Source organism: Sarcophilus harrisii, chromosome 2 (genome assembly GCF_902635505.1).
Source record: "Sarcophilus harrisii chromosome 2, mSarHar1.11, whole genome shotgun sequence".
Taxonomy (NCBI): domain Eukaryota; kingdom Metazoa; phylum Chordata; class Mammalia; order Dasyuromorphia; family Dasyuridae; genus Sarcophilus; species Sarcophilus harrisii.
This window is the reverse complement of record NC_045427.1, coordinates 104,426,838-104,670,630: the sequence shown is the minus strand read 5'-3', so window position 1 is coordinate 104,670,630 and position 243,793 is coordinate 104,426,838. Positions and strand designations below refer to the sequence as shown.

The window sequence follows — 243,793 nt, the reverse complement described above, 5'->3', positions numbered from 1 at the left end:
TGTATTTATGCTATGTAGTACAGACAGACATAAACAAAAATAAAAAGCACATCTTGAAGAAATTCAAATTCTGAAATACTCTGGCATGTAAAAATGGCACAATCACAAACAAAAAAAATCAATCCAGTGGTCCAGTCTCTCTAGGAGAGAAGCAGCTTACTCTTTTTACGTCAGTAAATTTAAGAAACATTTTTCTCTTATCATCGTGGGTATTAAAACAAAGTTCATTACAAGAACAAACCAAGATCATTTGTAAGGCAAAAATAAACTATACCAAGATTCTAATACTGAACACATATTAAATAGTAAACCACTCTCTTTGAAAAACTTATCTGTTTTTAAAAACAATAAAATGGAATAAAATTTTTGAATAGGAAACAAAGGCTTTGGCAAAGCCATACTTATTTTCAGAGAGAAAATAAAATGTAGCTGCAAAATCCTTTAAGTAAACTAAAAAGAATATTTGAATACTTGTTTGGAATAGTGATTTCTCTATGTGTAAACTGAGTGCAATACTTAATATGTCAATTAAAAGCTGTCACCCTCACAAATCTAAATCTGCTTTTTAATTTAAATATTTTGAATAATTTTAATTAAAAATGAAATAAAGGCTGAAAAATATATAGATAGTGCATTTTAAGGAGGTTTTTTTTTTTTTTTCCAGCGATTTAAGTAAAAGTAATTTCCAAACACATCATTTATTATGTGCTATGGTTTGGAACTAATTTTCCCTGAGCACTCTTTCTGCTTTGCTAGAAAAATTAAAACATGATCTGCAGTATACAATTTTATTGTGATTTCTTTTGAGGACACACAGTTGTGTTCCTACCAAATGTACACAAATATCTGTCTGTCTAGACAACTCTAAAACAATCAGTAATCTCACTGTAAAATGTGAACTATTTTAATAGCTGTAAAATAAATATTTTTAAATTTGGGACCCTTCCATATTTGGGGTACTTCGCTAAATTGATTGTGTCCAAAGACGAATAACTATTCTACCAGATTCAGAATGGTACTAGTAACACATAAGGAACCAGGCAATTATCTGCACTTTTAGGCCACAGAACAAATGTGAAAACATTTGTCTGGAAAGAGGGGAAAAAAAATAGGCTGATAGCAAACATTTTCATTTTTATGTGATAAAACTAGAAAAATGAATTCCGCCCAACATACAAAAAATTACCTTACCTTCAAGTTTTAAACACTGCAATCTTGGGGTCTTTGTTACTCCCTAGATACTCACGCAAACCTATATAACATCATTAGGAATCACATTGCACATCCTAAAGCCCAATATGGTATATCCCAAGATGTATAAGTGAAATGATACAATACTAGTTAATGCACATGCATGATAACACTGCCAGCTGTATTTCAGTCATTTTTCAATGTCTTAAAAAAAAACAAACCCCACCAAGAAAACGTTTAGAATTTAGGCTTCTTTCTTTTCAAAGAAATAAATTAGGGTTCTCAAATATTAGAAGTTTTAAAACTGTGCAAATTTATAAATAAACATTTTCTACATAGCATAACTTATTAAAAAGCAGATTAAATTTAAGAACTTGCATATTTACAAATTTCTTTTTTTTAAAAAAAACAAGATCTAACTGGATCTGCATTCATTCTTCTTAGTAATTGATTAATGTCATCTGCAGTATTCAATTGAGAAATCACTTAAAAGGTAAAGATGGCAGCCTTCCAAAAAGCTTCAAAAAATGAACAATTTCAGATGTCAGCACTGCCTTCTGCTATCTGAGATCTTTCCTGAGGTGTCTTATACAGGACGGTTTTGACCAAAACGACTTTTAGACCTAGGTTAAAACACAAAAATAAGCAAATGAAAATTAAAAACAATCATTTGGATACTTGTTACCAATTAAAAGGTAAAGACTTATATAAATTAAAATTTTACTACTACACATTCCTCCCCTGAAGTTCTATTCACCTGCAGTGTCTCATTGTGGCTTCTTAATGGCTATATCAGAGATGGAAAGGGTCAGGCCTGGGGTCAATAGGAACAGTGTAGAATACTGGATCTGGAATCAGGGAACGTTAACTCACATCCCCTCTAGAGAAACTACTGAGTTCTTTTATGCTGTTGGGTAATTCAATTAATCTCTCTGAATTTTTCCAGTGCCCTTATCTACAAAAAAATAAGGGAAGTGGAGAGGTAAGTCTTATTTAACTCAATCTAGGATACTACATAAATTCAAAGAGGCTTATCATTAGCCAGTAGCCATTAAGTTTTGAATTTCTGTTAAAATGTTGACCGAGGGAAGGCCTCCATCCAGAGGGAAAAATGAAGCTTTATTAGAGAGAGTACATAAGTAGCTTTCCCAAGGTCACCTGGATAGAAACATGGCAGAACTAGGTTGGTGACATCAGCATTTGGCTCCAAGTAAAGTTTTATTAAATCACTCAGTGTCCCAATGATATTTTAAATGTTCAATAACTTAAACAGCTTAAACAGTACTCAAATTTTATTGATACCCTATAAAAGCTAAAAAGTTAACTTTCTGATATTGTTAGTCTTTGTCAAAGACTTGAAAATACAATTCTGAAACTGCTTCATAAAGTTGAAATTCTGAAAAAAAAATACAGGTGTTACTACTTTCCTTCTCGCATCATTTAATCTTTTGATATGATGTTTAACATACATAGTCCAGACAAAAGGTAAATACTTCTTCCTATTTTATTTGTTTCATGAAATTTAAAATGTAATTTCACAATTAAGTGCTCTCTTGAACACTAATTCAGGTTCTGATTTACCTTGAGTTTTTCTCTGTGCTGTTTTGCCGTGTAGTGACTGGAATTGAGGCCTTGACTTGAGCTTCAAGCTTAGAATAAATACTACCCGCAAACTGCAAAGTAAAATAAATTAAATTATGAAGCTATTCTAATTTGGCTTTAATAATTACTTTGCTTATCAGTGGGTCCATTTATCAGCTTTGAAAATTTATTTTTAAATTAAAGATCTGCAGAATAATAGATGTTAATACTGCTCTAGCTAATGCATATTACTGCCTTATACTTACATTGATATTTATAGCTGCCATAGCAGGATCAATTGACAATTTATATCTACTAATCATCTGGACCAGATGCTATTAATCAAAACCTAACTAATATAAAATTTTCAGGAAAGTCACATAGTACATGACCAGTTGAATTAAAGATCTGTAACAGGAACAGAAACACACATATACCCAGCTTACTTTGAAACTTTGCATGTACCTGGGTGGGTGGTTAGTAAGCTCTGTGTGCTTTTATACTTGTCCACAAGGGCTGAATTACATTGGAAACACTTTTCACTTTCCCTTGGTGAAAACAACTCAAATCAGAATAAAGGCATGCTCAAACTCAGAAAAGGATACTAAAGTGTAATTCTTACTTCCTTTCCTTCCTTCGACTTGACTCGATCCACATCACCTAGTCGCATTTTTATTAGGTGCCCTGTAATTTCAGACATCCGGCGCTGATCTAAACACAATAAATAGTAAAATCTGCTTACTTTCTTGTGAGGATTCTAAAAATCAAGACTTTGGGAATGTACATTTGGAAACATTCCTAAGTAAACATGTTTTTTGTAGGACCTCAGTAAACAAGTATCAAACTACAAAGTTACTTCATGAATTTTATGAAAACATACAGGTAATAAATGCAGAATTCAGGTTTTTTTGTTTTTTGGTGGGGTAGCTTTGGGTTTCACTCCAGGAGAACAAATTTAGGCTAGGTCAAATCAAAGGGATATACTCCTGAGGATATTGTATTGGGCTGGCCTAACATTAATACATATAATGTCTTTGAAGTTGGACATTTTTAGATATCCCCAAATTTTGAGCATCCATTAAGAAACCAGGGGTGAACAGAGAACATAAAAAAAGTTAAAGCCAGACTAAACTAGGATGTCTAATGTCCAAATCTTACCATAAAACCAGAACATTTTATGAGGAATTTGATTTGTACTATGGGAGTGGGTTTTCCTTTCTTAGTAAAGCGTAAAGAAATTTTAAATGAAGCTCTTGGGGGAATCTGGTTAAGTATTCAAAAGTAAGATTTACTAAAGTCTAAGTTTTCATAACCAGAACCAATTTTATTCTTCATGAGTTTAAGACTATTTTGATGATGACTATACACATGTTCTGAGAGTAAGTCTATGTATAAGAAGTATATTAATATTTTGGTGACTGATCATGTAATTAAACTTTTTGGATAGACAGGAGGAAGGGGAAGCAAATTTACAAGAGTTAAGAGTGAGTTTAGTTTTGAACAAATATGACTACAAATTAGATTAAAATACTTTACACAATTTTTTTATTTGGAGAATTTCTCTTTCTCAAAGCAAAAAAAAAAAAGAAGAAAAAGCTAGTTAATTATTTAAAAACCATCAAGAAAGGTAAAATATTTGGTTAAAAAAAAATATATATATATATATATAGTTCCTTTTGTTTTTGTTGTTATTTTTTTATGTTTCCAACAGAGCTTCTGAAATGGTTTTAGGAATTAGAGACTCAAAATCAGTTATATAAGAATTACACAGAGTTGTCAGGTAATAATCTGTAAAAGAAGAAATTTAATCATAGTGGGGGGTTGAGAGAAGGGAGTAATTTTGCTGGCTTTTTTTATTTCCCTGACAGGGTTTGGTGGATTTGGTGGCCACGCACTAGTTTGCTCACGTCAAGAATAGATTTCTTGACACTGCACCTTAGGAGACAGTCTAAGAACCAAAGCCAAATTACAGTAGCAGGGGAACGCTCATCAACCAACAGACTGGCAAAGACTCTCACTCAGGAAAGAGTTGTATGATGGAATCAAGAGGGACAGGTGCTCTGGCCAGACACACTGGTTACCCATGTCTACCTACTCTACACTGATCCTGCTCTCACAGGTTTCTACTCTTTGCCATGAGACATGTGTTTTCTGACTCCATGTTCTCTGTGTGGACCACATACAAATAGATCACAGTCATCTATGTGAGGGGGATTTTTCTTGTAATTTTACTTGCTACACTATTTGATTAAATGTCTTAACTTAGAACTAAGGAAAGTATTCATGGTGTAGTGGACAGAGGGCTGGCCTCAGAGATTAACCTTGGTGCAAAACAAGTCTCCCCCTTAACACATTCTTTCTTTTTTTTTTTTATTTTCAATAATATTTTCAAAGATATGTAAAGATAGTTTTCAACTTCATTTTTGTAAGACTTTGTACTCTAAATTTTTCTCCCTTACCTCCCTCCTCTCTAAGATCTCCAGTAATCTGATATAGGTTAAACATGTGCAATTCTTTTAAACATTTCCCCACTTGTCACATAACACACGCTTTCAGTGTGATCTTGAACAAATCCTTTGAGATCTCAGTGATCTGGGTAAAGAAGGTGTCAACACGCAACATGGTTCCCCCTGTCAATGAAATCACAGGTCCACTGCCTGTCCCTATCTTAAACCTCATGTATCCTGATGCTGAGTGAAATGAGCAGGACCAGGAGATCATTATATACTTCAACAACAATACTAGATGATGACCAGTTCTGATGGATCAGGCCATCCTCAGCAACGAGATCAACCAAATCATTTCTAATGGAGCAGTAATGAACTGAACTAGCTATGCCCAGAAAAATAACTCTGGGAGATGACTAAAAACCATTACATTGAATTCCCAATCCCTATATTTATGCACACTTGCATTTTTGATTTCCTTCACAAGCTAATTGTACAATAATTCAGAGTCTGATTCTTTTTGTACAGCAAAATAATGTTTTGGTCATGTATACTTATTGTGTATCTAAGTTATATTTTAATATATTTAACATCTACTGGTCATCCTGCCATTTAGGGGAGGGGGTGGGGGGGTAAGAGGTGAAAAATTGGAACAAGAGGTTTGGCAATTGTTAATGCTGTGAAGTTACCCATGTATATATCCTGTAAATAAAAGGCTATTAAATAAAAAAAAAATATTAAACCTCATGTATCTTCTAGCTGGAAGAAGTAAAATAACAGGAGGGAGTGGTGCTGGTACCTACAGAGTCTGTAATCTGGGACAGCTCTTCTGGGGGAGTATAAGTGAAGGACGACTTCGGGTATTGTTATAAAATGACAGTTATATCTATCTTTGTAAATATTGGCCCTTGTGCTGCTCTTCTGGGATAAAGAATTAGCAATGGAACTGCTCTCTATTAGGAAGAGCTAGAAAAGAACTGAGATTAGTTACTAAGCTCAATTTTTATTTTACAGGTGAGGAAACTGAGGACCAGAAAGACTAAGTGACTTGCACAAGTAATCAGCAGAAGAGAGAGGACTCACAAGTGGATCTGCTGACTCTGAACCCAACAGCCTTCCTACTGAACCTTGTGAGGACCCTTTCTGACTCACTGTACTCTGCTTTCCAAAAATCATAATCTAAAATTAGAGGAACACAGGATAGTTTACCTCTCAGACCTGTGGAAGGGGAAGGACTTTATGACCAAAGAAGAACTAGAGATCATTACTGATCACAAAATAGAAAATTTCGATTATACCAAACTGAAAAGTTTTTGTACAAACAAAACTAATGCAGACAAGATTAGAAGGGAAGCAATAAACTGGGAAAATATTTTTACAGTTAAAGGTTCTGATAAAGGCCTCATTTCCAAAATATATAGAGAATTGACTCTAATTTATAAAAAATCAAGCCATTCTCCAATTGAAAAATGGTCAAAGGATATGAACAGACAATTCTCAGATGAAGAAATTGAAACTATTTCTAGTCATATGAAAAGATGCTCCAAGTCATTATTAATCAGAGAAATGCAAATTAAGACAACTCTAAGATACCACTACACACCTGTCAGATTGGCTAAAATGACAGGAAAAAATAATGATTGTTGGAGGGGATGCGGGAAAACTGGGACACTGATGGGTAAATAAAAGGCTATTAAATAAATTAAAAAAAACATAATCTAGTTAAGTTTCATCAAAAACATATTAAGAATGCTGATCTGCTAGTCTGCTGAGCAGTGAATTTATCTTCTATTCATCCATCCATCCATATTTCTCTTCTCACCTTGGACTAAGAACGTCTTTTGATATAGTTATGAAAAATTCGAATTTCCATTTCCTCTTTTGTCAATTTTATGTCTTTTGACCACTGCCATACTGGGAGCAAATATTGGTTAAATACATGTAATTTTCTTATAGATTTTTATTTGGTAGGTTGACTTTACCCATCACACACACATACACACACATACATTTAAAAATTTTCTTCTAGATTTTTAATAATTTGGAAAAAAATTTAGCTTGCAGAACTAGTTTATTATCTCTATTTTTATAGTATGTGATATTAGTAATGTCTCTAAATCTTTTTTTTTTTTTTTTTTTTGGGTCATACAGCCATGCAGTTTTAATGAATAAGGAGTCTATTCCCTACTGTGTTTTAGTATGGGTTCCGATAAATACATACAGTATTTATTAAGCACTAGGCATTTAGCACTGACTAAAAGTATTTTTTTTAATTCATTAGATTCTACTTCTGTGTTCTCTATTCTTTCTAGTGCCAGACAGTTAAAAAATATAAAATTGAAAAAGATGGCTTTTGTAGAGTGCATTTTGGTGTCTTGGTAATGCTTGTATCCTTTCCTTTTCTTGAATATTTGTTCTCATCTCCACAGTGAAAAAACAAGGTTGGGTAGTAATGTTGAAGTGGGTTGTGGTCCCTTTAAGAAACTGTTAATTAAGACAACTCTGAGATACAACTACACACCTGTCAGATTGGCTAAGATGACAGGAAAAAATAAAGATAAATGTTGGAGGGGATGCGGGAAAACTGGGACACTGATGCACTGTTGGTGGAGTTGTGAACAAATCCAACCATTCTGGAGAGCAGTCTGGAATTATGACCAAAAAATTATCAAACTGTGCATACCCTTTGATCCATCAGTGTTACTACTGGGCTTATACCCCAAAGAGATACTAAAAGAAGGGAAAGGAACCTGTATGTGCCAAAATGTTTGTGGCAGCCCTGTTTGTAGTGGCTAGAAGCTGGAAAATGAATGGATGCCCATCAATTGGAGAATGGGTGGGTAAATTGTGGTATATGAATATTATGGAATATTATTGTTCTGTAAGAAATGACCAGCAGGATGAATACAGAGAGGCTTGGAGAGATTTACACGAACTGATGCTAAGTGAAATGAGCAGAACCAGGAGATCATTATATACATCAACAACGATACTGTATAAGGATGTATTCTGATGGAAGTGGATTTCTTTGACAAAGAGACCTAATTCAGTTTCAATTGATCAAGGATGGACAGAAGCAGCTACACCCAAAGAAAGAACACTGGGAAATGAATGTAAACTGTTTGCATTCTTCTTTTTCTTCCCAGGTTATTTTTACCTTCTGAATCCAATTCACCCTGTGCAACAAGAGAACTGTTTGGTTCTGCATACATATATTGTATCTAGGATATACTGCAACATATTCAACATATATAGTACTGCTTGCCATCTGGGGGAAGGGGTGGAGGGAGGGAGGGGAAAAATCGGAACAGAAGTGAGTGCAAGGGATAATGTTGTAAAAAAAATTACCCTGACATGGGCTCTGTCAATAAAAAGTTATTTAAAAAAAAAAAAAAAAAAAGAAGAAAGAAACTGTATTTCCTATTGATCTGTGATTCCTTTCAGATTCCCAGCCCCTCCTGGCTGAGGCATATCCTCCCCAGACAAGTTGTCTTTCCAGGATGCCAGAGCCTTTTATTCAATTACAAATCCTGGTCAAAAAGCATCCCTTTGAATTCCAATAGGAGATCCAGGCTCTCCCAGTCCTCACTAGGACACTCAATATAAAAGAGCCAAACTAAAATCCTCTCTTTGCAGAGGTTCTAAACATGCCAGCTATGCTAAGCTTGGGATGCCAAAGAGCCTCTATCCACTGGAATATTTTCTCCAGTGCCACCCTCTCCTTATCCTCACCTATTTCCCTAACCAGACTTTATGCCTCTCTGTCAGGATTTCTAACCTTACTTCCAATCCCCATAATAAACCTCTTTCATCAATCTAGGTTTTTGAATCTGTAAATTCCTTTACAGAGAAGCTCTGCGCTACCAGAAGGGAGTCCCCAAAACTCCCTACCCTTGCGCTGAATCTCAAGGGGTTGCAGGGGAGCCAAACCTCTCCATTTGATTCTCTGATGAACTGCGAACCTGCCACTAAACCTTATCATTTAACTCCCCGACTACCAAAAACCCTAATCTCATTTTGGTTCCCTAAATCTAGACCTTATCAATGTTTATCGTTTAGACCAAGAGATTCAATTGAATCCACAGAGCTAGCTGGACCCTGTAAATGGATAATGAGTTGGACCTAGAGTTCATAGAAAAATAATAAGTTGAATGTATTGTTTAACTATATTCAGAACATTTCTGGGTGTATTATCTTGGAGCTTGTTTTTCCACTTGTTTCTGATGCTTTAACTAATTTGTTCTTACAGTATCTAAAAAAATTGTACTGGTTCTCTTTGCTTTATTTTGGTCTAAAAGTAATTTTTATTCTCTTTAGTATTTTTGTGTGCTTCTAAAAGTAATTTTTATTCTCTTTAGTATTTTTTAGTGGGGTGCATAAGGACCCTAGATCCATTTGATTCTTTCTGATAATTTGAATCAATTTCTTCAATCCTTAGAGGTCTATAACTCAATGTAGCCAAGAATGTTTGGAATAATTATGTGCTCTTTTAATAAGGCAATTATCAAATATAGCATTATATACATAAATGTGTAGTCAACACAGAAATAGTTCAGAATTAAAATGTCTAACTGTTATTTTCTTTTAGTGAAAAGGCTTCTGAATCACAAGATGAAAAGTGACCACAGATCAGGAAGTACATTAAAAAAAAAACCCAACCCAGTTTGCAAGAATATTTTCTTACATAGTTTGGTAATCCCTTTGTTTATCACTAGTACAATGCAAACAAAAATTATCCAGTTTGGAAAAAAAACTATACATATATACACCTCCACACACCCTTTCTACTATAATAGTATATAGCTAAAAGGGACATATACTATTAGTAGTATATGTAGGAGTTTGGGAAAGACTTGGAGTGTTGTTCTTTATCAGGTGAATAGGAACAAAAGGGATAGCCTCACTCTCTTGGAAGTTCAGTCACTACAATGCTGATGTTAATCTTTAAATTAAGAGATTTGCATTAGACTTAGCTTTACTGCTGTTGTTACTGTCTCTCTGAAGCACTTCAAGTGCCCTAGAAATCAACCTCCTCATCTTTAAAATTTGGGGCTAGTCTGGATTACTGATAAGCACCTTCACTGTTAAGTTTATAAAAAACTTCCAGTCTTTTAAGTTTGTTCAACATGTTTTGCAAACATTAAAAAAAAAAACAACTAACCATTCTATCTTTCTTATGTAAATACAAATGTGTTAACCAAAGTAATATGTCTTACCCTCTTCTCTCTGAGCATCCTGATTGAACCTCAATGACCTAGAGGCATCCCATTTGTTCCTCTGTATACTCACACTATTTGGAAAAAAAAAAAGAGAGAGAAAAAAATCAGGTTCCATGCTTTTTTTATTTGAATGTGTCTCCATGTATGTATATACATGTATGTTTATATATGAATGTTATTATAAGAAAATACATGCTCATATAAAAAAAGATGCAAAGGCTGTACTTACACAAATGGAGAGGCATCTCTAGAAGCTGACTAAAAAAAGAAAACAACCCAATGTTGACACTTAGGCCCAACTGTAACACATTTGCTGATTTAAACACAAATTAGTATGCAAAACAGTCATCTCGAGTATATAAACTCATTCCTAAACATACCAATGTTTTCACACCTAACACTTCCCTATGTGGAGGATGATTGCGTTTCATGGTAAACTACAGAGATCTTTGGAGTTCCTGCCATCACAGGGTAAACTAAAGCTGCTCTCCCCCATCTTAATGGGGCTACTCCCACCCTCCCCTGAGATTGGAGGCACTTCCTGACCTCCCACTGCTCAGGCCTCTTCTCTCCAACGTCTGGCAGAGAGCTGACATATGGATGGTCACATGGGCAAGCTTTCTATCCCAAGGAGCTGGGGGCCTAATCACAGTGTTTGACACATTGTAGATGCTGAAGGAATGTTTGACTGACCTGATTCTCCCTCATGCCCTTTATTCAAATGATCTCAATTTTTTAGTGACCCAGGTACTCAGTAAATTAATCTCAAAACTTAAAAACTAAAAATTACCTTATCTGATGATTTTTCTTTCTTTTGAACACATGGTGAAGATACCTGTTTTTTTGGTTGTTTGGTGAACTTCTTTGGCTTTTCTTTTTTTCCTGTTTAAAAAAAAATGGTATTAAGTCATAAAACTGTTGTTAATATGCTATTACTGATGTCTGTTTATCATGTGTCTTTTGTGTTTTAGGACACTGACAACCGAGATTGTTCAATAATCATGGTGCCACAGAATTTGTAACCCTGAAGCATCACCAGGAGAATAATGCTAAAAAAATAGGCTTACTATAATAAAAACTGATATCACTTATCTATAAACTTCATGCTTTATCAAACTACCAATAGGACATTTTAAAGAGCTAGACAAAATTGTAATAGAATTCATTTGAAAGAAAAAAAGATTTAGAATCTTATAAGAAATAATAAAAAATGGGAATGAAAAATGACTAGCACTTCCAGACCATCAATAATATTCTAAAGAAATAATAACTAAAACCACAAGGTACTAGTTAAAAACAAAAAAGTAAATAGTGAAATAGATTAGACAAAGAAGAATCAGAAACAATTGAACACAATACCCCAGTGAATAAGTCAGAGAATATTAAATTACTTGGATAAGAACTTCCTGTTTTACAGAACTAGAAAGCAGATAGTAATGATAGAACAGATAATTAAGAAATTAGAATGAAATCATTATCTAACAGCCTATGCCACAATAATCTCAAAAGGGACATACAAGCAGAATATTAAAGGCCACCACATTAAAAAAAAAATGAGAAGAGATTCAGAACAGGGACCATGGTTGGAGGAGAATTTTTTAATCAAACAAAAAATAATCACAAAAGATAAAAAAATTATTTTGGTTACATGATAATGAAGAGCTTCTTCATGAACAGATAAGAAGGGAAGCCATCAAGTCATCAAGTTGGGGGGAAAAAAATCTATGTATTAAATACCTCTGTTGGAATCTGATTTGCAAGATATAGAGGGAAGGAGTATAAATATATGTGACTTTATTCTAAAAGGAATATCTACCAAGATGATAGCAAAGATCCTTGAAAAAAATTATTTGTATATTTGACATACAATCCATGTGCACTCTTAATATCCAGCTTTGGAGCTTCATGAGGACAAAGAAATTCTTAGTTAAAATCTTTAACTGCCCTCATATGTGTTCAAAACTTTAGACATAATGTTTAATACGGGTCTGTCAAAATAAAATTTTGAATGCGGCTGTGAATGGTGATTCTTACTTCTTTCTTTTTAATCTAGGTTATACCTTGCTTTTTAGTTACTTCTTCCTCATCCCCAACCTCATCTTCAGTTACTTCAGACCCAGTGGTATATTCATCATCTTCTGAAAATAATGACTGCTGTTTCTGAATTAAAAAAACCAAAACTTGTGAAATAAATCCTCTGCTTTTTAAACATAAAGAGATTATCATGTATGTAACATCTTGTTCTCAAAGAAAAAGAGTATGAGTTTCAAAGCAACATTTATTTTTAGAAGAACAGGCCAAGTGAGAACAAAGAAATAAATATCATGATCTTCAGTAATCACTGGCTAACGGATAGGGAGCTTCCATATTCAGGGCATAGTAATCATATGTATATGTGGTTTTTCCCACAGTAACTGCTATAGATCTAAAAACAGATATTAAACAACTATCTCTGGATTTGAGGGGACTTTGATTCAAAATTGAAAGCCTAAATCTCTTATGTAAAAAGCAAAATAATGATTCCCGCAATTAAAAGTCTCACAATTTAAAAAATATGGCTTATTTTGTTTCCTGCATTTCCTTTAGTTAAGTCTCCTCCAGGTATTCTAAATCTATGTACCATTTTGGTGTGTAAACTATAAGTTTAAATGTTGTTTTAAATTTAAAAGAGAGAAGATATTTTAAAATTTCATGTTACAATAGTAATGATGAAAGGCTTAGAACAGATGACAGTACCATTAAATCAGAGATATCAAAAAGAAAGATCGATATCGCCACCATAACAAAATGTTGACAACTATAAAAAATACAAATTTCTCATTCTAGAAGACACAAGTTTAGTTAAAAGATCAATTCACTAAAATATCTGAAAGAAAAATTGCCTAAGACTCAGTTTATTAAATTCTTTTTTTCTTCTAAGAAACTCAGGAAACATGAATATGGAGTCATTTACCAGCTGCAGAGTCCAATTTTTCAAGGACAAAAACTGTAAGAAAGGAAGAAAAATATCAAATTAATAGCTATACTTCTAATCTGAATATAGTACAATGTAAATTTTGTGTTTGCTATTACAGAAAATGATTTAAAGTTAGAAAACAAGTTTACCCAAGAACTCTCTGAATTTTATTATTAAATAACCACATTTTAAAATCACACATGTTACCAAAAAATGAAAAAAAAAAAATGATTCACTCACAGCATTGATCTCTCCAGTTTTGGGGCCCCAAGGTGTATTTGGCTCTAGCAGACCATCACAGTCTAGGCCTTTCTCATCAAAGAAGCCAATTCCATAATCACTTTAAAGAAGATAGAATATTCTTGATATAACAAAAATCCCTGATAATTTTGCGTTTCATCAAATTGAAACTAAATGAATCTCGTAGCTTGCTAATGTTTTATGAATATTTGCATGAGGTCATGTGCCTAGCCATATAGGAGAAATACACTGTTTCTTGATTATGAGGTCCATCATTTGAAAATTGTATCAATTTAGTGATATCCATAATAGGAGTCTAAAAGGACACTTAAATCTTTTTAACACTTTGTTTGCCACAGAGAAAAGTGACTTATTAGAATTATTACTGTGCTGACACTAATCAAGCTCCTTTTCTAGTGTTTTTATCCAAGCACTTAAACAATTAAGAAAAAAACACACACAGAAAACCTGATTGACTCTGATTGAATGTAAATGGCAGTCAATTCTGCTTTGGCCAGAAACCCAGAGGATCTTCTCCTCCCAGATTCATTTATCTACTTAAGATATTTTTTGGGACTAGTTGAAATAGGAGATTCTTTGTCTCAACTGCTATTAGCCTTAAATGCTGATTGGGCACCGCCTCAGTTAAAATGAGACCTGTTGAAGACCTTAGCTTACAAAGGCTGGGCCTCCCATTGCATCCAGAGCCATCTCCAGTCGTCTTGGTCTATGTCTGGCCATTGGACCCAGATGGCTTCTGAGGGAAAGGTAAGACAGGTGACCCTGTCCAGCCCTCCCTCCCTCGTCATGGCACCACCTCCCTGATGTCATGGTCCTCTTGGAGAATGAAGGACAAAAAAACCCCACAATAACGATCAGAGAATTTCACCTGGTTGGGCTTGTTTCTTACCTAATTATGTCTTTAGGAAAAGGCACAACAATAACGTCTCTGTGCATGAGGAGATCATCCAGTATTTTAGAAGATGAGCAGGTGGTGATCATGTCCCCACTTTCACCTCGATCACATAAACCAATCACATGGTCTCTCACTTTACAGCCCTGTTACATAAGAGATTTCAGAGTTCAGTATGAGATATCCAAATTCACACCTCCCATAATCCCACTCTCAGAGGAGAAGTCAACCTTAGAGTTTACATCTCTAAAAGAGCATAAAAACAGCTGAGCTCAGTCAGGAGAGTTCTGTTGAAAAGATTGAGAGGGGAGCATCAGCTGGAGATTGAGAAGCCAAGATTGGGGGTTGAGCTAGAGGCAGAAGCTGCAAGAGCTAAAAGATAAGCTGCAAGAGCTCTTGGGACCAAGGAGGGAGAGAGGCCTCTAAGAAAGCTAACCGGGCTCAAGGAAAGAGACAAGACTTGGAAGGAGAAAATAAACATTTAGATTTTATCAGCTGGCTGCATTTAAAGTGATTATTACTTTGAACTGAAACTAAGGCTGCTTCCAGAAAACCTCCCCAAGAAACCTGCTCCCAGAGAATGATCATATTTTAGAAAAGAAGAGAACACTACATTAACCTATTTGAATCAATGTATTTATAATGCACATTTGGCCCTAGAAATCATATTAACACTGTACATAAAGCTGATAACCAAACTTGCCACAGAGTTTAAATACCTTATAACTTTGAGTTCATTTAGAATGAATGGAATATTAGTGAATAATACAAGAAGTAAAGTATTAAAATGAAACTAACAAAAGAGCCAGAATCATCCAATGTAAGGGGTCCATTTGAGAGGCCAGACAAGTGCAGTTAGGATGTAAAGCAGGCTCTTGGACTGGAGGCCCTGGACGTGATTAGCTATGAGTACATAGGGTCTTCCTTCATGGGTGGGATCTCCAGCCACACAAAGTGCTACTCTTGCATTTGTTTCCACTAATCACTCCTAATTCTCAGGGCAATTAGAAAAATTTCTGGTAAATATTAATATCAATCTTACCTCTTCCTGAGGCCTTCAGAAATCCTCTGGCCGCTATCTCATATGGATGTAGTTTGAGCACAACAGAGCAGCCGGGAATTGTGGCAGACAAGCTTAGACTTTAGTCATGTGGTTTACACCTCACTCTACGACCTCCTGCACTCTCTTCCCAAGTATCTCTCCCCAAGGCCGAGCTCCAGGTGAAAAGGTGGAAAAGGAAAAGAGGTCAAGCCCTTCCTCCGCTGAGCTTATATCGGGTCCATGAAGTCACAGGCACAAGCCAATCAGAGATGGAGATAGCTTCCCATTCCTGACGCGATTTCAAAGTGTTTAGGATTCCCGCTGTGGCTGGAGATCCCACCCACAAAGGAAGACCCTATGTACTCATAGCCAATTGTGTCCAGAGACCTCTAGGCTATGGGCCTGCTTTACATGCCAACTGCGCTTGCCTAGCCTCTCTAATGGACCCTTACAAACCAAGAAATGGTTTTCATCATGTAATGAAGAATATTATTTTCCTAGAAATTACATGTTTGCACAGAAGATAAAGTGAAACTGGAAAAAACAAACAATTTCTCAGTATTCAAGGCAGCTCTCTACGTAGCAGAGAAGATACCTTGGAAAGTCTACATTGGCAGACGTTCCTTCTCTGGAAGTTTCCTACACTTATACACTTAAAGCATTCACAGGCCTGACTTTTAAAAAGAATTTAAATTAATTTAAAAATTAACATTTGTAATACCATTGAAAGTTATGTTGACTCAGGGACCCATTTTTTCTAGTCCTATCAATCAAATAGGTGTTGGGAGAGCTGCTACACAGTCCCCTATTTGTCACATAGTCACCCCCTACTTGTGCCCCTTGAGCCCCTATCTGTAAACTGTCATATTCTTACTGTCTTGGAGAGGAACTAAGTTGCAAGGACTCAACTTTTCCTGTGGGCAATAATCTCTATGAATTATCTTAAAGTTACATATAAAAGTTGGCCTCACTTTGAACCCATCAATGATCTTCAGTGATCATTCCATCAAATTGTCTGTCGCTCCTTTTATGTACTTACAATAAACCCCTTTTTCTTCTCATTGTCCTGAATTTTGCCTCATTAACCAGGGTGAAAGCCCAAATTCTACCTTCTTCATAGGTTTGTGGTGAGGATGAAATGAGATTGTACGTGCTGTTTGTAAATCATAAGGTTTTAGATTTGTAGGTTATTATTATTATTGCTCTCTAAGGAATTCAAAATTGGATCATCATCTTGCAAGTTCTCATAAAGAGATCTTTAATAGAAAAAATCTTGAATGTCAATTTTCCCAGTCAAATAGGTTAACTTTTACAGCTTCACAAATAAAATATCTGATGAATCAGTTAATTCTATCACTAAAGATAAAACATGATGAATATGAACAAAAACTTGAATTTATTTGACCCTGAGTCCGCAAATTTATGACTCAGAATAGACTTCTCAGAACTAGTAAATTTTCAAGTTTTTCTAAAGGAAGAAAGGACATACTGAAAATTTACCTTTGCGATCTGGGTAGGATCAAACCGAAGAACCTTCTGATTACAACAAGGATATATTCCGGTGCCAGAAATACTTGATGTATTTGACATACCAGGATAAATCACTGCTTCTGAGTGATACTGACAATGTGAAAACTCCGTGCAGAGAAAAGCCTAAACAACAAAGGAGACACATTAAGAAATCACATACATATCAAATTACTTCTTTTATTATTTTCATTATATCTTCAATATATCATAATTTAAACTATAAAGTTGCCAATCTTGTTGAAAATTTTCTAATGAAAACTGACTCATCAATACCACTTAAAAGTTTTATAGAATTATCCTAGGAGTAAGAAGTGACCCTCAGAGGTCACAGGATCATCTGTTTAGAATTAGAAGGAATCTCAGAGGTTACCTAGTAAAAATCATTTTATAGATGAGAGAAATGACCTAGGGAAAGTGGAACTTGCACAATATCACACAAGTAGGAAATGTCAAAGGTCATTTAGTCCAAATCCTTCATTTAATCAATGAAGAAATTAAGTCCCAAAGACATGAGCTGAGTTCCTCTGGGTTGTACTAGCAAAATGGCAGGAGGATGATTCAAATTTCGGGTTCTCTGATTTTATACCCAGTATCCTTTCTGTTATACTAATTAATATGTTGTATTATTTTGAAAAGAGTAGATAAGTAATTCCAATATGAAAGGAAACTATAGTTAAATCTGGAATTAGACAAAAACATTCAAAATTAGAAAAAATTAAAAACTTATCAAGAATTCCACTTATAAAGTGTTAATATTGACTAAGAATGAACACGGTTGCTAAGTAAAACGAGCAGGACCAAGAGATCATTATTTACTTCAACAACGATATTGTATGAGGATGTATTCTGATGGAAGTGGATTTCTTTGACAAAGAAATCTAACTCAATTTCAATTGATCACTGCTGGACAGAAGCAGCTACACCCAAGAAAGAACACTGGGAAATGAATGTAAACTGTTTGCATTTTTGTTTTTCTTCCCGGGTTATTTCTACCTTCTGAATCCAATTTTCCCTGTGCAATAAGAGAACTGTTCGGTTCTGCACACATATATTGTATCTAGGATATACTGCAATATTCAACATATATAGGACTGCTTGCCATCTGGGGGAGGGGATAGAGGGAGGGAGGGGAAAAACAGGAACAGAAGTGATTGCAAGGGATAATGCTGTAAAAAATTATCCAGACATGGATTCTGTCAATAAAAAGTTATTAAAAAAAAAAAAAAAAGAATGAACACAGAATAATCTGCCCTTTTAAACCATTCCTACACAAAGTCCTACTCCTGTGCTCCATTATAGCATGGAGATGATGATGGCTTCTTGAAGGCCATGCTAATAGAGAAAGGGCTTTTATAGGCTCTACTGCTCTGAAAAGGCTTTGAGCACAAGGTCAACCTAAACTAGGTATTAAGAGATTAATTCTTTGAAAGCATAATTGTGAAAGAGCAACAACAGAGAGGAGAGACACTTTCAGTCTCACTCCCCCACCTTCCACTTGTGCAGGATGGTGAAGGAAGAGGGATAGGAAGAACATTTTGTTTCCTAGAGATGCTTTTTCAAAGCACCGCTATTTACTATACAATATTGCCATCATCTCTCCCACCAAGAGCACTTTCTCTTCAAACAAATAATTACACAAAATACAGAGATGGATCCCCTCCAACAGCATCCACCTCATTCCTCACCATATCCTAACTTCCACATCTCATCATTAAAAGAGGTCTGTTTTATTGTCACTCCTTTATTATCTTAAGTTTTAAAATGCTATTTTATTTCATATTACAGTAATTACAATATATGTTGTGTTCCTGGTTCTGCTTACTTTGCTCTGCATCAGTTCCTATCAGATTTTTAAAATTTCTCGAAAATTCATTTAGTTTTCTTACAGTAGAATTCTACTGCATTCATTTACCATAATTTGTTCAGCCATTCCTCAGCATAAACACCTTCTGGCTCCCTTCCTTCCCCAGCCCCCTACCACATAGAATACTGCTAATGCTGTGGTGCAGCGTCTAGGGGCCATGTGGCAGTAACCCTAAGGCCACCTGGCCTTGGGAATGCTGTAGGTCCACAAACAATGTTGATCAGGAATAACATTTCTGAGACCATAATGAGGTGCTTGCCAGACCATTCTTCAATTCCACCTCTAAGACTGCCCCTCAGTTCTACCTCTAAGCCATAAAATGAGCCCATCAATGACATGAAGTACCTAATCTCTCTTTTCCCTATACATTTATCTTCTTCTGGTTCTTTGCTGAATTCTTTTGGGACTTAGTCTGTTTTAATTGGCATTACAATTATAATAAACTTTGCCCCCTGACTTGGAGATGGTTTCAAGTCTGCAAATCTGAAACCCCAACCTGTTGAGGTCTCCTTTGAACCTCAACATTTGGCGGCCCTGTGTGGGGAAGAGTCTGGTGTCCCCAGGCTTCACCCCCTCCTTGTCAAGGTAAGCCCCCATTTTTTTCTCCCCTAATCCTATAATTGGGACACCTCAAGCACCTAAAGGCTTGTCTGGGTCATCTTGAGCTCAAAGTTGGATGCTGAAAGAGACAGGTGCTATAGGATGGCTTTTGGCAAAGATGGGGACAGTCCTTTTCCATGTCATTTTTGTCTATTCCTGCGTCTCTGTGAAGGTTTGTTCTGTGAACTAAATTTTGTTACCTGGAAAGATTTAAAATGCAGCCAGCAAGAAATAACAAAACAAACTTCTATGCTGTAGATAGAACACTGGGAAAGATTTCTTAACATCTTTGACTCCTATTTAAAAAGGAAAAAGTCTGTGGCTTTTTTTTTTCCTATGGACCGTAGCTCTGGCCAAGCTGGGGGCTACAGAAATAAAGTTAGCTAATTAAAATTATAGAACCATTAAAATAACATCTTAGCAGATTCTCAAGGTTTTGAGAGTAATGTTTTAGGAGTTTGGCAATTAGTCATTTTAAAGTTGCAAGAAAAAATTCTTGAGACATTGGGGATAACTCTAGGAATTTACTCCATTCTGAAAAAAATGAGTAAAGGAAAAAAAAATTAGCAACTTTTTGCTAACCCTTCCTTAACTCCTATGTTATGTTATCACCTTCATCTCTATTGAGAAAATACCTGAGTATTAAGGAATCCTCTCCACAACTATGATCACTCAGCATGCCCTACCCTTCAAAGTTTTGAGCATATATCTCAGTAGTGAGGAGGGCAACAAAATATAGCCTGTGTCCCTTGCCCCTCTAGTCTCAAGAACAGATAAGGAAAAGAGAATGCTGAAGAACTGTAGAGAAACTCAAATTCTGTTTCACCTGTAGAAATGGGGGATAGCAACAGTTATGGGGACCCCACACACCTTGCCTAAATGCCTCCCCAACCCAGCTTGGGGGAGTTGGATTCAGGTCCCATGATCAGCATTCCCTGAGTCCTGGTACCTGAAACTACCGTCAAAGGGAGATCCTGGCACCAGTCACCCCAGCCTTCAGCTGGTTCTGTCCAGCAATTGCCTGAGAAGAATACGGGTGCCCCTGGCAGCACCTAGCATGGCAGTGTGAGGTGAGAAAGACAGTCAGACTCTGAATTTGGTAAGCCCACCATTCTCCATTTCAGTTACAGAAATGTATTAGCTATATAATTTATGGCAAACTATTTTATCTCTGCCCAGTTTCCTAATTTGTAAGGAGAACTAATAATGATTGCTGTTAAGATCACATGATTGCAAAATTACTTAGCATAAAACAAATGCTATATTAATGTTAATTGTTCTGTTGTATATAATTGCTTCATATTTGATAATTTTACATGGGTTTTTAGAAGTGACCAAATATGTCACTTTGCTTCCAAAGTAGGTAAAGAAGGGTTACCACACATGGGCTCCTGAGGACTAGGAGGATAGGGCATTGAGGAACAAGAATCTCTTTCTCTTTCTTCCCTCTTCCCACCTTCCCTGACTGCAGCAGGGATACATGAACAAAGGGAGTGGGGGAGCAAGAGAAAAAGAAAATATACTAGGTTGAGAGAAATTTGTTATTTGAGATACTATACTAAGTAAAGGAGTTTTACTCAAAGCCTACTAAAGGGATATGTAAGTTGTAATCTATTTTCACTGACAGTATTAACAAAAGACTTAAGAGTTTGAGAACATTAGGAAAACAAAAAAGAAATTCATTGCTACCTTAAAAACTCTAGCAGCAAACAACTAGTTTTTGAGTTATGTGGAGTCAGACTTCTGGGGGCCCAGAATAATAAAATATAAATATTTATTTATTTATAGTAAATGAGCACTTAACCCTTTCCTGGTTCACAAAAAAGAAATGCTTTGAATGAAATTGTCTGGAACATTTAATTAGAATTTAGGGAGTCTCATAAACTAAAGTTAAGTCAATTTTAGAATAACTTTAAAGTGGTGTGTATGTTAAAATGGAAATTTAATGCTAAATTATATGAGACCCCTATTCGTTTTTGCCAGATTCTGTTCTATTTCAGTTTTAAGAATTGTCTTGTTTTCTCCATAAAAGAAAAGAGAAACTTCTTTAAGGGAACAGGAGGGGAAGTGAAAACACTCGCTGAGAACTTCCAATGCTCTAACAGCTTGGGGACAGAATACACTCAACAATTAAAAGAAGGTAGAAAGTTTATTTAGCCTTGCTAATTCTGTTTTATAATGTTTAAGTTTATTTAGTCTTGCTAACTCTGTTTTATAATGTTTTGTAAATGTAATTAGGGAATTAGGTATTTCAACCTTTGCTAGAAAAGTAAGAGAAAATTACAGCTAAGACTATTTGGCTATTAAATAAGAAAATTCTAAAAATTGTTAACTATTAACCTCCAAGTATAAGGATGTGTAGTACCTTTTTCCCCCTTCATAGAGTGGGGGGAAGTATTAAACAACATAACCTATGAAAACACTAAGAATAATTGGGGTAGGTAAGTAGGAACAGTAAGCTCAGCCCCTTCTCTGGGGTTTCTGTCAATTTTCCTTAATTTGACAGTTTACTTCAACCATCAGGTAAAGCATGATCATCTTGTTTCGGATATATACGTAGTTTCCAAAAAAAAAAAAAAAAAAGAATGTATTTACTAAGCTTATTTAATATATAGAGATGATTTCTAATGATTGGTCTTTGCACCAGGATGAGTTTAAACTCAAGAAGAAAAGAAAAATATGTTGAAACAAAATCTCCTATATATAGGAGTCCTGCTAAACTTTTTATCTAGCTAACCCTAAACTGCAATTTAGCAAATAGAATTTGCTATTAGAGATAAAATTCTTGGAACTGTAACTGATATTCTTTTGAGTTCTGAATTTGATTGCCTGATGGATCATTAAGTCAGTAACCTACCATTAGAGAGAAATGCCATGTTACTCAAGAGGGATGCCTTTCTGAACTGTCACAGGTGGATGTCTTATTTGGGTAAGAGTTGGGAGGACGACTTTAGCCTCTGCTTAAGGTGGGATCCTTCTGACTATAAGAAATTAAGTCCCTAAATTGATACACTATCTATGGGACCTGTTATTCTATCGATTATTGAAACAAAATCTGAAACATTTTCAATACGGTTTAGATCTTGTCACTCCCTGAACCTGCCTCAAAGAAACAACTGCGTACTTGGGTAAGGCTGGATTTTGTAGTTATTCAAGATCCTGACTCACTTGCACCACACACACTGGGACCCGAATCAGGCCAAGGTTGTTATGACCCTGAGAGCAAAACTGAACTCTGCCCTGGTCTTAGCCCTTCCACATTTAGAGAAATCTTTTACTCTATATGTTGATGACAGGCTGAGCCAGGCCTTAGGGGTCTTGACTCAGATCCTGGGACCCTCCCAGGCCCAAATGCATACCAACCACTCTTCAATCCCACCCCTCAATTCTACCTCTTAAGCCATAAAATGAGTACATCAGTGACATGAAGCATCTAATCTCTCTTTTCCCTATACATTTATCTTCTTGCTCCTGATTCTTTGCTAAATTCCTTTGGAACTTAGCCCACTTCAATTGGCATTACAATTATAATAAACTTTATCCCTTGACTTAAGAGATAGTTTTGAGCCTGTAAATTCTTTTGAGATACCTTGTGACACTGGTCTGAAACCCCAATCTTTTTGGTTTCCTTTGAACTTCAACACTAGGAAGTTTGTCAGTGTTGAACTGAATATGAGATCTTTTTGTCACTGATTCTCTTAGTGTATATGGCATGTAGTGGGATTGCTGGATGAAGGAATATTAGTATTTCAGTGACAACATATAGTTTCAAATTATTTTCCAGAATAACTGGATGAACACATGTATTAATATGACAGTCTTCCCATAGCATCCCAGTATGGACTATTCCGTTTTTGGCAAAAGTTCACATACTTTGATTTGCATTTCAGTTACTAATGATCTGAGGCATATTTCATTGATTGATCATTTCCATTTGTCCTGAAAAATGTTCACTATCTTTTGACACATTTACCTACAAGATTATGACTCTTGGTTTACATAATGTGTCGATCAAGTCCATATAGATCTTAGATGACAAACTTAGTAGAATGGTTGAGGGAATTATCTTTCTCCCTTAATTGACAGTATTTCTTTTTAATCCTAGCTGTATTGTTTTTGTTCATGCAAAAGCATTTAAATTCTGAAATTGTCCATTTTTTACTTCATTATCTCTCTCTTCCATGATTAAGAATTCTACTACTTCTCATAAATTTCAAAGGTATCTCCCCTTCTATTCTCCTGGAATTGTGACAATTTGGTTGTCTTATACTTTTAGTATTTAGATGATATGTCATTTCATGCACATGTATTTACAATAGACTTTTATTAAGTGTTATTATGTGCTAAGCATTGTGCTAAATGCCAGAGATACAAAAAAACCAAAAGACAGTTCCTGACCTAAAGGAGCTTACAACTTAGCCAGTAAAGACAACATAAAGAAAACTGAAAAGTAGGAGATGGAGGTGGAAGTGGGGAAGGTACATGGATACAGGGGCATAATGATGGTGGACCTGAATCCAAGGAATGAAGTTGATAGGAAATGAAGAGTTGTCTGAGCTTCAGAGCCATCTTTAAAAGGAAGCTTCTGGAAAAAGAAACAATTGAAAAAAGATGAAGTGCTCATGGTAGGCCGAGTTAAAATAATAAAAATAACAATTCTACTTAAATTAATCAGTGCCATACCAATCAAACTTCCAAAAAACTACTTCACAGAGCTAGAAATACTAGTAACTAAACTAGTAAGTTTATATAGAAGAATTAAAGGTCAAGAATTTTAAGGGAATTAATGAAAAAAAAATGTAAAGAAAGGTGGTTTAACTGTACCAAACCTAAAACTATATTATAAAGCAGCAGTCATCAAAACCATTTGGTACAATTTTAAGTGAATCATTGGAATAGTTAGGTTCACAACACACAATAGAAAATGACTGTAGTAATCTGCCATTTGATAAATCTAAAGATTCCAATTTCTGGGATAAGAACTCACTAATAAAATTGCTGAGAAAATTGGAAAATAGTATGGCAGAAAGTAGGCATTGACCAATATCTAACACCCTATACTAAAATAAAGTCATAATGGGTTCATGATTTAGACATAAAGGTGATACTATAAGCAAATTAGGAGAACAAGGATTACTCTACTTCTCAGATCTGTGGAGAAGGAAGGAATATATGACCAAAGAAGAACTACAGAATATTATGAAATGTGAAATGGTTAATTTTGATTACATTATGTTAAAATGATCTTGCAGAAACAAAACTAATGCAGCCAAGATTAGAAAGGAGGCAGAAAGTAGTGTATAAGAGTATGTTAGTTCAAGATCTTCTTGGACTTCCTCATCCCTAAAAACTTTTCCTATTGGATTTTAGTTATTAAAAATAGGAAGTTTCTCTTATTCCGCCAATATCCATGCCGATCCACAGCTTGTCTTTTGTTCCCTCATTAACTTTTAGATATACTTTCTTCTCTCCTTTTCAGGAGAGAAACACTTGAATACAACTTATTCAATTAGGCATTAAAAATTTTTTTTTCTTTATCTTTATCAAAAACAAAAAAGTTGTGTTTATGTTCAAAGTCTCTGTCCCATCATTTTTCTCAACACGAATACATGGGGGCCATCAACTGTTTAATAATTCATCTTTTTCCTTTAGTGGCATTATATTCAATTTTGTAGGTTGTTATTCTTAGTTACTGGCCCATTTCCTCTGTCTTTTACATTATATTTTAATATTTTCTTTATCAAACTTCATGTATAACTTCTTAGGCACTTAGAAATTTTTTTTCTTTAACCTAGGTGGTCTGGAGCTTGGCAAGCACATTTCTGAGTGTGTTGTTTTTGACATATCCATTGATAGCATATTGTCTATAAATCTTTATTCTGTCCTCTGGTTCCAAACTCTACAACAATTTGATTTTTTGGAATAGGATGCCTAGGATTTTTGTTTTAACATTCTCTTTTGAGAACCTACTGATTCTCATATAACTTTTTCCTGTTCTGTTTTTCAGGCCAGTTTTTAATAGCAGTTATGTCATATATTCTTCCAACTGTTCCATTTTCTTAATTTTGCTCTAATATTTATTTCAATTTTTATGTTTCACTGACTTTTTTTTAGCTGTTTCTTCCATTTTTTAAAAAAAATTACATTTCTATTTATACTAAGATTTTCTTGTTTCTGCGCTAAACTATACTTATCTCTTCCTTCAGCTTATGGGGGCCTTAATGATCCTCCTTGTAGAAGAGCAGAAAACTGTGACTGAATGAGGGGAGACTCTGCCAAGAAATATTGGGTTTTGGCTAGTTTCTACTGCATCTTTATTTTGTTTTAAGTTATCTTTAACTTATGTAGTCCTTTATGGTTACAATTCTCAGAGCCCAGAATTTATAGTAAGTTCTCTTCTCCCTGGGGAGCCCAGGAAGGTGTGTATGTATAGAAAGGTCTTTGATTGCCATGGATTCTTGGGTGGTCAGATTGGGACAGACTTTAGAACAGGCACTGGGAACCTTTTTTTATCTGCCAAAGGGTCATTTGGATATTAATAACATCATCTGTGTTCCATACAAAATTATCAATTTAAAAATTCAAGCAGTGGGAGGTTGTTCTACCTAGCTTTCAGCTCACCTGTGGCTGCGAAGCTTCACAAGGTTGGGCAAAATGATTTTGCTGGCCTTAAATGGTGGGATGTTCCCCATTCCTGCTCCACAATAGCAATGAGGGTTTTTGGTGATTTGTACCAATATATGCAGTAAATTTTAAGCATTCTTTTGACTCCATGTTACTTGTATCTACTTCTTTGAACTATTTTGTAATGCTTATGTTAAATGTAAACAAACAAACAAAAAAAACCCCTATTAAGATAAAGGCAGCAGAGTACATTTAAAAAAAATCCTAAATTTGGAGTCATGGATTTCAGTTGAAATCTAGCTCCATTATTTACTCCCTGTGTTTATTTGGTCAAATCACTGAAACTCTCTGGGTCACAGTGTGGTCTCCTCATCAGAGGAAGTTGGATTAGGTGATTATTAAAAATGCTTGCATAAAATATTATATATAACAACTGGGGGGGGGGGAACTGCCTATCAATGTAGGAATCATATCAGATTAAGTTTTGGCGAATAGTTAAACCATCAGCAAATTAGAACAAAGGTTATAACTAACATCAAATTATAACAAAGGTTAGAGATAAGACCATTAGCAATTACAAAACTTTCAACCTGGTCTGTTAAAACAAATATTTGATATTTAAAAGTGGGAAATTTTTAAACATGAAAATATTGACCTTGATAAAGCAGTTGCTACAATGAGCCAGTCAAGACAGCCCAGAAAGTGTCTTAAGCTACAAACACTTATCACTTTGCCAACCAAAGAGACCCAGAAGTTAGAATACAAACCCATTTCTAAAAGGCTCTGGAATTAATGCAACTACAATAAGAAAAAGTATTGATGAGAAAAAACAAAACAAAACAAAATCTTTGCATCAAAATTTTGACTCAGTTAAATATCCAAGTTATACTGAGAAACAAGACGAATACCTAAGATCAAGAGATATCCCTTAATAGTTAGACAGTGAAAAAATACAAATAGTTCACAAAAGAAAAATGTAAATGATCAATAACTATATAAGGGGCAATTAGGTGGTGCAGTGGATATAGCACCAGACCTGAAGTCAGGAGGACCTGAGTTCAAAATTGGCCTCAGACACTTAACACTTTCCTAGCTGTGTGACCCTGGGCAAGTCACTTAATCCCAATTGCCTCAGCAAAAAATAAAAAAAATAAAAAAAAAAATAAATAATAATAATAATAATAATAACTAAATGAAAAACTTCTTCAAAGTCACTAAAAAGAGAAAATCAAATTAAAACAACATGGATGTTTTATCTCACATAAAACAAATTGTCAAAGATAATAAAAAGATGTAAATAGACAATGTTGGAGGGGTTATGTTGAGACAGCATACACACTGCCTTCTGATACTATGTCCTTCACCTTTTTCATATGAAGAGATGATCCTTATCCTTATCAAGGCAAACTCTTCTAGATATACAAGTGATCCTATTCTATCTCATCTTTTTCAGTAGACTGCCCTATTATTCTACCCACTGCCCCATTTATCTTCAATTCTCCTTATCTACTAGTTGCATTTCCACTGCCTACAAACATGCCCTAGTCTCCCAAATCCTCAACAACAAAATCCTTACTTGTTCTATTCATCTCTACTAGTTATTGTCTCATAGTCTCCCTTTTGAGGCTAAACTTCTTGAGAAGGCTCCACTTTCTTTCAATTTCCTTTTATCTCTATATAGTCTGGCTTCTGACTTCATTATTCAATAGAAACTGTTCTTTTCAAAATTATTAATGATCTGTCAAATGAAGCATCAAGTTTAATGGCCTTGTTTCTACTTTGACTTTTTGATTGTAAAAAATATGACTTTTAATCAATCAAAATCTGTCCTCCTTTCAACCTTAGCTGTCCCCTACTCCAACCCCCTAATAACCTTTGCCTATCAGGAGGTAGGAAGCATATTTCAATAGTCTTCTGGAATCAGGATTGTTCATTATTACATCATATTCACACACCATACCTTTTTTAGTCACACCCCTTCACAGTCCCATTCTTTGTTGGCTCAAAAAGAGCTATAAATATTTTTGTACAACCGTAAGAGTTTATTTTGTGTAGAATTAATTACTCTCTCAATCTAAGCTTCCTATCCCCCTTCCTTAATCCTATTTTCTTACCGGGTGAAATGCATTTTTGTATCAAACTGTATGTAAGTTTATTCTTTGATCAGATGACAGTGAGGTACAAATGTTGGTCATTTCCTTCAGCCACTCTCCCTGTATTCCCTGACTATATGAGACAATTTCCTCTAACCTTCCTTTCCCTCCCTTACCCCCATTACTGTCCTCTTCTTTTTCTATTCTTCGCTTATTATCAAGACATACTAGGATCACTCCCAATCTAATTTGAACACCTCCTATGATGATAGGCTTCAGAGGGGACACATATATTTTCTCATAATATGTGAATGTAAACAGTTTATCATTTTTGTCATTTTATTATTGTTTATTCAAGTGAGCCTTTTTTTGTTTTTCCTCACTTCTGCATTTAATTTTCAGAGTTTTAGCTCTGATCTTTTCATTAGAAATGCTTGGAAGTGCCTAGTTTTTAAAGGTCCATTCTTTATTCCTGCTAGTATCCTTGTACTCAGTTTTACTGGGGTAAGTTATTTCCATGTGTAAGTCCACATCTTTCACTATCTGGAATATTGTATTTCAAGTTGGCTATTAGATTAGGTTCGAAGTGATCTGGGCAGTTATCGTTTATGATTTCTTGAAAGGGGAAGACTACACCCTTTTTGTCATGGTATTTAGATAGTCCAAAAATACTTGAATTCCAGGCCCCCCCCATTTCTATTTTCTAGGTCCATTGTTTTTGTTATGAGATATCTTACTTTTTGTCCTCTATTTTTGGTATAAAGTGTTTTTTTTCTATATTTTTATTTTGTTTTTAACATTTTTTTGTTCCTCTTGTTGCCATGACCTATTCGCCAAAGCCTTTTCTACTTTTCAGGTTTGTGATGTGGCACATGTATCTCTTATGCCAAACAATTAAATTTCTTGCCAAGCAATTAAATTTCTACCCAAGCTGTGTTTCTCTGAAGCTCTGCTTTTTATTTTCAAAATATGTACATGGATAATTTTCAACATTCGCCCTTACAAAACCTTTTAATTTTTTCCCTTCATCCCCTCCCCTAGATGGCAAGTGATTCAATGTATGTTAAATATGTGCAATTCGTCTATACATAGTTTCACAAATATGCTGCACAAGAAAACTCAGATCAAAAAGGAAAAAAATGAGAAAACAAAATGCAAACAAGAAGAAAAAGAGTGAAAATGCTATGTTGTGGGTTACATTCAGTTCCCACAGTCCTCTCACTGGGTAAAGATGGCTTTATTCATCACAAGACTAATGGAACTGGCCTGAATCATCTCATTGTTAATGAGAGCCAAGTCCATCAGAATGGATCATCATATCATCTTGCTGTTGCCATGTACAATGATCTCCTGGTTTTATTCACTTCACTTAGCATAAGTTCACGTTAAGTCTTTCCAGGCCTCTCTGAAATCATCCTGTTGATCATTTCTTATAGAACAATAATATTCCATAACATTCATATACCATAACTTATTCAGCCATTCTCCAACTGATGGGCATCCACTGTTTCCAGTTTCTTGCCACATGTAGATATTTTGTAACACTTTTCTTCTTCTGGGTTTATGTTTTGATCTTCCTTGCCACCACAATAGCCCTTTATGGTGGTAAGCTATTTTTTATTTGCCCATTCTTCTTGACTTTGAACTTGATATTAGGGTCAGACTTTGTCACATTTCTGGAGGGAATACTTAAGACTGGTCCTGTTGCTGCTTTCTTAGGAGCACTGGGTACTGTGTTATTCCAGGATTTCTGGGACTTTGTTCTTAAAATGGTCTCAGGGTAAAGTCTAATTGCTGTCCCTCTTCTTCCCACCTAGTGTGAACTTTGATAGTTCCTGATCTGGGTTTGGATCTAAGCAAGAGGAGATTACTGCTATAAACTGTTCCTATAAACCAGGTGAAAAGCTTATTGCTTCAGAGTGACAGAAGGCTTTCCTTTTAATCTGGGATTCTTGCCTTGTTATTTCTCTGTAGGCCATGCTAGTTAGAAATGAGACTCTACTCTATGCCTGGGATCTAAATCACATAGCTATTGCTGGTTTCTGAATTTCCTTTTTTCCTATAGGGAGGGCCTCCCTCCCTACTTAGAATGGAAATGCACCCTCCCTGCACAGGGTCTCCTCAGTTTGCCTTAGATTTGTGATTCATGTCTGGGTGAGGACAAATCTATTGGTTTATGCTTATCCCCTTTGCAGTACCCTGGAAGAGGCCTAGGATCTCCTTTTGCCTTGCAGTAAAAAGATCTACCAAGGCCCTGTTGTGCTCAGGCACCTGGTGCTCCTGGCTTGACTATGTCCACAGTGTCAGGTCTCCCCTTTAGGCTTCTCCATGCAGAGATAGGTTGGGGAAATCATCAGGATTTGGTTGGGTGCATTTCGGAAATGTTTGGAGTGATTCTGTGGAGGGGAGCTCAGTGGTTTTGCTTTTTTTCCTATAGTTCTGTTATTGTGGTTCTGCCTCTAAGACCTTTTTTCAATCTTCATCCTTGACCTCTCTACAGCCTTTGAAACTGTCAAACTCTTCTCCAAGAACTCTTCTTTTTGGGTTTCCCTGCATTTCTCTATGTGACCACTCTTTGCTGAATGACTGTTCTTTCCTCATCTTCTCTGCTGGATCTTTATTCAGGTTCTATTCATTAAAAGGGAATGTACCCCAAGACTAAATGCACTCTCTGGGTGACAACTATCATCCCTTTGCTGATGGACCTCAGATGAATTTATCCAGCTCCAACTTCTCTTCCAAACCTCTAGAATCACATCTCAAATTGTTTATTAGAAATTCTCAACTGGATGTATTCCCAACTACTGGGGAGTTTAGAGCTAGCAGATCTCATGAGCTTGTGAATTTGGAGCTATAAATGCTGACTCAATTTCAGCATTAAATCTGCTATCAATATGATTAGCTTTGGGAATGGGGCAACCACCCGACTGGTTACTTGGAAAAGTGAACCAGCAGAGGCCAAAGTTCCTGTAGCATCAGCCCAAGAATAGCCCCTGAATTCCCAGATTGAGTTTGACAGAGAAATGTAGTCTCATAAAAATAAGGAAAAAACCTTGCATATCTTAACACATGTACAGAAGATACCTTAATGGAGGAGACCCTTTAAGATGATATTTGCATTTCTCTTTATCAAGCAACATAATCAACAATCAACATAGTCTGATTCTGGTTAAGAAATAAAAAGGTGGATCAATAAAACAGAGTAGACATACAATATACAGTAGCAAATGATTACAGTAACCCTAACCCTGTATTTGAAAAAAATGTAAACATTTAAGTTTTTGGGATAAGAATACACTATTTGGTAAAAATTATTGGGAAAACTGGAAAGCAGGCAGAAACTGGATATAGTTCAATATTTTATACCATTTACCAAGATAAGGTCAAAAAGGACATAAATATAAAGGGAGATAAAATCTAGAAGAACATGAAACATATTACTTATCAGTAATATTTTGTAATCTAATAATCTATATTTCATAATCTAATAATCTCTTATCAGACATGTGGATAGGAGAAGAATTTATGAATAAAAAGGAGATAGAGAGAAGTAAAATGCACAATTTTGATTACATTAAATTAAATAGTTTTTGTACAAACAAAACCAATTCAGCCAAGACTAGAAGAAAGCAGAAAACTAGGAAAAAATTTTGTAGGCATTTTCTTGGATAAAGATATACACACAGAGAAAGAGAGAATCAGAGAGACAGAGAAAACTGTCAAACTTATAACAATATGAGTCACTGTCCAATTGATAAATGGTCAAAGGACATGAAAAGGCATTTTTATGAAGGAATAAAAATGATACATACACACATATACACACATATCATCAAATAAAAAAATGCTCTAAATCATTATTGATTAGAGAAATGCAAATAAAAACCTTTACTATTAGATTGACTAAAATGATAAGATGGGAAAGTGACAAATGTCGGAAGGGATGTAAAAAATTGGAATTCAAATGGTCTCCTGGTGGAACTGTGAACTGAATTAACCATTTTGGAGAGCAATCTAGAATTCTGTTTGGAATTATAAAACTGGGTAATTGATTCAGTAATACAACTATCAGATCTATTTTCCAGTCATCAGGGAAAAAGGAAAAAAAAAATCTATATTCTAAATATTTATAGCAGCTTTCTTTGTGATGACTAAGAATCAGAAATTGAGGAAATGCTTTTAAATTGGAAAATGTCTAATATGGTATTATGACTGTGGTATATTACTGTGACAAAGTATTACTGTGCAGTAAAACATGATGAGCAGATTAATTTAAAAAAAAATATGGAAAGATTTGCATGAAATAGTGAAAAGGAAAATTAGTAGAATTAAGAAAACATTGTATACAATAAGAGCAATATTGTTTGAAGAATAATTGTGAATAACTAAGTTATTCTGAGTACTATGAATACTCAAATCAACTATAAAGGATCTATGAAGGAAGATGCTATCTACTTCCTGAGAAATAACTGGAAAAAATATGCATATAATTGTTTTGTATATATTTATGCATCTGTGTCAAAATGTGGGATGGGGAGAATGAGGAGATAATTTGGAACTTAAAATGCAACAAAAAATAAATTTAATTAAAGAAAAATGAGCATTGGAACTTAGCATAATTCTTTATACCTTTTAGTACTGCAGACTATAAAGCCTACTATAGAATGTAAGTGACAGCCTCATTGTTCCCTTATGTTTTCACAAAGAAAAATATATTAACTTGACTTCTGAAAGTGTCAGATGCAAACATGGAAACATCACCTGATATCTGAGTGTAAGATTTTGCTTTTTGGGGAAGCTAGAGGGCACAGTGGATAGAGCACTGGCCTTGAAGTCACGAGGACCCAAGTTCAAATCCAGCCTCAGACAATTAATATTCATTAGCTGTATGACTCGGCACACAATTAGGATTGACACACACACACACACACACACACAAAATATTTTGTTTCTCTTATGTAAACAGTGAGCAGGAAAAAAAGGAAGACAGAAGTACTCACTTGGTGACATCTAGAACACGTCAGCCAATTGACAGTACCCCATAATCTCCAATACACATCTCTCCAAGACTTTAATTCCTCAAAAAGACTAGCCAAATATTCATGAACTTCCCAAGTTTTATCTCTGAGGAGAAGATAAGTAATCTTATTTTAATGAATAGCAACATAAACACTTTGTTTATTTTAGACTTAAAAAAAAACAAAACTAAACTAAGGCTTCTACTCCTAACAAAGCTTCTTAAATGATTAGTTTGACATGAAATAGGATCAAAGAGGAATAAAAACTATACGCAAGGCACTTTGGTATGGTAGCTACAGGATGTCCTAAGAGTCAGTAAAACTGAGTTCACATCCTTACAGTTACATACAGCAACTATAGGGAAGCCACTTATCCTCCTGAAGCCTCATTTTATTCATGGGTAAAATAGGAAGTTACCTCTAACACTAACTATAGAGTTGTCTTTATTATTATTGTTTCTTAGGAGAATTTGTTTTTCATATTTATTAAGAATCCTGTAGGCTGAATCCAATTACAATGAACCTGGAGAGTGGCTTTTTTATTGTATTCAAATTATCTTTGTAATCATTATTCTAAGGGCTAACATTTGTATAGTATTTGCTTTACATATATTCTCTTAGTCATCCATGACCATGTGAATTAAATGAAGTGCCAGGGGAAGAGAAAACTTTGTGATACAGAAATTATTATGAATGCAAGTTGTAACAATCTGATAGAATTCTTGGTAACTGCAAACATGTTATCATTGTATCATATTTCTCCCAATTAACCAGTTTTCTGACCATTTCTTATTTTTAATACTTTCAGCATTATAAAATACGCATATACAGTGTGAAACAGCATAATGATTCATCTTGAAAGCTCACTATTGAAGAATAAAAACAACAGAAGTCCTTAAGGTTAAGGGTGAAATTTGAGTACCACTGAATATAGTCTACACCAGGGGTCCTCAAACTTTTTAAATAGGGGGCCAGTTCACTGTCCCTCAGACTGTTGAAGGGCCGGACTATAGTAAAAACAAAAACTTTGTTTTGTGGGCTTTTAAATAAAGAAACTTCATAGCCCTGGGTGAGAGGGATAAATGTCCTCAGCTGCTGCATTTGGCTGCGGGCAGTAGTTTGAGGACCCCCTGCTATACAAAGTACTACTCCATTGATGTAAACAAAACTGAAAAAAAGTATTACTCATAACTCTTTACATATAATAACAAGCATCATTAATTAATAAAATGGTCTGTTATTTGAGATAATACTGTGAACCAGGTTCAGAACCTACAAGGAATTCTTGACTCTTCATTCTCCTAAACCTTTCATGTCTAGTCAGTTGCCCAGTCTTGATCAGTCTACCTCCCTAGTATCTTCTATGTTCTCTTCTCTCCACTCAGAGGCATGAAAATATTTCTGTAAACATATGAAAAGTTTACACCAAAGGAAGTTTAGCATTTACTTTTACCACACCTTATGTGAATATAAACAATGTTTCCATGTTGGTTTATATTGATTTTTCCTGGAATGCAAGGAATTCTTGTTTCTGTTTCTTTAGTTAGAAGTTTCTTACACAAACAGCATCTAAAAATAATTTGAAAACAAAACAGAAACATTCAAATTTGTAATTTGGAATATATGATTCAATGTAAAATGTCTATGACATAATTAATATTGAATTATTTTACCTGTACAATGTAGCTGCACTATTCCGAGAATCTGGGTTCTGGTAGTCTGGATCAAAAAGTCTTTCAATCTTCTTACAAAAAAGTTTACTGTTAATGACAAATATATCTGTCTTGAACTGATTGCAACTATGTATTTTTATTTTGACATAAATATTATTGGGTAGTACTATGGAAAAAAACCCAACTGTACAGGAGGCAAAATAATTAGCATAAATTCTTGCTTCATATTTCTACTTGTTGGGTTAACATGATATAATTTTGTTGTAGTTTGTTATGCAAATTACTATAAAGAGATAGTGTTTTAATGAAAAGTAGGATTTTGTAGGAAAATCAGATAAGATAAGCTTTTTCCTTCTTGTAAGGAAAAATATGCTGAAAAAGCAAAAATATTGTAGGTATTCGCTTGGAGGTTAAAGAAGATTCATCATGATGATGATTTCGTAGATTCTAATAATTCCTGAATTAACGTATAATCTTTTCCATGTCTACTGATATATGTTCTAGTTACTATGATTCCCTTTCATTAGAATGGCTCTAACAATCAGAGAATCAGGGGGAAAAATTAGAAATTTTAGATTGAAGAGCTCATTACCTTCTTTTAAGAGAAACTTGTCCTAAGTAGATGGATTTTTCTGTATGGGCCTGTGATTTCAGCATTTATTAAGGACTAATATGTGACAGATACTAATGCTAGATTTGGAGTAAATAAACATTTGCTAAGAGAACAAAACAAAATAAACATTTGCTAATTTATAAAAGCATTAAGTCAGTCAAATAGGTGACATAAAAGAAGAAGTCAGTATTGTTTATACAAAGAAAAGGAAGTTGGGTGTGCCTTCTATTTATTAAGGAATTGAGTATAGATGTTACTCATAACACAATGAAATGACTATGATCTATGTTTTGAGCCTATTATGTGGCAGGCACTGTGATAAGCACTGGGATAGAAAGAAAGAGGAGGTCAGTTGAAAACAATGAAAGACCTTAAGGAAGGTACACAGAGGATGTCAGGAAGACTCTTGTTAGCTGAGTGACCTTAGCCAAGGCAGAAATCTCTCCTTTCCCCCCTCCTCTCCAGTCTGTGTCCTCATATGTAAAATAAAGGAGTTGGACTTGAGGGTCTTTAGAATTCTTTCCACCTGAAGCTAAAAGAACTCAGGCGAGATTAAGAGATATAGAAAAGATATAATATAACATAATGTAATATAATTAATACATAATATATATAACATAAACAAACTGAGAATTGGTGGGATTCAAAGAGTTATTAACAGTCTTGGATCCACTAGAGAGGATGTCTCTGGTGTCATGGAACTTTCTTCTGTACTCCTAAACATCTCTATAAGTGACTTAGACAAAGGGAAGGAGGACATACTCATCAGAGCTGTGGGTAGCACTAAGCTGGGAGGGAGCTAGGCTAGCACAACAGGTTGATTCTAATAAGATAAAATTCAGTATGGGTAAAGGAATTATTACACTCAGGTTAAAAAATTAACTTTATCAAATGCACAGTAAAAAAAAAAAGCATGATAAGTTAGCAGTTTATCTGGAAAAAGATCTGGGGGTTTCAGTAGACTACATGTTCAACACGAGTCAAGAGAATGATGTGGTGGCCAAAAAGGCTACTGCTATGCTTGAGCTCCATTGAGAACATGATTTCAGGAATAAGGAGATCCTGGGGTCATTAGCTCATAGATTTGCTAATTGGAATAACCTCAGAGGTCATGTAGAACAATTTCCTCTTTTCATAGATGAGGAAACTGAGGCCCCCTCCCCCCCTAAATTAAGTGACTTGTTCCCAGAAATAGCATCATAAGAGTGATTTGAACCCAGGTCCTGGGTTAATTCCTCCGTACTCAGATCTGGTCAGACAGCATCTGGAATAATGTGTGGTTATCGAATTTGTACTTGGTACAAAACACCTAGAGAAGGGCAAGCCTAGAGTCTGACTTGAAGAAGAAACAGATAAAGGAAACCAAGATACTTAGTTTTAAGAGAAGACACAGGACAACCTAAGCATCTCAAGGGCTGCCCTGTGGAAAGGGACAAGTACTTCGTCTGGTCCCAGAGAACAGAACAAGCTTAGGGGACTGAAATGACCAAGAAGTAAATTTTGGCTTGATGTTAAGGAGAATTAGTGACATTCCCAAATAGTAGGGGCTCCATGGGGAAACAGGAGCTTGAGGCACAATGCAGCGAGAACATGGTTGGGGATTCAAGTACCCAAGTTCAAATCTTCCCTCAAACACAGCATATGTTAGCAGAGTGACCCTGAGCAAGTTGTTTAAACTTTCAACCTCAGTATCCTCACCTGTAAAATGGAGATTTTGGTAGTTTACTACCTACCTCACAAGATATCTCAAATGAAATTTTATATATTACGTATTTATATATATGCATATATATATACTACTTCATGAAGATTAAGGCTATATAATATAGCTAATATGTATAATAAATATGTAATATATATTAAAGCTATAAAAATATTAGCTCTTATTATCATCATCATCATTAGTTGAGTTCCTGGAGATCTTTTAAGTAGAAACTGGATTACCACTTTAATTATTAAGCATCTACACTAGACAAAAAGGGAATAGTCCCTGCTTTTAAGGATTATTCTCTATGGGGAGATAACAGTTATAACATATGTTACAGGAGAAATTCTTTTTTGGGTATAGGTTTTCCTAGAAGGCCACTAAGGTATTATCCAACTCTGAAGTTCTGAAATTGTGAGACAAAAAGCAAAGTTCCTGTCTTCCAAGAGTTTATATCATATCATGGGAAGCATGCCCACATCTAAATAAATATAAAACACATAGAAATTATTTCTTGGGGTGGGATACTAAATATAGTCTTCCTGCAGCAGGTGGTAGCTGAGTTTTGAAGAAAATGAAGGATATTATAAAGCAGAGTTGGATAGGGAATTCATTACAGATGGGGGGATGGGAGGAAATAAGTATGCCAAAAAATGGAAATGAAATTTTGTGGATGAAAGACATCAAGTAGGTCAGTATAGCATTAAGTACATGAAGGAAAGTAATGAGCAGTAAGCCTGAAAAAGGCTGATATCAGATTGTGAAGAGCTTTAAAACCCAAGAAAAGTTTGTATTTTACCCTAAAGATTATCAGGAACCTAAGGAGAGTCTTGAGCTAGAGAGTGACATGTTGAGCGCTATACTTTAAGAACATCACTTTGACAGCTGCCAGGTTTGGTGATTAAGAGATCACTGGTTACTTTGGAGAAGGTAATTTTAGTACATGTAAGGAAGTCCTGGTGTGGAAGGAAACTCCCTTTGCTAGTGAATAGCGTCATTTTTTTTTTTAATAATGAAAATATTTAAGGATTGGTTATTCTGTGTCAAATACTGGGGATTCTAATGCAAAAGTAAAAGTCCTCAATGTCAAGGAGCTTATATTCTTAAGGGAGTGGTGGTCAGGGAAAGGGGTTTTGGTCTGGGAAGTTACAAAGATGCTAAGCTGGACAATACAGAAATTCATTAATGTATCCTTTCTAGAGCAATGGCAAATAATGAACTGATTACAGTCCTCAAACAGGGGAAAGTTTGAAGATGCAAAGGCCAACAATGCCCAGGTGAAAATGAAAACATTTTCTCCAGCAGCTGCTGGAGGTATTAAAAGGCTGAGTGATTTACTCACCACTTAGCATGTGTCAGGGGAAGGACTTGATATTTTTTTCTACTTTAAGGCTGACTCTCTTTCCAGAGTTATATGCAAGAAACTGTTGAGAGTAATTTAAAATAAGTGCTACAAAGAGGTATATGACATAATCCTTAATTTGATGAATCCAATTTGGGATATATCAAAGAACAAAAAACCCCAAACCATCTACAAAAAAGGAAGTATAAATCACACATGAATGATTCAGAGACTAAGTGTTGTAGGAGGTCATTCACAGGGTGGAAAAATCACTCAGCTATAAAGATCTGAGAAATTTACAGTAAAGGAAGTAGTTGGGCTATAAGAGATATAAGGGGAAAGAGAAGAAATAGGAATTTAATTAGTGGAGGTTGTGAGAGAAGGCATTTCTATCGGAGAAAATAGCACATGCAAAAATTATGAAGGTCAAATACCTGTTGCATTCCAAGAATGGAACACGGACCAATTTGGTTGGAGAACAGGACTCATATGCAGGAGTGTGGTGAAATGTAAAGCTATAAAAGGTATGGTGAGGCAAGGAAGTGGGTTTTTTACTGTGGTAGGAAGTTTGAGGTAATAAGGGCCTGAACCAGATTGCTAGAAGGATTGGGTAGAAGGGAAAGATGCTAAAATTACTTACCTAGCTAAACCCAAAGAATACTTTTAATAGAAAACCAAAACCAATTCAAACAAAATATCAGAGATTTGTAGAATTCAGCCACCTTCTGTTTGAAGCACTTTATCTCAACTACAAAGTCATATTTTTCCTACCTGGATGTAACTTTTATAACTGTGTAGTACTTTTCTATTTTGTTAATAGCCTCTTTCTTATAATTCTGTGAGACACAAGAAGGAAACAGATACGAGACATAGTAAGTGACTTAAGTCTACTGGGTCAGGATTAAAACCCAAGTACTCGTAAGTGTCTTTTTTTTTTTCTTAATATTCAATGTTGTTTTGAGTCTAAAACCATTTATCACTGTAGTGTTTTTAAAAAGTATTTATTTAAATGTTTTAAAATTATTGACCATTCAGTTGACATCTTTTCTGTAAGAAGGATATTTCACATATAAGTTTCTAAAAATATTCAAAGATAAAACCGATTTATTTTTTAAAGGAAAAATGATGAACTTCAAATTTAAGCTTTGAAATTTACCTCCTAAACTTATCTTTTTTGTCCTTTACATCATCAACTTCATTATGTGTGAACAGATCAGCTATACGTGTAAGGAGGTTTGCATTAATACAATTCATGTTGCATGGGGTGGATACTATAGCATTCATGTGTTTATGGCAATAATGAATACACTGTTCAACCTACAAAGAAGAAAAAAAGACAATGAATATTCAAAGTGCTAGGATGAATGCAGATGTTTCTCTATATCAACAAGGTCACACAATAAACAATTATGGTGGGACTAACCCAAGTACATAACACTAAATTTTGTCTAGTATTAATACCATTGCACAGGTGATGTGGCACATAATGTTTTAAATTTACAGAATAAAATACTTAAGAATACTTGTTTATTCTTACACAAGTTTATTAAGAATACACAAGTATTCTTAAGTATTTCTGAATGTTTTAAAGTCTTCCAACTCATAGCACATAATTTCAAAATCCTATCATTAGGTTGAACCATATCTTCATAGTATTCTTGATCTATTGTGACTTTTCAAGACCCCAAATTATGAAAAGTTTGTAAGCTTAACATGATTATAAACAACATTGTGGTATAATTCAGTTAAGTTTCATGAGTCGTCCAGTCCAAATTTATATAAGAAATACATAAAACATTTGTGAAAAAATTTAAGAATAACCAATGAAAAACATTTTAATGAGTCAAAGTCATGAGAACTTTTTTTCCAAAGTTCAAAACCCTTCACAATTAAGTTTCATGATTTATTCTAGGAAAACAATAAAAATGGACTACAGTCATTTTAAAGTAATAAACCTTTCTGAACAAAAACTGATATTCAGATAAGACCTAACAAGAGTCTATCTCTGAGACCATGCTTCAAAGGCGTTCTGGCTTAGGAGGGTCTGTTAGATGAGCTATTGGTAAAGCCCTCAGGAGGGTGCAGCCAAGATAAAGAATTAGAGTAGAATTTTAATGAAGATTACATGATATTAGGCTACAATTCAAGAAAAAAATTATTAAATGCTTAGGATATGCAAGGGACCAGCACCATGGTGGGTGGTGAGGATATATAAACACAGTATTTCATGCCATATAGGAGGGAGTGTTTGAAGGAAGAGGTTTCTAAGAGACAGAGTGAGGAAAAAGAGCATTCCAGGAAGAAGCAAGAAAACAGTGTGTACTGCAAACTCCTAGTGTGTCAATCGGACCATAGCAGAGGTGTTTCATCTAGTGAGGATGGCTTTAAAATACTAGCTTGAAGATTCTTTATTTTATCCTAGAGACCAACAGAAGCCATGCAAGATTTCTGAAAAAGTGAATGCTTTAATCACATTTATTTTTTTTTAAGAATATTCGTTTGGTAACTATTTAGAGGAAGACCTAAAGCAAGGATACTAATGAATAAGCTACTGCAATGAGGACCTGGAATAGGAAGTCTGGGGAAGTAGCAGAGAAGATAGTGAGTGCTAGAGATGTGGACCTAGAATCAATGAAACTTGGGAACAAATTAGATGTGGGGGATGAGGGAAAGTGAAAAGTCATGGAGGCCTCCTTCTTGTCATCTGGATTTGCCTTCTTGCCTCCCTCCCATTCAACTAGCTTTTAGTCATTCCTCCTTCCCTCCTCAGTATCTCTTGTCTCCTCTAGCTGATTCACCCACTTCACTTCTCACCTTCATTATCTCAATTTTCCAGTAGGCTGCCAAATGGGATCCCCAAGACAATATAGCCATGTCATTGTCTGCAACATTCTATGCCATGTCACAGTGGTCTTGTGCACCTGGAATGCACTCCTTTCTCATCTCTTTCTCTTTGAATCCGTAGATTGCTTTAAGCACAGCCCAAGCCTGCCCTTAGATGTAAGGCTTCCCCCTTGCCTCTTGGTATTCTCTCTCTCCTGAAATTACTTTGCATTTAATTATCTATGAACATGTTGCACATGATGGTAGAACACAAACTCTTTGAGGCCTGCAATTATTTGTTTATGTCTTTCACTAGGGTCTTACATATAACAGGCACTTAATAAATGTTTGAGTGGAACTGGGAAGATTCAGAATGGAGCTTTAAGAGTCTAGTTGTAGTGCAATGATGATAATATATAAAAGGTTACAGAAAAATAAAAGTACTATTTATCATTGCATTTTTTTTTTTTTTTTTTGCTGAGGAAATGGGGGTTAAGTGACTTGCCCAGGGTCACACAGACTGGAAGTCTTAAGTGTTTTGAGGCCAGATTTGAACTCAGGTCCTCCTGATTTCAGGGCTTGTGTTCTATCCACTGCACCCCACTGCATTTTTTAAAAAAATGGATATTACAGTACCATTTATGTTGATGTTTTAATGGATAACACCAAATCTAGACGTGAGTATTTATTAATTTTTTGGTATGCCTATATAACACTACCATTAAAAAACTTGAGCATTAATTTATTCCTTGAAATACATAAAACAGTGAAAAATTTATTATATTTAAAAATCTTCAATTTTATACTAAGTACAAATTTACATGTTGCATTAAGTATAAACATAAGTATAAACTTAATCAGATTATTCTTCCTTAAAAGTTGGCTGTCAAAATAAAATTAGTTTGGAGGCAAACATGCGATTGTTTTGCTTCATTCCAGCTAAGAATGAGGTCTCTAATACTGGTATATAACAAGTAACAATAATAACAACTCACATTTATACGACATTTTAAGTTTTGCAAAGAGCTTTATATTTTTTCATCTCATTATTATCTCTGATCCCCTCTCACATTCCTCAAAACTGGAATCTCTAAGAGCTAGTAAATTATTCTCAAAAACGTTTTTGTTTAGGATTGTTTCTAAAAGGGATATTAGATTCATTTTAATTGAACAATTTGGAATGAAAAGATGTGGCAGGACTTTCAGATACTTGAAGAATAAAAAATCAAGATGTATCCGGTGATCAAGCATTCCCAATATAATGAAGTAAAATACTGATGTAGTAAAAAGCTTAGGACTCTACAAATACTTACTAATGAATCCATCTTCAAAAATTCAGAAGAAATTAGAATTGAAATGACATTTCCTGGTTCTAAAAATAAATGGGAAAAATGATTAGTTCACATATCTCTTCCTTTATTTGTGACAGAATTTCCATATAACTAAGTCTGTTATATGGAAATTCTGTTTGCAAGTGAAAAGCAATGAAATGTAGATCATTCTATATAATACAGCTCAAATATACATTAGTAAATTCAAAGTTAAATTTAGGATTTATTGAAAATGAGTAGCAAATCTGCACTGGACACATACCAAGCATATTCAAAATCCCTTTTCATCCCTCAAAATAAGTGAAAAAATAAAAAGTAACTCAATTAAACCCCACATTTCATGAAGATAAATTATCCTACTTCCTCACTGGAAAATTACAAAAAAGCTGAGATGATTTGATATCATTAATGTTGTATCAAATGGAGCTATGATCAGTATTTTAGATAATGTAAGACTTCTAAAGAGAAGTAAAATATCACTACTAAAGAGATTCTGAAACTACTTTCTAAATATAGAATAAGTGAGCTTTAAGAATGTAGCCAGGAGTAAGAGCAGTACTTCCAGTTCTTAAAATAACGAATATTTTGTTCCCATTTTGAAAAATGGTTATTTAAGGTGTTATTTCATATGGACATTTATTGGAGTTAAAAAGCATGCAGCTTCCGTCTAATTATGGCAGCTTCATGATTCATCTTGCTTATCAGATTAACTTGACCACTAGTAGTATTACATAATGGGAGGAGCCTTAGAATTATAAAGTCTTGGACTCTAATTCTTCTGAAGGTATAGTGGCTGTGTCATAAGTGGCTTTACCCTCTCAGTTTATCTTAGACAATTGTCTCAGACTAGAAGCTAAAAATTATCAGAGGAGATTTCTACATGCTGATGAAAAACATCAACCCACCAACGCATATATATATTATCATTTCAAAGAATACCAAGTTTTTAAGTGTCAGTACTGATGAGGAAGTTACATGTGCTGTAAATCCAATGGGAAAGACTATAAAGAAAAATTTTAGTTTTGTGTAAGATGTTTTTATTAGAGAATATATGGTTACATGTCTTTATCCTCTAAAAAATGACTTGGAAAATGTCATTTTTATTATCTGAAGAGCTATCCTCTTGTCAGAAACTATTATAATTTATTAATTTATAAAAAGGGATTATGTGTCCGTTTCCTAAAAGACTAATACCAATGTGGATTTAAATGAACTTTGAAACAATTTCCTCCATCTCATTATTGCACCTATAAAGCAACTACTGGATGACATTCCTACTTCTTAATGAATAGCCTGTACTAAATAAGCACTTTTACCTAAAGTGGGTATCTCACAATTTTCATTCTCCTTAGAGTTCCTTTTCACATACTGTATTAACCAGTTGAAGATGTGAACATCACAGTGAACTGATATGTCCACTTCCTCCCAGCGCTGGGCATCCACTGAGAGATATTCAGCAAAATACTTCATTTCTGATATCAAAAGATCTCGAGGGCAAGTAAAATCTTCTTTCAGGTTTTTTGCTTCATCACATACATGAATCACCATATTTGGCCTTCATTTAAAAAATTACAAAGAAAAGAAATTATCACAGTTTGAAAAGGAGAGTCCAACCCATATTTATTACAAATAGAAAGATAAAAACTGAAGATATACTTGAAGCAGTTTTGTGGAATTTTATTATTCTGGTAGTCTATTAAATTTCAAATTTTATGTACTTACATAACTAAAAATAACTTTTAAAAAATAAATGTCACTTTACAAGTGAACAATCTGCTTTTGGTTATTAGCAATTGACACAATTAAATGTATACTATTTTATGCAAAACTTTAAAAAAACTGTAAAAACAACACAAAGAAATTAAATAAACGGGCATAATTCCTGGTGTGAACAAACAATCTTAGTCGCTTAAATAAAGATTTCAAGCAATTATAGGAGGAGGGAGATTAGTAAATGAAGAAAGAAGGGAATGAAATACTTAAAACCCTTTGTTATTGTTTTAAAATGGAAAATAATGTAAATTTTAAAATCAGTTTAAGAAATATAAGGACAAAGGCAAGGGTTATAACAGATGGAAAGGCAAGGATTGGTTATGATATTCTTTCTAAATATTTTTTGGGGTAGGGGAAATACTAGCCATGCTAAAAAAAAATTACAAAGTAACTGGTCATAAACAACAAAAGAAAAAAAATACTTAGAGGTTTACTTACCTTTTTAAAAAGGAGTTTATACAATGAGAAGACAAGACAGTGTAGTACAGTGGAAAAAGCAATGGCTCTGGAGTCAGAGGAATGAATTCAAACCTCACCTTTGAAGCTCATTATTTTTGTGACCTTGGGTTTCATCTCCCCGGGGTTCAGTTTCCTTATTTGTAAAATAAGGGGTTATACTAGATAACTTCTAAAGTTCCTTCTAGCTCTAGAGCTATCTTATAAAGTTTACCTTTCTATAGTGATTTATAAAGTTTATACATGAAATGACTGATATATTTAAGAGCTAACATTACCAGAAAATATTAACAAATATATATCTAAAACATGTTAATTTGGTTGATGGAACAGAAAGTTAATTTTAACATATTACCTAACTTTAATTTTCTTTACTCAGAAGATAGTATAAAAAAATAATGGAAAACATCAGTTTTAAGCCAAATGTTGCTTTGGGTCACTTTATAAAAGAAATATAGGAACAGAACAGATTCACTGAATAATAGAAGCCACTGTGTATATGAATGGCTACATAGTAATCTGTATGAGCAGTCGCCCTATTCCTCACTTTCTGGCCCCTCGGAGCTGGAAAAAAAAGGGGAGGGGAAATAGGATGATAAATCCAAGAATTTTAAATGCAAAAAAAAAAAAAAAAATCAACTAACCATTAGGGAAAAATTATAATTTATAATTGTTTTCTATCAGTCAAAATCAATGATAATTAATTTTAAAAATCTCTTTTCATGATTTAGCAATTTTTTAAAAAAGTTAGATGCAATATATAAATATTAGGTAAAAATAATAAATTTTTAGTGAAATTCAGTAAAAAGAGTTTGACATTAAGTCTGAGTGGCATTCAGTTAAAACTCCATGAAATTTTCAACATAATTTGCTTCATAATAAAAAAAATCTTATTTGAAATCAAATCTAGGCTCACCAGTTATAAAGTCAATGAAATAGAGGGGAAAAAAAACCATTCTTTAGATTCTTTCAATCACTCTTCAAAGTTTTACTTTATATTTACAGCAATTATAAGGGTAAAAATAAAGTTCAATTTGCTAAGATATTATAAACCATAAATTAGGATTTTGCACAGGATGACCTAAAACCAAGTTTTGGTATTAATATTGTAAATTGAATATCATTACATTATAGTAGGGGACCTAAAATTTCTATCATATGCTTTATAATTTAAAAATAATATTAGTTTTTATGCAATGAAAAACCAGCCTCCTACCCTTCTGTTTCATCAGCCTTTTCTCCATCTTTATGAGCAGTGCCGTTTTCATTTTCTGAAGAACAATTCCTTGTGGAAGCTATACTAGGTCTTCCTTAAATACAGAAAATAACAACAATAACAAATTAAAACAATGTTAATGTTTATGACTTTATGAGTTTATGACTTAATTTGGTTTCTGACAAACGGAGTAGTATAGTAAAAACTATGCTTTCACAACTATACATGAACTGAAGGCATTGTAAGTCAGCTGGCATTCTTCGTAAATTTTTCTAACAGTACAATACCATAATAGAAAAAAAGAACTAATATTGCTAATGATGGCAATTGTTTTCCTAAATAATGCATCCATATTATTTTTACATGGAAGACACTAAAGAGGACTTTTATGGGGAGAAAAAGAAATAACAGTCAACAACAGATTTCTCTTTTCCTAGAAGGAACTATTCTAGACTAAGGAATGCTCTGACTCTGAAAGATAAAATTATTTAACATACATTAGGTATATTTAATATGAACAATTGTTTTGATTGTCACTACTGAAAACAACTCTTCTAAATGACAATGGCTAATTAATCAATATAGCTCCTGAACAGGGTATACAGTCTGAAAAATAGAAAAACTGCTCTTCTAAATTAGGAAAGCAACACCTATCAAAGAAAAAATAACTGAAACACCAAGTATGAATATGAATGAAAAAGCATATAAATGTATTGCCAGACATTGTGCTAAATGCTGAAGATACAATTAGAGAAAATAGCCCTTACTCTAAAATAGTTCACTCTCTAACAGGAGGAAAAACACATAAAGGAGGGTCAAGCTGCAACTCAAAGATACGATTTAATCTCTTCATATTAAAGCACTTGAGAATATTCAAATTCTGTGTCTTTATGATGTGGTATTGGATGTATCTGGCCTTCAGGAAAAATAACTATGATAAAAATGATAGATTTATTCTAAAGCTTACCTGTTTTGGAAACTGAATTCTGTCTAAGAGGTGGCTCCTGAAACTCTCCATGTGTGTCAAGGAGTGAGGATTTGATGTATGTTGCTAAGTTTTCCACAGAACTTCTTCCAGATGCCATGAGAGGACTGTACTGATTGTCAACAGGTGAACTTCCACTGCTTTTCAATTCATCAAATCTTTTTGCACACTATCATAAAATTTTAAAAAAGGAAAAAGCATCTTGGTACCATAAATTCCTTTTTTGTGAACAGTGATTTAATATTAACAGATAACAATCTTGGTTTGTGACAGCTGGAAATCATTACCAAAAATGCCAAAACAAATCTTTGATGTGCCTTTAAATTTTTTAAAAAGGAAGTTCAAAATTGATTTTTTCCATGTCCTTCTGCATTAACTGTATTTTTCTCTGCTGTATTTCTATCATTTGCTAGTAGTTTCATAATTTAATTTGAAAACCTGGATTTTGGTTTAAAGTTATATGGTCAATACTTTAAGGTGTAAAAATAAATTCTATACTGAAACCATTATAATAATGATTTAGTAGTCATAAAATAATTATGATTCTGCATTCTCATAATTTACTTATAAAAATTCTAATTTCTAAAAAAAGTTTCAAAAATAAATTTTTAACATTTTTATTTCATTGTTTCCTAATTATGTACTCTTAAAAAAAAAAAAAAACATTCATTTCTTTTAAAATTCAAGTTCCAAATTCTCTCCCTCTAAGTTGTCCCTTCTCTACCCCTTGAGAAGATAAGTAGTATGATATTGATTATAGAGGTGAAAGGGTATGCATTTTATAGTCCTTCGTTGTAGTTCCACATTATTCTCCAGAATAATGGGACTAGTTCACTACTCCATCAAAGGTACATTAGTGCTCCATTTCCCCCACATCTCCTTTAGCATTTATCATTTTCCTTTTCTGTCATGAGTCAATCTAATATTTCAGAGGTGTTTTAATCTGCACTTACCTAATCTGTGATAATTTAAAAGCATTTTTTTTCATATAGCTATTGATACCCTTAATTTCTTCTCTTGAAGATTGCCTGTACATATTCTTTGACCATTTATAGAATGGAACACAGCTCATATTTTTATAAATGTTTACTTACCTACACTTTTGAAAAATAAGGTCTTTATCAGAGAAAACTGCTGTAAAATTTCCCCTAGTTTCTAGTTTTCTTTATAATTTTGGCTACATTAGTTTTGTTCATGCAAAACATTTTTAGTTTGATGTTAACAAAAGTTATCCATTTTATTTCATAAGATTCTATCTTCTTGTTTGGTAATAAATTCTTCCTTTATCCATAGATTGACAGATTTCCATACCCACCTGCCATCCCCTCCCCCCAATTTACTTATTTCACTTTTTGTCTAAATCATTTTTCCATTTTGTATATGGTGTGAAATGTCAGTCTAGCATAATTTCTTTCAAACTGCTTTTAATTTTGCCAACAATTTTTTGTCAGGTGACAAGTGCTTAACCCAAAAGCTTGAATTTTGGGTTTATCATACACAAGATTACTATGGTCATTTACTACAGTGAACTCTATACCTAATCTGCTCTCTTGATCAACCACTTATAGTCAGTATCAGATTGTTTTCATGATAACTTTGTAATAGAGTTTGAATTCTGGTACTACTAGACTACTTTTCTTTGCATTTTTCCCCCCATTGATTCACTTTTATATTCTTGATCTTTTAATTTTCCAGATGAATTGTTATTATTTTTTTGTTATTTATTTTATGGCATCGAATAAGTAAATTAATTTGGTAGAATTTTCATTGTTATTATATTTGCTGGGCCTACTCACAAATAGTTAATAGCTCTCCAGTTGTTTAGATCTATTTGTATTTGTGCAAAGACTGTTTTGTAATTGGGTTCCTGGGTTTGTCCTAATAGGTAAATTCCCAAGTATTTTATGTTGGCCATACTTATTTTATACAGAATTTCTATTTCTTCCTGCTGTACTTTGTTGGCTGTCTACAGAATCGTTGATGATTTATGAGTTTATTTTATATTCTACAACTTTTTGATTTTTTGGTAATTTGGTTTTCTTTCCTTTTTTTTTTCCTTAACTGCACTAAGTACAAAATAAGAAAAAAGCCAGAAAAGGAAAATAAAAACAAAACAAAACAGAACATTGTCATGTGCCCAGCAGAACAACATGGAGGATTCAAAACATATAACAATAAATTTCCATTTCAAGAAAGCATATATAGTAATAGAAGGAATAATATTCGTATTCACAAGTGTCCATATTTTCTTTGATTCCTTACAGATTATTCATTTATTCTCTGCTGCACACTTTTTATTTTTTGCTTTTTTCTTTTCTTCCCCTTTCATCCTCCCTCCATCTCTAAGCAGGCTACATATAAGCAGAGATATATTTATATATACACATACACATACACATATACATTCGTAGTCACCTACAGATTACACACAGAGCTTCATGCAAATATATCTATATATACTCAGATACATACACACACACATATTTACCCATATGTAAACATGCATCTAAAACAATATTAATATGGCTGACATTTAATGTAGATTTCTCTCAATTCGACCTTTAATTTTGACTTTGTCTAAGATTAATGATTACTAATGCGCTTTTTCCTAATAGATTCTATTCCTGATCTTTGTTGTAGTGTTTGTATATATGTCTTATTATTCTTGCTAATTCTTTTACTTTCATTCTGCTTCTCACCCTTCCTATTAACTTTCCCTCACCCATGAATCCCTTGTCTTCTACTCTTTCCTTCCCTCTTTATCTCTTGCCCCAATACACCTTGTCTCACTGCCATAAATCTATACATCCTTCTTCACCCCACTTTATCTTAAGTCACTCTCCCCATCTTAATTGCTTTAAAGATATTTAACCTATTCCTGATATTATTAAGTTTTCAATGAGTCCTCCTCTCCCGTCTAATGCATGATAGAGTCCCTCTATCAGTTCTTCTTCTGCACCTCATTTGTATGACATAATATTTTTTACCTTTTCTCAGACAGTAATCAGATCATATTCAACTCTGCCTCAAATTTTCTTTTGAGCTCCCCAATTATTGATGTCAATCTTAAATATTTATACATTCCATATACAATAATATTTGTCCATGAGAAGTTTCTTGAAATTAATTTATATTGGCTCTTATATGTTAATTTTTCTATTAAGTTCAGGTTTGGTTGAGATAAAGTGCTGAAAATCTGAAAGTTCATTGAATGTCTATTTTTTCTGCTCAATATTATGGATAATTTTGCTGGATATGATATTTTTGGCCATGAGCCTAGTTCTTTTGATTGCTTGTATATGTCATTCCAGGACCTGCAGTCTTTTTGTGTGTGTGTGTGTGGCTGCTGCTAAGTCCTGTACAGTTCTAATTGTAACTCCAGCACATCTGAAATTTTTTTTATTTCTTGCAAAACTTTCTCTTTAATCTTCAAAATCAGGCAATAATGTTCCCATGGATTTTCCACAAAAGATCTCTTTGAGGTAGTGACTGGTATAATTTTTCTATTTCGATCCCCTGTCTTGTTCTAATTATTCTGGGATAATTTTCTTTGATGATTTCTTGCATTATTGTGTCAAGATTCTTTTTTTTTTTTTTGGTCACAGCTTTCAAATAGTCCAATTATTTTTATATTTTAAAACTTCTTGATCTATTCTCCACTTTTTTTAAAAAGACATTTCACATTCTATTCTATTTTTTCATTATGTTGTGCTTTGTTATTTCTTATATATAAGAAATGGTCTCATAGTTTCACTGGCTGCTTCTTTCTTTTTAAAAAAAAAATCAGGTTAACCAATGGTTAACATGGCTTTCCCCCATAAAACCAACTTTTAGTTTTATTTATTAGTTTTCTTAAACTTTTGATTTTATTAATTTCTTCTCTGAGATTTCCAGGATTTCCATTTTGGTGTTTAATTGGAAATTTTTAATGTGTTTTTTTTTCTTCTAATTTTTTTTAAGCTGCAGGCTCAATTCATTGATCTGCTTATTCTGCTATATTAATGTACATTTCTAAAGATATAATTTCCCCTCTAAGTACTGCTTTGGCAGCATCCCACATTTACCATGTGGTAAATCCATATTGGAAAACAGAATGAAAATTTTTCAAAGTTCAATGAAGCAACTATATATGAAGTTAAAAGAAGGTAACTGCTTTTCTTATTTAATGAATTAACCAAGAATATCTGAATCTGATAATGTGTATAACCTTGGGAGTATTTGGTTGTAAAAGTCTGACACATGGCATTTTTGGCATTTTAAGTTATATAGTCACACATATATTAAATATACATTTTTATACAAATTACATGTACCCATGTTGTAATATCTAAAAACCTATGTAGTTAAAATATTTTAATATCCTAGTAGTTATTTCTTTTAATATTATTTTTACTAGATTTTAGGTTTGAAATTTTACCTCTTTTGATGTTAATCCAGGCACTAGCCTTGCTACTGTTTCCCAGTTGATAGGCTGAGGTACTCCAATTAAAGAATAAAGGAGCATGTCCAACACCATTTGGTTATTACAGAGAAAGTTATTGTTTTCTGAATATCCACGACTCATCTTTTAGAACTAAAAATAGAGAAGAAAAACATTATTACTTATAAAACAAATGCATAATTTTTCAATTCTTATATATAAGGTAACAATTTATTATGAAGAATTACTTGGTAGCAAAATATTTTACCTAAACCAAATGTATGAAGAATTACTTGGTAGCAAAATATTTTACCTAAACCAAATGTTCATATTTAATACTTAAAGTAAAAATACTTAAATTTTAAAGACTTGAATTGCATTGATATGGTTATTACCTCTACTGAGACAGACCACGATTCTCCTCATGAATAATACTGTCCACTCTGAGTTCTTAGAGTCATTAAAATTCATTATCTGTTGGCCAACCTCATGGTTTTGAGCCTTTCCAAACTAGCTAGGTAGATTCCTGGCCAATAGGTAGTTTTATCAGTAGGTACATCTTAAAGATTGGAATATTTAAGGAAAAAATCAATTTAGACCTGAATTATCTTGGAAATCTTACCTAAAAAATAGAGACTAACAAATTAAATATTGCTGATTTGTGTACTGAATAGTATTTCACAAATGGCTGGCCAAAGGTTGTCAAATAATGAGTAAAGAGCATAGGCTGAAGACTCAAAAAAAAGTTATATAGGTCAAAAGGGATTTTATCTAATGTTTTAATAGAGAATAAACATGCTATCCCAGATGTAAAATGCAGAAGTATGAAAACAGAATATAACATGACAATTTATTAAGATAATTTTTTATTTCATGATATTCAAAATGATTACTATGCTTCATAATTAGGTATAAATGCTAAGCAGTGTGTCTAAATAATTATTAGTTCTACTTCTGTATAGCTTAACCGGAATTTTAGTTTTTGCTTTCTGTCAATAACATTCTCCATTTTGATAGTTTAATAAGTCAAAGTGTCATAGATACCAGTTTGCTACAATATGATCAGATTTAATATCAATCATGCAACACTTCAAACCCCTGTTAAAAAACAAAGGTCTCAGAATCAACTAGGTATTATCAATTGTCCTCATATTCATACTTTACACTTTGAACCAGACAGAAGTTTTCCAGTGTTTCTCAAATCCCTGTCCTTTAATTCTTATGTTTGCTGACTAAGTAATATATCTGATTTCTCCTTTTCCTTATCCCTGGTTCCCAATTCAAAAGGGCATCATACTGGCAAATGAGTCAAAAAAATCTTAGAATGCATGCCCAAGACTTTCAAATGATACTATGTGGTTACAAATTGAAGGAGGTAACAATCTCCAAAGAATCTAAATTATGAGTGATACAAAGAGCAATGGAAAAAACCTTGGTGGATATAAGTAGAATGGAACATATTGTCAATGAAGATAATAGAAGAAGCAAAGGGCAAAAAGGATAATATCCAGGAAAATTTTTGACTGGGGAAAAAAGGTTTATTATGTTACCAGAGTAAAGGATAACAAATGGACAAATGAATAGTTGCTATTCACACACATTAAGAGGCCCAAAGAAAGCCTCTAAAAGATTGTGATAGATCCTCTATCGAAGATTTATGAGAGGACAAGGCCAAGGACAGGAATTACATAGTAATTCCTGGAGAAAGTTCTTACATTGACGAAAAATTCAAGTTCAAAGATCAACAATCTGAAAAGCATATTAAGCCTAATGCTGTATTTTTTAATGGCATTTTGTGCACGATGAGATATGAATTTTGTTGGCACCTGGTGTTAATGAGGATGATTCCCTGATCAATTTGTTTATAAAAGGACATACTTTGAAATTTTACTGAATGCTGGCCCAAAGATGAACTTTGGGTCTGGCCTTAAGGTAAACTTTATCTTTTGGCTGAGCTATAAGAGGAATTTCTCATTGGGAACTTAGTTCTTTCTATCACTGAGAGAGTGAGTAGATAGGACACAGCTAACTGCTTTTGCTGAAACATGTGTTTCAACAGGAGCGTTTCTGGATCCCAAGGATAGACTACTTATTTTTTCTACTGCCCCATAAATACCAGTTTTTTAGAAGCAACAATAGTTTCTGGGGAGCTGTATGTGCTTAAAAAATACTAGCTATAACAATAAGACAAATCAATAGTACAACAAAATGAAAACAGAATTATTCCTATCTGCATATGATACTGGTGCAAAAAGAAAATTCCCAAGAACAAAATGAAATAATAAACAGCTTAATAAGAAAAGATATAAAAAATGATAAAATAAAAAAACAAAGTAATATAAATTTAGAGTTAGTCAGGATATTACAGGTTAGCTAGATGAATACCTTTATTTTACAAATAAGGAAACTTAAGTTTGGCTAGGTTATGTGACTTGTTTAAGTTTGTACAGGTAGTAAGTGGTAGAGTCAGAATTTGAACCCAGGTCTTTCACACAAAATCTTTATGCGGAAGATTTATACACAAATTGAGGATATCTTTGATGAAGACATTAGCAAGAAATAAGTAAACTTTTTAATGACATGACCTTTTTACATTTTATTCAGGTATCCATTTGGACATTGTGTTATGCTAGCTGGACTAAATAATTTCTGCCACACTGCTTTAAAGTTTCTCCAGAAGTTCTTGTCCAAAAGGGAGTCTTTCCCCAAGTAATTTATGTTCTCAGATTTATCAAACACTGGATTCCTTCCTTTAACTGCTTCTGGATCTAATAAATGCTTCTTGGTTCTTGTAGATAAACAAGAAAAGTCTGTTTCAATGACCTAGTTTTCTAATTTTTTTTTAGTCGTTTTTCAGTCTTGTCCAACTCTTTGTGACTCATCTCTTGGCAGAGATACTGAATTGGCTTGACATTTCCTTGTCCAGTTTATTTTACAGATGAGGAAACTGAGGCAAACAGGGTAAAGTGACTTGCCCAGAGTCACTGGTCAGTAACTGAGGCCAGATTTAAATTTAGGATGATGAGTCTTCCTAACTCTACTTCCACCTAGCTGCCTTTCTATTAATCAATATCAAATAGAATTGATTACTTTTTTTTATTATAGCTTTTTATTTACAAGATATATACATGGGCAATTTTTCAGTATTGACCCTTGCAAAACCTTCTGTTCCAATTTTTCCCCTCCTTCCTCTCACCCTCTTTCCCAAATAGCAGGTAGACCAATACATGTTAAATATGTTAAAGTATATGTTAAATACTATATATATGGAACATATGCCACAATATGATCAGATTTAATATCAATCATGCAACATTTCAAACCCCTGTTAAAAAACAAAGGTCTCAGAATCAACTAGGTGTATGTATATATATATATATATATATATATATATATATATATATATATATATACACACACACACACACACACACACACACACACACACACACACACACACATATATATATAGATTTGACTACTTTTTAATAATGTAATTAATATATATGTGATGATTAATATAATTTTCATTATTTCTCGTGTCCCATGTCCTTTAGTCTATTAAATAAATTTTTGTTATTGTCTAGTTTCATACTGTGATTGGTAATTGAATTAATATAGCACATCCTCTTTTTTGAATGAATCTTGGATCTCATTGATTTAGGATTAATCTTCAGTGATACAAATCGCAACCCACCTGTGTCCTGCCAAAACTTTGTTACTGAGGCTTCTCCCAAGGTACTGGAGGCCTTTCTTCCTTTCTCTCAGCATAAAAAAAATGATACCACCGGACACACTGCCCATTTCCCTTTTCTTTGCTTTGAGACTATGACCGGCCCTTGGACAAGTCATGCAAGGTCTGTTTGCTTCAATTTCCTCAACTATGAAATGAGAACATCAATTAATTAATATCACCACCCACTGTCAGGATTGTTTAAAAGATCAAATGAGATAATATATCTAAAGCCCTTATATCTTTTTGTCATACTTTTCTTTGATGACATTCTTTACTGCTGTGGGGTACTTTCTATTGTTTATATTGCAGCCTGCTCATATCCACCTTTCTATTATCCTCTATGTGATACATACTTTTAGTTCTTAGAGTTAGTGTTGTTTTTGAGTTGTTGTCATACAGCAAGACTCATAAAATAGTTGTGTTGAAAAGATGGATCTTTATTGTTATGGAAGCTTGGAGTCAATAAAGTTAACTTATAATTTCCCAAAAGTGACCCAACTAACTTTAATTCTTCCTTCTTCCCAATTCTGGTACATTGCATTTTCCATCTCCCTTTTCAGTTCCAGATGGACAAACTCTATAGGGTGTCCATTCAGTTACATGTTGAAATCTAGACAACAATAATTTTTTTTGTAATCTATTTGGTCTTTCCTCTATGGATGGGCAAACCAAACCCCTGAAAATATGTAAAATTATAAAGCTTTTTCGTAAATGGGATCAATTCAGACAGAATAAGAGAACCTTAAGTGGAGAAAATAAATCTCCAGGAATCTCTACAACATCGTGGAGATTAATGCAGTCAACCCATTGATATCTGCAAATGGGAGTACCTTAAATTCCCCATTAAGCAAGAGTGAACACTTTGAGCATACATCTCCTTGCTGCTCACCTGGTATTAAAATTATTCTGTCTAAAAAGTCTCCAAGAAAAACACTTAGTTATGCCAAACAACTAATGAATAATCAAGAATCAAGCCAAGAGAAAAGGAATAGTCAAAATACACTTTTTTACCTTCCTGAATAAATATATAAACAACAAAAAAATCCAAGGAGTTCCTATACCAATGAAATCACAGGTCTTGTCCTCATCCCTTATGGATATTTAGCTTAATAAAGATAAATGTGGTACAACAGTAATTTTCAAATTAATGAGATTCAAGAATGTATATATGATGGATAACCTGAGATGAAACAATACCTCTATTAAAGCAATCTGAAAACCAAGCATTTCAAGCTTTAATACCATTATCATCTGGGGTTATTTTGTAAAGAATTATTTCTTTCAATCCTAAATTACCACAAAAACATCATGTTAGTTTAACAAACATTGAACATGTATGTATTTAGCATCTATGTGCTAGGTACATAGGATATAAGGATTCAAATATAATTAATTAAATTATTCCTACTTTTAAAGAGCTGACATTCTGGGGGGAGGGGATAAGTTTATGCATAAATATAAAGTAAATCTATAGAGAACATATACAAATAAATACAAAGTAGTTGAATAAAGTAGGGCACAAGCAGTTGAGATGAGGAATGTTTCATGTAGAATACAAACTAGTGTTATGACTATGTAATAGTTTTGCATATATAGCATGTAATTAAAATTTTTAAAAAGGGGAACACTGAATCTGGAGAATGACTTGTCCTACTAGCTTCATCTCTCCAAGAATATAGCTGCTTTCCCACTTAATTCTAATGATGGGGCTTTGGACCAAAAAGAGACTGGCTGCATTTGAAAAGGTATTAGAAGCCTCAATAATTTGAATTATTTTCAATCCCTAATGCAGGCTTAAGGTGATCTCTGAAAACTTTAACTAAAACTCACTTAGGTTGCTAGTGATTCACTAAAACAGAAAAGACCCTTTGGGATCAAACCAGACAGTAACAATCAGATGGGGCACTTTTGCTAAAGAGGGTGGAGGGATCTCCACCAGAGGAGTGAGAGTGGAATGGGATCTGACTATACTCATAAGTAAGGTTGGTGTCCCATTGTCAGCCTTAAAAAAAATTTCAAAGATGGGGCTAGACTTCTGATAGGGAACTTAGATAAGAACTCTCCTTCAACCAATGGGGGGGTTCCCTTTCTCCACAATTTATAATCTTAGGGAAGTGTCTAAAGTGCTAGGGATGAGACAGAGTAGGTAGATGTAAGAAGTCTCTCTCTACTATGCTGCAGCTATTTATGATCTTGAGTAATTTCAAATGCACATTAGAGAATACCCGGTGATTGGTTCTTCTTGCTTCTCACTAAGGAAAAAAAACTGCATTTTCTATCTTCTTTTATCTTTCTCGATGATTAAAAAAAAGTACAGTGATTTTCAACACATATTGATAGTTTTTTTTTTAATTGGAAAACTATTACAGTCAATTAAAAAAAATGAACAGTAATGGAATTCTGACTAGGAAAAAATATTAAGAACTTGTGAGATGTTTAAAGAGTAACACGTTACTGTATATATGCATCTGATCATAGGAAATAACCGGCTTAAAACATTTTGATTTAACAGAGAGATTTAAAATTTTTTAAAAGACCATACTATGCATGAAAAAACCGCTTCCTCAGCAGCTAAAACAATACCCAGTAAGACGCTTTTGGGAAGAAAGGGATGCTTCGCAGAGTCCCACCCAATGAAGGACTAAAATCCAGCAGACGCTCGAACAGAAAGAAAGCGCCCAACTAGGAGGACCGAAGTCACTCGATGAAGATTTCGTGACCCAGAGTCCCCGAGCGGTTTGGAGTTGGTTTAGCTCCCAAGGGGTCCCTGTTCGCCCGCCATCTCGGGAAAGGGACAAGCCGTACAGGTCAGCGGGCAGCCCAGACCGCGGGTCCCGTTCTAGTCTAGCTGGAAACCTCGTCTTTCTCCCGGTTTAGGGTATAGTAGGCGCCTGTCCCGGACGCGCACCAGCACCTTCACTATCTTTTTTCTCCGGAGGGACGTAGAGTCACCCCCAAACCCAACACGGCTCCTCTCCCCTGGGCAAGCGGGTATCCGGTTCGTCCGTAGCCGAGTCTCTTCTAAGCCTTCTCCAACCCCCCCCCCCCCCCCCCCCCCCCCCCCCCCCCCCCCCCCCCCCCCCAAGCCTCAAGATAGTCTTCCCGTGCTCAAGAGGCATCCCTCCCAGGCCGAGGGCATCCCTCCCAGGCCGAGGGCGGGGCCGTGGACAAAAGGGGCAGACGCCTTGGGGACCCCGGAGCCGGTTACCTCGGACGCCGGCCGGCCGTCTGGAGCAGGAGGCGGCGAAGGGCGTCCCTCAGCCAGGGACCAGCGTCCTCAAGAAGGCCGCGGAGCCTGTCGCCCGGCGAAAAGAACGGAGTCGAGCTGGGCGCAGACTCGCTGATGAAGAACACGGATTCTTTGGCCCCTAATGGGGAGTCGAGGGGCGGGAACCGGCACGGAACGCGGAGACCGGCACGGCCTCGCCGCCAGCTCTCACTCACCTGCCCAGGGCCGGTCTCGCCGCCGCCGCCGTGCCCCCGTCACCTGCTGCGGCCGGGGCACCCCTCACACGCGCCATGAAGCTCTCGGACCCCCAGCCCAAAGCTCACAGCGGCCCTAACCCAAAGCAGAAGCCGGCGGCCGGCCCCACTGGAAGAGCGCGGAGCGAAGGCGGGACTGAGGAACTAGGCCGAACACAGCTTCACCAATCGTAGGCGAGAAGAGCAACAGGCGGACCAATAGGGGAGGCTCTCGTCGGAGGGAGAGAGAGAGTGGGACGCGTCGGTGTCCATGCAGCTGCCTCGCCTTTCCCTTCACCAGTTCTTCCCTCCCACTCCACCCCTCCCCCTCCCGCTCCCGTCCACGCCCCGGCTTGTCGCAGTGCAGCGGCCCCCGCCCTCCCGGCGTCTCATCTCCTAGCAACGAACTCCCGCAGGCGGGGCCCTGGGCAACTAACCTCAGGCCCAGAAGAAAGGCAGCACTTTAAGGTTTAGATATAAGAAATTGGAAATATAGAGAAATGGTAGTCCGTTAGGTCAGATGATAAACTGGAATTTATGTTGCAGTACTAATAACTGACATTTTAATTATGCTTAAGTATAACAGGAAAAGTCACCTTCCCTTTGCCTCATTGAGGGGCACAGTTTTGTTATTCCTGACCAAAAGTACCACCCTTATCACAGCATCTGTAAAACTATCGCCTAAGTTTCCTTACTTGAAATTTGTTTTTGAATGTCCAGCGTCTAGCACAATGCCTGGCACATAATAGTTTAATAAATGATCACTGAATCTGTAAAAGTGTATCTGTGTGTGGTATTGAAGATCTTTAAAGTTATCCTTTAAATCTAAAATCCCGTGATTCATTTATCCTAAGCACTGTTCTTGCCTGAATAATTTTTTAGAGTGTAAATACCTTTGGAACTGATAAAGGATCTCTGGAATATCCTTTTTGCCCTAAAAATGTAATATTAATCTTCATTGTTACTAATAATTTAACAAATTTAAATTATCAAATGGCTTTCTTCTCTAGAAGGACCCTGAAAAAGTTTGAAAAAGGCAAACAATTGAGAGGGAAGGAATCAGAGACAGAATAATAACAGGGGTGTGATACTAGTTACTTTGGCTAATAAGAACAGTGCAGAACTGGGTAGTTTCCCAAGTAATGTATTTATACATAGCAGAAATACTGTATGGTTTGAGAGCTGCAGAAATCTCTCTTATCAATATGATTCTCAATACATCTTTTCATTTCATTTTTTTTTAATAGGACTATAACGCTATATATGGATCTCAAGGGACATCTAGTCTAATCCCCTAAAATGAGGAAATTCTAGTCCAGGCAGATTATGAAACCTTTCCTTCTGTGGTTTCCAATCACTTAGTAAATAGATTGTTCCCAAAGAAAGTTTCCTTTTCTTAAAGTTTACGATTTTTAGTTTTCTACCTCAGTATTCATTCTAGATCTTCTTATCTTATAGAGTAAAGACAATACTCTAAGTTAATATAAAACATAAAGAGATTTAATGCCCTTAAAAAATGTACTAATGTAAACACTAATGACAAAAATTTTGAAAATACACACAAACTTTCTTAAGCTCAAAAATTTTACTTATAAGTTGAGCTTTAAGCAATATATAAATATGCAAATTCATGTATCACAGGCAAAACTGGAAGGATTGGGGATAAGGTCAGTCTCTGTGAGAAAGTACTTTCTCTTTAAAACTTCTGGATCTATCAGTCCCTAAGAAAAAAGATTTTAATATTTTTTCAGTTCCCTTTGAAAATTACTTTATTGATTAAACTAAAGGGATAATAATAATAATAAAATGATTAAGTTCCCTTACTTTCACAAAGCATTCTTGGGTCCCTCTTTGGTCTTATTTCTTCCAGGCTTCTTAATTTCTTTTTTCATAGGTGCTGGAAGCATTTTTGTTCCTTCAGTGTATTAAAAGCTGCACATCACCCAGTCTGTTGCCCAGTCAAACATTAGCTATCTTTTTACCATGCTGTAAAAAGAACCATGGCAACACTTGCTACAAAGGCCATACTCAGTGTGGCATTACACAAGGCCTTCGATCAACTTTGAAAAAATCCTAATTTGAATAGTGTTAAGAATTTTTCAAAGAAAAGCTTATTTTCTTTTGAAAAGAATTGTTAATAGAGAAACATTTAATTTATTGGTTAAATTTTATTCTGGATTTTTGTGGTCATTCAATCATTTTCAGTCCTGTCTCTTGTGGCTCCATTTGGGGTTTTCTTGGCAAAAATACTGTAGTAGTTAGCTATTTTCTTCTCCAACTCATTTTACAGATAAGGCAAACAGGGTGAAGTGACTTGCTCATGGTCAAACAGCTAGTGTGTTTGAGGTCAGATTTAAATTCTGGAAGATGTCTTCCTGACTCCAGGCCCAGTATTCTATCTACTGGACTACCTAACTGTCCTATTATGGATATTGAACTTAGAACAACATTAAACACAACAAGTATATTATAACTATATGCTCAAATGCTATCAGTGGCTCCCTACTGCTAGTAGGGGAAATCTCAAAACTTTTTAATTTGGCGTTCAAAGTCTTTTGCAATTCAGCCTTAATTTTATATCCCATTGCAGACAAATTCTTTACTACAGTCAAAGAAGTCAATTCACTGTGCCTTTATATTTTTGCTCTTGCACAGTATCCTCTATGTATCTGGAATCATCTTCTACTTTTCATTATTCAAATGAGACATCTTTAAGGGTCTCAATTAAGTACTACTTCCTTTGTGAAACTTTCCTCAACCTTTCCAGCTTGGTAATTTCTCCCTCCAAACTTCAAGAACCCATTACTATTCCTGAAGCTACTGTGAATAATTCAGAGCACAGATGCTTTGGTGGGGTAGGCGAGTGCAAATAATTTTATGTAAACTTGTTCACATAAAAGACTCCAGTATCAAAAATTAAAATAGTGTTCTGGTATGATAACAGGCCAACTGCTTAGCCTATATTTCAGTTCTCCATGGAAGTGGTGATGTCTAAGTTCACGTATTTATAGGGAATGGCTCTTCCTACAGGTCTGACAACCCCCTATCCCCAAATTTCTTGTGCAACATAACACCTATCTTCACCTTATACTTTGTCCTGATTATGCCCAAAGAGGAAGAGACAGCATACTTGTACTTTATCCACCAAGGCTCATGTTTCTATTCTATCAGCTTATCATTTTTATTCCTCCAGAGTTCTGAAATATTTTTTATTCTTTATAAGTAGCTTCCTAAAGAAATTTCATTCCTACATACAGTAATATTTAGCAAAGACTCTTGGCAATAAACACTAAAAAAAAACCCTAAAATCATCTACCTTCAGAAAGTTGGTTGCCAGGGACTATGGAAATTTACAAACCATTTAATCAATGGATTTCAATATGATTTATTATTAAAGTACAATAAGCAATAACCTAGTTAATGTATCTTCTTCAAATTAAACTATTTACAATCTCTAGCTCCCACCAATGAAGTTTTAGTGTATTTTGGTACTTAAAAAATTTTAATTAGATGGTTTGAACAATAATAGTGAAGTTATTAACACTAAATTTAATTTCAGTTGGTCTTTAAAAGTTGCCTGTTTTCCACATGTAAATTAAAAAGGTCAACTAGACTACAGTAAAATCCTATTTATCCAGAACATTTGGAAAACTGGATAGTCTGGTTAGTTATTTTTGGTTAACAGAATAACTACGTATTATCATGAATTATCAATTTATTTAAAATAATGCATTAGGACACAAACTGCATTGAACTACTTTGACCAACTTTCCTTTATACTTCAGGAAAGCACTTGTTCTATCTTAAAATAACAAACCTAACAGGACAGCACTATAAATATAAAAGTTGTTGAAGACTTGGCTGATTCTATACTGACTCTATGAGCTGCTTTTAAATTTTTTTAAGAGAATAAATCTTGATAATGAATTAGCTTAGAAAAGTAGATTTACAGAAAAAAGTTACTTCAAATTCTTAAATTAGTAACATTCAAGACTAAAAATAAGTGAAGTAGGTTGTCAAAAGGAATATATTAAACTTAAGCAAAAAGAAAAAAAATCAAAGTACTAAAGGGCTAGACAATACAAATTTTTTATAATTATAAAATTTCATATTATTAACTACTTGTCAAATTATTCTTAGGAACAATTCATTTTTTCAGATGTAAGTGAAATGTTTAGATGATTTGCAGCCTTTTCTCTAAATGTTGGGGTGGAGGGGAGTGATGCAACCATATCATTCCCAAAACCTTTACAATTTTATAAAACCACAGAATTTGCTGCTAGTTAGAACTAAATTTGGATAACAATGAATAAATTAAAGGATTCAAGAACATAACATCTTTACTATGCACTTGTACTCAGCTCTGATAACTTAGAATGGGAATGGAGAGAACATTTCAAGCAAACATCTGGTTATTCATAATACAAACAGTTAAGTGTATATAGAATTTTATTTTGCGTTTTGTTTTACTTATTCACCTAAATATTTATTAATGTCTATTTGTGTACTAGAACATCCAGAAAAACATAATAAAAGAGTGAAAAGCCAAAAGTGCACCACAAGTTGACTTAGGAAAATAAAACATACTCTCCTAGTATTTGTGAATATCAGTTATCAAATTTAACACTGTATCAATGTCACATTTATAATTAGCATCAGTATATTCACAATTAAGGTTATGTGCTATTTTTTTTCCTTTATAGGGTACTCATTCCATCATGGGGAACAATGTAAAAAGACAATGTTGCAAGGTGATCCCTTTTATAATTTCTAAAGGAAAATGACATTCTTAGTTAGCAACTGTCAATAAGATCAGATGGGTAGACATTTAGTAAAATATTAGGATGAGGATTAAAATACAAATCAGTTATCAGAAGAGATGATTATCTGAGTTTTAGATTTTTTTTTTTTTTTTACCCAACCAAAAAGGTAAAATAGCTTATGCAAAGGGGTTAAAGGATTGACGGATTTGGTATAAGGAGAACCTCTGAATGGCAAAAATCTGGGAGTTGGAAACAGAAAAAGAAAATATGAATGGCAAAAATCTCTTAAATTTTTTTAGTCCAGGGTCACTTACAGAAGGAAAGAAGTAATCTGAATAAATCGAAGAGCTTGAACTGAAGAATTCATGGGTCAATTTATGTTGGGTATTGTTGAGACACAATAGAGTCATAAAAAGATGGTACATAGAACACATTGCCTGAGAGAAAGAGAAAAAATCAACATTTACTTCTAAAGAACTTGCTCTTTCAAATGCTTATTGATGTCCTAGTCCAAGAACTTATTTACACTAGTTTTTATGCAGAGCTATGAAGGCTCCCAAAATTAAAGGGAAAAATTCTTTCACATCTCTCGATTCTCAAAATGCGATGTATTTCTGAATTAGCCAGGTTCTACACAATACACTTCTATGTTCTTTAGAGAACAATGTTTTTTTGGTAGAAAAAAAAAAATCCTAATAAATGTATTGTGTATGTTTCCCTTCAAATTTTGAGTCCTTGTACTCTTCATCCCAAAAGAAAATTCCTCTATTGCTTCAAATTTCTGGAAATTTTACATTTCTCTTCACATTCAACAATCCTTTTCTTTCAAGCTGCACTAGGATACAGGTACAGTACTTGTAAAATTCCTATTAACACATTTCCCTTAAGATACATGTTATCATAATGTAATTTGTAATTTCATTTATTCAAATTGAATGCCTTTAAATTAATCATTCAAATTTACTTATTTTACAAAATAATACTTATTCAACTATTAGAATAACAATAAAATTTCAAAATAAAAGTAATTTAAAAATTTTTCTAGTTAGATAAAAAAAGACAAGCACATAAAATTTAAGAGACTTAAAGGAAAGAATATTCAAGAAACTGAATACAAAATTTGAAAAAAATGCTTTTGGCACATGTACAATCCATGATTTAACCATATGAAAAAATGGATCAATTCAGTCTGTTTTAGATAAATCAATATGAGAGCCCTATTTTAGGAAGAAAGAAAAGCTAAATTTAATTTTTCTTTTTCTGGATGAACATAAAATCCCATCATAGTTTTGTAATAAATGAATTGTTCTGCTATTTGAACACAAGTATTTTTGTTTTATTTTGTGAAGAATTATATCTAATGTCTCTCTCTCTATATATATACACATATGTTTATGTATAACTCATAATTGATGAAATAATTAAATTTTGAGGGTAAAAAAGTATTCTACAAATACATGACAATATTATTACCAACATCTATATTTCAGCTTGACAGTAGAGGTTCTTAACCATTCTTGTGTCATGGACTGCTGTGGCAGTTTGGTAACATCTATTTGTTGCCTACATTCAAAATTGAAGATATCAAACATCAATTTAAAGGTTAGGAAGAATAAAGATTAATTTTCTCCCCTTTTCCCCAAATTATTGGACCCTCTGACAATGGGTTTCATAGACCCTAGATTAAGAACCTCTGCTCCATAAGTATCAATGAAAAATTTAAAATTATAAAATTTTTACTTCTTCCTTATCTTCTTTCATTTTTCTGAGCTAACATTTAATTATATGGCATTTTAATAAATGTGCTGTTGCTGCCAGAATCATGGCTGTGATTCTACCTAACAATTGCTATAGTATGCTTTTCATAAACACACAATCTCGTTTGATCCTCACAACAACCCTGTGAGGTAGGTAGGTAGGGCATGTGTTTTTCCTTTTTTTTTTTTTTTTTTTGTAACTGAGCAAATGGTTAAGGGACTTGTCTAAAGGACATATGAATATTTGTTATGGTATAAGGTGTAGGGTTTCTAATTCACTATCCCAGCTTCTTTATACCAGTCATACAACATTTAATGTAACTTTTATAACATAAAACTATTTTTATTGGGAGCTGTTTAAATCAGAAGAAAAAGAACATGTAAATGGTTTAGAAACAGTTTGATGTGCATGACATGAGAAAATTAACTTTTGAAAAACGCTAACACTTCTCATATTAGCTTCTGAATTGAAAAACAGAATCTCAGGTTACCTGCAAACAATATCCATGAAATTTATTTTTATTTATACAGTACATGTGATTTCACAATCATTTAAAAATAAAATATATTTAACTGTATCCACTTTCTCTGTCTTTTTTCATTAAGAAAATAAAAGACAAAGTATAATTTTATTCAAGTTAATATAGAGTTATGACACAGTGATAGACTAAATCAGATACCTAAAAATAAAACATTTAACGACTAACAAACTACAGTATCCTTACTTTGTTTTCTTTAAGTCAATAGGTCAAAGAATACAATCAGAAAAACTGAGAATGCTAAATGTCTGCTTATTGATAATGTGAGAATCATATTATTTAACTTGAAAATGTTTTTGTTAATAGTTTCTTTAAAATAGCCACTCCTTAATTAAATAATTGATAAAGCAAAACACTGGGGACCTGAACAGCAAACAAATTTAGCCCTACCTGAAAAATTGTATCATAAAGGTCATGATAACAGAAAGTTCAAAGATACTCTTTGCTTTTTCAAAATTCTTAATTCCCTTCCTGGTTTTCCAGTAAAATAGGGATGCCCACACATACATATACTCACCAGTGCAATAATTTATATAGCAACCTACCATAGTAAAAATATCAAGGACATAGGAACTATGTCAATGGAAGATGAAGTTATATTTATCCACTTTATTATTTTGTGCTCTGTTATTCCTTCTTCATTCTTAATAGCAACCATACTCCCTAGCCTAGGAACTATATGCTTCAAATTCAAATTTAATATGTCTACCACCAAGGGCATTTTTATTTTGACCATTTATTTACACTTTAATCGATTCAATTTGGCTGTCCCAACATCAAGTTAAATAACTAATATGCTTTAAAAAAGAATTTTGGTATGAAATTTAGAATGGATCCCATAAATTACATTTAAGAATGAACCACAAAATCTGGAAAAAGTCAGTAAGAATAATATTTAAAGATTTTTTTATATACCTTGGCTGAATCTCTAACATATTTAGGAAGTTTATTTTCTCTCCATCTTTTTAGCTCTATCATACATTTTTAAAATTCTAAAATGTTCCATATTCCTCTTCAGACAGGAGTACTAATTAAGCAATGTCTATTAAAACAAGTTTCAGAGATGTCCTTTAATAAATTTCTTTACATTTAAGCTACTCACATTGTAGTTTGTTCTAAAAGTACTCATTTAGAGAATATAAACAAAAAGTACTCATTTAGAGAATACAAAGTTATAGAAAAAAAAAAAGTAAAAGCATACTAATGCATAATTTTATCAAATAATTCAGTTTTAGACATCATCTTAAAACTTCTTTACTATTTTGAGCTTAGTATTAAAGTTTTTTTTTTTTTTTTTTTTTTTTTAAAGGAATCACTGTCATTTATAATCATGGTTTAGAAGAATGTCCAGATTTTGCTAGAAGATATTTAGGCACCCTGAAATTTAGTTGCATTTGAAATCATTATTTAAACAAAGAACTCAAATCAAGTAGGATACTTAACTGAATGGCAATATAGTATTTGTGATCTACTTTGCTTTGTTAGCTTCAAATCTTAAATCTAAAGGAAACAACCTGTAACATTTTTAATTATTTTGCAGGATTATCCACATGTGAAATTTAAAAAAGTAATCATATTAAGACAGAAACAGGATTTTAACGAATAAGCTAATTTATCACCATGTCTAGAACTGGGTAAATCATTTTACTCAGTCTCAAAGAGCTTGCTTGTTCAGGTTTTTTTGAGGAAAAGCATCTTTACTGTACTCTTGACTCTTTCCATAAAAATAGCCATATTTTTAAGAGCTTAAAAGATGTAGGGTTCTAAGCACAAAGAAATGACACACATACTGGACTCAAAAGCATTTTGGTGCTATAATCAGTCTTTAAATCATTCTAGTAAGTAGTTTTATTCACAATGCTCCTACTGAACTTTTCTAAAGTTCTACTGAACTAAGATATTTTTAAAAAAAGAATAAATGTGAAATTATTCTGTAAAGGTGGAAAAAATATAATCAAAAGTAAATAATGCAGAACTAGGCTGCAATAAAAGTCATCTAGTTCTTTGTATCCAGGAGTTCTTACTTAAAAGGACACATCTCTGGCTACATGCCCTTAAACTACTTTGGGTAGTTAAGGTCTTTAAAAAAAATGCCAAGAAATGTTTTGTTTTGTTTTGTTTTGTTTTTTGGCCTGGTTCTCAAGTTTTCATACATTATTTCCTAATTTCTAAGGATTCTCAGACAATCTGTTCAGAAGTCTTAAAAAATTAAGAGTTCCACATTCCATTAAGAATACATTCTAGAGTTCATCAAAGTAACTCTTTCGACAAACAATGGGGCATTTGATGAGAAACTGGCAGTCTTAATCCAGGACCAAGAAAATTTCCTACTCCAATGACCTGTAGAATGCAACCAGATCACATTCTGAACCAGCTTACTAAAGTACAACTTTAAGTCTTTTCTAGCAGCAAAAACACCTACAATAGCCAAAACAAATGTTTGCATTAGATTGTGGGTTATTTCTTTTAAAGAATTATCAAAACTGTATTTTTGAAAACAGTTCAATTTTAAGTAAATATGAAGGATATCAAAGATCTTGTTTATCTCCACTTTTGCCAGTGGATTCAGATGTAACAGGAACCTTATTATTTTCAACAAAAACAGATTCAAAGGCAGCTTCCTGCTCCTCCAATGCGTCAGTAGCAGTGGTTCCACTAATTAGGGTCGAGTTGGTAAACGCTCGTTGCTGCTCGGTAATCTTATTCAATTCCACTGTTTTCCTACCTCTTCTTTTACCAAGAATTTTGACATAATTAGCTGGTACAAGTCCTGTTGTTTGACCATCAAGGCTAGCAAGAAGCCAGCCACGAACTTTAGGTTGTTGTTCTGATGGAAGGAAAAAAAAGGTTTTGTAATTATAAAATGTTCTGGAAATACTTGACAGAATAGACATTAAGAAAAATAAAGTACAAAGCAAAAAAAAAAAAAAAAAAATAGATAAAATTCCAATTTTTAAAAACGTCCTTAATAATTTTTTGTTTTCCTGAGATATTTCAGTTATAATCTAAAAAATTATCAGAAAATTAATTCTTTTACTTAAATGAACCAGTCCCTAGAAACAAGTTTAAAATCTAAAATGCTCAATATATTTAACTATTCATTTACATGTAACTTTTACAGCCATTGCTATATAAAACCCAGAGGAGCTGTCTATCAATTGAGGGAGTGTTTACACTAGGAAAGGTGATAGAAAATTAATGTCTACTCTGTGCCAGCTCCCACTATATTAAGTGCTTTTATAAGAATTATTTCAGTTGATCCTCACAACAACCTTGTAAGGTAAGTCCTATTATTCTTTCCATTTTCCAGTTGAAGGAATTAAGATAGAGGTTTTTACTTGCTCAGGGTCACATAGGTATTAAGTATTTGAGGTCATATTTGAACTCAAGTCTTCCTGACTTTAGCCTAGTACTCTATCTACTATACCACCTATTGCTAAGAAGTTTAAACTGAAAAATAAAATTTAAAAAATTTTAAATAATTTATATCTATGCCTAATTATATGGTGTCATAAAGAAAAAGTTAAGTGTTACTTCTGTCAACTGTTTAATAATTTAAATACTTCACACTTACAAAAGCATATTTATAGTAGTACCTCATTTATCTAACCTAATCCACTAGTATCAAAGATCTTTTAAAACATTTTTGGTAGAAATATTTCTAAAGTATATCAAGTCCTTCTTATATGGAATATAACACTTGACTTTTCCTGGGTGATTCCAGATAATTTCAATCAATGTTTGAAGGGAAGATCCAGATTTGTCACTGAACTGAATTAGGTTTGGAAATTCAGTAAAGGAGTTTGCTGAGGAAACAGGCAACTCTCTGAAACTTAAAAATGCTGCTTGGGCATTGATAGCTCCAATATTTTGCCTCTGTCACTGTCATCCAGCTATAATATATAAAAGGTAGAAGCAGAAGTTAACCTCCTTCCTTACTCAATACTTACCTTCTATTCACAACAGATTGTCTTCATCTAGGCTGTATTAGAATACAGAAGAGTCCTTAGAAGACTAGAATCAAAAATGGATTTTATAATACTATGTTTTTAGAGAATTGGAGGCTACATAGAATTTTTTTTTTCCTGTCCGATTGTTGACCATCCTTCTTGTCAAGTGGCAAGAGCAAACACCGATGAGGCAGAAAACTGGATTCTAGTTCTAGTTCTGACATTAAGTACTTTGAATGACTTCGAAAACTAAACCAAGGCCTCAGTTTCTTCATTTGTAAAATGAGTTAGATTATGGAAAAGGGAAGAGAATAAATATTAAGTGACTATTATGTGCTAAGTATTTTACAAATGTTAGCTCATTTGATTCCTGCAATAACTCTGGGAAGTTGGGGCTTTTCATTATTGTCATGCCTACTGTACAGCTGAGGAAACAGGGGCAAAGAGAATCAAAGTGACTTGCCCAGGATCACACAGCTAGTGTCTGACGGACCACAGGTTTTCCTGGTTCCTGGCTCACCTGGTAAGGGGAGGGAAGATGAGATGCCTCAGACTAGATGAGCTGCGTGAATTCAGTTTTCTTCCAGCTTCACTATTCCATATGACAGCGAAAGAAAGAGCAAAAGTGGGGTAGAACCAACTGTTCTTCCTTTCCACACTCTCCCCCCTTCCCACTCTCAGCTCCCTAGAAAAAATCCACTTATGTGGAAAGAGATGTCATTTCCTATGAGGAAAGATAACCAGTAGTGAGTGTGGGTTTAGATAAATCAAAGACTGAAGTAGCATTCATTTACTTTAGAGAGATGACAAGACTCAGTGAATTGCCTGAATTTTTCTGGAGAGGATATGGTCTAGGGAGGAAAGAGGGCAGCAGTAAAGGGAGAGGATGGAAAGGAGATCTCCTTCCCTCCTTCCTTTCTGCCACTTCAGGTCATTCTAGACCAGCCCAAATATAAAGTGACAATCAGGAAGTGCCAGAGATGTGAATAAGAGAGGAAAAAAGAGGAAAATGAGAGTTTCTGTGACTACCTAATGTAGAGGCCATTCTAGGACAGGTCCTGTAAGTGGGTCAGACTAAATCAGAGACATTTTTCCATTGTTGTTTTGTCCTATCATTTATTTGATCTTTATATGTAAACACTGCCTTAACTTTAGTCTCTTACCTCATTTCATGTAGTAGGTAACTATAATACTAAATCTTAAAAAACAAAACAAAAAAACTCTATTTGTACAGTACCAGTTTTTTTTTTGAAGAGCTAAAAGACAAATTCTAAAATCTAAAAAATTACAGTTGTTTTACTATGTATTTGGCTGGAAGAAAAACACTATATAATCTAATAACAATACATATAAATAAGCAAATAAATCAAAAGAATTATGTGGAATCTGCAATTAAAGATATCTGCATTTGAAGAGATGGTTCAAGATTCAGCAAGTTCTAATCAGTTTAACCAGTTGAATTTCTCAATCATTTACACAACAAATCAATGTGTTATTGCTGTTGTTCAGTCATGTCCTATTCTTTGTGACCCCATTTTGGATTTTCTTGGCATAGATACTGGAACGGTTTGCCATTTCTTTTTCCAGCTCATTTTAAAGATAAGGAAACTGAAGAAAATAGGGTGAAATAACTTGTTCAGGTTCACCCAGCTAATTAAGTGTCAAGCTGGATTTGAACTAAGGTCTTCCTGATGGCAGAACTGACACTATCCACTTCATCACCTAGCCACCTTAAAAAAGTCAATATATTTACCAGTAAGACTGTTACTACAATGTAGTTAATACTGTATTTGACAGTAAGTTCAGGTAAAAATTTTAAAGGACCAGTGCTTACATCAAGATAACAGACATTTTAAAGTGATTAATACAAAAATTATGACTTCAATATTGCTATCCAAACTGAGTCTCCACAAAAAAATTTCTATTACTCTGACTAGAGAGGAATAACGATGAAAAGAATTTTATCTGAAGTCATTAAAATAGCAATTAAAAAAAAAAAGCAATTCAACATACAAATAAATTCCAGTTGTTTGCTAAGTCACTGGAAATTGGTTAAAAAGGAATACTCAAAATAAATGGCTTGCTGAAATATGGCCTTATTCCTGGTTTATGAGCATATAGAATGTAAACTTAATGTAATTTATATCTAATATAAACTTAATATCATTGTCAAGAGTAGCAGTAATCCTACTATTTCCTATACAGACTTGAATAAGAGCAGATAATTCTTTGGTTATTTATTTGATTATACAAGCATTATACTTCAAAAAGATGGTTTGGAATTCACATCATTCTGAGTTCTTCTAAAAGAAGCACTATATAAACACAAAATGTCTCTCTTTTTTGTTTTTATTGTTATTGGACAAAATTCTGATGTTGCATTTCTCTTCTAAAGGTTTTGAGGTTTTAAATTAATATATGAGATAGGACTGTAAGTAATTAGAAATTATCATGGTATCCTGAATCCTCAGTGGAAATTAGGAGCACTTTAATTCACAAACAAAAAATTTCACAGGTAAGAAAACAAAGAATTTACACATTAAATATCACCAATACTACTGAAATACTGAATCTAATTTACCTTTGGGTGCCAAGTTTAGCATATCACCTGCCCGGAAAGAAATTTCTTCTTCAGAAACAGCAGCAAAATCATATTCTGCTCTAGCTACAACATGATCATCTTCACCACTCGCCCAATTGGTGGTAGCTATATTACAAATTATGAATTAGATTTGTTAGTAAATTAGGAAATAGCAAAAAAAAAGCCACATATTTTATTAGGTATAACTTTAAACTATCAATATATTTTACTCTCTTAAGAGAACCAAAAAATGTATTCTTCATTACCAATAAATACTGAATTCCTATGAATTCACCTCAAACTTTTCCTATTGTTCAGCCCCCAATTTATCTTTTAGTTTTTGGCATGAGTATTCAGTGAAAATTGAAATTGAGATCAAACAATGTGAAATTTCAAATTTTCCTTCTTTTTACCTATGTATGTTTCTCTACCTATCTCCTCTTCCATTTCAATAGCAAAGGAAGTAATTTCTTCTTTTAGGTAAACCTTTTTACTAATAAATACTTTTGATCCCATCTATCACAAACTGCTCCTCAAGAGTTTGCCCTGTCAATTTTCGCCTTTGACACTTGCATCTTCAATTTTTCTTGAGGTGCTTCCCTTTGCCTCCAAATCTTTCTTTTCCCTTAGCAAGTTTATTCACATCCACAGATTTAGTTATGAACTTTTTGGATGACTTTAAAATCTATCTAGCCTTTGTCTCACATTTCTGCTTATTGGATTATCTCTCTTATAAATATTTTGTTAAACCTACAACCAAAACTGTTATTACCCCACACCCCCAATTTAGGTCTTCTTCATGTTTTTCTACTTCTAAAAATGGCACCATCATTATTTTAGTTCCTGAGCTTAAAACCTTAGAAGGTTTTCTTTCCCCTTCCTCCTTTCACAATCTAAGCATATTACTAAGCCCTACTGATTCTCACTGCAATTCAACAATAATGGTTTATATGCAACAAGGCACTGTGAAATGTCTCTTCCATCAGACTCCTGCTTTCTACTTTGACCATATTGGATTAATACCTTTGACCTGGACTTTCGTACTAATCTCCTAACTGGTATTCTTCACACTCTATCCCACAATTTATACTGTACACTTTTGTCAGATTAATCTATCTATAAAGGACAGCTTAAATGCTATATCCTGGTGTTCAAACATCTTCAGTGATTTCCTACTGTCTGCAAAGTTTAAAATCCTTAATTTGAGGAGAAAGTATGATACATTTAAGTAGACTAGAAGACCTGGGTTCAAATCCCACCTTTAACATTAATTAGCTTTGTGCCCATGTTAAGGTGACCCAGTCACAAGACCATTTGCTCATCTGTATTGAGTATAGTATCTGTAATAATAACTTTTCAGGGATATTGTGAAGATCAAATGAGAAGTACATACTTTGAAAATCTTAAAGCACCAAGTGTTAAGCTATCAGCAAGCATTTAAATTTCCCTTCACAATCTAGTCCCAGTCTCATTTCCATTATTCCCCTAAATACATTACTCATGGTTTCTAAAACACACTTGAACTATAATTTAGTTGCCTATTTATCTGAATCCTAATATATCTGAGAAGGAAGCTCCTGGACGAGCCAATTCCTTTGACCTACACAGATTGACAACTTTTTTGAAGTCTTTGAGAACAGAAGGAGGCCTGATCCTCTTACCTTTAGAAAAGACATATTTTTCTTGAGCTAGGTTAAACATTACCTCTTCTAAGCTTTCCCTGAAAAATTCAGTTGGAGATGATTATTCCCTTCTTTTGACTTCTTTAGTATTTTGTTCTTTATGTATAGCACTTCATCATATACTTCTGTGCATTGTAGTTTCTTGTGTAGACTTCTCATCTCAATTGCTAAATTTTATGATAGTTGGGAGCCAAGAATGCCAGTAAAAAAAAAAAATTCTGGATATCATCAATATGAATCTGTTTTTCACTAATTATTCTCTTTCCAGTCAAAATATCCTTTACTCAAAATATATCTAGAGAAGGATGGAAAACAGATGAAATATTTCTACAATCTGATGATATACCTCATTCATTAAAAAAACCTGCTATGTTACCTTACTTTTTCAGAACAGAAATGATTATTTGTAACCTTACAAATAGTCCTTACCTGTTATTTCCTCACTGTGGGTGGATAACAGTTTCCAGATGAGATAAGGGCCCCCAAGGATAACAGCAAAAAACAAAAAAATTGGCCAAGATTTTGCTGAATTAGCGGCTCTGTCTTCTGGGCCAAGGCAAGCCACAGTACCTTCACTTTCTGCCCATAAATCCTCATTCTCAGAGCCTCTTCTTAAACCCATCATCTGCTGTAACCGTCTGTAGAGATACCGTATAGTCCTAACTAATGCAAAAGCTGAAAACACTTTTGTAAAATGTATTTTCAATCGGGAAAAATGATTGGCTACATCCAAAACAGCCCTAAAACTGTTATATACAGCTGAAAAGGTGGCATCCATCATCATACTGACGGAAGCAAATGCATGCACAATACTTTCAATGGACTGAAATGCACCTCTGCTGCTTTCTTCAGCTTGCTGGACAAATCTGCTGGGAGGAAGATCATCCATACGGAACCGGTTATACCCTAAACCACCATATCCATAACTGTAAGGATTATAGCTTCCATAAAAGGAATTTCCATATGCTCCATATCCAGAAGAAAAGGAAGTATAAGCAGGTCTAAAAGTGTTCAGACTGCTGTTTCCTGTCTGTTGTGATGGCCTTGGAAGAATCGGTGGGGGTACTCTCGTAAGAGTTGGTTGCCCTGGCCTTGTCAGTAAGGTAGGACCCAAATCAGCAGATCTAAAAAAAGAAAATTTCAGAGATTCAGGATCCATATCCAAATTACAGGGGTAATCATTTATTAAGTTCCTAATGCTCATTTAAGTTGAGATACATACCATAGGGAATATAAAAATATTACATTTTGACTAAATTAATTCAAGTTGTGTGGGTACTTTCTCTATACCTTCCTAGATTTTTTTTGAGTTCTTTTGTTATATGCCTGTCAGTCAAAATTGTAGAAGATCCTCCTCCAAAGATAGCTTAGATTTGAGGCAAGAGATACAATATATCATTGGCTTCCTTACTCAGGAAATGGGCAAAAAAAAAATTTCCTGCTAACCTCATAAGCTTATGAAAGTCAAATGAGATTTCATTCATTAATTGAAACATTTATTTCATATCTATTATGTATAAAGATCTGTTAGGCACTAAAGAAGATACAAAGTTTATATAAAACAGTATCTGGTTTCACAGCATTTGTACACTGTTAAACCATATTTAAGTGTATTAAAAACTGTAAAGCCCTATGTAAACATAAAGGATGTAATTACTGAAATAGCTCTTTTCCTCTACTATTTGACAACTGCACTGAGGACACAAGATTCAGAAAATAAAAATATAAGATGGCATATATGATTAAATACAGAGGTGACTAGTATAAATAAGAAACGCATGGAGGGTTCATAATACTCCTTTCCTCAAAAAATTTTAGGCTCTCCTTATCAACTACTCAGGAAAGTTTAAACTCTGTCAAGGAAAGTTTTGTACAATATGATGCTACCCTATTCTTTCAGTTCTGTGTCATATTCTAATTCTTCTTATCCTATACAGAATAGCTAAATTCCTCTATTCTCTCCCTACCACATATCCTAGTGTTCTTTTCAGCCTCTGTTCTTATGCATAGAAGTCTTTTCCTTCTCTTTATGCATTGTAATTTTTACCACAAGGTACTTGTGATATTGTACATTATAGATATGGTTGTATATCTTTTTTTATTAAGATTGCAAGCTCCATGAGGACAGGGGCTGTGTCATCTAAATTTTATATTTTTCCTGTGTCTAACATAATGTTCTGCTTGCAGTAAAATGAATTTAAAGTAAATAAAAGTAAAAGGAAAGAAACTATATGGCATCAATTCTTCCTCTCCTTATTCTACTCACTGAAAATCCTCATCATTGTTAGTTTCAGAATTGCTGGACAAAGAGCTCCTCCTACCATGCAATGGAAACTGTTTTGGGCACATAGTTGAAACCCTGAAGCATACAAAAATAAGTGTGCTGCAAAAACAAAACACTGCATATTCATTAAACTCAGATCTTTTACATAATTAGAAACAAGAAATATAAAATTAAATGTTTCCAATTTATGTTGTATCGGCTATTATTAACAGTGAACAATAAACACAAAGATAGTTCTATTATGCGGACAATCCTAAATCTTTTTTTTCCCCATGTATTCCAAAACTTGCAGAGCATGTACAGATGCAATTCGGCAAGAACATATATTACATGCTAAGTTTATTTTTTTTTCCAGTGATTGAGCAAAATTTAAAAATCGTTTCCATCTGAGCAAGGAGCACAGAATAACCATCAGAAGTTAAGACTGGACACAGTAGGGGAGAATAAGCCTTCAAATTACTTTCAAAATCTACATCCAAATATTAACGGAACTTGGCAGGTCAAGGACAAAACCATTCCAATAAAGTTATTAAATGCCTTTAAAAATCCACGTTTTGTTAAAGTCTCATATATACGAGGTGCTCCAGCCAATCTATTATTAAGGAGTTAGAACAGAGGAGCAAAGCAAGGGCTTCCTCGGGGCTCTGAGTGAAAGGGAAACAGATTCCATTTTAATTCTTTGAATACTCATGAAGATGGGTATAGCATTCTCATTCTCCCTTTCTGTGTTTCATTATTAAGTCCTCAGCTTAGGGGCACAGACAACCTTCTGCTCTTCCCTAACTCCCACTCCTGTAGTGCAGATTATCATCTCGTACCTGAATTAGTTAAACATCCTAGTGCAGCGGAAGGGGGGGAAGGAGGAGTCGACCAGCCTCAAATCTCTACTCCAATTTAACTTCTATTCAAACACTGAATACATTTTGTTAAAACTCATGTCAGATCACATCAGGCTCCTTCTCCCAAAAAGTTCTAGTGGCTTCCGATAGATCTCCAAAGCACAAAACGTAGTTTGGCATTCAAAACTCTTCAAAATCTAACCCCTCTCCTACTTTAACTTTTTTTATACCTTCTTATCCCTGAGACTCTAACCCGGCTATTCCTCAAATAAAACAATCCACCTCTCAGCTCGGAGCATTTTCTGTCTGTCCCCTAGCGCTGGAATTCTCCACCTCATCGGTTCCAGCTACCGACTTCCAAGGCTTTTCCTGGAAGGCCCAACTAAAATCCCCCCCCCCCCCCCCTGCCACCAGACTCTTCCCCGACCCCTCTACTCTAAAGTCGTTAGTAATTCCCCACATATCCCGCATATAACTTGCAACATAACTGCTTGCATTTTCTTTCCTGTGGGCCCGAGGGGCCTTTCCCTGGGGCGCGGGGCGCGCGGTGAACGCTTTCCTTTCCCCCGGTCCCCGGCGCCGGGCAGGCACAGCCGGCACATTCACAAACGCTTGCTGGCCTGCGGAACGCCCAAGAACGCAGCCGGTTCAGATTTGCTTTCTCGGTGCCCGCCCATCTACTCTCGGTCTCTGGCACCCCGGAGGCCGCAGCGCTGAGGGCGTATGGGGGAGGGGAACCGAACCCAACGATCCTAACCGCCGCTCCCCCACTTTCCTCAGCCTCCCCGACAGCATGAGCCAAGGGACCCCCACACTTACTGGAAGGAGGGGCCGGGTCCCGGCCCTGTCCCGGCCCCCGGGATCCTCCGAGTCTCCCAAGGCTTCGGTGGGGGCGGCGGCTGAGACGCCATCTCTTGCGGTTCTGCTCGGCTCCCGCTCGCTTCAGCGGCGGCTCCAACCGGGGTCATCAGAGCGTCCCGCGCCGCCAGGCCCTACGAGAAGAGCGACGAATCATCCACTTCTCTAACCTGCCCCAACCCCCTTCCAGGCCGAAGGTTCGACTTTTCACGAGCAAAGGCAAGTCTCTAGTCCGGCGGAGGCTCTATGGAGTGACACACGACCACATTCTGTGGAACACAACTGGGTTTCTCCTCTTTCCCTTCCAGGCTACGAGTGGAAGCTCGCCAGCTAGGGGCGGGGCTTATCGATGTTTCCTCTCGCGGCTAAGGAGGCCTGGAGACCGTTGTCTTCCCACCCCTCTAGATGGAAGTCAACATTCCACTGGGGAGCTATACCTCTACCAGGGATCAGTGAGACAAGCCTAGGCCTCCAAATCCCAGCCTTTCTAAGTGCAGCCAGGCAGAGCTCTGGCTGGTTTCCTTAACTCAGGGGCGGGGCGGGCCGCGACGGGGCGGGGCGGGGGAGGGGTAGACCCAGAGATGGCGGCGAGGAAAGGCGGTACCTTAGTGCTGCGCAGCGTGTTTCCTCCGGGGACGGGATTGCGCGTAGCACCAAGTGTCTTCTTTTTTCGTCCCCATTCCCGCGGAGGGACTGAAGGGGTTAATTTCGGGTGCTGCGGTCGCCGCCGCCGCCGCTGGAGAGAGGCTCCCGGGAAGCAGACGCGGAGAAACCGGGCTGAAGGGAGCAGCGCAGAAGCGTGATCGGCCTTAACGTGCCCGCGGCTGCCGCGCCCTCGGGGAGCGGGTGTGTGAGGGAGAGCTGAGGCCAGCAGCCAGGTGCCGGGGCTCGGACCCGGCCGGAGGCGCGCGAGCGAACTTTGTCAGCGCCTGGGAGTGCGGGGGTCAGCTCGGCGCCGGAACCTGCAAATTGCCCGGGAAAGTTGTGGACCCGCGGGTCTCTGAGGGTGAGACTGCGCTGTGAGAGGCTGCTTTGGGTACCCAGGAGGCGGGTACCATCCCGGGGTGACACACGCCTTTATTACCTTCTCTTCCTCCTCTGCGCCTTTCCCTCATCCCGCTCCTTTCCTTTTAAGCGGCAAGGGGTGAATCAGGAAGTCCGTGCCCACCCCCATCCCTACTCCCTCACTTACCCGCGCTGTACGGGGCGGCGCTGGGGGCCGCAACTCCCGGAGTGGGGAGGGAAAGAATCGCTACGGTCGGCCCCCGGCCCACGTGGGAGGTGAGCCGCCCCAAGTCAGAGAACTTGGCTGGCTATAAACTCCTCGCCTCATCCTGTATTAACGCGAAGGGCGAGTCGGGGAGGGAAGTGCTGCGGTCTGTTTTTTTTTAAGGAAGGAACGATGGTGAGACCCAGTCGCTCCATTGTAGTTGACTGAAACCTGTCGGGATTTGGGAGTTAAGAGATTGGGCTTTTTTTATTAGGAGAATGCAGTTGGAATCTCTCGGGTTACTTAATAGCGACGCGACTGGGCAAGTCGTTCGGATCTCCTTCGACTTCTCTTGCTTATCTGCAAGACGGGGATTGAGACTTAGGCTCATTTCTTATACTTTAAGGAGCTTCGGAGGTAACGCGTGGTTCTCAGAGCCTACGCTAGTGTGACACGTGCTCTAGCCATTGCAGGCTGTTATCTCAGGATCAACTTTCTTAAGCTAAAGAACAATCTCTTCCTTTAAAAAAAGGGGGGTTTTGATTGTTTTTTTTTTTTTTTTTTTTTTAGGGGGCCGTTTTTTGTTTTGTTTTGTTTTTGGCTGAGGAGTAGAGCGGGAAAAGGGGAGTGTTAGTTTTAGCGGTTAAGATCAGTAAGGCATTCAGACATTTCATTTCCATTAGGTGGAAGGAATCCTCAGAATGATGTAGATCTTTTAGACTACTGAAGAAGAAAATAGGAGCAAAAATATTTGCAATGAGGGTCATGTAGTGATTGTAAGTAAGTTTTTTTTTTTAATTGTGATTCCAGTTTGAAAGATTGAATGTAAAGTGAAAAAAGCTTTAGCAATAGATAATCATTGAATGAGCTGGTTCAAAACAATGTGTGGTATGATTTTTAAATACCTGAGTTACTAAAAACATTCTATAATACCGTTGCCTATAGGGTTGAACTTGGGTGTTTTGCTTAGGCAATTGTTTTTTAAATTCCTATTTTTTTTAATTTTTTTTTTTATGAGAAGAGATTACTTGCTAAATAGAGGAGATATATATTAGGTAAAGATGAGGTAAAAAGCACTAAAATGTTAACCTCTAGGGGTAGCTAGGTGGTGCAAGTGGAGAGAGCACCAGTCCTAAAGTTAGGAGAACCCGAGTTCAAATCTGGCCTCAGACACTTAACACTTCCTAACTGTGTGACTCTGGGTAAATCACTTAACCCCAGTTGCCCCCATAAACAAATAAATAAATTTAACCTTTAGAAAAGTCTTCTATTTAGAAATGAGTTATTCAGGAAAGAGGGTTGAAGGATCCTCAGATTTGTGAACCTCTTTTTTTTAGGATTTTAATGTCACCCATTTCTTGAATTAATGTGTCTTAATCATTACAAAGATGGGTAGAAAGGATTCAGTCCTTAAAAGCTAGAGAGGATCACAAAAGGGAAAGAGGAATAATGGAGGATTAGCAGCAACAATTTATCATGTGAAAATGATAGCAATTGGATTTTATGTTTTTGGCATTCTATTATCATGAAAGTTGTAATTTCATGTTCCTAGTAAATCATTTTTTGGGTTTAGGACACATTTAAATAAATATCAGGCACCTATTATTCATAAAATTTACAGGAATATAATGATAAAAACAAACCAGTTTTCTAGGAGCTTATATGTAATACAAACACCAATCCACCAAACAATGCTTAGTAATAATAATAACAGCTATTATTTATGTAGTTCTATATCTGTTTTACAGGTGAGAAAACTGAGGCAAACAGGTTGAGTTGCTCATGATCACATGACTTGGAAGTATTTGAGATCAGATTTGAATTTAGGTTCTTTTTACTCTAGACCTTGAACTTATCTCACTATAGCACCTGTTAGCATGGTGCCTGGCTTCCGTTGGCTGCTGCTTACTAAATATTGACATTAAAAGCCTACTATATGTAAAGTGCAGGAAATAGATTCAAAATGACAAGTAGTTCTTTCTCTGAAGGCCCTTGCATTATGCTAGGGGAAAACAGTATATTTATAGATAAATATATACAAGATAATTGAGGAAGAGAGCATCTTGCAGAAGCCCTGCATTAGTAAAGACTGCCCGGTGGAGATTGCAAATGAATTGAGTTTTTAAGGATGCTATGGACTAAGATGTGATTGAATGCTAGAGTTTAAAAAACAATATGTGGGATATTTTGTCTATCAATCAAAAAGAATTTATTTTACCTTCTATCTATATGTCCCAGGCATTGTGGCAAGCACTGGGAATACAAAAAGAGGCAAAAAAGACTCCCTGCCCTCAAGGAATTTAAAATCTAATAGGAGAGATAATATGCAAATATGTGTACAAATCAAGGTATTTATGGAAACAAGTCTAGTCAGGTTTTGAACCTGGGAGATTAAGAAGATGGTGTTCCCCTAATAATAGGGAAGCTAGGAGTGGGAAAATGTTTTGGGGAAAGATAATGAATTCTTTTTTGATCATAGTGAGATTTCTATTGAAATTTCAGATTTCTACTAGACATTTGGTTTGAGATATCTGAAAGGCACTTGGAGACATGAGATTGGAGGTCAACAGAAAGATTGGGACAACAAATGTAGATTTGAGAATCATCAGTACAGTGATGTTAAAGTCCAAAGTGAAGTGATATATAGAGAAAAGAGAAGATGGTCAAGGATATAATCCTGAGGAACACTTACAGTTAGAGAGTGTAATCTGGAGGAAGACCCAACAAAGGAGAACAAGAAGGGTGAGTCAGATAAAAATTTGGAGAGTGGTACCCTGAAAATCTAGAGAGCAGAGAGTATCAAATGGAGGTTAGAGTGATCAACTGTCTCAGAGGTTACAGAGAGGTTAAAAAGAATGAGGACTGAGAAAAGACTATCTGATTTGGCAAATAAGAGATAATTAGAAACTTGAGGGAGAGCGATTTCAGTCGAATGTTAAGATCTGAAGCCATGTTATTAAAAAGAGATTGAAAGGAGAGAGTGTATCAATTGCACAGCCTTTTCTAGAAGTTTGGCTACAAAGAGCGGAAGAGATAAGGGATGATAGTAGGGATGGAAGAATTGAGGTTTTTTTTTTTTAGGGTAGGGGAACTATGAGCATGTTTGTAGGTAGTAGGAAGTGACAAGGAGAGATTAAAAATAAGTGAAAAATTGGGGATGACAAAGTGGTAATCTTTTTTATTTGTTTTGTATTTATGTAATAGTATTTTTCCCCAGTTGCATGTAAAGGTAGTTTTCAACATTAATTTTTGTAAGATTTTGAGTTTCAGATTTTTCTCCCTCCTTCCCATCTCCCTTAGACAGCAAGCAATCTGATATATTTTATGCATGTACAATTATATTAAACATATTTCCATATTAGTTATGTTGCAAAAAAAGAAACAAGAAAAAAAAGGAAAAACCACAAGAAAGAAAAAACAAATTAAAAAAAGTGAACAGAATGGGCTTCAATCTGCATTTAGTTTCTCTAGTTCTGGGTGTGGATAGCATTTCCCATCACAAGCCTTTTGGAATTATCTTGGATCTTTGTATTGCTAAGAAGAGCCAAGTTAATCATAGTAGATCACAAAATGTTGCTGTGCAGCGTTCTCCTGATCTGCTCACTCCACTGAGCATCAGTTCATATAAGTCTTTACAAGTTTTTCTGAAAGCATCCTATTCACCATTTCTTATAGAACAATAGTATTCCATTGTATTCATAAACCAAAAGTTGTTTAGCATTCCCTAATTGATGGGCATCTATTTAATTTTCAATTCTTTGCCAACACAAAAAGAACTGGTATAAATATTTTTATATATGTAGCTCCTTTTCCTTTTTCTATGATCTCTTTGGGATACAGACCCAGTAGGGATTATGCACTGTTTTAAAGCACTGTGGGCATATTTTTAATTTTCTCTTCAGATTGCCTGGATCAACTTACTACTCCACTAACAGTTTATTAGTATCCCAGTTTTCCCACATCCCTGGTAATATTTATCATTTTCTGTCATCTTAGCCAAGCTGACAGATGTGAGGTAGTACCTCAGTACTCAGTACTGAGTATATAGTCATATACTCAGTATATGATTATAGATACCTTTAATTTCTCCATCTGAAAACTGTCTATTCAAATCCTTTGACCATTTGTCATCTGGGACATAACTTGTATTCTTATAAATTTGACTAAGTTCTCTAAATATTTTAGAAATAAGGCCTTTTCTGAAATACCAGCTGTAAAAATTGTTTAAGGGGGCAATCTGTTGGAGGAGACAGGGATGGAATGAGATCACTTGAACAAGGAGACAATTAGTTCTGGTAAGGAGTAAGAGTGAGACCACTTTATCATGTGGAACAGGAGTGAGAGGGGAAAGTGGCAGAAGATACCTGAATGATAGAAGATGAAGAAGAGGGAGTTTTCTGTGAATGGCCTCAGTATTTTTTTGTACAATAATGAGGTAAAGTTCTCAATTTAGACAGTGGGGGTAAAGGAAGCAATGGGAGGTTTGAGAAGGGATAAAGAGGTTTGGGAGAACCACTTAGGAGAGTTGGGGAGTGAGTTGGAAGGGGATGTCATGTGATTTTTCTCCATCTTCATTCAACTGTACATGTGCAGAAATGAAGGTGATAAATGGCTGTAGCAATCTGAGGCTGAGGCTTTGTTGCAGGGAAATTGGTGATAAAAAAGGGTGGGTTAGGGATTCAGGAGAGGACAACAGTGTGGAATTAGAATGGATTCACCAAAGAGTCAAGATAGGAAGAAGAGGAGAATGGTTAGTGGGGAGACTGCCTGGGAGAGAATAGAGGACTCAGGGAGGTCACAGTGAAGATTAAGGGTAGGGCTGTATACCAGAGGGAAATATGAAAAACCAGTAGATTATGATTTAGATAAGAGGATTTCAAAATTTTTGACCATGGAGTCAGTATAATTGTGAGTGACAGATCAAGGGCAAGGGTATGGGTCATCTTTGATTATGGCTGAGAAAAATAAAAGTAATTTGATTGCTATTAGAATTGAATTATTTGTGGCTGTGGGTGTGTATTGCAGAAACTTGAGTTATGATAAATATACTCTTCTCATAATCCTTTACTAAAATATCAGACACAGTTTTCTTTTACATTGTCAAGATATTAGAAATAACTAGTTTTCCAGAACTAATAACAATCCTTTGCAATCTTCCTATGGAGGATCTCATCCTCTGGCAAAATCCCACATAATTATTTTATTGTTTTGACCAGCACCAGGTGTTTTCTGATCTTGTAGAAGGACCAGTGTTCTGGTCATGAATCCCTGTTATGAATCAAACTCATCACCTTGTGCTATTATCTCTCATTGTCAGGGCTACTGCCCACTGAGCTGCCATTGGTATAATTATTAAGATATGATCCCACTAAAGCTGGATACCCTTAAGGGAAAGGGCCTCTAGTACATGGTTCCTGATATACATGCTATGTCTACCTCACTTTGAATTTAAATTTATTTATTTCCTGACTCTCCTGTCTCTAACTTGCTCTGTTCTTCTCTGGTCACCCAAGGTTAGAGGCTAGTTCCTCCCAGTTGACAATAGCTAATGACTATCAAATTAATATATTTAATTTCTATATGTATATGTTCAAATTTTATGTTATTTAATTCATTTCATTTATTTAACACATATTGCCATTACTTCCTGTCTTATTCTCTGTGGTCCAGTTAACTATTCCTCTTATGACATTCTATCCTCCCATCTTTGTGCCCTTGACTGACCATCTTGGAATTCCCTATTCTTGGAATTCCCTCACTTTTCAGTTTTGCCTCAAAGAATCCCTTGCCATCTTCAAGACTCAATTCATGCACTGTTTTCTAAATAAAATTTTTTTTTCTGATTCCTTTACTTCCGTCTCCCATATTGCATTTAACTAACTTGTATTTCTTTTATATTTTTATATACAGTACTTATATGTACATATAAATGTTTTTATACAAACATATAAATGCATGTTGTCAAGCCCTATAGAATGTAAATTCCTTGAAAGCAGGGATTGTTGTGATGTTTTGTCTTTGTTTCCCTAGTGCCCAGCACAGTGTTTGGCACATAGTAGATGCTTAATACATGTATTGTGATTGATTGAGAACAGTTCATGAATTATATTGTGTGAAATGGACTGTTTAGGCCTTGGAGATACAAAAATAAAATGAATTAAGATGGCCCACCAGGAGCTTACAATGGGGATGGTAAGTCAGTCAAAAAGCATTTAATAAGCACTTCTTCTGTACCAACACTATGTTAAGCATTGAGAATCCAGAGACAAAAGTGAAATTGGGAGACTATATATTTATATACATAAATACAGGGAGACTATATATATATATATATATATATATATATATATATATATATATATATATGTATACACACACATACATACATACATACATGGAGACTACATATTTATATACATACATACATACAGGGAGACTATTTATATACATACACATACATATGAGGAGACTATATATTTATGTATACACACACACACACGATTACATACAAAGTAAATGGAAGGCACCTTTAGAGAGCAAATACTATTAATTGGGGAACCAAATTAGAATGGATTCACCAAGGAGTCAAGATAGGGAGAAGAGGAGAAATGGTTAGTGGGGAGACTATAGGAGACTTTTAAGCTAATTTTTTAATTCTAAGAGGTGAAGGTGAAAAGGGAGAACATTGTGTTCTTGGGGGACAGTGGGAGCAAAAATAACTAAATGGGAGATGGAGCATTGTATGAGGTCAGTGGAAGTGGTGTGTGGAGGGAAGGCCTATATCGGGAGTGGATCAAAGTTTTGAAGAACTGTAAATGTTCATCAGAGGACTCTGTGTTCTATTTTAGAGGCAGTGGGGAGCTTCTGGAGTTTATTGAGTAAGGAAGACTGAAATAATCAAAATTAGGCCTGTGGCATGTATGTTTCTTCATCACTTGGCCCCTTTTCACTTACATTCTGCTTCCCTCCGTGTACTCTGTGATCCAGTCCTAATGAGGCGCCTACTTGCTATTTGCCTCCCATGACTTGATCTCTGTGCCTTTATATTCTCTGCTCTTTAGGCCTGGAATGTTCTTTATTCTGACCTCCAACTCTCAGACTATCTGGCTTCAACTCTCAGCTCAAGAATCTCTTCCTCTAGGAAGCCTTTCCTGGTCTCCCCAGATACTAGTGCCACCCCTTCCAGAGTTAACTTCCATGGATTTTGTATTTATCTTGCATGTTGGATTTCTCATGTGTTGTCTCTTCTGAGCTTGAAGATGACCGACCGTTTTTCTTTTTCCTTTGTATCTACAGTTCTTGGCACATAGTAAGCACTTATTAAGTGCTTAATTGATTGAATCAGATTGATAAGAGATTTGAGGTAAGGAGATTAAAATACCTGAAAGACTTGTAGGAATTGTAAGGTTGTAGGAATTGTAGGAATCTCTTGAAGGCTCAATCTATATCAGTTAATGCAGTACATTTTTTTTTTTAATCCATAAAGCAAAGTATCTTGAAATTGAGTCTTGTTTTGGTTCCTCTATCTACCCCTACCCCCAGCTAATATAAGTTTATAAATAGCCAGTGAGATAATAATATTGATAGTTCTCGCTTTATATAAATTTGTAATATAAAAATGACTTTACATAAAGACTTCTGAAATAAATATGCATTCCAAAAAAAAAAAAATCTTTGTTTACCTTATTATACAGACACATGCTCTCTCACTCTTAGCTCCTGACTTTCTTTTGGTACTTCCCAGTCCCTTTCCCTTTCTCTCTCTCCCACCCCAGCCAAAAAGAAAAAATTCTACAAGACAAAAAAAAAAAAAAAAAGAAAGAAAGAAAAAAAGAAAAACAAACAAACAAACCTAAAACCCTCTAAGTGAAAGAAAAGGGAGTCCTGGAGAGATAGCTACCTCCTGATGGAGCTTTGGCTTTAGACTTCCAGGAGCAGAGAGAGGAAACTTGCCCACTTACTCCACCTTGTCTAGCCCCAATGTGTTTGGGATTCTTTTCATCCTCATATTCCTCATTTTCTCCTGTCTATGTCCATGTAAGGCCTCTGCCTGACTGCTCTGTTTTCCCTCTCTATTTGAGCCTCTGAGTACTCCTATTCTTTCTCCAGCTCTTACTTCTCTGGCCCCCATCCTCCCATGTATTTGAATATTCCAGTGAGCAGTTTTTCATCATGTAAAAATCACTTTATAAAGGCAGTCTATTGGAATTCAGAAGGACCCTAGAATATTCTTCTGGAAGAATTTGGAGGTTTAGATAATCTCCAAATCTAGAGGCAGAGTTTTATTTAAATTGTTTTGCTAATTAAAGTAGGCCAGATTCCAAAAGAGGAAGCTAGCAAAAGGAGAGCAAGCAAGTAAATTTTTAGGGATTTGGGGAACACAGATCAAAAAGCAGCAAGATAAATGACATCATGGGATTGGGGTCAATGTGATTTTGTTAATGAGGCTGGCAATGAGCCCTTTTTTTCTTTCATGAAACTAAGAAGTGCTCGTTGTTTGAGTCGTGAAATAGCTTGTCTAGACATTTGGGTGATAAACCAGACATCCTTGAAGGATAGCTTAGTGGAATAAAGATATGAAGCCCAACTCCCTTTCTTTAACACACATTCTTCCATTTCACTTCCAATGACTACATTCCTAAAGTGACTGCATCATTCCTAAGGCCAGATGGCTTGGGTTTTTTTTGAAAGGTATTGGGGTCTCTACTACTATTGGGGTTTCTACTATGTCAAATCCGCTTACCTAAAACAGGAACTGTCTATAATAGGAAGTAAGATCTAGAACAGCATTGAAGGATGGTGAGGAGTATGTCATCATCCAGGAGGAGTTAGTCTCTGTGAATGTCAGAAATAAAAGGGATCATGAAAGAAAAAGGCCTAAAATGAAAGGAAGTTTGTTAATTATGGAGTAGATATTCCAGAAGTCACAAGGTGAAGGAATGAGCAGATTTGGAATGGGACATAGTAGAGGTAGAGGGAGGATAGATAAGAAAACTGAGAGATGAGTGGGAATAGAGAGAAAGCAGCTGGTGTTGAAGAGGGCCTGGAGTTTGTCCTGTAGTAGGTATCACTTAGGATGGAGAGACTAAAAAGTGATGAGAATATGCTAATCCTTAGGAAAGGAGCCCAGGAGAGTATTGGTAGATATGAGGAAAATTACTACTGATAGCAAGAAGGGTTTGATTGTATTTTATATTCAAAATCAGCAAGCTTAATCAGAACTTGATGGTTTTATGTTTGATAAGTATATATTGGGACTTTAAAGATGAAGGAGAAATTATTTTCCTTAGGAAATTAGAGACAGCTTCATGAAGAAGATAGCATTGGTACTGAGTTTTAAAGGATAGTATGAGATTAACAAATGGTAATAAACTGGGGCAGCTGGAGAGGGCATTACAGGCCTTGGGAACAGTGGGAGTGAAAATACGGATGTGGCAAATATCAAGAGTACTTAACTTAGATTGCTTATTATTTAACAGTTAAATGGAGCAGCAGTGTCACAAAAAAAAAAAAATGATAGATAGCATGGCATAATAGGAATTAAAAGTTAGAATACCTAGATTTAAATATCCCTTCATATACTTTCCATATATTTGACTCTATAGAATCAATATCTTTGAATCTCTCAGGGCCTCAGCTTCCTCATCTGTTAAATAAAGAGACTAGATCGTGTTGTTGGGGAGGTGAGTCTTTAAAGTACCTACAAACATTAAAGCATTATCTAAATAAGAACTGTTAAAAGTATTTTGGTTACCATTTGTGTTTGCTAAAATTAAATGTGGAATTACTTGTTATCCTTATAACTTTTTTGTTTGTTTTTAAAGTTAGGTTTACTCAGTATGTTCCCACTGGCTGAAAAAGACAAGTCTATTGCTCGATTGCTGTTCAGTACTGGCACTTGTCCACGATGTATCTTCAGATTCTGTGGTGTGGATTTTCATGCACCTTACAGACTTCCATATAAGGTCTTTGCATATTTTTTTAAATTAAAAAAAAATGCTATGTATATATACCTGAATATCTATATGTATGACTCTATATTTATTCCTAATCCTTTAGTAAGTTTAAGTTTTCTATATTAACAAAATACAGAAGGTTATTGATAGTGGTAAGAAGAGATTCTCACAAAACAAAAGTCCAGAGAATAATCCTATGATGCATTGATTGTTTAGATAGCCATTTCGCAGAAGTCATGTATGATGAAACATTTTCCTTATATAACACTTAAAGGTATCAAACCTCTTTGCATATTATCTCGTTTGATCCTCAAAATAAGGGTGCCAGCTAAGTGCAATTATTATTCCCATTTTACAGACTGAAGAAGCTTGAGGCTGAGGGAAGTTAAGTGAATTGTTTAGAGTCACATAGCTAATCTCTGATGCAGGATTTAATTTTAGGCCTTCCTTATTCCAACAATCTTCAATGGCTCTCCCCTATGATTTCATTGATATAGGGAATTTCCCAGGGAGGAAGCTGCCTCTTTCAATTCAGGACAGCACTTTTATTGCACTTTAGCGCCATAGAATTGCTCACAGCTCTGATGTATTAAATGACATGCCCAGGGTCACCTTGCAGAGGATGTGGAAGTAGAAAGACAGCTCTCTTGTGTCTTATGCTATGCCATCTCTCTTGGTATAAACACTTACATTTGATATTTTAAGGATAAGTAATTCTGCTGGTGTGAGTCCGATCCTGCCTCTATATAGTAGATAGTTTTTGAAAGTTAGTTTGACTAAAAAACCTATTACCCTGCTGCTGACCTGGTGATGGATTGGATATTTTTATGTTAGTACTTTTTTTTAATGACCCCATACTTCTCCCTGAAAATAAAGGCCCATATTTTTAATAACAGTTTTCTTCTGGTGATGAGATGTGACTGTATATCACAGTAAATTATATTCTTTGAATAAATGAGCTCGGGGCTCACCCAGCTACAGTAGAGAGGTATATCATTGATGGGAGCTGTATGTAACATAGTACAAACAAGATATTATGCAAGAGAATTGGTGTAAAGGATGTCATAAAAGGACCAGGCAATTGAAAAGGATCAATTGGTCACATGGCAAGAGTAGGAGATAACTGAGGGACAGCTCCTGTTCTCCATTGTCATCTTTGTGATTTTAAGAGAATGGAACATTGAATATATATATATATATATATACCATGAACGAAGTTCCTGAGGTTGGAAAGGTATAGATGAATTGCCATTTGTATCATTGGAAGAAATACCCAAATATATCTAAAATCATAGATCCTTTGGTGTATTGGAGATGTAACCACTTTTTGTATATTATCTTCTCCTTTTAGATTGTGATTCTTGAGAGCAGAGTCTATCTTTCTATTTTGTTTGTATCCCAATACTTAGCACAGTGTCTGGCACCTAGTAGATTTTTAATGTTTATCATGTCATACTTGGATTAAGTTAGGATAAATAAATACTTACTTAGTAGTTTCTGTTTTGATAATTGAGTATAACTGCCTTGACATTACCATATCAGTGCATCAGGTTTAGGGGTTTTGGTTTCAATTTACATTACTAATATTGTTTATAAGTGAATAGGTACTTTAAAAATAAAATTGGAATAAATTGTTCAATATAAATTCTCAAAATAATGTTTGTTTATTATGTTTTGCTTATTACCTCCCTACATATGGGGGGTCTTCCTTGCGATGAATATATATAAAATCTACATAAATGAAATTTGAATTTATGAGATTTTAGTCTGTATAGTAGCATGTATTTACTTATCTTAGCATTGTAAGTCTCAAGCTGGAAGGGACCTTACAAGTTATCTAGTTCAACTTCCATATATTATAGAAGAGGAGAATGAGGGATGGAGAGTATATAAATATTAGTATGATGATGACTTACCTAAGATCAAATAAGTACTAGATATTTGAGTGAGAGTTTAAGCTTAGGCTCTCTAACTCTTAAAAGCTACATTCCAGAATTAACATTTATCTTTAAAATCCTTCTTTTTGTGTGAATAGAACTTAGAGTTCTTATGTTATAGAACTTCATGAAGGTATAGGATGATGAGAGTTACTACAAAATTTATGGGAACAAAAATTATTTAAATATATTGTATTTAATATTTTTCACTAATGTTTTAATACATGGTGTGAGATCTCTTGAGAGGCATTATCAAAAAAAAAAAAAATTCCCTTATTCAACTTCCTTTCTTTAGGACTTGCTTAGGGAGCTAGAGAATTTCCTGAAAACTGAAGATGATGATTTATCTTTGGAAGCTGCTAAACCACCCCTCAAGAAGATTCGATTACAAGATGAGGAAACTCAAATTGATGATCAGAGTCAAAATGGTGGGGAGATGATTGCCATTGTGAAGGATGAAAATGTGATACCTGAGAAGCCATATCTAAATGCATGCAATATATGTTTGGGAATTCTGCAAGAATTCTGTGAGAAGAAGTTCATTAAAAAGGTAAATGATTATTAGTTGTTCTTACTATATGTTCAGTTTGGTAGAGATTTTTCTTTTTTTTAAGATGTGAAATGATCTTGGTGGTGAAAAAAATTTCTGATAACAGAAATAACCTTATTCGACAACTCTTTGTTTATTAATATCAAGCATAGCATAAAAATATGCTTGCCAAAGGTGTTCTGCACTGTGAATGAGGAAATGCAGGGCACAATTCTACTAGATATGGGATTCCTTATTGATGATGAATTCTTCCACATACTCCTGACATTGTTGGGAGATGGAAGGTCTTGTTGAAGAAGCAATAAGGTGGCCAATGTCACTGTACCAAAGAGTATCTGCTAGGATTGTAAGGCGTAAGAAAATTAGAAAGAGAGGGCAAGTTTTGAAGGACTTTCACTGGAATTTATTAGTGGGGGCGGGAGCATGGTCAGACTTGTATTTATTAAGGAATATCACTTTGAAAGCTGAGCAGAGGATGGGCTGTAGTAGGGAGATGCTTGTGGCACACAGACCCACTTTAACATTATTGTAGTAGTCCATTTAGTACAATTGCATTGTACAAATGAAGAAAGAAGACCCAGAGAAGGAAACCACTTGTAGAAGGTCACAGCCAGTTAAATGACAAAGTTGGAACTAGAAGCCAGTTTTTTGTGATTCTTAGTCCAGTGTTTTTTTCTAGTGTAGATTACAGCATTTGGAGGTATATTTAACTAAAAATATGGAAAATTTTAATATTACTAGTTGATCAAAATTTCAGGTGAGAGTGAAATTTCCCAAAATTTCTATGAATTTATGTAAATGTAATCATTTTTCAGGTGTGTCAGAAAGTTGAGTCTTCTGGGTATGAATTCACCAACTTGGTATTTTCGGTGTCCTTCCCACCACAGTTGTCTGTAAGAGAGGTATGGCCATTTTCACCATTCAATTCATCTATTAATAAATACTTAAAATATGGGAAAAGTGTTGCAACATGTTGCTTATTTCCTATTTTGTATAAATTTCTAAGTATTAAAAGAAATGTATTGGTGGTAAGTAGATACCCAGATAATGAGTTATTAGCATTTTTTTTCTCAGAGTTGCTTTCCTTTTGAGTGGAGTGAATAGTGGCAAGTGTCTGATTGGCTATCTAGAGGCCCTTTTTTGAAAATACCAGAGTTTATGATGGCTCGGAGAAGAAGGAGCATATTTCTCCTGTTTGGGAGAAGCCATATCGTTCTCCAGCTTGTTCAGAACATAAAAAATCTTTCAACAATTTCTGTTTTCATTGGCAGTATAGGGGGAAGAACTTTCTGGACTTTTCATTGAACTTGGGTACTTCATCTTCATTTATAGGAGAAAAATAATAATTTTAAACATTTTAGTAGTTCAGTGATCAGTGATTTTTTTCCTATCAGAATAATCCTTTTGCCAATGCAGATCACGACTCCTCTATGACTTTGTTTAAAGTCCCAGAAGGACTGATGTTTCGGCATAGTTTAGTGACCATAGAGCTGACGTAAAGTCCAGCATTAGCCTTTGACACTGTGTGGCCCACCCTAGTGGGGCCATGTATCCTCTATGTGTCTGTGGCTGCTCTTCTCCAAGATTGTAACCTGCAGAATACGTATTGATACATGTTAACAGAGGGAATTTCTTAATTGGGTAATTCTTCTGAACCAGCAAAATCACATTTAGTTTAAAAAATTTCAGGAACTATATTAGGTGTCAGGAGACAGAGACAAAACTAAATTAGTTGCTGCTTTCCAGGAGACTACTATCTATTGACATGAAACGACATATATACAAAAGATTTAATACAGACTGTATAAAAGTGAATACAAAGTACTGCTGGTAGGGATGGGTTAGAGGGAAGAGAGACTGAACAATTAAGAGGAGATCAAGAATGGCCATGTGAAAAAAATGCTGTTTAAGCCTAGCCTTAAAGGGACTTCTAGGGGTTTTAAGAGGAGAAGATGAAGAGGAGGGAAAGCACTCTAGGCTTGGAGATTGGACTGTGCAGTGGTGTGGAGATAGGAAATGAAACTTTCACTGCAGGGGTTAGCAATTAAGCCAGTTTGACCAGAATGTAAAGTGCACAGAGAGAACAGAAAATCAACCTAAAAAGATGGGTTACAACCATTTGGTAAAGAACTTTTGAACAGAGATGTTTGTAGTTTATCAGGTCTGGGTTCAGGGATATCTGTTTGCCTATATGGAGGATGAATTGATAGTAATGATAATGACAAAATATCATAATAATAGCAGCTAGTATTCATATATTGCTTTAAAGTTTTCAAAATGTTTTTCAAATATCTCAGAAGACAGGGTCACATAGCTAGTTAAATATCTGAAGTAAAATTTGAATGCACATCTTCATGACTCCAGGTCTGGAGATCAGTCCACTCATATTGCCTAGAAATTGGAGATTAGAAAGTTATTATAATTATCTCTGAAAATCTGAATGGAGAAAAGGAGAGATAAAGAAAAGATATTAAGGCAGTAGAATTAATAAATTTTGATAGCTGATTACGTGTGAAGACAGGAATAAGAGAAATGTTGAGAATGACTCCAGGGTTTTGAATCTGGGTGACTACAAAGGCTGGTAGTTTCCTGTAAGGAAACAAGGAAGTTTGGGAGAGGGATGAGTTTATGGGAAAGATAAGGTGCTGGTAGTTTCCTGTAAGGAAACAAGGAAGTTTGGGAGAGGGATGAGTTTATGGGAAAGATAAGGTGCTTAGTTTTTGGCTCTGGTATATCCATGTAAAAATGTTGAAGATTTGGGCTCAGAACTCAGCGAGGAGATAAAAGTCAAGAAACATCAATGTAGAGGTTATCTTCATACATAGGCTCACCAAACATAGATGCTGAGCCAGAACAGAAGACTGAAAAGGAATGGTTGGGCAGGTAAGAAAAGAACCAGGAGATAAAGCTGTCATAAAAAGACGAGGAGAAGAGGGTATTAAAAAAGGAGGAGTTGGTCAGTTATGTCAAATGCTAAAAAAGTTAAGAAAGATGAAAACTTAGTAAAAAAATAAGAGATTATTATTTATCTTAAGATGTTCCAGTTGTTGGATGTAGTAAAAAAACTTAGATTACAAGGAATGATAAATTAATAAAATTGAGGAAATGTGGAGGCAGTGAGTGCTGACATTTTTTTTTTTAGGAATTTGTCTATGAAAAGGAGGATAGATATATATCAAGAAATGTTTGACCAAGTGAAAGTGTTTGGAGAAAAAGGAAAAGGTCCTGGTGTATTTGAGAAGGATGTGATCGGAAGTACAAGCAGAGAGTCAGCTCTGGGAAGGAGAAGGGCCTTGGAGAAGAGAATGAGGTAAAAAAAAAAAAGGAGAAAGGGAGATTCAGTGGAGGAGGCTTGATGTACAGAATTGAGGAGAGTCAAGTGGGAGGCAACATCCTCGTCAGAATCAGTGAACATGGGCTGGGAAAGTTGGTTGGAGAAAAGCGCTTAAGTCCAGAACAGCTGCTGTGGAGAGCACAGTATAGGGTCAGGCAGGGAAGGCTGCAAGAATTGCCCAGTTGTTTTTCTCTCTCCTCCTTCTCCTTCTTCACTTTTTGTTTTTCCTTACTCTTCCCCTTTCATAGACCCCAGAGGTGTGGAGTCCTCAGACTCCTTGATTAGGTGGCATGGGAACCCAGCTGGTACCCTGTCCACAGTGACCTTAGTGAGAAAGGACTGACCCTTGATTGATTTTTTTTACTTCTCCTTAAGGCACAGATCACCCTAGGGCTTCCTCTCTGTTAAGTTTTATCTTTTTAGTGTATAACTGTATCTTCCACTACCACACTTCCAAGTTGCATTTCCTTTTCTTCAAATGTTTGGGCCTTGTGGGAATGTTGTGAGTAGAGTTCATTCAAATTTAATACCAAATGTCATAGAGATACAGAATCATAGCCAGAGCTATTCCTTTTGTATATGGTGAGGGCTGAGTGGAATTACTAAGTATTGCAGCTTCTTACTCTTAATTCATAAGGCTTTACCTTCTATGATATTTCTGTCTTTTTATCTTAGGGGTTCAGTCTTAATTATCCCACTTTTAGTAAATATTTTCTTTCTTTTGATCCAAAAGCAGTGCTGGTAGAGACTGGAATTGGATGAAATATAAAGACTGATAACTGGGTTCATTAAATCAGCTTTACAACTATTATATGAGAAATGGGTAACTACTAAAGTTTTCTTTTCCCTATTGTTTTATGTTTTAGTGAACTCACTGTAGTATAGTAAAAACTATGCTGGTTTGATGTCACAGGACCTGAAATCAAATCCCTGCTTTGCTACTTATTAATCCTATGTCCCTAAGCACTAAATGTGATATGTTAGCCAATCCATATCTAGGCTTGGAGATTGGACTGTGCAGTAGTGTGGAGACAGGAAATGAAAACTTCGCTGCAGGAGTTAGCAATTAAGCCAGTTTGACCAGAATATTAAGTGCACAGAGGGAGGGAACAGAAAATCAACTTAGGGAAATTTAAAAAAAAAAAAATTATTGAATTTTGAGCTGAAATAAGGGAAACATAGCTCCCAAGACTTTAGGAGACTATATTTGCTTTCATTTGATCACATCTGGGGTGTTACGTTCAGTTCTGGATGCCACGGTTAGGAAGGACTTTGATTAAACCAGAGAATGCCCAGAGGAGGACAGCCAGAACACTGAAAGCCCTTGGGTTCATGCCATGTAAACATCATTTAAAGTAATTGGGGATGTTTATCCTGGTGAAGAGAAGATTCAGGGGAGAGCACAGTAGTTACTTTTTGAAATTTGAATGCTGCTTTATGGAGAAGGGATTAGACTTATTTTTTTCTTGGCTCCAGAAGATAGAATTCAGTATGGGTGAGAATTGCAAAAGGGAAAAATTTAAGTGTGATAGGAAAAAAACCAAGGTATATCCACCTAAAATGTTATAATCTGCCCCAGAAAGTAGTAGTTTCTCTCTAAAGAGAGCTTCAAGTAAAGACAAAATTTTTTTTCTTCAAGTACAAATGATCTCTAAGTGATCTCTAAGCTTTCATCTCAGAAAGACATTGATTCTGTGATTCCTCCCCAAGAAATATGGAAAGACTAGAATGCTTTTCATTGTTGTCTTCATTGATAAAAAGGTAACTGACTGTTGGATGGAAAGAAAATTCTGTCATAATAGTGACATTTATAATGTCAGATTTTAAAATTGTTTATAATTTCTATAGGCCTTTACTAGTCAGTGATCATAATTCGTCTGTGTTTTAAGGTCACCATTAGAATTCCTTTAAGCAAGTATGAAAATCATAGACATCAGAAAGCTGAGTGACTTGCTCACATTTACAGATTGTGAGTAACATATCCAGGAATGCAAAACAAATCTTCTGAAACTCCAGTTTCCTACCAGGTAATACTGCCTTTAAAAGGCTTATATATATGTATGGACATATATATGTGTGTATATGTATACATATGTATGTATATATATATATATGTGTGTGTGTGTGTATATGTATATATATATATAGTAGTTTACCTAAGCATCTCTTTCATCATTTATAAGAATCACTACTACTGTTTATTGAATACTCACTGGACATAAGATGATTAGATATAGTAGATATTTCTTTACCCATTCTCTTCTCAAAACTTCTTTACAAAATTTCTTATTTTCCTAATCTTTAAAAGAGAGCTAGCACTTCTTTTTTATATATGCACTTGATCCCTTACTCTCTCATCTCCAATAGAGTGTATTCTCAGTCACCTTCTCTATTTCTCTTAATTGTTAATTTCTCCTATCTACTGTTCCTTTCTCTATTCCCTTAAACATTCCCAAGTTTCCCCTTTCCTTAATAATATATATTATTATTATTATAATATTATATTGCCCAATGCCCAATAATATAATAATAAAAATAATAAAACATCCTTTATTGCATGACTCTCGTCCCATCCTAGCTGTCATTCTATTTCTTTCTCATCTACACTACTTGAAATTGCTCATTTCCTCTACATCACTACCCTCAGCTCTTTGCTGCCTCATCACTCAACAAAAACTGCTTTCTTCAAAGTTATCATTGATCTCTTAGTTGTCAAATCTGGTGGTCTGTCCCACCTCTCTGCTTCATTTAGCACATCGAGCACCCTCTTCTCCAGCTTGTTCTCTCCTCCCTGAATTTTAGTGATGTTAGTCTCCCATGGTTTTCTTTCCAGCCTTATCACTTCTTTTCAGTCTCTTACTGGCTCATCATCTATATCATGCTTCCTAATTATGGGTCATCTCCAAATTCTGTCCTAAGTTCTCATCTCTTCTCACTTTACATTCTTTTGGTAATTTTATCAGCTTGTGTAGATTTAGCTATCATTTCTTTAAAGGTTACTTATATGTATATTTATTGTATGTTATGCATATATGTGTGTGTGTGTATGTGTATATATATATATACATATATGCTTTTTTCTCTCTCTGGCTGTCTCTCTCTCCCCCTCTCTTCTCTTCTCACCTACCTACTTCTTTGTAAAACATATTCACATCCAGGTCTAGTCACCCCTTCTAAAATACAAAATTTCATAGCTAGCATATATCTTGTGCTTCAAGGGTTGCAATGAGCTATAGTGATATCATCTCATTTTATCTTCATACTAGCCTATGGAGAAGTAGATTTTATTATCCCCATTTTATAGAAGAGGAAATTGACATAGAAATGTTAAGTGACTTGCTCAGAGTCAGACAGCTAATAAGTATCTGAGGCAACATTTGAACACAGGTCTTTCTGACTTTAGATCTAGCAGTATATATAGACTTTGCCATTTAGCTTATGGTCTGACATTTCAAACTGGATGACCCAGAGATATTTCAAACTTTATATGTCCAGTGCTGAACTAATTTTCTTAACGTTCCTCACCCTGTTCTTAAATTCTTTCTGTCAAACACACTACTACCATCCTTCTAGGATCACAGATCCATAACCTTAACATCATCTTCAATTCCTCAAACTTGCATCACATAGAAATGTTGCCATTTCTATTTCTGCAACATATCTTAAAATGAACTCCTCTCCACATATATAGCCACCCCCTTAGTTCAGATCTTCATCATCTCTTGGCTAATATTAAAAGTTTTCTAATTGATCTCCCTGTAAGGTTTCAGTTCACTTCAGTACATTCAGCTGTGCACTGTATAATGTTCTCTTAAGTACAGATGTGTCAGGTAACTCCCTCGGCATCTTTGCTTCTAGGATCAAGTAAAAATGACTCTCTAGACTTTAAAGCCCTCTCCAACCTGATCCCAGCTTAACTTTTCAGGGTCATTGAACATTTCTCCCACATTCTGCAGTCCAGCCAAATTGGCCTTTCCTCTATTCCTGGCTTGTGAAATACTTATCTGCCATCTGACTATTCCACAGATCTAGAGTTCACTTCTTTCTTACCTCTCCTCTTCTTTCAAGATGCAACTCACAGTCTTTTCTGTGTACTTAAATGTATTTAGTAATGATGTATTTAAGCTACATCTCCAAACCCAAGTTTAGAGTGCCTGTCACATAGTAGATATTTAATAAACTCTTATTTATTGATTGACATGGTTTTTTTCCCCCTAACGCAATTGAGGTTAAATGACTTGCACAGGATCACACAGCTAGGAAGTATTAAGTGTCTGAGGTCAAATTTGAACTCAGGTCCTCCTAACTTCAAAACTGGTGCTCCATCTACTGTGCCACCTAGCTGCCTCACATTGTTTTCTTTTTTAAAGGATTAGATTGTTATGCTTAAGTTCTGTTTACTTTATATTGACTGTTACAACCCAAATGCTTAGCTCAGAAGCTATATTCCAGTGATTGAAGAATTTAGAACATCTCCATAATTTAACATACTATTTTTTTATTCTTCTTGTGCTCTTGAGCATCGTCGGTTTTTTAAAAAATTTAACCAAACACTTTTCTTAAGTGGTATAATTATTTAGTAAAAATGAAGTTTGAAAGTAAATTATATGCCATACCAATATTGTATTGATAATCAACTTTGAAAGACTTAGGAACTTAATGCCCAACTACAACTGCAAAGGATTCATGAATATATTATCTACCTCTAGATAGAGACCTGATGGACTCAGTGCAAAATGATACATTTTTTCTTTCCTTTCTTCCTTCTTAGTTAATGCAGCAATTGTTTGGCATAACTATACATATTTGTAATGGACTGTGGATTTTTTTTTCTTTGTGGGAAGAAGAGGGAGGGGCAGAGGGAAAAGAGAAAATTTACAATTAAATTAAATAGGATTTTTTAAAAACTGCATTATAATCCTATGATTATTCAACATACTAAGAAATCATATTGACAGTTCATTCACTGATGTTCTTTTCTTTGATTACTGTCAAACCCTGACATAGAATGCCCTTCCATAGGCTCAGCTTCTTTGTTTTCTTTTGTCTTGGCAGAGTTTTTAAACACAACTTTTCTTCCATTTAGGTAACCTAATTAATATAGATGCATTTAAACAAATATCATCTCATTGGATACTGATAATATTGAAATCCTGCCACTTCACACTTTCTTATTACCTTAGTCATTATGCTCTGTGACCATCCATATCTTAAGGTAGTAGAGATTGATTAATGATATTTATCTAACAAATTGGGTCCGAAGTGAGTCATTGTTATGGAAGATTTTAAAAGGATTTTAAAAGAAAATAAGTTTAAGGTATTTTGACGCAACTTTCAGGGGTTCTCTGCTATTCTACTTCTAAGTAGATCTTTATCTTGGGGGGTGCATTTTAAACATATTTATTGCCAAAGTTGTTTTCTTATCAAAGTGGTATTTCAATGCTTCCAATATGGCATGGAGCTGATCTTAGTTTCTTAAAGATTATCCCATCAGAGTGCAAGATCTAGCAAGCTCTACCAACTGGAAAGGAGTCTTTCAGTTCCCTGTTTTATAGAACAAGTTATCTAAATTCTGTAGATGAAATTTCTTTTGCCAGGGGCAGGGGTGAGGTGGGGGGGTAGAATCATACCACTTCATGGAGATAATCTACAGACACATGGAAGAGTTTTGATATATCAGTGGTGGTCGGCTCTATACTATTGAAGTTGCAAGTACAAACCAGATTCTGTTTTGATTTCCTTTTATAAGATTTGAGCAGAATGCAGTAAATAGTTGACCCCAGAGTATTTTAAAAACCGTTGTAATAAACTTGTTTTTAGTTCTTTCACATTGCTCATGGGCCTCAGAAAATCCTTGAAAATTTGATTATGTGACTTAAGATATATAATGTATTTTTAAAATTTAAAATCTAAAGTATCAGGAAACATTATTATTTTGTGTTTTTATCTTATTCCTTCAGGTTTTCCCACACTATGGTATTGAAGCAAATTTTGGAATGAAGTTGCTGAGTCTAGATTTGTATAATGATTTATTCTGCTTTCCCAGAACAGTATCATCTTGACAGGTCCTTTAAAAATTTAATTTTACTTTGAATCCTACTAATTTCTTTTTTTGTTCTTTACCAGTTTAGGTCAGTAGAGGGCAATCTTGTTCTGCTATTTTGTATGAGAGGTCCCTTTCAATGCAGCAAACTGGAGAAGCAGATGAAATCACTGAGTCAATGAATAAGGATGAAGTTTGAAGTTTGTGTTTATTCAGGCTCTCTATTGACTTAGAATCAAAGGTTGTTAATATTTAGAGCTTGAAGGGACCCTTGGTAACCCTTGGTGACTACTTTGAGTCCAACCATCTAACCAGTTGTAAGTTCAGCTAATTCTGTTATTGTCTATCCATATTTCAATGTTTTTACCATAAATATAGCATGAGAGGCTTTGCCAAGTGCTTTGCTCAAGTCTCTTGGAACTGTATCTCTAGCAGTCTCATGATTTACCAGTCTAGCTGAAGTAATGCTGACTTTTTATGATGACTGCCTCCTTTTTTAGATATTAACTAAATTGGTCATTAAGCATCTCACAAAATGTTTTGCGTTTTGACAGGAAAGAGTCAGTCAAGCTCATTGACATAGTTTGCAGATTTTATTTTCTTTTTTTTTCTTTTTTTTTTTTGTTTTGAAAATTTGGACAACTTTTGCATTTTTTCCAATACTTTTTTCTTCTCCAGAATTTTTTTTTTCTTTAAAGTCCGGGTCTTCCTATTTTTCCCAGACCAGAAGCACAGGAACTACAGAAGGACCTGATTCCACTACTGATCATCATGGGAGCTTTGACATACTCCATTTCTTTATTATTATTATTATTATTATTATTTTTAATAAAATTGGGGTTAAGTGACTTGCCCAAGGTCATGAGGCTAGTATGTGTTAAATGTCTGAGGCCAAATTTGAACTCAGGTACTTCTGACAATTCTAGGGCTGTTGCTCTTTCCATTGCACCATCTAGCTATCCCAGACACAGTCCATTTCTGACATCAGTCAGATTGCCTGGTGGTCCGTTACTCCCAAGGGCTTACCATATTGGTGTCAGACTTTGTGTAGTTACCAAATCAGCATAGTCCAGTTGCAGCTTAGAATTCTGAAGCCCAAGAAATCTTTCAATCTCAGAAATCCAGGGTTTTTTACAGATAACTGATATTGGCTTAGTGTTCAGATCTGGGATTTCTTGAAGAAGGTAATATTGTAATTTGCCCGAGTCTGTGTCAACTTAATAAAGACAGCTTTCTAACTGACTACTAATTGTGAAAATCACCTTCTTATTAGACATTTTTGGTTTTGACTTTTCCAATCCATATATAAATTTCCTTTGCAAATAAAACATAAGCAAGATAAGAGTCAGGCAATTTTGTCTTTTTTTCATCAGTTTTATAATCACATCTCCTCTGAGCAGCAGTGTTTTCCTGTTCTTGATCCTCTTCTTTTTTCTAGCCATTTTAGTTTAAAAAAACCTTTTTTGGTATCCTTAGCAACCTGACACTATTATAGGAATGGACCATTTGTATTCACTTTGTTTTCCCCACCTTTGTTTCTATCTTCTGAAGACGTTTGTTAAAATTGGTTGATGAATTCTCAGTTTTCACTTTTTTTTTTTTTTAAAGACAGTTTTCTCTTTTCTTTCTCATAAGCATTGTTTAGTCCTGTGTCTTCACAATTTCATTCTTAGGACTTTTTCATCTCTTCTGTGGTGACTTCCCTTTTGAGCTCTATTCTGTGAGATTCTACTTATCCTTCCTCTGATTCTTTTGATTCTGCTCTTCCCAAGTCTAGGGTACATAGGAAACAGGTTAGGCTTTCCTCTTGATTGTCAATTCTGAGATGAAATGGCCAGTTTCCTGAGATTCCCATCTTTCTCATATCTTTCCTGTTACAAGTTCTTTTTATTGGTGAGAATCAAATCAGAATAGCATTTTCCCTTGTGGTTCTTCTACCTTCTTAAGCTTGATTTTATCATGAAGACTCTCAGATGCTTAAGTGGGCAGATTTGTGATTTCAAAGCTTTAAGCTTTCCCTCCAAATGATGTCCACCATAGCCCATCTTTCCAGTGCATCTTTTCTCCATTAGCTCCCAATTGTTCATTCCAGGAGTTGTATCCATTATGCTATAGGTTTTCTTCAAGGTGTCAAGAGAACACTCTGGATATCCATTGCCATACTGCCATCTTGTTATAAGTCCAACTTAATTTCTCTTCCTGTCCTAAATTCTTTGTGGTGTTCTGATCTTTTGAGAAGCACTAGTTGATTAATAAACTACAGCTTACTTACATTTGCCACTTGCATTTCAATTTTTCTCAGTGTAATAATCATCTATAGTTTTTTAGAGGGAATGTTGTTCCATATCTCACTGTCACATAGTAGCACTGGTAAAATGTTCATATGAGAAAGATAGGTCTTTGTTGTTATAAGAAGCTTGGGATCAGTATAATAATGACAACAACAACAACAGCAAGAGCTAGCATTCATAGAAAATGTACTTCATGCCAGGTAATTTGTTAAGTAAGCACTTTACAAATATTATCTCATAACAACCCCGAGAGGTAGATGCTGTTATCCTCATTTTAAGAGGAAGAAATGAAGATGTTCAGAGGTTACATGACTTGACTAGATTCATACAACTAGTAAGTATTTGAATTCTCAGGTCTTCCTGATTCCAGGCCTATTACTCTACTTGCTAGATCATTTAGCTTTTCCAGCAAAAGTTCTTTGCAGTTTCCTGAAAACAATCCTGAAATAGTAAGTAAGATACCCTTGAAGGACAGACATAGGAGGCAACACATAGCAGTTAAGTCAAACTTCTATCTTTCCTCAAAATTTGATGTATTTAGTCCTGGACCCTAAACCCAAGAGCTTCTCAAATACTCCCAAATTACCAAACCTGTTTCCAGCCCAGCCCTCACAGCTGTCATTGAGGAAGGAAATCAGAGTGATAATCCAAAACCTTTGGAAATATCAATGTTTCCACCCCAAGGATCTCAGCTGTCATCTTGGGAAGCTGTTCTTGTGAACATACAGCCTGTTGCTGTTCCGTTAGGTACAATCACACAGCTACTGCATACTCATAAAAGAAAATTATTGCTACCATAGTCTTCAACACTGTCGAATGTTTCAGTGCTGGAAAGGGATAAAATTTTCTCAGTGGAAATGACATTAAAGAAAAGGTATAACATCTGTTAATGTTGGACCTTGCTACTTTTCCAGCCGACTTATAGCTGAAATCTTCCATTATGTATTGTCTTTAGAAATGGAAGTCCTTAAGGGCAGGGACTATCTTTTGTTTTCTTTTTGTATTCCTAGTGCTTAGTATGAAATTAACACCTGAAAAAACAAAATTTATCTTGAAGGATCAAGCTGGATTTTTGCTACGGCATCCTGACTTTTTTGGGATTCTTCACAGGCCAATTAAGTAATCCTTTAAAAAAAATTAGTTTTATTTTTAGTCCAAATTCTTTCCTTCTCACCTTCTACTCCCCAATTTACTGAGAAGGCAAGGAGAAAAAACGCCATTGCAAATATGTTTGCTTAAGCAAAACGAATTTCCACATTAATGAAGTCTAAAATAAAAATATGCTTCAATCTGCCACACTGAGTCCATCTGTTCTATATTTTAAGGTGTCTCATTGTGAGTACTTTAGAATTGTTATTGATGATTGTATTAGAGTTCCAATGTCTTGTAAAGTTGTTTATCTTTACAATATTGTTATTGTGTAAATTATTTTCATGCTTCTGATTACTTTACTTCTTCCTAGGTTTGTCTGAAATCATCTCCACCATTTATGATAGCATAATAGTAATGAGTAACATAAAAATATTAAAATTGTAAACAATTAAAATTATCTTAAAAATAATATGAAGAAAATAAATTGTACAAAACACCATCAGTAGGATTGGAAAGTAGTCCAGAATAGTTATAAAATTTTCTGTGTAGGAAGGAGCCACATAAGGTAGCAGTCTTTTGTAGATACAGAAGTTGTAATGCTGGAGAAACTGAGGCAAGATAGAGATTAGAGAGTATTTAATAACTTATTAATTGGGAGAGATTTACTGGGACCAAATAGATCCATTATTTGGTCCCAGGGCTGAATGAGACTATTGTCTCCAAGAATCCAGCAAACAATGTGAGTTCTCAATGACCTATATATACATGGCTCAGGTTCAGGGGGTAGATTGAGGCAGGGTTGGAGTCAGGGTGCTGAGAGCAAGAATGGGTGTTAGAATCCTTACATGGTGTTAAGTCACTAGAATTGATAGAAACAATGCTTAAGTTAACACCTTTGAGAGTTCATGCATTAGCTCACACATTAGTTCACAAATTTGGGAGATTCACAAGTCAAGGATTCAGTATGAAATTCACAAGTTTACACCCCCCACAATCCCACTCTCTCAAAGGAGGAGTCAACCTTTGGGTTCATAGCTTTAAGAGATCATATATAAAAAGCTCTTAGAGCTTCAGTCAAGAGACTTGAAGAGATTGAGAAGTCAGTGGAGGAGATTGAGAAGCTAAAGACTGCAGTCTGGCAGAACTGGGGATTTGGAAGAGCTGGAGGCTAAAGCTGGCAGACAAGCTGTAAGAGCTCTTGGAACCAAGAAGAGAGATAAACCTCTAAGAAAACTAACTGGCCTATTTTGAAGGAGACAATAAAGGATTTAAACTTTTAATACTTGGCTGCATTTGAGGTGATTATTACTTGGAACTGAAACTAAGGCTGCCTCCAGAAGCTCCCAAGAAACCTCCTCCAAGAGAACCATCATATTTTAGAAAAGAAGAACACTACATTTTGGTGCTCAACGTGGGACTCTGACAGGGTGGGGTGACCCTTTGGATGTGGGGGAAGAAGAACCCCTGAGATGGGGAGAGGCATCTTGATAAGACAGTATCTGACATTCCAATAGCTTGGGATGGGGAGAGGCATTCTGATAATCTAAAACATAAGATCTTTTATCCTTATCAAATATTCTGATAGAGAGGGAAGATTTTGCAGGACTGAGCTTTGAGATGATAATTATAAACTGAAACAGAACAAGGCAGGACTGGGTCATGATAATTAGGGAAACTGAGCTGGGACAATAAAAGAGAACTGTGGCATAACAAAGTGTATGGAGATAGAGGTAGCAATAGTTAATACAAGCCAAGGTTTCCATGTTATCATTAGCAGATTTTAAGATGCAGTCTTTTGCCATCTCATGGAACTGTTGATTTATATTTAGTCTATTCAATTTTTAGGTGTTTTACTTGAGTTTTATTGTTTTCTAAGCTATTTTCAGTTATTTCCTCCATAGCTTTTATTTAATTTTTCCATCTCTTGTTTTATTTCTTTTAGATAATCATATAGTTCTTGTGTAAAAGCCAAATTTCTCTCAAAAGAGAAAAAACCGTTTGCATTTGTTATAGTGATAGTTTCTTTGTATGTTTATATTGGATTTCAGAGTATCAGAGCAGATTTAGAATAATTCTTTAGAGAACTTGATGATTTCTTTATTTTACTCATTTTTCCCATCTTAGTTATAAAACTAAGGAGCTTTATCTGAGGACAGATTCTACCTCCTGATGCACTTTTGGGTGGTGTCATGATCCTGTTCCATCTTTGCCTGAGTCATCTGGGTTTTTGATCTCTTCTGGCTTTGGGACTCCTTGGATCTTTGAGGTTCAGAACAGGACATTTTTTTTTTAGTTTTGGCAGCTCAGGACATAGTATAGCATGCTATGCTAGGGGCCTTAGAGTCCTGCACTGCCTTTGTTGTTTCTGACTCTTTCCTCTCTCCCCCCAGCATTCCCTGTGTGATTTTCTTGCCACATTGTGCTGAGACTTTCTAGGGAACTCTCTAGGCTTTGTGTACTTTGGGCTCCCTTCTGTTTGTCATCAGGCTGACAGCTTGCTTGCCTGAGTGGGCACTGATTTTTCGGTGGCCTTTTTTCCTGTTGCCTGTACAGGCCTTCTGGCTGATTTTGGGTAGTTGTGGGGATGGGAGATGTCATTATCTATAGTTGCTTATTGAATTTTTGATTATTATTTGGTGGAGTATGATTTTTAGGGTTTGTTAGAATAGGTGTTGGGGAACCGCTCTGCCTTTCTCTCTATATAGGTAGCCATCTTACAATTATTTTCAAGATAGTCTTTTTACAAAATATTTATCTTTAGTGTTGAAATACATGAAGACCTGATGTTCCATGACATTGTTTCCTTCAGACTTAGGCTAAACCCATTACTTCCTTTGTCTCTCTTAGAAGTACCTATTAGCCATCTTTCTGTTTAACTGTGACTTGTTTCTTTTGATTTAATTTACAATAAGAATATCGAGATTGATTCATCTCCTCTAGCAATAGGTTCCCTTCTTGGTTATTGGACAAAGATTTGTAATAACAGCCAAATCAAAGTTTGTTGATGATTTAGAATTCATTATTCTTAGTACTTTCTGTGTCTTTGGTCCCATTCTACCTCGTCACTGCAGAAAGGAGACTGAAGGCTATTATTTATTTTTTATTTCACTGGTGGCTATAACAAAAAAAACCTAATGATGGGTCTCTCCAAGATTATCAAGGCTGTCCTCATAAAACAGCCTTGATCTCTTATTGGGGCCAGACCTTATGCATTGCTAGCAAAGTCATTAAGAGGTGAGGGAAACCTCCACACCATGATGGGACATAGCATAAAAAAACCAAACATTATTAGCTCCACTGCAATGAATGGAAAGAGAGCTCCAGCAGATTACAGATAATTGAAGTCCCCCATCACAACTCCATATTGCCTTCTCTTGTTATCTGATTACCTCAGCTTCTTTTGTTGTTCTGCTCAGAGATTTAGTGTGATGGGATGAAAACATTGCTTCTCTTTTTACTTTTGTTTGTGATGCTGATTTGCAGCCAGGTGATTTCAGTCACCTACCACTATTACTATCTTGGACTTCCTCATGTAACTACATATGCTGTTCTGTCTCTTTCACCCATTTACCTTTCTTGAGTGTTTTTGTTTATGAATAATGGCTTCTTTCAGAGCTATGTCAATCATGGATCTCATATCCAGACCTTGTGTTTTTATGTATTCACATTTCAGTCCAAAAGTCTTGTTGATGACTTCTTTCTAGGATTTTGCTTCTGCAAATTTCTGGCCATTTCTTTAATCTACTTTCTGTGATATCTAGCTTGGTGATTCAGTTGAGTAATTCCCCCTCTCCTCCTGTTTTTGTTTTTTTTGTTTTTTTTCAATGAACATTTATTAATTATATATGGATAAGAAACACTATTTGAAGATACAAAGATAAGTGAAAACTAGTGCCTCCTGTCAAGAAATAATGTAGTGAAGATAGGAATTCTTTCTAGCTTCCCTTTGTCCGTTAGTTCTGGTAGATTTGGGCATTTTCCACTTATGATTTTTTGAATTACAGTGTGGAGTTTTAAAAAAAATCATAGTTTTGGGGGAGTCAAGGGATTCTTAAGATATTCTTGATTGGTTTCTAAGTTACTTGTGATATATATGATACCAAGTATCATATATCTATAATAACATTTGTATATTTAAAAAATACAAACCTATTTAGGTAATTTCTAATTGACATTTTTATTTGTAAATATTATTTATGCAAACAGATTTCAGATGTACCATATATGCTGTTTGAAGCATTTTGAATTATTTACCATATAAACATAGTATGTGGTACCATGAATTAGACAAAAGTTCTTTGACTCAACACCGCATATGTTTCTTTACATGTGAAATGTTTAATTTGTTGTTTGTATTTTATATTTCTTATACCTGAAATCACTGTTGAAATCATTAAGGTAGAGCATAGTGATATTTTTATGTGTCTTAAAGTTCTAATTTATATGCTTTCCTATTGTAATTTTTAACTTACACACACAGTGTTTTCATAATACAAATTCAGAATTTTCACTATTAAATACAAGATTTGGTTTAATTTCATTTAAAACCTTTCTTTTTTAATATAGGGGAAAATGAGTAGAAAGAATTCCAAGAATATTTACCTTATAGTTTGTAGTCTTTATTACTGGAAGGTTTTGCATGTTTTCGGTTACCCTCAAAAAAATTTCACAAGCTTCAAGGAATTATATAAGGTAGCAAAAGAGAAAATATGAGAATTATTTTTAAAATTAGAATTTTATTAAAGTTTGATGTTTTCATTATCACATCAAAAGAAGCCTTTTTTGTCTGCTAATTATTTCTTAATTTTATACACTGGTATATATAAAATTAGCTATATATATTTTGTCATTGTGCCATTCATTAGAAATTGCTTGAAATTTTCCTCACATATTAAAGTCCTGTCTGTACAATTCACTTTTATCAAACTAATCAGTGAAACTTAAGGTGCACTTTCTATTAATTACATCATAATATATTTGTAGTTAGTGGGAATATATTAGACAGGGCAAGTTGAAACAAGTTCTGATTTCTGGTAACTTATTTTCCTCCACTATCTCTTAGGTGCCAGTAGAGGAGACTGGGGTTTATTGGCCCTGTTTCTATATATGTGCTTTTTTTTTTTTTTTAAATACAGACGAGAACTATTTTTGGTCTGACATGACATGTGCCATATCCTTAGACACCTAACTCCCCCAATCAAATGATTTCCAGGATTCTCAGACTCCATGTGTCTGTTCTAAAGCTAACATTGAAAGCATGTGTAAGAGGAAGGGAGGAATACAAAAGGAAAGACGTCAAAGGAGAGCCCCTTTCACCCACTATAATAAAAAATGTAGCTCAGAGGTGATATTGTAAAAGAGCAAGTGCTGTAGAAAATCTTCCGCTTATGTCTTCTCCTTTATAAGAATGTATCTGTAGAATGAATGGTTTGGATTCCAGAAATCCTGTCAGACTTGTAAATTGTGGTCTAAAATATTACTTTGATTTCTCCTGTTCCTGCTCTTCAGTTGCTAATGCAAGTGTTTTGACTAGTGATTGGCCTGAATAAGTGTCAGGGGAGTTTCAAAGACAGTTAAAAAGGAAAAAGTTTTGTAAGAGAGACTGAAATAAAAGGAGTTTTACTTCAGTGAATCTTTTTTTTTTTTTTTTTTAACAATACCTATAAGGTTCTATGCCTTGGGAATACAATAACTAAAAATAATATTGCTTGGCCTCAAGAAATTTATACCCTAATGAGCAAGGATATGTACATAAATCAGTAGGAAATGGGCAGAATGTGATGAGAATCAAAGAGATCTTGACACACTGCTATATAGACATTTAAGCATGTTCAAATTACTTTCTTTGAATATGGAGAAATTACTCTCATTTGGGATAGGAATAGAGTCTTGTAGAAAAGACATTTAAGCTGGGTGCAGAAATGTGGAAAGGAGGGTATCTTTTAAGCAATGAGAAATGACCTGAATGAAAGGAAGATGAATTAGTGACAGGAGTGCAGTTTGGTTAGATTATGTGAGCAAAAATCTATGAAATAATGCTGGGACAGTAAGTTGGAGCTCGATTGAATGGCAAGCTTTAAAGAGTTTGTATTTTATTTTGTATAAGCAGTAGGAAACCACCAAAAGTTTTTAGTGGGTGGGCACATGTTATGACTGATTTCTTCATGGGTAAAAATTTTGCAATCGTAGGATTAAATGATTAAATGATGAGCTTGGAAACAGGAAAACCAATCTAAGCAAAAAGTGATGAGGACCTAATGGTGGCATTGTGAATAGAGAAGAAAATGTTGGTTGATAGCCTAAGGTATCAGGATCCCAAGGAGTTAGCAATTAATTAGCAGTGGAGGATGAATGAGATGAGGGAGAAAGAAGGATCCAAGATGACTCCAAACTTTTGAGCCTCAGTGGATTAGTGCTGTCAACAGAAGTGATTGATTTGGGAGATGTGATAAGTTTGAGGTAGGGGAGATGAGTTTTCTTTTAGTCATATTGAGTGTAAGATGGATGTATTTAGCAGACAATTCTAACTATTTGCTTGGGATATTTAGACTTGGAGTTTGATATTGTAAAAGAGCAAGTGCTGGAAATTTTTCTGTTTGTGTCTTCTTTCTGAAATTATTTCCTTATCTGTAGAATGAATGGTTTGGATTCCAAAAATCCTGTCAGACTTGTAAATTGTGGTCCTATTACAATTATTCAATGACAGTTGAAGCCACAGGATCATATGAAATTGCCAAAGAAGCTTTTATAGAGAAGGAAGGGAAGTCAGGTAAGGAAAAAGGCCTTGGAAGACAAGAACACTTGGATGAGAGAATGACTTGACAGGCAGCAGAAATACTTTAATTTGGTAAACATTTATTGTATACAATATGCAAAGGTACTGGGGAATACAAAGACAAAAACCATATAGTCTGCCTCTGTGGGTTAATATTTTACAGAGGGAAATACAATATATTCACTTAAGTATATACAAAGTAATTTCAAGAGAGGAAAAACACTTGTCAGAAGACGATAAGTAGCACATGAGCTGTATTTTGTTTTGTTTTGTTTTTTGTTTTATTTAATAGCCTTTTATTTACAGGTTATATGCATGGGTAACTTTACAGCATTAACAATTGCCAAACCTCTTGTTCCAATTTTTCACCTCTTACCCCTCACCCCCTCCCCCAGATGGCAGGATGACCAGGATGTTAAATATATTAAAATATAAATTAGATACACAATAAGTATACATGACCAAAACGTTATTTTGCTGTACAAAAAGAATCAGACTCTGAAATATTGTACAATTAGCTTGTGAAGGAAATCAAAAATGCAGGTGGGCATAAATATAGGGATTGGGAATTCAATGTAATGGTTTTTAGTCATCTCCCAGAGTTCTTTCTCTGGGCGTAGCTGGTTCAGTTCATTACTGCTCCATTGGAAATGATTTGGTTGATCTCATTGCTGAGGATGGCCAGGTCCATCAGAACTGGTCATCATATAGTATTGTTGTTGAAGTATATAATGATCTCCTGGTCCTGCTCATTTCACTCAGCATCAGTCATGAGCTGTATTTTGAAGGAACCTAGGGATTCAGGGAGGCACAGATGAATTTCATACTTGAGGGGTCCACTTCTGTCTGCAAAAACAAAAGAAAGGGATGGAATATAACTATGACTAACAGGCCAGTTGACAGAAATGGAGAATGCCAGAAAGAGAATGATGTTAAGACCTGAAATGAGAGAGGGGGAAGGGGAAAGTGAAGGTTAGAGAGGGAGAGAAGGGGGAAAGAGAGAGGAGGGATGGGGGAAGGAGAAAAAAAGAGATATTGCCAAAGTTTAATTCCAGGAAGAATAGAATAGCAGTAAGGAGGGAATTGGATATTGGCAGTTAGTGGGTTCTTGCTAACTTTGGAAAGATAAACATTTCAAAACTGAGCTAATGTAGGGGTGGGGTTAGAGAACCGGACCTGAAGTCGAAAGACTTATCTTCCTAAGTGCAAATCTGGCCTCAGATACTTACCTAACTAGTGCAAGTCACTTAACCCCATTTGCCTCAGTTTCTTCATCTGTAAAATGAGCTGGAGAGAGAAATGGCCAACAACTTCAAATTATTTGCCAAGCTGGTAGGTAAATCCTTTCTAAATCTAATAATCTTTTTTCTGTATATCATTCAGGATTAAGTAGAATAGTTTGTCCATCAGCATCTAACAAATAAATGGCAGATCCTCTAATGGTCAGAAAATGGGAGTGAATAATATTTAATCTACTTTAATTTTTTTAATATTGACTAGACTAGTTTGCTGGTTCTTCCAACTCTGAGCTTCTGTGATTCTCTTGGGAGCAATTGCTCAATGTAGGTTCTGAGTTATTTAAAAAGAAACATTTTTAAAATATTTATTAAATATTTACTCAAAGGGATCTGTGATCTTATCATTTTGGATGTTCCCTCCAACCATGCAGATTGTTAACTATGCTTGCCCCTTTTGTATAGCTCTTCTCTATGATCTCTTATTGATTGGTCACACAGACTCTACCCTCCACATCTTCATTTTTTCTTGATAGTGATGGAATCAGAAGTCAGATTGAAAGTACAGGAGTGAGTTGGAGAGTTTTCAAAAGAAATCCAAGCTATCAATAATCATGGAGGGAAAAACCTCAAAATCACTGCAAATTAAAATAGCCCTATGGTATTAGCCCCCAAATCCCAACCCTCACTTTCTTTCAGATTAGCAAAGATGACATAGAAGGAGAATGACAAATGCTGAAAGGGCTATGGGAAAAACAGATACATCAATGCACTGTTAGTGGAACTGTGAATTGGTCCAACCATTCTGGAAAACAATTTGGAATTATACCCCTAAAGCTATTAAACTAAATATCCCTTAACCCAATTGTATCACTACTAAGTCTATAGCCTAAAGATATCAAAGAAAAAGGAAAAAGACCCACAATGTGTACAAAACTATTTGTAGTGCCTCTTTTTTGTGGGGATGAAGAATTGGAAACTGAAGTGGGATGCCTATAAACTGGGGAAGGCTGTTTTTCTGTAAGGGGAAGCGAAGGGTTTCAGAGAAATCTGGAAAGAATCATTTGAATTGAGGAAGAGTGAAGTGAACAGAACCAGGATTACAATTTAAAAACAATTTTGTAAAGACAAACAACTTTGAGAGATTTAGCTCTCATCAGTACAACAACCAGCCATAACCACAATTTCAGAGGACTTAGATGAAATATGTTAACTACCTACAGATAGAATGATGATGGACTGAGAGTACAGATTGAGGCTTTTTTTTTTTTTTTAAACTTGGCCAAGTAGGAATTTTATTTTTTGCTTGGCTATATATGTTTGTAATGGGTTTTATTTTTCTTGCCTTTTCATTGTGTCTTCCTTCCTTTCCATAACTCCTATTCCCTCACAGAAGTAAGGAAAGGGCAAGGTAGGAAGGACAGAATGTAGATCTAAAAATAAAACAATTGAATTTAAGAAAAGGAGTGAAAAGTGAGGAACTGAGGCCATAAGTGTATAGAATTTTTCCTAAAATTTTGAATATGAAAATGAAGAGGAATATAGTGATAGCTTCAAGGGATGGGAAGATATTTTGTAAAGTTAATCTCTATCCATTTTTAAGCACCTGTTTTGTGTCAGGTATTGTAATGTCAGCTTTTTTGTGTGAGCAAGGAAGTCATCCCTTCCCCCTCACCTTGTAAATCTCAGCTTGAGTACAATCTAATTCAGTTGGAATTTCAGCTGGGAACTGATTGGTTTCAACCTGAGTTAAAGGTCAGTAGCTTCAGCATTTGTTGATGATGGTTTGTTGAGAACATTGTCGAAGTGTTTGGCCCACTTCTGTTGGATTTGGATCATGTCCTTATCACTAATCAATGTAGCTCTATCAGCACAGAGTAGTTGAAATGCAGCATAGGTCTTTGGCTCATAAATAGACTCAGTGCATCACAAAAGTGCTTTGAATTGTTACTATCAGCATAAAACAGAATTTCTTCTGCCTTCTTACTGAGCCAAGAATTCTGCATCTAAGTTTTGGTTATATTTTACTTTTGATGAAATTGAATGCCACTTTCTTAGCGATAGATGAATTACCCTGCTGTTACACCCTGTGGAGTTCTCGTTTTTCATTTAGTAGCTTCTGAATTTCCCCAGCAGTTTTATCATACCAGTCTTGATGTTTGTAGATGTTCTGACCCAGATGGGCAACTACAGTGCTGTACACCAAATCTCTGAAAGCTGCCCCCTCCTTTTCTGCTCCACTGTTTTAACACAGCTTGCCCTCTAATTTATCAATAAGCTGTTCCCTTTAGGAAAGCACTTTTATCTGTTGACATTAATTCTTTTGATAGTCTTTTTGCCTTAAGGCTATCTCTTTTTTTTTTTTTTAATTATTATTTTTTTTTGTTCTTATAAGGTTAATTTTTATTTCCTGTATATTGAGGAATGGCATAATTCTGTAATCTCTCTGTGTTGAAAAAACTTTGGGCAGTTGAGTTCAAGGTTCTAGTGCTATGAGATAACAATAAACCAGATAATGAAGATGGGTCAAGAATTGGGTTTTGTGATCTTAGAACTTCCCTTCAGAAACAGGAAAGACAATCTAGTACTTTATCTCTTGCCTTGATGTTAAACTGCTTCTTATGGAAGACTGAGATCTTTTTTTAAAATGATATTTTATTTTCCAACTACACACAAAGATAGGCTATCTCTTTTGTTGAATATGAAGATTCAGGTTGGAGAGGAAAAGTCTATGATCAGTTCAGCACTCTGCACATCACACATTTCCTTCATCACTTTCACATTCTGTCTCTTTACTTTGTAATCACATAATCCATTAAATGCTGATATTTGCTATGAGGGTGGACCCATGAAGTTTTATTGCATTTTAGGTAAATGAAGTACATTGTTATTGATGAGGTCATGAGATGAACAAATTTTCAGTAGTAAATGACTGTGGTTGTTACTGTTTCCAACTCCATTCCTCCCAAGACTTCTTGCCATATCTGGTAGTTTAAGCCTACTCTTGTATTACAGTCACCCAGAATTATAAGCTTGTCCTCTTTTAGTTATCAAACTGTGCATACCCTTTGATCCAGCAGTGTTACTACGGGTTATATAAAGATTATGGGGTAAGGACCTTATGTCACAATGTTTGGGCAGCCCTTTTTTGGTGCTAAAACTGGAAACTGAATGGATGTCCACAATTGGAGAAGGCTTTGAATAAATTTGGATATGAATATTATGGAATATTACTTTCTGAAGAAATGACCAACAGGATAATTTAAAAAGGCCTGGAAGACTTAAAACTGATGCTGAGGAAATGAAAGGACCAGGAGACATTATATCTTCAACAACAATACTATATGATGACCAGTTCGATGGACCAGGCCCCTCAACCTTTAGATCAACCAAATATTTCAAGGGCAGTAATGAACTAACCAGCTTCCCGAAAAAAGAATTCTGGGAGATGATAAAAACCATTACATTAATTAATCCAATTTATCACACCCATTTTTGATTTCCTTAAATAATTGTACTATTTCAAGTCTGATTTTTTTACAGCAAATAACTTTTGTCATTATACTTTGTGTATCTAATTTATATTTTAATATATTTAACATCTACTGGTCATCCTGCCATCTAGGGGGGGTTGGGGGTAAAGGGAAAAATTGGAAAAGAGGTTTGGCAATTGTTAATGCTGTAAAGTTACCCAATGCATATATCCTGTAAATAAAAGGCTATTAAAAAAAAAAAAAAAAAAAAAAAAAAAAGCTTGTCCTCTTTTGGCACATTGGTGATAAGGGGCTTCAGTTCTTCATAAAATTTTTTCTTTGATCTTATCAGGGTTCGTCATTGTGGGAACATAAGCACTAATGATGGTAGCTTAGCGTTAGTGGCAATTCTATTGTCATGAACCTGTTGTTTGTTCCTTTTGAAAAGTATACAAGCTTGTTTGCTAAATTAGTTTTGATTGCAAAACCTACACCAGCTTCATGACATTCCCCTTCACTGTGACCACTCCAAAAAAAATGTGTATCCAGTTCCATCTTCAGTTGAAACTTTCATTTGCCAATCTTGTTTTACCCAGGGCTGCTATTTGGAAGTGGTACCTGTTGAAGTCTCTTGCAGTAAGAGCTGTTCATCTTTCAGGGCTACTGGATTTTGTGTTGTCTGTAAGGGTATGCACATTCTATATATCGATGGTGAGCAGAATCAGCTTTGCAGAATTTTTTGTACATATTTTTAGTGTTTTGACCACAGGATGGGACCCCACCTGTAGTGGTAATCAGGCCAAGGTTGGGTAAGCAGACAATTTTTAGGGCGTCTTTTCTAGCCCCTTCCTCACACCTGGAGGTAAATAATATCCTAAAAAAGGCTGCTCAGATACCCAGGGGGCTGCCAAATCCCACTGCTGCTTTTAATGAGAAGGCAGTGATGCTATGACATAGGCCACTTGTGTACAGGGTTATGACTTCAACTTCCAATGTATTTGTGCCTGCTGATTTGTTACTTGCCTATTGCCACAAAACTCTGACATAGGTAGAAATGCTAAGTGCTGGGGATACAAAGAGGGATAAAAGACCTCAAGAAGCTTCCATTCTAACTGGAATGATAATATGAAGATAACTAAACAAGCTATCCACAGGTTTTTTGGGAGGTTTTTGGCTACTATATATCATGGGAGATTCTAGTCTTTCTCCATTGCATATGATTCTAGATTTTGGTTTTACATATGTGCTTTTTATAATATTTAACATTCAAAGAAAAAAAATGTATTGCTGTTAGGGTGATGGACCCTAAGACTTATGGGCCCTTGCCATCTGCCTAGGGAACCTCCTTTATGGGTTGTTTCCCCAACTAAAATATGAGCTACCACTTATGCATAACTACCACTTAAAGAGCATTTTAAGGTTTGTAAAGACTTTTACATTATTAGAGGAGAAATGATTGTTAACTGCTGTGAAATGAGTCTATCATGACACAGAATTTATAGAGGTTAAAAATCTAGGTTTTATTATGGTTAAGCATAAAGTCAGGAGGTTGAAAACAATCCTGAACAAAGATTAGGATTATTAGGAGGCTTTTTTTATAGGCAAAATTACATCAGAGACAGAGAAATAATATTTGATACATAGAACATCCTCTTAGTCTAAAAAAGTTGAATAGATTTAAATAGAATCATAATCTCCTACTTCCTTTAAGAAAACAAATCTAGTTAAACAGATTCTATAGGGTAAACTAAGTCAGGTTATAGATTCAGTTGCACATAGAGAGTTCAGGTGGACCCACATATTATCAGAGCTAGATCAATTCTGGGGGAAGCTCCTAAGGAAATTGTGGAAGAGGAGAAGTATTAGGCTGATTACCAAACTGAAGATCTACAGAGCCATTATGCTGATCTCATTGTTGTATGTCTGTGAAACCAGCGCTATGCTTCCATTTGAATTGGAATCACCTGGCAGAATAAGACATCAAACATAAGGTCCTTTCTCTAAGTAAACTGCCAAGCATGTCAACTCTACCTCAGAGAGCGCGACTCCGTTGGGCTGGCCACACTGTTCGAATGCAAAATGTACAGTTGTCAAAAAGAGTATTTTGTGGAAAACTCACTCAGGGCAAGTGCTCACACGGTGGTCAAAAAAAGCAATACCAGACACTTTCAAGGACTCTCTTAAGAACTTCAGAATTGATTGTATGACACGGGAGACACTGGCACAGTACTGCCCAGCATGGTGTGCCCTCATGAGAGAAGATGCTGTGCTCTGTGAGCAAAGCAGAACTGAAGTTGCTCAGAAAAAAAATGCGAGAGTCATCAAGTTAGAGAAGCCACCCTAAATGTTCATAGGGGCTATTTGTGTCTGATCATGGTAGAGCCTCCTGAGCTTGTATTGGTCTGATCAGCTGCAATATATCAATGTTATTTTGGTCCTCTTTGAGAATGAAGAAGAACCAACCATTAAGAATAATGTAAATTAGCTGGTTTCCATTTCTATTCATTATTCAGAAGACTGTATTTCATAAAAGGAGTTTGGTAGAATGTTTGCTTCCTCAACTTTGAGAACAATTTATCTTAACTCTGAATTCCTCTTTAAATATTTAATAGAATTCATCTCTAAGTCATCTGGATCAAGAAAGTTTCCTTTTTGGCAGGTTCCTCAAGTATAGATTTTGTTTTTTAGGATGGGAAGAGTCTTAGTATGTTTATGTGTAGAAGGGAAAGATTTAATGAATAAAGATCAATTGAAGATCAGAGACAGGTAATCAATCAAGGGACAAGCTTTCAGAGGTGACTGGAAAAAAATTTAGGCAAGGGCAAAAGCAGAGGAGGTTTAGCCTTGGCATGAAAAAAGCCATTTTCCAAAATGGAACAAAGGAAGAGAGAATGAGAGGTGATATTGAGGAGATTTGAGGTGTAGAATTAGTGAAAAGGAGTTCAGAGTGGATGACTTTTGCTTTGCAGTCAAAGTAAAAAGTGAGATTTTTCTGCACAGGGAAGTTAATAAAAGGTTTAGAACAAGTGCTGTGGGGAATGTGAGAGTTGAGGTGTCAAATGATTGCTTATGGTCCAAACTAAGTTAACGTGTTATTGAAAAATATTTTACAAAATAAGTAAACATATAGTAATATTACATTTAAAAATATGATACGTAGGCTATATAATTTTTTATAGATAAATTAGTAGCCCATCTCTATTTTACTTTTATATCACTGTGGTAAGAGCATCAATTAGGAAAGACTCAAAATTTTGTGATGTAGTAACGAGTTTAGTTGAAATTAGATACCATAGATTTGTATCCATGTTGGACACTGTTGGCATAATTGTATGATCACCTCCATCAACATTAATCAAAATGTCATTAAGAGTGGAGAAAATGTTATCCAATACTTTGGAAAGGGATTAGTGATAATAGTAGTGGAGGTAAGGGATTTAAAGGTAGAGGACAGTGTTAAATTGAGTCCATTAGCTATAGGGCCAAGATTTCTAAGGGAAAGAAGTGAAAACAAGGTATAGATGATGAAATGGAAAAGAACATAATGATAGGAAGTTACAGTTAGGACAAAAGCTTATATTTAGAAGACTGATTTAATTCAGACATGAAAAAAGAATAGGGGGGAGAAAGGGAAAGAGAATTCTTGAGAAAAAACTTGGAAAGATAATTTAAAACTTACCATTATCTGTAAATGTTTGGACATTCATGATCCAAGTACTCTGAAATTCTTTTCACCAAAACCTGTTCATTTTTAATATTATTTTACTCTTCATTTCTTCCAGAAATTCTTGCAAACCTTGTTGGTGAGGTGTGCTTTTGTTTGAAGTTCTGCTTGTAGGTGTTGGCTAGTTATTCTTTTTTTTTTTTTTTTTTTTTTTTTTTGTCTTAGATGTCCTTGGCTTCTTAATGGTTTTTATCATCATTGTCTTTTTTGTTGCCTTGTTCATCCAGTCATCTTCCTGAATTGAGTCAGGAAATGTTTTGTCCTTATTTGGTGCTGATTTGTATTTGCAATTATACAGTTGCTTTTTTCAGGTACTGAGTGTTGTTTCTCAGGGAACTTGGTGCAGCTTGGGTCAGATTGCCCAGACCTTTAAACACACTTGTAAGTGTCAACTAAAATATGGCTGATAGTTGCTCTCCTCTTCTAAGCTTTATTGACTCTGGTAGGGTTTGGGCAATATAGTTGAGTACTTGATGTTGAGAGTTATCTCTTCGGAACCCTCAAGATTAGATAACATGGTGAGAGAATAACAGGAATTAATTTCAATTTATGCATTCATCCATCAGATTTTTAGGCCAAAATAAGTTTTACATCTTAAATAACTGGTCAGAGATACATAGGGTACATATTGTATCTACAATATTATCATGAGTTATGCTTATGTGTTGAGCTTTGGACTCATTAATATACAGGCAGTAAAATCCTGATTCTAAATTTTTTGCTATAACCCCACACATTAGTCTGGATTTTGTGGGTGATTTTTGTTTTTGGTCTAGATTTGTGATTTCATCAATGTAGGAAAATTTCAGCATTGAAACTTTCTGTATTGATGTAGCTCAACAGTTCATCTCTAACTTATAATTTAAAGTTGCCTGGAAATAACAAGCAATTATTTGCCCCATGTTCTAGAACTTAAATGTGTTCTAGACAGGACTTGATAAGGTCACAGATTTCATGTGGAGGGAGAATTCAGCATTCATTCAGACCTATTCCCTTATGTGATTAAACTGAGACTCAAGGAAGCAAAATGACTCTTCAGTAGAGCCCAGGTCTTGCAATTCCATATCTTAAATGTTTTCCATGTCACCACCTTGCCTTCCCTAGTCACAGATGTCCCCTTTAATCTGTGATTAAATAGAATACCTTTCACTTAAGTACTCAGAGGCTGTAAGGCAGGTACCAAGAATAATATGGAATAGTAGACAAAGGGCAAGTCTTGGAGCCACAAAGACAGGTTCTAACCCTGTCTCGTATACTTGCTAGCTATGTCTGCATGTATAGGAAATATATACATATATCAAATGCATATTTAGAGTCCTTTGTTTGAAGTTTAGAATAGACATTTCACAGAAGTGGATAAAATTTCTCAATTTTTCAATATTCCTTTCAAAAATCTAACTTTTAAAAATTTGTGTTTCCGGACTCCCATAGTAAATTGGGAAAATACATTAAAAATAAACATGTGATTTCATTGGTTCTCATGCAACATTAATAGAAAATCTGTAGGAGTAGAAGGGATACCCCCTGTTTAATTTGAGGCTCACTATGAACTAAGTGATGTTTGAATGCCTTTCTAGTATTTACTGAGAGAGAAGTCACTACTAAATTTTTAAATATTAACTCTTCTAAAAACAGTTTTATTGGAAAATTAGGTATTCAGTGATAATGTTGAAATTTAATTTCACTGAACAATTTTTCCCCCTTTTCCTTTTCTTTCTGGGTGTGACTAAACTGCCTACAGCATGCTGCATGGTTGCTGGTAAAACAGGAAATGGGGTGAGTAATTCAAGCAGGGATTTTTTACAATCTTTTAAATACAGACTACTGATTTTTTAAAAAATTTCTTTTACTACATTTCTCTTTTATAGAGTGACTTCATTTATTATTAGATTAATTAATTAATTATTATTAATTAAGAAAAATTGGTGATTATTTGGGTTCATTGTGTTATTCTCTAATCAGTTCCTTTGCATAGCAGCAGAAGCACACTAATTTATTCTGGTAACTTGTTAAATCTTTTCAACTTTAACGTGAATGCTGATTGATAGATTTGGTAGAATACATGCTAGGCAACCACATTATATAATATGGTTTGATGAGCTATTTTGACAAGAGAAATTTGTTTTTATCTTTTAGGAAAGTTCATGGTACATTTGTGAATGTACTAGAATAGTTCTATTATATGAGCTGTACCTAGGTTTTTGAAAGTGGATTTAGAATAATTTCTGGAATTTTGATTACTAATCATTAAGCATTTATTGCAATAAAATAATTTGCTGATTAATAGATCTTACTAATTTTTAGAGTGAAATGAGGAGTTTTTCTCTAAAGGTAAAGATAAAAAAGAGATTTCAATATTTTTTATTTGATATTTATGTAATGATGAATAATTTTTGTAGTCTAAATATAAAATTTTTAAACCAATAGGGAAGCACAATATGCTTTTTCCAGATCTTTGGTACTATTTTCAAGTATAATATATTTTGGTTGAATTTGTTGATATTAAAAACAATTATAATAATATACATTGTTTTATGTTTTCATCAGAATTATTCATATAAATTTATTCTATCTGTTTTTGTTTGCTTTTATATCAACAAAATTACATCTAAGACAACTTTTACAATATGTACCTGAACTATTAACAAGACTGTTATTTATCTGAGAATCCAGAAGGCAAATTTATTTTTCCATTTAAAATTTATTAAATATCTATGTTATATTAGTTCTCATGAAAAGAACTTAAAACCATTACATGAAAGATATTGATTTTCCTATCTAATTTAAATGGTTTTTGGGAAATCACTCCTTTTTTCCCCCTTATTTTCATCTAGGAAATGATCTAGCTATTTGATAAAAGAATTTTGGTTATTATATAGCACAGTCATATTAATGGTTCATAAATAAGTACAGATCCTGATCCTTATATTGATTCTAAGATTTTGAGAATGTTGTTTAGCTTGTTAGGTTATAAATTCATTAAAAAAACATAAAACATCTAATATGTGCAAAGATCCTGTGCTCAGTCCTGAGGATACAAAGACAGAAACAAAAAATAGACCTTTCCCTTAAGGGGCTTCCATTCTGTTTTTAAACTTTTTCTGAATTTGCATTTGTCTATGTTGATTTTTGTTGCTGTTCTTCAAAGAGTTTAAAATAAATACAATGGTAAAAGGTTTCAGTTCTTCTAAAAAAAAAAAAAAACCTATAAAGTAGATTGGTACAGAAATGCCAAAGCTCTTCCCTGATGTCAGGAATTCCATGCAGAAATGATCTAGACACACTGCCATTAAAAGGGATTAATTAAGAAAATCTTAATGAAATTAGTTGAATTGAAATCATTAGACCATATTTCTTCCAGTTTGGGTGATGTTTGTGTTTTATTTATCTCATAAATGATATAACTGGAATTATTATAAGCAGTATTTTGGTGAATCATTAGGTCTTTAAGGAGGATTAAATTTGTCTTAATTAGAGCTAAACACTATAGAATACTTTGGAGATAGTTAAGTGATCTAGACACACTGCCATTAAAAGGTATTAATTAAGAAAATCTTAATGAAATTAGTTGAATTGAAATCATTAGACCATATTTCTTCCAGTTTGGGTGATGTTTGTGTTTTATTTATCTCATAAATGATATAACTGGAATTATTATAAGCAGTATTTTGGTGAATCATTAGGTCTTTAAGGAGGATTAAATTTGTCTTAATTAGAGCTAAACACTATAGAATACTTTGGAGATAGGTAAGTGTACATTTTCGCTTTGTTACATGTTATAGAAATCTTTTTAAAAAAATATAGGATTCAATTTTCAAAACTATATAAACCTGGAATTTTTGTTAAATATTTAGTAGTAAAGAAAAATAGTAGCCATTTTAAAAAATTTGAAACTCTTTAGAATTATTTGAAATGTTAGAAATTTTGTTGTATGACCATGTTCTTTCAAAACTATAATGAATAATACTTGAATATTTTAAAGAATTGCTTCCTTATATTCTACAGGAATTTGCAAGATAATCCATGTTCTGTATTTCTTCTGTTTTTTGTATTCTTCAGAATATACTTGACATGTTAAATTAATCCATTCCTGTTTATTAACATTCTTCTCAAAGGAACATTAAAATGTGAATAATAAAATTATCAGTCTTTTTTCCAAAAATAGAAATTAAAGAATCCATTTGGTATTTCCTATTGGATTGTTAAGCCATTGCAGAGGGTCCCTGTAATATTTTGAATCTTAGTGTTATTTGTACCAGCAGAATCTCAGCAGAGGATCATTATTTCATTGAACTTTGAATAAACAAGGAAATTTAGTTGATTGTCCATTCCACTTAATTAGTATATTATTACATATATCCAGGACAGGCATTGAGAATGGTCAGTGAACCATATCTAGAATTAAACAAACAGAAAATAGCAGGCTCATTTGCATTTGGGAAACTACTCAATGGTAAGCTATTCTCTGACACACACAAAAATTCCCATTTTAAAAACTTCATTGTTCTAATGCTATATGGTTGTAAATCTTGGAATACTACAGTCTTCAAAGATTCAAATTTGTGTGTCCAGAAGCTAGAGAAACATAGTGTGCAGGAGCATACTGTTGGATATTCTTAAGATGATGATCTGTGGAATAGTTACCATGTAAGACATAGGTGCTATCAGAAAAATTTATTTTTGGAAAAATGGTTTTCCTAAAGCACAAGTCTGACCATGTCTCTCCTCTTCTATAAGCCCCAAGGGTTTCCTTTTGCCTCTTAAATACCAACTCTTCTGTCTGGTGTTTAAAGCTCTTCACAAACTATTTCATACCTTTACAATTTTATTACATATTACTCTCCTTCATGCACTCTGTGGTCTAACCAAACTATTTTAGTATTTTTTATACAGGATCCTTTATGTCTTTGCATAGGCTTTCCCTAATGGATTCATCTGCTTATTCCAAAACTCCTCTCCAAGTCTTGCTATCTGTATAGAAGGCCTTTCTTGATTTCCTCTCACTTCCTAGGGATCCCCCTGAAATGATCTTATCTTGGCACTTTGTTCTGCATGTGTCATGTATATCTTTTACTTCTCTTGATATAATATAAACTCCTTAAAGGCAGTGATTGATTCTTTTTGTCCTTGTAGCCCAGCCATCTTATATAGTTACTACCAGTAGCTAACTCTTAATAATTGCTTATTGATTGATTCCTTGCAACTTTTTCTAGTGGATATTCATTCTGCTCCCATTTTTTTTTTTTTTTTTTTTACTTTCATACCCAGCAGGAGGCTAGGGCTTACATTTATTCCCCTTCCTTCTCTTCTAGACTAATCCTTTATTTTAACTAGACTAATCATTTCACTATGACTTTTCTTCTTTTGAAATTCATGCCATTTGTTTATTTCTTTCCTCATTTCTGTTTTTTTCGTCTACTACCTTCAATTTTCTAACATTTTCAGCCTGGCTCATCTTTCTACTTTGTCCTCCTTCATTATTCTTTGGCACTTGAATATTCATGTGGACAAACCCCAAGATTGAAAAATTCCTTAACCTCAACCCTTGCATTCCATTTTAGCCATTTGTTACATCCTTCACTTTTGTAATTCCATCACCCGGGATATTTAGTATTTCACTCCCTAGCCATAATTGCCTTTCCTTTCCCCTGTCCCTCCCACTCATATTTTGTCTGTATTGTGATCTCTGCTCTCAATCAGTGCCTATTCTCCTGGTCTGTCTCCTCTTTTGCCTCCATGTTTAATCATGAGGTCATCTTCTTATATCTTGCATTATTTCAATAGCGCCCATTCGAATAATCCGTAATTTACTTTATTTCCATCCTTTGACTCCTTATCTGTAGGTTACTTCTCTCTGCTTTGTCTTACCCTGTTCCAGGGCTGCTGAGAGTCATTGGAGAAAATAATGAAATTGAATTTTTTTTCACTTGTTAGAAATTTATGATACATGAGCTGAAATAGATCCTTACTACTGTTCAATAGTATTTGTATTCTGTCTTTATCATTCCCTCTGTTGTTGTCCACACTAACTATTCTAAACAACTTGGCCTCTTTCTATATTTGCAGTTAAGCAACTGGTAGTGGTGCAGTGGATAGAGTGCTAGACCAGGAGGACTGAAAAATACCAGAGTTCAAATCCAGTCACCAGCTGTGTGACTTTGGGCAAGGCACTTTACTTCTGCTTTCTTCAGTTTCCTTATCTATAAAATGTTGAAAATATTAACACCAATCTCCTAGGTTGTTATGAGGATCAAGTAAAATAATTGCAATGTGCTTAGCATAGTACCTGGTACATAGTAAGTGCTATATAAGTTTTTTATTTTTTAAATTATAACTTTTTATTGACAGAGCCCATGCTAGGGTAATTTTTTTACATTATCCCTTGCACTTACTTCTGTTCCAACTTTTCCCCTCCCTCCACCCCCTCCCCCAGATGGCAAGCAGTCCTATACATGTTAAATAAGTTACAATATATCCTAGATACAATATATGTGTGCAGAACTGAACAGTTCGCTTGTTGCACAGGAAGAATTGGATTCAGAAGGTAAAAATAACCCAGGAATTAAGACAAAAATGCAAACAGTTTACATTCATTTCCCAGTGTTCTTTCTTTGGGTGTAGCTACTTCTGTCCATCATTGATCAATTGAAACTGAGTTAAATCTTCTCTTTGTCAAAGAAATCCACTTCCATCAGAATACATCCTTATACAGTATCGTTGAAGTATATAATGATCTCCTGGTTCTGCTCATTTCCCTTAGTATCAGTTCATATAAGTCTCTCCAAGCCTTTCTGTATTCCTCCTGCTGGTCATTTCTTATAGAACAATAATATTCCATAACATTCATATACCACAATTTACCCAACCATTCTCCAATTGATGGGCATCTATTCATTTTCCATTTCTAGCCATTACAAACAAGGCTGCCACAAACATTTGGCACTTTTCCTTCTTTAATATCTCTTTGGGGTATAAGCCCAGTAGTAAGTGCTATATAAATGTAAGTTATTATCATTTTTAGTATTTTTTTATTATTAGTTATTTCTATACCTTGCCCACCTCCACATATTCTCTGATCCAGCCTTGCTGGCTGCATAGCAACTTAGAAAAACACAAATGAACATTCTCTATTGCATTTTTAATTATTTTGGTAAACATTTCCCAATTAAATTTTAATCTAAATAGACCCATGAGTATGACACAGTTCTATATTTTCCTGACTTTACTGAGTTGCTAATGCCTTCCTTCACAAAACTGTATTAATTTTATAATCATTCTGTACACATACATGTTGTGTAAATGTAAGCTTCTTGAAAGCAAGAAAATGTTTCATTTTTTCTCTTGTATTCCCCAGTCCTTAATAAATGCTCTTTAATTGATTATAGATTTAAAGACTGTCAATCAGCCACTTCCTCTGAACAGATTTGTTTCCTTTTGGCTGAAGAAGTTACCTCCACTTTCTGATTCTTCTTGTACATGTTACTCCTTCTGGTTCTTTTACTCTTTTATGATCATTTTGACTTCTTGATGTGGATATTTCCCACAATGTGTCAACTTCATGACCTTACTCAGATTAAAGTGTAATTGGGAATGTTTACCAAAATACATCAAATACATTACAACATAAGATAGTGTTTGCATTTGTGTGACATTGGGCAAGGCCCTTCACCTCTGCTTTTGTGATTTTCTGCCTCAGTATGTAGCCATCAGGGATCCCTTTCTATTGTGATTGACAGCACTGATAGAGAAAGTGGCATCTGAGCCACCTTTCTATTGAAGGAAATAGGGATTCTCAGAATCTCTCTTTGTTTCTCATTATTCTTTCTGTATTCTTTCCCTAAACAATTTCCTTTATTCCCATGATTTTAACAGTAAATACTTAACCAAATTTTTAATCTTTAGCCTCCTCTTCTGAACTCTAGGGCAACATTTTTAACTTTCTACAGGATATTTTAACCTAATATAACTTAATATAAGCACCATCAATTCATTTCCAAAATCGAATGTTTTATCTTTACTTTTAAACTGGTTATTCCTCATCATGGCCTCACTATTTCTAACTGTGGAATCATCTCTCAGGTTCTTGAAAATGAAGCTTTGGGCTTGTCTTTAGCTTTTTATCCTTCCAGTTACCAAATCCTGCCAGTTCTTCATTTGGCAATTATCTCTTCACTTTATTCCTACTTCCACCACTTTACAAATGCCTTAAACTGCCTTCTACCTTGACTATTATTATATCCTCCTAACATCTCCCATTTGATTCATTCTTTATTCTACCTAGTTTCTGGAATCTTCCTTATGCATAGATCTAATTGAATCATACTCCTTAAAAATATTCAGTTCCTTATTGTTTGTCTGTATATTTCAAATCCCTTTGATTAGCATTCAGGGGAATCTGTAATCTGTTGCCATGCCACCTTTTTAGCCTTCTAATATTCCCTACCATGCATCCTACAATGTAGCCAAGTCATACTGTTTTTAGCAAATGACCCATAACTTCTCTTTTCTGTGTCTTTATTTGCACTGGTCTCTGTATCTTACAGTGTCCTTTCTCATACCCTTCACCTGCTCAATTTAACCCTATCTTTTAAAGTCTACATCACATGACAACTTCTTGATGAAGACTTCTCTGATGTTACCTCCTGTCTGCTCCAAAGGCTTTCTTCCCTGTGCTTCACAAAATGTTTTCTGACTCTGGTGTAATTATCATATATTATTACATATTATAATGGGAATAATATTTAAAATTTTTGTCTTTCAGTATTTAGCACAGTGTTCTGCATATAGTAGGTACTTAATTGATTTTTTTCTCAATTTATGTTGAATAGTTGAAACCTTAACATACTTACTGTAGATTTTCAGAACCCATGAATTGGTTATCCAGTTTTCTTCTAATATTGCACTGGTTTACTTATCAAAATTATATTAACACTTCTTACTTTATTCCTTCAAGGATATGTTATTTTGTCAATATGGGTATTCTCTGGTAACACAGATAGAATCCCTCTATAATCTGGTAGATAGACTTTGAGAGTTGCTGTCACCAAGTACTTGATTACCAGCCCCCCCCACCACCAAATTCAGTTCAATTGCTTCTTATATGGCATTACACAGTTCATCTTGGTCCCATATTCAAAGCTTTTCCAGCATGTTAGGACCTGCTGTGATGAGACATCAGAGTTGGAGTGTAACAATGAATTCTTTTCATTTCATGTCTCTGCAACATGAACTTTTCCAGGACTTTGTTCTGTAAACATTAGAATCCACCTGGCCATAAGCAAACGTGCTAATTTTAATTCAGAAAAAAACTCGGCTTGTTAGTCAAAATATCTTACTTTATAACCACTTAATAACTATTTTTTTCTTTTGTAGTTTCTTGTTTCTGGTCTTTGATAGGAAAAAATAAGAACTTACCCTGCTGAGTCTTTTTTTTTTTTTTTTTTTTTTTTTAATGATGTTTAGGAAACAGGGTCTATCACTGGGAAGAGATGATATTGTTCAACTTAAAGAAGCCTACAAATGGATTTCTCATCCCTTGTTCTCAGAGGAGCTGGGTGTTCCTGTTGATGGAAAGGTATTAATTAATTAAGTAATAATAGAGTTCACTTTTTCCATGTGGTTTTTAAGTTGTGTAACATCAATGAGTTCCTCATAGTTAAAGTATTCTTTTCTCTAAACAATCCCTTGGATAAACATAAAGCTTTTTTAATTTCCTGATTTTATTCAATTCTTTTTCATGGGTTTGTATAAACCTGCCCTTAATGGAATTCTTTAGCATGTTTCTTGTACAACTGGCAGAAATAATTTAAAAGAGAGCATTAACTATAGTATCAGGAGCTTCACTAATATTCTCCATGATTAGTACATGTGTGACTGTGGGCAAGTCTCTTTATGTTTGTTTTCCTCTTCCACCTTCATTTGAAGGTATTGGACCACATGATGCCTAATGATCTCTATTGAACCTATATTAGATACTCTACCCCTGCTGCTCTCTTTCCTTTCCAAGGCAGGTCTTTAAGCCTCCATCTGCTTCTGCTGGCACGATGCTTTCAGTACAGGGCTGGGTAGGAAGCCTAGTGTCCTCCACCCTGCCCACGTGGAAAGTCCCAGCTTTCATTGGCAATGGCATCGTAGTGGCCCGGGTGGTGTTGGAAGGCTTTTGGATGTCGTGTTTGGCAGAGCACTGGCCAGATCCAGTGTCAGGTATGTGATCTTTGCTGGCCCGCCTCATGACCTGCCCACAGCAAGAACCTCACTGTTGTAACTCTGGCACCTTGCTGGAGCCATGTGGGCATAGAAGGGGAGGAACCAGAAACTCAGCTAGTTGTGACTAGAAGAAGAGTTTTCCCCCTCATCTCAGCAGATCCTTGAGTATGTGATTGATGATGACATCATCAAAGATTTCTACCTTGGTGGCTGAGGTTCAAAAAGAAGAGTCAGGGGTCCTCTCTCTGTGTAGGTTGAGCAGCTGCAGCTGATCTTCTGGTAGGTGGAGGTTGGCTGTGCTGCATTTGTTCCCTTAGGTAACTCAGAGAGCACAGAGCACTCTGGGGTCCAATAGTCTGCTTCTGTTCCTCCTCTGAGAAGTCCTGAGTGTCCAACCAAGTGTGTGACTCTGGAAGGAAATAAAAATGGGAGATGACTCCCTCAGATAAGAAGGGCACTCCTCCTGCTGTCTTTTCAAAGGATCAAGCTACAGGTGACTCCAGTTAATCTTGATATTTTTTGGCTTTCTTTAATTTTTTTAACCCCTTGGATGACTGACCCAAGTGGGGGACTCCACATCTACTTCCTGGTATTTACTCCTGTTACTTACAGATGGATATGATGTTCTCTAGATCTCACCCGTGGATAATAGAGCTGCAGAGATGCTGCCCAAGAGCTCCACAGAGATCTGTGCTAGTTTTTTGCATATGCTAGAACTAATAATCCTCTTTGGTTGTAGGACTGAAATTTCACTTTATCAGTTGTCAAATACAGAGTTCTCCAGGTTGTTTTATATTCCCCCTCTCTCCCCAGTCTTGAAAACAAGATCTCCAAGATTCCACCAGTCTTTCTAGTCTTCCCTGGGAACTGATAGTTATTATCATCTTCGTGGTCTTCAGAAGAGCAGGGCATAAATAATTTCATTGCTGGCTCTTATGTCTACTTTAGCCTACTCTTTTCTTCCTAATCCACAATCCAGCAAACACAGTCTCATACCTGGCAGTGGCACTAACTCCATGGTGTTTGTGTGTCTCACACATGTGTCAGATTTTTAGGGATTTTAGAAAATAAAATGTGTCTTGCTAAAAACAAAACAAAAATCTCCACTATATTATGCACATGTAAATGCAGATTTTAAAAAAATATTTTTTCTGGATCAAATCAAATATTTAGCAACATCCTATTACGCACTGATCAGCTTCAAATTTTTATCATCCTTGTCAGTTAGTGTAATGGGCTGAAACTCAGTTGATGCACTGAGACCCGAGTACTTAAGGATAATTACTAATTGGACAATACTCTATTAGTATATGCTTGGTACATTTAATTTTGTAGGTCCAATGCATTCATTAACAGTAGCAAGAATGTTAATAGGTGAAAAAAAGTCTTCCATATGTTAAATCATCTTTTGTATATACTTTTGTCATTTTTCCTTCACATTTTACTAATCTAAACAATTAGAATTTTCAACATGACTCAGTGCCTATTTAATAAATACCTATTGATTGAATCAATCTCTGTAGTCATATTACTTGCCATGTTCAAAGATTAGAAGAGATTTATTATAATCTAATACCCCTTCTCTGAGTGAGGTATCAGAGTAGGACTATAGTGGAAAATTATGTAGTTTAATTATAATTCTACCACATTGTAACTGAAGACTGATTATTGTATAAATGAAGAAGTGAGGGAAGATGATAACTCACATTTATATAATTTTTTTTTAAATAAAGTATTAAAGTCCTATGAATGAGGTAGTATAAGTATTATCACAATTTTCATCTTGGGGACACTGAAGTATCTAGATTTTCCCAGGATTAATGGTGGTAGGACTGGAACTCTGACTGAAAACTTGTACTCCAGTATAAAAGTAGCAAGTGGTGGAAAGTTGGCTTCCTGGAGTCAGTCTGATCCTGTTTTGTCTCTAACACAAAATACTTAAATCATACAATTTCTCCATGTTCCAAGGAACTCTAGGACTGTAAGGTATAGATAAGTTGTCAGTCTGCCTCAGCTGAAGGAGTTCCATACAAGAATATCTTAAATGATTAAAATGGTTAAAAATCAGTTTTGATGCACTAATAACTTTACTTATTGAAGTGAGAACAAAAGTTATTTTTAAAAAGATATAAGAAAAATATTACTTACATATTCATACAGATTATTTCTTTTGATATAAGAAATATTTATGATTAATTTTTGGTTTTGTTGTTGTTATTGTTAACAGGCAGAAAGGAGATATCATGGTCATTGACCTAATAGAAGAGTTACTATTGAGATTTCAGAAGTTCCTTTTTTGTAGTCTTACGATCCAGTAATGAACATAAAGGATGCAAAAATTATTTAACAATTAATTGTGGGTAAAGCCCAAAATAGTAGAATAGCAGGAAATAATTCAGCCAAGCTCCCATCTATTACTCCTCCAAATAGATTTAAAAAAAAAAAATACATGAGACCAAATCCAAAAACTCATTTAGTCCTTTGCTGGACCAGGTTGGTATAGTGGAAGGTAGAGAAGTCTGCAGATGAGTCAGAGCATGAGCATCTCCCCTATGGAGAGGCTGTAGTTCAGGCAAGAAGAGTTTCCAGACTCTTACTAGGGCATTACAATGAGGGCGGATACAAATTGGCAGCTTTGTTGCCTGTTACCTAATAGATCCAGGCTGGACTATGAAGAGGACCACTCTGTCAGGGTAAGGATGCCCTGGACAGTCTACTGAGACAAGAGGGAGTTCAGAAGCAAGCAGCAGTGGTATGGCTCAAACCCTTGTGGTTTCCAGCATCTAGCCTAGCCTACAGAAGAAGAACCAGAACAAGAATCCCAGACCAGAGGGAAACTAACAGTTCTGTCACTAAATCAATAGAACCGCCTAGCTGGTTGATGGAGGCCTGTGAATGACCTAATTGCCATTCATATCCAAATGCAGGTCAGGAACTCAGAGCTCATACCAGAAAAAGAGCAATCAGATTTGCCCTGGATCAGACCACTTTGGAAAGCAACTATACTCATCACTAACCACCAGCACAATCAGATCACTTTGGGAACATTGGAAGCTTACCACTCTCCAGCCTACTTCAGCAATCAAAGACTCAGAAAAACAGCTTGAGCAAAAACTTGATTAGAATTCCTGAAGCAAGAGTCTAAAAATGTTTTCATAAATGAAATGAGATCACTTGAGAAAAAAATTGGAAAACAAATGAGATACAGAAGAAAGAATTGGAAAGTGAATTATCATAGCTTAGCCCGAGAGATTAAAAAACAACAACTTTACCCGAGCAACAAACTTCCATTTTAGGATCAAATAGAAGCTAGTGATGTTGTGAGGCAACAAAAGATATTGGAACAAAATCAAAAGGCTGGAGGAAAAAAAGAAGAAAATTGAAATGTTTCATAGGAAAAACAATTAACCTGGAATATTGATCAAGATGAAATAATTTAAGAATCACAGGCTTACCTTAAACCTACAAAGAGCTTAGACATCCTTTTTCAAGACATCATAAAAATATCCAGATTTCATAGAACCAAAGGGCAAAGTGGAAATACAGAAAAATCCATCAGCCACTTCCCAAAACAGACCCCCAAATTAAAACTCCCAGAACATAATAATAGCTAAACTCCTGAGCCTCCAGATCAAAGAAAAAAATGCAGCCTAAAATAAAGAATTCAGTTACTGAGAAGCCACAATCATAATCACACAGAGTTTAGCAGTAACTACTATAAAGAATTTGGAAGGCATTATTTCAGAAGGCAAAAAGGATATGAGCTTAGAACTAAGAATAACTTAGTAAAACTGAGTATAATTCTACAGGGTCAGGGCAGGGGGAAATATACTCTTTAAAGAAAGAAAAGACTTCTAAGTATTCCCAATCTTTAAAAAAAATGGAGCAGAATTGAAGTCCTGAAGTTAATTCACTAAAGAAAAACAAAATGGTAATCATGAATAAAAATGATATAGAACTAAATAAAGATCAACTGCTACATTCTAATATGTGAAGAGGATACAATATCCCCTTGGAACCTTCGTAGAGGTCATAGAAAGGATCTGTAGACAAAATTTAAAGAGTGGAGAGTAGGGAAGGGGAATATACTGGGGAGAGGGAAGGAAAAGTTCGGAAAAATACTCTCATGTACTTAGGCCCTAAAAGTAGAATCTATTCAGAGAAAAAAGGGTGTGATGTATTAATACTTTAACTTCACTCTCATCTCAACTTGTTAAAGTAATAATATAATGTTACAATAGCATTTATGTAAAATCTGCTATGTGCTAGTCAGTGTGCTAAATTCTTTACAAATATTATCTTATTTGATTCTCATTGTAACCCTACATGAGAGATACTATTATTAACCCCATTTTACAATTGAGGAAACTGAGTCAAATAAAACTTAAATTGCTTGCCAGGAATACATAGGAGTAAGTGTCTGAGTCCACATTTGAACTCATGTCTTCTAAATTCTGGTCAGCAATATTGTGCCAACTAACTTCCTTAAAACAAGGAAGAATATGCTTGTTCAGATTTCTCTCTTTCTCTTCTCCTCCTCTTCCTCTCCTGTCTCATATATGCATACATAGTTAGCTACTAGATTAGAGCATTGTATTAGATAATCATAAATTTAAGATTGAAAGGGACAAACTTAAAAACTCACTTTTACTGTATTATTCCCCTAAATTCCCATCCCATTTTCACATATATCTCATATATATATGTACAACAAAAACTGTTATATAATACAAACCCTGGTCTTTAATTTTAATAAGGTGCACTGGTCTCTCTAAATTTTAACAATATTTTTTTTTAAAGCAGTGTCTTATAAAACTAGCCTCTGAGCAAGCTGATTGTAGTAACATTTTCAGTTTTCTTTTTTACTTTTTTTTTTGTGAACAGTCTTTGAAAGTTTTAATTTATATTTTCATTCATAAATTGTGAGATGTTTCCTTTGCTAATTTCAAAACTATTTTTTTGTGATTTAGAGCTTGTTTGAAGTAAGTGTGATCTTTGCTCACCCTGAAACAGATGAGGATTGCCACTTCCTGTAAGTTGCTTTTGTAAACATGATAGTAATCTTTATAACTGCATAACAATGTTAATGTTCTTTAGTTTTCATGAAGATAAATTCAATGGCTTATTTTTCTCCTTCTCCTGCATTTCTTTAATTTTAATTCAAGCCTTATCAGTTCATATCCTAATTTCATAGGTAATAATTGTTTATGATTTTCTTAGAAGATATTTTTTGGCCACCAACCTCCAATTGTGGATTTTATTTTATACGATATAAAATAACCGCTAAGATCCTTTTCAAATTTAAAATCATATAGTCTTATTATGTTTATTATTATGTTTACAAAGGATCTTTTAGCTCAAAGATTTTCTTATTTGGTTTTCTTAAAATAGTTCCTACCACCAGAATGGTAAATCTAAAATTCATAAAAGATAAATGATTTTGTTAGAAACTATTTCTAATCCAGTACTATTTCTCTGGGTCCGATATGTGACCTTTATAGTGCCAGGAACTTTGCTAAACACTGGGGATACAAAGAAGGGCAAAAAGAAACTCCTCTCATAGAACTCACAGTCTAATGGAAGAGATAAGATACAAACAACCATGTACAAATAAGATATATATGTATATATAGGATAAATTGGAAATAATCAATAAAAGGAAGACATTACTATTAAAGAGGGATGGGAAAGCTTTCTGTAGATAGTGGGATTTTAATTGAGACTTGAAGGAAGCCAATAAGTCAGTTTTTTGTTGTATGGTTGTTTTTAGGCCTTCATGACCCCATTTGGGGTTTTCCTGGCAGATATGCTTGGATACATTTCCTACTCCGGCTCATTTTACAGATGAGGAAACAGAGGTAAACAGGGTGAAGTGACTTGTCCAGTGTCACACAGCTAAAAAGTGTATGAAGTCACATTGAGCTCGAGCTCTCTGATTTCAGGCCCAGCACTCTATCGACTGACTAGTTGTCCTATTCAGAAAACTTACATTAAGCATTTATCAGGTACTATGCTACAAAGAAAGACAAAAGACAGTTCCTCCTCTCAAGGGGCTTATATTCTACTGGAAGGTAGAGTTGAGGAGGAAGAGAATTTCAGGCAAGGGGGGACCACCAGTGAAAATACTTAGAGTCAGTGTTACCTGAAGAACAGCAAGGAGGCAGTGACACAGCGTCAGAGGAAGGGGGAGTGATGAAGGTGGTGGTGTTGGAGGTTTGTCCTTCGTTCTCAAAGAAGGCCATGACCTCAGGAAAGTGATGGCGTGGCTTACAGATGAGGGAGAGCTCACCAGCCTTGCTCTTCCCCTCTGGAGCTATCTGGTCCAGTGGCCAGAGATAGATCAAAATGCCTGGAAGTGACTCTGGATTTAGAGGGACAGATTAAGGTATAAGAAAACTGAGGGGAATGTGAACTTGGCTGAAGGGTTTTTGTTGCCAAACACAGGGAGCCATTGGAGTTTATTGATTTGGGGATGAGGTGTAACATACTCAGACCTGTGTTTTTTTAGGATGGAATGAGGTTTGGGGATAGAGGAAAGAATAAGAGAATGGTCATTTAATATGTTTTTGATATTTAATTAGATTTAATGTTGAACCTGATAGTCCTCCAAAACTCATACAACTCCTTAGCTGTAAATTTTGGTTGCAGCTTCTAGTAAAGGAATTGCTACAACTTGGAGTTCAGCCTAGATACTGGGAGTTGAAGATAATTATAACAATCTTAGCTTATGTTTAATAAAACTTTTACGGATTGTAAAATGATTTACAAACATATCATTTACTATTTGAGGTAGGAACTAAAGATATTATCCCTATTCTAGAGATGAGCAAACCCAGGGCCCAAGAAGATTAAATGATATCTCCATTTTATCAGAGGACTAGCATGAGTATTTGAGTCCAGACCTTTTCTGATTCTACATTCAATACCACTCAGTGTACACACACACACATACACACTCACTCACACACACTCTCTCTGTCTCTCTCTCTCTCTCTCTCTCTCTCTCTGTACCCTGCTGCCCATTGCTTTTGTTTTAAGGCTTCTTTGGTACTCACTGTTTTCTCTTGAAAATCTTTTTATTGGAATTAACAAGTGAAAAAAATTCCTTGGCTTTAAAGATCCCAGATATACTTAAGGGAATGAAGAAATAAGGTAGGATTTTTTACATTTACCTAATACTACATCATTTCACATTCCTGTTTTTATTTGATTTCACAACACCCTAGTGAAATAGTAATAATGGTGATAGCAAGCATTGATAAAGCACTTTAAATCCTGAAAAGTTCTTTATAAATATAATATCATTTTATTCTCAGTAATAACTCTGAAAGGGGGGGAGTGTTGTTTATCATCCCCCATTTTACAGACACGGAAATGAGAAGCCAACAAGTTGTGGCCTGCCCAAGGTCACTCAACTAGTAAACATCTGGGATCTGATTGGAACTTTATATTTACTGACTTTAGGGCCAATTCTATATATCCATTTTTCCACCTATCTTGACAAAGGTAAAATGTTATCCTTAATTTATAAAGTAACTCAAAAAGATTGCAATTTCTTAGATCATATACTAGTAAGTGGGAAAGCCAAATCTTTTAACTGCTAGTATAGTTAAGGTGGAGAGTTGAGAGGGTGTTCTACTGAAAGTCAGGAAGATCTGAGTTCACATCCTGCACAGACATGTTACAGTGGCTCTGGACCAATCACTTAAACTCTCTTAGCCTCAGTTTCCTCATCTATGAAACAGGAATAATAATAGTACCTACCTAACTTCTAACTGCTATTACTAGACCATGCTGCTTTCCCCTATGCAAATGCTTCTTAAAGTACAAATTTAAGTGTAAGATTTAATCTTCCTAAACAAGGGAGAATTGGCAAAATGGGTTAGGAGAGGAATGGCACAGTTCATTGGAGAAATTCTGGATTTTAAATGGGAACAATCTAGTTTACAATCTTAGCTCTCTCATTTAACAGCTGTGTGATCACAGGCAAGTATGTAATCTTTTTCCTCAACTGTAGAATGAGGATAATAATACTTATTTTACTTACTGCACAGGAATTTAGGGAAAGAACTATGTAAACTTGAAAGTGCTATGCATAAATGAGGATAATGTGGTTAAATGTTGGCTGTTATCACTGTCACTAGATTTTTGCTCCCTCCTAATATTCTGAAGTCAAAAGCCAAATTATATAAAATGCACTTGAATTTTATTATCTACAAGTACAGTAATAATGCTTGAAATTAATTTTATTTTGTTTTAGGAGCACCTCATGCCCAGACTGTTTCAAACCAGCCAAAAATAAACAGGTAGAAATTTTCCCTTCTTATTTTTTGGGGGTGGGTCTGTGAGTGAAAGTTTCACTAATAAAATATACAACTTATATAGTATTTTAAAGATTTCAAAGCACTTAACATTTATTATCGTATCTGGGGTTCAAAAGGGCCTTTGAAGCAGGTTCTCCAGATATTATCCTTCTGATAGAGATGTCAAAGTGAAAGTCATGGCCTTTGAAGCAGGTTCTCCAGATATCCTTCTGATAGAGATGTCAAAGTGAAAGTCATGGATTTTTAGGTGACTTGGCCATAGTCTCATAAATGTCATATTTCATTATCCGCTGTATTTATAAAGTGCTCATCTCAGGGATTCTCTACTGTAAGCTCAGGTTTGAGTCTTTGCTTTGCCCTAAGCAAGTCACTTAGAGTTCCCAAGATTCAGGTTCCATGTCTCGCAAATGGGGATAGTAATGTTTGTATTGCATATTCACAAAGCTGTGAGACAAGTCAGAGAGACAGAGAGAGAAAGAGAGAGAGAGAGTGAGAGGAAGCCCACAGTCCTCCTGAGTACAGCCTGAACCCATATTAAAATATAGTTGAGAAATACCTAAAAACAGAAAAATACAATAGAAAAGATCCTTTTGGGGTGATTTAGTGGTCCTTTTTCACTGCCTTGGATCCCAGCTTCTAAAACTGGGACCTGACCCACATGAGGCTACATAATTGAATGTGGGGATTGTGAAATTAAGGTACAGTATCAGTAAATTTGATTTGTTTATGTATTTTATATACTTATACCCAGGGTCTTGTAGAAATTTCTTGGGCAAAAAGGGATCATGAGTGGGATAAATGTAAGAAGTCCTGCTCTAGAACATAGCTTAATGAGTCCACATGTTCAAAAAAAAAAAATCATCAACTGATAGCCAGCCTTTGGGTAATTAGTTTGTCCAAACTTAAGTAAATTTATCAGTTGACATTCCTGAGCCCATATTCAAGACTTATCAAGACTAGCTTGATAGGACCTATTAGAACTTATATGTCCTAGGAAAAGCCAGCATCACTTTCATTCTACTCTGAGCCCTAAGAATAAAACTTTGTTAGAAGATATAAAATACACTTTTGAAAGATATTTGCATTTTTTTTTTTTTAGCCTTTGCTTTTAGCTAAAAAGTTCTAGAATATATACGCCTTATATTTAATGACTTTCTGAGTTGTTCGCTAATGTTAAAATAAGTATCATAATTTCAGTAATGCTTATGTTACTCATCATGGAAAATAAAATTTGGTTCTAATCCAAAGGTTTCATTATCTAGGAATATCCTGGATCATCATAACTGCCACCTTTCAAAATCTTACATAATGCTCATTTTCCAGAAGTTTATAATTTTTTTTTTTTTTTTATCAAAGCCAAAATTAGGTTATTTCACCCAGGGACAATCTGAGTTGATAGTCTGATTATGGCTGCACTTGAAAAAAGTTTACTTGTATAGATTCATATATATAGATATATCTCTATCTCTATCTATATCTATAGATACATAATACAATGAAACCATCTATGCCTATTTTACATTTACTAATTACATATTTTTATGACTCAGACATCTTTTGCAGAAATTATTTTAATGAAATTCATTTTTAATTCATATTCTCTTTACTGTTATTATATACACATCATGAGTCTAGCATCTGTTGGCATTTTAACTTACGAATACTTACCTAGTTTTAGGATCATAGATTTAGAGCTAAATGGGATCTTACTCCCTAATCAAGACTAACCTGTACATTTTAAAACTTAAAGCATTGAAGGTTTTAGAATGTCAGCACAGAGAATATGGTTAAATTATAAAATTTGCCAAATGTTTACTTTTATAATTTGGAGACTAGAATAAATCTGTTAAATATAATATTCTGTGCATCTAGCTACTTTTTTGTTGCCTTGGATTGAAGTCTCCTCTGACCTCAGAGTACAGAGCAGGGACCCTTGCCTGCAAATTTCTAACCGGTTAGAAAGACTTTGCATCTAAATACAATTACTGTGTGATGAGACTATTCTAAGGAAGTTTGGAAAGGTTTGTAAACTGAACATTAGTCACCTGTGAGGTATTTTGTTTTGATTACAGCATTTACTAACATGTGAAATGATTGCCTTCAAAAGAAAAATTATTTCTCTGAAAACATTCATTAGTAAAGTAGAAGAAGAACATTAATGAACTAGTATGTGATATTTAAATGTTTCATTTAAGAAATTGAGGGGAAAAAAAGGAAAATAGAAGAAATAAAAGAAGAATGCTTAGAAGAGTTAGAAAAGAAATCAGTAAGACCACAATCATGGTGTTTCCATTCCATTCCATTCTGGCCATCGTTCTGATTACCTTTCTACCTGAGAATGGAACTCTACACCCTGATGCCATGCTAGTTGTGATAGACCAGTTTGGGCCTTATATTGCTTGGGCTCCTGGAACTTTAGGAACATCTTTAGCTGTCTCCTTCCCAGCCTACTTTTATTTATTGTCTTCCCAGATTAGAATGTAAGCTCTTGAGGGCTGTGATTATTTTACTTGCTTAAAAGATGGCTTGAAGCTAAATATAAAAGAAACCAAAAAAAAACAAAACAAAACACGAAGATCCTGGCAAATAGAAAAGTAGGCTCAAATTTCATACAGCAAGTGCAGCTATGAAATGAAAAAAGACTTGCTCCTTTTAAGGAAAGCTATTATAATCTAGATGGCATATTAAAAAGCAGAGACATTGTCTGGCTGATGAAGGTCCATGTTGTCAAAGCTTTGGTTTTTCCAGTAGTAACGTATAACTTATGTATACCATAATAATTTCATAAGGAAAGCTTAACACTTCAGTATCGCACTTTTGAAATATGATGCTGGACAAGACTCTTAAACAATAGAGAGATCATGTTACTCAATATCTAAAGATTAATCCAGACTTCTCATTAGAAGGACAAATACAGAAGCTGGGGCTCAAATACTTTGGCCCCATAATGACAGGACAAAGCTCTTTGGAGAAGACTCTGGTGATGAGAAAAATTGAAGTGAGAAAGTGAAAGAGACAGCAGAAGATGAGGTGGATTGTGTCCCGGAAGCAACGAGTATGAAGTTGGACAGATTTTGAGAAGTCAGTGGAGGTTAGAAGGGCCTGGTGTGCTGTGATCCATGGAATTCATGAAAAGTTGAATATAAGTGAATGAATGAGCAAGATTTACACTTATGGCACTTAGGAGAATTTCTGGCACAGTGAAAGGGTTTAATGCATTATCTAGGAATAATTAAGACTAAAACAATGACTGAAATATATCAATAACTAACAATTATGGATAGGGATTGGACAGCAATTCATTATATGATTTTATGGATATCAGGAGCTTCCACAGTCAACTGGGTTTTATTTAAAACACTGCATGTGTACTAGGCATTGTACTAAGTATACATACATAAAAGAAAGTAAACATACTGTCCCTTTCCTAAAGAAGGAGATGGAATATAAATAACTATGGACATATATGTAAGATATAGAATAAGTCAAAGGTAATTTCTGAGAAGGACCTTGAGGAAAAGGAGAGGAGACCTGGAAAAGCCTCCTGCAGCAGGTTGGATTTGAACTGAGACTAGAAGGAAGCGGGGGTATCCAAAAGACAGGAAGAGAAACATTGTGGGCATAAGGGACAGCCAGTGCAAAGGCATGGGATATTACACCAATGTGATACCACTTTATTTACTTATTTATTTTATTATAACTTTATTGACAGAATATATGCCTTGGTAATTTTTTACAACATTATCCCTTGCACTCACTTCTGTTCCAGCTTTTTCCTTCCTTCCCTCCACTCCTCCCCTAGATGGCAAGCAGTTCTATACATGTTAAATATGTCACAGTATATCCTAGACACAATATATGTGCGCAGAATCAAATAGTTCTCTTGTTGCACAGGGAGAATTGGATTCAGAAGGTAAAAATAACCCAGGAAGAAAAACAAAAATGCAAACAATTTACAATCATTTCCCAGTGTTTCTTCTCTGGGTATAGCTGCTTCTGTCCATCATTGATCAATTGGAACTGAATTAGATCTTTTCTTTGTCGAAGATATACATTTCCATCTGAATACATCCTCATACTGTATCATTGTTGAAGTATATAATGATCTCTTGGTTCTGCTCATTTCACTCAGCATCAGTTCGTGTAAGTCTCTCCAAGCCTCTCTGTATTCATCCTGCTGGTCATTTCTCACAGAACAATAATATTCCATAACATTCATACATCACAATTTATTCAGTCATTCTCCAATTGAAGGGCATCCATTCATTTTCCAGTTTCTAGCCACTACAAACAGGGCTGCCACAAACATTTTGGCACATACAGGTCTCTTTCCCCTCATTAGTATTTCTTTGGGATATAAGCTCAGTCGTAGCATTGCTGGATCAAAGGGTATGCACAGTTTGATAACTTTTTGGGCATAATTCCAGATTGCTCTCCAGAATGGTTGGATTCGTTCAAAACTCCACCAACAATGCATCAATGTCCCAGTTTTTCTGCATCCCCTCCAACATTCATCATTATTTTTTCCTGTCATCTTAGCCAATCTGACAGATGTGTAGTGGTATCTCAGAGTTGCCTTAATTTGCATTTCTCTGATCAATAGTGATTTGGAACACTTTCATGTGAGTGGAAATAGTTTCAATATATCATCTGAGAATTGTCTGTTTGTATCCTTTGACCATTTATCAATTGGAGAATGGCTTGATTTCTTATAAATTAGAGTCAATTCTCTATATATTTTGGAAATGAGGCCTTTGTGATACCACTTTTTAAGGCCTTATGATGTCAAAAAACTTTTGTCCTGAGTGTAAAGAGGATTTGCTGGTTTTTATTGGGAGGAAAGGGGCATCTCAGAGCAAACTTATCCTTTTGAAGGAAGTTACTTTGGCAGCCAAACAGAAAACCCTTTTCATTATGATTCACTACCTCCCTCACCAGAAAGATATAAGACCAAAAGCCATTCCCAATAAGTAATAAATCAAAGGATAAATGGATTTTGTTGACTTTATGAAAGAATTCTCTAAATCACTAATAATAAAAGAAATGCAAATCAAAATAAAGTTTTACTTCAAGTCAGTCAAGATAACAAAAAATAGGAAAAGCCAATGTGAGAAAGTGTGGAAAGCTGGTCACACTAATGTACTATTTATGGAGCTATAAGGTGTCCAACTGTTCCGAAAAGAAATTTGTAATTAGATGACTAAAATGATTAAAGAGTCTATACTCTTTGATTCAGAAGTTCTGTTGAAGTTAATGTTAAATAGAAACCTTTCATATATACCAAAACATTCATAGCAGCAAATTTTTGTAGTAATATCTGGAATTAAAATAGTCATTGATTGGGTAATGGCTAAATAAGGAGTGGTGTATGAATGTAATGGTATAGCTAATGAATAGAAGTGGCCCAGGACATAGAGGCTTGGACCTGGAGTCAGGAAGACTCATCTTCCTAAGTTAAACTCTGGCCTCTGATACCTTCTAGACGGATGACCTGGGCAAATCACTTAAACCTGTTTGGCTCCATTTCCTCATCTATAAAACAAGTTAGAGTCACTTAGAACTTTGCCAAGAAAATTGTAAATGGGGTCACAGAGTAAGATGTAATTGAAAAATGGCGAAACAACATGAATGTAAGGGATATAATTTTTTTAAGGAGCTATGATGATGATAGTTGCAGAGAAGCATAGGAAGATTACAGGAAACTGGCACAGAATGAGGAAGATAAAGTCAGAAAAAGTGTTTACAATGACTACAGCAGTATAAATTGAAAGAACAAAAAAACTGAAATGTACTGCAAAGATACTATGATTACATTTGGCTCCAAAGAAGAGATGAGAAGTAGAAGTCAGGAGTTAGGCATATGGAACACTATATATAATGTTGGTTTGTTTTGAGATGTTTGGTTTTACTGTTTTCCCCTTCTCTTTTTTTATCCTTTATTGTAAAGAATAGCTCTCTGAGAAATACAGGTTATATGAAAAAAGGGATGATATCCATGAAAAAAAAATTTTTTAGGGAAAACCTTAACAAAGTGGATAATCTGAACTGATCAACAAAGAGGGAAAATCAGATTACCAAAACTTTAAATAATAAATAAATAAGTAAAAATAAGTTAAAAATTAATTAATAAACTTTAAAGGAATTATCAGATATACTATTTACAGATAGATGCTAGCAAAACTGAATATTTAGTGGAAATCATAGATCACTTACAAAAATACAAAGTACTTAGTTTTTCAGAATTATCTCAGCTCAATTTTAGATGATTAAATAAGTCATTGCCTTGGCTACCAAAGAAAAAACTCTTATTTCATATAGATTACTTGTGAAGTCAATTAAATACTAAATATATAACTATGTTACATAATTTAATTTCAGTAATTAAGAAAATGTTCTACAACAGTCTTAGACAAATATAGATATCTAAACCAGAGATGAACAAAGCAGAGTAATAAACTGGACCAGTATTTCTAATGAATTTTAATGTGTTTAAAGTATAGCACAGAGGCTACAATCATATATCTAAAAAATTATTCATAAGAATAGGTTTAGAGCTTAGGGATCTTAAAGGCCATAAATTCCAAACTGTCTTCCCTCCCATTTTTCAGATCAGGAAACTCAAGGTCATTCATAGCTATCTGAGGCAGGTTTCAACCTAGAAACTAACTGACTTTCTTGGTCATATTCACTTATAACCAAATTAGAGGTACAAGGATGTTTTACCATGAATTGTGTTCATTTTTTTAAATATTAAAAATAAAATTAAAAAATTACATGTTTTTGCCAGAAAATGTTTGACAAAATACAACAATCACTTATGCTAACAGCTCTAAAACCATAGGCCTGGCAGGGCAGTTTTTCTACATTGATTAAAAATATCTATCTCAAAATAAGAGGTGACATTATTTACAATAGAGAAACATTAAAAGCTTTCCCAGTAAAACATTATCAAGACATTCTGTTGTCATAGTTGTAAAAATATTGTAAGTAAAAGGTTTTTTTTTTTGTTTGTTTGTTTGTTTGTTTTTTTAAGGCACAAAAGCATCCATATCAGCAAAGAAGAGATGAAATTATCCCTATTTGCAAATGGTGTGATTTACTTATAAAACCTTTACTGAGTCTTAAAAATTCGGTAAAATAATCATGACAATAGCTTTATTATTAAAGTAGGAAGATACAAAATGAATCTAAAAAAGATTTTAACATTTTAAAATAATAAGATCAGAAGCTAGAAAGAAAAACATAGAAAAAGAAATCACATTCAAAAAAACCAATAAAACACATAAAATACCTTGGAGTTATCTACTGAGACACTAAGGATATAAATGTAATTTTAAATGCTCATTAAAAAAATAAATGATTTTAATAATTGCAGAAATATTTGTTTCTTGTTGTTGGTTCATATAAATACGATTAAAGTGATGATAACATAATTTAATTTATAGACCATAGAATCATAAAGCTAGAAGGGACCTCAGAGGTCATTTAGTCCAATCCCCTGATTTACAAATGAGGAACAAGAAAGCCATGTTATGTTATATGATTTGGCCAAGGTTACATGTATAGTATCAGTGGCAGGATTTGAGCCAAGGTTCTCAGAATTCAGAAACTCTAGACTTTCAAAACTTATAGAAACTCAAGGATGGTAATGAACTATTGCACATGCTCTCAGACCAGGTCAGAAATTTTGTCAAACTATTTTCTTTATATTTCTTGGATCCCTTAATAGAATAGTAAAAGAGGGGAAATTAATGTGATATAAAAACAAAGGGCATTAGTAAAACTTTGAAAGGGAACATTTATTACAGATATTATTTTGTGCAGTATTACTGAATTTTCCATTGTTTTGCTTGGTTTATGACTTCTTTACTCACTTGCACCATAATGGTGATCATGGATTTATACCATTTTAGTCTGCTTATCTGTAATGTACATCTACCTACTTCTCCTGCACTAAGAAATCAGCTTAGCAAATATGTATGGTGCCTGAGTCAGACTTGGCAAAAGAATAGTGGTAGGTAATTTAATTTTAGTTAAAGGTTTGGTTAGGTAATAAATCTGCCATTTAAGAGGAAAAGTATTCTATTCATGAAAGGAAGTAGAAATTTAGAGATGCATTGTTTGCATACCTGCTTTAATATTCATACATCTGTTGAAACTTTCAGATATTCACCCTTTGTGTGATATAAATTTACATAATTTCTCCAGTCATACTATATTTTGCCTCTTTTCATTTTTCACTAATCAGAGTTTCACTTTATTTTCATTTTCCTCTGTAGTCTGTATTCACCAGGATGGCAGTTGTGAAAGCTTTGGACAAAATAAAAGATGATGATTTCCGCAAGTATGTATAAGTATAGAGTCCCACAGAAAACAAAGTCTGTTAGAGCTGAAGAGGTTATCTGGTCTAACCTTTCCATTTTACAAAAGAAAAAAAAAATGAAGTTACTTTCCCAAAGTTAGTATAGCTATTTGGTGGCAGAGCCAGTACAAGAAGATCCTGAACTTAAACCTAGAAGGGATCCTTGACTTTGCCGCCCCCTCTTTTACAAATTGGGATGTTGACACAGATACAGGTGGACGTAGATAGACTTGCCTGTGTCACCCAGCTAGTAAGTATTCCTGATCCTGATTTTAGCAGGAAAATGAAATCCAAAAAGGGTAAGTGACTTTCCCAGAGTCATATAGCTAATAATGTCCGAGGTTGGATTTAACCTAGCTTCTCCTCATGTTAGTCTCCTACTATCTATTTTGCAACCTGTATTACCAAAACCCAGGTTCCTAACTTACATTTTTCTCCCTAATGACAAACAATCTGCTTTTCCTATTATTGTCTAACTCTTTAGTAGGGAAAAAAAAAAAAAAAAAAAAAAAAAAATGGAAATTATGTGATCTCCCTTAATTGCTAAAATTTTGTTCAATAAAAATCTAATATTATTTTTTTTTACTGGTTTAAAATACTGCTATTGCATGAATTTTCTATTTAAATTATCACCACAGAGATCTTTCCAGAAATGGTTATTTTTAATGATACCAAATATTTATTTAATTAATGATAAATGATTAAATTTAAACAGTTCATTCTATTAATTAATTATTTGATTAGTGGATAAGAAAGCTATAAGTAAAGATTTTTCCAGGGTGATTATATTTCAGAATCCAGGGAAGTTTCTTATAAATGAATATTTTCATTCCATTTAAAAACTTGATGACAAATCATCTTTTTAATCTATAGTTTCTCAGAATCTAAATAATTGCTGATCAAATCAAACTACATGGGGAATCTTTGATATGCTATTTAATATATCTAGAATATTCATTATCTGAAATGGTAAGGATAAATTTCTTCACAGTCTTAACTAGTATCTGAGATCAGGTTTTCTGAGGTTACTGTGAGAAAAACAGAAAGAAGAGAGTAGTCTTCCCCACTTTCTGTCCAGATTGAGTCATTAATGTCACTGGGACCAATCCTTAGGTCTCTGAGGTTGAGGAGGAGGAAAGGAAGAGAATCAGGGTAGAAAATTCTTGTCTTATTTCCTCTTCAGTCAAAATGCCATTGATTTAACTATTAGTTCAAGAGCTAGGTGAGGCAAGGCCTTTGCCCAGCTTACAGAGCAGATAAATGATCTTAAAGAGTCTCCACAATTTTATTTTTAACTCCATTAACTGAAAAGGAGTTAATATCTTTACAGACTTAGTCTCTTTGCCTTAGTAAATTAGCACTCCAACATGATAAAAATTTATCTTTGTTCATATAACTTCAAAACTTCTGACTCAGAATGTTCTTATTCATCTTAGCTATGTGTTTGAGTCTCTTGCTCTGAAAGTAGTAGTCATGAGTTTTTATTTTGTCCCTTTATTTTTCAGGAAGTTTCCTTGTCCACCAAATTTACCAAAGGCTTTTTGTTCTGCTGTTGAAATTCAGTGTGCTCATGGTGCAGTCTTTGTAGCTGGTGAGTATTTGATTAAAATATATTTACATTAAGTTTCTGTCCTTTCCAGAAAACACAATTGTCTTCTTAGTCCTTAGGCTTGCTGTTGCCAGATTCTGAATAGCTTTCTAAGTCACTTTCAGAGAATTAGAGATGATAGTATCATTGATGTTTTAATGTTCTGTACACTTTTGAAGCAAACTGATTTTCTTAAGTGACATGAAGTATAAAAAAGTTACAGTAAAGTAATAGTATTTGTGATGGCCAAATGAAGTTTTAATGTTGGACACTTAGAATAACATCAAACCAGATAGGAAGAGGAAGAATACAGAAGAGAAGGTAGAAGTAAAAGATAATTATTTTTCCCCTCATTTTATTAACTCTAGAATGGAAAGTAGTTTTAACTTCTTCCAGAAAAAATTTCTTGTGTACTTATTATTCCCTGAGGTCTAGGAAAATAAAACTGTTAACACTATGAAAAAAGAAATTTCATTTTGACTTTATTTTCTTTTTTCTTTTTGGTAAAGAAAGTTGTTGGTATCTAATAACTTAAGAATTTAGAATGAAAATGTGATTACCTTAATACCCAGCTTTGAAGCAATAATAGAGTATCACAGTCCCTCTCTATTTGCTTATTCATCTGAGTCATATGTCTGTTAGTTTTGCTTTTGCTTTTTAAATTAAGGCCAACAAAAAAAACTTAGTCTCTTTAGTACTACACAGAGTTTCACTGAAGGTACTGATCAAGAAATAGGGCTGATGATTGCTTTAATGGGTTTGGACATTGTTAAATTGTACCTCAGTCTATCCAGTTAATAGATATTTATAATTCAGATAAAACATTGCACTGGGAAGGTTTGACAACAATGCCTTACCTTCAGGTAGCTGCAATATTGTTAGAAAAACTAAACAAATGAAATACTTTATGAACATTTTCTCATTTCTTTGGATTACCTTGTAAAGATCAACTGACCCCTCTCGATCTCAGGTTGAGCCATTTAAAGAGCTTTTGAACCCAAGAATGTTGTGATGAGTCCTATTTTTTAGAAAGACTGCTTAATCATATGTAATGGAGACAAACTGCAACCATTCCCAATAAGATCTGGAGTGAAACAAGGTTGCCCACTATCACCGTTACTATTTAATATTGTATTAGAAACGCTAGCTATAGCAATAAGAGCTGAGAAAGAGATTAAAGGAATAAGAATAGGCAATGAGAAAGCCAAATTATCACTCTTTGCCGATGACATGATGGTATACTTAGAGAACCCCAGAGATTCTGCTAAAAAGTTATTAGAAATAATCCACAACTTTAGCAAAGTTGCTGGTTATAAAATAAACCCACATAAGTCATCAGCATTCTTATATATCACTAACAAAATCCAACAGTCAGAGTTACAAAGAGAAATTCCATTTAAAGTAACTACTGATAATATAAAATATTTAGGAATCTATCTGCCAAGGGAAAATCAGAAACTTTATGAGCAAAATTACAGACCACTTTTCACACAAATTAAGTCTGATCTAACCAATTGGAAAAATATTAAATGCTCTTGGATAGGGCGAGCAAATATAATAAAGATGACAATATTACCTAAACTAATCTATTTATTTAGCTATACCAATCAGACTCCCAAAAACTATTTTAATGACCTAGAAAAATAACAACAAAGTTCATATGGAAAAACAAAAGGTCAAGAATTTCAAGGAATTAATGAAAAAAATCAAATGATGGTGGCTTAGCTGTACCAGATCTAAAACTATATTATAGAGCAGCAGTTACCAAAACTATTTGGTATTGGCTAAGGAATAGATTAGTTGATCAGTGGAATAGATTAGGTTCAAGGGATAAAACAGTCAACAAATATAGCAACCTAGTCTTTGACAAACCCAAAGATCCCAGCTTTTGGGATAAGAACTTACTGTTTGATAAAAATTGCTGGGAAAAATTGGAAACTAATATGGCAGAAACTAGGCACTGATCCATACTTAACGCCTACACCAAGATAAGGTCAAAATGGGTTCATGACCTAGGCATAAAGAATGAAATTATTAATAAATTAGAGGAACATAGGATAGTTTACCTCTCAGACCTGTGGAAGGGAAGGTTTTTATGACCAAAGCAGAACTAGAATCATTACTGATCACAAAATAGAAAATTTGATTATACCAAACTGAAAAGTTTTTGTACAAACAAAACTAATGCAGACAAGATTAGAAGGAAGCAATAAACTGGGAAAATATTTTTACAGTCAAAGGTTCTGATAAAGGCCTCATTTCCAAAATATATAGAGAAATTAACTCTAATTTATAAAAATCAAGCCATTCTCTAATTGAAAAATGGTCAAAGGATATGAACAGACAATTCTCAGATGAAGAAATTGAAACTATTTCTAGTCATATGAAAAGATGCTCAAGTCATTATTAATCAGAGAAATGCAAATTAAGACAACTCTAAGATACCACTACACACCTGTCAGATTGGCTAAGATGACAGGAAAAATAATGATGATTGTTGGAGGGGATGTGGGAAAACTGGGACATTGATTCATTGTTGGTGGAGTTGTGAACGAATCCAACCATTTTGGAGAGTAGTTTGGAACTATGCTCAAAAAGTTATCAAACTCTGCATACCCTTTGATCCAGCAGTGTTACTACTGGGATTATATCCCAAAGAGATTATAAAGAAGGAAAGGGACCTGTATGTGCACGAATGTTTGTGGCAGCCCTTTTTGTAGTGGCTAGAAACTGGAAACTGAATGGATGTCCATCAGTTGGAGAATGGCTGAATAAATTGTGGTATATGAATATTATGGAATATTACTGTTCTGTAGAAATGACCAACAGGATGATTTCAGAAAGGCCTGGAGAGACTTACCAACTGATGCTGAGTGAAATGAGCAGGACCAGGAGATCATTATATACTTCAACAACAATACTAGATGATGACCAGTTCTGATGGATCAGGCCATCCTCAGCAACGAGATCAACCAAATCATTTCCAATGGAGCAGTAATGAACTGAACTAGCTATACCCAGAAAAAGAACTCTGGGAGATGACTAAAAACCATTACATTGAATTCCCAATCCCTATATTTATGCACACCTGCATCTTTGATTTCCTTCACAAGCTAATTGTACAATAATTCAGAGTCTGATTCTTTTTGTACAGCAAAATAATGTTTTGGTCATGTATACTTATTGTGTATCTAAGTTATATTTTAATATATTTAACATCTACTGGTCATCCTGCCATTTAGGGGAGGGGGTGGGGGGGGGTAAGAGGTGAAAAATTGGAACAAGAGGTTTGGCAATTGTTAATGCTGTAAAGTTACCCATGTATATATCCTGTAAATAAAAGGCTATTAAATAAAAAAAAAAAAAAAAAAAATAAAAAAAAAAGAATATAGACCTAGTGAGCCAAGTCAAATGACTTGGCCAGAGTCATTTGATAAAAGTGGGATTTGAACTTAGGACGTTGGACTCAAAATCAAGGACTCTTTATAAAATAGCTCAGGCATTTTAAAGGCTGTCATACTGGAAAGGAATTAAATGTGATTTGGCCCCAATGATAGAGTTAGAAACATCAAGTGGAGGTTATCAAGAAGTAGAATTAGATTTAACCAAAAAAAGAAAACAAACTTTAACATTTTGAACATTTCAGAAATAGAATAGGTTTTATATTCTTAAAATAATTTTCCTTTTTTCAATAATCAAATACATTTTAGTTTTCTATCTATCCTATCCCTCTCTCAATGAAAATGAAAAAAAAAAAGAAACACAAAAACTCATAAAATGTAATCAAGCAAAACAAATTCTCACATTGATCACTAGTCCAAAACATAGGTCTTATTCTACACATTAATCTATAACCTTTGTCATGAGTAGACAGTGCTCTTTTTTACTATTCTTCTGGAATCACAGTTGATGATTACATTGATGAGACTTCTTAAGTTTTTTGAAATTGTTTGTTTTTGTAATATTGACATAAAATAAATTGTTCACTTTGCTCTGCAAAAAAAAAAAAAAAGAAAGAAAGACTGCTTAAGATTTTGCTGTTGAGTCATTCAGTCATGTCTAACTCTCTGTGACCCCATTTGAGGTTTTCTTGGCAGAGATACTGCAATGATTTGCCATTTCCTTCTCCAGCTCATTTTATTTTATTATTTTATTATAGCTTTTTATTTACACGATATATGCATGGGTAATTTTTCAGCATATTATGCAAAACCTTTTGTTTCAATTTTTCCCCTCTTTCCCTCCCACCCCCTCCCCAAGATGGCAGGTAGACCAATACATGTTAAATATGTTAAAGTACATGTTAAATACAATATATGTATACGTATCCAAACAGTTATTTTGCTGTACAAAAAGAATTGGACTTTGAAATAATGTACAATTAACCTGTGAAGGGAATAAAAAATGCAGGCGGACAAAAATGGAGGGATTGGGAATTCTGTGTAGTGGTTCACACTCATTACCTAGAGTTCTTTCACTGGGTGTAGCTGGTTCTATTCATAACTGCACTAGGGAACTGATGTGGTTCATCTTATTGTTGAAGAGAACCACGTCCAGCAGAATTGATCAACAACAGTATTGTTGTTGAAGTGTATAAAAGTCTCCTGGTCCTGCTCATTTTACTCAGCATCAGTTCATGTAAGTCTCCCCAGGCCTTTCTGAAATCATCCTGTTGGTCATTTCTTACAGAACAGTAATATTCCATAATATTCATATACCACAATTTATTCAGCCATTCTTCAATTGATGGGCATCCATTCAGTTTCCAGTTTCTGGCCACTACAGAGAAGGCTGCCAAGAACATTCTTTCACATGTGGGTCCCTTTCCCTCCTTTAAGATCTCTTTGGGATATAAGCCCAGCAGTAACACTGTCCAGCTCATTTTACAGGTGAGGCACGGAGGCAAACAGGGTTAAGTGATCTGTCCAGGGTCACATGTCTAGTAAGTGTCTGAGGCCGGATTTGAACTAAGGAAGAGGATTCTTCCTGACACCATGTCTGGCACTCTACTGTGCTACTTAGCTGCCCACTTACATTTTAGGTTGGTTGTTATTATAAAGGGCCCAAATTAAGGTAGAGGACTATGCCAATAAAGAAAAAAGACCATCTTCTTTGAATCTTTATTAAAATAGGTTTTTTATTTTCTTACATGTTTATGCTTTGCCTATAAATTTTGATTGTGAATTTCTTTACTGCATGTTCCATTATATCTTTTTGTATTTGTAATGCAGTACCTTGAACATAGTACACACTCAATAAATACTAATTTTATAGTTATTTTGTTGTATTTATAAGATTTGTTCCACTTGTTTTTGTTTGGCAGGAAGATATAATAAATACTCCAGAAATTTACCACAAACTCCCTGGATAATTGATGGAGAAAGAAAACTGGAATCCTCTGTGGAAGAATTGATTTCCAGTCAGTTATTGACAGTATTTAAAGCTGAGAGTGAGTGTTAAAATTTTCCTAATTTAAACTGCATTTATATAAGCAAAAATTATGACTGATGCTACTTTTGAACTCTTAGGGCCTGTGTTCAAGTCCTAGTAAGTTAATTTGCTCCTCTGGACCTCAGTTTACTTATCTGTAAAGTGAGAGTATTAGACTGAAGTATTTTGCAATAGATGAATACTTTGATTCTATAATCCATACATCTTTGGGCTCTGGTACCTTATCTAGTTATGAATGTATGTTCTCTGATGGGAATTGGGGAAAATTATATATCCTAGATGAACTCAGTAAGTCTTCACTTTTGAATACTCAAGACTGAAGTCTTCTACATGGAAGGAATTAAAAATAGCTTACATTTTTATTTTGAAGAAAGATTTTGTTTTGTTTTTAAATAACTTCTAGACGGTTCATAGGACTTTACTTCAATACAAATGTATGAGCTGGTTCAGGTATAATAACTGGCAAAGTAAAAGCTTTTACTTTATCTTAATATAGAAAGGCCATGTTACTATACAGATTTCTGGGGTGAAAAGAAAGAAATTAAGTCTCTGTAGTTAATGTGCCTTAGAAGAACAGGTCCTATCAGATTTATCTTTTTTTTACTCTAATTATACCTGATAGATCAGGAAGTCAAAAGTGTCATATACTGGCGTATTAGCAAATACTGTTTAGAAAAATGTTGCTGGAAAGATTACATCAGCCTTAAGGACAAACTTGAGGTACTAAGAATCGTTAATTATAAGAATTGAATCATTTTACAGTAATTGCAGATGTTGCTTGTCTCATATCCATCTGTCTGAATAAGCAGAGCCAGCTTAGAGAAATTTAAGACCCTGGACTAGAAGGCTTTGGCAATACTATCTCACCTTCTGCTGGTTTGATTTTTAGAGAAGCAGTATGTGGGTCATCTGGGTACCTTCCATGACCACTATCCAGTGATTGGCCCCTTTGGATCTAGGAGTTTTTGATTATTGGAGCTTCAGGACCCTTGCTGGCATCTGAGAACAAGGCGTCAGAGCCTCAGAGGCCCCGGACTTGAAGGGTCCTAAGCCTCCACTGCTCACAGCTTCCAATTTCCAGTTCCCAAGGCTTCCAGAATCTCTGCCTCCCAGGGTCTTTGATTCCCTCCTAGGACTTCTAAAAGGAACCTTGCACTTTGACTGTCTCTGGATACAAAACCTGGAGGTCACTTGTCATTCTATCCTGTGTTTGGTCCTGACTGTCCCATATAATTCCTGTGCTAGTGTCAGTTTTCCTGGCAGACATCCCCTGCCCCTTTTTTGTTGCTGGAGAGCTTCTGGCTGACGTTTCATGTGACTCCAGGATGAAAGACATCACCCGGAGCCTCCTCGATCCTTCACCTGTTGGCCAAAAGTGTTTTAGTCTGGTGGGAGGAGTAGCCAGTGTGGGGGAGGGGAGGCCTGCCTCCACTTGGACAGCCATCTTGGTCAGAAGTCTCCTCTTCTCTCAGTGATTTCTTAATTGACAATCTGGCGGTCTCTTCTCAGTTTTCATGCTTGTTGGCCTCTGCATTTGGCCCTGTTGGGTGCTTTTCCTTCTGGATGCTTTTTGCTCTCTAAGTTTCTGGGAGACTGCTCTCTTTGGGTTCTTTCGCTACCTGTCTGACCATTCTTTTTCATGGTCCTCTGTTAGGTCAGTGTCCTGTCACAAAGCTCTGTCCTGAACCCACTATTTTTTCTATTTGCACCTTCACTCAAGCGACTTGGTCAATTCCTATGGCTTCTTTATCATCTGTGAGCCGAAGTCTTCCAGCTCCATATACCCAGCACTAGTCTCTTACCTGAAAGCCATTCCTTCCTCACTTATTACTATTCCATGTTTCAGACAACATCTCAGAATTATCATCCAAAAGGGATCCTGTTCCCTTTCTGCCCAAACCCACCCCACGTGAGGGAGCCACCACCCTCACAGTTCTACAGGCTCCCACCCTCCTCCCCATATCTCTGTACTGCCCCTCCCCCTTCCTGCCCTCTTTTCTCTTCCATCCTACTGGAGGGCCTCACCCCCTCCTGCAGATTTTAGCACACTTGGTGATGTGTCAGGGGCAGGGCCCCCACTCAGCCACAGCAGCAGAGTAGGCCCTCACAGAATGGCCCAAGTGGGGCTCAGACTTTTTTAAAAAGCCCTAGTACCGCAGAAATACTCTTGGACTTCACAGGCAACCATGTCCCTTCAGGGCTGAGCATTTTGGTAATCCACCCATTATTACCCCTTTGGTTAACATGCTCCCCCAAATTTTTTCCCTTAATTCCATATTATTTAATCAGTAGGTCCCTAATCAGTTACCTCACATTTTAAAAGAGGCGGTTGCTCTGTGCTAGCTGAGTGCCAAGTGCCAGGGACAAAGAGTGGCCAAGAACAAACAGTGGCCAATCTCATAGTCTAATCTCCCCGTATTTCCTTCCCCTGGGAGCTCTGGAATTCCTTTTTGTATAGTTATAAGGAATTAAAATAAAGCTCTAGAGCAAAATATGTTTCCATCTTTTCTATGAGAAAAATCTGGGAATAGGCAGTTCGGAATTTTGGGGTTGTAAGGAAGCTTGTTTTTGCCTTTAGAGTTAGCTTTGTTTTCTCCTTGCAGTTTTTTCCCAACATAAATATTTGACATTCTTGGTGAGGTTTTTCCTTGATAAATTGGATTTTAACAAAACGTGAAACTGCTTCTCATTTGTCTTAAGTATACATGTATTATAATTTTCACCCCTAATAGGAACAAAAATAGATAACCTTACTTTAACCTTTAGTTTGAACTTTTTAAGCTCTGAGCCTTCAGGATGATTTTATGCTATACTGGAAGCAGAGTGTATGAGAGAGAGAGAGAGAGAGGAGAGAGAGAGAGATACAGAAAGAGATAGAGATTTAATATAGTAACTATGTGCTGGGCACTACATTGTACAGATATTCAGTCCTCGGAACAGCTCTGCCAGAGAAATGTTGTTACTATTCCCATGTTTCACTTGAGAAACCTAAGGCAAACAACTTAATGATTTGCCTAGGTTTACAATGATAGTAAGTACCTGAGGCTAATATTTGAACTCAGGAATTCCTGACTCAAGACCTGACACTTTATCCAGACTACTATCTGTGAATATCTCAAAGAATGTCCTTACATTTTGCTTTGAGAATAATGGAGGGAGTGAATTGTTTTATGAGTTGATTATATACCCACTAGCCCCAGTGGTCTGATCTTCTTGGTTGCTTCCTTTCCTTCATGGAGTATTGCCTAGGTATCTAGCTCCCCACATAGCAAGATGCAAAATCAGAGTTTTTCCTTTCTCTAATTTCAGCTGAAATGTTAAAAGTCCCCAAAAGCCACATTGAAAAACAGAGCTAACATCTTTAAGCTGACGCCATTAAGACTTTTAGGTCTTATTCTGTTTTCTGAAATATTTTTTTCACTATTGAATATTGAAAATAATTAAACAAGATGACAAGCTTCTTTTTTCTTTCAACTAATTTTCAACTAAAATAAAAGAGGGAAAGCCTGTTCAAATGTAAAATAGGAATAATATTTATGTAAACCACTTTTGTAAACCTTAAACTGTTAATTGGAAACCAGAGTCTCAAAAAGTCAGGCATCTCTGAATTTTTCTCTGACTTTTCCTTCAAAAGGTTTTAACTTTTCGTCATCTGGAAGAGAAGATGTGGATGTGAGAACATTAGGAAATGGTAAGAATATCATTAACTCATTTAACCCGTCCTCAAAGATAACTGAGTTAGCCTTTTTTTTTGGCAAATAGAGATGGAAATAATTATTTAAATCTTACCCTACCACTGGTCTAACACTTTTAAATTATCTCAGCTTTGTCAATTCAGATCAATTTTAATTAGCATCCTTTTATAAAATTCTTAACCAAGAGTCTTAATTCTATGAAATATATCTTTATTACTTACTCATTTCATAGAGTAAGATAATTACAGAATTTGGCTTACCTTCTATTTGTTTGTTATTGCTTTTGTTCCATTTAGCAAGCATTTCACCAAAACTTGAATACTTTCTGAAAAAATTCTTCTAAGAAACTACAGTATTCTATTACAAATATCCTGTCTTTGATTTTTCTCATTTTATCATTATTGTTTGTCCTTTGTTCTTGAGAAGGAACAATGATATTACCAATGTGATGTGGCTTCCATTTGGGCATAAGAACATAGAAAAGATGACGAAAATTAGTCTTACCAGAGCCATCCCCATGGCTCTTGAATCAGCTTTGGCATTTTTTTTTTAATAAGTTTTTATTGCCAGAACCCATGCCAGGGTAATTTTTTACAACATTATCCCTTGCACTCATTTCTGTTCCGATTTTTCCCCTCCCTCCCTCCACCCCCTCCCCCAGATGGCAAGCAGTCCTATACATGTTAAATAGGTTACAGTATACCCTAGGTACAATATATATGTGCAGAACTGAACAGTTCTCTTGTTGCTCAGGGAGAGTTGGATTCAGAAGGTATAAATAACCCGGGAAGAAAAACAAAAATGCAAACAGTTTACATTCATTTCCTAGTGTTCTTTCTTTGGGTGTAGCTGCTTCTGTCCATCCTTGATCAATTGAAACTAAGTTAGATCTTCTCTTTGTCGAAGAAATCCACTTCCATCAGAATACATCCTCCTACAGTATTGTTGTTGAGGTATATAATGATCTCCTGGTTCTGCTCATTTCACTTAGCATCAGTTCGTGTAAGTCTCGCAGCTTTGGCATTTTTGAAAGATGTTTTCTTGATTGGGATGGATTTGAAATCATTGTTACTTGGGCATTATTGCTCATGGCAAAAACTAAGATACGGATAGTCAGCTTATTTTAATGTGTAATTAGTACAGGCTTATTCAGAGAGCCTTTGGAACAAGTTAAGAATCCTTTTCACTTATTACTAATCTTGGAATTTTACCACCAAACAATTTTTTTTTCACAGGCTCTCTGCTTTCTCTAAGCCCACTTCTGTCTCTAACTTTCAGGTCCCTAAAACTTGGCCTGTTTTTTGCAGCTCCCAGATTTAATCCATATGTTAATTCCAACAGCATGGTTGTTTTTCTGCTCCCAGGAAGGCCCTTTGCAGTTGAACTGGTGAATCCTCGTAGAGTCCAATTCACCTCACAAGACATTAAAGAACTTCAGCAGGTAAATGCATCAATGACATGAAACTAGTCATATCTCTGTAGCTCTGTAATGGAATTACTTAGATTACTTTGTACTTACATTTTTCAGAAAATCAACATCTCCTCAGACAAAATCCAAGTACGAGACTTGCAGCTTGTTACCAGGTAAGAGGGTCAAGTCGTTGTAGATGCTTTTTAGAAAAATGTTTTAGTGATGATGAAAAATGCTATCCCTCTCAAGAGAAAACTGATGAATTCTGGGGGCAGATTGAAGCATACTTGTACTTTTTTTCATTATTTTTGGTTTTTTGGGTTTGTGGAGGGGGTGTTTCCTTTTGCAACATAGCTAATATGGAAATATGTTTTGCATGACTCCATATGCCATAAGCAATATCAAATTCCCTTCTCCAGGAAATGGGTATTGGTGAGTAGGAGGGAGGGAAAGAATTTGGAACTCAAATTTTTTAAACAGATTGTTAGGGAAAAATAAAACAAACAAACCAAAACTCTTTACATGTAATTGAGAAGTATTTAACAGACTAAATAAAAAAAAAAATTTAAACACACAAAAAAAAAAACAAAGAAAAAATGTTTTGGACTGTGGACTGCATTGTATCCTTTATGTGTTGGTAACAGTGTTTTTGTTGATTTTGTTTAGAGAAGCAATAGGACATATGAAAGAAGGTGAAGAAGAAAAAACTAAGACTTATAGTGCCTTAGTCTGGACAGATAAAGCAATACAGAAGAAGGACATTGAATTCCTAGATGATTTAAAGGTAATTTATTGTTATTTTTTCCCCTTATTTTAAGATTCACAAGTGAGTCCGTTGCCTTCTGTTTTATTGCTCTGAGTTCCTGCATCATTTTAAGAGAAGTAGAAATACTTTCAAGGTAGGAGACTAGAGAGATTCTATTTGGTCATACTTTCAGAGAAGTTTGTGGCAAGCACTTTGGACAACCTGTCTAATTCTAAATGCCATATTTACTTGGAATTTCCACCCCCTTTTTATTAATAAAATCAAGATTTCCTGGTATTAACTGCAACCTGAAATGTTGTTTCCCTCCCTTCTGGTAGACTGACATGCTCAGTGCTCCCTGCAAGCCACTGAAAGTGATCAGAGTACTTATGCAGGAAAAATGCTAATTCAGTATTCTTTGAAGGTTCTTTAGTGAAATTTGTGGTTTCTCTTTTTGATTCTCTTTGACTGTTTCACTGAGACAAATAGATAAAACAAGATAAATTTTTTTTTTTTAATTAGGAGAACAGGGGATGGAGAATTAGTAACATCAGCAAAATTTGTAGTGGACCCATGAAGATTAAAAAATGCCACTGTTCCCTGTCTTTAAAGAGCTTGCTAATAAGGTATTAATTATGGTGCAAAAGATAAAGTATTAAGTGCAAAGGAAATATGTAGAAAGAACACTAGATTTGGGATCAGGACCTGGATTCATATTTTGTCCTTGCTGCTTATTAATTGTGGGCATCTAGGTAGCTCAATGGATTGGTGCTAGGCCTGGAGTCAGGAAGATGAGTCTTCCTAAGTTCAAATCTGAGCTCAGGCACTTCCTAACCATGTGACCCCAGGCAAGTCACTTGATATTCTTTGCCTCAGTTTCCTCATTTGTAAAATAAGCTGGAGAAGAATATGGCAACCACCTGCTATCTTTGTTAAGAAATCCTCACATGGGATCACAGAGAAGGACTTAACAGTACCGAAATTTATTTATTATTAAATATGTTACCTGGGTGAACCTGGGTGGAGCTTAATTCATTTCTTATAGTGAGAGGACTAGATGGCATTATTATTAGAGTAGGTGGGTAAAGTAGTGTCAGAAATAGTTTGGTCACCTCTGCAAAATTCCAGAAAATATGTTGCAAGTCACAGGAAGTAAAGAGAAAACAACACTTTTAAGGATACAGGGATATCTAAGACACTTCTAAGTCTTTTAAGGGGCAGCTCAGTGTCAAGGTGGAGAGACTACTGGCCTTGGAGTCAGGAGGCCTTGAGTTCCAAATGTGGCCTTAGATTAGTAGTTTTGTGTCCCTGGAAAAGTCACTTTAAGACTGATTGCCTCAAAAAATGACTCCCAAATCTATGTGTCTGCTCCTCATTTTTCTCTAGATCTTCAGTCTCCAGTCACCATCTGCCTATTTGACATTTCAGAATGGGTATACCAGAGGGTTTTCAAACTCAGCATGTCCAAGATGGAACTCATTATCCTTCTATTCAACATTCACCCCAACCCTATCTAAACTTTTCTGTTTCTCTTGAAGTCACCACTATTGCGCTCAAAACTTGGACTCCACTCTCACCCAGTCACATGTCATGCCTTGCTATTTCTGCCTCCATAATAAAGATCTCCTGAATCTGCCTTCTTTCTCCCACATAGCTACTCTTCTAGTTCAGCCTCACAATTAACTGATGGCTGAGCTCATCCTCAAAACAGCTGTTGAAGTCTGTCCTAAAACAGCAGTCTGTCCATGTTACCCTCCCTAAACCTCACTGGCTTCCTATTGCCTCCAGTTTAAAAGGTAAGCCTCTTTTGGACATTTAAATATGGCCTGAACTTGCTTTTCCAGTCTTGTATATTCTGCCCTTTCACAACACTCTGTGTTTTAGCCACATTGTTCTTTCGGTTTCCCACATACAACACTCCTTTTCTTTTTCCTCTGGATCTACTGGCTCTCCCCTGCCTAGAATGTCGTCCTTCTTTGTCTCTGCCTTTTAGAATTCCTGATTTTCTTCAAAATGCAGCTTATGTGCTACTTCCTACATGGACCCTGATCCCCTCTGTTAGCACATCTCCCTCAAAATTATCATTTGTGCATAAAAGTATGTGTGCACACATCTCCCTGTAAAATGTATATTCTTCTGGGACCAGGACTATTTGCATTTTTGTCTTTGTATCCCTGGCACACCTATGTAGGACCCATGTAATAGGTACTTAAAAATTATTGTTGATTTACTGATGCCATAATTCTATGCAATCCCTAATGAACAGTTGAACATATTAGTTGTGGTTTTCTTCCCCTGTGGCAATTGGGGTTAAGTGACTTGCCCAAGGTCACACTGTATATAGTATTACGTGTCTGAGGTCACATTTGAACTTAGATCCTCCTGACTTCAGGGCCGGTGTTTTATCCACTGAGCCACCTAGCTGCCCCGGTTTTTTTTAATAGTAGTCTTCATTGAGATATCCCCAAATGCCTCAGAAATAACCTTTTTGAAGGAACTATCTTCTTTCAAGTACAATAGTGTCGGAACTGGTTCTTCTTTGCCATTGGGCAGGCCTCAAATAAGTTTTTTTCTGAGTATATCCTTAGGCACTTCCTGTATCCATAATTCTGTTTCCAGGAGTTGTACCAACAAGAAACTACAGACATTTTAGGGTTGTTATGAATCTGTTTTTATTCTGTTAGAGGTCTTTTTAAAAATATATATAACCTCTCAGTGTCAATATTGCCTTTCATTTAGTATTCTAAAATATGTAAGAAAACCTCAGCAATTTAAACTAATGGGAAGACTTGTCAGAATTAGTGAAAATTCTGACTTTTTTTTAAAAGAAGTGTTAGGTACTTTGAATTAGACTAAACTAGAAAACACAAACTTAAACAGTATGAGGGTTTATTTTGCAGTTAAATAACTTGTGTATAATTAATACTACTAAGATATTTGAAAATGATCCTTTTAACAAGGAGACAGTGAATATAGTAGGAAAAAATTCTGTATCAAAATCAGGAAACCTGCTGGAGTTCTGGAGTTCAGTACTTGTTCTGAAGTTGACTTATCCTATATATGAACTTGCTTTACCTCTTTAGGCCTATGTTTCCTTTTTGTAAAATGAGAGGGATTACATGAATTCTAAGTACCTAGCCATTGTTTTTAAAATCTTAGTTACATTAGCAATTTCCTTAAACACTTCATTAGATAAGTTTAACTCAACTTTACCTTTTCTAGATTATTGCAAATTCTGAATAGTAAGATTTTTATCCATGATATTTTCCATAAATTTAGATTTTTTTCATTTTCAAGATGGCAAATCAAAGATTTACTGATTTTCCTCCCAAACTTTTCCTTAGCACTCTTAATAGAAATAGTGAATTATGGGATTTTTTATTTTTTTTTTTAGGGCTACAAGAAGTATACAAGACTCAGAATTCAATCTGGTATTTTGAACAACAAAATATCTGTCTAGAAGAGAAGAAACATATGTAATATAGTTTTGAAATGTACTGGGTCTGCATATAGGTGGAAAAGATAGCTACCTCACAGTGTGATTTGAAAGGTTCTGCCATACCCTTTCTACTACTAAAAAGTCTGTCTCAATGCTGTCCCCATTCATATATCAAAAACGGTCATCATCAGAATCAGACTTTTGGTTAGTCCATACAAATGAGAATATTTCCAAAGAATACTCTCTTTTAAGGCAGATGAGAAAGGAATTGAGGTATTCATCTGATAAAATTGTCACCTTAAGATGGTTTGTCATTAAGGGTATGAAATTTAGGACAGGTCACTTTCATTGGGGAAAAGACAACTTAGCATCATGGGTAACGAATGCAGCCTTGGAATCAGGAAGACTTCGTGTGACTTTGTAATCGTTGGCCAGTCACCTAACCTCTCAGTACTTGTATGTTATGGAAGAATCGCTGATTCAACAGAGAATTCACACTTTGGACCCCCCCCCCCCAAAATGTTTCAGTGATAGGAAGGTGGACCTTGCTTCACTTATGAGGATGTTAAGGCCAAGGAGAGTAAGGTTTTCTTGGAGTAATGGAACTACATTTCTTGTAGGGTAAGGGTATAGAAGGAAATAAGGCAGAGAGAAAAAGAGTGCCTGATGGTTTAATCTGGGCCAGCCCTAACTCCACAGTTGGTTTAGTATGTAGGCAGTATTGCAGAGTGGAGAAAATACAGAACTCAGGAGACCTTGATTCATATCAGGCTAATAGATACTTTGAAGTTGTGAGATTATCTACAAATCATTTAGCCCTTGATAATTTGCTTTCTCATCTGTAAAACTGGGTGATACTTCTATTACCTACCTACCTGTCATGTTATGAGGGAAGCATTTTGTTGTCCTTAAAGCACAATATAATTGTATTTTTTTTTTTTTTTTTATTTACCTCTTCAGGACTTACAGATCAACCAGAAAACACCACTTCGAGTTCTTCACCGAAGACCTCTAGCCATAAGAGTTCGTATCATTCACACCATGGAAACGCACTATATAGATGAGCATCATTTTCGTCTCCATTTGAAGACTCAGGCAGGAACGTATCCTTTCACTTTCAGTATACCAGATATTAGTTTAAGTAGTGCTACATTGGGAAAAACATTTGCTTGAAGTAGGAGGCATTATGGGAAATGAAAAGATCTAACACATTTTTTCCTCTTAATCTCCCCAGCATCCCAATAAATATTTATATTGCCATTTTTAATTAAAGTCGCCAGTTCTTAAGTTTTCAAAGTTATATTTGTCTCATAATTAAAACAACTATCTCTCTGCTCTGGTGGTAGTCATATGGTAAATGCTCATTTGAGCCTTTGGTTAAGTTGGAGAAAGCCTCTTCTACAAAGAATCACACATTTGCTGTCATACTTAGGTTCTTTGAGCATTTTTTAAACTTGCTTCAGAATGAATGAATTTTTCTTTGTGTTTAGTAGTTTGTTAGAAGCCAAAGAGGTATGTACTTTTTTATATGTGACCTTATAATAAAGATTGTTGGCTGCATCAGTTCTTTAAACCACACATATTTCATATAGTAGAGATACAAAAGCATTATATTGGGAATTAAACAAGGTAAAAGATTCAAAACTAAAACTGATAGACTCTTATGATTAATAAAATCTAATAATTATAGAAATTTCTAAAATAATTTATGTTTTAAAAGAATGCCATTATCACTTTTATATTGGGTTGTTAATCAGGGCTTACTTATCTTTTAAACAACTCATGAGATCCCTCTTTTTTTTTTACATTGTTTAACATTTGTTTTGGGTTCAAGGTATTAAATTAATAGACTATTTGTGGACAAATTACTGGAGCATCTTAAATATAAAATTATCATGCTTTTAAGTAAATATTCTGAAATTGGGATTGATTCTGAACTTCCCTTCCCATAGAAATATTCCTCAAACTTTTATCCTCTGCCCCTAAATCTTGGCCTTCATTGCATAAGACCAGATTCCTACCTGCTCTATTTAGCTTTAATATACTATCTGGGGTCCCACCACTAGGATCCTCTCTGTTTTGGACATGATAAAGAATTTTCTAGTTTTATGATCTCTCTCTTTTTTTTTTTTCCTTTTACTATATTCACATTGCTAAGCCCTCTGAGAATGGTCTTGGGCTAGAAGATTTCTAAATTCTTTCTAGCTTGAACATTTTATGAGTTCTAAGGTCTTAGTAGATCAGAAGTTTTTCATTGGGCTTAATCCATATGTGGATTATTTCAAATATCAGAATAATTTAAGTGATAAAGGAAAAGGGATGGAAATAATGATGATTTTTCTAATACCTTAATGCAGTTTTGCCACAAGTATGAACTAATTGGTTTTCTATTTACTGAAGTTATACCTGAAACTTTTGTACTCTTTAGTGGGCCTTGGGTTTCCACCACTTCATATATTATCCTGCAGCAGTCTGTCCTAAAGGAAGTAGAAAATGGGGCACCTAGGTGATGCTGCAGTGGATTGAGCACCAGCTCTGGAATCAAGAGGACCTGACTTCAAATTTGGCCTGAGACTCTTACTACCTCTGTGACCCTGGGCAAGTCACTTAACCCTGACTGCCTCCCAGTAAATGAATGAATGAATGAATGAATAGAAAGTGAAAAATAGAACTGGGGGAATAAAGATACTGCTGCCTAATCAAAATACTTTTCAAATATATGGTAAGAGAGAAAAAGAAAGCAGTAGAGTATATATAGTAGGTTATATTCTGGGAAAAAATAGAATCCTGTTTTCTATAAAAACTTTTTCACATCTAGGTACTTAACATTTTGCATGTCATATTCAGTTTATAGTAAGCGTTTTTGGGTAAAGTACTTTGTGAACATATAGCATATGTGATCAAAAAATTATAGGATTAATTGTGAACCAGTTTGAGTTTATCAAGAACCAGACGCATTTCATCTCCTTTTCTGACACTATTAGTAGATTCTTAGAAGATAAGAACTCTTTAGATCAGGGATCCTCAAACTTTTTAAAATAGGAGGCCAATTCACTGTCCCTCAGACTGTTGGAGGACCGGACTATAGTAAAAACAAAAACTTTGTTTTGTGGGCCTTTAAATAAAGAAACTTCATAGCCCTGGGTGAGGGGGATAATCGTTCTCAGCTGCTGCATCTGGCCCGCGGGCTGTAGTTTGAGGACCCCTGCTTTAGATGTTTTCAAATGCTCTGCTGAAACCCTGATAAAACAAGCCCTTCTCAATATCCCTATGGATAAGATGAAAACTGTCAGCTAGAGAATATAGATAGATTTAGATCTATTTGAATAACCTGATCCCCAGAGTGGTAATTAACAGGGTAGTGTCAGCTTTGAGAGGGGGCTTTAGTGGTTGCCTGGGCATTTATCATTTGCCTATTGCTATTCAATATTTCTATCAATGATTGCATGAAGGTGTAGCTGGTGGGGCATTTTATCTTTCCAGGCTTCTTTTTCCTTACTTCCTCACTCTCATCTTTTACTCTCTTATCCAGTGACCTGAACTTGCTATTCTTCTCAGAAGACAATCCACACCCCAACTCGGTGCATTTTCTCGGGCTGATCCACATGCCTGGAATGCGCTCCCTCGTCATCTCCTTCCCCTGGCTTCCCTCAAGTCTCAGCTAAAGGCTTAGCTCTGGCAAGAAACCTTTGCCAAGCCTGTTAATCTTAGTACCTTCCCTCCGGGATCATGTCTTGGTTTACAGGCTTGCTGGCGGGTCATCTCTCCTTCTGAGCCCCTCATGAGCAGGGACTTTCCTTGCCTTCCCTGACCCCCAGCATTTAGCCCAATAACTGGCACATAGTACGTTCTTAATGATGCTTGTTGATTTGGCTTGATTTGACTTGTTGATAGGTAACCTCTGTGAATTATAAAATTAGGTTTCAAAAATTTCTCAGAAGGTTAGAGTCATGGATCAAAATTAGTAAGGTGATGTTTAATAAAGATGAATTTAAAGTGCTTTTATTGATTCAAAAATTGAACTGATGTGTCAGGAGAGATGGCACTAGTCAGAGACCATGGGGAATGCCCTAAGGCTTTGTTGTATTATAGACCGAGTATAAATTAGGAATAGGGTATGCAGTGAAAAAAACTAATGTAATCTCTGGCAGTAGTCATAGAAGTCTAGGTCCAGAATAAGAGGGACCCCAGTCCTGCTGAATTCTCTCTGCTGGATTCATCTAGAAAGTTGTATTCAGTTCAAGATAGCGACAAAGGCATTGCCAGAAGAGGATCAGGAGGATGGTGAGCAGGGTGAGAGGACAGGAAGCCATATTTTAAAAAATGAAGGAATTTGGGAGGTTAGCCCAAAGACTAATCCTGGGGGAAGTGGACATGGTAGATTGGTACTTGAAAGGTTGTCTTATAAAAGAATGATTAGATTTGTTTACTTAGTCCAGAGACCACAATTAGAAACAATGGGTAGAAATGTAGAGTGACACATTGGAACTTCTTATAAGGAAGCCCTTCTTACAACCAGAAGTATCCAGAAGTGGAAATATGTGGAATAAGTGGAAATTTTTTCATTGAGGCTTTCAAATATAGGTTTTTGGGGAGGCTTTAGAGATGATTCTTTCTTCTGGAATAGATTGGACCTAGTCGGTCCTGATGCATGGAATAAGACAGGACTAAATAAAGTTTAATTGTGATGATCCTTCTACAGGGTTTTCATTAAAATTTTGAATTATCTCTGCTGTACTTTCTTATTGTTTACACTGTTTAAATGTAAATTCATAAGGACTTGGTTTATTCAGCCCATCTTTTAAGAAAAGTTTTTATGAGAATCTTTCTACACACATGAAGCTCATTATCAGAATCTGTTGCCTAAAAGAGGTTAGCTAGCTCTCATTGTTGGCTCTTTAGGGCCAAAAAAGATGGGTAGATTGATTTTATGACCATAAAAATAGATATTAAGGGGAAAAAACTCATATCCGTGCTCTGATACCTGTTGAATTTCTGCAAACAGCTGGTATCTCTTGACCATACTTAATTTTTCCTTAAGTAAAACCTAGCTATATTAAAGAATTTGTGCATGGAGATTTTGGGAGAACCAAGCCAAATATTGGTTCCCTGATGAATGGGACAGCTGATATTCTGGAGCTGGATGTGGAGGTAAATTCCATGAATCATATATTGAAATAAGTCAAGGATATTCTTCCTTATGTGGGATCTTTTAACATTAAACGTGAGGCTTAAAAAGGGATTGAAAAAAGATCATATTGATTTGTATAGTAGTCAAACATGTAGTCAACAGTAAGAACTTCTACACCTAAAATAGTGTTTTGGATGGATTATGCTGGATCTTGGCAAAATAAAAATATACTCATTCTCATTAAAATGCTCTTTCCCAGAGATATCAGATATAATTGGGCTTACAAGCCAGGTGAGGAAACTACAGTGGAAAAAAAGAAATTAATTTGCTAAAAGGCCAAAAATCGTAAATTTTATGAAAATATATTTATGGCTTCTCTAGCTTTTCTATTCAGGGATGTGGAATTCAAGTCAAATGAGGCAGAATTGAGGTGAAGAGAACGGAATTCTTTCTGACTTACAGCACCATTCTGCTGTTGAGAAAAATCAGGAAATAATACTTTTGTATTATATAGTACTGAGAATATAGTATGCTGCAGTAGTTCACTGGTTACTGTGGCATCTTAGTGGATGATGTTTTTGTTCATTTAATCTTTTAAAAGACCCTTGCCAGTGGCTGTGAATGACTGCAAGATGTTGATTCTATCTCATTGATGTTATCCATGGGCAAGCAATAAATTCTCTTTATAGAAAACCTCAAATGTATATTTTCTTCATCTTTGCCAGCCAGACCTTTAAATATACCAGAAAACAAACTTGAAATAATTTTAGAAAGATTTTTTTAAAGTGCTTAAATAATTGGGTTTCAATAGGAACTTTAGAATAGAAAAGAAATGGGAGTATATATATGTTCTTATTTTCTTAAAAGAGAAATGAGAAATGAGAAGATTTAATGGGTTAGCTAAAAAGGAGAAAGAGGGGCCACTAACATGTGGAAAACAGCTTCTAAATAAAATGGCAGGCAGATAGATATTTTCTTGGGCCTGTAGATTTTTTTGTTTTGTTTTTAGACAAAGCTACCTTAAGTCTGAAAAAGATATATGTTGGCTTCATCTTGAGGCCACATATTCAAATTAAAAGTAAACAGTGAGAGTGGATTTGGTATCACCATTCATTTATACTTGGCAAGAAAAGCTGAGCACTTTTGGCATGTGTCCTTGGCAAGACAAAGCTATCAAAAGCATCAACGCTGTTTTTTTTTAAATGGTTATTTTCTCTCAGGCTTCACGTCCCCATTTTCTGGTCAAAGTATCTTTTACAGATGACAGTAAGTCTATTTTTCAAGTGCAGAGGCAGTTTGTCTTAGCACTTTTAAAAAAGCTAGGAGTAACTTGCAGCATTAATGATACTAAAGAACTCAAAATATTTAAGTAGTCTGTCACAGATTTTCAAATATATTGACATATTTGCTTGATTCTTTCAAATATTTGGGACAGCCAGAACTAAAAAATTAACCAATAGATGGGCCAAACTAATCTCATTATTTCTAAAATTTAATTTCTGAATATAGTCTTTTGACCTCCCAACCTAAATCTCTCATCTCTTTAAGAAGTGGGGCATGTAAGAGAATATTTCTGCTGCTTGGTCTAATTGGTTCAGGGAAAGTCTAAGGCACAGAGCCTTGAAAGATCAGACTTTAAATTGTCATTCAAAATGGTGCCATTGACCAGCTTTTTTTTTTTTTTTTTTTTTTTTTTTTTGGCAAAGCATTTGGGGTTATGTAACTTGTCCAGGATCACACAGCTAGGAAGTGATGATAAGTATCTGAGGCTGGATTTGAATTCGGGTTCTCCTGAGTAGGTCTAGCATCCTGTCCACTGTACCATCTAGCTACCCTCAGCTCTTTGCCTCAAATGAGACTTTCTCCTTGGTATATTACGTGCCAATTGTTAATGAATGCTAAATAAAATTGTAATGTGCAACCTTAATGATGCTACTTTCTCCCCCTCCCAGTCTGTTGATGTTGACTGGCCACCTGCTCTGGACAATTAACTTTGAAGATGGGAATCAGAAGAAGAGCTCGGTGATTGTCCTACCGATGACATCTATCAGGACGTTCATACACGACATAGGCTGCAAGATAGCTTCTTTTCTTTCCCAGAGTGAAAGTGTCTCCGAAACCTACTTGGATCACATTGATCTGCACAGTTTTCTAATCATTAACATTTTTTCACCTAATTGCTATTTTCTAAACATTAAGTTGGTTTGAGGATATTTTAATTGTGGTTTTTCTTTTCATCCAGTCTATGAAATAGTAACAGATAATGCTTTTTCTCCACTTCTTTCATTTTGAGAAGTATGTAGAATACAAGAAACATGTGCTGACATTTAACAGACCCCCTATTCATTAGTTCTCTTCAGTGAGTGAGACATACTTTGTTCCTTTTGTGTTCTGAATCAAAAATTTTCTCTACTCTTTGAAATAAAGTCAGCTACAAGCTGTACATAGGCTTATGAAACATTATGAAAGTTGATGTAGGGGTTTGAGTGCTGGACATGGAATCTAGAAGACCTGAGTTCAAGTGCAGCCTCAGACACTTACTCACATGACTCTAAGCAAGTATCATAAGCTATCAGCCTGAGTTTCCAAATCGGAATAATCATAGCATCTACCACTCAGGGTTGTTGACAGGATAAAATGAGGTAACACATGTAAAATATTATGCAAACTTGAAAGCATTATGTAAATTTTAGCTTTTACTTTCATCATATAAACTATGATGTACAAAGCTAATCTCAGCTAATTGGTTTTTTAGAATCATTTACTAGTTTAATTATAATTTGTTGTTTGGCACACTTTTTTACTAACCACCCTATTAATCTGGTGTTGCCATTATTTTTCCTGTGGAAGAAAAACAGACTCAAGAGTAATGATGCATACATAGTATGTATAGTGGACTTTCAAGATATCTTTTAAACATAAAAGGCTGAGGGCAACCTGGATTTCTGGGAATTGTTTGAAAAATTAGTGATAAATAAGATATTTATTATTGAAGCACTGTTATCTGTAATATCTTATTTGATCCCTGCAATAATCCTACAGAGTAGGTAGTTTTGTTCTCATTACTGGGTATCACTCTGTTGACTCATATTGAGCTTGTAGTCCACTAAAACCTCAAGCTTTTTTCCAGCAAACAGCCGTCTACCCAGCCTTCCCAAATATTCTTCTAGAGCCTGAAATCAGGAACACAGGCTTTCCAGTGTAATTAGCAGCTGATGCAACATAGTGAAAATTTTTGTTCCAAGGATAAAGAGAAAGCAAGAAGGCACGGTAGAACAACTGAAGAATTGGGAGAGATCTGGGTTCAAAGTTCAGTCCTATTTGTTTGACTTTTTCTGATAAACTGATATTCCTAAAGTGCATGTTTACCTTTATCTCTGTCCTGCCCCACAAATTCCATATCTACTTTAGAATTAAATACAAATTCTCTAATTGGCATTTCTTTGATTCTAACTTTGTTATACATTACTTCCCTTCTGCATGCTTTGATCTGGCTGAACTAACCCATTTGCTCAGTATTGTCTTATCTCTTAGAATCTCTAGTTTCTTTCAGAATTCATCTTATTCAATTATGTGAAATCTTTCCTGATCCCCTTTCACTCCCCAACCTCTCACCATTATCCTTTACTTTTTATGATCTGTCTCAAAAATGTAAGCTTCTTGGAGTCAAGGGCTCTGTAACTCTCTGTCAGAGCCTGGCACTAGATGGTGGGGCTTAATAAATGTTCTTTGTTGATATTATCTGAAGTAGTTCTAGAAATGCTAATGATTGTAATTAGACAAGAAAAAGAAATTAAAGGCATATATATCCTCAAGGAGGTGCCTAATCTATTTACAGACAGCTTGATCTTGGCTTCAGAGTATTAGCAAAGAAGCAAATTGAAATCACTTTAATGTATCAACATTTATATGTTTATCTTTGCAAATAAGATGTGTGTGTGTATATATACACACATATATACACACACACATCTTATTTACATACACATGCATGCATGTGTATTCTAGGAGAAAAGAAAACATTCAGATGCTTGGAACTGTCATATTAACACACAAGACTTAAATATAATTACAAAATACTCTTTACATCAAGGAAGATAAATAATTGGAAGAATATTCATCACTCATTGTTGAGCTATAGCAATCTAAAAGTCTAAAATCTCAAAAGGAATAGTGTGATGACCGCGTATTTTAAAATCAGCCAGAGTCAGGAATTCAGGTTAGGGGGTAATATTCAATCTTTATTCCCAGTAGAGATGAAGAAAGATTGGAGGTAGAAGGGAATCGGCAATAGCAATGTGTGCAGCTGAGTCAGGAAGCTAGCTAGACCAGAAGCCACGAGACCAGCAGCCACCAGAATAGAACCCAGCCAGCCGTCTCTCCCAGCCTCTCTTCCTGTCTCTCTCTGCTTCCACCCACCAAAATCGTCATTTCCTATACAACACATCAGGACTTGCACAGAGAGTGGGCAGGGACCATTCTTTATCCAATCATGTATATTAATAGAGTATAGTCCAGTTACTATTTAGCCTCACATACTTGGGACCTCAGTGCATCAACTCAAGCTTCAGCCCATTACATCTCCCGCTTTCTTTTGTTTTATAACACAGGTGGTCATGCCATCCCTGACTCCTCAGAGCGGTCAGAGCCCCCAAGAGAAGGTGATCACACCCTCCCTGACTTCTCAGGAAAGGAGGTGATCACAGCCCCCCTGCCTTCTCAGGAAGGGAGATGAAAAGCACCAAAGGGAAGTGGGGGTTGCTAGTGGGTTTCTGGGCTGAAGGGTCTTATGCACAAACCCATCAGCATGAGAGGTATTACACAAGCACATAGCAATAACACAGAGACTAGGGATGACCTTCCCCTCAGTCAGTGCAGATTTGATGTGATGTAACAAATCTGTTGTCCATTGCTTCACATGTCAGGGAATCCAATGATCTCCCTAAGTTTTTGAAGTCCTGCAAAAGTCTTTTTATGTGTTAGGGTTTTCTCAGAGAATCCAATGATTCCTGAGAGAATAGAAATGAAGGGAGTGATTGATGGGTAAAATACTGAATATTTTATAAATCCATTTTCCCTTTTCTTCATAGTGTGGTAGTGACTATGTTCTTTTAGTCTTGGAGAGGGAGATGCCATATCTGCTTGGGAGGGAACAAGCAGACTGATCTAAGAGGGAAACTTTCTCTTGGGATAATTGCTCGCTGCTGTCTTTGGCCCTGCTGGTTCCCTGCATGAATTTCTTGATCTATGCCGATTGGTGGCTGGAGATTCCCTGGATACCTTCCTTGGACAAATGCTTATCATCTTCCTCATACTTCTAACTCTTCTCCTCCATCCCCACACATCCACTCTCATTTGGTGAATTTAGCCACGTCTCTTCTCTTCTCAAGATGGTATACTGGGAAAAGTACCAAATTTGGGAATCAGGAAAGATAATGAGTTTGAACTGCCAAAGGGCAGAGGTTGGTAAAAGGAATGGAAATTATATTAAAATAGACTGCTCCTAAACAGGATGCTTTTGGAGATGGGATATTTCTTCTCCTCCTCAAATAAAGTCAACAAGTACTTATTGAGCATCTACTACCTGCCAGGCATTGTGCTGAGTGCTAGGGTTACCAAGAAAGGCAGAAGGCATCCCTCATCCCAAGGAGCTGGCCTTTGAGCCAGACCGAACGATGGCATGGCAGGGATATTGAAGGGAGGCTTCTTATTCAGAAATGGGTCACGCCAGCTCCAGAGTCCCCTTCTAATTATTTCATTCTTATTTCATTCCAAGTTCTGCTTCTGATGCTTGTTGGCTAGATCATTTCACTTAAAACCCTCCTGCAGTACCCACCTTGAACCAGTTAGTGCAGAGATCAAAAGCTTTATAATAGTGTTTGAAATTCAGTTCTGATTTATTGTTGCTGTTATGATAGATTTTCTGTGGCACTGAAAACTGCCTGGAAATGCTTTGCACAGAAGACTTGATTTTCCTAAAGAATTTTATTGACATTCTTCTTTAAAGTTACCTAACACTTAACAACTCTCTTCACCATAATGGCCAACCATGATACAAGAGGTACCAGGATGAACCTTGCCTCTCATCCTAACAGGTGATGATCTCTGAATGCAAACCAAGAAGTGTTTTTTGGACATGGCTAGTGCAGGAATTGGTTGTGCTTGACTATCCTTACTTGGTTTCTTTGTTTGCTTTTTCCTCAGTGAGAGGGAAATGGAAGGAAGAGAAAGATGGATTTTTATTCATTTGAATTTGATTTGATTTTTAAAAGTTATATCAAGTAGATATAAAGATAGTCTGCAAGACAATTTAGCTTGCTATGTGCGTGAAATATTTTCCCTATATTCCTTAGAAAGAAGATCTGAAACAGAAAGGGAAAGGAAAGGGCTGCTAGAAAGATTGTAGTCATGATCAGATGCCTGAAGCTTCTGGGAAAACCCAGTCTTAGAGGACAAAAGTTGGAAACCTCAGATAATTAAGCCCAGTAATCCTGGGTAACATTTTAGAAATTGCTACAGGGAATTCCCATGGAGTAATGGAATTATTTGAGGAGCTCTAATGACAAAAGTCTTGGCAAGCATGGTGGCAAGGGATTGCCACCCATATGGGGAATAAAAGTACTTAAAAGCAAAGGACCCACAGCTCAGGAGTGAGCATAATTAGTGGCAAGTGCTGAAGTATTTGTGAGCATACCTTAATGGGCACATGAAGGAGAGAAGTGCTTTAAAAAAACAGAAGAGATCACTCAGTTCTTGCTTCAATATCACGAAGAGAAATCACATTAGAATTCTAGACATTAAGCAACTCCTCAAAATCTGTCAATAGTTGCCAGTGTATATTAGCAGAGTCACCTCTTAGCTTTGAACGTGTTTTAATAAAATATATAATTGATAATGAATGAGCCATTATGAGGAAAAATTATGGCCATTACTATTGGGGGAAGATAATTTTTGTTTTTTTAAAGAGGTTATTTACTTAAAGAAAAAGAACATCGATAGGTCATTGAGAGACTAAGTCGTTTCACCTACTAGGGTTTGTCAGTGTTAAGTGGCCATTTGTTTGGATGTTTAATGTTCAAGATGGGAAACAGAAGAGTGGTGACTAGATTTCATAATGAGCAGATCTTGCCTTCAAATTTCACCTTTAAGAGCATTTTCCATTGTAATTTCCTTTGTCCCAATTCGACTACTAAAGCTTATTTTAGAACACATGTGACTTTTACATTGCTGAATTAGTCATTTTTTCCCATCTCTGCAAAAAAACATTGATACTAAAAATTAAGCTTGTTTCCTTTGAAAGTGAGAGTATATTTAAGATTTTTATTGTAGCTGAATATAGCAAATTTAAAAATTCACCCTACCATTCACAAAATATTAATAACCTTCAAAGCTTGAAAAGATTAAAAAAAATCGAAAAGAGCTTTTAATGTAGATAGGAACTTGATTACTGAATGTTGCTTATTTTCTAAGGAAAACTTTATAGAATTTTTCAATCTTTCATAAAATTAAAAAGTTTGCAAAATTGTGTGTCAGCTCAGCATAGGGCCCCAGAAATGGAAGAAGTGATCCCCGAGTTTGATAAGAAGGAATCTCAAATATTTTTTAATTACTTAGAAATTTGAGTAAAGAATAAAGAGTAACATAAAATACCACATTTCTGTCAATACTTAACATGTAAAGTGAGGCAGAGATTGTTAAATAAGTTTTCCCAACTTTATCTCATATGCAAGAGTTAGAACAGGGAGAATGAAAATCACTTTGTCCATAAAAGCAAATTTTAAGCATATTATGAATTGTTTTATGATTTCCTTTATGAATTTGTTTAACAAACTTTTAAATAAAATGTTCATGATTCTTTGGGCTTCTGCACTTGTATAATATTTTTACTCTGTTTATCTCAAGTATACTTTGTAACTTAGATTTTAGAAAATGGAGAGGGAAAAGCTTATGTAAGATTTAAAAAATTATAACATTGAAAGGCAATTTCACTTCATTGATCTTTCTGTGTTTACATGTTAGGTCAAATTCAGTAACAGAAATAGGAATTTGAGCTTTCTTTGGGACAGAAAACTCTCAGATGAGAAAACTTCCCTTCTCATTGCAGGTTTAGCACCTTCTCTGCAACACTATAGTCTTGGAGATTTTGCCATAAGGTTAGTCATAGAATTGTTAAATTCTGAATAAATCACAAATTTCTTTTATTACAAGAGTACCACATCTGAACATTTTGTGAAGACTAGTTAAAACAATAGGATGATAAAAATTATTTACAAATTCTGTAATGAAAAGTACAACAAAGAAGGATAATATTAGTAAAATTTCATTTTGGTGAATAATGCTTAAAATTAAAATGTAAAATTATCATTTTCCTTTTAGGTTTATGACTTGTTCATTAACAATTTACTAAGCATTCTATCATCCATGCTAGGTACATTGGAAAATGTAAATGAATGTAAGACCAGATCTAATCCTAAAGAATTTGCAATCTAGTAGAATTATTATGTACTTGAACAAAAATACAGTACTGAACTTTACTTTAAAGAGATGCTATCGTTCAGCAGCATTTTTTTGAAGTGAATGGTAATGACATTCAGAAAAGGGAAGAAAATTAAACTATTAAACGTTACAGTATCATAATGAAGATTGTATAAGGGATTCCTGTTTGTTCCATGTTGTAAAACAAAAACTTAACTGTGACCAGTCAAGCATCTATTAAAGCAACTTGCAATTAGCTAAAATTTTGGGATTAATTGGAAGTAAGATTATGAGAAACCAATTTTTCCTTTTTTCAATTCAAATTGATGATAGTTTACCAGAAACTTGTGTGTCCAACTGGTTAATCTGAACATTAATAACTGTAAGTGAATGGCAAGTCAATTTACACAATAAAAAATAGATTTAAATATTAAAAAAAAAAAAAAAACCTTTTTTAACCAAATGTCATCTTTATCTTAATCTTGGGAAATTTTTTTTTTTCCTATTAGAACCATTTTTTTTCTTTTTTGGACTTATATAAGAGTTTTGGTTTTTTTTTCCCCAAATACCAGCAGAGATAATTTTCAACATTCATCTGTGTAAAACTTTTGTGTTCCCAATTTTTCTCCTTTCCCCCCTCCTCTTCTCTGGACAGCAAGCAATCCAATATAAATTAAACACATACAATACTAAATATTTCCATGTTTGTCATGTTGTGCAAAACATGAAAAAGGGAGGGGGCGGGGGAAAGCAGCAATAAAAAAAGTAAATTACTATGCTTTCATCCACATTCAATCTCCCTAGTTCTTTCCCTGAATGCTAATGGATCTTTACATCACAAGTCTATTGGAATTATTTTGAATCACCTCTTTGTTTAAAAAAACCAAAACTACAGTTGATCCATCACATAATCTTGTTGCCATTGTGTGCAATGTTCTCTTGGTAGAACTATTTAAAAAGATATAGTTAAGATGCTTGATTATATTAATGGTCATACAACAAAAAACTTTTAAAGAAAAACATTTTGAAAAAGTCATAGAAATTCAACAGAACTTGTTATACACATACACAACAGACCAGTTTAGAAATGAACAAAACTCCTAGTCCATGATACATAAAGTCAGAGGATACTGGCATTTTCATTGGAGAAAGAAATAAATTGTTGATAATTATCACTGAAGAAATATTCAGTCTCATTTAGTAAAGAATTAGTTTACCTGAAAGCTATGGCCAAAAAAAGAAACTGAAACGAAATAATACAAGAAAAAATTAAAGAAAATTGTCCTGAACTGATAAAACAGGAGGGAAAAATAAAAATAGAAAAAAAATCCACCAATTGCCACCTCAAAGGAAAAAAGGAACAAGACTACTAAATTTCAAAACCTCCAGATCAAAGAGAAAATCTTCATCAACAGCAACAATTCAAGTATGTTGGAGCTACAATTAGAATTGCACAGAATTTAGCCCTGGCTACAATAAAGACCCATACACCCTGGAATATTATATATTGACAATCAAAAGAATGAGGGTTGTAGTAGAAAATATATCCAGCCAAATTATAATATTGAATGGAAAAAACTGATATTCAGTGAACTGTCAGATTTACAAGATTTAGTCTCAAACCTGAACTCGATAAGAGCCAACATCAAAGACTAATTTTTTTTATTAGTTTGATTTTCAATAAATATTGATGTTTCAATATAATTTTCAAATTCCAAATTTACATGTTCCAAATTTTTCCCTCTTCCCCCCACTTCCCTAGATGGCAAGCAATTCAACATATATTAAAAAGACTAATGTCAAGACTCAAGGCAAAATGTTTTATACGTGGAAATGTAAACCACATGTGTAAGTAATCGAGTAGTCCAAAGGAAAGATTAGGGTAGAGTTGAGTATGTTAATTCTAAAAAGCAGAACTGTGGGAAAAAATAAAAATAACTACTATTTGAATGTGATACAAGATTAAGAATCAACACAAAGGGAATTGGATGGGGGAGGGAGTTGGTAGTTCTGAAATCCTACTCTTATCAGGAAAGGCTTTAAGAGGGAACAATACATACATACACACACACACACACACACACACACACAAAAGGATATGCCCTCTTAAATCTGCTGAGAAAGGGGGGAAAGTAAGGAGGGACGTAGAAGTGTGTACAGATTAATGGGAGTATAAAAAGATGAGATGTATGGATTACTGAATATGGGATAAAGAGGAAAGGAAAAAGTATGGGGAGAACATAAGGGAGGGATCCATAGTAGGGTGTAGAGGTGTTAAGTAATAGCTATGCAAATTAACATATATAAGTGAAGTAGAAGAGTTAGCAGGGATGGGAAATAAATACTAACAAAATAACAATGATAGTAGAATTTGTTAGAAAAAATTGGAGTAGTAATCATTTATCTCAAAGACAAACTAAAAAGATTCAGTTGAGAGAAATCTACATTATATGTCAGCCATATAAATACTGGTTTAGATCTATGTGTTATATGCATATATATATATATATATATGATTATATAGTATGTATTTAATCTATATGTGTATATATAGATATATAAATATGTATCTATATCTATATATAGATATGCTTAACTGTAGCCTGCTTGACAGAGATAGGGGCAAGGAAAGGGGAAGAAAAAAATAAAGTACATAGCAAGGAAAAAGAAAATCTACAAAGAAGCAAAGATGAACAGTTGGAACTATTATATGTGCTTTCTTGAAATGGAAATTTATTGTTCTATATTTTGAATTCTCCCATATGTTCTGCTGGACACATGGCAATGTTTTTTTTTTTTTCCTTTTTCTATTTTTTTTTTAATTTTGCTTTTAAGTTTCAAATAAATACATATTAAAAAATTCTGATAGCATTGTAGAGACACTTAAAACTTATCTACCATAGTATAATTTCAAATCAGTCTCATTCTTTTAGATACCAACTTAGAAATATGCAATAAACAATACAAAATAGCCATGCCCTTTAACTTAATTGCATTGTAAATAATATGCTCTGAAAGTATTCGGTTTGGAATTTTTTTTAAGAGTTAATCTGTTCAAAGATTTTCATAGGAACACTATTATTTTTTGGATATAGTTTACTGGAAATAATCTGTGATAAAATCCTGTGATAAAAGAATGGTTAAATAAATGGGGCTACCTTAATATAATGGAGTTTTCTAATGTAAGACCAGTGAGTTTGAGGAATGTAAAAAAAAGTCTTTATGAAATGATGCCAAGCTTAAAAAAAAGGCAACAATAACATTATATATGACTAAATAAGAGGAAAATTGAATGAGAATATATCTACTTAGAGAAAATAAGTAGAAAGTTATTAGTCTTTTATTATACTGAAACATGTCACAAAAAACATATAATTGTATTTATGTGTAACAATTTCTTAATTTTTAACAACATAATAAGTCATGAATACCTCAATGCTTAAGAACTGGAGGATGCTGATTTGCTTAAATTTTCTGTTTATCTTAGGTTTGCCAGAAAAACATTTCAACCCAGTTGTTCTAGACCTTTGTAAAAAGAATCGGAAATAGCAAATACAAGTACAAAACTAGACAATCTGATTTTTCTTGATTATTATTCATGGTCATTGTTACAAATTTAAGTGTAGAATATTAGGCTTTAAATATGTGCCAATTCTAGGATATATTTTTTAAAATCTTTGTTACAATTTTTAATAAATCCTTAATTATCACTTTGTCTTGTGATTTTGCTCTTTATTCCAAAAGCCCAAGAAAGGAGCCAGCGGGGAGAGTTGATTAAGATTTCTGGTTAGTTGTATTCTGAGCATAGGACAGGTTTCATTTATGTCCAATAATATCAAAACTAATACTTAAAATTTCTTTCCCCTTTCAAACTTCTAGGAAATCAACAAAATAAGAATTCTCAATCCAAAAACATTTATTAAGTGCCCCTGTCAGACACTCTCTGCTCAGTACTGCAGATACAAAGACAAAATGAATCAATCCATGCCCTCTGGGAGCTTACATTCTAATCTGGGGAAACAACATGTATACATATAAGTATATGTAAAGTAAATATACAACAGTGTAGAGAGTTCAGCGAGGAGCTGTGGATGACAGTTAAACTTCTGAATCACATAAAAGGAACAAGGAGTAAATGAATTTGAAAGAAACACTTTTGAAGCATTAATGGGTTTGTACCCCTATAAGTATATGGAATTGCATTCCCATCAATTAAGTACATAACGAAAGCCTAAGAATGCTGGTGGACCTAAAAAGGTAGAATTAGAATAATAATCTAATTACGGGCAATGTAGGGCAGGGTACTGTAGTCATGAGAATTGGGGACTAAGGAAAGAACAAGGGTCCTGCAGGTTCTGAGGAGGGTACACTCACATACTGAGTGAACAACCTCAGGCAGAAGGGGAAATAGCCTCCTAACTCTTCCTCTGACCTTGTGTATGGACCCTGAGGGGAACTGGAGGAAGTAGAAGCTAGCTAGGGAGATCAGCCTATCCTGGAAAGAAGAATCAGCTCATGGGAACAAGAGGCTGTTCCCTCACTAAACGATTTCTAGAGTCCTGGCCCCTGGGGCTACAAGAACCGCGAGCTTCGAGGGCTATCTTCCTCTGGCCTTTGGAGAATCACATTCAAGGATGCTTTCTGTAACTTTAGAGTGATCATCAAGGCATTAGAGCCAGGACAATATTTTTGTTCTGGAAAAAGCTTCCACAGGATAACCGGGCGGGGATTTATTATTGGGAAAGTACTTGAGATGTGTGGCCTAGTACAATTCTGTCAGTCTAGGGAGAATCTGGTGTTGTTCTACCTAGATTATGAGATCCCAATGGAACCACATGTTCCAGTTCATGAAGAATATTCTGTTCAGGAAAATATATGACAAGGTAAATCAATAAATATTGAGCTTACATCTTGTTCCATATTCCCCTATTTCTTAAATCAAGAAATCATCTTGAAAAATCATGATGCCATTTTTGGACTACTTTATTGCACCATTCATATATACAAATGTACATAAGTATATATGAGTACATAAATATATAATGTATCGCTGAGATAACCCCACTAGAAAAGTTTCTGGAGGATTGTTCAAAGTGTCAATTAAAATACTAGAAATGTGACAATCATATGACAGTTTAGAAAAATATTTTCAAATATTTTAGCCAGTACTTATTTCAGATTATATTTTAAATATACATTCATGTGATTTGATTTTTCTTATCAGTTGCCTTTAAGCAGCTTAATTAGCAGTTACACCGTTTAAGGTTATATCTGTCTCCTCTACCAACTGAAATGCCAGCTTGAAAAGTTTCCAAAAAGTGGAAATTTAAAATTAGATATTATAAAATTCCAAGATGCATTTCTACCACTGAGCTCAAAGACAATGAGATAAAAGAGCTTTGTATTTTAAATACAGAAAGCACCCTATGCCAAATTACAAATGCAAAACTTTCCAATACTACAAGAACAAGACTGTAATCCTGCTCTATGGTAGCTGATTAGATTCATTTTGGCTTGGCAAACATTTATTAAGCACTTCTTATTATCAGCATCTAGATACTGTGCTAAGTTTGGGGATACAAAGTCAACAACATTCCCTGTGCTCAAGGAGCTTACATTCTTCTGGTCAGTATCAGCTTCACCTGATTTAAAATTCACTTTTTGGGAGATGAAATAATTTCACTTTGAATTACAGAAAAGTCATTTATTTACTCAAATGAAAAGTGGGAAGAACTAAAGAATCTGAGGAAAATTAGATAACAAAGGTCTCTAAATCATTTCCAGAGGTGAAAGAAGCTATGATAAATACCTCTACCATAATACCAAACATAATCTAACTTCTTTGAAGGAGCAGTGAGATATTAAAGAGATACTCAATTACAAAGAAACAGCTTTATCCAATGAACAGCCAGTTATGAAACAGTATAATTTCTTGGAAATTTGCTGCCTACTCCAGATGATCCCAATGCTCTATTCTTCAGGGCCAGGCTTTATTAACAACCAGCAAATCTACACATTATATCAAATGGCTACAAGAGACCCCTTGGGGGCACCTGCTGCCTATAATAATAATAATGCTGAAAATTTTTTTTCAATGACATGGTCATTACAGTATCTATGTAAAATTTGCTTGAAAGCAAATTTGAGATAATTCATTAAAAACACAGGCATATACAAAGTTGTTAGAATGAAATGTCTTTGAAGTACATTTTTTGGGGGGAAGTTTATTTGCTTGTGTACTGGAACCTTGATATAAGCACCCTCTTCAAGTAATCCCTTCAATAAAACCAAAGCCATAGATGAAACTTTATTGCAAAGAATTACTTTGGACACTTCTATGGCAACCTCCTCTGATACATGATCCATTAAAAGATATCAAATTTACATACTATATATTATAGCAAGGCTCCAGTGCATAAGATAAGTATAAAATGATGCATCTTAAAATTCAAAACAGAATCTTAAAATGATATTCAATTATCTATTCAAAAGATATACACTCCATTTCAATTAGACAAGTCCTGTACTAAAAAAATCTAAATTGACTTCAAAGGAATTAAAATGATCTTCACTTTGCATATTATCATTAATGTAACACTGACTGTTAGGCATAAAACTTGGGTTATTTGAATTAGGATTGCCTGATGATTTAGATTCACTTACTGTACTGTTCTCTAGACAAGTAAAATCTACGGCATCAAACATATCTGCCTGTGGCACAAGGAGAGGAGGGCTGGTGCTGGAGCCCACCGCGGACACCCTGGCCGAAGACGTCAGATGCAGTGGCCGTCTGTAGTCTCTCGGGGTTAACACAGAGTTATACGATGAGCTCTCAAGGTTCATGCTCACAAACGGCGTCTCAGTCTCCATCATACTGTCACTGTTGGGCGTTGTAATATTCATGGGACGATTCGGCAACATACTGGTATTCACACTAAAAAGGTCAGCCTGGGCTAGGGACTGAGCTCCAATTCCATCTGTGCCATTGTTGAAAAGGCAAGGATCAGAAGTATCTAGGCTACTTGAAATATTAGCTGTTTCCAGGTATGACCGGCTATTCTGTGATCCAGAGGAAAGTGTCCCTGTTGGAAAACCATTTGGTGAATGTGTATTAATTGAGTTTATTGATGTAGGAAGAGTCATCGAAGGCCAGCTTGAAGAAGGATAAGTTCCCATTGAAGATAGAGTTGAAGCTGGATGTGACATTGTATTTGAACTCGACACAAAAGATGAAGGAAAGTAAGATGGGACTTGATGCATAGCTCCTGGAGTTCTTGACATTTCTGTTAGAGGTACAAATGTAAATTTTTTTTTAAAAAACAAGTCATTTTTATGAAAAAAGTATAAAAAATTAAAAGAATATTTTCAAAGAATCTTAACATTCAATTATAGATAAAAGAATTTATAACATATTATTTAAGTAATGTGGTTCACATACATCTATAGTTCATATACATCTTTGGGCACAAAATAGCCAAAATCCCTTTAGGTAAAACTATTCTACTATTCTTTGAATATAGCTGTTTACACTGAATTTAAGCAAATGTTTTTGTAAGAATATATTCTAAGTATTAAAGTGTAATCTCATTTAGGAAATTATGAAAATCTAGTTTTGAAGCCCCTGTGAGAAAATTGGGCATATTTCATATAAATATTTAAGTGGAACCACTGTGAATTCAAATCTAAATAACCAGAAATGTTTTACCAAAAGACAGCATCAAAAAGTAGATGAAGCATGACACCAATAAATTTCAATATGATATGTATTTTAAATTTGTGGGGAAACATCAAATGAACAATTTTTTCTACATCAAGAATGATGTAACAATATTTAAAGCACACTGGTCTTTCTGATTTCCACATCTGTACAAAAGATCAACTACCTTTTTTGATTATTTTTGATGATGATAAATTACCTTTTTTGATGATTCTCATTTCTCCAGTTGATCGGGGAGGACCAGCTTTTGATCTTTCTGGAAAGCTAACTATAATTTTAAAAACTTCAGTTAGTATAATTTTGTAATTTACATTTTAAAATCAGATGATTTTAAAATATAAGTTAGAAAAAACCTGTCATTTTGTGGCCCTTTTCAACAGTAAGGTGATTCAGGCCAGTTTCAATGGTCTTGTGACGGAGAGAGCCATCTGTACCCAGAGAGAGGATTGTGGGGACTAAATGTGAATCACAACATAACTTTTTTTTGTTGTTCTTTGCTAGCATTTTGTATTTTTCTCATTTCCCCTCTTTTTGATCTGATTTCTCTTGTGCAGCATAATATTTGTGAAAATATATATAGAAAAACTGCACATATTTAATAGATATTGGATTACTTGCCATTTAAGGGAGAGGGATAAAGGGGAAAGAAGAAAAAAACATTCAGAATACATGCTGAATGTTGAAAACTATGTATCTATATGTTTTGAAAATAAAAAGGTCTTAAATTTTTAAAAAGGAAAAGAAAAATCTGTCATTTGATTTTGAAAATTTGGTTAAGTGATTAAAAGTAAAAAAAAAAAAAAAAAAAGAAAAGAAAAAAAAAAGCCTTACCTTGGAGCAGCTTCTGGAGATCTAAAGTTGTTTTTTGTTTCTTTGATTTATTACCATATGGATCTGATTGGGTAAGGAAGGAGGGGAATGCATTAATCATACAATTATGTTTCTACTCTTTTAAAAATAAATGTGGTGCTTTAATCCCAAATATGTAGAAAGTATGCTTTAAATCAGTGCACATAGGAAAGCAGGAAGAAAAAGAGAACAAGCATTTATTAAGCATCTATTTACTATATGTCAAGCACTGTGCTAAGCACTCTTTAAATATCTCATTGGATTCTCACAATAATCCCATAAAGTTGGTTTTATCAATATTCCCATTTTACAACTGAGGAAACTGAGGTGGACAGAGGTTAAATAATCTGCACAGCTAGTAAGTGTCTGAGGCTGGATTTGAACTTGGGTTTTCCTGACTCCAGGTCCAGCACTCTAGCTATTGCACACCTAGCTGCCTAGGAGTGATTTCAATAACTACTGATGCATTAGTTCAGTGTCAACATAAGATTTTTCTCTTAATTGTAAAAAGTATTCATTTCTTCTGTAGGATCTGGGGGGGAGGGAAGAAAGATTTAAAAGTTGGTATTGGAAAAAATTCATATACAACATTCTAAAATTTATAGTTTGTTAAAATCACAAATAAGTTGATAATTTGAATCCTAATATAACCACCAAAAGGCTCTTTCTTCATACATACATACAGAAGAATTTCTATCAAGTTGATCCTGACTTACTTTTACTTGTTTAAAAAGGTTTAAAGTAAGTATTGTTAAGAAGATAGCATGAATTAGTTCCCAAAACATCTGCAGCTTTTAAATAAAACTGTTAGGTTTTGAATCTATAAAACTTAACAAATTATCTTAATTCAAAATGATTGTTTAAAAATTGAACTTAGATAAAAATACAAGGTTTCACCTTCCATCTAGGGGAAGGAGTCAGGGGAAGGAGAGGAAAAATTGGAACAGAAGGTTTTGCAAGGGTCAGTGCTGAAAAATTACCCATGCATATGTCTTGTGAATAAAAAGCTAAAAAAAATTACTGAAGATCCTCAAAGAACTTTTGTTTATGTTGCATATATTTATTAAAAATGAAAAAATCTTAAAAAAATAAAAATAGAAGGTTTCTTTTTCACATAAGAAAGTAGTGCTTTTCTCATGTTTATATATAATCTTTATAAATAAATTTATAAATAAATGGGTAGGGGGCAGCTAGTTGGTGCAGTGGATAGAGCACCATCCCTTAAGTCAGAAAGACCTGAGTTCAAATCTGGTCTCAGACACACTTCCTAACTTGTGTGACCTTGGGCAAATCACTTAACCTCAGTAGCCTCAGAAATAAACAAACAAACAAACAAATAAATGAGTAAGATAGAAATTTAATCAGTGCAAAGGAAAAATAAGTACTAGATACTTTTAGTAATGATTAATTCATAAATGTATATAAACAAAGAAACTCAAGTTAAGAAAAGATATTTTATCAAGTATTTAAAATGTTTATACTTATTAGAATTCTTTTCCCAAAGTTAATTTTAAAAGAATTTAGGATTAATGAGCTAATTAATAAAGAATTATTAAATGTCCATTATTCAATTAATGAGGACAAAGAATCATAAAAAACACTACACATGTGGCAGCAAATAACTGCTACTAATTTGATGAATGTTCATTTCAAAAAAGTAAAAAAGAATTTACAGTGATTTTGTTTGCTTTCACAAGGTTAGTGGGAGGACCACAGACTCCTATATTTAGAGCAAGAAGGAACCTCAGAGCTCATGCGATTCAATCTCCTCATTTTACAAATAAGCTCTCTGAAGTTGAAGGGACTTGCCCACAGTGGGCACAAGGTGTTGGAACTGGAATCTGAGTTCATATTTTCTGACTTCCAAAATCAATTGCTTTTTCCACTACACTAAGAAAATAACACAGTGTACTTAAAAGTGTTTTTTAAAATAAGGTATGATTCTATATCCAAACACATAATATGCATAAATGTGATCTGTAGTCAGTTAAATGTATTATGTATCCATGTATATACACACATATAAAAAATTAGTAGTTTAATTTTCTAATTGTAAAAAAAAAAAGAAAATGCAAAAATTTGCTTTACATCTGATAAATTCATCTTAAGTAAAAATGAAAGCCATAGATTATTTTCAGTAAAACCCTTTTTAGTACCTTCTTAGGTCATGGAAAAGAGGAGTTGGGAATTAGGACCTATCTACCTGGCTCAAAGCCTTTCCCAATGACATAGATCTGAATCCCATTTGACACACCAGGGATATGACCGAGCACAAGCGATGGAGAATTCTTTATATGTAATTAATGTGGGAAAGGCTGCATCTGGAGGACAAACTTTACTAGATATCAAAAAATTCATACTGGAGAAAAACCCTTTCCATGTCATAAATGGGAAAAAACTTACTCAAAGGCCAACCTTTTGACCTTCATGCCTGTCAGAGATCTCACACTAGTGAGAAATCCCTTAAATCTGATCACTATAGGAAAACTTGTATCGAAAATTAAGCACTCCAAAGCCATCAGGAAACTCAGACTGACACAAGCCCTTTGCTAATTATGAATGTGGGGAAGCAGCATGGAGCAGTGGGGCAGAGGCCCTGTTTCCCTCTCTTATCTCTGTGATCTTCCACAAGTCCCTTAAGTTACCGGGATGGGGGAGAAGGTTGGACATGATGTCTCTAAAGTCCCTTCAAACTCTAAATCCTTACTCCTCAGACCTCTTTGAGCTTCATTTCTCTATCTGTAAAATGGAGATCATCATGTGAGTCTGTAATGCTAACCTCACAGGATTGTTTTTAGGTTCCAAGCAAATGATGCACTTCAAGTACTCTGCAAATCTTAAAGCTCTTTAAATCTCAGTTCTTAATAACCCTAAACTACAGAATCTCATCCACTTCCTGTTTCTTAAGCCTGTCCTGTACTTTACTGGCCCTAGGCCTTAGCCTAGGGCTTCTCCCACCCTGGACTCCCCCCTAGCACAGCATGATGTCCAGCTCAAATTCCACTCCTTCCATGGAAGTTTCCCCACTTCTAACTCCTCCTCATTCTGGACCAGACCGCTTTCTCTCTAAGAACTCTGTACCTCTCCTATGCTCTGCTCTGTCTATTTGCTGTTCTTTGGGTCTACGACTACTCTTCCTACCACAAATTGGAAGCTCCAATAAAAACAAGGTGCATTTTTTGTTTTATATATGCCTCATAGCAAATAAGAGTGCAGTGGCCTTATAATGTAATATTTATAATATGTAGTGGTCACACAGTTCTTGAATGAATGATAATTTGCAAAGGAAAACAAATTAAAATAGAGGGAGTACTTCCAAACTCAGATTTCAATCAAAATCATAAGCAAAACTATCTTTTAGGTGATAAAACTTTTCCTGTGGCAAAACAGTACCTTTTTCATCTGGCAGATATCGAAAGTCCATGGATTCACTAACTTCCTGGTCCGAAGGTCTTCGGAGCTGCATTTTTACTGTTATGGGTTCAGTTATTTCTTTGTAAAATGGTGGTGTTCTGAATACAATGGCTACCTGCCGATGTACATCTGCTTGTGAAAAGCTACCTTTAGCTTCCCACTCATTCAACGCAAATCGAACTTCTATGTCATCTAGAAAATAAGCAGCAGAAATATTTAACAGCAGAAGATTAAAAATGTAAAATATGTATATTCACAGTGGAAAGAACGCAAATAGAAGTACCTTTCTGAACTTTGTCACAGAGTAGGAATATTTCATCCCCTCCTTTGACACTTCCACAATTCTTGTTTACCCGACAGATCCTTAATTCTGCAGTATTAGGTGCTCCTAAAGAGAAATGGAGAAAAAACTGAATGTATATTTCCACAAAATCTACATTTCAAGATTAAAGCTGTAATAATCATTATGATGACAGCTAATATTTATATCACATATGTTTGTGCAGCCCTTTTCATAGTGGCTACAAACTGGAAATTGAATGGATGCTCATCGAGTGGAGATTGGCTGAGTATATTATTAGGGTATATGAATGTATTGGAATATTATTATTTTGTAAGAAATGATCAGCAAGATGAATATAGAGAGGCTTGGAGAGACTTACATGAACTGATGCTGAGTGAAATGAACAGAACCAGATCATTATACACTTGAACAAGAAGACCATATGTGGATCAATTCTAATGGAAGTAGCTATCTTCGGCAATGAGAGGATCCAATTCAGTTCCAATTGATCAATGATAAACAGAATCAGCTACACCCAGAGAAAGAACACTGGGAAATGAATGTGGACTGCTCACATTTTTGTTTTTCTTCCTAGATTATTTTTACCTTCTTTCTAAATCTGATTTTTCTTGTGCAACAAGAGAACTGTATAAATATGTACACATATATTGTATTTAAGATATACTTTAACATGTTTAACATGTATGAGACTGCCTGTCATCTAGGGGAGGGAGTGGAGGGAAAGAAAGGAAAAGTTGGAAACAGAAGTGTTTGCAAGGGTCAATGTTGAAAATACATATGTGTGGACATATGTTCTAACAATAAAAAGCTATGATAAAAAATATATATATCACACTATGTGCCAAGCATTATGCTAGGTGCTTCCTAATCATTTCATGTGATCCTCACAACAACCCTGAGAGGCAGGTGCCATTACTATCCTACAGATAAGGGTTCCACAGACATGAAGAGACAAGCCAGAGTCACCCAGCCAGCATGCAATGGAGGCTGGATTCGAATTTGGGTTTACTGGACTCAAAGCCCTACACTCTCCACACATACTACCCAGAGACTGGTGACTTGAACATCAGAGCAGAATCACACCTTTTAAACAATAATAAGGCATTAAAGATCACATCTGCCTCTGCTAGCTTCGGGACACTCCCTGAGACTGCCAGGGCCCCCAAAATCCCACAGCACCCTCCTAGCTGGCCCCCTGGCTCTCCTCCTTCTAGCTGCTGCAACACCACCTGAGCTGCCCTCAGGATAAAATGATCCACTGAAATCCCATCTTTTCCTGTGCCCTGTCTCAGTTTCTGATCCTCAGCACCTTGCTGATCTCAGCTCCCCAGGGCTGCCTCTCCCATGTGATTGCAGGGAGGAATAAGAAGCTCTTCTCTTACAAAGGGCTCAAACTTTCCAGAGAACTCTCCATTTTCCACCAGTGGTTCTGCTTAATTTCTGACACAAGCATCATGCCCTGGCCCCAGTCCCCACTTCCCTTTCTGCTTCCTCTTGTGTAGTCTTCCTCTTGCAGGGTACAACGGTCATTCTTTTTATCACTTTGTATCCCTAGAACTGAACATATTATGCCTGACACAGAGGATTCAATTCAAAAAAGTTTAATGAATTGAACTGAAAATGACCATAACTGACATTTCTGTTACACTTTTAAAATTTTACAAAATTCTTTATGATGAGGTCCTGGGTCACTGGTGGGGTTGGCCCTGATAGGGATGAGCTCCATCTTACAGGCCCATCCCCTGTGAGGTTATGGGTAATCCTACTTTCCTGTATCAAATGAGAAAGCCAAGTGATGATGTCAGACCCTAACATCCCCATGGATCCTCCCATCTTTGATGAGCCCCTCTGAAGTTAAACCTTCCATGGTGTTCTGCCTCACAGTGTCTTTTTCTTTCTAGCTAACTCTTAGAGTGCTAAACTCCTCCATGGAGTTAGTCTTCCAGTAAGGACATACTCCCACCTCAAGGAGTATTCCCTTTCTTTCAGTTAATTGTGCATTCCACTGGGGAACTTGTCCTTTCCACTGTGAACTGTTAAAACTCCAACACTATTTCAAATTTACCATACCTGATGTCTATTGTATCTCTTCATTTTTGTCTGCAACCTCTTCTCATATATAAACCTACCTTTTCCAAAGAGAATGGCTATTGTGAATTCATCACATGACCAAAACCCAAACTTAAGTGCCAATTGCTCTCCCCAATTTCATCATTTGGTGCTGTACTTCAATCATATAACTTTACATATATTATCTCAATTGTTCTTTGCAACAATCCTATAAAACAGGCACTACTGGTAATTTTTCTTTTTTTTTCTTAAATAATTATAACTTTTTATTGACAGAGCCCATGCCTGGGTAATTTTTTTTACAACATTATCCCTTGCACTCACTTCTGTTCTGACTTTTCCCCTCCCTCCCTTTACCCCTTCCTCTAGATGGCAAACAGTCCTATACATGTTAAATATGTCACAGTATATCCTAGATCAATATATGTGTGCAGAACCGAACAGTTTTCTTGTGGCACAGGAAGAATTGGATTCAGAAGGCAGAAATAACCCCAGAAGAAAAACCAAAATGCAAACAGTTTACATTCATTTCCCAGTGTTCTTTCTTTGGGTGTAGCTGCTTCTGTCCATCCTTGATCAATTGAAACTGAGTTAGATCTTCTCTTTGTTAAAGAAATCCACTTCCATCAGAATACATTCTCATACAGTATTGCTGTTGAAGTACATGATGATCTCTTGGTTCTGCTCATTTCACTCAGCATCAGTTCATATAAATCTTTCCAAGCCTCTCTGTATTCATCCTGCTGGTCATTTCTTACAGAACAATATTATTCCATAACATTCACATACCATAACTTATTCAGCCATTCTCCAATTGATGAGCATCTACTCACTTTCCAGTTTCTGGCCACTATAAAGAGGGCTGCCACAAACATTTTGGCACATACAGGTCCCTTTCCCTTCTTTAAGATCTCTTTGGGATATAACCCCAGTAGTAACACTGCTGGATCAAAGGGTATGCATGGTTTGACAATTTTTTGAGCATAGTTCCAAATTGCTCTCCAGAATGGCTGGATTTGTTCATGATTCCACCAACAATATATCATTGTCCCCATTTTCCCGCATCCTCTCCGACAATTGTCATTATCTTTTACTGTCTTCTTAGCCAATCTGAGAGGTGTGTAGTGGTATCTCACAGTTGTCTTAATTTGCATTTCTCTGATCAATAATAATTTGGAACACCTTTGAGTAAACTAAGTTTCAAAGAAATTAAGTGACTTGTCCAGTCACACAGATAATTGTCAGAAACTGATTCAAACCTGTGTCTTGTCTACCACCTGGCTGACTCTTTCCCCAGAATACTACCTTCTGCTAAATACTATACATACAATTCCACGATTTGAAAACCTTCAATGTCTCCTCAGTGCCTTCCCAATAAAAGACCTTTTAGTCAATCTAGTTTACTTACTGTTTTTTCAAAATACCCATGATACTTTCCTGCTTTTGCTTATTCTATTTCTTTTACTGGGAATGCCGTCTTCTGACTCTCCAACCCAGAAATTCTACTCTCCTCTGATGTCTGAAGAGATCCCTCTTTGTTCTGTGCTCTTATAGAATTGACCCCTCCCTGTAAGTACATCTACCCTATCCGTCTGTAAGTTCCCAGAGCCTGTGTCTTTCACAATTTGAGGTGGTGGAGTTGGCAAATATATTGTTGGTTTAGTCTTGTTTATACTTGCATAACCATTATAAGTATTCAAATATTCAAACAATAACAATAAAGTACAAATCAAAAGCCTTGAAACCACAAAACCACACAAAAAATTGTAAACTACTTTGTGTGTGCTGCTGCTTTCTGACTGTTTAAAGGAAACAAAAGCTGAGCATATTAACTTTTAAAAGATAGTAATCAAGTTATCCATTGTATTTCACATGAATTATGCTTCTGTTTAATGTCAGAGAACACATTCTATTACATTTTTTCATTCTGCAATTCTTCTATATTTCTTCTTCAGATCCATCATTTATTATAACACAATGATATATTTATAAACCATAATTCTTTCAACCATTCCCCAATAGCTGGATGTAGAGTTAGCTTCTAGGTTTTTCCAAGTTGTTACTAATAGTGACAATGCTCCTACTTATCTTCTCATTAAATTTTGTATCAGTTCTAGTACCTTGCGCAATAAACTTTGTTACTTAATAAACATTAACTGAATCAAAGACTATTGATTATATGAATGAATGGATGAATGAATAAATTTATTAAATATTTAACAGTGATTATGATTTTAAAAGTTTATTAACAGCTAGAGAAGACACAGGCCCAAGTCTTATTTATATTACTGGTCTCATAGTCATATATAGAGTGAAATATATGTAATAACTTTCAATACAAGTATGTTAATATTTCACAATCTTTCACTAGGAGAAACTTAAAAAACAAGAAATAAAATGATATTGAAAGAGATGGCAATATCCTAGTAAAACATCAATTCCTCATCTATTCTGAACAGAAAATATGGACAGACTAAAGGTCCAAGCCACCATAAATTACAACTGAAGAAAATAAACACTTATCTAACATGAAATAATGTTCAGGAAAAGAAGCAAACAGCACAATTTAGAAGAAATGTATAATTTATTACTTATACTGTTACCATAAATCTTAACAGTTAATCTGGCTTTAGAGGAAAACAGGTAGCAAATTAATGAGTAATCTATTTTATATATGTGTGTGTGTATATGAATATATATATATATATATATATATATATATATATATATATATACACATATATATGTATATTCAGTGCAGGAATTCCCTTTATAGCATCTCAAATGGAAGCATCTCTACTTAGTTATATCTAGTTCCAACTCTTCATGATCCCTTATGGGGTTTTCATGGCAAATATTCTGTAGTGATTTGCCATTTCCTTCTGCTCATTTTATAGACGTGGAAACTGAGGCAAACAAGGTCAAAGGATTTGCCCAAGATCACACAGCTAGTAGGTGTACGAAGATTTATTGAGTTCATTATTTTATCAGGCATCCCATTTCATTTTAAAACCACTAATTCTTTTGACATTACTCTTTATTGGTGAATTGCAATCTGCCTTGTGACTTCTATCAACCAGTCCTATTTGATCTGATCTGACTACATTATCATATGTTAAGAGGTAGAAGGGACATGGAGACAACTGAGTCAAACCCTCATTTTACAGATAAAGGAAGCTAAGGTCCAAAGAGGTTAAATGCCCAAGGACACAACAGCTAACAAGGAGAAATCATAATGTAAGTTCAGATCCTGACCCCAAACTTAGTGCCTTTTCTACAATACTCTAAAATGGCAACAAAGTCTTTCTTATTAGTCAGACTATCAGTAAAACAAGTTAAGAATTTATCAGATGTCCTGCTGCTTAGTGTGAGGTTTTTCTGTAAAGTTCCAGAGTTTGAAGTCTCCCATATCTTATCTTTGTCCATTTTGTAATGAAGGTTCAGAAAATATCAAGCATTCCTTCCATCCAAGTAAGCAGCCTGAAGTATACTCCCACAAACATTACTTTTATTATCTTCTCCTTTCACTTTGATATTTCAATGGATTTATGATTTGAATGTGGACAGTCCCCCCACCAATGTACTACAGCATCTATGCCTTCATTATTGGTAAGAGTCATATCTTTTCCTAAAATTCCCAATAGACTCCCAACACTCAAGAGGTTTTCCTATTGTTTTTAAGCATTTGTGTGGGCACACAGTACAGTGGTCAAACTGCCCATCTATTAACCCCTTCTTGTTACATAATCAGTACTCCTTCTCTGGACATTCATGTCTTTGATGGTGCTTTCATACCCTTTTTAAAATACAAATAAGGGATATGATGTAGCCTATTAACACCAACTATGTGTCTTTTTCCATTGCCCTTCAGGCCATCTGTGACTTCAGTTTTCTGAGACTGTGGTTTTATGCCTTCATACAAAATCAATAGGAAAAATACACGTGTTAAAAAAGGGGGGAGGTCACTTCTAGTGGTTAGCAGCTCCCCTAATTCAATCCACTCTGATGTCCACTTCCTATTCACTTCTGGACCCATGTTTAATTACATGGCACAATGTGGACAATAAGCAGTGCACCAGAGGAGTTAGCTGGCCTGGGGGACAGGAATACAGTGATTCAAGGCCCATCTCTGACATATACTGAGTGAGGGATCATGAGCAGGTCACAAGGTCCCCAGTAACCCCCTCAGGCCCTACTTTGTAGAACATGTGCAGATCAGCACAGATGGAGGAAGCTCCTCCTCAGGAACTCCCTATACTTAAGTATATACTTAAAAGCACACCTCTCCTTACCAAGAAATGAAGACAATATGTATTTTCAAAACCATTCTATTTTTCAAATAAGGTATACAAAATACTTTTTCACAACCACCGTAGGGAGTGTACAAAGAAGAATTCAAGCCCAATTCTTCTGAGTGCTGTTGACACAGTTTACCAAGATTTGGGGAAAGCATTTGACAAAGTCTCTTCTCTTAACCTTGTATGTGGGTGTGATGGAGCTACAGGGGCCAGATTGATGGCTACGACACTGTCTGATTGGACCCAAAGAAGAGAAACCGGTAGAGCGGCTGCTTCTTGAGAGAGCTATTTGACATGAGCTTGCTGAATTGCTTAGGACTGAGGAGGACAGTTTTGGGACCACTCCTGGGTCAGAACATACCTTTGGAATTAAGCTCAATAAGAAACTGACCAGATGAAAGCAACAAGGTGGAGGACCACAAGGTCATACCACAAGATCAGTGGAAGGAACTTTAACCCAGGGATCTTTAACCTAGACAAGAGAGTTTTTGAGGGGCATGATCACCACCAAATACATGGTGGGCTGTCATATAGAAAAGGAACCAGACTTGTTCTACATGTCTCCAGAGAGCAGAATTAAAACAAAAGGGTAAAAATTACATATTTTGGCTTGATATAAGGAAGTTTAATTAATAATCTTAATGATTAGAAACACTTGGAAAGAACTATTATGCAAACAGGCTGTTACCCCTTTGCCTTTATTACTGCCTGTTTTCTATTATATAAAATACAAATTTGTATTTCATATAATACAAATACATTAGTCATACCTACCTGATAGTGCCTTTTTAGGTATCTAGTGGAAGCCATATTTTCACAACTTGCAGGGCCAGATTCAGTTTCTACCACTTAAATACATAATTTGCATCAATGAATAAATCTGGGTTCCTTAAAGATAATTGTTCTGAAGTTTCTAGTAGCAATAACATAAACTGTTCTCATAAATGTCTCAATTTCTAGTAACAAATATGCATAGCTCCAGTTATTTGTTCAAAGCTCCTTTGCTGACATTATCTATTGAATTCTCAATCAAGTGTGTGTTTTTTTGTTTGTTAAACTATGCTTTTACTAGATGCTTGTGTATCTGCACATTACAAAGAATGAAATATCTATTTAAAAGGAGCTTGTACTCTAGAAGGGATACAAGTATGTATAAAAATATATGCAGTACAAATATGAAATTAATAAATATATACATCCCCCAAAGTAGTCAAATACAAAGCACTCTGGAAGGGAATGCTGAAGAGTTTACATGGATGTTGCTCATGGAGCTCTGTTTGATCCCACTCTTAGATATTCGTCACTTCACAGGATCCAAATGGCAATAAACCACCATGGATTATATTTCACAAATCCAATGGTTTATAACTGTTATCATTTTTTACATTTTTTGGGGGAAGTGAGGTTTTTCTGTTCTTCCAATTCATCTCTGACTTACTCTGCCAGTAAATCTCTTAACATAATCCATCACAGCATTCTCTTTGATATGTTTATGCTGAATGTATCATTTTATTATTTCTATTAGTAATTTAAATCAAATAATGATTATAATACATAAACTTCTAAATCAAGTATTTGAATCTACAGCATGCCTCTCAAGCCTTATTTACATTATTCTCCTATGCAGTATATGAGAACCAAACTAGAGGACTGGCTACTTCCTAAACATGCCATCTCCAACTTCTATGTACTGATGTAAGTTGCTCCTTATGCCTCAATATACTTCTTTCCTCTTTTTAGCTTCTGAGAATAATCATTCTTTAATTCAGGTGCTATCAACTCTGTGCAGTTTAGTTTGTCTCTCCTCTTCAATTGATGTCTTTTCCTTCAGAAAAAGCCTTCTGTCCTAGTCTATCCCCTGCCCTCATGATTGCCTATTTTGTGTTTACATGTGTACATTTTGTATTCTGTACTCCTCCTATAACATTAAACTGTAGAAGTAAGCTCCTTGAGGGACAGGATGATATACTGTTTTAATCTTTGCATGCCTAGCACTAACAAACACTTCGCATATATACTAGGCACTTAAATTGTTGAATTAGAGTGACTCTTCAATTAGAAGAATGACAAAAACACCAATTCATATCTTTGAGTCTTTCAGGAATTCAAAGTTATTATGCTTAGCACATAGTAGATGTTTAATAAATAATTAATTGAATCCAGATATATTCAATTTTTTTTCTGGCTGTAACATTTGTTCTTAAATGATCAGTAAAAATAAATATCAGTTGGTAGGGCTGAATCTTTCAGTACTCTCCATCACATTTCAGATATTCATTTTAGTAAGATGATAGACTTGCCTTTCAGCCATGGTAGGTATAGAGATGACCAATTATGTATCTCCCTCAGCAAAGAATATCAATCACAATTATTAAACAATATTATTCTTGCATCTTATAGTCTAACAGATAGTTTTTGACAGTTGTACTGGTCAAAAAATTTGTCATGTGGCTAACCTGAGAATGAGTTACTCTGAATTTAGGCAGAATGGCCTTCAGACATGCAATTCTCCATGGGTTTAGGTTTAAGTATTTCGAACAAGGTAGAAATCTGCCAGAATTTGCACTTCAGGAACCCAGGATCACTTCTACTTGTTATAAGACATCTGATTAGAATTTATATTTTCCTTTAGAATTTTTACTTTTTATTTGTAAGACCACAAGCGAACTAATTCTTCCTTTCACAAATTCTTATGACTCAAGAGGTCTATGCTTTTTTTTTTCTCAGTGTTCAGGGAAGAGTTGAGTCATCAGTTCCAAAATTACATCCTCCACCTACTCAAGCATACAAAATTATCACTTTGCTTATTTACTTGTTTGACATAAAAGTTTAAACCAAAGTTTAAAAGAGAGTATAATCTATAGAAAACATTCAATATACAAATTTTTCATACAGAACAACTCAAAAAATATATACATTAAAGTCTTTCATATTTTAAGAAACAGCATCAGATTTTCATTAAATTTCATTTTATTTGAATAATACTGAATGTCATAAATATCATGAATCTTATTTTTAGGATCAGTAGCTATTAAAATTATGAAAAGAATAAATGTTTTAAAAGCAGGCAGAATTTTCTTTTCAGGACAAATTCAATTTCTAGCTCTTCAACAGAAATGACAGAACCAGAAATTTGTTTTCCAAAAAAGAAATCAATATAATCTATCACAAACACATATTCAACTTATAGACATCCCCACAAAATACTAGAATTAAAATAACAGGGTCTTACTTTTTGGGACATATATAAACTGCAAATTATATCCCTTTAAAATGAACCACAAATTATATGCCCAATTTTGTATATTATATTAAAGTTTCTTTTATCAAAAACTTCTCGGAATGAAAGGGCAATTAGTTGAGCTTCATTAGTCTTCTCTTAATTGGAAATGTTCATTATAATGTTATTTGTTATGTAAAACCTAATCAACCTTTTTAAACAATCCAATTTATGTCATTTTGTAAAAATTATATAAACTTATTCATACAATGTCTGTGGATACCATTAAGTTGTCACTGAAACATATCCATATCAGTTTAAAAAGTAGAAAACAAAATACAGAATAAACTAGAATATTAGAAAGCAAAAGAAAATATGACCCCCTTTACAAATATTATATTAAAAGAAAGTGCTAGACAATCTCTCTAATCTGTTATGTAGTATGCTTGTCTTACATGAATGAAAGCTTTAATAAAAATAATTTGTAATTGGCAATTCGTGACAAGTAGATTTTTATATGGAGAATCTTTGTATAATCATTTCCTATTAACTTTTAACATTTGATACTTAATTCATCCCTTCTTGTAAACAAATTCTATATAAATCCAATGTGTCTATTAGGAAACCTCCAATGATATAATGAAAAGGTACTAAATATCTGTCTTCCTGTAACCAAAAGTTCATTTCCTATTCTGTTGTCATCATACTAAATTAAAAACCTCTGATGACTGTCATGAGCTCTACCACTTCATCACCAACATTAAAATCATAATTTTGCTCATTTTTAGTCCTGAAATAATCTGTATAAGTTCTTGTATTTAGTATACAATATGTAAATTTCTTAAAAATAAAAACTTATCACCCTTTCTACTTTGCCCAATCTTTAATTCAAATTCTAGTCATCAAAGCAATTTAAAGAGAACCAGGAATAATCTTGTGTAAAGGAAATCAATACAGTGTGCCACACAAATCCAATTTGCAAATGAAAGGGTAAAAAACTACTGAAACATTTTCTTTTACAAAAGGATCTCTGTTTAGTCTACCTTTGGGGAATAACTTGAATCAAAAGCATGAAAGGGATGACTCTGACTAAAACTCAAAATCAGTAACACAACTGAACTTGTGGTTAAAGGCAGATAACATTTATTTATGTCATAGATGAAGTGTAATGGAGGAAGACTCTAAATACCTGAAGTCACCCACATAAAAACCCAGACTAAGATAAAATAAAGCTGAACCTCCTCCACAATACGTACAAATTTCTCTTGCTTAGGAAGTGATGACATCAATTCAAATGTGTATTTAATAAAGATAAGATATTTTCATGTTAAGTTCATAGTAAACTATTTAAATTTCTTATATGCCAGAGTAAAACTTATATAAGATCTGAACATGGTTTATTCACTTATTCAGTTGTTATAACTAAGTTTTAAACCAATAAAATTATGAAAAATCTCTTATTTTATCATAGTCATAAAAACTCTATTCTTTTTTAAAGCAAACCTATAAATCAATCATGGACTTTCCTCATCACTGACCTAATAAATTACTTTAAAATTCCTTATTACTGAAGTTTAATATAACATAGTATAATTAGAAACTTATTAAAGCAATACAAAAACAGATGGCTTCTTCCCAATGTAATAGATATGTCATAAATATTAAAAAATGTGAGTTAAAATAAAAACATTACTATTACTTCTTAACTAATGACATTTACTTAATTTACTTAATCACATTATGATTAACAGACGTATCCACCTTTCAATGTCTTGAGAAGATCTTAGGGCAAAAAATTAAAATAATTACAGCTAGAAACAAGAAACTTTTCAAGAACATGTGGCCAAGAGTGAGAACAAGGACATCAGAATGATAGGCCTGATTCAATTCAAGTCATCTAAAAATGTCTTAATGTCATAAGGACCATGAAGTATTAATTTTTAATCATTCTTGTAGTGCTAATATGATTTCAACATAGAATAATTTGTCAGTCCTAATCCACTTCACCAATAAACACACAGATTCAACCTTCATATCACTTTCATCTCATCTAATGAAACTAAAATACAAATCCCTCTTTTTGTTTTTTAAAGTTTCTCATAATCTGGACTACCTGCCATCTCTCCAAGTTTATTTCCTATTGCTCTTCTTGTATGCATTTATGGTCCAGTCAAAATATCCTACCTGCTCCTCCCTGAACACAAAATTCTATCCCCTGTCAAAACCTTTGTACTGAGTACAGGTCCCCCCCTTCCCCGTATTCCAGGACTACACTGCCTATTCATCTGCCATCTCCTGTATAAGAAGTCTTATCCTGATTCTCTTGCCTGTCTTCTCAATAATTCTTTTTGGAAATTTCTTTGTCTCTCCTTTGAATGTATTTTGCCATGTATTTGAAGCCTTTCTACTCCTCCTCTCACCAAAGAATGTACAAGACTTGAAGGCAAGTACTGTCTCACTTTTGTCTTTTTATCATCAAATCTTAGTATCTAGGGCCCGCCCATATTAGTATCTAGGGGCCATCTAGGCCCCCGATGCTTAATAAATGCTTGCAGAATAAATGGATCTTCTATTGACTTCCAACACACTCTTATACCTTCTCTAATGACTTTCTCCATTAGTAACTCATGGTGAATTTGGTATTCATGACATTTTTTCTAACATCCATCAACCTCCTTAACTCCTATGACACCAGCTTTACAAAGATGGTAACCACCTCAGGATACATCATCACCTGTAAATCCACCTGTTCTACCTCCAAGTTTATATATCCTGAAGATTTTTTCTGATTACAATCTCCTCTCCTCCCACTTCTTCCACTATCCCTCTCCTCCTGAGCCTGTTGTCCACATTATGCCTTCTGCTCTCTAGGTCCTATCCTACTCTCCCAGATTATTCTATCAGCTTTCTTCCTTAAGAGCCTTCACTTTACAGCTAGTCATTTTAATATAGTGTTATCCTTCATTCTTGAATCTCTTTTCCCCTTTTCCTTCTACTATTGCTAATATAACCAAATTTTGGGTCACCCAATCTTGATCTTTCCTCTTTATTCCCAATCCACTAATGTTGCTAGAAGAAATCACAAAACTAGACCAACTATATGGTGCATTGGATAGAGTGCCCCTGAGTTCAAATCTGGCCTCAGACACTTAAAATTTTCTAGCTACGTGACCCTGGGTAAGTCACAACCCCAACTGACTCTAAAAAAAAAAAAAAAAAAAAAAAAAAAAATCACAAAACTAACACATGGACTCGGTCCATTTCAAATTTATGTGACCTAGCTTCAATCAGGCACTTACTGACACAGAGCAAACCTTTTTAGATTGTTTTAGAATACACTCATATTGAGATGCGTGGAAGAGTCATAGATTTGTCCTGCCATGAACTAGAGGGCAGAATGAGGAAAGGTTGATAAAAACTCCAGGTGCTGAGGCAAACCGATTTGATTTAAGAAACACCATTCTAGACCCTAGATTGAGGGATAGAGGGGATACTGATTTATATAAATAAGAAAACCAAGATGCAGAGAAGGAAGGGTGTGTCCCTGGCTTCCAGGCACTAAAGACAGAGGGAGGAATTGATGCCCAGATCCTCTGACTCTGGATTCAGTCCTGGGCTACCCCAGGGGATGAGAGCTCCTCTCTACTCTGGGTCCGCCAGCAAATGCTGGATGCCACTTGTGAAGGATGTTACTGAAGAGATCATCAGCTGTTGCTTAGACTAAATAGTGTCCAACGTCCCCTCCAAGCATTTAGAAATTCTGTTATACAGTTTTTGGGTTTACTAATAATAACCTAGTTGGATTTTTCCTCCCAAAAATTCTCTTAGCTACAGTGTGCGACTGAAAAATGTTTTCTGGATATGGAAACTAATGAGCGAAAGCTTCCTATCTCCTGATTCTTTTACTACACATGTAGATCATTCTCTTAAAGGTCTTGAAGAACTGAGAAAACAGGCATATTGGTTAGGAGACGACAATGCCTTTGATACTGTGACAACAATATGACAAATATGGAAATATGTTTCAAAGAACTGCACATGTTTAACCTAAATCGGATTATTTGCTGTCTTGGGTAGGAGGGAAGTAACGGAGAAAAATTTAGAATCCAAAGTCCTACAAAAATGAATGTTGAAAACTATCTTTACATGTATTTGGAAAAATAAATACTATTGAAAAAATATTGTGACAGGTAATTATAGAAGATTATAGAAACTTACTTTCTAAAGAACTTCAAAACCACAATAAATTCCCATTTACTTGAGATGGTATAAGTAGAAATAATTGTTAGCTTCCAGAGAATCCTCATAGTTCTTAGTAACACCAAACACTGCTCCCATTTCCAGCTAATGAAGCAAAAAATATGACTACAAATAATCCATTTATTTCTGCTTTCTAAACATTAATAAACATCTAATTTAGTGTAAAACATATATCTATCCAGCATTAATTAAAATTATGGAAATATCACTACAATTCCAAATTAAACTTCAAGAAAACAAGCTGGGACAGTAAACACAGGATAGAAAATAAATACTTACGATTATCATAAATTGGGTTGGAGACAACAGGAGGAAGAGCTGATGTTAAATTGCCATGTTCATCCAGAAGGAAAACTTGAAAACAGAGTCTTACCACATTGAGATCACAATCTTCGATGTTGAGTAACTCTTGTTCTGGAACTGCAAAAGAAAATTATTTTAAAGAAATTTAAATAATCATGAAGATTTTTTAAATATACAAATTCTTTACTCCCATAATTCCATCCAATTGATGTGAGAAGAGGTTAGATAAATATGTTCTTTTAAGAAATGAATAGCACACTTTAAATTCTACAATATACCATTTTCCTGCCCCTGACCAATCATTCATCATTCAAGTACTTCCAATCATAAGTACTATGCTAAGCATTATATAAAAGTGGAAAAACTGAAACTGAGCCTTCCCCTTCTTGGAAGAATACAGAAGAATAAAAAATTAACATTGGTAGTATAAATGCTGATTGTGATATATCATAAATGGATATATATAGTACACAGTGGTGACTGTGACATATTCCAATATAATGTAGAGGAAAGAATTCTAGATATGGAATCAAGGATTTGGTTCTCAATCTTAGTTTTGCTACTTATTACTCTGTGATGTTCTTGAGCAAATCACTTAAAGATCTGATAAAATAATTCACTCTAAGGTATTAGTAATATGATTTTTAAAAACCACTCCAACTAAAGAGGCAGCAAGGCACCTTAGAATGAATCTGAAATCAAAGGATGGATTTAAATCATCTCTGAGACTATGTAACCTTTGGCCAAACACTTAACATATCCAGGTGTCCCTTCCTTGTCTGTAAAGTGAAGAGCTTTGGACTGCCTTCTATCTATTCTTTTCCAGTTCTAAATCTATGATCCCATGAGAAGATGATTATATTGTATGTAAAGATTTAAGAAATTATTTGCATGCAGGATAAAAATAACTAGCATTTACACAGAGTCATCTATGTGCCTGGCACTGTACTAAGTGTTTTACAAATATTGTCTCATTTGATTCTCACAACAATCCTGGGAGGTAGGTGTATTATCAATCACATCTTACAGCTAAGGAAACTGAAGCAAACAAAGGCTAGCCTGAGATTACACAGGATATACAGGAATGAAGAGCACTATGTTTTGGGAGATAATGTACAGATGCTTAAAGAAGCCATACTTAGTTTACACATATGAGGAAAAAATCAAGATTTTATTATGGGACTTTTAGGCACAAATAAAAAATTAAGAGAAACAAATTTCTAAAGTCAAAAGCTAACACTTATGTAGATTTGCAGCAATACAAAAACCTTAACAATGAACCAAAATATGTATTCAATTTGTATTTGAAAGCAACTCAGTTCCTATTAAGAAATATATTTCTGTCCTTTTTTTGTCCTTATACTATTATCATATGAACAATTACTTTTTTATGTTTTTTATGTTTTTTAATCCTGGGAGAAACAAGTTCTTACATTTTTTACATTCATTGTCTAGAAGGGTACTTAAATTGAAAGCATATAGACATGTATATGTGTGTGTATACATGTGTATATATACATATATTTATAAATCCCTTCAAATATCATTAAAAGTCCTATCTTTTTATGTTATAGTAGCTCTTAAATAATTGTGACTTTTTATTAATATTTTCATGTTCTGTACACGGCAAAATAGCATATGCAAATCTCAATATGACAGTAATATAAAATGTTTCTCATTTTTATAGCATCCCTAACTTTTCACCAGAACTACCCTATAATACAGAGATTCTCAAGACTAGCATCTGAAAAATGAGACACTATGAGTTAGCACATTTAAACACCTAAAGGTCAAAACAGTACCATTATCTGCATCATAATGGTGCAGTCTGCCCCCTCAATATGTGGGTGGTAAGAATGCATACTCACTAAAACATTTTAATCAATATTGTAGCATAATGATATACAGAAAATGTAAATGATTTAGTTTTTGAATTAAAAATACTGAACAATAAAGATTAACCTGGCATAAGATAAATATATTTGTAAATATACCTATATATGCAAGATAACTTAAAATAATGGTATATTTGATATAAATATATAATATAAAAGTATCAAATCTTTTTATAAAATTAAAGAAATACAATCATCCACAGTTTATTGAATTATACAATTCTTAAATCTGATCTCAAAATCAGAATAAAAAGATATCAGAGACCTGTATCTCTTTTTCTGCCTTTTTATTTTGTAGGTAGTGAGAGTGAGAAAATTAGCTGCTTTTGTTCTTCATAAAACAATTGTGCTATGAAATTTAGTACTTGATAACTATTTATACTAATATACCTTTTTTACTGCCCTTTTCACATTGCTAGGCTGCTATCAAAATGTAGAAGCTTCTTTTCTTTCTACATCAGGTTGGTAGCAAGTGCACCCCTGAATATCATAACCTACCATATAAGTTTAATGAAACACCACTTTTAATACTTTAACCACTTCAACACTTTTAGCATTCCCCTACTCTGCCTATATGATAAAATCCAAACTCCTTACCATAGCCTTACACAATGGAGTTCCATGTTGCCCTTTGAAACTGCTTTCTCACTATTCTGCAATATTAATCAATTAGTAAGCTTTTATTATAAGTTTACTATTTGTCAGGTCTTAAGTCTAACATAGGCATTGTGCCACTAACAATACAAACTAAAACAGAACTATTTCCTTCCCCTAAGGAGCTTACATTCTATTGGGGAAGCAAAATTTACACGAACAAATGACATACACTCTAGGTGACCAAAGGGGAGAAGACCAGCATTACTTGAGGAGCCAGAAAAGGGTTCCAGTAAATGTCTTTGAGTTTTGCCTTAAAAAAAGCTAGGATTTTAAGAAGCCAAAGTGAAAAAGGGGAATATTCCAAGCATTGAGTGGGAAAGGGCCTTCAGAGCAAAGGAACAAAGAAGAAAGAGGGAGCATCCGATGTGGAAAAACAGCAAACAGGCCGAGGTGACTCAACTGTGGAATTTGCAGAGGGGAATAGTGTTTAAAGACACTGGAAAGATAGGGAAGATCTTGATTGTGACAAGTCCTAGCCAACAAACACAAGTTTATCTTTGATCCTAGAAGTAGTAGGGAACCACTGGAATTATTGAGGAAATGGGGAGTGTCATTAACCTTACTCACAAGTCAGACTTCATGGTTCCTTAAGCAAATTTCACACTCTCTTGCCTATGACGCTTTTTGGTTAGTTCCACTTTTCCTTTCCACCTTTCCACTATTATTCATGTTTAAAGAACCTATTCAAGACCAGCTCCTCTTTAAGCCAATCTTGACCCCTGCCCAATCCAGAGTGCTCTCTCCTATATTTCTATTGCTATCAATTTCTGTATTTCACATACTTTTCACATACTACTCAATTAATTCTCAATTATGATTATCATCCTCCAACTAAATAATACATTCCCTAAGGGTAAGATTACCTTAGGAATCGCTCTAACTCATATAATGCAAAATTATCTTATATATATTTATATGGATATGTGTTGTTTCCCTAGAAAACTATCACTGGCTTTGTATTCCCAATGCCTAGCACATGGTGCACACCTAATAAATGTAAACTAGCTGAATGCCTCAGCCAAAGTGCCTTAGACAATAGACTTTTTTTGTTTGTACCTGGTCTGTAATTACACAGGTTTGGGAAAGTCCCTGGGAGGAAACTTCCTCTTCCAATGTAGATCAGCATCTATGCTGCAATTTATAGTCTTACAGAAACTGATTTCAATTAATACTAGTAAATTCACAATGCACAAAAATAACTTAAAGGAATATGAGGCTCTAGAGGACTATTAAATATGTTTGGCAACCTTCTGCCAAAAAGGGACATGACTAAAGAACAGTGAGAAGAGACTTTCAGAGAAGAATTTAGTTATAAACCCAGAAGGTAAATAATTTTTAAATATGACTTAAAGGTTATATTTCTGGGAAAAGAGGATAAAAGAGTTGTCTGGCTTATATAATAATATTAAGGGTACTACAGAGTAATTCCAAGCATGAATTATTCTTAGTAAATTTTTATTTATATATAACATTTATTAACTATTTATTAAAATATGTATTTATTAATTTCATCCAGTTTTCCCCCTACAATACTCTTTCTGCCTAGTCCCTTTATAATATCCCATTATTTATGTCCCAAAAGGAAAAAGAGGGAAAAGAGGAAAATTTTAGTGAAACTGATCAATACAAAACCTGCCATTATGTTCAATGTCCCATCACCACTTCAGCAAAGAAGCACCAGATGTGAGGTCTTCCCGTAGCTCTTCTCTGGGGCCAAGCTTATTCTTTACAATTTCTCAAGATTCATTTTCAATTGTTTTGTGGTTATTGTCCTTTCTATTCATGTCATTGCTGTCACACTGTATATTATTTTCCTGGCCCTGCTAATTTTTACTTCCCCTTTTTTACTTTATGTCTTTCCATGCTTCTCTGTAGTCATCATCTCTACAATTTCTCACAGCACAGTAACAATCCCCAATCAAATGAAGAACATCTATTTAATTTCTCAAAAAAAAAAAAATACTGCAATAAATATTTTTGGGGTATAAGACCTTTCTTTTGGACAAAATAACTCAAAATAATGGCATATTTAATACAAATTTATGGCATAATATAAACATATTCAATGTTTACACAAAAATAAAGATACCATACCTTAACTTACTTATTAGCAATAATATAAAAGATTCAATCAACAAACATTTATTAAGTGCTTACTATGTTTAAGGCAAAATAATCAAATATATCAAGCTATATACAGGAAAAATAGGAGATAATTAACAGAGGGAAGGTGCTGAGAATTACAAAGAGTTGGGAAAGACTTCCTTTAGAAGATGAGATTTTGGTTAGGACTTACAGGAAATCAGTAATTGGTGTGGAGGAGGGAGAACATTCCAGGCATGTGGGATAGACAAATAGAAAGCAATTCCCCTGAGAATTTTGTTCATATTTATCGATCACATCTCTACTTTTCAGTCTTACATACCAGTTGTCTGTACATTTTAGGTACAAAACTCTAAAAGTTAAGTATGAATAATTTAAAAGATCATAGATTCACTGTTCTAAGTCTGGAAAGGAACTGGGAGTTCAACTAGTTCCTAATCTTGTTTTACAAATAAGGAAGAAGCAACATAGAAAGGTTTGGTGACAATGATCAATTATATATATATATAAATATCAAAGCTATGATTTCCACCAGATCCTCTGCTTCCAAATTCAGTCATTTTTTTCCAGTATATTATGGTGCTTTAACATGTTTTGAAAACTGAAGGTTGAACAAGAAATTATGGTAACATAAAGAAAAAGAAAAAAATTGTCAAGAAATCATAAAACAGGTAGGTTATGTAACATAAAAGAGCCAAGTTTAGACTACAGGAATGTTTGTGTGTATATGTATATATACAGATATATCTCACCTATGTAGATCTAGATATGTAAATATACCAAAATCTATACAGATATAGATATGTACCTACATAAAATGTTTATACACACACACACACACACACACACATACACTTACATATGTTGTTATATGTGTATGTATATGGGTATGTGTATATAAAACTGGCTGTGACATATTAATCTTAAGTTTATAAAAATATAATGTCAAAGTTAAAAATTAGTGATTTGGAGAGAATTCTGGGAAGATGAAGTAGGTCGGTAAATTTCAAGCTCTCCTGATTTTCTTCACAAATAAAACAAATTTGTGCTTCAGGATACTATAGACTGGTGAAAAATGGAGAAGACTTGGAGCAGAAAAGGGTTCTACAACCCGAGAAGGACCACAGGCTGGGGATTCAGCAAAAACATTGGGTGGGGACCCCTTGGACTAGCTGGGTATGGCTGGAGCCTCAGCAGGAACCATAGAGAATTTTACTTAAGACTGTGGAGTCCAGGGTTGAGTCTGGGAAGACTGAGTGGCCAGGCCCAGCTGTGCTGCAGAAAGGAGATGTGATGCTGGGGGAGAAGGAATCAGCTACCAGTGAGTGCAGAGACAATGGGGCAGGGACACTGTTGGACAAACTGTTTCAACCTGGACAAATTATTTATGTTTTTTCATACATGTATATGTGTATATGAAATGTTTAAGATTCACAACAACAATAGCACAGCTCAAAGGAAAGATTGGCAGAGTTAAGGTAAAAATAATCATCATGTTATACAAATGAGGTACAGAGGAAGAATAGACACAGAGGCACTGGGGAGGGGGAGGGAAGGAAGGCTCATAGTTCTGAAAATCTACTCACACAGGAAATTTTTATAGAGAACCCATATATATTTCATATATATCATGAAGAGTACAGCACCCTCCAAAATCTATAAAAGAAATAAAGGGGGAGGGATGGGCAGATGGGGAAACAAAGGGTGAGGGAAGGAGACAAGAGTAGGAATCTTTGGGTAAGGGGAGGTTAAGAAAATATTAAGAAAATAAAACAAATTATAAAGAATGAGAATACAAAACAGAATGTGAATTAGTTTATAAGAAAAACAACATATCTAGATAACAGAGCAAGAGAAAATATAAGAATAATTGAAATTCCAGAAAGTTGTGACCAATAAGAAAATGTTGACACAATAATGCAGGAAATAATCGAAGAAAATTGTTCTGGACTGATAGAACACGAGAGGAAAGTAGAAATAGAAAAAAAAAAAATCTACCAATCACCACCTCAAAGAGACACTTTGTGGAAAACACACAGGAATATCATTGCCAAATTTTGAAATCTCCAGGTCAAAAAAAAATTTACAAGAAAATAAAGCAAATACGCTGGAGCTACAATTAGAATTGTACAAAACTTATCAGCAACTACAATAAAAGACCACAGATCCTGGAATCATATCTACCGACAATAAAAAGAACCAGGCCTATGGCCAAAAGTATCATATCCAACGAAATTATTTATAATTTTAAATGAGAAAAAATGGACTTTCAATGAATTTGCAGATTTTCAGGACTTTCAACCAAATCTAAAATATTGGAAATTTAGCATACAAAAGTCAATAATGAAAGATAAATTTTAAGGAACCTCAACACTGACAAACTATTTCAACATGGACACATTATTTATGTTTTTTCATATGTATATATGTATACTCTTATGTTTAAGATTCACATCAACAATAATGTAGCTCAAAGGAAAGATTGGCAGATTTAAGGTAAAAATAGTAATCATGTTATACAAATGAGGTACAGAGGAAGAATAGACAAAAAGGCACTGGGGGGGGGAGGGGGTTGGAGGGCTCATAGTTCTGAAAACCTATTCACATGGGGAATGGGTTCAATAGATACCAACACATACATATCAAGGGTATAGCAGCCTACAAAATCTATAAAAAAAATAAAGGGGGAGGGATGAGCAGATGGGGAAACAAAGGGTGAGGGAAGAAGACAAGGGAGGAATCTTCGGGTGGGGGGAGGTTAAGTAATAGCAATGCAAGTTATGGAGCAGAATTTAATTAAATAGTCAACAGGGATAGGAAAGACATGATGTTCTTCTGGGCACATAATAATGTTCTTTTTTGTTTTACTTTATTTTGTTTTGTATTTCTTTTTTGTTTTTCTCTTTTTCTTACTGTTTTTCCAAATAAAATAAATTTTAAAAGGGAGGCAGTTAGATGGCACAATAGGGCAAAGCACCAAACCTGGAGTCAGAAGGACCTGAGTTCAAATCCTGCCACTTACCACTTACTACTGCGTGATGCTGAACAAATCACTTAATCCCAACTGCCTCACAAAAAATAAATAAATCTTTTTTAAAATAAGTGATTTTTAGTAATTAGTAATGGTATAATGAAGTTTGAACTCACACACTTATTAGCTATGTGGCCTTGAAAAAAGACAATTTCTCTGAGCTTTCAACTGTAAAATGTCTCACAGGATTACATGGAAAAGCTTTGTAAAACAAATTATCATTACAAGAGATACCTTCTGCAAGAAGTCTTCCCTAACAATTATTGAGCACTTTTTAAGAGCAAGGTAGTGTTAGACCCTGGGAATAAAAGTAATAATTTTTACCCTCAAGAAACTTACTATCTGTTTTCTGGGTCCATGCCACAAGCACACAGAGAGGTGTGATAGGGACAAAGAAGAAATGTAACAAAATGTTCTAGGAAAAAAAGAGTTGAGAATACCTAAGGGGAAACCTTCGCAGAAAGAAGCACCTACAATGAAGACCTTAAAAAAGAGAAGACTGGCTGATTGGAGGCAACAAAGGGGGTTTTTCAACACATAAGCCAAAACTGGCACAAATCCTGAGAAGTCAGAGATTTAGTGCTGAATTTGGGAAACAATGGTTAATTCAGTCTGATTACGCCCACAGGTTACAAAAATAGAATGTGAAAGAAGCTGGAAACATCACAGGATTTCACAACTGAATCAGCTGTCCTGTGCAGCAGCAGGACCTGGAGTCAGGAAGTTAGAGAACTTCTACTGACTCCCTTTTCTCACCTGCCTCCTAAGGTTGTTGTAAGGATCAAATGAGATATTAATTGTAAAGTGTTTAGTATAGTGCCTGGCATAAAGTATGAGGTATATAAATGTTAGTTATTACCATTATTATTATACCAACTCCTTCATTTTATAGATGAAATCACAGAGGCCCAAAGAAGCTCAGGTCTAAAGGTTATGCAAAGAGCAGTCAATCCAATGGGACTTCAAACCCAGCTCTTTTCCCACTGCACTTCTTCCTCTCTTAGAAAAAGGAACCAGGATGAAGGAGTTGCCTGGATTTGAACTTCTGGTTGGCAAGTCCAAAGCTCTTCCCTGGAGCCATACTCCCTGGCACACTAAGGCCAGATTGTGGAGACTACTTTAGCATTAAGCTAAGGAGCTTATATTTTACTATACAGATAATAGGCATCAGGGATTGTCCAACTTAATCCACTCCTTAGGTAGGCAAACAGAGGGTAGTAATGGTTTAGCCTTCTTTTATAATTCCAGCCTTTCAAAACTTTTACATTCTTTATTCAACAAATATGCATTAATTTAAGTAACTTAAAAACTGAAGTTACCACACATGCCAAATATTAATTCCTTTTTTTTCTGTCAACATTTAGACAATCCATATTGAAAGCAAATCAGTGTCAAGTTCTCACTAGCCCTTACCAGTTCTTACCAGACTTTATAAATGTATTAAAGAAATCTATAAACTATCATGAAAGAGGAAGCATGCATCCAGCCAATTCCTCTTAAACTATTTTTAAATTCTATTTCATACTTGATCAACAGAATATGATATAACATTCATGTTCTCTTTTTTTTAATTAAAAGTTTAAAACATGCCTTTAAAACCCAAATAATATAGAAATGCCTTACTCAAAAACAAGCATAATACACATATAGTGACAAAACAGGAAAGAAAAAAAGTAACTTTTTATAATGCATCACTATGCCAGGCTTTTTGAAACTGGAAATGTAAATTAAAAACAAATTAAAATATTCCCTAGCTTCATAGACATAAACTTTCAATCTATTCTTATTATGATACTAATCTTTTGGGAATGAGAGGGAAGAAGAAGGGGAACAGACTCCACAGTAGAATACAAGGGAGAGAGATAAAGATATTGGCCTAAAAGCAGAAGTTAAATGTGTAGACTGCCACAAAGTGACTTGGAAGCAAGATAAGTATTCATCTATGCAGGGAATGAAAAGGGAAAAGAAAGGAAGGATCTAAAAACAGAGTCTAAAGTTACAGGGGTAGGAAGATGAGGGTGATAGGTAGAAGGCAAAGTATGGAGATGACCAGGAAGTGGTGTGATTTAATAAAAGCTTATTGATTGGTATCTACATCAATGTGGATAAAAATTTCTAATGCCAAATTTAAAGTGCCAAATTGCCTAAAATCAAAACTCTGTTTTTTTTTAATCTAAGCTGCTGAAACAATACAAACATTAATATACTTGCTAAAAGTCTAAAATGAAATTAAAAACTGATCTGATTAAACTGATTCAAATTAAGAACTGATTAGAAGCATTTTCCAGTAAATCATAGAAACTTCAATAACAACAAAACAACTAAGGATTTTGGGTTTCTATATTCATATTCTTCAATGCTTAAAGGATCTATGATTTAATTTGTATAGATTATTTCTGACAATGCAAAACAAGACAAAACAAAATATAACTACAAAAACAAAAACCATTCTGATTTAGTAGAAAATGATCTTGACGAACTAAGATAAAAAAAAAAACCTATGACTTATTTGGTGATCTGCCTCTCTAAATGTAACTAGACAGGTCCAAGAGGATAGGTACATCATCTATTTCCAGTACCATATTTAAATTCTTTCTACCTTGGTAAAATGGGTTGAACCCAGGGTCACCTCCATATCATAAGAATGTAAAGGAAGATCTTAGCTTAAAAATGTAAAATGAAATTACTGGTCAGCAGTAACAAATGTTAAAAGCATCCTATATTTCAAACTATATAATAAAGATTCTATTTTCTCTTTTCCACATACAAGGTTACCAAACCATCCTGTACTGCCCTCCCGCTCATTACTGGGAGGAAACATAATTTGGTCCCCAGCTATAACAGGAGCCTTGTGGTTTTGCTTGGTTGTTTTGGATTTTTTTTTTGGGGGGGGGGAGAGGATGAGGGTGTATAAATTAATCTGATAAGGTAAAAGGCACTAATCTCTGCTGCAGGGGAACTGGGATACTGATTACTTGCCTCACAATGGATAATTCTCCTTCTCAGATGCCAAAGTGACATAATTTATTTCTTCTTTTTCTTCTTCTTTTTTTTCCCCTGAGGCAATTGGGGTTAAGTGACTTGCCCAGAGTCATACAGCTAGGAAGTATTAAGTGTCTGAGGTTGGATTTAAACTCAGGTCCTCCTGACTTCAGGACTGTTGCTCTATCCACCTTGCCACCTAGCTGTCCTGACATAATGTATTTTTAAAACTTATAAAAGAATAGGCTTATACACTCTTATGACAAAGCCACTATCTTGCACCTGGAAAACAGAAAACTGAAATATAGGACAGAATATAGCGCAGTGTCAAAGAACACGCTAGGTCAATGTTATATATTCCTCTCCTATGTACAGTGTGAAAGTGTCCTTTGAGAATTTAACAAAGAGTCACATTAGTGTAGTAAACAGAACCCAGTTACTAAATATTTACAAATACTGAGAGTTAACTCTATATATTTAAGAAGAGGCAACCTTCAACAATAATACAGTAGTGTTACCGTATATATTCATTTTCAATATATGCTGACAGTAGATTCTAATTAAAATAGGGAAGAGATTTAAATTAAAGATCTCAAATACCAAACTTTAATCTTGGAAAACCAAATATGCAACCCTTGTGAGTCTAGTATATAACACTTCACAAGAAACCCCAAACTATGTAGCCTTGATGGGTATCAGTTGGTAGGACCCAGTTTCAAATCTAAAACAATTATGACAAGGCACTGGCCTCAATGCATGCCAGGTGTCATAATTCATAGAAGAGTAACTGATCCTGGATTTTTTTTTCTTGCCAGAACTGTACACAGATCTTATTCTGGATTTTATATAAAACTGGCTAAGTTAGCAAGCTGGCTAATATATTGAAGCATCATTAGTCTACAGAAGACAATCTGTAAAACATGAGGCCACAATGAAAGGAGAAATGCACCTGCTTTTATTTCCAAACTACTATCGCTACAGTACAAACATGTATCACACTTTTGAAAAAGATCTACTATTTATCCTGACCAAACTACAAAAGACTACAGTCACTTATGACTTGGCCAGTAAGACTATTTTTACCTATTTGTTGAATTGATTTCTCATTGTAATCCCATTTGAGGTTTTCTTGGGAAAGACACAGAGTGGTTTGCCAGTTCTTTCTCTAGCTCATTTTAAAGATGAGGAAACTAAAGCAAATAGGTTAAATGACTTGTCCAGAATCACACAGCTAGTAAGTATCAAGTCTCAGGTCCTCCTGATTTCAGGACCAATGCTCTATATCCACTGGGACAACTAGCTGTCATTTATCTGTTTAAAAATATACAAAAAGAAAATCCCTTTTTTCTCTTACCAATTGCTATGGAAATAAAGCTTCTAAAGATAAAATTTGCACTATTAATTAGAGAAATGCAAACTAAAGCAATTCTGAGGTACCATCTCAGACCTTTCAGATTAGCCATTATGACAAAAAAAAAAAAAAAAAAAAAGGATAAATACTGGAAAGGAAGTGGGAAAGTATAACACTAATGCATTGTTGGGGGAATTGTGAACTGATCCACTCATTCTGGAGAGCAATTTGGAACTATGTCCAAAGAGCTATAAAACAATGCATACCCTTTGAATACCAGCAATACCACGTCTAAGCATTCCAAAGAGATTTTTTTTTTAAAGGGAAAAGGACCTATTTGTACAAAAATATTCAGAGCAGCACTTTTTGTGGTGACTAAGAATTGGAAATCAAAGGGATGTCTACCAATTGGGAAATGACTGAACAAGCTGTGGTATATGATTGTAATGGAATATTATTGTTCCATGAGAAATGATAAGCAGTATGATTTCAGAAAAACCTGGAAAGACTTACACAAACTACTGCAAAGTAAAATAATCAGAACCAGGAGATCATTGTATACAATAGCAGCAACATAAGAATTGTGAACAACTTAGCTATTTTCAGCAAATACAGTGATCCCACCTGGCTCTTTTCAACAGTGAGGTAATTTAGACCAGTTCCAATGATCTTGTGATGAAGAGAGCCATCTACACCCAAGGACTGCGGGAACTGAGTATGGATCACAGCATAGTATTTTCACTTTTGTTCTTGTTGTTTGGTTGCATTTTGTTTTCTTTTTCCTTTTTTTCCCTTTTTGATATGATTTTTCTTGTGCAGCATGATTATTGTAGAAATATGTATAGAAGAATTACACGTGTTTAACATATATTGGATTTCTTGCTATCTAGGGGATGGGGTAGGAGGAAGGAAGGGAAAAAATTTGGAAGACAAGATTCTGCAAGGGTCAATGTTGAAAATTATCTATGCATATGTGTTGAAAATAAAAAAAGCTTTTAAAAAATACAGTGATCCAAGACAATTCCAAAGACTCAGGATGAAATATGGTATTCATCTCCAAAGAAAGAACTTACAATGTCTAAATATAATTTTGAAGAATACTTTTTCCTCTCTCTCTTTTTCTCTCTCCCTTTTTTCTTCCTTCCTTTCTCCATCCATACTTCCTTCTCTCCTCTTTTCCTCCCCCCTCCTATTCTTTCTTCCTGTCATTCTTTGAGTCTTCTTGTAAAAAATAACTAATATGGAAATGATTGCACATGTATAACTTATATCAGATTGTTTGCCATCTTAGAGAGGGGGAAAGAAAAGAATAAGAGGAAATATTTGGAACTCAAAACTTTTTTCAAAATGTAAAAAAATTGTTCTAACATATAATTGGAGAAAAAATAAAATATTTTTTAAAAAAGAATTTAAATTAATGGATGCCACCTATATCTTGAGGATATCAAAAACATTTTTTTAAAACCTCACCTTATCTGTAGTACAGGAGATATAAAATAGCTCAAATGATCAACTAAGTTCCAAAATTTTTGGAATTTTAAGATTTCAAATAAACATTTTAGTCTTTTATCCTAATTTTTTTAAATCACATGATAATCATTACCACAACTATAAAATTCCTGTCAGAATACAGAATGAAGCCAACCTAGGGAAAGGTAAGTGATTTAATGTGACTTCTTTGAAATAAGATTTACTTAATGAATTTTCTCCAAAAACTCAATTTTTCACTTAGATAAAAATAATTATCTAAATATATCATACAATTTGAGAAACCACTCAACAATATATCTGACATACTATATACATGAGGATAATCCTACCCTCATTCTGCAATTTCTCTGTCACCTCAAACTCACTATGACTTTGAACAAATAAGTTAGTTTCTCTAGGCCTCCATCTCCTCATCTATAAAAATAAGAATACTGGGACTAGAAATGATCTCTAAGGTTCAGCTCAGCTCAGAATGGTATGATTCATATCCAGAACAAGCATCTTCCCTCCCACAAAACTGCCTTTCCATCCCAATTATTGTCCCTGTCATTAGCAGTTTCCTTAAGCACCTATTGGTACCACATTGGAATTATCATCAAATTAGCTTTCTTTTCTATTAATCAAGCAAAATTCTTTTTTATCTATTATGTGCAGTAATTTCTTAAGTGTAATGAGGAATACAAAAAATTTTTATAATCCAGATAAGACAAATACATGAAGATCTAATAACATAAAAATTCAACAACAATAAAAGAAAGTTTATATGTGACTAATTTGACAAGTGAGCTATATATTAACTAGAGGAAGGAGAGGAATTAAGAGAAAGAAATCACAGTAGGACTAGGAAAGCTTCATGAGGGAGATGGATCTTGAGCAAGGCTTTAATAATGTCCCAGGCAAGAAAACAACTGGAGTAAATAAGGCACAGCAGCAAACAATGTTTGGGAAAAGTAAATGGTGTGTGTGTGTGTGTGTGTGTGTGTGTGTGAAATTGGAGGCAGATAATCATCATGGTTTTGAATGCCAAGCTAAGAAAGTCACACTTTATTCTGAGGGCAAGGGGAAACCACAAGCAGAAAAGTAATATGATAAAAGTGTTGAAGAAACTTAGTCTGGCAGTAAGGAATAGGGTATTTTGAAGAAGGAAAGACTAAAGTATATAAACTAGTCTGGAGGTCATTTCAATAGAAAAGGCCTCAGATGCAAGTTTCTGAATTAAAGAGGCTCTGCAGCAGGAAGCAGGCAGAAGACAAAGCCTGGGAGAAGTGCCCCAGACATGGTGAATGGTGCCCCAGCCACACCATCATCCTGCATCATGTAGTTGCCATCATCCTGGCCTAGGAACCCATTCCCAAATTGGTCATTATGAGGTTCTGAGGGTTCTCACTTGCCTCCAGCTTCCCCTCACTTCAGTCATTCTGCATACTACTCTCTGACTGATTTTCACCCAAAGGCCATGTTTATATCATTCTATTTTCATGGTCAAAAACATTTCATCTTACTTTCTGCTGCATCAAATTTAAATTCAAATTCTAGATTTTCAAGACATGGTTCCTCATTATTTGCTCAAATCTCATTTTCTACTCTTCCTCAACACATTCCCTTCCTTCAAAACAGAATATCTTGTCCCTGTAAAACACAGTGCTCCTTCCTGCCTAAGCTTTGCCTGGAAGACTTATTCTCAGAGTATTGGCCCTGAAGTCATGAGGACATGAGTTCAAATCTGTCTTCAGACACTTAACACTTCCTAGCTGTGTGACACTGGGTAAATCCCCCCCCCCCGCCCCCCCCCGCCCCCCCCCCCCCCCCCCCCCCCCAAAAAAAAGGCATTCTTCCCTTCTGCTAACCATCTAAATCCAACCCAATCCAACCAAACAGGCCATTTCAAGTCTCATTTCTATAGCCAACTAATCCAGACCTTACTAATCTACCTCTTCTGTGGGTTTCTATAATATTTGTGGTCTGTAATATACAATTTAACTACTGATTAAAATATCTCATATCATTTACTATCAATTCATATGTTAATCTTGTCTCAATACTAAGACCTATATGCTTTTTAAGGACAGAAAGGTATGTTCCTTTTTTTAACAATATTCATTTTCTAAAACTTTTTCTTTAACTTTGAACCTTGGTAGTTCAGAGAAAATGGTAGAGAAAAAAGGAATTTGGTTCATTTTACCACAGCTATTGTAATACTCATACATTTCTGAGAAAAATTTTGCAAAACAATGCCTATCAGATTAATGACATTAATTAGTCTTGTAAAATACACTTACCATTAAAAGGGTTAATTTCTGCTGAAATTCGCGAAACGATGGCTTCTTTAACTTCTTTTTTCTTTACACATCGAATCCCCAAATTCTGAAAACTAGAACAGAGTAAAATAAAGAACTATCAAGTAAATGTTTTTTTAATCACAAAAACAAGAGGTCCTAAGACCTACTGAATACTGCTATAATTTGTCAATTTAATACTAACAGATGTAGATCTAAGTGAAAGAAAGCAAAGATGATGTTAAATTTCTAAAGTATACATTAAAAGGAAAGAAAATAGAATATACATTTTTGCATAGAGATATTTGTAACTGCATTCTCTCAGTATTTCCAAGTCAAATTTACCAACTTAGAAAACAAAATGTAATCCCAAAGATCAGAAGGGACTTAAAGGTACTTGCAAAGAATATGAATAGTTGACATTACATTGCCTTTGAATGTGTAGCCCTGACAACAGTGGAATATCTTTTGTTGCACTCAACTACATTATTTATTAGAAATATTATCAGAGAATATAACTCATTTTGAAAAGTCAATGGGAAATTAAGAGATTTTTATATTTAAAAATTAAATATTTACAAAGTTTCAAAATGTCACATTTATGGAAAAGTTCTGAATAGCTCTCAACACTACTCATTTGCATGTGACAAGTAGAGATCACTTCCAGGGGACTCCCCCACCACCACCACCAGCAGTCATACATAGTCCCACATGGAAAAACCATTACATCATTAAAGTTTGGTGGATATGAACAAGGAAGCTATCATAATACTATTGTTCTTTTAAACTTTACTTAGCAATTCACATTAAGCTTTTCTTATGGATCCTCTCAAAATCAATAATCTTTTCCTCCACATACTCTAAAAAACACCCAATTCATATATACTAAACTTTGCTTAATAACACCTGAAATTAACTTTGACGTTCCCTTTCTCGATCTCTTCTAATGAAGTTGTGTTTTCTACAAAGATTTTACTCTTGTTGAAATTCCTGAAACCATATAACTTTTTCCTCATTCATTATTCCTAGATTCACCCAGAGGCTCAAAAGATATTTTTTAATTTTTCTAAAGGAAAGGGATCTTTGGTGAAATACTCATTCGAAAACAAAGTCAAATAATTTCTAATATATTATTTCATTAAACTTCACTGTTTTTCATATAATTTTAGACCGATAATAAACTGTAACCTCATAGATTAAGAACATATCTAGTCTGACATCTTTCAGATATTTAGAAATTGAGACTCAGAACTTAAATAATTTATTAAGGTCCAAACTTCTCTAATCCATCTAGTTAGTGGCAGAACCAGAATTCCAACCCCCATTCACTGTTTTGATTTTCAAGTCAGTGCTCTTTCCATTGGATTACACGGCCTCTTACTATATCCTATCAGATTTTACTTTTTTCCAAAATAAATGAACTCATTTTTTCTCCACAAAAGATAAAAGATATACCACTAGTATTACTGATATTACAACAAGATGTGTGTGTGTGTGTGTGTGCGTATGTATATTCACAAAAATCAATTGAAAATCCTAAGCACTGTTTTATTAGTATACATTAAAAATCTTTTTTTCATCTTAGGAATGGAAAAAAGAAGGCAATCTAATCAACTCAATATTTCAGTAACAAATACTACATATTCAGTTAACAGGAATATTAAGAACAGTGTTTGTTCATGAACCAGATTCTCTTTTTGTTCTATTCATAGTTGATGTGTTATAGCTAATATGTATACAAAGCCAAAAATGACAAATTAGCAAATTCATTAATTACAGTACTATTTTATACTTCTACTGTCAATTAGTAATATTTGCTTAAAAATAGTCTGCTACTCCTTATTATAGGCATAAGTACTTTTCAGAAATATCAATGCACAAGCTTACCCATCTTGTTTTTGTAGTCATAAAAGCATATTCATGGATGGATAAAACAAATGCTTCCTAATAAAAAACAATTTCAAAGACTCCAGGCTAATTTCCTGGTCCTCTAAAAAACATCAGTTTGCTGGAACAAAAAACTTGTGTTTTGGTTTTTTTTTTAAAGCTTTTATCACAGTGAACATGCAAATTCTTCTACTTCCCCTTCTTCTCCTTCCCAGCCTACCCTTAAAAATACTTTAAGTATTATAGTTATTAAACCTTAGCAAGAATGGATTTTAAATACCTTTCTAAGAACTGGTTTTTAACTAGGAATGGAGGGGCCTGGCAAGAGTGAGGAAGAATGGCAAAGATGAAGGAGAAAAGAAGATGAAGATTCTAAGGACTGGAGAAAGAGGGACATAGAAGAGAGAGAAGGGCACATAACTGAGAGCCTGAAGGCAACAGACACGAGCTAGATTCATTATTTTCAACAATGTTGGTCAGAGTGAATTTCACATAATCAAGGCACAGGCTTTCATGTAAGTCATAGAACCATTATACCTTAAAGAAAAGAATGATGCTTGAATTTGCTAAATGCATTATCCTGAATGGATTTTAACTTCTGATAGGTTAATTTAGTAAGAATTATGTAATAAGAGAGTCTAAAGGATATTAAACTAAAAGATACCTAGACTAATCAAACATCATTTAGTTAACATTTAGATATCAAAAAAAAAATGTCTACAATAAATGCTACTCTTCTTACAATCAGTTTAGTTTTTAGTATTCTGATTTCTAGAGATGAATAATTCATTTTCAAAGATAAATCCATGGATTAGAAGAAATAAGGCATTAAACTAAGATTAATAAAATGAAAAGAATTTTGGAGGGACAAAAATTAGACAGGATTGGAGAGACAGATGAAGGTAAAGAGAGAAAGGGATGTGATAAGAGTAAAAGGATATTCACAAAAGAAAGCAATCAATTTAAAAAGTAATTAATATCTAAAAAGTATTTTCAATGTACAAATACTCAAAAAAAAGAAAGGAAAGATAACTCATAAACATGAAAAGATATTCAGTGGAATATTTACCACTAGAGCAAAACTATTGTAATACTTTTAAATTATGAATCTTCTTAAAGATCCATAATTTCAATGGTATTTTCATCAATGTATATCAAAATCATTTCAAGCTTTAGTAAATTCACTTATTTAAATTCTCTAGAGAAAAATAAAATGTGACTTAGTAAATTTACTCCTTTGCACAATGTCTATGCCAAAAGAGCTCAAGCTATGGCAGGCCATATACTAAATTGGAAAGACTTTAAGTTATTTACTTAATAACTTAAGTTATTAATATTTATTATTAATTAATGTTAACTAAAGTTATTTATTTGCCGGTTATCTCACTAGAAAACTTAAAACTCTTAACCTAAGTTTTCAAGAACAGCTGTTTAACTGGCAAAAATTCTGTATTAAAAGAAACTGAAACTAGAATTCACATATATGACTGACAAATCATGATAGGAAGAAATGTCTTGTTCAAAACAGGTAAATCTTTAATTTTATTATTAGGGATCCTCTGTCTCCATCAACATTCCATTATCTTGTGATCAAACTAGTAAAGGGATTATGATTTAAGTTGTGGTATTTTATAGCTTATTTAGGTCAGCTATCAAACACGTATCTACTATCCATCACAAGGTCTACATTATTTTTAAATGCATATTTTTATTATTAGAGAAATCAGTAGATGAAAGGAACAAAAAAAGATAAAAGATAGTTCATATCAAATATTAATCAACTTAAAAAAAGATAAGTCAATTCATTTTGTAAAACTTCCATTTACATACAAAATTTTCAAGTCATATGGTTTCTTTAAAGATTTCAAAACAAATTTAAGTCTCAAAAAAGTCCCTGAAATGATACAAAAAGATATAATCTCTTAGTTCTTCAAAATAAGTAATGTTTATAGACTTAGAAATCTAAATCTATTTCAAGGAAAGTTAAATCAAATATCTAGGTGTAAAAACAGGATAATGTGTATAATAACTCCTAGTAATTTTAAGATGTAACATTTTAAATGCAAAGCAATTAATCACTGGCCAGAGTGGAACTGGAAATTAGGAGAAATAGGAGGCCAAAATTTCAAGACTAAGACATCTAGAATATACCACCAACCACCAAAAAAATACTAATCACAGCTGCTATGTTCGTTTCATTTCTCCCATAAGATGTATGGTGATTTAATTCAGCTACTGTAGAAGGAAAAAGTAATTAGAATACAACAGGAAAGGAAACATTTTCTATTAGTCAACAAGAATAATTATCTTCTCAGTGATGAATGGACATGGGAGGAGTTGTTTTCTAACCATCTTCTTGCTTCTGAAGGTTCTGGGAGGGTGTATTTCACACAAACACCAACTTATGGGAGAGAATAGTCACTTACATCAGAGCTCTGCGTTCCTGACCAAATTCAGCCTCATAGTAGCCATCTTTACAGTCTTTTCCAACTAGATCGTGGGGATGTGGTTTGTATGGCTCATTCTTTGTTACCAGAGTTATTCTTACTTTTCCTTTTCCTTTCCCATAACAATTCATTATCTGAAAAAGGAAAGAAATTTCAAGTAGTAAAATGAAACTATGCTTCATGAACAGCTGATCTATTCACTACTGGAATTCTCTCTTCCCCCAATAGTTTTATTTAGGCTAAATTCAAACACTACATGAATGGAACTAAATAGAGATTTCTAATAATGTATCAGATTGGAACAATTAACCTTTTCTTGGCTTTGGACTCTTGCTTTTAATAATGTTGAACTGTAAAGCCATCTGACCCATGATGTTTTGATGTCCTGACTTTTAAAAATGAGTAAAACAATTTAAAATTACTATTATGTAAAGTTATGAGAAACTCAAATGTAATAGAGAATAAATTATCACTGCCTAAATGTATGTGTAAAATAAAGCAAGCTGATTATAATAAAGAACATTTACTGTAATACCAAAAAAGTTCCTTGAACTTGTGTATTTAAATGACAGTACCTATCAATTTCACTTCAAAAACTACCATTTAAATATAGCTAAAATTAACCATTTATTAAGATGATTTGGGAAAATATTTATGGTAGTCCTCATTTATTGAATACTAAGTATAGATTCTTTCAAGATAAAAAAGTTACCAGAATAACAAAACAAGTAAGTTTTCCAAAAACTGTTTAAAGAAAATATGACTTGAAGGGCATTTCAGTAAGATGGTGAAGCAGTTTGGTGGAGGGAAAGAAAGACAATTTTAGACCAGTGTTCTCAAACTTTTTGGTCTCAGGATCCCTTTACATTCTTAAAAAAGTTTACAGAGGATCTCTAAAGAACTTTTGTTTTGTGGCTTAAATTACCTATCAAAATTTGCCATATTTGAAATTAAACATCTTATCATAATTAAGAAAATTATTTTGACCTTGTAGACCTTCTACCAAGAGAGATGTGGATCCTTTGGACTCCCAGGAGTCCCAAGGCCATTCTTTTGAAAGCACCGATTTAGAGGAAGGGATAGATGGATGAAAGTAGGAGTACAAACCTGGGAAGAGCAAGATAGAGGCCAGTTAGTGATGTAAGGGGAAATGTATGATAACTTCAAAACTGCATATTTTTAATTTAACATCGATTTGAAAATTCTACAGAATTTGATAATGGGAGTGGCCTGATCACAATGACACCAGAAAAGAGCTAGCAAAGAAGTTGTTCTAGTTATGTTCCTACATCCTATTATAAAGTCTAAATGCCTGTATATAGGTGGAGAACCTAAAGCAAAGAATGAAAAATGACTCTTAGAGGCCTGGGAGAAACAATAATATTCCTGATAATAAAATGAAGTTGAAAAGAGGTAAGAACTTGGGTATGTATATTAATGGAATAAATGAACTGATGGAAAGTGAAGAAAACAGAACTAGAATATACAAAATAAGTACAAAAAATAAATGGAAGTAATGGGAGCAAAAAAATACAAAGGAACATTTTGTAATTACAATAAATAAGTTTGGTCCCAGAAAAAAAGATATGAGAATACATTTCCTTCCTTCCTTCCAGACACGGGTAACTATGAAGGTGGGACAAAGCATATACGGTCAGACTTGACTACTGGCTGGTTTTGATAAACTGTTTTTTTACTCCTTCTTTTTTACCCTGTTATAAAGAGAGCCCAAGGGGAAGGAAGATGCTTTCTTTCTATGCTCTTCAAAAAAGATCATGATCTACAAACTTGTTTTAATATGAATTACTTTACCATACTACACTTCTAATAAAACAATTCATGTACCAAAACATACCATGCCAGCCATAATTTGTCTACAAAGAAACCTTGAAGAAACATTCCTGAACATTCACTTGGTATACATTATCAAAAACTCACCCAAGTTCTCAACCCAAAAGAATGATATCTAATATCTTAAGCATACAGTATTTAAAAAAGTTGCAAGAAGAAAATTATTGGTGACCATAAGAAATGTACCTTTTATAAAAAATTGTAATGCTAAACTATGAAGCCTGTCTGACTGTATGAACAAGAAAACAGTGGTCAATTACCTGTATAGATGGGTATGTTCGATTATTATCTGTACTATGTTCTCCTGGAATGCTCCCTGCTGACCGTCCTTCACATTTATAACGAAAACGCATGCCTCTTTGTCTAGGTTGTTCAATTATTTCTACATATGGTTCGTGTCCACCTAAAAGGAAAACAAAACAAACAAAACCTGATGATGTTGGAATAGTAATAGCATTACATTTTTAACAATCTTTTTCAACAGACAGAAATGTAAATTTTCTTTACAAGTAAATGGAAAGTTAAAAGTCAAATAAGCTGTGATATTGGAAGAGGGAATAGTGAGGAAAGAAGGTTTTTTTTTTTTTAATAAAATCAAGTTTTTAGATAATGGCAAGGCAAGTTATTTTTTTTAAATTAGTTGGTAGCATTAATTTATCCCTAGATATCTCAAAAATTTATGCTGGTGTCAATTATGAAATCATCTTGTCTGAGTTTTCCAATGAGTGCCAGGGGTTCCCCCAAGATTCTTACGAAAATGTTGAGAAGATAGTAGTGCTCAAGTTTTTTGTTTTTTTAGCACTTGGCAAGTCTTTAGGGGAAATCAGTTTACTAAGATTTCAGAGCAAATGGATTTTTCAATAAAATTCCTTGAAATGCTTTGTTACAAAATGTAGGGGAAACTAATACACACACACACACACACACACACACACACAGAGAGATTTTAACTTGTATAATACTAAAATTCACAATATACATTTTTTGTCCTTTTTTTTTTAATCAGTTACCAAGTTTTCTTACCAAAAAAAATTTTTTGATCAAGAATACTGATTTTACTTTACAAGTATTTGGCTACTTTCAATTATTCCTCTTAACTCCCCAAATATACTCCACCACTCTATCTCACCCCAGTCCCAGCCCAGGGAAGTCTGAAATGAACAAATTTTAATTTAATAAGTAACAATAAGAAAACCTAACCATTTACTTTTAATCATATCATTAGATAGATAGGCCTTTTCCTCCTAGGCAATTTTAACTAGGTACTGTGAAAGACTTATTTGACCTTTAGTCTGACCATATATACATTTTGCTGATCTTATCAGTGAATAAAGAATAAAGTAGGGTTTTTTTTTTGGGGGGGGGGTTTGAGGGTGGGAGATGTAGATTGGATCTATGATTTCATCATTGAAGTGAACTCCTAGTATGGAAACTCCATCTATGATAAATAACTTACTGTCTTATTGAACTGCTTTGGGGGATCTGAGAGGTGGTGACACAGCTAGTTTGTATTACAGTGGGAAATTTAGAGGGCACTAAAATTTGAAAGGAATGAAAGTCTTCCCTTAATAACTCTGCTCCTTCAGCAGAGTAGAAGGGGAGGAGAGGTAAGGGCAGAGAGAGGGAGGAAAGTGGTTACAGGTAGCTGAAAGAGTATAGCAGCCTGTCTGTACCCACAAAGAAATCCCTAATTCACCATGCTCCACCCTTACTCTCCCTCCTTGGGATTTCCCCTTCTGGCTCTCCCTTACAGGAAGAAGCACCTTTTTCTGGCCCTCCCTCTACAAACAAAGCCATCTTCCCCACAGCATCTGGGGTGGGAAGAAACCTTGCTGGGTCTTCTATAGTGGAGTAGAAATTACAAATCACTACAAAAATCCATTTATTGGACCAAAAGAAATATGTCATCCCTTCCAAAATGGAGATTCTAAACCATTCAAGAAATTGTAGTAATTTTCTCTCCCTCTAATGAATTTGTCTTAATTATTTCTTTATTTTTTTTCCATGATGAATTACTGATTTGAGTGTACATTTCTTGGTGCCTCCTCCAAGCAGCATTATCCTAGAATCCAACTGCAGGTTTAAACTTCCCAGTGCTTTAGTTGCATCCATAAAATGGGACAGTTGAATTAAATAATATCCAGAAATATATCTCTAACATTCCAAGGTTATCATTCTTCCTCTAAAGCTGATGTCTGATTCTGTGGAGGACATAAGAGAAACTAAACCTATGATTAATAAGACCTTTACTTAGATAAAAGAAAACTTAAAAGTTTTATATAAGAAACTGTCTACAACCTCAATATTTTCACATCCCACCCTTGTCTTGATTTCTTAATTTCTATTCCATTATACTGAGATATGTTTACCTCTCTTAATAAACAAGTTTTTTTTTTTAAATTTCCCAACTATAAATCATTAAACATAAGGAACAAAAGAATAACATGTACCGGTTATTTCCACCAGATAATTAAATACTTTGTTATATCAAAGCACTTTTCTTTGAAAGAATGAAAAGAAGGGTGTTAAAATATATCTGTCTGTGGAAAAGAGAAAGAAAATACCTTCCATAAGCCAGTAAAAAACAAGAAAAGTGAAATGTTTTACCAAGAATATTCCCAAAGAATCACAAAATCTTAGAATTGAAGGAAAAAGACAAGTTCACCTTTAAAAGTGATCCTACATAGGGCTTTTCCTATGAGAATTATGTTACAGACCAAAATGCCACTTATATTATAGTAAACTAGTTATAGAAGTATTTAGGCAAATAATTAATAGGCATCCTTGGCAGTGCCTTCCTCATAAACTCTAAAGAATATGAAGAATCAAAAATATTAATTTTCTTTGATACTGATTTTTAAATATACAAAACTCTCTAAATTGGAAAAAATATGCAATACTCTAGTAATGAAACATTGCCCAGTTATCCACATTTATAACTTTGGAGCCAGTTTTGATCCCTCTATCCAGTTGAAAGCAGTAATACAAATACACAAATCAGTCATCCTATCTCTGAAGTATTTTTTGTAACAACCTCTTACTCCCACTCTCCTACTTCAGACACTCATGTTGAATTTAATTGCCAGGACTACAAAAACAGAAAACTACTAAAACTGAGGCAGCTAGATGGCTCTAGATAAAGGGCTGGGCCTGGAGACCCAAGTTCAAATTTCACCTCAGGCATAGCCAAATGACTGTTTCCCTTAAACCACTGGAGAAAAAAAAAATGGGCATCCACTCCAGGATCTTTGTCAAGAAAACCTCATGGCTATTATGGTCCATGGGGTCACAAACAGTTGGATATGACTGAACAACAAAACTGGAATAGCTAAATAGGTCTCCCTCTATCCCATCTCTATCCCACCATAACCAATCCCACACTTCTCTTCCCAGACTGATCTTGCCATTGCTCAATTCTGACTATCTTAAAAGGCTCCCTATCATATATCAATTTAGACCCAAACCTAATATGGACAATCTGATTTAACAACAGCTTCTCTCAGATACTTTACAATCCAACAAACCTGTACTACTTGTTTAGTGAAAAACTGAATCACTAAATGAATACCATGCTTTCCTATTTTCATACCTATGTCTGTGCTATCCCCTATGTCTATAATTCCCTTCTCATTTATTTTCACCCATCATCTACCTATCCCTCCTTGCTCAGCTCAAAGATAACCCTTTCCAAGAAGCCTTCTCTGATTTCTCCCTCATCTGGTCTCATATCACTTTGTACCTCTCTCACAAATGAACTACATTCTAACTTGGACTATGTACTTTACCACCCCTGACCTGAGGACTATAAACTCCTTGAGGAATGGAATGAATATTGATCTCTGCATCTCATTCAGCACCATCACAGTTTACTGTATTCTGGAGAAGCTTCCTAAATATTTGCTGAATAAATGATTAACATTAGGGATACAGTAAACTACATCAATATATACTACCTCCCCCAGGATATCTGCCCAACTAATTATGACTGCAAACTCTAATACTGAAACCTGGTACATCCATGTTTTATAGCTTTCAAAGCACTCTCACATAAATACCCTCCTCAAAATCTCACAATAATTCTCTGTTACCTCAAAGAACAAGTTTCATTTCTTGCCAGTTTAAAGCTTGAAAAGCTTGAATTTCTGATTTGCTCAAAGTCCCCTTAACTAGTAGGAGCTCTTTTAGAACCCATATATTCCGACTCCCATACTTCTTTCTCATATCAGATAAAACAGATGACTTTATCTGATAAGTATTCATTCCACCAATTTTATCAACACACCTTACCACTCTTTCTTAAGCCTTCTCATATTGTACCATTCATGATATACCATAAAGAATATTTACCAAAAGGGATCTCCCTAAACTGATTCATCTTATCAATTCATCTATAGCTGGTCAATTTGCTAATTGCTAGAGAGAAATAGCAGAATGAAAGTGCTAAACTAATTTAGCAGGTCTTGAAACTATAGCCTATTTCCATATTCTATAAGTAAAAGAGAACCATGTTACTATGACCAATTTGTAGCCAATTTATTGATAATGAGAACTGAATTTACCTGAGCTGAGTTCATATATAGTCCATCGCCCAAACCCTAAACTCTTCCAATTTGGAAAGACCCACCAAATTTTGTATTCTGCTTCTATGGCAGCCTAAATGAATTCAAAGTCACCTTCAGGCTCTCAGGCCTTTCTATCACCAAAAAAGTATTTCCCTTCATATGTGCAATATAAATTATAACAGGCATATTGGAGAATTGATGTTCTAGGACGATTAATTTTTTTTGAGCTAGAATAAAAATTGTTTCAAGAACAATGCTTACTAATAGGTAACTAAAATGGAATCTAATCCAAGTGCAACTAATATTGAAAGCTTTAGAAGTTGAAGCATTTTGGTAGTGGTAAGATACAATTTAGTTTCTGAACAGACCTTGGAACATAAAAGAGAAGAAGCAGCAACCTGGCTGAGAGAGATGACCCAAGTTGTAGAGATGGAGCTTTCCCAATCATCCTATACACAAAATCTAGAGAAAGGGGAAATGCCTGATTTCAGTCTCCCCTAAGACCTAGGAACTAGTTTCGTTAATAAAGATGTTTTATGTTACCTTTGCCTCTTTTGGACGTTAAAAACTATCTTTCTTTTTTGGTTTCTTCTATAAATATGAAGTACCTACCATAGTATTATGCTAGTTACAGAAGAATATAAAAATATAAATAATTCCTTAAGAACGTCTCACAATGTGGGATGATAAAAGTAAAAGAAAATAGTATATGGCAAGTGGCCAAATTAAAATATAATAAAGGATGTGCTAAGAGATCAAATTAAGGAGAAAGAAAAAGATCATATTGGGAAGGGAGGGAGAAAGATCAGAGAAGACTTTATGAAAAAGATGGCTTTTAAACTGGACCTGATAATGATTTCAACAAGTAAAACTGAACAGAGAAGAGCATTCCAAGTATAAGGAATAATATGAGCAAATACAGAGGAGTCAGGGAAATCCCTGAGTAAGTTCAAAGGGAGGGCAAGTTGACTACAATGCTGCAGACTGTTATTTTTGTATTATTCTCTATCTATCAGAAGCTATTGTGAGCCACCAACAGTTGAAGATAAAGGACTTAAATCCAAATCCTAGCTCTGTCACTTATTAGAATAGGACCCTGTGGAGTTGTGAACGAATCCAACCATTTTGGAGAGTAGTTTGGAACTATGCTCAAAAAGTTATCAAACTGTGCATACCCTTTGATCCAGCAGTGTTACTACTGGGATTATATCCCAAAGAGATTATAAAGAAGGGAAAGGGACCTGTATGTGCACGAATGTTTGTGGCAGCCCTTTTTGTAGTGGCTAGAAACTGGAAACTGAATGGATGTCCATCAGTTGGAGAATGGCTGAATAAATTGTGGTATATGAAAATTATGGAATATTACTGTTCTGTAAGAAATGGCCAACAGGATGATTTCAAAAAGGCCTGGAGAGACTTACACGAACTGATGCTGAGTGAAATGAGCAGGACCAGGAGATCATTATATACTTCAACAACAATACTAGATGATGACCAGTTCTGATGGATCAGGCCATCCTCAGCAACGAGATCAACCAAATCATTTCTAATGGACCAGTAATGAACTGAACTAGCTATACCCAGAAAAAGAACTCTGGGAGATGACTAAAAACCATTACATTGAATTCCCAATCCCTATATTTATGCACACCTGCATCTTTGATTTCCTTCACAAGCTAATTGTACAATAATTCAGAGTCTGATTCTTTTTGTACAGCAAAATAATGTTTTGGTCATGTATACTTATTGTGTATCTAAGTTATATTTTAATATATTTAACATCTACTGGTCATCCTGCCATTTAGGGGAGGGGGTGGGGGGGGTAAGAGGTGAAAAATTGGAACAAGAGGTTTGGCAATTGTTAATGCTGTAAAGTTACCCATGTATATATCCTGTAAATAAAAGGCTATTAAATAAAAAATAAATAAATAAATAAATAAATAAAAATTTAAAAAAAAAAAAAAAAAAAAAAGAAAAGAATAGGACCCTATATAAGTCATTTAATATTCTGGGCCTTGATTTGCTCAAATGGTAAAACAAGAAGAGAGGGCTGCACTAAAAAGGTCTTTGAGTTCTACAATCCACAATTTATAATCACCTTAATTCCCTTTTCCCACTCTTAATTTCCATGTGTTTTTCCATATTGATCCATTTCTGAAACAATATTCCAATTTGTTGCCTTCATCCCTTTCATATAACTCTTTAAACTAACGTATCCTTGGAGTAGCCTCTCCTAAAACATCTGTTCTAAGGTACTTTACCAACAACTACTTTCTGTATTTCTCAGCAACAACAACAACAAAAAAATAATTCTTTTGAAACCTAAGACTACTTTTAGTGTATTAAGTATTTACAGAAATAATTTCTTTGTGTATCTTCTATTAACACGTGACACAACAGAATTCCAAGCAGGGGGGGAAAAAAACTCCTTAACTAGATGGGGAAAAGAAAAAAAAATTGGATATTTATCAGAAAAGAGTGCTTCAAATATGCTGTTTTTGTTCTCCATAATTAAGTAACACAAAATTACAAAGGAGACAAATTTCTATTAGATATATTAACTAATAGGACAACAAAAACAATTTCCTTCCCTTGAATTTCAGTGAAGTTCAAAAACAAACAGGAACACTAATTGCTCAACCATGATACCTTAGTCAGGTTTGGGAACATTTTTCTTCATACTTCTTATCCTAATTAACCCTGATGTCAACAGATTTGAAAGGAAGTTTTAAAATCCTTATTTAAATTAGTCTAATGGGCTGCAAGATCCTAACCATCTGTTTTAACCACTTAGAAAAGCTTGAACTTCAGAGTAATTTGCAAAAATTATCCATTTTTTTACTTTCTCCAGAAATTTTCTTATACTTAAAAAAATTATGATCTATATGGTACTTTTATGTTACCTGGACTATACATCACTTAACTATACAGACTTGCTTCCATGTCAAAGTCAGTAAGAGATAAAGTATTAAAATCTGAGAAAGTAGTATTACTTACTTTGTTACTCTATTAAAATACTTGGAAGATTTTTTGTTATGGCAATGTTAACAGAGTCTCACCACAGATGATAATAAACCTTAATCAATTAAGCAAAGTTTTCTTATAATTTTCCAAAGATACATGGATAACAACTGTTGAAATACAGGTACAAAAGCTTTCACCAATGACAATGGTACCAACCTGTCAAGGTTGTTGGGAGGAAGAAATGAGATAAGAATTTTAAAGTTCTTAATGGCATCTGACATATTTGTTGTCCTGTTGTTTCCTGTATCTGACTTCATGTCCCCATTTGGGATTTTCTTAGTAAAGATACTGGAATGGTTTGCCATTTCCTTCTACTCATTTGACAGATGAGGAAACTGAAGCAAACAGGATGAAGTGACTTGCCAGGGGTCACATTGCTAGTAAGTATCTTAAGCCAGAATATGAGCTCTGGAAGATAAGTCTTTCTGACTCTTAGCTGGGCCTACCTAGCTGCCTTTATACTTTGTTCTCTAGTGATCAAATCTGTACAATTGTTTTCTCCAGTATCTGTTAGAATCACTCTAATGAAATCTTTACTTGCTGTACTGTTGATTCTGTACAAAAGATTGAGTAGTGCTCTATCACCAAGGGCAGCTAGGTGACACAAATGATAAGATTGCAGGGCCTGGAGTCAGAAAGGTTCATCTTTGTGAATTCAAATCTGTGCCTCAGACACTAGCTCTGTGAGCCTGGTTAAGTCACTTAACCCTATCTGCTTCAGTTTCCTCATCTGTAAAATGACATAAAGAAGGTAATGACCAACAGTATCATTTCCAAGAAAACCTCCAAATAGTCCCGAAGAGACAGACACAACTGAAGAAATATCATTATAAAGGTCAGAACAAGGCAGCAGATTTTTCCTTTTAAATTACTGTTTGAAACTTCATGGTTATGAATCAAACCATAATTCACTTTAAAAGATATTTTCTTTGTTCACAAATTTGTTTTTAAAATATCAGGTTACATTTAAACAATTAAAAAAAATACTTCTGTAGAAATACTTTTTGTTTATTTATAATTTTGGCACTTGTAGGAAAGAAAGAAAACCATCCTTAGTTTTGAATTCTTTTAAATAATCCTATCAAAAACAGTATATTGTTACAGTATTTTTTTTAATAGTATGAAACTCATGTCAGTCAGCGGATTACAAATTCATTAAGAGAACTACTTGACCATCATTTTCATTATAATGTGGGGTTTTAAATGCATTACATATAAATGTGGTTAATTTTATGTTGCCCATTTAAAAAGTATCACATGGTTGACAAATTCATACTTCCTGAAAAGGTTAAATTTCCAGCATGCTGCCCCATTTTATTTGTGAAATATGCCTTCAATATTCTCACAGTATTTTTTAGATAATCAAATGTTTAACAACCAAAAGTTAGTTTTTTCATGCTAGTTATCTTAATGTGTTTTAATATTATTAACCCAATTATATAGCATTTTCAGGTAAATGATGTGGGCAAAGGGAAAGTTTTAATATTTTAAACTATACACATATTCTCACACTAAAACCGCAAACACAGCCAAAAGCATATGTCATTTGAAACAATCTTACTTCCTTTTCAGCTTACAATGGTTGCAATAATATAGTTCTGTTTAAAAAAGAAAAAAAAAAATCCTTTCTCCTTTTACTTCCTCTTCAATACTTTAAAATAAGGGTGGGAACCCTTTTTTTATTGAGAGTCACTCACAGCCAGTGGAGGGGAAAAATAAAACCATATAAGTAAAACAAGAGTCCTATATTTTAGTGGAGTTTAATTGTTTTTTTGTTTGTTTGTTTTGACATAGGAGATAGAGGAGATAAAACATATAATGTTCCTCTCAAGTACTTTTAAAATTAAGATTATGAACTATAAAAACTATTTCAAGAAAAGTAAATAGTTATTTCACTACTTTAGTTTTTAAAATAGTGCCTAGTTAGGAGAGCCAGGGGAATGGAGAGAGAACTAAAAGAAAAGAATATAGGATAGATAGATATAAGCAAGTTCAATATTTGCCTTCAATATAAAGTTCTGACTCATTTATTAATCTCAAAGCAGTCAAATAGAACTCAAGAAACAAGTGTACTCTCCAATGATGCAGTGAAATCCATCTAATTCATATCATCCTATACAACTCTTCTATAACCTCTCAAAATCTCACCATGAGAGTCACACCCTTTCTCCTGACCCTTTAAAAACAAACAAACAAAAAAAAAAAACCACAATTTTCTAGATGGGAAAAAAAATAATATTGCCCAAACTGGTTATTTTTAAAATGTATATATTTCTAAGCATGCTTTAAATTCTCATTTTCCTCTCCATTTTAAATAGAAAAACCTAAGCTTAATTTAGGGGAAAATGGAAACAAACTATTTCATTAAGAACTCTGGGAGATGACTAAAAACCATTACATTGAATTCCCAATCCCTATATTTATGCACACCTGCATTTTTGATTTCCTTCACAAGCTAATTGTACAATATTTCAGAGTCTGATTCTTTTTGTACAGCAAAATAACGGTTTGGTCATGTATAGTTATTGTGTATCTAATTTATATTTTAATATATTTAACATCTACTGGTCATCCTGCCATCTGGGGGAGAGGGTGGGGGGGTAAGAGGTGAAAAATTGGAACAAGAGGTTTGGCAATTGTTAATGCTGTAAAGTTACCCATGCATATAACCTGTAAATAAAAGGCTATTAAATAAAAAAAAAAAAAAAAGCTTTCATTTCACACATTTTAAAAAAAAGATTCATTCTTAATATTGCTATCTCATATCCTTTTAAGGACTAATAAAAAACACTTTTAGAGCCAGGCTGGTTTAGACAATTAATGGCATAAATAGGATCAAACATACCGTCCAATGAAGAAAAAAAAATGTAAATTATGAAAGCAAGCTTTCCTGCTTTTATGCAATGGCAAAGGGACTAGAGGGAATTGCCTCTAGTGGACCCCCTGGGGAGGCCTGAAGGGGAGACCCTGGGTTAAAAATCACATGGGATGAGAAGGTATGAAGGGACTGGGGTCTGCACCAGCTGAGCCTTCAGACCCATTTAGAGATCCAAGATTCTTTATTATTAGATCAGCTCCCCAAAGTTATAAAAAAGTGTGCTTTTCCAAAGCACTTCAAAGACGAGGCAAGGCTGGAGGGGCAAGTTAATGATCGCCCTGCCTCCCCTCTGGCCCCCCCCCCCCCGCAAATGATGCAGGGCACGGCTTGTTTGTACACACCGATCTGCGCGCACCCCAGAGCTCCCGGGGAGCCCCGGGCTGTCTTTTACCGCTCTTCGCATCCCCAGCGCCCGGTACCCAGTAGGCGCTTAATAAATTCGTCCTGAGAAGCAGGACTGTCTTTCATCTTTGCACCCCTGGAGTCTGGCACAAGTAAGCGCCTAATAAATGCTTAGTCGATGGACAAATTGTCTTTGTTTTCACTTCGCCTTTTCCCCAATGTCCCCTTCCTCCCTCTCCCCCCCCCCCCGCCCCGATTCCGGGAGCCGCTCCCCGAGGGTAGAGGGGAAGTCCCGGGTAACTCCCGCAAACTTTTGCGCACGACCCCCTAAGCACCCCCGGGAGCCGGACCTGTCCGCGGGCTGTCCCCGGGACACTCACCGGCCGCCATGGCTCGCTCCGCTCCGCGCGCCGGGCTCCCCTCGCAGCGCTCGCCAGGCAGGGCAGGGCAGGGCAGGGCAGGGCAGGGCAGGGCCGGCTACGGCGTCCCCTCTGTCAGCACTTGCCGCCAGCCAGCCAACTCAGCCCGGTCCCGGGCTACGCGGAGCCCCTTCCTCCAGGCCCCGCCCCTCGGCCCCGCCCCCTGCCCAGCTCCTTCCCCGCCCGCGCGGGCGTCACGGTCTCAGACGGGGAGAGGGGGCTGGACTGAGCCGAGGAAAGGGCCGGGGATTTCCCGGAAAGGGCAAGGCTCTCGCCCCACGCCAACCTTCTCCCGATGGCGGATGGGGGCGAGCCGCGCGCGCTCAGGCCTACTACCGAGCGCTGGAGCCCCGCCTCCCACAGCCTCGGCCTCCGGGGATAGGCTAGAGGCGGGGGGTGTGGCCTGGCGGTCCGGGCCGCGGAGGACCGGTCCTGGGGAAGTGGAGGAGGAGGAGGGGGAGGAGGAGAGAAAACCGTACCAAGCTTGTTTAAGCCCCAGGCTCCGGGAGAAATCCCCCTCCTCCAGTTTCTTCCGCGAGTGTCTTTTATTTTTTTTTTATTTTTTAAGAACAGGATGGGGCGGGCGGGCGGGCTGAGGTGCCCAGAAAAAGGGAGACGCACGCACGCACACGCACGCACTGCGTTACATACAGGCCCTAGCTCGGGGTCCCGGTCCCCCCCTCCCCCTCCTCTGCTCCTCCCCGCTGGCCCCCGGCTGTGCTCCCTAGCGCGGGGCGGCGGGCACCTAGCTCGGCGGGAGCGGCCGTGAGCATCCTGCGGCGAGGCCCCTGGGGTTTCTGGTGGCACTCCGGCCCGGCCTCCTGGATGATGTAGAAGCCCAGGGCTCTCAAACTGTGGTTCCCCTTCTCTCCTCTTTCGTAAATGCAAATCACAGCCCCCGCTGCGGGCTCCGGGTAGGAACGACTTCTCCGGGTTCACCCTCGAGGGAAGTGCAGGACCAGCGTCACTATCGCATTTGTTAATTTGTGACAAAATCATTTGCATATTTGCATAACCTTCAGTTACCCCAATTCTTAAATTTTTTTCTCCCACGGAAATATGACGCTGCTATTATATGTCATATGTGCAACTATGGAAGTAATATACATCGCTGAGGCGACGCGTTACACATCTGTAATCACGTGTGGTGCATGCAAAAGATTGCATGGAGTGCGGAATTCTCCATCACAGCTCATTCTATATTAAAACGTTATCAGTTGAAAAGCGGTCAACCAGCATTGATGAAGGCAAGGCTACTAGAAAGGCACTCTCAGTGCAATGGGGGAGACAGTATACAAGCAACTGGCTTACACTATACAACGTCTGAGTTCAAAGAACACGGAGAAAAATAAATTTGTTCGAATCAGTCTTGGGCAGATGTCTTCAGATTCGACTTCCACAGAACAAAACAAATAAATGAACCATTTGTACATAAATTGGAACTGTTTTCACATTCTAATTTTGACAAATCTATGTATAAAACTGCACTAGGAAAAAACTGTGGATAGGCTCCCCCACAGTGGACTAGAAGGATGACAGGCTGTGGTATTAGAGGAAAGAACATTTATTTACTCATTTATTCAATAGCATTTATTAAATATAGTGCACTGTCGAATGTTTGTGGCAGCCCTTTTTGTAGTGGCCAGAAACTGGAAACTGAGTGGATGTCCATCAGTTGGAGAATGGCTGAATAAATTGTGGTCTATGAATATTATGGAATATTACTGTTCTGTAAGAAATGACCAACAGGATGATTTCAGAAAGGCCTGGAGAGACTTACACGAACTGATGCTGAGTGAAATGAGCAGGACCAGGAGATCATTATATACTTCAACAACAATACTATATGATGACCAGTTCTGATGGACCTGGCCATCCTCAGCAACGAGATCAACCAAATCATTTCCAATGGAGCAGTAATGAACTGAACCAGCTATGCCCAGAGAAAGAACTCTGGGTGATGACTAAAAACCATTACATTGAATTCCCAATCCCTATATTTATGCACACCTGCATTTTTTATTTCCTTCACAAGCTAATTGTACAATATTTCAGAGTCTGATTCTTTTTGTACAGCAAAATAACGGTTTGGTCAGGTATACTTATTGTGTATCTAATTTATATTTTAATATATTTAACATCTACTGGTCATCCTGCCATCTGGGGGAGGGGGTGGGGGGGGTAAGAGGTGAAAAATTGGAACAAGAGGTTTGGCAATTGTTAATGCTGTAAAGTTACCCGTGTATATATCCTGTAAATAAAAGGCTATTAAATTTTTTTAAAAAATGGTAAAAAAAAAAAAAAAAAGAAAAAAGAAAAATAAATAAATAAATAAATATAGTGCACTGTGATAGGAAGCCAATGCAACAAAACAAAGCAAAATAGAACCCACTAAAGGAAAGGTCCAGAAACTTAGCTAAAGGTTAAATAACAAGTTAAGTTTAAAACTTTTAAGGCTAAAACACCTTTTTTTATTTAGTCCACTTAGGCTATGCTCTCAACCCTTTCCCTTCCCATCAGGATCTCAAGATATCCGTGATTTAACAATGGTTTCTATGTAGATGATTTCTGAATCAAAATAACTCCAATCCTATGCTTTCACCAGTGCTCCAAGTCAACAAATATTAATTAAGCTCCTACTATGTAGAATGGACGTTGCTAAGCATTAGAAATACAAAAAAAGCAAAAACAAAATTAAAAACAGTCTAATTCTCAAGGTCACAGTCTAATGGGGGGGGGGAGGAAGACAACATGAAAACAACTGTGGATATGGTTGGGTATGTGTATACACATATAAATATATATATATATAAATATACTTATATAATCAGAGATTATATAATAAGATATTCAGTGGAGGTAAGGCGCTAGACTTAAGGGGGATCAAGAAAAGCTTGCTTCATTATTTTACAGTGGATCTGGTTTAATTGCCCCTTTATGTTTTCTAAAATTAGTGTGTTTTCAGGGGCACCTAGGTGGCACATTGGATAGAGCACCAGCCCTGAAGTCAGGAGGACCTGAGTTCAAGTCTGGTCTCAGACACTTAACACTTCCCAACTATTTGACCCTGAGTAAGTGACTTAATCTCAATCACCTCAGCAAAATAAATCAATTAGTTAAAAAGTAAAAAAAAAAAAAAAAAAAAAATCTTGCTTCAGAAAAATGAGATTTTAGCTGAGTGGGAAAGGAATCAGGGAAGTGAAGAGGCAGAGTTGAGTAGTTCCAGAGCAAATTTCCAGTTATTTGGGAAATTTCCACTTGGATATTTTCACAATGACTCTAACTTACTCAATATGAATAAAATAAAATATATCATGTCCCACCCATCCCCTCCCAAATCTCCTCCTCCAAATTTCCCCTATTTTTTGCTAGTGGTGCCTTCCTTCTCTCCCAGTTACTCAATTTCAAAAGCTTTCCTAATTTCTCCAGATCGAAAATATTTCTCCCTCAATTAATTTCATGGTCCTTTATATTCCTATTGTATTCTCTATTATTAGAGCAGAGAATAGTAATAATAATAATAATAAAAATATCCTAGTCGAAGCACTTGACCCCTTAGTGCCTTAGCAACTCTCTAGGACTATTGAATTGCAGGGACCTGGTCTGTTTTGGCAGAGGAAATTCCTCATTTTGGTTCTCTCTTCACCAATGAAATCAGTGCTTTGTACATTATCATCACCATCATCATCCATGTCACCACCAATCACAGCTTTTAAGGTTTGCAAAACAATTTACATACATTGTCTCTTTTGATATTTACATCAACCGGGTAAAATCAGGAGTGTAAGAATTGCTATCCCAATTTTTAGAGATAGGGAAACTGAGATGAAAGGTTGTGATTTGCCCATGCTGATACAACTATAAAATAGTGGAGGCAGCAGAGTAAAGAGTTTGGATGATGTTTCTGTCATAATTACTCAACCTCTCTAACCCTCAGCCTCCTCATCTATAAAATAAAAGAATTGGATTAGATAGCATCTGCAGTCCCTTCCAGCTATATATCTATGATTTAAACTTTTGTCAAACCTGTTACTTTTTTCTGACACCATATTTACATACATATGTTCGTAAAATAGATCTAAGGCTAGAAGGAATCTTAGAAGTCTATTCCACTCTCAGCTGAAGTCCCACAATTTGCAAAAAGGCTTTCCTGGCTTTCTTACTCTAAGTGCCTTCCCTCTGATATTAGCTCCAATTCATCTTGTATTAAATCTTATTTATATACAAGTTGTTTTCATATTGTCTCTCCCATTCGATTGAGATCCTTCATATCAGGGTTGTCTCTTTACCATTCTTTGCATCCTCAACTCTAGTACAGTACTTAGTAAATACATAGTATGAATTTAGTAAATGTCCTTGTTGATTCCTTTATTTACTTAAATAGATGAGGAAACAAGGACCCAGAAAGGTTAATCAATTTGCCCAAGTTAATAAGCCACAGAATTACAATTCAGGTCCTGATAACTCCAAGTTGGGGCCAGACATAGTTTTCAATTGTCTCTCATTTTCCCTAAAGTAGAGTAAGGACGCTCCACAGGGAAAGATTTTGCAATTGTGATGTGCTTACTCCGTTAGGACTATTATTCCACAGAAGACCCACTCTCATAATACATATTCGTTCCCTGTTAGATCAAAGAGCAGAAATGTCTCTTTGATAAATTGCAATCAATATTCACAATTATTCCCCATATAAGAGTTACCATAATCTAATTTGCGTTAACATTTAACTGCTTCTATTTCTTATTCCCCTCAAATTGGAAGCTTCTTGAACACAAAATATATATTTTATTTCTCCTTGTGTCTCTTCCAGATCCTGTCACAGTGCACTATATATTAATAAATGCTATTGAATGAATGAGTAAATAAATAAAACTTTTAACTTATTTTGGTTTTTTCCTCTACCCCCAAAACCTATCATCTGTCTCTCCTCTCTCATCCCTCTATTCCATCCCCTCTTTTTGCTCTTGTTAACACCCTAATTACTTTTCCCCAGGATCCTTGCAATAACTACATAGCTGCTCAACTTATCTTCAGTCCTTTCTCCCCTTCTGTTCACTCTACACATTCGTTAACCTTTTAACTCTTGCCCCTTCTCCATTACCTGTAGAGTAAAATCTAAAATCTTTAGCCTGGCATTCAAAACCCATTGCAACCAAACCAAACTATTCACTTTTCCCTAAATGTGCCCAGAACTTTCCTGCCTATGAATTTATGCCTAAGTCACATTTCTTCTTCCTGGAATAGCTTTCTCTCCACAATCATGTCCAACTCTTCATGACCCCATTTAGGGTTTTCTTGGCAAAGATACTGGAGTAGTTTGCCATTGCCTTTTTAAGCTAATTTTACAGATGAGGAAACTGAGGTAAATGGGATTAAGTGATTTACCCAGGGAACCCAGCTAGTATGTGGCTAAGATCAAATTTGAACTCAGAAAGAGTTTTCCTGAAAAAGTTTCAGTCTTGTTCACTACCTACCTTGGCTTCCCCTCGCTGCCCATTTTCTCCATTTTGCCTGTTTCCTAACTATTCTTCAAGACCCAGATCAAACACCACTTTCCCCCACTATGAAACCTATTCTAATTCCTCCAGCAAAAAAAAGGGGCTTTTTTTTGTGTACTTAGATGTAAGGTTTTGTCTAAATCTTTGTACACTGTTTATATGTAATGGGGATCAAGTGAATGCACAGATTGTTTTTCTCTGCATAAAGAAATATTCATGACTGGTGATGTTTGTCGCGTCCATAATAATAAAAACACTATAAAAGAAGAAAGAAACCTTGTTTTAAAGGATAGAAGAGCTTTCCCTTTACTCCTTACTCCCATCAGAGAAAGACAGAGGATTCGAACTTGTCTCCAGGACTTCAGTCAGAGAGGAAGAGGATGGTTCAATCTGGCTAAGCTCGCTTTCGCCCCTTTTCACGGATCCCCAAGAAAGTGGGTTGGCTGGTGGATCATGAGCGGAACTGCTGACCAAGTGCCTGCTCCTGGCCAAGGCTGCGGTTCCTGCAGCCCCTCCTTGACTATTCCAGGACCCTGAACAGCGCAGTGCTCACTGCCATGAACACCACGAAACTGGAGTATGATAGCATCCAAAGTAGAGCATTTTGTAAGCTCTCCTTTGAGAGACCGTGGATCAGCTGCAGGCTGTGGAAAGAGCCCCAGACACACCTGAGGGTCAGATGGGCAGCCCCCAGATGGATGTGTCCATGCACAGAGAGGCTGACTAGCCTTGGTCTGGCAAGCGCAGGCCACAGAGAGCATATGCCTGTCTCCAATCAGTCCGGATCCTGAAATTCTGAACACTGGGGGATGTATGGAGTCTCACAGTTAGTGGATGGTGCAAGTGAATGGATTGCAGCATCACATTGACTAATTGAAAGGTGAGCAGACTATGGGGCTGGAGCCCTTAATTAACAGAAACCACAGTTTGCAAAGGACTGATTTGCACTTCTGGTGGTGTAGAGGTAGGTCTTGGTAACTATTAGTTCGAGTAACTGCATGAGTAGCAGTAACACGAGTCATAAAGAGAAGTTTAGTGATGACCTTGAACCCTAGCTCCCTCTTCACCGGTTTAAAAAAAAAATGAGAAACTTTGAAAAAACATGAAAAATATAAGAAGTATATTAGTTGTGCAGGTTCCAAGTAGTTTTTCTCAGGAATGATCCTGGAAAAAAATGATTAGTATACTAAACTAATATCTTGCCCATCCATCTCCATGACTTCCCTGACACTGAAATACCCACTGAAAGAACCAACTTTATTTTTCCCTGTTTTCAACAAATGTGCTTCAACCTTGAAATAAAGGGAAAATCTTTCACCAAGAGTAGGAAAATAACACTAAAATAACACGTTAATCCAGGGAATGTGGAAATTTAGCTCCCTTTGTCACCCCATGTTTCTAGGGGGAAAATGATTTAAAAACTAGCATTTTAAAAAGTCAATTTAGTGGTACTGTTTGGGCATTATTCATACTTGCTAATAATGTATGAGATGCCAAATCAAAGAAGTGAAGCAAATTCTTGTTCTTAACACAAACTTTTAAAGAAGAGAGGATCCTTAGAGAATACCACCTCCTCATTTTACCAATGAATATTTTGTCATCTGGCTCAATTTATAATTTCATCAATGCAGATATGACTTCTAGCAATCTAGATCCAACTCTTCTTTGTCCTCTCATCTAGCATCAGCCAATCAACTAGCATTTATTAAGCACCTCCTATGTGTCAGGCCCTGTGCTAAGTACTGGGGATACAAAAAAAAAGACCAAAAAAACCCCCAAACCACCTCTTAGTCTAATGGGAAAAACAGATAAATAACTATGTTACATGTGTGTGTATCTATGTATACATACATATATGTATATATAAACATATATATACATATAGAAACAGGACAAATTTGAGATAATTAATAGAGGAATAACCATCCATTAAGATTCTTGTCTATATCCTCTCATAAAACTTCCACAGGAAATTCCACAGGAGGTTCAAAAATCTTTTTCTGGTTCTCTTTAACATTATATAGACCCTTGGGTCTCCTTCACTCTCATATCACTGGCTCATTTTCTCCTATTCCTTCTCCCTGACTCTTCCTCCCCTGCCTCCTTCTCCT

General features: G+C 35.0%; 4 protein-coding genes across 10 annotated transcripts; 1 reads left to right on the top strand and 3 right to left on the bottom strand.

Annotated features, from left to right (window-relative positions):
- Positions 1–633: 633 nt before the first annotated feature.
- Positions 634–60,942, bottom strand: KIAA1841 (KIAA1841 ortholog). Of its 4 annotated transcripts, none has more exons than XM_031950523.1 (21): positions 60,678–60,942; positions 51,653–51,808; positions 47,218–47,404; positions 46,251–46,344; positions 44,122–44,360; positions 42,788–42,846; positions 39,808–39,968; positions 34,992–35,078; positions 34,777–34,887; positions 33,301–33,424; positions 17,090–17,242; positions 14,545–14,693; positions 13,635–13,734; positions 13,392–13,424; positions 12,499–12,598; positions 11,229–11,320; positions 10,668–10,696; positions 10,436–10,509; positions 3,395–3,483; positions 2,773–2,864; positions 634–1,814 (listed from the first exon to the last, which is right to left on the bottom strand). In XM_031950523.1, the coding sequence occupies exons 2-21, from the start codon at positions 51,797–51,799 to the stop codon at positions 1,778–1,780; spliced, it is 2,157 nt and encodes a 718-aa protein (XP_031806383.1). In that variant the 5' UTR covers positions 51,800–51,808; positions 60,678–60,942; the 3' UTR covers positions 634–1,777. The 4 variants fall into 4 exon arrangements, with proteins under 4 accessions (XP_031806383.1, XP_031806381.1, XP_031806382.1 ...); XM_031950521.1 differs by lacking the exon at positions 60,678–60,942 and adding an exon at positions 58,600–59,169; XM_031950522.1 differs by lacking the exon at positions 60,678–60,942 and adding an exon at positions 58,836–59,169.
- A 2,802-nt stretch (positions 60,943–63,744) lies between these two features.
- PEX13 (peroxisomal biogenesis factor 13) lies at positions 63,745–78,791 on the bottom strand. Of its 2 annotated transcripts, XM_031950520.1 has the most exons (6): positions 78,711–78,791; positions 78,068–78,240; positions 74,555–75,249; positions 72,444–72,569; positions 68,638–68,739; positions 63,745–64,053 (listed from the first exon to the last, which is right to left on the bottom strand). In XM_031950520.1, exons 2-6 carry the CDS (start codon positions 78,214–78,216, stop codon positions 63,992–63,994), a joined length of 1,134 nt encoding a protein of 377 aa, XP_031806380.1. In that variant the 5' UTR covers positions 78,217–78,240; positions 78,711–78,791; the 3' UTR covers positions 63,745–63,991. The 2 variants fall into 2 exon arrangements, with proteins under 2 accessions (XP_031806380.1, XP_012395650.1); XM_012540196.3 differs by lacking the exon at positions 63,745–64,053 and having other exon boundaries at positions 65,702–68,739.
- A 251-nt stretch (positions 78,792–79,042) lies between these two features.
- Positions 79,043–171,817, top strand: PUS10 (pseudouridine synthase 10). Of its 3 annotated transcripts, none has more exons than XM_023494932.2 (18): positions 79,043–79,112; positions 89,141–89,281; positions 91,505–91,759; positions 92,575–92,661; positions 121,468–121,502; positions 129,189–129,300; positions 134,903–134,964; positions 138,193–138,238; positions 146,536–146,600; positions 148,124–148,209; positions 153,530–153,655; positions 157,292–157,348; positions 158,717–158,793; positions 158,881–158,936; positions 159,430–159,547; positions 163,908–164,050; positions 167,999–168,098; positions 170,031–171,817. In XM_023494932.2, the coding sequence occupies exons 2-18, from the start codon at positions 89,156–89,158 to the stop codon at positions 170,067–170,069; spliced, it is 1,590 nt and encodes a 529-aa protein (XP_023350700.1). In that variant the 5' UTR covers positions 79,043–79,112; positions 89,141–89,155; the 3' UTR covers positions 170,070–171,817. The 3 variants fall into 3 exon arrangements, with proteins under 3 accessions (XP_023350700.1, XP_003758302.1, XP_031806379.1); XM_003758254.3 differs by having other exon boundaries at positions 79,060–79,112; positions 89,145–89,281; XM_031950519.1 differs by lacking the exon at positions 79,043–79,112 and adding an exon at positions 80,530–82,058.
- A 7,781-nt stretch (positions 171,818–179,598) lies between these two features.
- Positions 179,599–236,498, bottom strand: REL (REL proto-oncogene, NF-kB subunit). Its single transcript, XM_031950518.1, has 10 exons — positions 236,146–236,498; positions 225,220–225,362; positions 223,088–223,242; positions 218,778–218,869; positions 202,965–203,105; positions 188,817–188,921; positions 188,513–188,725; positions 185,102–185,164; positions 184,470–184,538; positions 179,599–183,836 (listed from the first exon to the last, which is right to left on the bottom strand). The coding sequence occupies exons 1-10, from the start codon at positions 236,153–236,155 to the stop codon at positions 183,064–183,066; spliced, it is 1,764 nt and encodes a 587-aa protein (XP_031806378.1). The 5' UTR covers positions 236,156–236,498; the 3' UTR covers positions 179,599–183,063.
- Positions 236,499–243,793: the final 7,295 nt, after the last annotated feature.

Coding starts and splice junctions, on each gene's coding strand:
- PUS10 (XM_023494932.2), top strand. CDS start 89,156: ATGTTCCCACTGGCTGAAAAAGACAAGTCTATTGCTCGATTGCTGTTC. Junction 89,282..91,504: donor CTTACAGACTTCCATATAAG/GTCTTTGCATAT, acceptor TCCTTTCTTTAG/GACTTGCTTAGGGAGCTAGA. Junction 159,548..163,907: donor AATTCCTAGATGATTTAAAG/GTAATTTATTGT, acceptor TTACCTCTTCAG/GACTTACAGATCAACCAGAA.
- KIAA1841 (XM_031950523.1), bottom strand. CDS start 51,799: ATGAGTCGTGGATATTCAGAAAACAATAACTTTCTCTGTAATAACCAA. Junction 17,243..33,300: donor CGTGTTCTAGATGTCACCAA/GTGAGTACTTCT, acceptor TTTGTTGTTTAG/GCTTTTCTCTGCACGGAGTT. Junction 11,321..12,498: donor AGAAGTAACTAAAAAGCAAG/GTATAACCTAGA, acceptor TTTTTTAAACAG/GAAAAAAAGAAAAGCCAAAG.
- PEX13 (XM_012540196.3), bottom strand. CDS start 78,216: ATGACCCCGGTTGGAGCCGCCGCTGAAGCGAGCGGGAGCCGAGCAGAA. Junction 75,250..78,067: donor GGACCCGGCCCCTCCTTCCA/GTAAGTGTGGGG, acceptor TTCTTTTTTTAG/ATCTGCTGATTTGGGTCCTA. Junction 72,570..74,554: donor CCACAGTGAGGAAATAACAG/GTAAGGACTATT, acceptor TTTGTAATATAG/CTACCACCAATTGGGCGAGT.
- REL (XM_031950518.1), bottom strand. Junction 218,870..223,087: donor CAGGAACGCAGAGCTCTGAT/GTAAGTGACTAT, acceptor ACTCTGTTCTAG/TTTTCAGAATTTGGGGATTC. Junction 188,726..188,816: donor CTGTGACAAAGTTCAGAAAG/GTACTTCTATTT, acceptor CTTATTTTCTAG/ATGACATAGAAGTTCGATTT.